A 210,544-nucleotide genomic window follows, 5' to 3' on the forward strand; every position below is an offset into this window, starting at 1 on the left:
TCATCTGAATGTATCTGGTTCCGAGCCCCATTGATGGCTCAAACACGCTGAATATATTTGGTTCTGAGCCTCACTGATGGTTCGACCAAAAGAACCTCACCCCAGGTTTCCACTCTCACATTAGTAGCAGCAAAATCAGTTTTAAAAAGACTCACTTTCAGGACTTAGCACTCATTGAATGGGTCCCCACTTTCTGTATGACCTGGGAAAATGAACCAACTTAAAAAGCCCAACAGATCATATTTTATGTTAGGACTACAAATTGCAAGTCCCATTGAAATGCAAGTGAAAGTAATACAAAATTTGAAGCTAAAATTGAAATGTGTCTACAAAATGCACTTACTTCCCTTACCTACAAACCTCTAAATTGCTGAAGAAATAAACAGTACAGAACTAAATGTGAGACATCGTTTATTATTTAATCGAAGTAACAACTTTATTTCTGTACAAAGGGGCTCCAGTTTAAATACAACAAGGATCTGACAAAGACAGACTACAGGAATTCAGAGCAAAGCAAACAGTCGTATAATGCTGAGCAGTGTTATACATTCAAACTAAATAAAAAGTCTCTAAAGCAAAACAGTCCCAAGGGCAGAGAGGGGGTGGGAATAGCAGTTGGGTTCTGAAAGCAGTGACCGTTTAATAAAAAAAAAAAAAGGATTTAAAAAAAGGTGAATCACAAAGGCATCCGATTTCCCTCCACGCTGATTTTTACAGCATGCGCAGGCTTGGTCAGCCTCTTGATGTCAGCAAAGCGCCGCATCTGCTTATCCACGCGGGTTACCCCTTTCTTGATTGGCCCCTGCAAATGAAAAGCAGACAATTTGCAAGAGAAGATAAGGGCAAAATAACGGGTTCAAACCGCAACTTTACAGGAGCTGTAGATTGCCTGGTTACAGACTAGAGCTAGCACCAAAGTGTCGACTTGTCAAAATAATAAAGTGACAGAACCTCAGAAGCTGGTACTCGACTAATCGTACACTATGCGATTGTGAAATAATTGCAAAGTGTGTGGTTTCAGATAGCCACAAGCACAGTTGCAATCTACTGACATAAATTACATTTTAAACAACATAAAATAGTTTTTAAAAAATTCCAAGCCAGTTTAAAATTGAATGCACAAGCAGCAAAATGCTACGAAACAGTATGTTCACAAACTAAGTACCAGGCATGCATGATTTGACTGACCGTAGCCAGTCTACCTGATTGAGGACTAAAGGCTGATTCTTACTGGCACCCACCATGAGATGGTCGTGTAACCCGACCGGCAGGAATTGGATCACCAGACAGGCACATGCCTAGATTGAAACGTCCCTCAGCGATGGAAGTGTGAAGTAGCATTAAGGGATCCTGGATTGAAATTCTTGTTCAGCTGCCTAAACACCTACTGGTGCCTCTCATCACCAAGCTGCACCTCTCACTCTGTGATGCTCTCAATGTTGGTTCACTTAGCTTTTGGGCAACAATCATCAGGGCAGACTATCTGTCCAGAAGGAGGGGGAAATCTTACTAGCCCCTCTCCAAGGAGACCAGGCTACCTGATGCTGTTAGACCACCAAAAATCAGCATGCAGTTCAACACAGCAAAAACAATCCACAACGTTGCACTTCTGTACAGTTGATATAGAAAGAGGTAATGTAGGCTTTACAGAGAGCAAGAATGGGATCTTCACACACAGACATGCAACCAGGAGCAGCAGCACCCAAGCCATGTTATACAATACACATCTCCAAAGACCAAGACAGGAGTCTCGGAACTGGAAAACGCAACTTTTCATAACTGCAGTAAAACATTGTCTTCATTGTACAGTATGCAATTACATTAGTGTGTATACCAGCCAATAATTTGCTATGATTGCCCACAACAAATGGTACTAGAAAACAAATACAATGGAGTATTTTATTGTTTGCTAAAGTACAGTAATAGTGCTAAAGTCCAAGATTAGCCAGGACTTAAGCAATGGGACTTCAGGTGTACAGCGCTGTGAAATTTGGCCAGCTACTTTGCCTCCTTTCAGCACCACTTAGCAAGAGAAATGGGTGGACGTGCTCAACAGCTTACTTTCTTGAATCACAAGAAATATGTTGATACTGATTAAAAGACGGTTAGTTGGCATTTGTTTCTGAACACCTAAAGCAAGGGACTGGGGAGAGCAGGAGTTCTACCACACTGCAAGCTTTGTCTCACAATGTCAAGCCCCCGTGCCAGGAAGGGGCAGGTTCCACTTGCACCCCCTGGTCAGGATGCCCCTTGCCCTTGGCCCTTGCCCCTTGCTGGCCACAATGTGCTACAGAGGCATTCGGTTCCCCTCCACGCTGATCTTGACAGCTCCCTGTAGCTTTTGCCGCTTCCTCTGCTCAGCAATGCGTCTCTTGTGTTTCTCCAAGCGACTGAGGCCTTTCTTTGAAGACACAGCCTATTGAAAACCAACCCAGTTAGAGGTCAGTCATTGGCAGCTTTAACTTCTACCTTTTGTCCTGCAGATCTGGGCATTGTGGCCGGCTTGCCATTGGTCTAAGAAGTAATGAACTCAAAATGCTGCTTCTTCTAAAACATGCGTGCAGAGTGTAGGTATCAAACTGCAGAAAAGTGCAAGTCTATTGGCACCTCAGCTTAATTATAAAAGACACCTTAGGTAGTTAATTCATAAAAATAGGTTTTAATGGTGTGTCTTTCATTGACTTTGTTATTGATGCTGGATACACACACACACACTTGAGAGAAACTGGATAGTTTAAAAATGAGCTAGGTTAAATAGACAGTTAGTATAAAGGCAATGTGGGTTCAATATTAAGTGAAGCATCCAGATCGCAGGAAAGCTTTAGTGTGCCCTAAATTTTATGACAACCTGAAAGGTGATTGTACCCTATTGTGTGTCTCTCAGGAAATGGCATCTCTGGCAATAAACATTCCTTTTCCATAGTTTAAACTTGAAAGAAAACAGGCAAAATGCTTACTCCTTTATTCTCAAACTTCCTTCATATTAAAACTAGTTTTATTGCCTTGTGAGTAAAACATAAGGATATTTTGAAGTTACGTTCTCTTAAAAGTGGGGCACACATGGTCGATAATATTACTGGTTGACAGGAGACTTGTAAAAATGTAATTGTGTTACAAAGTGTTTGTCTGATTGCTATGTGCAAACTATATAAGATCTGAAGAAATTAATGCATCTTAGAAAACTGACTTGTGTGCTTGCGAGAAGTGTCTCCTGGACAATGTAATAAAAGTGGAACGAGTTGGATTTTCATAGACCTACAAATAGTCACAGAATACAGTTCTTTATTTAACATAAAGCCAATATCTCAAAGCACTTGGTCGCTATCACACAGAAAACAAAATCTACTTCCAATAACCTATGAAAAAACTAAAAACACATTTACTATTTAAATGCGCAACTATCATGAATTGCACAATGAAACACCAGCCAACCCACGTGCCACTTTTGTGTATAATTGCTTATATGCATTTTATTGGAACAAAAAAAAAAATCCACACCACTTCATCAGCGCTCCTTTACACCGATTCCTCATTTACAAGTGCATCATTTTGTGCAACTTAGCAGCCTTCTCAACATGTCTAATTTCTGGTCACACACAGTGTACTGCTGCCCGCCACAATGAAAACACCAGCAGTAAGTGGATGAGACAGAATAAGACTTTGCATTTTTGTTTTTTTAAACTAAAAATAGCATTTTGAAAACATCAAAAGTCTCTGTGTGGCTGACACGGCTCTAAACCACTGAGTGGGACTGGGGAAGAAGGGTGTTGATTTGTAAGTTTTGGAAAGCCTCAAACTCACCCGGTTAGCTTCTGTATCGACATTCCACCTTGGCCGCACGACGTAGTCCTTGTTGGAGGGCATGGGCACCCTGGCACGGGCACAGAACCCAGGCTCTCCTGGCCTCAGGGCCCTGAAAGCAAGCACACAGATTAGAGGTTATTTAAAAAAAATAAAATAAAAAAAGCTTCTGTCTAGCACAATCATAGCTGCCCTAACGGGGAGGGGGTGTTGTAAGTATTTACTAGACGCTATCCATCCTCCTTTATTTTATTCATGGTTTGTGTAAACATGTTATTTAAATGTAAATTTAAAGAATAAGCGCAGCACGCACAATTAGTGCCTTCTCGCGACATTATTAATATTTATTTATATGATATATATATATATATATATATATATATATATATATATATATATATATATATATGTATGTATGTAGGTATGTATACATGTGTTGCAAGAAGGCAGTGTGTAAGATCCTATGCAATAGTCAATAGTCAGTGTGCTCGCAAACAGCCAAGTAAGATCAATTTATGCCAGTGTCAAAATTACTTTTGAGGACTGCTGCACTAGAGCAATATTATGCTACTGTTGCTTTAATTGCAGGAGATACGCGCTGTGAAGTTGTTGCTCACTGAGTTCTGTATTTTATTTCAGTAAACAAACAGAAAAACTTGTCCCTAAGGAAATATGGTTTATACACTTTGTGAACCTGGCTAAACTTTACCAGCTTCAGCTTACACTGTTTTTCTGTCTGCTTGTACACATGCATTTGCCTTTTACTCTTGGGAGCGTAAGGGACCAGAGTGCGGGTAATCGAATACACAAAAATGTTGCATCCTGTGTATTAAAATAGGAAACTCTTTGAAATTTCCATCCCTAATTCTAATAATAAACACTATTAAAACAATATTCATAATAAAAAAATAACAATCTTTCTAAGGGTGCTGTCGCCAGTGTAGCCTCTCCCAAGTCAGCGCCAGTCTTGCTGAGTGATACCAAGACTGTGAATGGCATTTGACCTTGACCTATCGGATCCCAAATCAAGAAGTTAGACAATCTGATCACATATCTGGATATCCATGGGGACATCTTACTGTGAGACTGGATATGATGCAAGCGAAATGTTGAATTCATAACAAATAAAGCTGGTTTTATTTGCAAGTCTGGGAAACTGATGCCAAACAAGGCAGAAGTTTACTTCTTTTTTTTTTTCCATTGACATAATGGAGCCAGATGAAGCCTCCACTCTAAATGTTCATCTAATTTTTTTTCCATAATTACTTTATGATTCCTCTTGGCTTATTGGTTGCTTATTTGTACTAAACCCGATTTGTAAAAGATTTGCCATGTCATGGTGGTACTCGTTCCCAACACAGCACTTCGGTACGCAGTCTCAGATTCTAACTGTACAACAAATATGACGTGCGGTGGGAAAGCTAGGATTAGTTCGTAGTTATGTTTTTAAAAAATGGTTTCTAAATTAGTTTTCAGCTTTTTGGCACACTGGCCCATTTTCCTGGATTCATGAAACGGAAGCCATGTGCACTACATATATATTATACTAGTTAAATGTGACCGGCCCAGTCGGGCCTGTGGTGCCAAACTGCGCTCTCTACTGGCCCCGTGCCACCAGGCCACGGTTAACGTCGAACCCTGCCGTATATTTCTGTACAAGACTGAGCATTTCATTATTTATGCTGTAAAGCTACTTAATGCTGAAAGAGTTCAAACAGGAGACATTTTTTCAGTCCACAAGAGTAACTTCTACTGTTATAATGGAAAGCTATACTTAGAGTGCAATTCAGAAGGGCTGGTCTGTCTGGCAATACTTACTTCTCTTCTCCTGTGAGCACCTTATCCAGGTCCCTGCGGGGAGTCTGTCCACCAGAACTGCAAAGAGAAAAGTTACATCATAAACCGCTACAGCCTGGTTGACAGGAAAGGAGAACTAAAGAAGAGAGAATGTGTGGTTTGAACAGAAGGAAGCCAGTTTGAATCGCTTAGAAGAGGGTTTGCTCAAACATATTCAGTACCTTTTAATGAATATGTTCAGGAAAAGAGTTTTCCTAATTTACCAGGTATGAATTAAAAACGTATATCTTTCCGTCAGATGAAGATGCTGTTCTCTCATCTTGATGTGTCCAGCGATACCTGTGGAATCCGGCATTTTTTTTATTTAGTCAATGGCCACCAAATAAATCTAAAAGTAGGCAGTGTACCGACTTATACCAAACACATGCATGATCGATCACACTAAAGGATGCACCACACACTGCAAAAACATGCCAGAACACTCTACCACTGTCAACTTAACCTGTAGTACAGACTGAATTGTAATAATTAATAATAATTGTAATTGAAGAACTGAGGTATGGGTTAAGAGATATATGATAAACTGAATAAATATTACACATACAGAAAGTCTAAAAGTATGGAGTAACATCAGAACAGATTTGACTTGGACGTGCTAGAACGTCAATATACTGAACCTTTTAAACTATAACCGATATATATTGCTTGTCTACTACACTAGAGAGCTTACATTTATTGAAGCTCATTCATTTATTCATTGCTCCCACCACCACCACGCCCCTCAAAACAAACAGGCAGGATGCCCCAAAACACCAGTCTGCATCGTGCAGTCACTGAATTCAAACTCAAAAGGGGAGGAAACCTGGCAGACTGAGAGAATACATCCGGTACAGCATCTTCTGAGCTCTCCACCTTAGACTGGTCTCTGAGAAGGGTTGTGCAGAGGGGTATAGGAGATAGACAGCAAGAGAGAGAATCAGTGGGAAAGTATGAGCGAAATGTAGATGAGGGGAAAGAGGGGAGGACATAGAAGACAAGTGGAGTGGCACACCCAGAGAACACTTCAGGTGCTCACTTTGCACTATTTTCTCCATGATTGGTATTTGTCTTCACAGTACAAACACTTCACTCAATACACAACTAATCCTGCAACATTTCAAGATGACGTTAGAAATCGTACATTTTATTCACATTCTAGGACTGAATTGAGTTAAATATACTATGTTCTCTCTAGATGAAGCACTCTGTTTCATCACAACTGCCTACATACAGGCACCATAATATCTTCGTCAGAAGTAACTTGTGGGACAATAAAACAAGCGTCTTAAACAGCATGGACAAAAGCTTGGTGAAGAGCTGTTGCCGAACTGAAAACCATGTTGTAGTGTGTGTAAATGGTCTGTTATTTTAAGTAAAGGCCTGATCGTGCACCTCAGTCTTCGACGTGTTGGCATCTGCTGGTCCAGATCTCTCTGTTGCCTCTCCTCTCGCGTCATCGCCTTGTAGTTCGACGTCAAGCCAAATATGGGCCGGGACCACTCATCTGTCACACACATGGACACAGACATTACAACCAGTCCATTTCATTTACAAGACAGAATGAATGAAATAAAGACATTCATGAAATCCGCTATAGCAATAGCTAAGGATGAAATGTAATGCAACCAATTCCAACCACTACTGAGGCACTGGGAAGTGATGTTTATCATTTAAGAACATGTTGTAAGAGAAAAAAACATATATATTGCAGAAGACTGTTGACACTTACTGGGATTACCTAAATTTACGATCCACTGTAGTACCCTGTGCTAGAGTCCTGCATCAGGTCGGGTGCCCCGCAAAAGGGGTCGGGTCGGAATGCGAACTTTTTCACGGTTTGTGGTTTTGGGTCAGGCTCGGGTCTGAATTTTAAAAATCACTGAAAACAGTATCTGTCCTTTTAGCGTACTGCAACCCTTTCCCAAATAACGTATTACAAGAGAAATGTATTTCCTGCATCAAAGTGGGAGGCGATTAGGGAGGACTAAGCAGTGCTCTCAGTTTGTTTCGCCGCTTGTTTGATACGTCGCAAGATCCTTTTATTATGTCTGCTTGGTGACATTAAAACTGTCTGTGGATGAGGTGAAACAAAAAATAGCATTGGGTTTATAGCATGTAGTGGGTAATAGTGCGAGAGGTAAATCAGAAGTGTGGAATTCTTTTGGAATCATAGCGATGAAAACGATGAACATGTGACCGGATTCACTGCTTGTAAAACCTGTCATGTTTTTGTGCATGACCCAGAAACAAAAATAGTATATCATCTCTGCAAAAGCACAGGTGTAGCTCCCTTTCAACTGGTAGCACAAAAGGAAGAGACGGGTATTTTATTGTAAAGTAAGTAGAGACAGTTAATATGTTACTATGTTAAAACATATCCAGACCACTAGAGGGAACTACCACGCTGTATTGCCTGCTGTGTAAACTCTGTGGAGAACGTGAGAGCATGAGAGCCAGTCAATGCAGGCAGTACGTAAAGGACAAACACTTGCAGGTCGAGGCGGGTTGCAAGTCTTATTAAAAATGGGTAGGATTGCAGGTCGGGTAGGAAGAGGGTTTAACCCTTTGCAGTCCGATGTCGGCATCATCAAAAAGATGTAAAGCACAGGTCTCTAATTGTTTTTTCTCCGGAAAAAGCAGAGAAAACCTTTCAATGGCCGAGTGAGACCGATAGGAGCCGAATGAGGCCGGGAAAAAAAAAGGGGCGTATCTGATAACCCCAAGCACCTCAGCGATAACACGGACATAAGCAAAGGAGATAGATGCTTCTGCAGCCAGCGCTCAAAGAACATCACTGACATTTGCTGAGCTTTTTGAGATGTTATAGTAATAACATAATGACTTGGATCACATTATTGAGGTGATAAAGTGACCAGGGGAAGATTTATCACTATGCATGACTATAAAGAGGTATGTGAAAAATACAGCGGTAGGGCATGGCTGGAGATACAGTACTGAGTATCCTTTAGCGAGTCAGTGCCTTTTAAACCTGTTTAAACCGCGCGTGTGAAAATAAATTGGACCCGACGTGCCTGACAAGCGCTGAATAAATGGACCGCTATGGGTTAAAAAAAAAAAAAAAAAAAAAATATATTGGACCTACAAAGGACCCTGCCCTGTGCTAATCCCCCATCTTTATTGCATAACATACAGCAAAACCATTAAAATAATGTATTTGAAAACACCCAAGACTATGTTATTGGACTTGTGTCTACAGATCACAGGACATTGTAATGTAATAGTCCAATGTTGTTACAAATGATTATTACACATTTAGGGAAAGTCTTGGAAGGCAATTTTGCTAAAAGCAGTTATTGATGAATTTGCTCCAGCTTTAGTATTCTCAGCTAGTTGTTTTAGATTATAGTTAAAAGCATTTTTTTTTTAACTATTTAAATTATGACCCATTGAGAAGACCGAATTCATATAACTGAGTTTTTATTAGCATAATTATCCTTAAGGGGCTGATCACAATGCGTTACGCTCCTAATGGGCTACTTGTACGTTGTATGATAAGATTGAATGATCATTAATGAGGGGCTATTTTATTAAAAGATAATGAAATGAGGGAAGAGCTTGCATTCATATCATCTACAGATCACACTTCACTTCCTTCAAAGAACGATTCGGCCAACCGAAAATGAGAATGCAGGAGCAGTCCTTACTGATGAGCTTCCCCGCCAGGTCTTTATTGCTCCGGGATTCCTTGGGGTGCTTGTACAGGTACATGACAGCCCGGCCAATCCCACTGTGCTTCAGGGTCTCCTGGCTCACACTGGGCAGCTGCGATACAAACAGGAGGAGACAGGATGAACAGCGCACTACAGCTCATGTCAACACACTCCTCTTTCCCAGGCCTTTGAGACCTTGATGACGATGCATTCTCATGAATGTGTACTACTGTTATAATCATGCAGTGAATTTCTGGAATAGGATTTGCATGACACCACTTTGCCAACTGAAGTGTTTTTAGTTCAGCAAGTCAAGGACATATGGGACTTTCAAGATGCTCTCATGAGTTTTGTGACCTACTATGGATTATACTTCTGGTTCCCAGTTTTTGGGTTTTATTTTTTTCACCACTGTGAAACTCAAGCCTTGTTATACATTAGCCTATACATTCGTAATCTTAACTGAAATTCCAATAGCCTTAGCCATTATAGAAACAGTTGTCTCAAATTAATTTTACCTTCAAGCAAAACACAGAATAATCCCACAACCATACTACAATAAGCGATGATTATTATACATGCAATTATTGAAAACATAATATTACCACAATATCGCTGATCACTGTTTAAAAGTGTGTCTATAACCCTAGTGTTCGAACTACAACCCCATTTAAGGTATTTCATACATGTAAATGCAGAATAATGCCAATACTCGATGGTTTTACTAATGCAAGACCAATAGAACAAACAAATAAATAAATAAAATAAAGCGTCAGTAGCTTTTCACTAAAACCAGTTTGTTGTTTTGAGTAGTAGTATTTCCAGTGTTGCGCGAATATGCTCAGTACTGTTCAAAACTTTGCAAATTACAATGTTACACAGGGTTCAAACAAACTAAGCGCGGGCAATTTCAAACAAACACAAAACAGCCACAACTTAAAATAGAATCATATAACCATGATAAGCCTTTTTTTTGTCAAGATATGTTTACAGACAGTCAATACATAAAGCTGTTTTTTGTTTGTTTTGTTTTTTTTAATAAAAGACCTGTAAATGGTGGAAGCTGTTATACAAATTGTAAACATGAAAATTGGTAAAAATAGAAAACTAAGCACCCCAATTACACTTCTATTAAGGGATGAGAGTCTTTTAAACAGACATCATCAGTTCTCAAGTAGACAAACATTTCGGCTAGTGACTTCTTTATTAGAATTCATGCTTTAACAAACTAAATGTTTTAATCTAAACCACTTGGAATAATGAAGGCACCAGACAAAAAGTGTTTTAACTGTCACGTTATTTTTCGGTATGTAAATGTCAACTCTTTCAACCTTATCAGTTGGCCTAATGGAAACTTACCCAACCTAACTATGAAGAAAGTATACAAACCAAAAAAAAATAAAAAAGTGTTCCAAAAACCTCCACTCTTATAAGGTTTTAGGAAGGCAGAACATGTGTAGATAGGAGAACATTTTTTTTTTAAGTAAAGGATTTGGAGGAAAGACTCTTTTACTTGACTTACAGGTAGATTCATTTTGCTACATGCATCAGGTATTAGGAATTTGGGTTAACCTAACACTTTCATGTGTTCTGATTTTGAATGTTCTGTTTCATTGTTTTCTTCTTAGTTCAACACATTATTTATTTGTGTAATTAGTTTGTGCTGGGTTATTTTCTTACTGGACACAAATCTGGAAGAGCCTGCTACAACTGTTGAGGCTAGCTTGGATGTAAGCAATATCACAAAGTAGATCACCATAACCTACATCCACTGTGTGCACAGATAAAGTAATTAACACAGAGATAAACAGATTCCGCTATATAACCCCAGATTCTCACTCAATAGCTTGCTAAAGTATTAACAACATTAAATCTGCAGATCTCCATAGAGATAAAATAAAACTTCTAACACTTTTCATACCCACTGGATAAGTGGTTCTTTAGATACAGGTAAAACAGTAGTGTGTGTTCAGTGCCCCCGCTGCATCCTCAGCAGTTTATAAGAAGAGAGGCAACATCCCCAGTTCTCACCACATCAACCCAGGTTCTCTTGGCATTGCCTTCATTTCTAAGAGGTATTCCCAGGCTGTATTCACGGAATGGAATCCCCACCCTTCTCCCCCCTTACCTCTTGCAAGATCCTGAGCAGCTCCTCTCGGATCTTCAGCGCTGGCAAGCTCTTGTCTGGGAGAGGGCCGATCCATTCTTTAATAGCGCTCATCACACCACTGTCAATGAACGTCTCTTTTAAATCTTGCCTGGAGAGGACAAACCGTTTTATATTTTTATATAAAGTTTTATATAAAGTCTTATATATATTTTTATATATAGTTTTATATAAAGCTCAGCACACAGACTACATTTCTAATCCGGAAATGAAAGTTCAGGTGAATATTTAGCAATGACTGGCCTAGGGAAAGGTGTGCAGGGTTGTTTTCTAAACTCTGGCTGCTCTCCGCTTTAAAAGGAGACTCACTTCTTCAGGTGCATGACGACAGTGGGTAGCAATGTAAGTTTCTTCAGTGCTGGCTTCTTCTGGCCATTCAGAGTCCGGTCCTCCTGCAGAGATGGCAAGATGGTATTATTAACATAGAACACAAGACAACAGAACTCCAGAACATGGACAGGGCAAGAGACAAGGCAAGAGAACTACTCTTCCTAGACAGAACCGAAATTAAATAGCAAGTCTGCTCTACAAATAGCAGTTAATTGAACAGAGATATAAAATCATTCACAGTGTAATAGTGTTTATTGACTGCAAATTAATTGTCCGGTCCGTACGTGTGGTATGTGCATACAATCCATTTAAACTATGGATTATAAAGGTCAGCACCGCTTTATCGGGATGCCTCAGGAGCTGTAAAAATATTCGGAGTAAGCAGCTGTCTCAATTAAACGATAGGCATTTGTGACGATCTTAGTCACATCCCATTATGAGTAAACATTAAATAAGAGTTTTTTTGTTTGTTTTTTTAATAAGTTCCTAAACAAAATGAAATCACTGTTTATTTCTACATGAAATGAAAAAAAAAATTAAGGCACCTGCGATGTTGACACATCAACTTTCTTTGCAAAAGCAGCCTGAGAAACCACAGGGGACTCCAGCTCCTTCAGGAATTCAACGTGATTTACGCAAGTCACAGTGTAATCACGTACTCTTGCTCTGAAAAGTAGCTCTGTATCCGAAAGCGACGTCCCAATAAATAGCATTGAGACTGACCGTCTCCCAGAGTTGTATCCCATTTAAGCAGAAATTCGGATTATCAGTACCCCGATTAGGAGTCGCCGACTGTACTTAGTAATAATGTACTCTGGCAACAAATTAACGAGGGTTACTGGAAGGCGAGTCTTATAATCGAATGGCTATCCTCAATCACTTTTGAACATAAGTGAGACTGTCATCATCTATGATCAGATTTGCAATAAACTGCATGTTTACAGACACAGTATCCTCCTCAGCAAATTCAGAAACACGAAAAGAATAAAAAATTCAAACGGCAACCGTTTTGATTAAAAGTCTTTTTCACAATGTCTTCAACTGCTGGATTCACTAGATCTACTATTTGGGAGTGTGGATTTCATATGTATTCGAATATATCCTGCCACTGTATTTGGGAGCAGCTCACCTCGGCTGCCTCCGTCATCTTGGCGATCATGGCGCTGACCACGTCGTCCGCGTCGCTGATGAACGTGCCGCCGTCACGGTTCCGCCGTCGCTTCCCTCCCAGGGCTTTCTTCCTTGCCAGCATCACGTCAAAGTCAGACATGAAGCTGGAGACACAGGAGGGGAAACAACCCGTTACCTGAAGTTCTCCATGTTTATATGCTGAAAGCATCAACTGAAAGTGAGAACTCGTATCCGTTTGGTACAAATAGCTGACAAGTATGTAATGATAAAGCTGTACTACCAACTAGTCCTTGCAGATTATAGTGGGAATACTGATGCAAATGACTACTGGCTTCACGCCAGCAGGGAGAATATTAACCCTTTGCTGCCCAGTGTCCACTATATCTGACGTTGAGAAAACAGACATTAAAAAATAGGTATGGGAACACACCCAGGGCGGTAAAGGGTTAAGATCCTAGCAGCTCACATCTATTGGGTACATACTCTTTTCTACCACCCCTTTCAACGTCATCAGAGTCGGAGTCTGCTGCTGCCACCTGCTGCTGCCTTGATGCTGCCTCTGCTTTAGACTTCTCTCCTTCCAGGTCCTCCTGGTTAAACCCCTGCAAGAAAACAGACACATTATATTTAGTTTGCCAAAACTCTGACTTAACTCAGTATAGTACATAAAATGAATAGTGTTTACCATCTGAGGCAATACAGTAACCACAACAGCAACTAGTCTCCAGTCTGAATGACAAGTTGTAGAAATCAAAACACCTGGATGCAGACCGACTACTTTCAGCAACTTTATTTCAGCATATAACACAGGCACTGTGCTCTCCTCTCTAACAAAACCTTAACGCACTGTAATCAAGTTACTAAATAAACATCACAATTAGAATGAATATATGTAGGCTTCTACATATTCTTAAGTTAAACACTTTTCCCCAATACATTTTACAACCTAAAGGTAACTTAAATACTGATTGTATGAAGTTATTATTTAGACAACTGGAAATACCAGTGACGCAAAATCACCCATCACTGATAAATTAAAGCTTGACACGACCCCAAGGCTAACAAAATAAACTAAATGGAATCTAGCACCTCTAGTGGGGACTGTGGAATAACTCCTCCCATCTGATGCAGGCTTTGTCTTAATTGCTGAGCCTTTTTTTTTTTTTTTTTTTTTTTTAACCTGTTGCTGTATATCATGAAAGTGCTTTTGCACATCTGATGCAAGTCTCATGCTACTTTGCAAATGGAGAATACATTTGAATACTGCCTTGAGAATTGGTGGCGCAAACTCAATGTGAATTCCACATTCCAGTGGAGAACCAATTCTCCTAAAAATCCAAATCTTTGAGAATAGATGGAGCCCATTATATATATATATATATATATATATATATATATATATATATATAGTATAATTAAGATTAAATATTTATATATATATAGATATAGCCAAGGCTAGACAGCTTAGCCAAACAGCTATAATAATATAATTTTTCATGAATGTATATGGCTGCATTAAAAATGTCAAAATATAAAATTCTATGTACTGTAAATTCTTCCTCCTCATCTTCTTCTCCAGATTCCCCAAAAATGTCAGCAATCATTTTTCTGAAAAAAAGGAGAAACATTTTAATTCAAATTGTTTGTGTTACAGGTTGGTTTCCTCGTATTTTAAAATACCTTTTCACCCAGTGCAACCACTGGAGACTAAATATTCAGTTTAAACAGAGGATACACCAGTACTGTAGTTATTCCACTAATGAGGCAAGGCAACTAGCCCACATGTGTATGCAACAAGTCTAATTTATGAAAAATAAATAAATAAACAAATTCTGGAGAACTACTTCCCCAGATAAAGCTCAGCATCTGCTTAGCAATGCGGCATTATTTTGAAACGGCGATTAATAAGAGAGTAGCCAAGGTACTCACTCCTCTTCATTGTCGGACTCACTGTCACTCCCAAAGAGTGTTTTCCCATCCTTCGTGGATCCTTCCTTGTCCTCCTCATCCTCGCTGTCTGAACCCAGCGCCTTGAGCTTCTGATTGGTGTCGGATTCCTCTCCATCCGACAGGATGCGGCTCTTCTTCACAGCTGGGGTGGATCAATACAAACGCTACGTTACAGACTGAAAGGAGTCGTGCGTATTCAAATTTGAAAACAGATTTTACAGGTTTCACAAGATGCTACGCCCCACCCTGCAACTCCCTTTAGTTTGGGTGATGGAAGAATACATTTTCTTTGACTTGCAAATCCTGGTTTAAGAGAACAGCTATAACCCCGCTTGAAGACGTGGGTTATAATCTCAGGACTTGCATGCCGATTTAGCTCAACAATCACTTCTCTCCTACCTCCTCTCTTTACTCCTAGCAAGTTTTCGGATGCTTCAATGTCTTTTTTGGAGAACCGTCCATAATTAGGCTTTCTCCTCTTCAATGTTTATGAATTAGGGGCTCGTGAAACGTTACACAGTCTCTGGGCTCGCAAAATCACTAGCCCGACATTCCAGGACAAACAAAAAAAAAATAATCCGTCGGACAACGTGTTTTTTTTGGCTGCTTCCCCAACGGGCAATCTGATTTTTTTATCGTTATCACTCCTCTATAACAAGATAATGTTCTGTGCTTTAATCAAACAGAGGTTTCCACTCACAGATCATCCTGGTAAAACACATTTAGAGGGATCAATGTTTTTCATTGGTAATGCTTAAGTGATTTCTGGTACACAAACGTCACGGATGCACCTTTGACTTAACTGAACACACATGCACTCAGCAGAATTGGGATGGAAATGAACAGGAGGAGTCAGGGAAGAATTCATTTTTAAAACCGCGGTTAAATGCTAGAATTATGGTTGATGTTTAGCTGTGAGGTATGTGACAAAGAACAAAAATTGTTTCCTATTTAGAAAATGAAACTGCTGGATATTATTATTATTATTATTATTATGATGTAGATTTGTACAGAAACCCAACACGTTGTACCCCCATTCGTGGCAACATTAAAAAAAAAAAAACACCATAACATTTAAAAATGCAATCAGGTGAGCATAAAGCCCTGGGTATAGTTATATTTTAATTCAAGTAGGTGTACTATCGAAAAAAACATGTCGCTACGCTTTTTTTCTGAGTGCAGTTGAGTCAGAGTTGTGTGTTGCTTTGGTGTAATAATGTAAGGCTAACATTACTGTTAACTTAAAAAAATAAAACTGTCACGTCACACTGTCACTGCCCGCCTATGTGGATAACTAACGAAAAACTAGAAACTAACTAAAACACAAGTCTGGGAAAAACAAATGGAAGTCTGGAAAAAGTATGTAATTTTGATGTCGAAAAAGCGTATGAACCCCAAGATACTGTACCTATATTGAGTACAGTGTATTTTGTACAAGTCAAAGTCCACAGGTCAACTTGACATTTTTTTGGACAACCAAATGTATGTTTACAATGGACTGCCCGAAGGGCAAGTACTGTTAACAAAATTTTGCGAGCCCTGAGTTTCTATTCAAGATGAGTTTCTTTTACATTTCTTAAACAGCAAAGATCCAAGAATCTAGTGTATTGTTTAATGGTATATAATTGCAGATGTGCACATTAAATGTCACTGAATACTTACTGGATGTTTCTTCCTTCTCTTCATCCTCGCTGTCAGACAGGATCGCCACCTTCCGCTTTACTGAAATGACAAATCCGGTTACTACAAGGTTCTCTTCACAACAGGGTAAGTGCTTGGAGAAAGTGATACTCTAAAGTGAGAAACTTGCTACAAACACACAAACAGCATTGCCTTAAGCGTCACCTAAAACGTATAGCCAATTTGTTTTAGAGCAGCAATTACTTATGTGACTGTATCCGATTGTTCAGTGTGTCAGGAATTAAATACTGTTTGACTATTAACCCTTTGCGATCCTATGTTGAACTAGGTCCGACAATACAATTTTCCCTTTCCAGTCAGTCAAAAAGATGTAAAGCACAGGTCTCTAGTCTTTTTTTTCTGGAAAAAGCTGAGAAAACCTTTCAATGGCTGAATGAAACTGAAGGGGGGGGGGGGGGGGGGGGGGGATAAAACTCAGACCCATGCACTACAGAGAACATGGACATAAAGGAAATAGCTGCTTCTGCATCCAGCACTCAAAGAATATCCTGGACATTTACAGAGCCTGTATTTGATGTTATAGTAATAAAATAATAACTTGGAACGCATTATTGAGGAGTTTGGTGATAAAACGAGTGATCAGGAGATGATTTATCAGTATGCACGTCTATAAAGAGGTATGTGAAAAAAAACAGAGAACAAGGGGTGGGGCTTGGCCGGAGATACAGTACTGCTGTCGTTTTGCGAGTCAATGCCTTTTAAACCTGTTTTACTCTGAAAAAAAACCACTTTAAACAGCGCGTGTGAAAAATAAATTGGACGCGCCTGACAAGCGCTGAATAAATGGACTGAAAGGGGTTAAGATGCTCTGATGTACAGATCATGGCATTCTTATCCTGGCACGGATTGCAAAGACATATATAAAACAATGAGCACTAGTCATTAGCTGCTACGCTATTTGAAGCTATTTGATCAACAAAACGTAAATCTGGTGGTGTTGCACTTTCTTGGTCATCTTACCTAGAAAGTGAAATGGTTCCCTCCCCTTCTTTCCTGTTATTAAGCAACTAGCTGCTTCCCCTATTAACAGATATGCTTCCTACCAGAAACACTTCAGAAATCCAGCAGTAACCGGACTTCACTTAGACTAAGGAATTGAAACTAAGGACTATTTTTTAGCCTAATGTAATCTTTGATATCATATAATATGAACATGCATTTCAAAATTTCACATTTGAGGCCTATATAGCAATTGTAAGTGTACGGCTTATGGAATTCATTTGAAAGATATAGAATTATTTTGTTAGATACAACCACTTCAAATTATTTTGTTTTACCTTTATGTCAACTGCGAGTCAAGAGAAATGGGCTGCACAGGAGCCAAATTAAAAATAAAGACAAATAACAGCAGCAAAACAACAAATTTACTTCTGTTAGCGAGATGAAAGCAGTAGTTTCCTTACCTGGTTTCTCCCCTTCCTCCTCCTCATCACTATCAGCCAGTTTGCGGCGTTTGGGTGCCTCTCCATCCTCGCTATCGCTGCCGTCAGCTTGTGATGGCTTCACCTCGTCCTCGCTGTCTGAACTCACCACTCCCTTCTGCTTCCTGACGTTCTCTTTGTCACCATCTGCCTCGTCATCTGACTCTATCCTGCGCTTGCGTCTCGGGGTGTCCTCATTTTCAGACCCGCTCCCTTTGGTTTTGGGAACCTCCTCATTTTCCGAGTCACTGTCTTTACGTTTGGGAGCAGCTTCGTTTTCCGAGTCACTGTCCTGATTTTTGGGAGCCTCCTCAATTTCTGAGTCGCTGTCATAAGGCCTGGGAGCAGTCTCCTTTTCCGAGTCACTGTCCTGATTTTTGGGTGCATCCTCTTTTTCCGAGTCACTGTCTTTACGTTTGGGAGCGGCTTCATTTTCCGAGTCACTGTCCTGATTTTTGGGAGCCTCCTCAATTTCTGAGTCACTGTCATGAGGCTTGGGAGCATTCTCCTTTTCCGAGTCACTGTCCTGATTTTTAGGATCCTCCTCAATTTCCGAGTCACTGTCATGAGGCTTGGGAGCATTTTCCTTTTCCGAGTCGCTACCTCGCTGTCTGGGGGCGTCTTCGTTTTCTGAATCACTGGCCATGCTGTTCTTCTGCCTGCTGTGTGCGGGACTGTCATCTTCATCGCTTTTCTCTTCCTGACGAAAGAAAAAAAAAATAACAAAGTTGAGCACCACACAAGCAGAGTGAGATCACCAGGCTGCACAGCCGATCTAGGGAATGGAGGCAGGATAAATTATTCACCAGTCAGTGAAAATATGCCACGAGAGGTATGGAAATGTTTTTAATGTCTTAGTTTTATTTAAAGCTACAAGTGAAATGTGATTGGTGGCGTCAATCTAGCCTCCCAGGAGACATGAATCCATATGACAAAACCACCATACAATTACAGCATGTAACAAGCACACCCACTCTCAAATTGGCCATTACAAAACCCTCTGAATGAAAGCCCAACAAAATGGTGTCCATGTTATATCCCAAAATACAATTTAAGTATATATTAAATAAAAAAACATGGGTCACAACTATGTTACAAGTTTGCCCCAATACAAAAATATTGACTAAAATGCTTTCAGAAATTCCTGTTAACTGTCTAGAAATAGTTTTTAAAACAATGATTTTGTTGGCTGACTACATCATCGCTCTGGGTTTGACAGGGTCGGAACTCATCAACCTGGACAGCTGCTTCTGAGTATGAAATTAGTCCTCCAGGGAAACATTCTGAGGTCAAACAAGTCCTTCTAGTGAAAAAAGATGATGCAAGCAGAAAACCAGTTCCAAACGAACACTAGAGATGCATGACAGGCACATTCAGGCATTAGTAATATGACCCGCAGAATGTGATACTCAGGCCACTGGTTTCATAGTACCTGATTAACACTAACCCTGGACTCCCTTACATGTAGCAAACTTAGTTAACCCAATATTGAAAAAATTCCAGCTAACGTTACATATCTGTCCAGTTCTGCACCTCCATTTGCTATGTAGTTCAGCATCGAAGCTTTATTCTGTGACACCATTCCAATGTCTTCTGGGTCATGTTATTGGCTGAAGCATGCCAGTTAGTAGGGGAAGCAGCTGGTTGGCTAACGACAGGAAAGCAGCTATTGAAGGGGTGAGGACAATTTCATCCTCCAAGTGAAATGACCAAGAAAATGCAGCACTGAAAGCAAGACTTGCAAACAGATATATTTAAGTGTACTACCAGATTTACTACACTGTAAATTGTGATTCGTTCAAGCTGCAGCTTTGAAACATATAGAGAGCTTGAATTTCATTTTTGTGTGCTTGTGGGATTTCCCCCCCTATGCTGCAGCCAATTGGGAGGATTCCAAAATTTTATGGGGGAATGGAAAATGAAAAGGCACTTTTGCAAATAAAAAACAATATATATATATATATATATATATATATATATATATATATATATATATATATATATATATATATATATATATATATATTTACTGCATCATCATTCACACTGGTGTTGCTTTAAAATAAGCTGCTTTCAGGAGACCTAACAGCTGTTCATCACTGAGAGACAGAGCACTCTCCATTGCTTTTGCCATTGCCTGATGAGAAGTTTTTGCATGCAGAAGAAAAAGGTGCTTTTCTGCTTGACCAGAGCTTCATTTCTTTTTTTTAACTCTTTACATATTATTTTTTGCTGTTTTCATTTATGTATGTTTAACTACTGGATGTACTGCATATATGTAGCATATCAAATGAATGGCCTCAAAATATCCTTTCATATTATGTAAGCTGCAACAAGATCAGGCATACTATACCATACTCATGAGAAGATCTTTGTATACTTTTGCTTGCTAGCTATATATATATATATATATAATATATATATATATATATATCACTAAGAGAGAGAATTGATGCGGTTGAAAATAAGTAGGGGATAGTCCTTCAGACTTCAATTTCCCATGGCTCAAGATCACTGAGACAGTTAAGTGCGTACACTCAGTTTCTTAATGATACACACTAACTCAAGGATTAAAAATTATTTTCATTTTATTTAAACAAACAGGAGATTTAAAAGACCACGTCCACTGTATATATATTATATATACAGTGCCTATAGAAATTCTACAACCCCTTGAACTTTTTTCACATTTTGTTGTGTCAGTGCCCCAGAGTTTCATGCATTTGAATTAGGATTTTTTTCCCCCCACTTATCTACACACCATACTCTACACTGTTAAGCGAAAAAAGTTTTTTTTATTGAGAAAAAAATTATATGTTAAAAAAACAAAACTGAAAGATCATAATTGGATAAGTCCATCCCAGTTTTAGCTTTCTTGAAGAGGGCAGCAGGTTTTCTTCAAGGACTTCTCTTTACTTTGTTCCATTCAATTTCCCTTCTATCCTGACAAGTGCCCCAGTCTAGTCCCTGCCAATGAGAAACAACCCCAAAACATGATGCTGCCACCACCATGCTTCACAGTAGGGATGGTGTTCTTTGGGTGATGTGCTGTGTTGGGTTTGTGCCAAAGACAACACTTTGCATTTACGTCAAAAAGTTCAATTTTTGTTTCGTCAGACCACAAAATGTTTTGCCACATGGCTACAGAATCTCCAGAGTGTTTGTTTGCATACTTAAACAGGATTCAAGGTGGGTTTTCTTGTGTAATGGCTTCCTTCTTGCCACCCTGCCATACAGGCCAGATTTGTGGAGTGCTTGGGATATTGTTGTTACATGAACACTTTGACCAGTCTTGGCCATAAAAGCCTGTTGCTCTTGCAAAGTTGCCATTGGCCTCTTGGTAGCCTCTCTGATCAGTCTCCTTCTTGCTCGGTCATCCAGTTTGGAGGTCTGATCTAGGCAGGGTCTTGGTGGTTCCATACACCTTCCATTTCTTAATAATCGTCTTGACCGTGCTTCAAGGGATATTTTGAAAGCGCCTTTGTGCTCATGGTTGAGTCTTTGCTTTGAAATGCACTACCCAGCTGAGGGAACCTACAGGAACTGCTGAATTTATCCTGAAATCATGTGAATCACTACAATTTAACAGAGCTGAGCTTCTAAGCTTTCCAACAATACCACCCCTTTCAGTCTAGCTGCTACAATGACGGAGCAATTGACTCAAAATGAAACCTAAGCTGTGAATTCTGTCACATGACGAGAGGCTTAACTTCAGGCAATCATAGCTCCGGCTAGGACTGCCACACACACACACTGAATACGTTATTGGAAAACCCAGTCTGTACTTTTAAAGGCACTTACGGTGCCTGATTAATTTGTGCGTAAACCTTTGACGTGCTGGCACCCTCGCGTAACTTAAACTATCCAGCACTACTTTTATTTATTTATTTTAACCAGACCTACTCAGAATACGGCTCATAGTGCTTTCGTCACTGACACCCACTTTCTTAGAGATTGTTGTAGCGTTTCAGGCATTCTAAATTAGGTGGAAAATACAGTACCTTGGTGTCTTAAAATATCACTGCAGGATTTTCCCACACTGAAAGTTGCAGATATGCGGGAGCAACTTAGAAAATACGTGATTCCCTCAATCCCACGCTGAAATTCAAGCCCTGATATATAACAAACAGAAGTGCACAACAGGTAGTATTTACAGCAGGGAATTCTTTTGTTAGTTACAATCACTTTAATGCTAATCTGTGAGAGGAGCTGATGACTTATACCTCCAAGGGTCACAGGAACACCAGAGAAAGGAAAGGATTACCTCCGAGTGCAGTCCTACACTGCCTGCCTCCGAACCCGAGCGCGGTGCAGGGCTGCCGCCTTCTGCATCAGAGCCTTCGTGTTCATCCTGCACTGGAGTGGCACCGCCATCATCTGAACAAAGTGGGAGCAGCAAACCTCTGGTTAGCGCAACTGTGCTTTCACAAAACAGGGTCATCTTTAGTTATTCAATACGAATTCTCCCCAGCAGGGATGCAATGGTTATCATTTTTCCCCCAAATCAAAACCGACATTTTCATAAAATTCCAAACAATAGATAAAACATAAAACCGAACCGAAAAGCGACATTTCTGTACAATGAAAAAACATTGGCAGTCTCAGCATTTAGCTGGCTGCATTTTCTAGAGATCATTGTGGACTTTTCTGCATATAGGTAGTTCAAATTAACATCCCTCAAGTTCAATATAGTAATATAAACCAAAAGTTATGACAAGATTTACCTGATTGCGCCCTCAGTAAGGATAACCGTGGCTGTTCGGGTTTCTAAAACTGTTGCATATGCAAACACTCAGCTTGCATACCTGAACTTAAACCTTTGTTAAGAAAATACATACTAAGAAGTGAAAAGCTGAAAGTAGAAGTTTGAGTTAAAAAAAAAAAAAATTAGAAGTCACATCTGTTAAATTACTACCGTACAGATCTAATTTACACTTAATAAATTATCCCACAATGACGCTGTACATATTAAAAAAGCAAAATGTTAAAGTATTGAAATAAAATAACATGTTAGTTGAGGTCCTGAACTATCGTGAAACTGGAATAAGCAGTAAACTGGGCAAAGCTGCAAAACTAAGGAAACAGTGTTTGCTAGTAATTGCAAGAAAGGGCTGCTGTAACCTATTGCTATGACACATTTTAAATTAGATGCGTTTCCCTATCAGAAAGTATTGAAAAATGCTGACAAACACCTCAGCTGCTTTGAAGCCTGTTGATTAAATAATTTCAATTTAGAAAACAAAACAAAAAAAACAACGGGGGTACTAGGAAAATAAAAGCTGAATGCCTCTTGTTACATTGTCGAATTGTTTTACAAATACATTAACACTGTATTAAGCTTATTTGCCACAATTTTAAAAAGTGTATAATAATCATGGTTTAACATTCAGTAATCCCTAGCCCAGGTTCCAACAGAAGTAGATTACATGCAGGGGTGTGCAATTCGTATGTCGCCCCGGACAACAAGTTCTGCCATTATACTTTGCCTGTCAGGCATGTAGTTTGTTTATTTTTCCTGTTTGTTCTGTTGCTAGAAATACATGCATTTACATCCCACCCCTATCACTTCTAGATTGACTGGCTGTGGGGAAAGCTGATCTTCTGTTGGTTACAAAGAAACCCAGAAACGGCTGCCAAGAGAGCCTCTGGCAATGCACAGACTAATCTTTTAAACTTAAAAGGTATTATTTATGTTTTTTGTAAATTAGCAAATAAGTGATGCTGCCTTCTTACTGCATGAACCTGACCTTTAAATGCAGCAATCTAGTAAAGTTACAACAACCAAAAAAACACCAGAGTCACTAAGGTATGAGCGATTACAAAAAAAACGTTGTGTAATTTCTAAAATTATTTCTTAGTCAACTTTATGGTGAAGCGTGTACTGTACTTGCTGGATGTTTAAATAAAAATAATAATAATAAAAAAAATTTAAAACCGTTTAGAAGCATTTCCCAACAAACTTTCCCTGGCAAAAAATGTAATGATTTTTTTTTTCTTTCGATTTGAGTGTTCCTAACTTTGTTTGCTATTTACAACTCTTTTTTTTTTAATGGAAACACTATACTGTATTAATATATATTTTACATATATATATATATAGACACACACACTAGGTTGGGACCGAAGCGATACTAGTTATTTATTGGACATGCACAATCCATCGATTTGTGAAACTATTAAAACATGGAGATTGACTCACATGTTTGTAATGATAGAAATGAAAGGCTTCTATATGAGATTATCTGTACAATATTTTACTATTATTTTTAAATAAATTGGCAGTGTGTTATTATGTATTAATTACATAATACATTTATTTTTCAGTGAGAGTAGTGCAGGGAAAGAATGCTGTCTTCTCCCCCCAAAAATGCCATGAAGGTATGAAATCCTGCTGCAACAGTGTTCCATTTAACCATCATGGGACAAGATGTTAGATGAGGAAAAACATGTAAAATGTTGTACAATGTTTTAAAAAAGTACATCAAAGTAATAAACAAAAGAAAAATGATATTTTGTCTTGGCAGAATGTGATGGCGTCTACTGTAAATAGTGTGTACCATTTGGTAGAAAAACAGTATGAAATGCAGAGAAACTTATACACAAGTCCTTAAAAAATAAAAACAAACTTATACACAAGTCCTTAAAAAATATGGGCTTCAGCAGTTACAAAACTGAAAGAATGTCAAGAAAAATCTCAATTCCACAAAGCAGCAGTAATATTTGGCAATGACTTTGTATCTGTGATGCAAAAAAAACAAAACACTTGTACATCAGGACCTGGATTTATCTTACAGTGAAAGAGTGGAAAAAACAGGCAGAAGCTATTTTTATATTTGAATAACTCCCAAGTATTGCTTATTATAGTTATACTCTTAAGAATGTTACTTAAATTTACCAGCAAATGTGTTCCAAACTGCCCTGAAAGGTCCATTTCCTTAAAGTATGTTATACATTTGCTGAGGTGAGGTGGGGTCACAGGGAACATTTTGTGTATCTTGAAGAATTTATTGAGGCTGTCAAGCTACAAGGCTAGATCCAGCCCTGTTAATCACTAGTTGATTGATTGTATTCCCTGTTAAATAAAATTAAAACCCAGAAGTAAAAAGTTATATTCTACTTTTTTGTGTGTGTTTTGTGCGACGGGGAGGGGGGAAATTCATTTTTAATAAGGACAAGTACATTTTTTGAAATTGGACAACAAGTTTTTTCAAAAATTTGCAGACCCGTTACATATAAAGTGAAAGCTGCTAGTGCATATGTACTTTACATTTAGCCATGCAGCTAAAATTGTGAAGTCTGAACAGTTAACTTCCACATCGAGCATAAAAGAGCATGTGGCACTTAAGTGGAAGATTTTTAACTAAGTGCCTCCTTACTATCTAAGCACAAAGAGGACTCTCTCACATTGCAATCACATGGACTCCTATTTGAATGTCACCTTCTACTGATAGCTCTGGGCTTGTCTGCTATTGGAAGATGGGACATTTTATAAGCCCCCTCCCCCCCATCTCGGAAACCCAGATACTGGACTGGAGATCAAGTAAGATGGAAGCAGGTGCTGGGGAAAGATAAGTTTGTGACTTCAGGGGGATTCAAATCAGGTAAAAATGCACAAATAAACTAGGTGGAACAGGTCTACAAGAGGTTTTGAGAATTGAAAACACAAAAGGTGTAATGAGTCTTAACGGAACTGCATTGTCATAAATCAAACTGATCCAGGGGATGGTGTTGATAGGAATTACCATTTGGAGAATTTGAACAATAGAAAGAAAAAAAAAAAACACTAACTAAAGGACTTCATGACTCTGGTAAGTTATTTAAACTATTTTTGTTCTGCTAGTAAAATACATACTTGCAAACTTGATTCAATGTTGAATTTATGCTAGAAAAGTTTGACAGTCGTTTGTATGGTGACCTCACAGACACCTGCTGCTGCAACACAGCATGGATAATTAAGTTTATTTTAAGCTTTCTGTAACTACAATGGACATTAAATTTTGTTTAATTTCACAAATACTGAATATCTATCCATCCAACAAATTACAGCAAAAATTAACAGCACAAATGTTACCTATTTTACAAGTGTTCAATATGTAATTAATGAAACTTAAATCAAGAAAAACATTTAACATGATCAAATCTGGCTTAATATGCTTTTAATAACTTGCAAAATAAGATACAAGGTCAAACTTAAGTGTTAATCTAAGTACCAGTAAAACTGCTTTCCGAATGAACAAATTCAAGTAATTTGAAGTTATTATAAACCATTATATAATTGAAATTAATGGTAAAGTAATCAAATAGCTTAACTGGTTTGATTCTATGTAATTTAGGAGTCTGACGCTTTTCTTAATGACCATTCATTTAAACGATATTGGTAACCGAACAATAAACTTAATGTTTAGAAATTTAAATATTCAGGTTTGTTTTTTTAAGTAGTAAAACTATAAAGCATTTTGAAAGATTTGTATTTTTAAATATCACTGTCCTGATCACAAAAGCAAGGTTTGTGGGGAATAATAGCCATTTTCTATACTTTTGAGGCATAAGCAATTGGGAAATAACATTTACTACCCAGGAACAACAAAAAAAAAAAAAAAAATTGTTACACGGTGTTATTCAGTAGGACTTGTTCCAGTATTCTACCAAATGAAGGGGTGGAAATTACGATACCATCGCCTGTTTTGATTCAATCTTGTTTTTTTTCTATGAGCTTAAGGCACACCTGAGCTACATTGTGGCTATTCATACAAAATATAAAACCTGGAATGGGTGAAATTGCTATGCAATAGGAATCCGATTTCCATCTCTGCAATAAGGTGTTTTTTTTGTTGACACAAAATGACTGTCTTTAACAGGTATAGCATTAGAAGGATCAGAGACAAAGGTATCAGCCAAGTGGTATACAATATCTCGTACTTGCTATTTTGCGTCTTAGTAAATACTATAATTCAGTCAAATGCTTTAGTCACCAATACTACCCATAAAAACCAGCCGATTGATACTCATTAAGTGTAACCTCAATATAATGGAGAAGCTTCGGTCAAATCGAAAGGGGAAGGGGATCTGTGGACTATACGTATATCCCAAAACTACAACCTGAAATTTCACAGAGATCTGATCGTTAATATAAATTATCTTAAAAATGGTCGTGCAGACTTTATGAATACCTATCTTTAAAAAGAAAATTATGTAATTAAGAGTTCCAAGTTTTCGGTTTGTTTGCTAAAGAAACAACTGCAGTGGCGCAGTCAATATTGTGTAGACGTATTCACAGCCGGGTTTTTAAATTGTCAAATTTAATTTTTTTTTCAGACGAACCAGTCAATACAGCAGTTTGTGGTGAAGCCATAATATTGTTGTTAGGCTAAATTTAATGTACGGAAACACGCCTCTGTTTGAACAACGCAGTTACCTGAGTGGTTTCCGGAGAATAATTCGTCCACTTCTTCGTTCATCGCTGTTGTACTGTATTCCCTTTGTGTGTTTATACAAGAGAGCGGTTTATTCTCGTTACTGTTGCCACAACGGAGACAGAACAAAGGTGGGCTGTTTTGGGGGTATATGGATCCGACAGGGCCGCGGGGATCTGCTCCCCGACTCGAGATGCAGTTTTAATTCAAGCCCACGGTAAACAGTACGTGCCCCGGTTAGATGATCCTTTAAGGGTTGGGTATTAGGCCACGTTGAGGAATCGTAAGCTCTGGTCCTTCAATAGTCTTTTCTCGCTAGTAGTCGTAGTTATGATAGCTTATTAACCCTAAACGCAGCGATCGAGCGCTTGGTACATGAGGAGGACTGTTCCCTGTTTACCAGATCTTTCCAAGTTTAAAAGCCGCTATCCCAACTCTCTCCCTCACTCCGCTCTTCCAAAATGGAGACGGACAGACCTCATACTGCACATGCGCTGCATACAAACCATACTCGAGGCGCGCTGGAAGATGACGTGCGCATGCGTACTCCCATACAGACGATAGAAGGTTCGTGAATCTGGCTTTATTATGTATTGTTGAAGACCCTGAGAGGGACAACGTTTTGGGGTAGGCGAGTTTAAAGCAAAAACTGTCAAGTATGTTACAAGGATAAGCAATGATTTCATGCATCCCTAGCATAAAACTTGCAATTTTTTTTTTTCTGTGTTCAAATCTTTGATTTGTTTTGTGATCAGTGCATCCCTTGTAGCATTCAAGCATAACCCTGACATGACTTATAATTGGTAATAAAGCCAAAAATTTAAAGAATAATGCTTATTTGTATACAGCTTTTAAAAAAAAAAAATCACTGTATTCCCCTGTATTAATGACATGTCTGCCTATAAAAAAATTAGGCGATTTAAAAAAAAAAAAAAAGAATCCACTTTTTTGTGTTATCCTCCAGTCATACCAGTGATATCTTAATGAGAACCAGAAGGACCTGTCATGTTTTTAAAAGTCTTCAACCAAATGAAATATCCTTGCTGGGGTTTAAACCCATTATAGTATGGTCTTTTACACAACACAGCTATTGCTGTGTTTAAAAACAGACAGACAGGCTCTTCATTATATTAGTAACAGGCTAATAAAGGGAAGCTCATGGCAGACAATGCAGAATTATACAAACATTGACTTGTGCTGAGGCCTGTGTGGACAATTGCAGCATCCCATTTACTTAGACTACTATCTTTGTGCTAATGTAGGTTCAGTGAAAGATGCTTTAGTGATGCCTCCGGTCTTGTTGGCTTCAATTCTGAGGAATCATCCAAGGGTTTAAATGAACAAGACTGGTGGTCTGACTAATGCAACCCTGAGATTAAGGGGTTTTACAAATGTATGGCCCAAAAAGATTTTTAATGTCACATTTCACTTGTTTTTACATTATGTAATTTTTTCTGAGCAAATTTTTTTAAAATATATATTTTAAGGAAGTGTGTTAATTGTTGTAAATGGCTCATTGGCTAAATACAAGGTATAAGCATTGCTAGGTGTTTGGTTCTTTTGAAGTATGAAATGTAACCATTACTTAATGGGTGTTTACCTCTTAAAGACCCGAAACCTAGATATTCTGTACCAAAGCTGCGCGGCCGAGCCTATAACTTGGTTATGGCCCACCCCTGTGGGCATAAAACATTAGGTTATTATCATAATCCTGGTTCTCTGAAATAGAAATATTAACCATCACTAATGGGTTATTCCCCTTTAAGAACCCAATAACTGAAGCATGTATACCAACAAACTCCCGAGAGTGCATGATGCCTCCGAAGCAGCCCTCAGCACCCGAGATCCAAATCCAGGTTACAGCGAATCCACGATGTTCAACCTGTAAAACCTCGAACGTATGGAGTTGCACACACCACCCAAGAAGTGGCCTTCCCCCTAGTGGAATTAACTTCTCCAGCGGGGCAAGTTGGAATTTTGATACGCCATCTTCACGGTCTCCGTCAGCCACCGAGATAGGCACTATCTGCACAGAGCCTGCCCTTCGGACTGAGAGTTAGTCAAACACTGAGCACCTCTTGGCTTTTGCGCGTTGCCATGGCACCTTAAGTGCTTCATTGGCTCAACACATAAAGGGTATAAGCTCCCCAAGTAACAGAAGCAGGGGCAGCGAATCCGATGCAGCTTGTTCTGCCTTAAACGCAGTAGATGCCTGTACTGGCAAAGACCACTCCAGCAGCAGTTGGGTCATAGTTGACTTCTGTTGCAGGAACATCTCTCATATTACACCAGTGGTCCAATGACCTGGACCTGTGCCTCCTTTTACTCCCTGGGGGGGGCGGGAGGAGGAGAAGAAAAGGAAATGGGGCTTCTCCTGTGTCCATTCCTAGAGGTAGGCTCCCTGGAGCTACGTGCTCTGGCACTGAGCTCCGCAGAATGGGGCCTCTGGATACGTTCTTTGGAACAGAACTTGATAGAGCACCCCCTACTGCTACCAGTCCCCGCAGGAGGTAGTTGCAAAGGACTGTCGGAGCGATCACTCAACTGGCGCATAAGCCTGGTTTGTAGGGATCACTTGCTGAAAGCAGCACACTGCGCAAAAGGCAGGGTCCACCAGCGCTCGCAATACGTTGGTGCCAGCAACCTGGTACTGAAGTAGTTTAGGTACCAAAACTAACTGCGGTCGGTACCGAGCTGTTTTCTAGTACCATTGGTAACATCCATACCGCAACATAAGTGTTTTTTTTTTTTTTTTTTTCAAAACAAGACGTCGGTACTGAGAGGCAAGGTACGGTACGCGTTATGTATTGCATTGATATAGAGTCAGTATCGAATACCTACTCTAAGGTTGCGTCAACTCTGGTACAGAGGTACAAAGAAGACGTCTACCTTGTGCTAAAGCACAACAGTAGCAAGTCAATCCCACAAAAGCAGGAGATATCATGAAAAGATGCACGCCAGCTAACTGTACAGTCAAGAAGACTGTAACTGTAGAATGAACAGTACAAATATTACAATCAATCAAGACAGCCTCTGCATACAGCCGTAATAGTCCTGTGAGCCCACAGAACTAAATCCCATTTTCTGCAAAACAAAGAAAAACAAGGGAAGAGAGCAAACAGTAACATAACAGCACTGAATACACAAGATAAAGAAACTATCCCAGCTGTGACAGTAATATATTTTTATTAACTATTTTTAATTCTGGAACAGAGCCCTGTCCAGACAAGAGTACTTCGCTGCAAGAGTGAGCTAGACCTGGGGGAGGGCGAACGCAAGCCTCAGGCTCCTGCTGGCGCACGCCACTTTGGACTAACCAGGTCAAGGCAGGTTGTTTTTTTTTTTAAAACCACGGTAGATATTATCAACCGAAGGAAAAAACACTGTTATAAGAGAGAAACCTGCAGAAAACAGTTTAAGGCACAAATCGAGTAAGTAAAGAAAATTTAGCTCGGATGCTTTCACTCTTAGTGAAAAAGGAAAAGAGAATTTGCAAATGGCCACTGCTTTTGTCGGGGCAACTCGTACTGCATCATGCACTCTTGCAAGAGTTTGTTGGCATACAAGCTTCAGTTCTTGGATTCTTAAAGGGGAATAACCCATTAGTGTTGGTTCATATTTGTAATAGAATGACAGCGCACTGACCTCGGCACCATTTTTCCTTTCAAGAACTGACTGGACATGAGTAGCCTATCAGATGAGTAGCCTATCGGTACTTGTTGCTTATAACTGTGTAATTTCCTCTAATTATTGCATTATACATAATTTATGCAATCATTTATTTACGCTGTAATAGTTTTGAAAACAATTATGCATATATTGTGCACTACAGCCTGTTTGTTATGACCCACTACAGCTTTGTGCCCCACAGGCTTCACTCCGTCTCTTGTGAGTACTGACTGAGTGGTTTTGCCAGTAGCTTGCGGTGGGCATCCCTGTATAGTGCTACCTATTTGTAACTGCTAACTGGTACGTTCCCGGTACTGTACTAAACCGTTACCATCCCGGTATCGTTAGTTCATTCTAACAAGAAGAGTTCCCTCAGTCTCATGTGAGTACTAACTGAGTGGCTTTGCTAGCAACTTGCGAAGATGTACAGTGCTACCAGTGATAACTGTGAACTGGTGGACCTGGTCCCTATTGGTACTGAGGTCACCGCTCCGTTTCCAGTACAGTCACAGAACCAGTACTGACCAGGGCTTACCTCCCTCTTGGCAAAGCTTCTACCACAGATCAAGGGCCTCTGCAACCTACCACCTCTCCTGTTCCCCCGATCTCCCCCAGTGCACAAAGACTTTTTTTTTGAGATCCAGTCATCCTAAGGTCACCCGGCTACAGCTCCTGCTGTTTCCCAGTCTGTGGACACCCTATGTAGGGTGCATGATGTGGAAAAGCTGGGCCTGGCCCAATTTCCACCAGCAAAGGCTTGAATTGCCGCACCGGTACAGGCACCTAATTTATTGCTGCTGCCCAAGAATGCTGTCTGCCCCAACAAACAGTGCTGGGTTGCGGAGTTAATCCTCAAACGTACCTATTCAGCCAGTGCGTTCGCTGCATGGCTGGCCAACTTTAATAGTATTCTGGTATCCTGCCAGTCCTTTTGGTTGAGGTCCCTCGCAGTCAGCCCCAGGCTCTTACCAAAAGAACTGGATGAGCTGTGCCTGGTTAATAAGAACCTGTTCCGTCTGTCAATATTGAATGGGCAGGCTGTAGACAGAAACCTGGCTGCGCTGGTAGCCGTACACCGGCAGCTTTGGCTTTCCCAGGCACACATGCCTGACGGGGACAAAGCACTGCTGTTGGATGCCCCTATTAAACCTTTGGTCCCGCAGTGGACGAGATGCTGCAGCGCTCTCACCACACATGGGAATCCACCAAGGAGCTAGTGCTTTTGATTCCCAAGAGACCAACCCCAGTACACAAACCAGCGGGGAAGGGGTGATTCAAATGATATTCTCCCTTCTAGTTGGAGGGAGGGTTCCACTCCAGGTACTTCCTAGTGCTCAAGCAGGGTGGTGGCCTCAGACAGGTCAACCTGTATCTGAGTCGATGGATGTTCAAAATGTTGACAATACAACAGCTGCTGCAGTCAATCAGGCCAGACGACTGGTTCACCACGGTGGACCTCTGACGCCTGTTTCCACATGACCTGTTTTGTGTGCGCCTCTGCACGTGCTTTTGACTGCGGAAATCAAAAAAGTAGTATGTAGGGACCGGTCAAATCCTCTTGAAGCGTATACACACTCGGAAGTAATATCCATTATGTCTTCCACTTTTTGATCCCCACCTCCCAGACACATTAATATAAATCACATATCAGATGGTTGAAGTTTTCTTCACTAACTAATAAAATAAATTTTTCAAACATCATTCTTTTCTAAGCTAACCCAGATCCGAGAGGAAGTCGGCGACAGTTGCTATGTGATGTAATTACGATGGCGGCATTCGTTCATTTTTGATTGATAGTTGTCCAGTGATTGCCAAACCAGTGAGCACATAGGTCACATGGTTTGGCAGCCATGTTCGATTTTTACAAAATTTTGGTCATTGTCCAAACTCTTCTCCGAAACCGCTTATGCTAGAGCATAACTTGCTGTATGTATTTGATTGGTCAAGCTTTAAATGTTGTTCAATGAAAAAGTTTGTTAATGGTGGCCATGTTTATGACATCAGAGGTCAGAAGTGAAAGTAGACGATAACTCCTTATAGAATGCAGATTGGGCCACTGTTACAATGGAACAGATATAGGAATCTATCAAAGTTATTGTCCGTGACCTTTGACCTCTCATGATAGGATTATCACTGTTATTTCTTATTGTCTGCCAAGGACTTTAACAGCCCGTAAAATGAAAACCGTTGCAATAAATTGCTTGCAGTTTGGTATGGTGGTACAGTTGACCCTGAAAAAAAAAAATGATGCGAATAGGTCACATGATTTGGCAGCCATATTGTATTTTGTATTTTTGGTAACTCATTTTGAAGACACTAAAACAACAAAAACCATTGCTGCTATTACCCTGAAACTTGTGTTGACATGTGTTGAGGAGGGGTGTGCAATTGTACATCACATGACACATAGCTGCCATTTTTGGATTCTACATTTTAGCTTTAAAATGCAACTCCTCCAGAACCGCTGGAACGATTTGAATTGAAGGGATCTTATCAAACATGAGAGCATCAAAAGTTATTCAGATGGCGAGTTTTTGTCAATCCAAGATGGCCGACATGGACCAATGTTGCTTCTAACTCCTTGGAGAGTGCAGATAGGGTCATGGTTACTATATAAGAAATAGTAAGCCATACATGCTCTATGAAAATGTCCATGCCAGTGACCACTGACCTCTCCTAAAGTTCAAATGCAAAACTTGATTATAACTCCTTTATAGAGTGCAGATAGGGCCATAGTTACTAAGTAACACTTATAGCAACCCATGTTAGCCTTTGACCGCTGACCTTTCCTAACAGTCAAATGGCTTGTTTCTCATTAGATAGTGCAGAAAGGGCCATGTTTACTGTGGAACACACATTCTAATGCTTTGCTAGTGCCTTGGAAGCCTTATAGTTGCTGGCAACTTAGTTTTATTTGTGATTCTGTGTAAACATGTTATTTAAAATGTTCTACTTTCACATTCACAGGAATTTGATGCTTATTTAGCAGTGCATGTTCATTGTATTTGATACAATGTCATTATTTGTGGAAAGCAGGTGAAATGTATGAAACTTAACTCAAGGTTGTAAGTACATATAAAATCTGTTAAGATGTATTCTAATGGACGCTCTAAAACAGTGTTAAACTGCATTCTTACCCTTGACTCTTTGTAAAGCCCATACAATAGACAAAGTTTTTCAATTATCTGAAATAAGATCAGAAGCTGGCAACTGAACAATTCAGTTAGTGCTAAAGCATTTACCCACTCTAAAAACACAAGTTTCAGTGAATATGACAACCATAACGTTACACACTGGACTACCATAAAATCAGACTTGAAAAATACTAGAATTTCACATTTTGTATATTTTACGAACAAGAAGGATGTTATCTCATTGTAAACTGGACCAATTACTGCTTGTTTTGTCTCATTCATGATGCTACTTGGGACAGAGAATTATCAACGTCGACACATCTTTGCCCCCGCCCCCCCGTGACACGCCTGCTGTCAAAGTCTGTGTATTAAACCTTAACAACTTTCCTAACCTTAAGGATAGTCCAAGATTAGTGCTAATTGGGGTCCATGAAACCAGCGGGTGATGGCAGAGGTAGTGATCTGGCTACTGACCTGCTGAGTGATGGAGAGAAATGGCCATATTTGCAAAGTGTTTAACTATTATACCTGTTGATGTTAAAAAAACATGAACTTAAGGAAGTTGTACTTATTTTGTAACATTTCAAATATATATATATATATATATATTTTTTTTTTTTTTTTTTTTTTAAAGTGCAAATTAAAGAAGGGAGAAAACTTCTGAAATTTATAGCCAAATAGTTCTGAGATTATTTACTGCTAGAGGGTGACTACTGGTTGGTTTGTGGGCAATAGTACAAACTTGTATTGGTCACGTGATGCTGTATTAATCAATAAGGTTTGCAAGTTTTAATTTAAGGGTTTACTAAAGAGTGACATCATAAAGAAGGATACAGAATAAACAATGAATACAGTAAACGGGTAACTGAATAGACTAGGAAAAAATGTTAGTGCTGTGCAATAGCTTGTATAACAGCAATCGGAGAAAGGAGGGGAATTCTTAAATGGGTAAACTGGTTCAAGCCAGGATTGCATCCCTACTGCACTCCTTTGTAAACTAGTTCACATGTGTTTGGAATATGTTTCACATCAGGATAAACTCTTGATATTAAAAGACCCTTATTTTAAAGTCATGAATATTTACGGTACTAGATCAAATCAAGCAGACAACAAACCGTTTTTAAAATTGTTTTTTATTAGATGGCTTTTTTTTTGTCCGTTAAAAATCCATTCCATTTCAATCTACATTATTTTTTGACCTTGCACCATCTTCATAACAAGCCTCTTCATGATACTGTCACAATCGCATGTTCCTGTTTCTATCTCCTAGACTGTGCAGAAAGAGTTTAGAAATTCTGCTTGTTTCCATCAGTTGACAGAACGAGATCAAATCATTTTAAATTTAGACTGTTCAGCCCACTAGGTTTGTGGACTGGAAAAAATTAAACTCCCTAAAGAGTATCTCAAACTGCATGTAATGCAGGACGTAGCTCCAGTTTAATATTGGAACAAAATTTAACAGACGGGTTTCAATATGCAGCTGGAAACATGGCAGACTCCACAGCTGTAGGTTCATGTATTAAATTGTATTTTTATTAGTAACAATACTAAAAGGCTTGAAAATGTTAATTCTGGTAAAAGTAATAACACAATGTCTCCATCTGCTTCACTGGTTTGGTAAACTTCCCCTGTGTAACTGCTGATGTAGTTTCCTGCCCTGTTGTGTGTGTTTATTTTATTTTATTTTATTTTTCTAAGACATTCACATTTCAGCTCCTGCTCCCCCCCCCCGTACTTTTCACACTTCACTCTGTGTCACCTCCCTCCACCCTCTGCCTTCCCAGCCCCTCCCTCATTCTCGCTTCCCTCACATTCATCCCGCTTTTCTTTCTCTCTCTCAAACTGGCGTCTCGACAGTTTCTCCGGGTCGTTGGAGGCCATGTGGGTGAAATCACGGAATATGTCCTGGAAGGTTTCATCGTCACCTGAAAAGAAAACATGAAACTTTCAGTGGACATTAGTAACAGCTCTTTGAACTCAACACTTTACTGTGCCAACTGGAGATTAAGGGGTAGAAAAAAAAACTGTTTTATAGCCTTACATTTGAACGAAACAGACTTTAACAAGTAAAATACAATATGTTGCGAATAGGGCCCAATATGCAAAATGTATAGCTAGAGCCTGGTCATTTAAATTTCAGTCAATGCTTCTACCAGAATCTTGAACCGCAGTTCCTGTAAATAGCACCCTACAGCATTGCTGCCCTTGTCTCTCTAACAGAATGATAAACAGAGCAGTAGTTTCAAGCAATAAAGAATTGTAATGGGACCAATGAAAACTCCTATTAGCTGTTCCTGATTTTCTGAATTTGCACATTACCCACCCATCGGCCCGAAGAAGCCCTCCGAATCCCTCATCTCCTCGTTCATCCGAGCCATGCGCAACCTACAATACAAGAGGACAAGCCATCAGAGCCTCACTCTGGACAGAAGAACATGTTTGAACGAGGAGGCGGTCATTCCACCCACCCAAGCTCGTCCAGTTCATACTAGCTGATGGATCTCAAAACTTTGTCAAATTGTGTCTTAAGGGATACAAGTGATGTAGCATCACTGTGTCAAGAAGTACCTTTACCACTTAATTTCCAGTTGTGTTCTAGGGTTTCTGTGCAGTGCTTAAAGTATTAGTTAGGGTTAATTCCTTTTTAAGATTTTAAAGTCTTTAAATCAAAACTTCATATTCATATTGGTGCTGCTTGTTTTGTAACCATAGTTCCTTCCCATAAAGACTTACAGTGTTACAATGTCTGCGTGGGCCGTTTCCATGGCGATGCTGAGTGGGTCCTTCCCTCTCTCATCTACTGCATACTGATTGGCTCCTCTCTTAAGAAACAAACACACCTGACTGGAAATACATGAAGGGGAGGGTCTATAGCATTGCAAACACAACCAATACAGGAAGCAAAAGGGCAAATTCACTAAACATTTCAATACAGTACAAAAGGTGAATCATTTTTTATATGTGAACAAGCAAGGCAACTGGACTGTAGTAGTTTAATGTATCGCCAGCAAGCTTCCTAACTGACATTTTTACTAAGAGTGGTTTTGAATTTGACCTACAGTGACACAAAAGCAATAAACTTTTGGAATTGGTCACCAATACTGACTTATAAGAACAATAAATAACATTTCCATGTGAGAGAAGGCCATCAGCCGATCTATGCCGGATCTCAAAACTTTACCAAGCTGGGCCTTAAAGGGTCCCAATATTTCAGCATCAATGCAAATAGAATATCCACCATGTATTCGGATAAAAAAAACAAAAACAAAAACAGATATTCGTATTAACTAGAAATTGCAAAAATACCTTGCACTTATTTACCGCCTCAACAGAAGCTGCACTACAGTTTAAAAAATGGCAAATGAAAAAGAGGTGTGATATGTGAGATTTAATATATAAAAAAGATCAACACAGCAGCTCTTCAGCCTCTATCAAAGTTTTAAACAGCAAAAAGTAAACCAGATTATGTGTGCAGGCATAGTGATCTCTATGGAATACCATCTGGGCCAAATAGCGTTGGGCTAGAGAGAGTCAGAATCTCATGTGACAGAAAAATGGCAAGCATGTCTTTCTGAAAAGTCTCGCTTACGCAGTGCACAACTTGCTGGACACATTATGTAGTGATTTTATTTTTTTTGTAGATTGTATATATTATATATTTCTTGCTGCGACTTTTTGTTATGTGGAATGTAACAAACGAGAATCATTTTTTTTCCCCTTGTTTTTTACATCATTTCCATGTTTTGTTTTCAGTGTTTAATCTAAATTTCACTTTTCATTTGCTTGTTGAGCTACAAAAAGGCACAAGAAAACCTCATGTTATTACTTTATGAAAACGTGTCTGGCCACTGCTTGCTGTGAAGAAACGGCAGTGGCAAGAAATGAAAAACCAAAAATAATAAACTGCGTTGCCAACTTTATGTACTATATTTTGGAAATAAACAGTTTAAACTGCTACTTGGCATCCTTTTGTTTTGTAGTTAATTCACTGGGGTAAAGTAAGTCCTACACGATGTATTCTTTACTCCTGAGATTGTTTGTTTTATTTTAACATTTTAGAAATAACATCTTGCTGTAAAACAAAGGGACACACACAGCACCACCCGCTCCTGCTGCTATGCTGTCTTTGCCTGTGTTCAGAGCAATACAATGGTTTTTATTACTTTTTGAAAACAAACAAATATCCAAATGAATATTTAAATTATGAGCAAATACCCATACATTAAAATGTTTGTCCCAGCACTACATCTTGGCAGATTATCTGAACATGAGAAAAGCATTTTTGACCCAGTATTAGAAAAAATATAAACAGCATTTCATTATACACTACCGGTCAAAAGTTTTAGAACACCCCCATTTTTTTCCAGTTTTTATCCAAGTCCAGTGAATAACCTGAAATGGTTCAAAGGTAAGCGGTAAACTGCCAGAGGTTAAAAAAAAAAAGTTTAGGTTACCAAAAACTGAAAAATAATGTACATTTATACAAAAAGGCCTTTTTCAGGGAACAAGTAATGGGTTAACAACTTACAGCTGTTCTGCAGCAATGGAAGTAAATTAAGCCTTGAAAGTTGATGCTAACAATTCCTACAGGAGTCCCAACTTTTGTTGATTACTTACAAACCCTCTGTCTGTATAAAAGCAGTGTTGGAACAGACTGTGTTACTACACCCTCTTAAGCATTATTTGGACAGTATTGTACTGCAGGAAGTAGTATATTGCTATCATAATGGCGAGAAAAAGGCAATTAACAAAGACAGACAGACTGACCATTATAACCCTTAAAAGTGTAGGTCTTTCCTTTAGAGAAATTGCAAAGAAAGCCAAGGTGTCAGTGAGTACAGTTTCCTACACCATCAAAAGGCACTTGGAAACTGGAGGAAACTCTGACAGGAAGAGGTCTGGCAGACCCAAAGCCACAACAGAATCAGAAGACAAGTTTCTGAGAGTCAACAGCTTGCGTGATAGGTGGCTCACAGGACAATAGCTTCAAGCACAGCTTAACACTGGTCGAAGTAAGCAAGTCTCAGCTTCAACTGTGAAGAGAAGACTTCGAGCTGCAGGTTTGACGGGTACAGTGGCAATAAGAAAGCCATTGCTAAGATGGCAAAATAAGAAAAAGAGGCTTGCCTGGGCCATGACACACCACCACTGGACTACTGAAGACTGGAAGAAGGTCTTATGGACCGATGAATCAAAATTTGAAATCTTCGGTTCATCACGCAGGGTTTTTGTACACCATCGAGTAGGCGAAAGGATGGTTCTTCGGTGTGTGACACCCTGTCAAACATGGAGGAGGAAGCGTGATGGTCTGGGGCTCTTTCACCGGATCCAGAGTCGGCGACTTGCACAGAGTGAGTGGCACCCTGACCCAAAATGGCTACCACAGCATTTTGCAGCGCCATGCAATACCCTCTGGTATACGTCTAGTTGGTCAGGGGTTCATCCTACAGCAAGATAATGACCCAAAACATACCTCCAGGCTATGTCAGAACTACCTTAGAAGAAAAGAACAAGACGGTAGGCTTCAAATCATGGAATGGCCAGCACAGACTCCAGACTTAAACCCCATCGAGCTGGTTTTGGATGAACTGGACAGAAGGGTGAAAGCAAAGCAACCTACAAGAGCAACACATTTGTGAGAACTTCTGCAACAGTGTTGGGAAGAACTTTCAGAACAATATTTGATTTCCATTGTAGAAAGAATGCCACGAGTGTGTTCGGTTGTTATATCTGCAAAAGGTGGCTACTTTGAGGAGTCAAAAATTTAGATTAAATTTTGTTAAACAAAATGATTCTATGATTTCTTTTTTTTCTCCAATTGTTTATTTGTTCTATGCTTTAATTTCAGAGTACATTGAGACATTAAACTGTACAAATTTCAATAAAAACTGGAAAAATGGAGGTGTTCTAAAACTTTTGACCAGGAGAGAGAGAGAGAGAGAGAGTGTGTGTGTGTGTGTGTGTGTGTGTGTGTGTGTGTATATATATATATATATTATTAGAAGTCTCCTCCAGTGAGAAATCCTATCGAAAGAGAAATAAAGACAGCAACTCCCGTTTCAATTAAGTCCACAGTATAGGCAATTATATATGATAGTCCATTAGAAATATGTAAGTTCATTTGTTTAGCCCTAAAATTGATCAAACCAAACTGTGTTTGCCAACCCCTCCTGATGGTAATTAAGTGTGGACATTGTTCCAATACAACTAACAATAAGTATTTTGTTCACCCCAGATCTGGCAGAAATTTAAACTAAAGGTTTTATTAACTGCAATACCCCTGCCGTAATTTACATGCTGACATATCCATGTGGGCCAAACAAAAAGACATTTAAAATTGCGTATTGCTGAACATAATGCGGCAATTGGAAATAATAACCAAGATTATTCTATTGAGAAACATTATAGGAAAGCTGAACATGGATCTTCTCCACATTCACTAAGATTTGTGGGTGTGGAGAGGGTCACTGACCCTACTTGGGGTGGCAATCTAGTTGACCTCCTTCTGCGAGGCGAGGCATACTGGATACTTACACTACAAGTGCTAGAACCATTTGGACTTAATGGTTGACTTAACATTCGATGGATCATACTAACTGAAAGACATGGGAAAGTAACAATTCTACTGTTTGTCATCTGGGTAATGTCCTAAATGAATGTTGTTCCTTATTAAGAAATGCATATTAGACATTTGAATGAGAAACAGTAGAACTATTATGATTTAATGTTTAATTGACTTATTGAATATATTTCTGAATTTGAATTGTAAAAAATATATCTAAAAGGTGTGACAATGTATAGATTCTAATTGTTGTACATTTTTTAAATGAATAACTTGATTGCAGTTATAGATTAACTGATTGCTTTCTTTTGAAAGACACACTGGACATCTATATTCCAAATGTTAGTCATTTTTGGACAAAATGAGGAATGGAATTTGATGTACTTGAACTCTGAGTGTAAGAATAATCAAATTCTATGACAGTTGTGAAATGTTTTGTGTTAATTGATTTGCTATCCCCCAGAAATGTTAGTGCTGACCACCTGAAATTTATAATGACTGTTATTCATGCTATTTAGAGGGAGGGGGTGCCTCCCTTGTTCAAAATCTCTGTTGTGCTCTGAGGAAGACCTACGGGTCGAAACACGTAAGCCATTGTTGTGTTAACTGTTGTTTTTAATATATTCAAATAAAGACACTTGCTTTTACTGAGAATTCCTTTGGGCTGTGGACTTAATTGAAATGGGAGTTGCTGTCTATTTCTCCTTCGATGGGATTTCTCACTGGAGGAGACTACTAATTTTCTGTATCCCAGGATGAGGCACCCCGAATTTTATAAATTGTTCCTGAACACTTTTGTAGTGCCAGCACCTGCATTTTCTACAGTAATATATATATTCTCATTCTCCCAGTGTACCACAATGCCTCACCCAGTGTGCCCCCAGTAGGTGGCGGTGTGCAGAGCCCCTTGACCCCGATGGTCTCTGTGATTCACATTGGCTCCATTCTGCAGCAAGAACTCACAAGCCACGAGCGAGCCCTGTGGAATGAGAGAGAGAGAGACTTCAATACAGCGCAAGGGATCAGGGTAAAGGGATCAGTGTCAAGAAACCTTTTGTAAGCTCACAGTTCCTAAACAATACTGTTTTGATATTTGTCAACAATTGTTTTCTGTATTCAGTAAAATCTCTGGTACCAGCGTTAGGGGAGTTACTTTTAAAAAGTAATCTTACTTCCAAGTTACTTGAAGAAAATTGTAACTAGTTATAGTGACTTATTACTTGGTTACAGGTACAAATGTAATGTGCTAGTCCCCAACACTGATTGCCAGTGTGCCAATAGACAAGTAGATGGACAGAGAGCCGGTTGGTTGGTTCCCGCCTCACCCCACAGGCTGCGTTGATCAGTGGTGTTCTCCCCTCCTCCTCAGGGTTGGTCCAGTTCACGCCTGCTCCCTGAGCCAGTGCACTTGCCATGGTGATCAGATCTCCCTCTCGAGAGGCCTTGTACAGCTGCAGCCCCAGACCCCCGGCACTGTGGCCTGTCTGGTCACCAGATAGGCTGGAGTCTGTAATACATATATCAGCCCCCTCATTCATTAAAACATGCATCTACTGAAACTAACCACAGAACAATCTCCAATAATCGTAAATGGCATTAAACAGATGCAGCTTGTCTGCAGTGTCTAAATTATCCATCACAGAAGCAGTGGTGTGTGTTCTATGAATGGCCCACAGTCATCGCTTCAGCCCCCAATGAAACATCAATACTTTTTACATGGTAGGTCTTTCTAACGTGGGCTAACCCCTGTATGAGATGAGCATATAGCAGATACACCACGAACATTCAGACTGTACTGCCCTGTATGAGATGAGCATATAGCGGATACACCACGAACATTCAGACTGTACTGCCCTGCATGAGACGAACATATAGCGGATACACCACGAACATTCAGACTGTACTGCCCTGCATGAGACGAGCATATAGCGGATACACCACGAACATTCAGACTGTACTGCCCTGCATGAGACGAGCATATAGCGGATACACCACGAACATTCAGACTGTACTGCACTGCATGAGACGAGCATATAGCGGATACATCATGAACATTCAGACAGTACTACAGCTATTCCTTGAGCAGAGATGAATAGTCCACAAACTTCCCAATGGGTTGAGTGGGTTGTTTACTGCTCTCCTCATGAGTGAAATAAACAGAGCACTCCATGAACATTCAATTTACATTTTCATCAATCAAATGTATTTTGTATAGTGTCTTACTATATAATATAATACACTATACACTATAAAAAAACATCCAAAAACAAATGGAGGAATTTATTTTTTAAATAAACAAAAAGGCTTCTGCATAGAGACACGTTTTAAGCTTTGATTTAAATGCATTTATTGAGTCCGATTTACGGATTTCAAGATTGTTCTTTAATACAGGTGCCTAATGACTAAAGGCTCTTCCACCACAAGAGCTGCGTTTTATCATTGTAGTCACCAGGAGCCCAGCATTAGCAGATCTCAACTGGCGTTCAGGGACAGAAGGTAAAAGCACATCATTAATGTAAGCAGGGCCATTTCCAGAGACAGTCTTAAATGTCATTAATAAAATTAAAAAAATAACTCTGTACTTTACTGGAAGCCAATGCAAGCGGGAAAGAACAGGTGTAATATGTTTACATCTTTTTGCACCTGTTAATTCACGCAGCTGTACTCTGAACCTGCTTTAAGCGATTTATATATCAAGCACAATGTATGGAAAAGAGAGGATGTTTAAACAAACTAACAGCTGAAATGCTTATATTTTTCATAAATTGGCTGAGTGAATATTATTCTTTCGGGATCTCATTTTGGAGTCTATCTTGCATTCTTAAGTTCAGATGACTTGCCAAACTGCATTATGCAATGCAATAATTACAGTGCACTAGAACAATAAATATGAACATTTACAAACAGCCCTTCACCTCATCTAGGCTCACCTGGTTCCTTGTAGCTGACTAATCTCCTTTTAGTAACCCCTAGTTGTTCTTTGACCCTACTTTCATAGTGCATCCCTTTTAAGACCTGGGATTGACATGCTTGCTCTCAGTTGGCCATAGTCGTTGGCTTCTGTGGTGAGCAGAATTGAAAACAGCACTCTTAAGTGTGGTCTCAGCTGTGCATTACACACATGGGATCCTATTACCCATGTCCACTTCCATCAGTACTGTTATAATGAGACATTGCCTTGAAAATATCTCCAGGCGGGATACAAAAAACACACACAAGCCAAACCATGCCTGTTAAAAACATCAAAAGGGGATGGAATGAAGCGTACATTTAAAAAAAAAAAAAAAAAAAAAAAATGTAATTTATCCTGCAGTACTGAACGGAGAAGTCCAAAAAAATTATGCAAATACCTGACTGTGGAGAAGAAATCTTCTTGACAAATCTCTTCTCAACATATTTCGCTTTAATCCAGGACTCCTTCTCCTGTCTGAAAGACATGCGGGGCAGGGTTTGCGACAGCGGGACTAACTAGAGCTAAAGCACCAGCAAGCTTCCTGGTGTTCACACTATATCATTTACATGGGAAAGCTGTAGGCATTTCCTCATAGCCGAGTGATTACCACTAGTCCTTAATATTAACATTTTCAACATCTGCAGTGTTACAAGAAACGCATTAGTTTTGCTGTATCACATGTTATATATATATATAGATACAGATATACTTTCTTTTAAACATCACCCCCTCCTCAACAATGCTGGTGACTGAAATGAGGGACATACTGCAGGACAGAGTGTTATCTGAATACACGGTAATCCTTAGAAGAGGCCACTCCTGAGAAATGTACTGTCTAGTTAATTTTATGACCCATGACGTGCGATTATGGACAACACAGGACCCAAGGTAGCACAATGCACTGCTTGTAAACACAGCTGGGTGTACTGTAACACTTCAAACTTAACTATACAACAGCACTCACAGCTGATTTTCCCAAACAATATGACCGTGTGGCGCCGTGTCCCCCCCCTTTATGCATTTATTTATTTATTGTATTTTGATTTGTATTATAAAATGGCAAAAAGCCTGTATTATTATTGTTTGTGGCGGCATTATTTGTTATTGTTTAAATACCTCATAAGGACGCATGACTGTCAGCTACTGATTATTTAACTAGCTAACAGTCACTCAGACTTAACAAATCCATGCACAATGTGACCGACGGATAATATAATAACTGATAGCTAGTTAGTCCCTCTGTCACAAATATAAAAGCTCTGCAGTTTGGCTGCACAGGTAGAGTGTTCAGAGATAACAATTGCTTTGCAGCAGCACGGTCCTACTTGTTGCTGTTTGTTTGTTTGGCCAACGCAGAGTTTGATTTTGTGTTGTTTTGTTAAACCTTTTATTTTTGTTTATTTTAATAAAGTACTGGGTGCCGTACTATCTCAGTATGCCCCGCCATTCCTTGTTTTGGTTTGTGTTTCTGGTTTGACGTCACCACTGCAGCTGTCCTGATCACAGACTAAATAGTGTGTGATTTACAGTTTGCACAAATACATAACCCTGACTCTCATTTACATTTTGCAGGACACAGCCTATCAGTCTATTGGAGTTATTAATAAAAGACACTTTTCTTAAGTTAACTTTTAAGAAGATATTTGATGGACAGCCTTATCCAAGGCATGGACAAGAATTCTTTGAAGATCAAGGACACACCTTTTCCTAAGGACAACTGCCAATGAGGTTACATTTTGGGTCAATCCCAAATGACTGGCTGGTGTCTCAGAAGACCCATCTCATGCCAGTTTTAAAAGACTGGAAATCTAGTGATTTCTGGGTCTTGATTTTTCCATCCATTCATGATCAATTTTGGACATATTCTTTGAGGAATCATCTATATATCTGGAAGCTACAAAAGATGCCTGGTTGGAGAAAACCTTCTTCAACTTAAGAACTTCGATCTGCCTTGGAACTAAACTTTGAATTGAACTGCAACCAAAAGACAATATCTTTGAAGAGGATTAACTGCAATTGACTTTCTACGTAGGATTTTAAAAGAAAAAATTCACACATTGTTATTGGAAATCTAACAATTTTGCAACGAAACTCCACATTTTTGCACATTAATGGACTCTTTTTACAACTGGACTTGCAAAACTTTGAAACATTCCTGCTCTTAAAACCTTTCTTCAAGCTCCACAAGCGTAAACATATAATTATTAACCTATCAATTGTTGCCTATAGCTATTAGATTTAGAATATCTATTATGTGTTGTCTTTGCTTATCCATGTGTGCGATATAATAAAACTAGTTAAAAATCATTATTTCTTAAATTGGCTGTGGGTTTTTTGTTGAAACAAGGTGCACTTTTACAGAGAGTAAACATTCATGATTTAATCAATTAAAATGGCCAGAACTGCTCATTGCTATTGGAGTAATGTATTGCTGTAGTTTATAGCATAATTGGTGAACTATAGTGCCTAAGTTCTTTAATAGTAATTTGTGAGGAAACCACGTTGTGATATGACCTTAGATGTAATGGTCAGATGAAGTTGTAACATCACCCTGTAGATCTCTTTACCTTGAGCTGCTGGCTGTCACTTTGACCATCCCTTCTTCACAGTGGGCTTCAAAGATCTGGTTGATAGCATTGTTCCCCAAACCACAGACTAACTGCACAAAGGAATTCAGAGATTTGTTTCAGTATTGTGCGAGTATGGCGAGTATGTGTTCTGAAACAAGAGAAACATTCTGATACCTTCAGCTGTTCAGGCTCCCAGGAATCCAGAGTCAGTGATCGGACCTTTGACAGATGAACTCCCAGACTCCTGAGAAAGATAAAATCAATACAGATCTGCTATGGTTTTACCGGTGATTGTGTAGCAAACCAAAATAATCTTATTCATCTTACCTTTTTTTATGTCTCAAATGTACAGATTTGAAAGAATAGCAAACACGCATTTTAATTTTAAAGCATCATTTTAGGACACTAATAAAGTTAAAGAAAGTGTCTTCTACATCAAAGCATGCTACTGGCTGAAACTGGTTAATGCCAGGAAAGATGGTGTTGAAGGGGTGGGGAAATTACCTAGGAAGTGTAACTATCAAAAGCATGGCATACAAACAGATTTCTTTAACAAGTGTAGTACAAGATAGTATGTTTTAAAATAAAAGAAAAAAACGAGTTTACTACAACGTGTGTTTCTTTTAATACAAATGGAACAACAGGTAATATGGAATTAACGTATTTCTTCAATTTGGCGGCGCCCTCGAATTAAAGACGCCCTTGTATTGACGCCGCAGTCATGTATCAACTTTTTAATAGACGCCGCCCTCGAATAAACGCCGCTATCAATAAAGAAACATTAAGGTATTTTTTTCTCCCTCTACTAAATAAAACATACATAGTAAATACATAAACGCGCAACACTGACTATGTACATGTAACGCCCCCGAAGAGAGAGGAGCCTCAATCGAGCACATAAATTACAAACTAATGTACACACACATAGTAAGCACATTTTATTTTATGGTAGTACAGTTCTGAAAAAAATATAAACTATGTACAGAACAGCAGTCCTCCTTAACTTCTTACAGGTGGTTTTGTTTTTAGTTCAACTGTAATTCCTGTACTCACTCCCGTACAAATAAAAACAACGTGCTTACTATCTATGAGAAGATTCAGTTTCTCTTGCAGAGAAATTACAAACAAGCAAGTTGCAGTGAGAAAAAAAAAAAAAAAAATAATAATGAGTAGGATAGATTGAGTTTTTTTTACAGAAATCAAGGTGATATTCGGAGGTAAAAAAAATCACACTCTTGGACTTAACTGCCACATCAGCATTGTCCCGCCCCTTAACAACCAATACACACTCCTGATTCGCTGGTACAGTACTCCCCTGACCTTCCAACCCCCTCCTAATAGGCGCTTGGTAACTGTCACCGATAAATGCATTGTAGTCAAAGTAGGTTAGCCACACACGTTGCTACATACAGGTAGGCTACCGTATTACAGAAAATAAGCAACCGCGATACTTCTAAAATGTTATACATCATGTAATAAAATACTGCAGCGTTTGAAAATATTATTAATAAAAGTCGCCCTCGTATAATGGTCGCCCTCTTAAGAGCTGCAGTCATTTTGATCAAATTAAAATAAACGCTGTGTCGCCAAATTGAAGTAATACGGTATTTTGTCAGGTACAATCGTGCTACGGTGGGATTTCTTTCCGATCCTGAGATTAGCTGTTGGTTAGGAATGTACTATTTCTATGAATCAATAACCTATTTTGAGACAGTAAAACATTACGTAAGGGGTACAAAAATATATATTTAATAGGCGTTAACTGCAACCAGTCACACAAATGCACTAGAAACACTGCATTTTCAATTCCAGTTCTTATTCAGTTTGTAAGAAAACATGTTATGAATATTATGTTGCTTTTCAAAGTGACTACAAAGCATAATACACATATCTGTTATGCAACCTTTATGGTGTTCCAATTCAAACAAAGAATTATCAAACAAGAAATTAACTATAATGGATTCAGTGAATTCTGGATTAATCCAAGTTGTAAAGTTTTCTTTAAATGACTCCTCTTTCAAGAATATATAGTTTTCTGTTGAATTGTAAAATTGGAAATATCAAAAGGGCAGGGTCCCCGAGCGACTCGTATAGTTAGACAAAAGCAGGCTCCTGGCTGATCTTCCAGAGAAAGAGTTACATTGGCTCTGGCTCTCCTGTGGGTTTGGCAAAACCGACAGGAACTTTTTCTGCCCACAGTGCTACAGCGGACCCTACTGGCCAGGTGCCTGGTGAGCTCAAGTCACCTGAAGAGCTGATCTTTGTCCACTGGAGGCCAGTAGCTTGCGGTTCTGCTCTAGAGTTCCTGGGTGTAAAGAGGCAATTGCCTTGGTTATAGGATGCCCACTGACCTTCAGTTCGTCTGAGCTATTGTGGGTTATTTCTCTGGTGAGGCTATGTATTTGGACTTTCTAAATTGTAAAAATAATTGGGCACATAAAAAAAAATGTGTTAATGGTGGCTGGATGATTACCCGTTCGTAAAACTAGCCCAAGCACTGTCACACAGCCAGACGAGGCAGGCAGTCGAAGCAGAGGGTGAGGGGGCGGTACCTGTGAATCCCTCGAAGCAGAGGGTGAGGGGGCGGTACCTGTGAATCCCTGAGCACTCTATGCAGAGGGTGAGGGGGCGGTACCTGTGAATGGTACCTGTGAATCCCTGAGATGCAGAGGGTGAGGGGGCGGTACCTGTGAATCCCTGAGCACGTAGGGTGAGGGGGCGGTACCTGTGAATCCCTGAGCACTCTATGCAGGGTGAGTACCTGTGAATCCCTGAGCACTCTATGCACGGCCAGACGAGGCAGGCAGTACCTGTGAATCCCTGATCACTCAATGCAGGGTGAGGGGGGCAGTACCTGTGCATCCCTGAGCACTCTATGCAAAGGGTGAGGGGGGCGGTACCTGTGAATCCCTGAGCACTCGATGCAGATGGTGAGGGGGCGGTACCTGTGAATCCCTGAGCACTCGATGCAGAGGGTGAGGGGGCGGTACCTGTGAATCCCTGAGTACTCGATGCAGAGGGTGAGGGGGCGGTACCTACGAATCTCGATGCAGGGTGAGGGGGCAGTACCTGTGAATCCCTGAGCACTCGATGCAGAGTGTGATGCCCAGGTTGATGCTAGCCCAGCGAGGCTCTGCCTGGCTGCAGTCACAGCACTGCTCGTTCCCAGCCACCTGATGCACCAGCCCCATGATGGGAGGCCTGTGAGGGGCCTGGTCCTGCCTCAGAGGAGGGGTCTGGGGGGAGGGCAGGCTCGACACAGCCTACAGGGGGTACACAGCCAGGGGTTAGAGTATGCGAGAGATGGTCCTGAGTGAATATTTCTTTTGGGAATTTTGGCATCTATCTTGTATTCATTCAAATCCAAATTGCACTGTTCAATAATATCAGTATTGCTAAGTAGATGCAACACCTCAATCTAAGGTAAGCAATTCTCCGAATTCAGCTGTTAAATGTAGTTTTTAACATACTTGTTATATGAACAATATACTCCATGCATGTTCATGAGGCTTGTGGCAGTACAGCGAGAGAAAGAGTCAGTGTGTTCCAGTTTAACAGTACATAGATGCTGTACCTTAAACAGCACTGGAAACAAAATACTAAATCTCTGAAGATTATAAATAAAATTGCACAAGAATGATGTCAATAGTTGTACAAGTAAAAATGTGGACTTCTGTACTTTTGCTTGTATGTGCGTCTATATATACAGTACAAAGACAGGTTCCTCCATAGCCCCAGATTGATACACTGAATTATTTGGTAATGGTAAAATACTTTGTGACAAAGTTTTTTTAAAGTATTGGAAATGCTGTTCTCTAGATGCAAGTGTAATACAATTCTGTAAACCTTCTTTTAATTAGTTAGTAAAACCCTAAGACTTACAAGTCAAGTAGACATTTCAGCTTATGCCTTCCTCAGTGTATTTTACTTTTTATCTGAGAATTTAGTGTTGTGTATTTAAAATTATGGATGATCATTTTTATTGTAAAATACTCAAACAAACTTGAACAAGAGAATAGAATATAGCTTTGTACAAAATGTTCGGCCAAGATGTTAAAAGTACTTGGTTAAGGAATGATTTTCAAAATCAAGCAAATATATGGCGGCAAGGGAGTGAGTAGGAAGACACAATATTTATTGTATTTGGAGAACACAAGGAGTCAAGGTAATGAATTATATAACTTGCATTCTTACCAGCGTGTGTGTCGGCTCTGTTTCCTGGCGGTAGGCCAGGTCGATGCTACCCTGCACTGCGGTGATCCAGGCCTGTCTCAGCCCTTCAGAATCTGCCTGCAGTGCACAGCTCCTGAGGGCAGAGCCACAGAGAAGAGAAGTCAAGAACAGGACAGGGGGAGGAGAGACTGACACAGCCCTACTACAGTGGCACCAACTCCATGGAAGGGAAGTCTCTCACAGTCTGCTACCAGCCTGGGATCATGTATTTACACAGTTTAAATTACCAATAACTGGTATTTTAAATGCACTTACTTATCTGCTGAAATTCCTTGTCTTGAATTGATTATCTTCAGGTTATTTTCTTCTATTTCTAAAGACAACACTATAGAATTGAAAATTGCGGTTGCATCAAGGTACCAGTTCACTTCCAGTGCTTTCTATTCATTTCTCCTATGGTCTTGCTAGAATGAGACCATGTGACATTCCTCACAGAATGTGAACAGATACCAGGAAGCAATGCTGAAACCTGTATATTCTGAATTAAAATTAAAGAAGCAACCACACAATAGCAATGAAAATTGATAATGATGTTCAAGTTAATAAGTAGAAAACACAGGTTGTCACTCCTTAACAGCTTTATATGTTGTCATTAACAATACAGCCTCATAAAAATAAATAAATAAAAAACTTTTATTCTGGGCAAAATTACATTGTAATTGAAAAAGGTTTAATTTGACTAACATTTGCACCGACACAACTTCAAAACAAAACCGTCTCTCGGTGGTATCCAGGGCTTTCACAGTGCACAGTCTCAGATCATCCACCAATATAATAGGTTCTTCCTAAAATACAAGAAGAATGTAAACACAGTCACTTCTGAAATGTTATTTTCTGTGAATGTAGCAAGAAAGGCAGTCTGGTGCACATGAATTAAAGAGCGTACCTTATGTGATTTCATATAAACCAGCTGGTTGTTTTGAATGGAAAACCACCGTCTTGGGGGGGGGGGGGATTAAAAAAGACAAATCAATAACTTCATAACATTCATGACACCCCATCAGAATACCCACTTATGTTCCCTCATCAGCACTTCCACACAACCGCTTAAAACAACTAAAGGTCAGTCGCCGTCCTCTGATCCAAACATCAAGCTTTACACACTATGGATTGTGGCAAGCTACCGGCCCGTGGAGGACCGAGGCCAGCCACGCTGGTGTCTTCGTAAGCTCTTCCGCTGACTGGCCAATAGTGGCCGCTGTAGCCTCCCTAACTCGGAGGAATGCCAAAATCAATGCGACTCCCCAACGAAGATCACCAACTTGGCACAGCCAGGATGCAAACCTGCGGGCCCCTGACTGCATGACTTCCCCTGCAGTGCCCACGTCCCAGAAATACTATGGACAAGCACATCCTGTTTCTACTCTATTAAGGCCATTCTGACTCTCTTAGTTAGCAAGTATACTGTAGTGTGTACACTATTTTGTTGTGTTCAATGTGTGTGGGTCCATGGTTCTTGTCCCCAACACTCTCACCACGAAGCCCTGAATCCTGGGTTCCCACAGCTCACCTGTTCCAGTTCTTTATTTTCCTCTTCGAACGCTTAAACAAATAGCCCTGGATCGTGACCCCGTTCAGAGGGCTTAATGTCACCACACTGTCTTCAGCAGCGTCCTGTGGAAAACACAACGGAAACCATCAGGATCTACAGTACCCTCCAGAAAGTATTCTATACAACATCCACTCTTCTAAAAACTTTGTTTATTTTCTTTGCATTATATGTTCATTGTTCATGTGATCAGAGTTCTATTTTTTTTTTTTCCTGCGTGACTCCCACGTCTGCTTTGCTTTAACTAAATATTTTCAACAGGGCTAATAAGCAGGGGTTAATAACAGTCCTCTTGTATACAATTCTAAAGTGTGACATATGGATGCCACCACAATGCAGGGTTGGGGTGAGGTGGGATAAAAAATAAAACTATTTTAAAAAGTCGTAGATTGCAAGTGTGCTCACTCGCTGCCGTGAGACTGATTAGCCTTCAAGCCATAATTAATTTGGGGCCCATAGGAAACAGCAAGTGGAATAATCTGCTTCCTTGACAGAGTAGGATGAACACTAATATTCAGAGATAGAGAAAACGAAGAGACGCTGCTTACCCTCTGCTGAACCAGGAGGTGTGTGTGCTCCAGCTGCTTTCTTTTTTCAGTGCAGTCAGTGGACAGCTGAGCTAGCTGAGGATGGTACAAAGAAGTACAAGAAGAAAACAGTTCAGAACCCAAACAATGTGTTTTCAGATAACTGAATAACTGCTTCACCCTATAGACCACTGATATAATACCAAGCCTTTCAGAGTAGGACTTTGTTCCAACAATGTCAGCAACATCCTGCATATCGCTCGCCATGGCTGTACACACAGAATTAGAGCTACTAGTATCACAAAACACAACATAGATTGTCTAGAACAGGGACACCCAACCCACAGCCAGTTTATCGTCTGACTAGCCAGATACTACCCAGTGTATTATTAATACTACCCAGTGTATTAATTCCATTTCACTTATGAATATATCGTAAATATTTATTTATTTCTTTATTTAATTTTTAAACTTTGTTGACTTGCTTTTTCCAATTTATCACATAAATAAAAAGCAAACAATTTTAATTCGTACTGCAGAGGGTAACTGTTTCTCATCAGCTTAAGTCAACAACTCATTTCACAAGTCTTCCTCTCCTTTCTTAAATGCACAAACCCGCTGCATTGAAAGAACCCATTCCCAACATAGGAGGCTTGTTGCTAGGGAAGTGACGTTGCTGCCTGCTACAACTGAACAACTTATCCGCTAAAATAAAAAACGCTTCAGCAAGTAAAATTTTAATTTGCTTTGTATTAGTGGATATGATAACAGTATATTAATGCCTTGTTTTTAATTGTTTTGTGTATTTTTGTTTTGATGTGTATCGTGCAGTAGGAAATAAAAGTAACAGTAATCCTAAGGGAAATTGCCTGATTATATATATATATATATATATATATATATATATATATATATATATACACACACATTGCAATTAAGGGTGAAACTCGAATTACTCTTCAGCAATGTGCAGCCTGCTATACACATTAGGTCGTGTACACGTGTACACATTAGATTACACTACTTTTCTGGATATGCGGCCCGTGATAAGTTTGGTTGCGCACCTTTGGTCTAGACTGTCTGGCCACTTTATTAGGCCTTGTCTATCCGACTGGATATGGCATTGCCCTGGTGTTGGGCACGTTCTCTCGGTATACCCTGGGACCCTTGATTAAGATTAAACATATACAGTAGTTTACTTTGCTGCAGGTCAAGTTGACCCAACAACGCTGCTCTTGTACACTGATGCTATGGCTATTTTCCAAATGATAACGCACCCACCCACCATGACAGAATTGTGCGCAAATGTTTGTGGAGACAGACTGCAGACATCTTCCATGGCCACCACAATTCTCCGGATCTCAATTCAACTGAGCATATCTGAAATGAACTTCAACGATGCATTAATCATCATAATCCTCCTCTTACATCTCTGCACCAATTGCGTGAAACATTAATGACGGGATGGATCCCTCGAGACACCTTCCAGCTCCTTGTAGAGTCTACAGCATGGTGGATGAAGGCAGTGACCAGGGCAAATGGTGACTCAGCCTGATATTAGATACACGACCAGGCAGTGTATATACAGACAGACAAAAATTATAAATCCCCAGATTCTAATACTCTCAAGAATATATGTGGAAAATGTTACATTTTGAAGGATAAGTAATTTACAGGAAAATAATTCTTACCTGCAACCAACTCCTATAAAATGTTTTGGTCTTACAATCTCTGGTGTGCTTACCGAAATCATCACAGACAACAAAATCAGCAGCTACATGTATACACGACACAGTAATTTGGAGCACTATTCAACTACAGTGGCCCATGTTTGCGACTTACAATTGGACCCCATATGTCCCCAAACATTTTCCCTTTGGCAGCAAAGAATAGAGGGGTTTCATAACCTTCAGCACGGGAAGTGATTTTTATGGTGGTGTGATACAGAAAAAGTTAGCTATTCGTGTTACTATTTAATTGAGATGTTATATATTTTATTTTTAAGCTTTTACTTGTACACCTTTACTAATGCATTCATAACAGTTTGTATATGTTTGAGCAATTATTATTATTATTATTATTATTATTATTATTTTAGCAATTATCATTTTCTTTTAATATCTACCACACAAACATTTATTAACAAGGTATGTTAATAACACATACATCTTTCACCAAGAAACACATGGAATACACTTTACCGGCATGAGTCCCTTGAAAAAGCAGGGTCTTTATGATTCACAAAACAGTGTGAAAGTGCTAGAAGTTGGTGGGTGTTTTACTTCAGAAAATCAAAAAGGAAATCATTTCTATCAAGACCCCCCAAGGTGTTATTAGAGCAGGTGTCAGGTAAGAAATACACATTCAAACCCCTATTGCAAGTAATCCTATGCACAATCTAGTAATTTCAAAAGAGCCAGTACCCGAATCGCCATCTTCTTCATAGAAGGGTCGAGGTCCTTGAGAAGATCATAGCCTTGGTGGAAAAATGTGTACTGGGCATGGAAATAGGAGAAGAGCTGAAATACAGGGGAGTTAGGAATTAGAAGGCAGTCAACCACATAATCTCCCAGCGGAAGCACTGGCAATCAGAAGCAATTAGCCATGTTAAAGAATAGAAGGGACATAAATGTGCAGCCGCATGATGTGCAGGGTTTGTCATATTCAGGAGAAAGCAGGTTTTTGGCTGTGCAAAGTTGCCGGTCTTTGCTGTGGAATCCAAAGGGAGTTCCTGGGCGTAAACAGGAAACTAGATTAGTCATGGGATTGGAGGACGATTACTGAATGTTCATTGTCCTGAACTGGGTGGAGAATTGTTGCAGTGAGGAAATGTAATTCAGCATTCTAACAACTCTGCACAAAATTTATTTTAAGAAAAATCTAAAGTAGTAGAACATAAACCTATGTTGGTCACAAGCCTACAGCTGAAATGCTTTCCACAAGTTAAAACACAGATCCTCAACCATAAGTCTATGACCTCAACCATTTTTCAACCTTGAGGAGGTGAAAAGGGAGGCTTAACCCAAGGTCTTATGTAGTTTTGGGTGTCTAGTGGTTTGCCATTGATTACTGTCAACTACTGGAGATTCAAAGCAGGCCTCCACAAGGCAGTCGCTAGTTCAGTAACTGTATTATACCAAGATTTATTGCAAGAGGGCACAACAGTTATGAAAGACCACAGCCTATAGCATGACTTTCCTGGAATGAAAGACAATGGTCACAGACTACCTGGCCACTTTACTAGCCTCCCAAAATATTTATATTTCTGCAAATAAACATCAAAATGGTCCCCAACAGACAGATGTAATGACCCCCAATACCAATAAAAATCTTTATAATCGTGAACATGAAATGTCATGTTGGACTAGCCTTAAGACCCAAGCACACTTTGTATTTTAAATTGTACACACAGATGTTAACAAACGCTGGGAATGTCCCATAAATAAAGCAACTGTCTGGACTCACCGAATTCAAAATATCCACCTTCTGCTGCATCTTAAAATGATTCAACTAAGAAGAAAAAAATATGTTAATTTTTCCATGTACATATATTTCTGTAACTAGAAATGTAACTCTGTCGCACTTGAGTTTTATTAAAAAGAGATGCCCTATACGGCTTTACACATTAAAGCCATCTGTTGAAAGTATCACTTATGTAATTTTTGACTGGGTTCTTGAGCTGTAACAGAACTGCACAATGTAATGTAGCTTGTGCTGCTGCAAGAGGTAGCGGCGGTGTATTAACTTGACTCACAGAGACACGTAGTGCAAAGCAGATTACAAGGGACGGGAGAAAGTTTGTGTCTCTTCACATGGTAGCTAACCAATTATGTACTTCCATTTGTTATTCAAATCTCCTAAACACATTATAGTAAACTTTTATTTTTTATTTTAAAACACAATATCTGGTACTGCAGTCGGTTATATGTTTGCAAGTCATGCTTTCAGTTAGTGTTGCACTTGCTTGGTCACCTGGGGGGGGGGGGGGGGGGGGGGGGGGGGGAGTTGTCCACACCCATTCAATGGCTTCTTTCCTGTCACTAGCCAACCACGGCTTTCCCTATTGGCTGACATGCTTTCAGTCAGTAACACACTTTGACCCAGAGGACTCTGCTGAGTGGTGAAATTACCCAGGACATGCAAATGCAAACAGATAACCTGAGAACGGCATAGCTTCCTTTAACCTAAAGTAGTACCAGATGTCGTGATTTAAAATGAAAACACATCTGTGCTGTAATATGTGTTTCTTTCAAAAATATACACTTGAGACCCATTAGCGCAAAATAGCTACATTTACTTCAAACAAACTAAATAAGGAATAATACCCCAGGCCTGACCTGCAGACTGTAGTCCAGGGCAATGTGCTGGAAGCACTTCCGGGTGGCTAGTAGCAGGTGACTGGCTTTCTCAGCGTCCTGGGCCTTGTGTCGAGCGGCCTGGGCGCTCTTCGCTGCAGCCTGCTCCAAATCCTCAGTGATCCGGGAGAACTCCTTCCGTGCCTCCCTTAGCTGGGGGATTGAGCTGGGGAAGGAACCAGACAAGCTCAGACAAAAACAAAGCAATCTGAGTGGCACAGGGTAAGGGGAATGGCATCACTGACAGAGCACTTTGTAAAAGTGAAACGGATAAGGGTAAAATGAGTGGTGGGTTTAAATCAGGGGAGTCCAATCCTGATCCTGGAGGGCCGGTGTGCCTCCTGGATTTTGTTCCAATTGTGCCCTAAATTACTTAGTTTGAAAAATAATTGGTAATAATCGGTCCAATTAAGTAATTTAGGACACAGATGGAACAAAAACCAGGAGGCACACCAGCTCTCCAGGACCAGGACTGGGCACCCCTGGTTTAAATGATGCATCGCTAGAGGAAACAGAACATAAAGCAAACATGGCCGCTGTATCAGGCCACTGCCACATTTTGTCTGAAGCATTTATTTAATGGGATAAATATGAAGTCTGAATTTCAAATGATTTCTGAGATATAGCCGGGGGTTAGAACAAATATTACTGCGAAAGGGTTAATTTTCTTTGGTTAATATCCATATCAAACTTGATTGGTAGTAGAATATATTCATATTCACATCCTGTGCAGCATGTAATAAGACCCTATTGTCCATGATGTAAAACAGACCTAAGGTGGGGTCCTGATACCCGCTTCAAAGGAAGGAAGTGAATTTTTAACGTGGTGGATGATTTTTCTAGAGAAAATCAAAATAATTTACAGAAAAAAAGAAACACGCAAGAAAGTTAACATGAGAATGTTTTACGCCTTGTGTGACAGGGCGAGGAGCCCTGTACATGTATTTGTTCATTTATTTTTAGAACAGGGTCTCCTTCCTCTGCCCCTGTGTTGTGTTACTTTGTATTTTGTGTTTGTATTATGATTTATTTATTGTTTTTGTGTATTTTTAAATGACGGCGTAGCCGCGTTTTGGTTTGTTATTGTTTTGTTTTTATTTAGACGTGTTCTGGCAGAGGCGAGGGAGTAACTCGTCCTCTGCCAGGAATGATTAAAAACCTTGTGCAGAAGGTGGCCATCTCCAGAGTTAAGTGATTAGTTTGTTGCTAAATCGGGAGATGGTCACCTGCATTTAAACCTGCAGCTCTCTTCACATCGGGTGGGCGTACGGAGGCGAGAGCGAGAGGAGAGAACGACAGCAAACTAAAATAACAGATTCTAGGAACAGTGACAGCAACTGCCCAGCCTGACCTAGCATCTTATTATTTTGTGTTTGTGATTTGTTTTTGTTTGAATATTTATTTTGCCCTATATCTATTTTACACTGTTTGTGTTTAAATATTATTTTTATTTTTGTCTTTAATAAACGGCGCACGCCGTGTCTTTTTGCACCTCGGTACTTTTCCTTCCTGCACTCTGGCCTGAAGTCACCACTCGCCAGCCTCTCACACCTTGGTTCTTTATGCTTTAAAAAAATGTAAGTTACTAAAAGGGGCTAATGAAGGGACTAGCCTGGCCTGTGTGAGGCTACAGACAGGAAGCGCTGGTACTTACTCTGTGAGCAGGGTCTGAAGCTGCTGAGTCACTGATCTCTGAGCCTGATCGAACAGCATCTGGAAGGAGACACACAAACACAGTAGTCAGGCACCTTCTGCATCCACATCAGAGACTGCAGCCTGCTCTGCTAGAGCATCTCTGACGATGCTGGTGCCTTCTTGTGTTAGGAAGTGACGCTGCCAGAGCATCTCTGATGATGCTGGTACCCTCTAGTGTCTCGTGTTAGGAAGTGATGCTGTTAGAGCATCTCTGATCTTTCTATAGTGTCCATTTTATGTTGTTTGTAGCTAGTTTAAAGGATTCTATTTTAAAGTAGGTCTGATTCTGTAACAACGTAAGTGTGCCAGGTAAAGCAGGGCTTGAACCTCGCACTGCCCCTGCACCCATCTATAGGCTGCAGAACTACCCTGGTTTAGGAATATTATTAAACTGCTGGTGCCAGCAATCTACTCTGAACTGATTGCATTTATTACAGCTTATAAGTCACACCCGAGGCTGTAGGGTTACTAACAGGACTTGTTTATCCAGCTGTAAGGGAGGAACAATTTATTTAACATTGGACTGCTGTCTCTTGATCATTTAAATTATACACTTAATTGAAGGTAGCTCTGAAACTCAGACAACAGAGCTAGTGTGAGTTTCAAGTCTTGGAACTCTATTCATTTTCAAATATGAATCAATAAGAGGAGCCTTTTAAACTAACTGGTATCTCCTGAAAGAGTTAAATCCACTTCTACCATACATTTGTACAAAAACAAATACTGCTGTGCATTGATGGTCACAAGCACAGTCTGTGAATTGTGTCTCAGGTTTATACAACCATACCAGGACTTTTCTTTATGGAGGGAAAGGGACAATCTCCCTCTAACTCAGTGTATATACTTTTACCCCAACGCTGGACTCTTCTCAGTTTCCTATGAGGATCACAGACTCACCATGTGGAAATGGATCATCTCCTGCAGCCCCTGTGTGAAGTGCGTCAGGCAGGTCTGTGGAAGAGAGGCTGGTTAGTCAAACTGACCACTTCGGCCACATGCAGCAATGACACTCATCTCCACCACAGCCGTAAATACAAAAACCGTGCTATCAGTAACATGAAAAAAGAGATCTGACCTGCAGCCACTGTATCTATTTATTTTAATACATTGACATTCAGATCAGACAGCTGACCCAACTCTCCCCAGATTCTGACATTAACAATAACTTATGCTAAAGAATGCTCTAATCAAGTTTTGTCACAATTTACTAATTTAATTATTATCTAGATATGTGTAGAAATGCAACTATGATATACAAACTCATTCATTTTGACACTATTGTAATATATCTATGAAGTTCCCCTGCCAAAACTTAAAAAAAAAAAAAAAAAAAAAAAAAAAAAAACATGCATTATAAAACAGATAGAAAGGAAACTTAACATGGTAAAATTATACACGCAGTGGCTGAAGGGGATATAAGTGTGCTTTCCATCCATTATCGAGCGAGTTTATAAGTTACTCTGTAAAAATTGCTACAAAAACAGTAGTGAAATAAGGGCGAAAAAATGGTTTTCCATCCACTGCAAATTGTAGTGAGTCAAAGGGAATTCCCAGTGATATTTCGTGATATCACAGCCTAATTTGCATGTGTCGCTACGTTTTCAGGTTATTCGCAAGAAATATACTCGCTAGATGATTTTCCATACATTTTTTTTTACCGCTCACTAGCGCAGCGAGTATATTCTATGGATTTAAGCTCCTAAAAAAAAAATAATAATAAATAAAAATAAATGAACAAAATGTAGATCCCGTATGAGAAAACTGGAGTGTGTGTGAAAAATGATGGAAAAAAGTGTTGCGTAAAAGACACTTACAAAGGTAAAGGTATAAAACCTGCAGCACTGCTTTCATATTTTCCCACTGGTTTAAAGGTTGCTTATTCTATAACCTGCTCTTTTGTTAGAAGTCTTCCAATTTTGTGTAGCACAGTGTACTAGGATGCGCATTAAACAATTTGACATCACTGGAAGAGCGCTAGGACCTGAAATATGCTTATTAGTTTTCCATGCAAGTGTCGAATAAAATGTCGCTGTGAGTAGAAAATAAAACCACCTCTAGCGAGCGAGCTTGTCATGTGAGTAAAAACATGTGAGTATTTTCTTATTTGCAAAAGTTTTACCAAGCTTAAAAGTTGGATAGAAAAAGGCCTACGGATACAGTATGTACAGACTGCACTACAGAATAGACTACTGTTACAGTTTACAGGAGAGCAGTGTCTTGGTGCATAATTTAATAAATGTAATCCTTAATCTCTTGCATGAGTTAAATAGGGAACAAAAATAAAGGAAGAGGACTCTTTTGACTGTTGCACCCCAACACACCTGCTAATATCTCTGCTTTATTTTATGAAACATACTTGAATCTACAGCATTGGACTTCATTCAGGAAAGAGTGGGCTTTAGACAACCTTGCTGGCTTTTACTAGGAATACATGCTTCCCCAAAACCAAGAACACACAACTTGTTTTTAAGGGTGATCTTGTGAGCCAAATTTTCCCTTTTCCCAATCTAGCATTCTCTCTAACTTCATTTACAGAGCCTTTAAATTAAGCACAGCATACGTTTTTAGCATCTTGGTGAAGTCTTACATAACAACATTTTATTTTTTAAATAAGTGTTGAATTAAGAAGTGTATGAGACAGGGGTTGTACTCGGACTCTAAAGAAAGCTCTGTATTGCTGTAGCACTGCCCATACCAAGCATACTGTTTTAGACATGCTTTCTTGGCATGGATGTGGATCAATGCATACCTGTTGTGACATCTCAAGTTCAACCTGGAATCAGCAGATCATGTCTCAATTCACTATGCCAGAACTGTTTGCAATTAAAAGTCTCCTTGCACCTACAATGGCCTGCAGAGTCCCAGATCTTACTAGCAATGAACATCCATGGGACTAACGTAAATACTGTCTTTGCCTGTATTGACCAAACTCAGGTGACCTGTTATTCCACCAGATGTGTTCAGACACCTTGTGTAATATACGCCTGGACAAGTAGAAGATGTACACCACAATGTATTACACAAAATCCTTAATGTACAAATATGACTTGACTTAATCTGCTGCAAACCCCAACACAGAATGCCTTTACATAGAGCTTCCCCACCTATTCTCAATGTTGGTCCCCAGTTCTCTTATTATTAACAGGTAAGTGGCTCACTAGATATATCCTAAACTCTAAACTTTGTCGTAACCACTTGGGCTACACAATTTCTTTATAACATTTTAAATTTTAAAACAGTTTGTGTGAACTTTATGGAATTCATGAAGTTGTCCTGCCAAAAACTTTGAAAAACACATTAAACATTTTAAAAGAAAATTGGAAACTTAATAAAATTTTTAGCATATCAGTGAAGTTTTACATAACACAACAATTAAAAAAACAAAAGATTAGTCCACATATCTGTATAAAAGACATTCCCATGCCTACCTGTTGTGACAGCTCAAGATCACCCAGTATAATTTAAAACCTTTTCCCTGGATCAGCAGATTATTTCACTGTGATAATGTGTCAATTCATTGTGCCAGAACCGTTGGCAATTAAAATGCTCCTTGCACCTACAGTGGTCTCAGATCTTACTAGCAATCCTGCACGCTGTCTCTGCCCATATTTGCCAAACTCTGTCAACTCACCACCCACTGTTCAGGTGGTACACTAATGTACAGTATATACAGTACAACTGGGATATTCTGGCTGCAGAGAATACCTTAGAAACATACACACGTTTGTGTAAATGGACAGTCCCTCACAGTCCTTTCTTATATGAATGTATTTCCCTGACTTGTACTACAAAACATTTAAAAGGGGCATCTCGAGGTGCAAGGCAGCACTGAAAGACAATTGATAGCAGGTGCTTGATAGAAAGATGCTTCCATTTCTACTACTGATGTATCACAAGTTTCAGAAATGTGCAGTTCTTGAGGATTTGGCTCAGTAATTACTGAAGAATGGTCACATACACCCCCCAAAACAAGGAACCACCATGCTGGCTCATAATGTTGAAGCTTTTCCAGACATGCACCCTGCAGCGAGCAAAACAATGACATAAATTGTACTTGTGCACGTGCTTTCATTAGTGTTGCACTTGCTTGGTCAATTAACCTGGAGGGTGTCCTCACCCCTTCAATGGCTTCTTTCCTATCCCAAACCAACCAGCTGCTTCCCCTATTGACAGTCATGCTTTCAGCCAGTAGCATGTTTTGCCCCCCCCGACACTACTGAGGTGAAACGACTCAGGAAGTGCGAGCGTAACAGATTAAAAAAAGGTATAAAAACTGAGAAATTCCTTTAAATCCAAAGTACCAGATACTATGTTTTAAACAGAAAACACATGTTTGCAATAACGTGTTTCTTTGAGTACTGCACATTTCAGACTAATGTAGTTAATGGAAGTGCAAAACAGAAAGATTTACGGAATTACTATACTGTTTGCGACAGTTTCATAGATTCTGAGTTACAGTTTAAGAATACAGTTGTGGGTACTGCAATACTGTTTGAAATAACTTACCGTAACTGTGCTGTCTTTTCTATAGTATTGGGAAAACTCTGCAACCCCGCCCAAAAACAGCTGATTGGCTTCGTTGTATGCCTGTCCCGCTTCCACCATCCTGTTGCAAAGTTTCACCAACTGAGGGACAAAGGGACACTGGTTTACATTTCTGGCACTGGAGACTGTTCTCCATTTTGTTGTTTACGCATGTAAAAACACATTTTGCTTTTGGCTATAATCCAGCCTGAAGATGTATTGTATAACTTCCTGCTACTACAATAAGATGCTGGTGTATAACTATTTATTTAGTTAGTGACTGAACTAGTCATTTCAGAACCCCCTCTTGTTCAGCCCCTGCTCACCTTGTCCAGTCTGTTCTCCAGTTCAGTCACCTCGCTCTCAGACTCACCCAGACTCCTCCTGCAGCGACACAAGAGCTTCAGGTAACAACAAGCACACAACTACTGCAGCCTACTGCAGACTCAAGCACACTTCAGCAATCGAAACGGCATACCTGATTAGACAGATATTACAAATACAATATTCAATCCCAAGTTTTCTAAAACGATTATTAAAATGCAGGCATTACTATCAACATAAAACTCATGTATTTACACAATTATCAGTTCACTATCTGTCTGACTCCTATTCACCAGTGTCAGCTTTTTAAATGATTGATGCTCACAAAATAATTCTGTAAGTTTTCCACGCCATGCACATCTGGTCTGTATCCGTGCAGTGCAACCGGCTGCTCTCCCTAATGATTGACGTGCTTTGCAGCCAGAAAAGATGCTTGCCCATCATTGCCATAAATGCAAGCAGAGCTATCAGTATAATGACAAAGCTGATGACCATGTCATATCAACGCTATCTACAGAATAGGATAGAATAAGAATTAACAATGACACTTCTTTATCACAACAATGTACAGCTGTACAGGCACACTCTATATCACCAGAGTCTAACATTCTCAATAACTTATGCTAAATCATGTTAATGCCAAGTTTCATGACAAGCTCCAGATATATGCACATGTGTGTGTGTGATTTCACCCCCAGCAGGGGTGAATATTAATAACTAATCCATTTCACCACGGGGGGTTGATTAATATCTGAAACAGGAGTGGCAAACATGGTTTAATAGCACATTAAAAGAGGTGAGACGTCAGAAAGCTTCGCTATGTAAGTATTTTAGTTAGGGCTATCCTTTAGTACCTGCCCCAATTCATGTTTTTTAAATATGTATTTAAATTTTGTATTTACACTATTGACTACACACCTCAAAGTACATATGACACTATATTCTGATTTAAAAATAAATACGGCAGTCTGACCCCAAATAACCTGTTGTGTAGGTCACGTTTTACATGACTACAGTAAAACACAGGAGTGAATTTGACCTACAGCCCATGAAGGGAATAGTAATGTTTCATTAATACACGTTGTATTTGAAATATGTGCCTGTCCCAAAATGAAAGTACCAAAAAAAATTGTAATGAAAGGAAATACAAGAATGAAAGCCCGTGGGCAGACTATAGCCTCAGTGTGCACAGTAATATTGACTGACCAGTACATTCACATTAACGACCATCTCTGAGTACGGGAAGTACACTGAAAAACTGCAGCTACAAATCATATCAAATATTATGTCGACGGCTTCCTACTTTAACTCAGAACTATGCGACAGGTGTAAAGCATGTACTGACCTGAATCTGGGAGAATCCTTAATACACTCTTCGAAATCCACCAGACTATCCATCACTGTGTTGCACTGCACGACAGTGCACAAATAAAACTACCGACGTACGTTGAATACGGCTTGCAAATATACAGATTAAGAATAAGACATGTTGATAACTGCCCTAAATTCCATGCCTGATTCCAAGATGTTAATAATTAAAAAAAAAAAAAAAGATTCTGCACAAGTTATTTATTACGCATACATGTATAATTTAATTATCTAAACACGTTGACACTGTATAGAACTCAAAGCAGCAAGCATCGTGGCTGGACAGTATTGCAAAGTATGCGTTTAAAAATATATTGTAACGGAAAGTGCTGTCCATACAACTACAATACTACAAGAATAATTAAAAAATTGTATTTTTTAAACAAGTGGCAAGCCCAGCGATTGAATTGCTTAAAAAATTGCCGAACGACCAAGATAATATTGGTATGAGAAAAACAAGATACATATAATTTTCCATGATTTTAAACGATAAAGAGCTATATTAAATACCAAAAGTACTTGTAAAACAGAAAACGTCCACAGCGCCTGTGCTATATCTATGATCGTTAAAATGTTATATTTTCCGTCATGCAAAAAAAAAACTAAACTAAACACAAAACATAGTTTAGAAAAATCGGGTCTTTAAATGTCCGTATGACCGAGTCCGTTCCTGAGCATGAATCTGAACATTTAAATGTCGAGGATATATTTTAAAATGTTACAAAAAGTCCGTGGAAACAAAAATGGCATATCAGCACCCTCGAGAGCTCAAATAAGTAGCTAACCTAACTTTTCGTTGCACTGTGCCAGAAGAAGAGCACATACGTACTAGTCAACGATAGCTACAAGAACCAAGTCTGTACAAACAACCCGCTTGTTGTTTTATCTTATTTTTAAACTATTTTGTTAGTATTTTTCTGTTGTTGTTGCCAGCACTTAAATGCATATCCGGGTATTCTGTACAGTAAATCCGCTTACTTTGCAAGGGCGGTAGGGAGCTTTTTTGAGGAAGGGAGACACAGGAAATGCCCTCGAGGCGACACTGTGAGTGCAGCTGCTTACTGTTCAGACAACTTGTTTGGTCCTACAAAGTTATACGTGATAATGTCCTGTAAAAGAAACCAAATACGACAAACGTTTTGAATCTAAGTATTTTTGACATTGAAAGTCGAAATGTATGTCATTGTTATTTAGTGTCTTTTCGAATTTCTTTGACTATTTCTATACTCCGCACCATTGATAATTTAACACTAATTATTATGTTGTTTTACAATGTAAATTATAATCTTTAAAATATATCCAAACAATATTTAATGCAGTAAATAAAATAATAAGGATTCGTTAAAGGGGCTAGTGAAGTAGATATGGGTTGTTTTTGTTGTCTGGAAGCAGATTGTGCGTCAGGAAATGGTTAGGAGTTCCACGCTGCCTCAGCACGATGGGACTGTATGGTAAAGGTATACTGCAGCCCCCAGACTCCCTCTAACGGAGGAGTTTAAATGCGCCAAGGTTTGATTGGAAATGACATTGCTTGAGTCACAACACGAATGTGTGAGGGAGGCAGCACCTGTGTTGAAAACTGGAAGAAAGTGGGCAGCAAAGGAAGCTGTGAAAGATGCAATGGCTGCCCTTTGTAACAGTAATATCATGGGGCAAGTACAGCATGGAAGAAGAGGCATTGGTCTCAGTTCAGCTCCTCCTACATGGCACAAAGCAGCCCCAGCTCAGTGGAGGAAGCTGGTAGTCAACAAGGACAGGATGAGCTGCGTAAAGGCAGTTTCCCAAGCCAAGCAGGGAGAATGGATGAGATGGAAGAGTGTGGAACAATGCAAGATCGGCTGGCAAGACCTATGAACAAATGGAACAGCAGGATCAGTTTCCTCATCAGGGCAGCATATGATGTTCTTCCATCACCACAGAACCTTAATCTATGGATAGGAGAGGATCCACGGTGTCCTTTGTGTTCGTCGCCAGCTACATTAAGGCACATTTTGACAGGATGTAAGGTGGGTCTTAGCTAAGGATGGTTTACTTGGTGTCATGATCAGGTGCTGCGATGTTTGACCTTAGCATTGGAAGGCAAGCACAGCATGACCAACAGGTTGTCACCAATGCCAGCAATATATGACCCACGAAGAACAACAACAAGGTATTAAAACCGAAACTCACCTAGGACAACTGGAATCTGCTAGAGACTGGAAAATGCTGGCAGATGTTGGACAACGGCTTATTTTCCCACCTGAGATTGCCACCACCTGGTAGAGTTAACAGTGCCATGGGAGGATGCTGTGGATGAGGCGTATGAAAGGAAGAAACTTCAGTACACTCAACTAGCTGCTGAAGCGGAACAGTGAGGATAGAGAGTCCGAGTTTACCCAGTGGAGGTGGGTTGTCGATGATTTGTGGCACACTCCACAACCTGGTTTCTCAGAGACATTGCATTCAGCGGTCAAGAGATGTGACACATTATCTGAAGCAGCAGAGAGGAGCATCAGCTGGCTATGGTTGAGATGAAAAGATTCTGGTTGGGGGCCTCAAGCACAGTAGAAAACAAATGTTGATGTAAAGGAAGGTAAGTAAGCTGGGCTTAGCTGAGTGGGGGACAGAGGGGGGTGATGCTGGGACGTCAGATTCAAGGTCGAGCCCTCTTAAGGTATCGTGAGCTAGTTGAAAAAACACCAAGGATGGAAGGTGCCCACTTGAAGACCCAAGAGAAGCACCCTACTCATCTTAGTCGAGACGGTTGTTATGCAATGTGCTAGGGAGGACACACTGTGGTTGATACTTGGAGCCAGCGTTGCAGCCGTTGTGTGTGCTGATACACCAAGGAGGCAAATAGACTGATCCCTGGAGCCAGCATTACACTTCAACCATCAACACCAGGCAGAAGGCTATCTATATCATTAGATGTATCACATTAGTTTACAGTAAAATAAATATGTCTTAGTTGGTGCTATTCGTGGCGAGAGTCCAGAATCAGCATGAAGTTTTAACACCTACTGTCATGTAATGGAAATAATTTTTATTGTTAGACAATACCAAGATCATTTTAGGCAAACATAAAGATCAGTTTTAAGTTGCATTGAACTTATCTGTTCATTCAGTAATATCTATACCGAAACAATTGCACATTTATTTTGGAACTGTATCCTGTATCATCTGTCTGACTGTCTGTCAAACTCTATGGAGTGAACGCGATTACTGCCTTGCATTTTCTCAGATCTTCCCCAACATTTATCATGAACTCCAAACTTGCTACAGACCTTTTAGATTGCAACACGTACATATTGGCTTTCACCACTAGATGTCACTGTCTACAAATACAGCACTGTATCTGAATTCATCATTACCAATCTAAATTTGAGTCATTTTGTTTTTCTCTTTTTACAGCTAAGTGAAAAAAACAAAGAAAACGGAGCAGACTTGTGACAGCTACAAAAAGGGCCCATTTAAAACCAGTGCACGCACGCACAGGGGACCACATGTAAAAGATATTTGTATTAAAACGAGTCAGTCGGGCAATCAGAAATGTACGTAGGTGGCTGAGAGTATATACAGCCATTAAAGATTTGGACAAAGTCAAGGCAGTTATCGCTTCTACCTTGTACGGTGTGGCAGACAGACAGACACAATCAACACTTAGGCTCTCCATTTTTGGAATGAGGACCTTAAAAAATTATTATCTCAGTAAATGCGGGATATAAAAAACTAGAGGCACCTATTGACTACCATGATTGATGTCCTTCTAAAGGTCATGGAGGTCATTCACTGAGTCACTCCTGTGTTAGTGTCTAGATCTGAACACTGGCATGACAACATTTGGAACAGAAAAAGTAATTTAGTCCTGTTCCTGTAGTAGTTCTCCCACTCTTTATTCTAATGAAGGCCAAAAGAAATACATGAATATCCAGGTGCTGGTTGATAAGGCAGGGTGGGGTGTGCTCATTTCTGCAGTTTCATGTTTGTTTTCCTGTTAAGGCTGCAACAGTGGGGAGTTTCTAGAATTCAGATAGTCTCTCACATCCAGGGGCCTTGGTTAGCCCAAGACTGGTAGAAAGTATTCGAATTTGAGAAAAATGACTACCGGTTAGTTTGACACCTGCTGTAGCCAAGCAATGGAAGACAGAATGTCTTGGGTTAATAAACCACACCGCAAGAAAGCATCTTAACCACAGTGTAAAAGAGCCGGGCTCGTCTGCATTCATGATTATAGATAACCTCATCTCATCTCACCGACAGGGGTCCCACTCTGTAACGGCAGTGCATCCCACAACATTGCATGTTACACCCTTCCCAGTTAAACCTCAGCAATTGGCTGCTGATAATCTATGCAATCCGAGTGACTGCACCTATGAGCTGCTATCTTTGCTAACCAAAGTGTTGAGATCGCAATGAGAATTGAAATCTGTCATCCATAACTCACTAGTGTTGAATCTAGAAACACTAACAGAAACTAAAATTCAATGACAAATGTTTTGACTAAAATTGTTTTTCAATGTCTTCAAATGTGTTTAATTCTGGACACCGCATTGCAAAAAGCACATTGTGCCCCTGGAGAGAGTCCAGCAAAGAGCAACCAGACTAATCCCAGGGTTTCAAGGAATGCGCTAAAGGGATTGACGGGACTGTGTTTATTAAGTTTAGAACAAAAAAAATTAGGGGGGACTTGATTGAAGTCTTTAAAATCTTTAAAGGAGTTGACTAATTTAACCCTAGCTAAAACGTTCGTTGCAGCACAGAAACCAGGAACAGAGGACCCAGTTTGAAATTAAGTGGAGAGAGACTCATAGGTAGAAGAGTAACTGTCCATGCTGTTGATGCTGAATCATTGGGATCCTTTAAGACCCAACACTGGATGAGCACTGGTGGGCTGAAATGTTCTTATGTTCTTATACACTTTAGCATAAACTGTATCTCTCAATGTGCTTACTGAACCAACGCAGCTGCTTGTAAACCACATGAGTTGAACAACACAGAAATGTTGAAGGTAGGTGAAAAAGTGATACAGAGAGGCAATATTTTCCCTTTGTGTGGGGTACTGTTGCATATTGGATTGCAGACTGCAGGCAGTTTGATATTGGAATGAGAAATAACAGTTTTATAGACTGGTTTCAATGAGCAGATGGAGGTGTGGAATTTGAGTGTTTACAGCGCACTAGTCTCTCAGCCTGGAATATCTGAACTGGTACAGCCCCTGCATAAAACTGAACTGTTGTGCTTGCTTCAGGCCCCACTTTAGTTATGCTTCCGTTGTGAATGTACAGGTGAAACTGGGAACTTTGTATTAATTTCCTATTGCACCATACAAAACTACTACAAAACCCATGAGATTCCAGTTGACTAATGAGACTTCCTTTGCTTTGATGTGTCTTTCTCATATGCCACAGTGGGGGGGTTCAAAGTTTTCTTGCTGCTCTAAACTGAGAGACAGTAGGACCCAGGGGAAACCAAATGTCTTTGTGAACTCTTAAAATGCAACACATAGTTAGACAAGATGGTTATAACGTGCAAAGAGAGAGAGAGAGAGAGAGAGAGAGAGAGTGTGATATACAGACAGACTGACAGCTGGAGGAGATTGAAAGAGAGATAGGGAGAGCCAGGGAGTGAAGAAAACGGAGAAAGTGAGACCAGATATTCTGCATAAACAGGCAGTAGCTTCCTGCATGCTGTTCATTCCTGTATTTCATGGTGAAGAGAGAGAGGGATCAGATCTCTGCAGCCCGGAGGTTCTGCACTGACAGCTTCAATTTACCAGCTGATTCCAGCCCGGCTGTCTGTATCTAGACTGGGCGTTCTGAGGGGACACTGGAAATAAAAAAGCCATCTAGATCTTCCAGTGCTGAAGACCTAAACCTTCAGTGTTGAGCACGGATTGGAACAAGACTCTTGTGGTGGTTCCCTGAAGAGATGTGGCTCTCCCCTGAGTGTCTTACCAAGATGTCCCAGCTTTCCTTCAGAATGGGGGGGCTCCCTGTTTGCTGTGCCCTGGGCTTCTCTGCACAGTGAGAGGCTCCTCAGCACCACAGGACACGAGAGGAGGGGGGCAGCAAGGAAGAGGAAAGTAAAGTGAACAGTAGAAAAAGCAATCATAGGTAAAGGGATTTTCTAAAACCCAACAAGGTAATAAAAGGAAATGTTAAGAAGTTTGTTAAAGGGACTAAAATAAAAGTGGAAAAGTAAATAAGAACAGGGAGGGAGAGAGTAGGAACGTGAGAACAAAGAGGAAGAGCAGAACAAAACGAGTGAAACTAGTGACCCATATAGAAGAGGCGTAGTAGGCATAGAGCGGAGACAGGGAGATGCCCCGAGGTTCAGAGATGCGCCGGGCCATGCTGCCCCTGCTCTGCATGCTGCTAGTGTGGGGAGGCAGCGCGGAGAGGGGAGTGAGGGGCAACCCAGACTGGCACACACAGAGGACAGAGGAGAGTGGCAGGGAGTCCACTGCCCAACCCAGCCTCAACAACCCGGTACGTTCATGTCAGTGTTATCCCTTAGAGACGTTTATACAACTAACTGTGTAAAAGCAAATTCATGTATTTGACTTTTTTGTGTCCAGCCTTGTCATGCGTCCTGTTTTGCCATTCATCCTCACCTTTTGCCAATTTTTATGTGTTTGTGATGGGAAGAAGATGTACTTTAAAAACATATGGCTCATGCTTAGACAGGCAGACAGAAGTATTCTTCACTTTGACTACTTTTTCCCAGGCAGGGAATGTGTCAACATCACTGTGAGTATCTATGCTGAGTGTTCTTAAGTTCACCAGTGGTTATAGTTGCCAATTATATTCAATCAGATTTGTTTTTTGAGTAATTTATTACAGTACTATCATAGTGTGGTTGGCAAGACTGACTTGTAATAGTATTGAGTGAACGTTTCTTTTCAGCGAGAGAGAGATGGTCAGACCTAATGTGTTTGCTATCTATTGATATAAATTAATGCAAATTAATTTTATGTAATTTTTTTTTTAATTGTTGGCAATACTTATTTCATGTTCATGTCAATATGTATATATTAAATAATGGAATCTAGAAAGAGAGTCACAATGAGCCATCTATAGAGTGGAGTTCAGGAGAAGGAATCAGAGGCAGGACGGGAGAGTCATCTAGTCAAAATAGTGCAGGAAAGAGTGGAGGTCAGGAGAGAGGTCGCTGCCTTTAGTGATTTAGTATTTCCCATGCTGTGTAACCCTTATCAGTGCTCGTCCAAAGTGTCCTTTATTGGTAAGAGCATATTTTAGCAAATACGATGTCCCCACTATTCATATTCGCTGATCCTGAGTGAATATTTCCGAATCACATTTTTATGTATCTTCCATTTATTCAAGGGGCTCCTGGGCTATTCGAGTATCCTCGTTCATGGAATAACTATAGGATTATGAACGCCCATGCTGTAGCCTCTATTTATACCAGTGATCACAAACAGCACTAAACTACATTGATTACATCAACCTTCGTTAATGTAAAGAGCCTTCAGTGAGGTGTTGTGTTATAACCCTGGGTGTTGTGGGATAAATGGTCCTGATAGGATTTGTTTAAAGAATATAAAACATTAATAGAATGAAAGCAAGCCAATATTTTCGATTTCTATCAGTAAAGAGCTGCAACTGCATTTACAATATTACACATTGGTGCTTCCCATAGGAATGCTTTCCTTACTGACAGGTCTTGTTGTTTTATGTCTGGCCTGTCAGTCTTCTCCTTGTTCTTGGTCTAGTTGCCTTTTTGGCACGCAGTAAAGGGCTTTCTCTGGGTGTAATATGAAATTTGCTCAACTGTACATTCTGTCTCATATTACTAAATAAAGTGGTCATCTTGAAACTGAAAAAATGAAAAGAAATGTAATTAATTCAGTGACAAAATATTCCACTAGAAGTCTCTTTTATGTCTTTAGAAACACTAATAAGTTCACTGATAAACATTTTGAGTAGGTGTCCTCTTCAATGTCTTACAGTTTGTCTTTGAATTTATTACATTTCTTTTAGTATTTCTAAATTTAGCACTATCATGTGTTTAATAGATATCATGATAACTTAAAGAAATCAACAACGATTCTCCAACTTTAAAATCTCCTTGGTGGCTAATCCAATACAGCCATGTGCCTGCAGGATGATCATGCAGTCAGGAGCTTGCTGGTTTGAATCATGGTCGTGCTGAGTTGCAGACCTTGGCTGGGGGCTTATCATTATTATTTTTTTTTACAATTCTACAATGCTTTACCATGCATGTTTCCCATTTCCTTTTGCCTCTACTTCATCATGCATTTCCTGCACTTTTTTATGCTTTTACCATGCTACACTGCAGCGAACCTTTAGAAGAGAAGGTTGACTGGACCATGCTAGACTGGCTTCTGAGATTAGATTGCAAGCAGGATGGGTGTTCTCAGTAACTGGGTGTGTTGTTCCAGCAGCTGTGTTATAAAATCATTCTCCTGCGGGTCATGGATTTCTAACACAGTCCTGAGCTTGATATGAAACATTATTGCTGAATTTAGAGAAATGTTTGTCATTGGATTTATTACCTTTAGTATTTCTAAACTTTGAACTCCTGTGAATATCCTTTCTCCAGTTACAAGCAAATATACGCTTTTAAACAGAGACACATGGGTTTATATATGAAACCTAAAGCCTTATCAAAGAAAAACAAGTAAAAGCCTATTTGCATGAATATATGGTATATTAAATGTCACTTCCACTTCTTAACATAAAAAACTGTATGATCGAGTCGAGGCTATTCGGCCCTTCTAAGCTTGTCCGGTTTCTAGTATCTGATTGATCTCAGAACTTTGTCAAGTTGGGTCTTAAAGAATCCAAGTGGTTCTGCCTCAACATCATGACAAGGTAGCCCATTCCATACCTTTACCCCTCTCTGTGTTGCTCTGGACCTTTTGCCTTTTGAAGTGAGCTGTACTTAACTGGCATAGTATTCCCAGTAAGGTTTAAATGTAGAGCATTCTAGAATCCTAGCATTTCCATGGACTTCCACTCTTTTGTCTATTCCAAATGTATCAATCACTTTCTGTCCCACTGTCTATCTGTCTTATTACTTGATATTCATGGTAACGTCCTACTTCCTTCTCTACAGGATACTGCCCCCCCAGAGTCTCACTTCGTGGACCCCAAGATCACCTGGCTGTTTTTCAAGAATAATTCCAACAAAGGGGTGAATGGGAGGAAGGGGAATCGACACAGAGGGCAGAACCAGCAGGTGAGTGAGGGGAAGGGTATGCAGGAACAGCCTAGGGACAGAGACTAGCCAAATCCCACGAGATGAAGGAAAATCCACATTATTTCAGAGAGCCAATGACTCCTGTTTCCCGATGGGTCTGGTAGTATCCACAACACAAAGAGGCAGTCTCAAAAAGAGAGGCCAAGGACGGGAAAAGCATGGACACTGAACTGTTTCAGACACACACTGGGCTTGTAAACCGACATGGAAAATAAACTAGCAAATGCAACTGAGGCATCACACACATGTGACCTTTCCTTAGCCATACCTTAGTGATCTACCACCACTGAAAACAAGCAAAGGGAAATCAAAAGGGTTTTATATCAAAAGGATAAAAAAAATAGATAGGACAAATAATCACATGTAAAATATTTGAGGTTTTGGTTAATTTGATCACGACAGGTTCTATATTAAATCACACTGTCAGGTTGTCATTAGTTGGTAAACAAGGGTAAATAATATGCACATTTTATTCAATTTAATAAAAATACATAACAGCTTTAAACAACATAAAGGGAATTGCTCAGTAACTTTGAGTATGTGCACAGCCTTACCTGGACCCTTGTGTTTTTCTGTTGAATCAACTAAGGAAGCTGAAATGAGGTCAGTGCCTTGCCTTTTCTGTACCTGCCATGTGGATTTAGAGCAGTGGGTTTCAGTCTCTGTTGTGTTGTCTCAGTTTGCTAACTCGTTGCTCTGTGTCCTTCCTCACCCAGCATGGGCAGCCTGGCCCCCCAGGGCCTCCAGGGCCACCAGGCCCCCCCGGCCTGCCCGGCCCAGCTCTCCCTCCAGAGGAGCTGCTGGAGGAGTTTAGAACCCTGCTGAAAGGTAAGAATTGGGCTGAGGTCCTGATGAGTCAGATGTGAGATTGTCTTCAAGAACACTCTACTGTAGTTCTAGCTGTCATATGTTTTTTTTTCCCATGTTTGATCCTGGTTTTTAATTAAAAACTTCCACCGAAGGTTGCATACAGAACTGGGCAGAAGCATGATGTTACAGTGTTGTAACATACTCATTGCTGTCAGAAACCAGACAACTGGAAATGAAGTGTAGACTAAGCACAGAGCATAGGAGCCACTTCTTCATAGTTGGTGAGGGTATGGAATAGGTTACCTAGTCATGCTGGTGATGCTGAATCACTGGGATCCTTTAAGACCTGACTTGACTATGTTTTGAGATCAGTCAGTTACTAGGAATCGGAGAGGCGTATATTTATGTTCTTATGTTCTATGCTATCACATGACTCTTTAAGATGTTTGTTTATTCAAACCATACCATGTGGTTTTATCACAGAATAACAGGATTTGGAATTATAATGCAAGTGATTGGCAGACAAATTCCACCTGTCATATAATAATTGACTAAATACTCTCTCCAGCATCTCCTTAGCACCAAATCACTCCATTCACCCTGCCTCTTACTAAGCTCTCCATTCATTTCTATCTGGTGCCTTCACTTTAGTCAAGGCTAAACCAGCAACAGCGTCACCTTGGACCGTGATTTCAAGAATGTTTTTGATGCCGGAGTGATGGAGCTGGCAGCCCCACTCTGGTCTGATCCTATAATAAGGGTAATTTTCTGGAGCTGGATGGGACTTGGCTCCGGTGAGGAATTCCACAGATTCCTCCTGGGGGCATTGTCTCTCCTGCAGGGTAGGGGGCGGGGGACTATGGTTTGAAATTATCTTGGTATTCTTCTCCACACCTTCATTTTTGGAAGATTACTTTCATTGCAGGAGTTGAAACCTGCAGGTGCGATGATTTACAACGAGTAAGTAGACCCGTTTACCCGGTTTCAGTGCTGTAGAGCTACTGGGCTTTTAGTAGTGCTTCTTTTTGCCTGTGTTAAGAACATGGTTCTTCTACAGACATCCCAAACCCAGGGTATAGACCCTGGAAAAAGAGACACTTAACCTCCTTGTGCTCTGTCCTTCGAATGGGAAGTAAAACTGAGGTCCTATTGTAAGTGTCTCTGCAACCGTTGTTGTTGCATAATTCACCCCCTAGTCACTGTAGGTTGTTTTGGATAAAAGCATCTGACTGATAATAATTTCAGAGATATTGTAATAACCTTGCAATAAGCATTATACCTCCTCACCAGAGACACTTGCTCACTTGATTACACCTTGTGGATCGTGAACAGTAGTCTACTTGTCCTGTACAGTACACTACCCCTCCAGCAGAGACTGGACAGGTATTATGTTGGCCCTGAACCGGGAGGTGGGATATTTTGTAGCAAAATGAATAGTATATTAAATGCCTGTCATGTTTACTACTGTACTTTTCAGTACCCCAGATAACTTTAAAATTAGGGCTAGTGATGGTTTACCAGTTCACCTGTTCTGTAGGAACAACAGATGGAAGACAAAGCAATTATCCCGATATTTGAAGCAAAAGTCAATCGGTGAAGCTTTTGGAAGTTTGAGTTCTTCTAAAGAAAATAAATGGCAAACCTTTATGTAATTTTTTTTTTTCATTTTAATTTTTTTTCTGGAGAAATATACAGCTGTAGTCAAAAGTTTACATACCCCAATGGAAATGTATTATTTCTAGAAATGTTTTGAAAACAAAGAATTATGTAAAATCTTTTGTAGCAAAAGTCTTGCTTTTGTAGATGAGGAAAAAAAGTACAAGAAATAGATGTCTACAATTATTTATTTCAGCAATTTTTGCAAAACTCCAAAAATGGTAATTCAAAAATATTCATACCCTTTGATGCTATGATAGTATTGTCTACAAGGTGCTGGAAATGTCAGTATGATAATGCAGAACCTACTTCTAGAAAAGTAAAGATCGATCTAAAGACCTTAGGCATAAAATTATTTATTGTCATAAAGATGGATACAAGAAGATTTCCAAACATTTGATTAGCCCAATTTCAACTATTGTTTCTATTATCAAAAAGTACAAGACTTATGGTGCTGTCACAATGCTCCCTCGGTCTGGGTGAAAGAAGAACAAGTAGAATTGCAAGGAAAATTAGTAACAATCTGAGATTGACGGCCAAAGATATTCAGAGTGAATTAGCTGCAAGTGGACTGGGGTTTCCATTTCAACCACAGGTCGAGTATTGCATGGTGAAGGTCTCAATGGTCGCAGTCCAAGGAAAAAGACACTCTTAGGAAAACATCACAAGGACAATTGCTTAAAGTTTGCAAAACGACATTTGGATGATGGATATCAGTTCTGGTCAAAGGTTTTGTGGAGTGATGAAACAAAAATTGAGCTATTAAGCTGATAGTTGTTCCATTTGGAGAAAGTCTGGTAAGGTGTACAAAGAAAAGAACACCATACCTACTGTCAAGCATGGAGGTGGTAATATCTTTATATGGGGCTGTTTTTCCTCTAATGTCACAGGAAATTTAGTTTCAGTACATGGTAAGATGGAATCCAGAGCATACCAAAAGATATTGGCCAATCGTCTAAAACCCTCTGCTACAAAACTTGGTTTAAAGCTCAACTGGACATTCCAACACGACAGCGATCCAAAACACACATCAGAATCTACTTCAGAATGGTTAAAGAAGAATAAAATCAAGGTTCTGGAATGATCTAGTCAAAGTCCTGATCTAAATCTGACTGAGAATCTTTGGTATGAGTTGAAGAAGGCTGTGCACAAGTCCTCGGAATTTGAATGAACTGGAACAATTTTGCATTGAAGAATGGTAAAAAAATCACTAAAGAATCACACCAAAAGCTCATTGACAAATATCCTAATCGTTTAAAAGAGGTTACCATTGCTAAAGGTGCCTCAACTAGCTAGTAATTTTGCTTTCTTTGTCAGGTTATGAATACTTTTAAATTAGCATTTTTGGAGTTTTGCAAAAAATAATTGCAGAAATAAATAATTGTAGATATCTATTTCTTATAACTTTTCCTCATCCACAAAAGCAAAACTTTTGCTATAAAAGATTTTTCCTATAATTATTTGTTTTTGAAAAAATTCTAGAAATTATAAATTTTCATTTGGGTGTTTAAACCTTTGACTACAACTGTATATTAAAAAAAAAAAAAAAAAAAAAAAAAAAAAAAAAAAAAAAAAAACACTCAGGAAGTGTGGATTGTCCAAAAAAACCCAAAAAGGTTCTGAATTGTTTTCGCTACAAGGACTCAAACTCCCAGAAGCAACTCTGAAAACAAAAAGTGCTGCTTGAAAATATATATATATATATATATATATTATATATATATATATATATATATAAATAACAAAAAAGATGCAGTATTGTCAGACCTCGAACAATGCAAAGAAAATAAGTTCATATTCATTTTTAAACAACACAATACTAATGTTTTAACTTAGGAAGAGTTCAGAAATCAATATTTGGTGGAATAACCCTGATTTTCAAGCACAGCTTTCATGCGTCTTGTCATGCTCTCCACCAGTCTTTCACATTAAGGTTGTCCTGGAAGAAAACTTGCTTCCTTCTGCTCTGACAATGCTCCCCAACTCTGAGGATTGGTTTTTCCAGCAGGACAATGATCCATGCCACACAGCCAGGTCAATCAAGGTGTGGATGGAGGACCACCAGATCAAGACCCTGTCATGGCCAGCCCAATCTCCAGACCTGAACCCCACTGAAAACCTCTGGAATGTGATCAAGAGGAAGACGGATGGTCACAAGCCATCAAACAAAGCCGAGCTGCTTGAATTTTTGCGCCAGGAGTGGCATAAAGTCACCCAACATCAATGTGATAGACTGGTGGAGAACATGCCAAGATGCATGAAAGCTGTGCTTGAAAATCAGGGTTATTCCACCAAATATTGATTTCTGAACTCTTCCTAAGCTAAAACATTAGTATTGTGTTGTTTAAAAATGAATATGAACTTATTTTCTTTGCATTATTCGAGGTCTGACAACACTGCATCTTTTTTGTTATTTTGACCAGTTGTCATTTTCTGCAAATAAATGCTCTAAATGACAATATTTTTATTTGGAATTTGGGAGGAATGTTGTCAGTAGTTTATAGAATAAAACAAAAATGTTAATTTTACCCAAACAGATACCTATAAATAGTAAAACCAGAGAAACTGATAATTTTGCAGTGGTCTCTTAATTTTTTCCAGAGCTGTAAATATATATATATATATATATATATATATATATATATATATATATATATATATATATATATATATATATATATAATCAATCAATCAAAGAAACATATTGTGGGCATGTTTCATTCTGAAAATATGAGCTACATGCAGTGATAGTATTACATATTAGATAAGATTAACTAGAATTATTTGGTTAGCTCTGTGTACTTGACTGTGATGTAATCATAGCCCATAGGTAAGCTGGAACAGCAAGCAGCCACAGTTGAGCAAGTTAAAACTCACAAAGTTACAACCATAGCATCACTGTGTAGTATAGACAATCAGGGTTTGATTTTGCCTTTAAAAGTACCTCAGTTTGCAAAGGCATTCATTGTTCAATTTGGGGAGTTTCCCTAAGATATATCTGAATTGATTTGTCAATGTTTTGAGGAATGGGCCTCACTCACACTGACATGTTTCTGGTGCTTGGACAATGACTCTTCCTGCCGTTTCCTCCTGAAGTTTTCTGACTCTGTGTTTCTCCTGGCAGAGGCGGCAACTCACTGGGGAGACCTGGAGCCAAGTGTGCGGTGCCCGCTGTGCGGCGGCCAAGGAGACGAGCCTTTGGGGGGCACTGACAAGCAGCCTGCCCTGGCAAGCCCATATCACCACGTACAGACCGCCTTCCACTGCCAACTCAAGGGCAACAGCATGGTGCGCAGACGCAGTTTGCTGGAGCTCAGCGACTTCACCTTTGTGAGTGGACACCGTTCAGTACCACCCTCATTCTGCTTTGTTACAGAACAGCTTTTTCCCTTTCTTTCTTTTTGGGGATGTGCAGATTTTTCAAATGCAAATTCCTAGTTCATTATCATGAGGGCTTATTTTCGTTGTAAAAAAATGGCTTATTTCATGGCATGTCACAGTAGGTACTGTATTTCATGATTTAAACATGTTATGCATTAAAGCAAAAAAGTAAAATAAAAAATAATAGTGTTGTCACATAAAACTGATAATTTTCTCTAGTTATTATATAATAAATGTTCCTAAATATTGAAATGCTTACCTGAAAAACAGCAAATGCTAAATTGTAGAATATTTTGTTTTTCATGCCAACTTTTTAATGATATTCTTTTTTCACCATCAGTTTATGAATTATGAATCAAAATAAAAACATAAAATACATGTAAAAATAACAACAGACCTGTTAAATTGTGTGGATAAAAATGTATATGGAGTAGAACAATGTTATAAAATGAGCAAGAAACAATTTAAACACCTTTAGCCTCTTCCATCTGCTTTGAAATTATTACATCATTATCACCTGCAGATTAAACACAATCTCTGTGTAGTGACCCTTATAAGAGTTTACCATTGCCATTATGCAGTTTTCCCCACGCTTACCATGGTTTTAAATTTGCTCTCAATGCTGTACCATGCTTCTGTATGCTTTATTACACTTTATATGATTTTACTATGATAACAATGTATAGGAGTTTAGTTCACATTTCTTTCTCTATTTTATTATTTATTTTAAAAGCTGATGTTTGTATGAGAATTCTTTCTCCACTGCAATTAAACAAGACATGTGTCTATTTATTTGAATTACCTTGACCATCCCTCTCTCTCTCTCTCTCTCTCGTGTTTTCTCTTGCATCCTTCCTTTAGCAGCCAGCAGGGGGCGATAGCTTGATCCAGCGGGGGCAAGGCTTCAATATCAGCAGTGGCCGCTACACAGCGCCAGTCTCTGGCTTCTACCAGCTCACCGCTAGTCTGCTTATTGGTAAGTGCCCTTCCTGTTCATCTCCATCCTGGCTGGTTACAGGCACTGTCTCTCCGTCCTACTTCTGCAAAGTGCCAAGAAAGGATCATCCTTGAGAACTGGTGCACACCAGAAAACAACAAAATCTTTGTGCCATGTGGCTTCATCCCTTGCTAGCGCACAATTTGACTCATCAGAATTTAACAGAACTCAGTGCCTAAATAAAACTGTGTCATGTATGATTACCCTATGAGTAAAAATAGAAAGTTTTGAATACTTAGATTCCAAATACTTCTTTCTTGCCCTGTCTTTTAATCTTGTCTCCATTACCATAGCCTTTATACTCTGGGATTAACCTTCACTGCAACTTTCCAGTTGTGTCTTATGTGGTGAAGTGGCTTAAACTGGACACCTAGCTTGTTATTCAGTTTTCTAAACGCTGGTGGATTTAAATGCTGCTTACTGTTTAAATTTGTTTCACATTCCTGTCACACGTGTTGCTTCAAAAGACTGTTGTGCCACAGGTCAGCACTGTCAGCACGTACAGTCCAGGTCGTCCAACCATGTTCTTAATTATTACATTGAACAAGGTCCTGCAACAGGATTTGGTCTCAAACAAGCTAGTTGCTTGTGTTGCAATATTGAAGATATTGCAGCAGGAGTTGTTCTTATAATTTAAACACTGTTAAGAATAATCATTTCTAATCCTTGAAAAATGGTCATTGCTTGTGAAATCAACCTATATTTTGTAGACAAATCCCAGTTTATGGCTGTAATAACGCACAGTGAGACCATTGTTACGCATTGTAAAGTCCAGAGAGATATGGCAAAGCATATTAATACACATGACAAACCATAGTGAACTGCATAGTATAACCACAGGAAAAGCAAGGAAAAATTGTAAAGTGACTGTAGTAAACTTTTATAAGGGTTAATGATCAAAGTAATACAACTAATAATCCTTTGAGGACAGGTTCCCCCCCCCCCCCCCTCCCTCCCTTTTGAGAACCAGACTCCTTTCACACAGTCTCTTTATGGAAATACACTGCCGACCCAGGGTGCTGGCTGTGTGCTGGGGTGTGTCTCCCCAGATAAGAGGCTGCTTGTGCCAGACAACTGGGTGGGTTCCCTTCCCCAGAATTCCCACCCAGAGAACCAGCTCATCCTCCCTGGAATCAGGCAACGGACCTGACCCTCTTAAAGGGGTAGCAGCACAGAAACAAAGTGTGCCTAGAACACAGGCAGCAAGACATCCCCTCACTTCAAACACACAGGCACACATTCTGGGGTAACTCTTATAAGAAACTGGGTATAGCCATAATAATAGTATAGTTTATCATGCTTTTCAATCTTGGAGGCCTAGGTTCAAATACAGCTCAGGTCACTAGTAAAATGAGTTTGGCATCTCATCTTTTTTATTGGTCTTTTTATGGTATTTGCAATCCATCAGCGTACTTATGCAGTCACAAAGAACACTTACGGGCGAGAGGAGGCCACTAGGCCCATCAATGCTCGTCCAGTTCCTGGTAGCTGATTGATCTCAAAGCTGAGCCATTCGTGCGTGTTTCTGATCCGCCTGTCTGTGTACTCCTGAGGAAGCTCCATGGATCCATCCCTCGCTCTACATGCCTTGGCCCTCACATTACGTGGGCACTAAACCCTTTAACACTCACTGTTGTAGTTTAACAGAGATGCTGTGTTTTACCCTGCCTGTAGTAATGTCTTGGAAAGGGTCCCTAATAGTGTTTATTACTTCTATGGCGATCCAGCTTCAAACACGCTCATTCCCTCCTCTGATGCCATTGTTGCACGACGATATGAAAAGCTTGTTCGTGTGACATGTTTGATCTGGTCTTTTGAAGTGATTTCTGATTTCCATGTTATGCATTAGCCAGTCCTTTTTTTGACTGTAACAAAAAAGTAACTACTTTATTTTTTACATTACCTGAGTGAAAAGGTTACAGTTACAAACATTAGAAAACATTACAGTTACAAGTTACTGAAAATTTGTAATCCGATTACTGTAACATGTTACTAATGCACTATGACATTTAATTCAATGCAGTTCGAGAGATTCTGTGTTTTTCCTGCCAGTACTCTATTTTCTAATGTCCAGTGTATGACCCCCCCCCCCCCCCCTCTCCACAGAGCACAGAGAGTGTCACAAGAAGCTGCAGCCCAGACCGGGAGACTGCATCCGGGTCTCCATCTGTATCCAGTCCCTCTGCCAGCGCAACATGTGAGTGCCGCTGTCCCTGTCTACTGTTTCACAAAGCCATTCAGTCCTGCAGTAAATAAATAAACTTGTGGGATTGATTGCTTATTAAAATCCTGAGCATCACTGTGAAGAAGAGAAAATGATCTATTCAGGGTTACCAAGATATTTAGTAAGTGAGGGGTCTGAGGGACGAAAAGTGGGAAATACCAGTCCCGGTTTCGATAATGTGGCAGTACTGTATATATTTACAAACTGTGACAAATATTAACAGTATGTGCAGACTACTATATAATAAGACATTAAAATAAAATGTTTGACTAGCGTTTTTCTAGACATATACAAAAATATTCACAATAACTTATGCTAAATAATGTTAGTACAGTACCAAGTTTCATGACAATTGGATAAGTGGTTCTCCAGGTCTTTTTGTAGTTCTGCAGTGGTCAGTTTAATGCCGTGTTCAGATTTGAGTTGTAAGTGTAAACACACCAGAATGAATGCCTTCTCCTGTCTCTACCCAGGTCCTTAGAGACGATAGCTGGAGGGGGGTCTGCTGGGAGTCTCTTCACAGTCTTGGCCACAGGCACCTTGTATCTGCAGGTACTGAGCCACAGTAACCCTTGAAATGACAAAGCCTTACTTACCTGCCACGCCTGCTCACTTACTGTGTTTCGTTCATGTTTTACTCTTTGTTTCAATCACTTTATGCACGGATTACAAAACTGGTAATTATAATCTCCACCTAGTGTTGCGTTTTCATAAAAGAAATACGTCCCGCTAAGCTCTTCTTAACATTGTCAGTAGATATAAGGAAATTGAAAAATGAAGTGACTATTTTCTAAAAAAAAAAAAAAAAAAAAAGTAGGAAATCTTTGCTGTGAATCAGTGCAGCAGCCTCTGTCTCAGGATTGTTTTGCTTGAGAGTTTCATTAATACCCAACAATGCCATTATCACTATTATTCTACAACCAGCTTGTTTAACATTGCTGGTTTCTGAACCTTGGTCCGGGGTTCTTCTTCAATCACTACCTTATTTATGTGGTAATGACTTTGTAGTTTCTTATAGTGCCAAATGGTCAAAAAGCTCCTGGAAGTCTTTGTAATAGTTTTTTTCTTAAAAAAAAGTGGAATCATTATGTTTTGTTAAGGAAGAAACAGCTGAACTCTGAAGTAAAATTAGAAGAAAGTCAAGCTCTGCTTCAATCGGTGTTGAAGGCATTAGTCAAAACGTCAACACACTTGACTTAGAGTTGAATTTATAATTTAGCGTTTAAATGTATGGATGATAGCATTTATCTCAGGGCGAGGTCCTGACAAGGAAGCAGATGTTGAAACCCTCTGAGCAGCTGTACATTTGGATGCTCTTTGAGGTTTGAGCCAGAGACACTATAGATCTCAAGATGAAATTACCTGTTAACCAATAGCCTTGATGAAATGCGTTTCATCTTCCGCCAGCCCATTGTGTAGTCAGCTGATAGAACAACATGATGCCCTTTAAATAACATATTTGATTATGATTGCATCGGTTGCTACTATCTTTTTGTCTGCAAACTGATTAGAACCAGAATGCATTGTGGCTTATCGCCTTAGGCCACTTTACCCAGAATGCAATGTGACCAAATATCTATTTTTAAACAGAATGCTGTCTAAAATAGTTGTACTGGAAAACATTCTGTAAATTATGAGGTAAAGCTAGCCCTGTGAGTAGGCAGTGTGTCCTTGTTTTCTGACCAAGCTCGGGCACTTAAAAAACTTCTGGTCACCTGTTTGTGTCCCAGATCAATTGCTGTGTATAAAACAGGAGCTTAGAAGCTGTGTAGAAAACCAGTTCTTAGGAGAAATATTTCCCAACCAGTAAAATCCCTCTCTCTCCCTCTAGGTCGGTCAGTATATCTCTGTCTTTGTGGACAATGGCACCGGCTCCGCCCTCTTTATACAGAAGGGGTCAAACTTCTCAGGGATTCTATTGGGTGTGTGACTCCTGGGGACCACACCTACTTCTTTCACCAGCGAATCTGACTTTCTGCAGAAACGTGCCAAGGAATGTAAAAATGATCTTTCTCTCAAAGAGGAAAAAAGACGAGTCCACCAAACCAGACAAGAGACCCCAGAGTTCACAGACAGGAACTGAGAATGTGTCTTGGTTGTTGACCGGATGGCAGACTCCAGTTTAAAAGCCAAGGAAGCATTTTTGTATTTCAGTACAGTAACTGCAGCATTGCGGCCGCCTTGGCAGTGAGATGGCTATTGAAAACCCAGGACTGTCTTTTCACTGGCAGCGTTTTCATACCACAGCTCCCTGGAGCTGGAGACTCTTGTTTAAGTTATGTTTGTAAATATCTTCAAAGTATCATAAATTCTAAGGTAAAAACTAAAAGGGCTTGATTTATTCAAGGGGATACGCCACAGATGGATTTCATTTGTGCATTTTACAGCACCTGTGTCTTGGATTTTCAGGGGTACTCCTTGGATACCCCAAGTTATGTAAAATGCTCCAATACAATACAATACAGCTGTGGCTTTTCCTGTCAAGGTATCTGTTGAATTAGTTCAACCCCAAACTAAAGTAGACATGCATTCTGGCTAGTGCCGTCTTGTTTAATAAAGGCGCTAAAACATTGGTCTTATTTGCCTTACATTTGTAAATAGACAATTACTTTGAAAACTAATATTCAAAGATGTGTACTTTTTCAAGTTCAGCGATGATGTGATATAACTGAAAAATACTAGTTTCAAATTCAATGCTTAAAGATATTTTTACTACCCCTTTGGTTCATCTAGCCTGTTAAACATGTCTATCACGAACTACATAAAAAATGTTAAAAAACTCGGTATTCCACTATGAACCATAAAAAGGACTATAATACAATTTAAGTATTCACCTAAAAACTATATTTATTGCTTCTGATCTGAATAAATATTGGCATTATATTGTGCTTGGTTTGTGTAGATATGTTAAATGTGTGTCTTTTGAATTCTGTGTACTATGTGCCCTGTCAGTAAACAATTTAAGCACAATACACTCCATTCTCAGCTCTCCAGCACTGTCATTACCCTGCACCTTAATAAAGGACACTAGCCTAACATGCCAGTCTCAGATCTACAGCACTGTCAGTTAAGAATAACTCGCAACACATTTCCAGACTGTTTTTGTACATCACAATTTGTTTTTGAGGCGAGGGAAGGCGAGTGTGAATCCATTGGCAGAGATTCAGGCCTGCCCGGATAACTCTCGTCCACATCTGTGAGGAATCAGAGACACTGGAGGGCTGGGCTGCTCTTATCAATGGGAGCTGATAAGTACACTGCTGTCTGCACTCCACAGCTGCGGGGGCACAAATGAGTACAAGCTGAGCAGCGGCCCAGTACCTGAATATTTAGCTCTCCCTGAAATCAGATTCCCTCAAACTGGGATTTACTGGCTGTCAAAATCATAGAGCCGCTAAATCCAGGAATCTCTAAAGACAGATTTAATCAGCATTGGAATATATAATGACAAAAGTAGTACTTCATCATAGCCATGTGCAGACACTATGTTGAGTGTTATAACTCCAGCTTCCTGGAACCCAATTCTCTTACTGATTTTAAGATCTTCTGGACGCCACTGCTTTCAAAAGGAAGCAAAACCTATTTCAAACGAATTTGAAAACGAAAAGCATTTGCAAATGAACATACCCCTTGACCCATACTTGAATTGAAGTCTGCTAGTTTGAACCCAAAGAGACGAATCTCAAAGCCATGGCTTTAACTGCAACATGAGAACCCTTTACTGCAGAAGGACTGGCTTTAAAGACTTGGTTTTCATCAGACACATGCATTTTGTTAACATTCCCTGAAATAATCAGTCAACTGCTCTTACCAGCATTAACCCAGCAGCAACTTTCAATACAATTACTTTCGAGATACAGCCACAGATGTTCATTCCCATGAGAGGCAGGTTAATTGAGGTTTCATTTTGATCAGCTGTTGCAATTCTGTGTCCTAAACATAACCTAGAGGCAACGCACAACAGTTGTATGGTTTGTCAGACAATTGACTGCGTAAATTAGGCTGAGAAGTTATACTGCAGACCTGTAACTGCACAAAACAATTGTAAATTACCTATTAAAAAATGTAATCCTAGGTTTGTCTATAGAAAATGTGGTGTACTTAGACTGAGAAGAGAATGCAATGATTTGAATTAAATCAATCTAAATCAACACAAAAAGTGCAAATCCTCAACTGACAACTTGAAACACGTTTTTTCTTTGGAACACAGAATCTATTAGATACTAGATGTACAGATTGGAAGATTCTCTTCCGTTCGTACGATATCACGAACAGGCAGTCTAACTCCTAGATGAGATTTCTTCATTGTGTCAGTACCAGGCATTTCTCACCTTAGATTGTATATCCGTAATATAAGTCTAGTAATTTGCATGTAATATATGTTATTTAAAGTTATATATTATATATATATATATTATATATATATATATATATATATATATATATATATATATATATATATATATATATATATATATATATATATATATATATATAAACCAATGGTTTTTACCCCATTTTTCTCCCTAATTTGGAATGTCCAATTAATGTTTTTATCCTGGTTCACCGCTGCAACCCCTCGCCTACTCTGGAAACAGAGGCTGAAACACGCATCCTCCAAAACGTGTCCCTGCCAGTCCGTCACTTTTCACACTGCGGATCCACAGCGAAGCCACCAGACCTATCCTGCCAGAGGACAACACAAATCTGAGGGGCTCCACTGCAGATCTGCTGCAGGTGCCGTATCAGCCACAGGGGTCGCTACTGCACTGTGAACCAGGGATTCCCTGCCGACCTAAGCCCTCCCTACCCGGGCGGCGCCCCCTCAGAACCCCTGGTCACGGTCGGCAATGACACTGCCTGGACTCGGACCTGCAATCTCCAGGGTATAGGGAGCACACTGCACTCCAAGTGGAGCGCCTTTACTGGATGTGCCACTCGGGAGCCCTAAACGCTAAATATTTATGCTAAATTGTAGAATATTTGTTTTTTTTTATGTTCACTTTTCAAAGACATTCTATTTTCACTATCAGTGAATGATCAAACAATATAGAAAATAAATGTAGAAAAAATAAAAACAACAACAGATACGTTCAATCACTTACTGGAAGCAAACCAAACTGGCTGCTAACAGGTTCCTAATTGCAGTGTAACAATAAGGCAAACATTTGCTGTATTTCTTTTTAAGTGATAAATATTTATATTTTTACACTATTCTTTCAGAAATTGACATTTTCACAGGGAGCTACATACTACACAGCAATATGTACGTTTCACTGAAATCGTGAAATCTGACACCCGTGAAAATAATACAGCTTGACAAAAAATAAATAAATACACTTTGGCGCTGATTAAACTGTTCTAGATGGCTGTTAATGATTTAAAAGAACAGTAACTAGCTTTTTTTATTTGTTTATTTTTTTTAGGACCAAATGGCTTTTGGAACTCTGTTTTAAGCAGTTAGAAATCTGCTTACAAGGTGCTTAACTGAGAATCTGTTTTTTTTTTTAATAACCACTAGAAAAAAAAGAGGTTTCCAGCAGAACACATGAGGAGGTACTGTGATAATGTTGCTGTGGTGGACTCAAGGAATAGATTTTATATAGTTAAAACACTTCCTCTGAAAAGGACTCAGTCCAGCACAGATAGCAAAGGGTATGCAAATCAACACAGAGAAGACAGCTACTTTATATTAGCTTTATATATGAGAATGTAATAAGGTGGAAAGTAGAATATGTCCTGAAGAGAAAAAAGGGTTCAAAAAGGGAAAAAAATCATTTTCTTATTTGCTACAATTTGTTTAAAGGAGAGCAATCCTCCAAGATTTAAAGATCTGTTTGTCCTGTGTTAAGCACTGAGATGTAACTTGCATCTGTTATGGAGTGTGTGCATAAAGACGCACACTGTCTGCTCACTGCTCGCCAGACTCCCCAATCTCTCAATCAGGATCACTGAGGCCAGTGATTTAGTGAGAGATCAGGTTGTTACAGTCTCCTGAAGCACTTGGCGCCACAGCGCTGCTATCTCAGTGGGGAATCTGCCTGTGTTATCACCCTGAGACACCACACACAGCTCCCACCTTCCTCTACAGCCAGACAAGGGAGGGGGCTGAGATCACAAGAGTGGATCTCTGAGTGTACTGCAATGTGCTCTTCATACGCCTGCTAACCACAGACTGAGCTGAGATTAAGAGATGCATTTTTTACTGCAGAAAAACCCAGGATATGTATATTCCTGGTGACAGATCTGAACATAAAGCACCTCAGAAATTGCTTTGCTTGAATGTGCTGAAATACACACTCACAGTGAGATCAGTGAACTATTCCAACAACTTAAAACTGACAATACTAAGGGGCTTCTTATAGGGTGCGGCTTCAGAAATGTTTTAATGTTAAGAAATAAAAAGCTGAGCTAAACAATAACCCTAAATTAATTGTACCTGTTAAACCTGGGATGGAACAGTCCAAAAGAACGAAACCTTGGTACTTTACTGTCACTCTTCTAAGACCTGTTATGAGGCTAACAAAAAGAAAGATGCTCTTTTAGTAAAACAAAACAACTTTAATTCCAAATGGTTCACACTACCAGATGTCCATTAGCGAGTGCTAGTCTATGGCAGCCAGTGATCTCTCCCAGGCTCAGACGGCCTCTGGCCTCCCAGTCTGAGGGTACACTGGGGGATTGCGATCCAGAGCGCCCTTGTACACCTCATTGAGGAATGAGCACAGAGCAATAAGCCAATGCAATGAGGGGTTCCTGGATCCTCAGTGCTCAATGTTGACCAGGAGAACGGTGACGTTGTCAGCACAGCCTCGCCTCACAGCCTCGTTCGCTAAGCGGCTACACGCAGTCTCAAACCGAGCATCCTGCAGGGTCTTCCCTTCTTTCTGCTCCAACGTCTCCTCCTGCAAACACACATTTACACATATGTGTGGAGCTGGACTAGTGCCATTGCAAACAGGCCATTAGACTACAATACTGTGCCGGCTAAGCGACTTTAATAAACAAAATAGTTCCATACGTTTTCACCACCCTGCACATCTATTCGTTATAAAAGTCTCAGAAGTGCAGTTTTGAAAAAAAAAAAAAAAAAAAAAAAAAAAAAGCTCTGTTTGCAAGCCCTGCTTTTAGACTGTCTTGCACTATTTGGGTCATTTTACCTGGAGGGTGAAGTTGGACCCACCCCTTCACTGGCTTCTTTCCTGTCAATAACAAATCAGCTATTTCCCCTATTAACTGACAAGCTTTCAGCCAGTAACATGCTATGACCCAGAAAACGCTCCCCGGGTGAAATGACCCAGGAAGTAAAGCAGTAACAGACTTCCTTGAAGGTAAGCCAAGCACACCGAGAACTTACTGTAGCACCGGTTGTCTGCTTTAAAATGAGAATGAACATTTGGTTAAAATGTGTTTCTTTAAAAACTGCACATGAGACTGAAGTAACTAATGGAAATGCTAAATGGGTATGATTAATGGAATGATCTGTCTGAATCAACATGGGAATCTTAAAGAATGTGGCTCTGAAATGGCATTGTTTAACTAAAGAAAGGCAAAGACTACAGCTCTGCAAACACTAACACTCGTGACAGGCCAATATATATATAAAAAATATTTAGCATGCAGGTTTATATATCCCCTGCAAACATGAATTCACTACCGCAAATAGTTTCTGACACTGGGGCAGTGGCACCAGCTTACAATCTACCTATTTTTATACAGTATATATATATATATATGACATACACATCATACTATACCTGCTATATTATACAGTATATATATAGTTTCTGTGGTGTGTGTGTAGTTGTATATTATATATTATATATATATATATATATATATATATATATATATATATATATATATATATATATATATATAACTAAACAAACAAAACAAAAAAAAACTGAACATTGGTCTTTTTTTTTTTTTTTACCCAAATTTGGAATACAGTAGTATACAGAGTGTGAAGCCAGTATCTTGAATAGTTAGGTCTTTCATGTCGAAATGGTTTATGAGATATAATTACAGTACAATTACAGTAATGATGCATCAGTGGAATTGCAAAATCATACACTCTCCTCCCCAGGATGCCTAAGGAGTAGCATCAAATATAATTTTGAACCTTTTTATACATTTCAATTACTATTTGATGGTGTTTGCATGCATTCTGTTGCTACGATATTGAGTTCTTCTCATTTTCATCTGTGCCATTTCACCTGTGCCAGCCCAACCTGCTGTTGTGTGTAAATGTGGAGTATGAGGGGTCTGCAGAGTTGAATGATCACAGCATCACATGGTTTGAATGGAATGGGTTAGGTTGTTCAGTCCCAGTTCTTAGTGTCCTCTAGTGAAGCTCAATATCAGAGCAATGGAACACAGAACAACTCAGAATAACTGAAACCAACTCAGCACAGTGAAAACAAGCTTTTAAAATGAAAAAAACAACCCAGCCTACCTCCAGAATGGGCACCACGAAACTCACAGCTTCCTCCGGAGAAAACACCTTGAAGAGCCCATCACAGGCCAGGAGGAGGAACCTGCCGTGAGCACAGAGGAAATCAGGGTGTGAACCTCACTCACTCGCACACACCCAGGGGAAACAATTCAATCGGGGCTTTTACAGCAGGTCAGTAACAGAAATGTAAAATTAGAGCTATCAGTATGATGAAAAAGTTGATCACTGATAAATATCAACATAAAAGTACAGAATTTGAAGCTCCATGACAAGCAGTTCTCCACATGTATGTAAGAACGGACGGACAGAGAGAGACACTCATATAACTCCAGACTCTGATACTCAGCTACTTCTGCTAAATGATGTTAATACCAAGTTTCATGACTACTGGATACAAGGTTCTCCCAGTATATGCAAAAATCTAAGTGTGACACACAGCTGGACAGATTCAGACAGACACCCCTAACAATCCAGAATCGGACAGTCTCAATAACTCATTCTAAATGACGTTAATACCAAGTTTCATGATAGTTGGATAAGCCGTTTTCCAGATACAAGGATAAAGTGTGATGTATGACCACCACCACTATATCCCCTTCACAGGGGATAATAAATCTACCAAGTCTTGTTCTACAGTCACCAGCCAGAGTCCTACTGGTGCTGCCTGCGAAGATGCTCCATTCCAATGCTTTCCTGCTAGACAGTTTTATCACTTTCACTGTGTGACAATCTCTCATTAATCACTCTAACACCAGGATCTACCAGCATATTCACCTACAATGCATGCCTCTTTAGATCTGATGGAGATACAGCTACTTGTGTAAACAATGAAGCTTCCCCAGGAAACCCAAACGGGAATACAAAGGCCAGTGATTTACATTGCGAAAGCTAAACTGTGAAATGTAAATAATTTCCCACAATCCTGTTAAGGCCAGCGTTCAGACAAGGAAACCAGTCACTCTTCCGGGGAGCGCCCGCAAGACAGCAAAGATAAGATCCCGTGGGTACCATGCTGTAAACAAGTTGACAGGCAATTTGAAGCCGCTTGGACGCCTTCCTTCTGGAAGTTTACTGGCAGAGAGACTATTTGCAGACCATCTGAAAACAGTTGTCTTTCCAACCATTCCCACTGCCACGGCAATTAATTCAGCCTAGCCCGATTTCCATGTCTACAGTGGTGTATGAATGATCAATCTTCTTACAGGCGCTCGCAGCAGTTGGGAGTGGAACTACCCACATTTCTAGTTGCACGTCGCAAAGAGATTTGTCCTGTTTCCGGTGGTAGACAATGATGTGCATAGCACTAAATATAATCAATGGTGGTTTACACAAATAACATGAACCCAGGGCCCCAGGATTGAAACGTGTAAATAGCATTATTTTTTTTTATTGATTATTGGCACAAGTAGAAGTTTTTACATAATGGATATAAATGAATTGTGAAGATTATTTCGGCTGTTCCTCCCTCCATGAAGTATGGCTGCCGCTCTCTCACTACCTGCAGCAGCAGGAGGTTAATGTCATGATGACATTAGTTCAAGCGGGCAGGCAGGAATCGCACAGCACATTGCAGAGCTTCTTTTACCATCGCTGAGGACAGGAGCGTTTAATCAGCAGGGATGAAAAAAGGGAGACTCAACAAAGACTTCTGCCCTGCCTGTGTCAATGAAATCACCCAATACTTTACCGGACCCATACCATTACCTTGGCTTTTACTGTAGTAAGTTTTTTTTCTCCAAAATTATGTTTTTTCAGGGATGATACTAAAAACACTTCACATGGATGTGTAGATGCAGATGTGAGATAACAAGGAATCCGATGATGTGCTAAATAGACCAACTATGGTGCATTCTGATCAGAAAATGTCAAGGGTTGTTGTAGTTACCATTAAAACTATTAGCCTAATGCACTAATACTATGAAAGGGTGAACAAGGCAGTAGAGTTAGCAGAGACAGAAGCTCATAGGGGAAGCTGTACCTGTCGTTAGGAGAGGTGGTAGAGTTAGCAGTGATAGAAGCTCACAGGGGAAGCTGTACCTGTCGTTAGGAGTGAGCTGGCAGCGGCGCAGGTGGGGGGTGGAGATCACACCACAGCGCTTGTACTGTCCGTCTCCGAGTGAGCGAGAAACCTCCAGCACACCCAGCACCCGACCGTCCCTTGAGGAGACAGACAGAGAAAGAAATTCAGGAAAGCATGGGCTAGTAATTGTAGCCAACAAACAAAAACTCCATACATCTCAGCATTTTTAGACATTCATTAAATACATAGTTCTCAGTTGTACAGTTCTGAAAGAAGCAAACATAATTTTCATGTTTAAATATGATTTAAGGGTGCTCTATGCCTTACTCTTGGATTATTTGTTTGCACTTAAAGTTAAACTTAAAGTGTCTTCTGAGTCATAGCATCTTGCTTGCTGAAAGACAGTCAATAAGGAAAGCTTCTAATTGGTTGTTGATGGGATAGAAGCCAGTGAAGAAGTGGACAATTTCACTGTCCAAGTGAAATGGCCCAGTAAGTGGAAGACAGAGCTTTCTTTGACCAAGTGTAGTACCTGTTTGCTATAACATGCACTTCTTTAAAAACTGCACATTTGAGACATATTTAATGAATGGTTGTGCATGGCCGAAAAATTGTATGGAACTATTTTGTTAGTTACAATAACTATGCTACAGTATAACTATATTCTCCTTGTCTGAATTGGGGGAATGTGTGGACACCTCTGACAACAGCACAGTGAGCTCAGAGCACTGGTAAACTGTGACACACAGAAGGGTGATGCCCCATACACCGCTCACTCTCTGTAGCACCAGATGTTCGTTGGAAAATAGAGAGTAAATCTCATGTGTACCATGGTAATCGTAGCATACGTTTATGGTAATGATGTATTTTGCAAAACGTTACCTAATGGATGTCGACGATACGTTAATTTATATTAATATAAGTCCTGTGACACATTAATAAATAATTAATTATTTGCTTATATACACACACATTGTGTATAATATATATATATATATATATATATATATATATATATATATATATATATATATATATAATATCAAATTCATCAAATCAATTTCTTTTTTTTTTTTTAAGGAAACAAATTGTGCAACTATAAGCGTGGTAAGGGTGTAGAATGGGTCACCTAGTCATGTTGTTGAGGCAGAATCACTGGAATCCTTTTTAATTCTTGACAAAGTTCTGAGATCAATCAGCTACTAGGAACAGGGTGAGCTTAGATGAGTGAATGGCCTCCTCTCATTCGTACATTTTCTGATGTTCTACCCATGAAAGAGCACAGTACATCAGTATTACAAGGCATCAATAAGGTACTCTTTGCTTGGACAGCAAAATAATATGATGTTTAGAGCCAAATAAATATCACAGGTATTAAATAATAATATACCTTTTCTGACTCTGAAGCAAGCCATGGGTATATGGTTAACACCATTTTACTGGTCACTGTTTAGTAACCTAATTTATTATTAACTAGATTAATTAACTGTTAAAAACGATCTTATTAACATTATTGTTTTAATCCAATGTTAATTATTAATAATTTTCTGTCACCCCATGCCACTAACATAACCAAATCTTTAAACATGAGAACATAAACAGAGGACACAACATGTCTGGTAAGGGGGTTGAGAGACAAAGGGGCTAAGTGGAATAAGAGAAGAAAAAGAAGATATAATGAAGAGAAAGGAGGAGGGAGGAAAAACAATAGGAGTAAAGATCAAAGATCAGAGAAAAACAAGTCTGCTTTGTGATTTGTGTTCTCCCTGCCCGTGGATAGACACAGACAGCATGTTTCAGTCTCAGCCTGTCAGTCCTTTACCTTCCATAGGCACTAAACCCAGCCCTGCTGTTCCTGCCCTGCGGACAGACAGAGGGCCTCAGACTCCAATGCTGTCAGACTCTTAAGTTTCACAAGTGATACTTTCATCACCCCCACACAAAAGAATGTACTTATCAAAACAAAAACACACGTCTAATTGTTTGTGTGCACTGACAGGAATCCTACATTTCAAGCAGCAGCCACTTAAGATCTAATTTAGCTTAATTACGCTGATGCGCTCTGCAAGTGAAAGCTGAAACGCTGAGAGGCTATGAAAACAAGGAGCTGGGTGACAGCGGGAAGGCTGGGCGCTGCGGTCGTCTCCCTCCTAATTGTTTGGAATCAGCTCGCTGTCTCCTCTCTAATTATTTCCGCAGCTCAGCAGAATGAAGTCTCTGTTAGCGTTCTCGTTGTTTGACATTCGGCATGTCAGTCTGAAGCCCTAATGGAGTGCAGACATATCTGCGGTCAGCCGGGGCCACCCCTGCAGAAACACTATGTCTGAAGTGACCGCAAACAGGGTAGGGTAGGAGTGACTGGACCAGTCCATGGGGGTTGTGAGCAAAGCAACACCATGTGGGGGAGGAGGACACCCTGCCTTGTAGGGGTGCTGGCACTGCATCATGTGGATAGCAGGGTCATACAAAAATAGCTGACAAAAGAGCCTGCATTTGGGGTTCCACTCTAGGTAATGCTAACTCAAGGATAAATAGCGGTACATTAAGAATGAGCATGCCCGTCCTGGGCTTTTCCATAATATTTTTTTTCTTCTGCAGGAGGGACAGTTGCTTGCCACTGTGGCAACCCATGTTACATTTGCCCTGTGTTGAACCTAATCCGAGCCAAGAAAAACAAAGACAAGACATCGAGAACTGTTTTGTACCTAACTACATTCATCTCTATTATGTGAGAAAGACAGACCCCAGTACTATAGTCTCTTCCTTTCACAGGCACTAGATTCCCCCCCCCCCCCCCCGGGTTCACCAAGAGAAAGACCTTGATGTGGTACTAGACTCATTGCTGTCAGCAACCATACAGTGTGGAAGCAATCAAAAAAGGAAACTGAATGCCCTAGTATACAGCCAAAAGTGTAGAGTACAAATCCAAGCAGGTTATGATGAGGTTGTACAATGTACTATTGAGACCACACTTGGAGTACTGTGTCCAGTTCTGGTGACCACACCACCAAAAGGACATCGTGGCCCTCGATAGAGATCAACAAAGAGCCACCAGACTAATCCCAGATCTTAAAAAACCTTAAATATATTTAGCTTAGAACAAATTAGAGAGACTTCAATTGTCTTTCAAATCTTAAAAGGAGTTGATAAAGCTAACCCAAACAAATACCAGGACCAGAGGGTACAGTTGGTAATTAAGTGGAGATATGACAGAGGGAAGGAGACACTTCTTCATACAGAGAGTCGCAAGGGTACAGAATGAGATACCTAGTCATGTTGGCTAGGTCGAGTCACTTGTATCCTTTAAGACCCAACGTGACAAAGTTTTGCGATCAATCAGCTGCTAAAGACCAGACAAGCATCGATAGGCCAAACGGCCTATTCTCTTCATACATTTTATGATGTTCAAGTTGAACAGACAGTAAAAAAAAAAGCAGTCTGGAATAATGATGCATTAGCTCTTTGCTCTGCCAGATAGGGAGATTGAAATCTGACTTAAAGTTACAACATGTTTCTGTTTGAGAGAGAGTGTGTGTGTGTGTGTGTGTGTGTGGACGGGAAAGCGACAGGCGCTCTGTTCATTTAGGTAGACCCGCTATCTGTCTTCCTGCTCCCGCCACCCTGTCTGTTGCAGAGAAGAATACAAAAACGCTCTGATCATCAAAGACATGCGCTGATCCAAACCCATTCGTTCCAATCATAGATAACTCCGTTCAGCCCTGGGATTTGCTTGTTGTGGTCAGATTCAGATCTTAATACAAGAAAATCAGAATTAAAAAAAAAAAAGCATTTAGCGTTTTTATATTAAAAACCCCACACGAATGGGAAGAGATTTGAATGATTATTCAGCAGAAACAAGGATAAATATTGCATGCCAGTGAGACCCAGAAAATCATCACAGCACACACTGTTCAGTTTAGAGATGGAACTTTGATAATAGGAAGGCCAGTATACAAGGTAAAACTTATATTCCACAGGGAGCACAGCATTGGCTTTGGTGCTCCTGAGGGTTTGGGATAAAAAATCAGCAGAGACTGAGTGACCTCACTGTGCTACAGCAGTGCCTAAAGGCTTCACACATTTTCACCGCCATGCACATCCATTCATTATATAGATCTCAGATCTGCAGTTTTGAACGAAACAAAGGTGAAAGGAGAAAGGATAAATTGTCCCTACCCCTTCACTCGTTGGTTTTCTGTCAATAACTACTGACTGATATGCTTTCAGCCAGTAATATGATTTGTCCCAATAAGGTGAAATCAGTAACAGACTTCCAGGCCGGCATTTCTTGCAAACAAGGATTTCTTTAAGCTATAGAGGTACCAGATATCATGTGTTAAAATGAAAATACATGTTTGCTAAAGTATGTGTTTCTTTAAAAAACTGCCTATTTGAGTTTTTTAAAGAAACTGTGCAAAACAGATGATCGAATTACTTTGTTAGCTACAATTATTTGAATGTTTCAGCTCTAGTAGTGTGGAGTCCAATTCCCATTGCCGCTGCGATATAATAATGGGGTCTAGGCTTTCAACCCACTCCAGATTGATGTGCAAGAAATGTAAATACGCCAAGGAGACAGCAGTATACCTCTGCTGTGATTTCTGGTGGACAGCTCAGAATGGAGTGTTTATTATTAAGGTGCAGCGTGGCAGTGCTGGAGAGCTGAATGGAGCGTTTTCTTGTTTATTATTAAGGTGCAGGGTGGCAGTGCTGGAGAGCTGAATGGAGTGTTTTCTTGTTTATTATTAAGGTGCAGGGTGGCAGTGCTGGAGAGCTGAATGGAGTGTTTTCTTGTTTATTACTAAGGTGCAGGGTGGCAGTGCTGGAGAGCTGAATGGAGTGTTTTCTTGTTTATTAAGGTGCAGAGTGGCAGTGCTGGAGAGCTGAATGGAGTGTTTTCTTGTTTATTATTAAGGTGCAGGATGGCAGTGCTGGAGAGCTGAATGGAGTGTTTTCTTGTTTATTATTAAGGTGCAGGATGGCAGTGCTGGAGAGCTGAATGGAGTGTTTTCTTGTTTATTATTAAGGTGCAGGGTGGCAGTGCTGGAGGCTGAATGGAGTGTTTTCTTGTTTATTGGAGCAGCGAGTGTAGACATCCCTGAAAAAGTTCCAACAGCAGAAACTCTCCTCATTAAATAAACAGCTCTAAGTTAAATAAAACAAAGATACATTTTTATGTATACATTGCCTTTAAGCTGATAGCCTAAAGCACTCTAGACGCTCCAGCTATCCACTGACACAGACAAACAAGGATGAAGCATTTACTAAAATCGACTGATCCCAACGTGTTTCCACATATTCCAATCCCTCCTACATAGGCGAGTGGAGAGTGACGTCTTTATTGCATGTTTACAATCTCTTCAGGAGGTACACCAAGCTGGGGTTACTAAAACAGACGCAATTTCAAGTTTGTAACGAAAATAATAATTAAAAAAAAAAAAGCAGCTTCCATTATTTGTTCAGTTTCCTATAGCATTTTCCAAAATACAAGAGCACAGGATGTAACAAAACAGTACATAATTACGTAAGCAATCTTGTAAGTGAAAATATTCACATTGTGGTCTGCTGATGACTATTATATTCTTTTTACAAGGCATATGCACATTCCAAACTTTGCACTGGGAAACAAGTATTTTTTCATGTGGATGAAAACTTTTACTTTTCATATAGATTTCCTCAATCTTACTGCAAGCAGTACAGCTTAGCTTAGGAGTGGGTCTTCAATTTATTTATATATTATATATATATATATGCTTTAACATAAGAATAGTTAGAACCAAGAGGAGGCCAATCAAGCTCATCTGGTTCCTCGCAGCTGACTGGTCCCAGACATCATCAACAGCTCAAGGATCCCAGTGACTATCTAAAACATGGCTAGGTAGCCCATTCCATCCACTGACCACTGTATAAAAAGTCTCCCCTGTCCTCTTCCCTAATTTTGTTTGCAACTGTGCTGAGCTCGTCACCCTTAACTCTTCTCAGGTTTGGCTTGAATGGTACAGTTCCCTCACCTTGTCTTTATAACTCCGTCCTCTTAAGTCAGTACGGTTCATCTTTGCAGGAAAGCCACAATGTCCTTTCTGTAATGCGTAGACCAGAATTGGAAGCAGTGCTCCAATGCATTATACAACCTCCTCATAACTTCACCTGACCAAATAACCAAGCATTTTGTTTGCCTTTTTAATTGCCTCTCCACCCTGTCTGGTTGCTGACAGAGAGTGATGAGTCGATTACAATTGCAAGATATTTTTCTTAAGCCCCTTTCACACTGGCATTCCTACCCTGGCTATGTTTGTTGATTGAGACACAGCATGAGCCAGATTGCAGTAGGGATGAAGAAACATTTGTTCTAATCAACATTTGGGCCGACTGTTCTATCCAGAGAAGTTTGGATGGAAGCGTCCGTAACAAGCTGCTTCCGGGGCATTGATAGGCACCCAGGTCAACCCTGCTTTATTAAAAGCAATGTGAAATCACGTAGCCAACTTGCATGTCTCCGGGTCCTGACCCGGGTAGGTTCCGACCCTGGTAGAGCATGCCAGTGTGAAAGGCTTTAGGGTGCTGGTTCTGGTTCATTCCCACCAATATGAACCCTCTGTTTACAACATATTAACATTCAATTCCCCAATTATGAATGCAGTCAAAATAAATCCTGTTTAGTTTTATGTCAAACTAACTCTTTAAAAATGGAGCTCGCAGTGTGTGGCCTCACCGAGCACGGTACCAGAAGGGTTAAAACTGATCAGGAAGATAACTACCTTTGCACCACCCACCCCTCTAGAAATCTTGGCAGTACTGCAATGTGCGGGTGTCAGTGCCCCAGGAGACATCTACTACTGTTCTCAAGCATCCTCCATTAGAAAACTTGGAAAAAGTCCATAAAAAAAAAAATACATTCTATCACTGACAGCTATTATTTTCCAGCGTGCTTGCTGTTAATTGCTCTCCCTGGCAACCCTTCAGCTGAACATAGACTGTGCTTTTTTTTCCCCAAAATAAAAAGTAGGTTTATATCCAAGACCTTGAAGGGTTTTGGCAGATTCACTTTGGAACTAAGTGTGCTCTCTAACACTCCCTCTTTACCTGCTTTCTACTCCTGTCACACTGGCATGTGGATGGATTAATGGCATTCCTTATGGTGATGTTCTGGTGGTGCTGGTGTTCTGTTTTAAAGGGCTGGGTAAAGAAGCCTTAGAAGTGTTACAGAACCCCCTGCAGTGCTTACAGGAAACCCATGACTTCACCTTCGCTATATCCTGTGCTGTCTGCATTGCAGCAATATATTTTTCAATATAATCCCTATTGTTCTGATATTTGTATTCCCACATCATTGTTAATTCAACTGCTTTTTTCAACTTGTATTAGAGAAAGTTCGCCAGGAGAGATTTATTCTTCTAAACATCGCAGTGGATCTAGATCATACTCCCTTCTGCTACAATGCTTGATTGAAATCCCTGGCGTATTTTAAGAACTGAAAACCAGCAGTGTTGCAGGAGAGATCGTGATCTAGATACACTTAGAGAGAGATTTTGTTTTTTTCTGGTGAATGCTCCAGAAAAAATCTTGAGAAATGAATTCCCCAATTGATTAAAAAATTACAAGTTTGCAATGTGTTTAAAAAATACATAACAATGCAATACAGACAACATGGGACACAGCAAAGGTAACGTAATGCGTTTCTTGTAACACTGCAGGGTGTAACACTACCAAGAGATATCTGTATAGCTTGCCTTCATCCTCCTGCAGCACAGTTTTTCTGAGCTGAAGATGCAGTGGTTCATAATTGTGCTCTTTGGTGTTCGTTGAATTTGCAACAGGAGAGATTTGACTAGAGACACTGAGGCTGTTCAATTTATAGCTCTGTATGCAGAAACACATTTCTTAATCATTATTGCACTTGTGCCCCGTTAAAATAAAACCTATTATTATTAGACTAAATGTATTTAAAATGTATTATATCAGGCTTCATTGTCTTAATGCTGCTATCTCTCTCTCTCTCTCTCTCTCTGAAGCCCCACCCCAACACTAAGTGTGTTTTCAACAGTTTTCCTGGCAAGGCGACACCCAACAGAGATGATGTGATCTTAGCAGGAAACTACTGCAGGATAAAAAAATGTTAGAACTATGCACAGCCTTCATCACCTTCCCTAACCACAGGATTGTCATCACATTAGGGAGTTCTTATGTTCTTATGAGTGAACTCTTGTCCTGCTTTACCTACAGCAGCCATAACTCAGGATTACTGTTTAAAAATGCAGCTATTGAAATGTTTCAAGAGCAGTATGAATATGAACTTGAAGTTATATCCACTAGAAAAGAGTCTTGTGAGCAAAAACAAAATATAGGAGAATGGCATTTCTGAGAGAATAGCCAATTCGTATGGGGCACAGATAGATATAAGGTTTGAGATATGGAGGTTACAACAAATGGCTGTAATGGTATTTGATCTACATAATCGTAGAATATGGTTGTGTACCAAATACAAGTCCAATATTTCATTGTCAGGGTGCTTTCGAAACAAGAAAAATTTAGACATTCACTGCCTTCCAAGAAAGAATCATTTGAAAGTTAGAGCATTCCAAAATTCAGAGCTAAAACAGAAAACAACTCCAAACCAGGTTCAAAAATTCAAATCAGATCATCTAATTGTTTAGACTATCTTGGTTTGAAAGTTGGTCTTTTTGTCACTTGGGGAGCTACCTGCTGCAGGATAGATACTTCTAACATGGCTGTTTCTGTATGTGGAAAGGGTTTCTTGGTCAGTTCCATTTCTTTGGAATTTGAACCCAAGCCTCCAGGAGGGACTAATTCCTGGAAAGCTCGGTCAGGCTGGACTTTTTGTGTTTTGTTTTACTTCATTCAGTCTTGCCGTTTTGGGATTAATTTGAATGTTTGCAACTCCATGACCTTTTAGTGGCTTAAATGTATTAAGTTTATTTCCTAGTTCATCTCAATCTACAAGTATGCAGAGTTTAATGAAGATTCATCTTCATATACTCTACATTTTGTTTCATCAACAAGCTTATTTTTCTAAATCAACATATATTATGCATAAGGTGTTATACTAGATCTGAACTGAACAACTATATTGGCAGGTTTATGGTTATGGATAATTCAAGGGTAATGATGTCCTCTCTATTAAATTTAAGGCTGGAGCGATCCATTAATACATTCAATTTTAATTAAAGTTGGATCCTAAGGTTATTTGCAGGAAGGATAAGTTAAACTATTGTTCATCTAGTTTTACAGCACTTAATAATGTTAATTCCTCTCTGAAATTGTTCTTTGGCTCACAGGCTCTAGTTATACAGCTCAAGATCAACAGAATAATAACTGATCCCACCGAAATGGCAAAGCCTTGCTGCTGGCAGTTTCCTAAAGGTAAGAACTTCCCATCAAGCCACCTTGCTGCCTCACAATCACATTCCTGAAATAATTTCTCTATAGGTTACCAAAGCAAGTGCAGTGTGCTAATTGCTCTTTTAAGACTGAAATCACAGTCTGACTAAAACTTTTATAAACATAACAAGTCTATAACATGTTTTACTGATGTTTAGCATATTAAAAAAAGAAGATACTTTATTTGCTGCACTACAGGGAGACACTGCAGAAAGGAACAGCTGGGGACCTTGCAAGTGTCTCAACAAAATAAGGACGCAGTTTAGGGGAATAGGTGGATTCAAACCCTTGCAGAGCTGATTTGCTTCACCGGTGGGCCTTCACACAGCTTTCAAAAAAGTCTCCTCCTCTTCCTAAGAAACGGGGACCACCTAGGGAACCCCCATCTCCAGGCAGTGCAGTAGCGCCCACCCACCACAGCAGAGCACTCGGGGAGCACCCCTGAGCAGAACTGCACAGTCACACGAATCATTACCCAGGAAACTCCTAACTACACTGGTAGCATTCACATGCCATTACATGCATAACAGCCGTTTTGGATGTACCTTCCTTCTGACTTGCTGTCTACTCAGTTATCTGTGTTTCCAGGATCAAAATGGAGGAAAGCGTCTTTCCCACAGAGCAACATATTAAAGTGCTTTACAATCTCAAAGTCACCCACAGACAGTCTACCCTGCTTGAAAAGGTGGCCGCACATTTTCGTGGCAAAACAAATATATGAGCAGAAAAAAAGCAGTTGATGCAAATGTCGTTAAATATTAGACTTGCAAATTAGGAGAGGTTTATAAATCACAGATTGTTCAAATGCTACAAAGTGCATTTACTGTCAGCACCACCTTGAAGCATTCACTTGTGATGCACTCATTGGAAAGTGAAGACATTCCAAGACAAGTTTATTGGTAATAGACTACAGCAATTGAAGTAAATCACCCTTTTTGTAGCAATGTATTTTTCTTCAAATGTGAAGGGAGAAAAAAAACTAAATAGGCTACAATGGGATATTGTTTTCATCCAATCTGGTCACCTTTATGTTAAGTGTAATTACTTACTACAGCTTTAAAGCAATCCAATTACCACTGAAGATATTTCATTACCATGAGCAAACCCTAGAAAGTCTGCCAAGCAGTCACTTAGTAATACAGGTAAAGAACATCCAACAAACTCCCCTAAAGGTGTACGCTTTACCTGCAATGTCTAGAGTGCGTGGAACAAACAGTCGCAGAGATACAAGCTATTCAAGCATAGACACAGCAGTGTGGTATCAAAACAAAACCAACAATAATTAAATAGCCCCCATTACAAGGAGCTCAAATAATCATGACAACTCAAACAGTATTCTGAAACTAAATAATTCCAGTAAATCACATCCCATATATATATTGATATTACTTTGTAAGGTTCACACTTTCCTGTATAAATGATGCACACATTGTGGTAAATGTTTGTATTTTAATGGAAGTATTAAATGAACAACATTGTGTTATTTCTTTTAGATACTGCAATGCTGCACTTCCAACACGCCCCTGCACTTCATTTCAAACGGTCACGTAAAGGAAAGCAGAGATGCTGACACCACACAAGATATACAGCACGAAAAGCAGAGAGTTACCATATGTGAGGTCTATGAAGTCATACACATTAGGTGAAACTTTCGTTTGGTTAGCCATGTGTCCATTATCAAAAAGCAAAACAGGAAACATTTCAATGGAAGAATAGTCACAAAACCTTTTTTCATTGTGCGCTTTATGCGTTTAAACGTTGGAAGCAACCTTGGTCTAATCGAAATTCTGTAACATGATGTTTGTCTTGTTGAAATGGTAATAACACATTTACAAGCATGTCACAATGTATCTTCTCCTGGGATTCCAAACAGAACTTGCCTTGCTATGAGCTGATTACAGAGAACACCTGACATTGTGCAGGATAGGGCTGACTTCAAATAAATATGAGAAGTGAATACAAATAATACAGATGCATCTATGTCAGTAGCCGGTAACTAGCACAGTCTTTGCAGAGACAATTCAACTAGGTGAAATGCATTGGTCAGCATGCTTGCATGTGTGTGTCAGTTATGTAAGAAGGACTAGTAGGTGAATAACAAAGCTACACCATACACTCATAATATAACCACCTTCCAAATACATTATATTATTTTTCGGTTGCAGGTTTCTTCACCCACAAACCCGCAACCGAAACAATCTTTACTGCAGCAAAATTTCTTTGAATATAGCAAAATTAAGCAAATCCTTTCTTTGTCTCAAACCCTACAAACCAAACTTTAGAGGTTTACTCAAATCAGGTTACAGCAAAGCAAGAGGGATTCTAAGGTACGAGGGGTATTGGTGTGTGTGCGTACAGGCAAGCTGCTGAGTCTCTTTGAATATGAGACATTTAGCTTGATTAATGACATTGTAAAGACAAACTCTTACATCAAGTTTTTTTTTTTTTCAGGTGCCACTAAGTAGCAGTAACACACATCTGTATAACCCAAAGTATGTAACAGACCGTAGCTGTGAGACCACCCATTTGCTAACTTGCATAGACGTGCAGTTGTTTTGTTACAGAGCATACTATGGATTTTGGAAGGTATTTTAGTATGTTAAAATGTAAGCTAGGATCAAGCCATAGTCTGAAGAATTAAAACAGTAACACAGCCACTGCTGTAAATTCAAAATGAGAGCCATCGGTATGATTCAAAAGCTGATAAGCGTGACATACAGCAACAGCATGTGTAGAATAGTGTAGATTAAGAGAATGACAAATTCTTGACAATTCGATAAGTGATTATTCAGATATGAAACACTGTGTCATACAGATGGACGGATGTACAGACAGACACCCCACTCATCCCCAGAATCTGATATTATCTATAATTTATGTTGAATAATGTTACTGTTGTAGAACATTCTGCAGTGTTTACAGGAAACACATTTCTTTACCTTTGCTGTAGCCCATATTGTGCACATTGCAACACATTTGAACATATTCAGAACTACTCTGCCAGATGGGAATGTTTGCCAGTAGAAAGGTACAACACATAATGCTGTGCTATGGCCATAGATCTGGCTACTTAAGCAGCCAATTTTTTTCCTTCCTATAACTTTGACACAAAACATACAAATCTACAAGCTGAACGTTTGTATCTCCAGCAGATGGGTTACCTGACGGTGCCCCCTGCCCTCTGTATCCTAATCCTCTCCTCATACTGAGTAGGGTTGTGCTCCTTGCTCAGGGCCAGAGTGCTCATCTTCTTACTGTCCTCCCCACTGGCCCGGCACAGCACTGCCTGCAAACAAACAAACACTTTCACTGGCTCATGAACCCTCAACTTATTGTCTTATTTTTTACTTATTTATGATTTAGATCACTATGTACAGTTGCCACCGCTTCGAGCGGGCGCGTTTGTGTTAACGTGATTCACCTGCAGTAAGTGATCGACGGTATAAACTCCCACACAATCACCAGTACAGTAGTCAAAACAAACAAGTGTGCATGTGGTTAAAAACCTTAAGACCCTCTTACAATAATTAAAAAGATGTGTTAAAACCTACGAACGCAATAAAAAGTAAGTCCAAAAAAGTAATGCAAGTGCAGAAATATACAGTACAGGTAGGCTGCATTACTGCAAATTGTTTCCAGTGAAGAACTCTGTGACACGCGTCTGGATGATTACTTTTTTGCAAATATGGATGGCAAACTGTGTTTTCTAAAAAATGCCAATTCGGCTGTACATCTGGATACTGCTCTATAGCAAGCAGCAGTGTTACAAGCGAAGCACGGAAGCTTACATCATCGGTGTCTTCCTGTTGCAGTCAATGCTGTTTTTTCAAACAGTAAACTCGACACTGCGTACAGGGATTAAATAGCCAAGGTACAGTACAGGGGTAATCGCTCAGTAACGAGGTGCAAACAGCTGACTGAGGGATCTGTTAGGCTTTTACTACAGTAAAGAGCTGCCTTTTGTATTGAAATCTATGTGAATGGCAAGGTAATGAGGTGAACAGCTGATGCGTTTGTTATTGAAATCAATGGGAATGGCGAACAGCAGTATTTTCCCGATATAAACGGCTGCCTGAAATAACTCTGTATGGTATCAAGTGGTGGATACTGTATTTAAATATCTGTGCAGGTTAGCACGCAACACAGCAACTTTGAGACTGCCTGCCCGAGGTAATTCTGAACAGTAAATAAATCTACACATTAAGACATGAACACGATCTGTTGCTGCAGAGTTATTAAGAGTAGTAAATTACTCTGAGCAGGAAGGCTCATCCGTGATGCTTTGCTTTCACAAGAATGGGAGAAAATACCTTGCACCTCAGTGAAACAGCTCCCTCTGGCGGAAGTAAGACAAATTGGAAATTAAATACTACTTTGACGGGATTTTAGAAAGTATCATGTTTCCTTTATTTATTTTACTTGAGTACATCTCTCTGCGATACAGAGAAATACCATATCATATTTGTTATGCACAATCAACTTCTACAAAACACTGGTCTACATCCTGCTGACCATATTTTCCCCTTATTCAGGTTTCAATATGATGCTTAACTTTGTAACGGATACCTTACATCCTCACGCCTGATCTGAACCTACCCTGCTGTCTCCCAGATTTGCGATAAACAGCACGTCATCCACCACCAGCACACAGGTTGCCGTGGAACCATCCTTCCATGCAGGTTTCCTGGGGGGGAAGAAGATGTGTTACACTGTTATTCCTGTCTTCACCCAAAGCAGAAGGGAACAGATCAGAACAGAAGTAGCCAGATCTTTAGTCTGTAGTTTACTGCTTCGATTTAAGTCACACCTCTGTTACCAACACTGACTGTGCCGTGTCAACATGCTGTCAACAAAAATTATGGGGAACAACACACTAAGAAAACTGAATTCAAAAACAGCGTACTTCCTAAAAATGGGCTGTTTGTACCAGCAACGTCACAATAGCGCCTCACCAAGGGTTAAGCGCTCCTGACACCAAAGAACAATCTGAATCCTTAAAACAAAAAATAAATGAGTCAATGAAATCTATCATCTTAAGTAAATGGGGAATTACGGATGGTATAAACAGAACACATGTGGGCAACTCAAAAAAATACATTTGTGAGTAAAGAAACAACCCTCTGTGTTCATGTTCCCCCTTACTTGCTGATTATCTTTACATTACCCACTTAGAACCATTATGTATTCTGGCTTCACTTGAAAAGAATTTTTGCTCACTCGTGGCATAAAACTGATGGAACACAAGGATTACAGGTAGTAACCTCTACATCTTTTAATATTTCAGTATTCTTTAAAATACCAATACACCTAAAATAAAGAAAACAAACAGACTACACTATTTACAGAAGGCTCAATGCATGCTCCAGTTGACGCGTTGTACATTCTGATTACAGTGCACACCTTGCAGTGGCTGCTCTATAGTAGCCTGAAGCTGGATCTAAAGGGGATCGGAAAGGATAACTTACTGGCTTGATGCGTGTTTCAGAAAATCATCGTCAGTTTGTTTGAAGGAGTCCAAGAGAGACTTTTTCACCATTTTCTCCATGTTGCTCACATCACCTGTACAAAAAAAAAAAAAAAAAAAAAAGAGAGGAGCTCGGTTGGATCAGTCTACTTCATAACAAGCCATCTGAAACCCAGGCTACCAGCCAACAAATAACATCTACTGTAGACTCCTAGGCTGGGACCATCACACTTTATTTGCAGATAACAATACATGATTCTAGTTTATTATGTAATGAATGCCCTATTACACTGCTCATACCAAGCATAAGGCTGTTACCAATGTGTGTGTTAGATGCAGATAGGTAGATAGCACTGTACACACAACACAGGGGAGTCAAGTACAAGACCATGTGGCACAGACTACGCTATTCTTATTAATATGCTTGTACAGTATGTGAAAATGCAGAAAATGTGACAGCTATTGGCAGTAAGGGCTTTTGTCCTTTTTTTTTTTTTTTTTTTTTTGCCCAACAAGGAACACATTTTGATAACAATTTGAACATCGTGGTTAAGGCTAGGAGTTTATCACGGAAAATAAGAATGTAAATCACAGAGCAGCCACGGTCAATGCTTTGAAAATGGGAGGGAGAATAAAGTCACAGGGATAAAAAAAATAAAATAACTCTAATAAAAGCATATTGTGGCGTTGGCGTACACAGGTTCAGCAAAGAAGGACGAGACAAGCAAATGCAATTGTAATGTGTTTCTTTTTTATTTGCTCTGTAATGATGACTACTAACTACAGTAGCATTTATAAGCTCTGAACGAAGCAGAGAAAAAAGACGCAAACAGGAGAAAGGGTAATAGACAGCAAGCGTAACACACTGGAGGCGAAAAATACACACAAGGATCATACAAAGAGGGTGTGGGGCTGACAAGAGACATGTACATTAAATTAAGTGCAACAGTACAACAATTAAACAACAAGTGCAACAATAACTTCAATTAAAAAGAAGAAACTGTTCAATGTATGTCCCGCAGCGAATGCTGGCAGTTAGTATAGTACACACACACACACATACAGATACAGTGAGTTTATGAACTGTTAACATAAGTTTCAAGAAGTATTTTATCGAAGAGCTTAGTTTGATTCAGATTTTTTTCTTCTCCAAAAAACAAACAAAAAAAAGGACAGCAAGTACAGTGTTGGAGCTAGTTCAAAATATGAAACTATTTATTAGAATTAACAAACGATAAATGCATTTTTTTTTCTTTAAATGTGAAATTTAATGTTAATGAGAAACACTTCCCAATAAAATCACATACAGATTGAACACAATTTACAGACATCCCCACAAGTCACACACATCAGCAAAAGACACCGTGCCTAAATCCCAGCCCTAATCGTGGTGTGTGTCATTGTGCTGGCTCACCTTTGGGAAACTTGCGGGCGAGGTTGAGGTGGAGATTCTGCGCTGCGAATCTAGATGCCCGGGCGCCACCATGACCGTCAAAAACAGCAAAGTAGGAGAGACGAGAGCTAGTGAAAAAGAGCACAATCATCAGTGCGAATCTGCAGTGGCTGAAGCACAAGATCTTTCCGAAACTGTAGCTATACTTCTTGTATACAGACAAACGGTTTTAATTGTTATATGGATATGTAGCTCAATAATAATCCGATATGAATTGTTACACCCTCAGCAGCAACACAGAAGAACATGATGACCACCCTGTAGAATTCATGCATCAGTAGTAGGTGTGTAGATGCTGTTAACCTCCAGCTCTGATGCTACAGAATGTCTACAACAACAAGTCTTCATGTAATTAAAAGTAAGCAATGAATACTTACACGCTGGCTGGAAGAGGAGAGACCTCAGCAGAAAAGTCGTTTAGTAGAACATGTGCATCCTGCATATCCTCCCTCTCCCCCTTCCTAGCTGCCACAAAACCCTTGAGCCTGGGGGCGCCTGTAACACACAACACAGCCGCTGTTAAACACATCCCTCTCTCTGCTCACTGCAGACACAGAGACGCAACACATAATACCATCCTCACCAAGGGACTACAGTAAACTGTTACAATACATATTAAACCATGCATTAATACCAATCACTAGGCAGACGACAAGAAGCCGTGTTGTTCTGCATCGTGAACTGTGTAGAGCATGTATTAAAATGACCCTCCTGCTCAACCCTGGCCTGTCTTGAATGTGTCTTATTCAGCCAGGGTAGCTGATGCCTACAACGACTGTTTTTGGAATTGAAATTTAAATTGCGGTGCGTGTGGTTAAGATAGGGAGATAAAATACTGTCATACCTATTCTTGACCACTACATATAAAACATATTGTAACAATGAAATGTTGCGGTATTATTTGTATTTATCAGTCGGGACTTTCCGCCAAATATTGAAGTTTGATTATATCAGTCTGCATTCCTCAAGTGAGTGGTCTGTTGATATTTCTACTGTTTCAATGAGCCTCCTGATAGCTCATCAATCAGCCTTGACAGCTCACGTCGCCCAGCTGTCTGTCTGCACTCTGGTTACTATAAGTCACTTTTTTTTCAAATAAATTCATTGCTACCCCAATACAGATTGCAAAAGGATCCCAGAAGACGCAGGACAGCAAAGCAGCATTTGGAATTACTGAAAATTTTACCAAACAACGATTCTGATGCAGCAAAGACGGACAAATATGAATCTGGCTCTGAAGCATGAATCTTCCAGCACCAGTGACACCGAGATATTTCTGGTCAATGCCCTTGGATGAATTAGAAGCTTTCACTGCACTAGTACATGCCAGAAGCCTAGCTTACTGTTGGTAGCTGTGCCAAATGGCAAACACAGTCTGTGGTAAGTGCACTGCAGATGTTGAAAAGCACAGGACCTGTGTGATTGTGCCAGCACTTAGACAGTTAGACCACATTACTGTAAATGAAGCCCATTCTGTTCAAATGTTTATTTATTCATGTCATTTTGATTATAGTATGACTGTGTATAAACACATAGCTTTGGTTGTGTATATGCGCGTTGTTATGTAGGCAATATAAAACCATTTATTTAAAAAAAAAAATTATACTTATTTACATAATTACAGTTGTACAGTTTCATATGTATATGATATACCTGCATATACTAAGCATGACATCAGGTAGAAGAATTCAGAGTCGGTTCTAGGCCTCCTAGGAACCGGATTACCTGATTCCTGGGCAGAGTTAATAACACCGTTTTTGCCGCTAAAACACTACAAACTAACGCACGCGTTTGTGGCTGTAGGTTGAAACAATCTAGTTCATTGCATGAAATGGCCGGAGTGGGGGAGAAGAGAAGGGAACGCAAACCAGCTGACCGCATGCATTTCTGCGTGTTGTGCTTTCACATTTTTTAAATGGTCAGTTTGAGAAATAAAACTTTAACAGCTGACCCTGCTTTAGTACAAAGCTCTCGATACATACTGTTTTAAATAATGGTAACGGTGCTCTTCAATTACTGTGGCCAATTCTGTTGCTGAAGAGATATTATCAGCTTATCATCCTACCATGGAATCTTGTGCAATTAAATCACTTAAACTCCTGACGGTAAACAATGTAACAAAATCTACTGGGATGCAAGACGCAAGAGACGAAAAAAATTTATTCCTGTTGACTCAAAACTTTATTTAGGCACGCTACGATTTGACTGGCGAAAGAGAACATTGGTTTATTGGAATTCACAAAGACAACTTTTTTTCAGCTTGGTACGGTTTCCTTTTCACGTCCTTATTTAATTCTTGCTCTTTTTGTTGCATTACAGCCCTTCATTAATAACATTAAGTTTTCAGGGCATTCTGTTAATGGCACACGTGCAAAACACAAACCTTAAGTGTATTTTTATTTGCTGCTGCTGTTCTTCTACATTTCCTAAATAACTGTTCATTTTATGCTACAAACGTTAGTGTTGAAACACATTGTTTGTTTTACAACTATGTCCTTTTTTAAAACCAATAAAGAGATTTTGATGAAGAACATAAACGAGTCAAGTACTTAAACATCTTTGAAGCAAAATGATGAATTTCATTTGGTACAGACTCTCGTGTGTGTGTTACTTATAGATATATAGATAGATAGATATAGATAGATAGATAGGAGTGACGTCACCTCATAGTCATAAATATTGACACTTGCTTTTAAAGGGAGATGCGGCATTTTTGTGCCTAACCCCTGAAAAAGTTGTTTTTTTGTTAGTTTTTGTTGCATTTCTAACCATTTTAGTCATAGTCTGGAGCTATGCATTATAATTTCTCATTTCTCTGTGCTTCAGTGGTACAAACAGATTGATACACAATGGTGCGATTGACAGAGCACGGTGTTTTGCAGAATCATCGTCCTAAAGAACCGTCGGCGCGCACCGGTGGCAAGCCTGTTGCATAGCAGTAAAGGTACACGTAGCACAAGTTGAAAACCACTGGTCTAGTCGGTCGAGTGGCTCTGCTACAACAGGTCACGTGGAAAACTGAGACGTTTAATTTTAGCAAAAAGGGATTCTAAGAGGAATGGAATCCTGAAAATGGTTTTGTGTAATATCGCAAACCGGGTAATCTGGACACCCGAGTACCGAATATCATCCCTAGTATATACACTTTTTTTTTTTTTTTTTTTATATTTGTTTCTCTCATGTTTTTACCGTTTTTTGAGATTGCACTTGATGTAACAGATGTTTAAATAAACACATTTCTCTTCAAATGTCTGTTTATTTACAATGTTTTGGTTGTGTAGATGCTTGATATGACATTCCTGAATAAAACTACAACTTATATTCAATTGTTTGTCCTTTCATTATAATATTTATGTTGTTTTTAATACACTGGTCAAACTGACCATTCATAGTTGTTCTAGGTGTGCCTATAAAGACGGTCGTTCTAGTGTTAATCCAAACAGAAACCAATATCTGAATTCAGACAAACAAAACAAACAGCCTATACTATTCAATTTTTTTTTTTTTTCTTATCAAGTGCAGTCTAAACTAATCAAACCAATCGGCACACTCCAAAAAACAGTTGTGTTGAAATGTCTGAAAACCTTTACAAACTTTCTTTTCCACTAGCTCTTGGTCTTTGGCGCCATCCTCTCCATGTGCCTTCCTTTTTTCTGTCTTGCCCCCATCTCTGGAGCTGAGTTCAGGGGCTGGGACTGCTGCAGGAATGAGGAGAGAGAACCGGGTGAGTTCCTGCAGTGTAGTAGCATTAATAGGACATCACCTGATCCCCACATAGATTCCTGCGTGCTGCATACAATGCAAATGATATCTCCATAAACTCAGACAGCAGTAGTGTATCAGCAGCTTTTCCTGTATTATGAGAAAATATTTTAATACTGTCCCAACATGCAAAACAACCAAATACATTCATAAAAATAACTGGAGCTTTATTAGGAGACCCAATTTACACTGGACCCCTCCAATTTGGATGTGGACAGCTGGGTCTTTTGATTCCCTTAGAAAGCAAAATAACGTCCACTCAGTGCCTGATATTCCAACGCCTTCTTGGCCAGCATAACCCAATTGAGTAGTTGTGGGATGAACTTGGACATTGCATGAGTAGCTGCGGTTCTCTGCCCCTTCATTAACTCAGTTGTAAGTCATGCTCCTGGAGAAATGGGCCACATTCTTGCAGGACATTTTTTACTCAATCATGTGACATGGAAAAGTAATAATTTACCTGAATCTCTTGCAGGGGGCAGTTCGTCAAAGAGAGAAGGTGCTGGTGTTGAGGCTGGGTAAAGAAACGAAAGAAAAGGAAGCACATGAAGGAGGATTTCTATACAATATGACTGGACCATGTTCAGATTACAGAGTATAACTGCCACCATACTAAAAATACCCTCCTTCTTCTTTGTCTGTCTTTACAGTGCTTATAATTTCCAGTACCTTACCCGAAGTGTTTGCAGGGGGCAGATCATCAAAAAGGGAAGGAGCTGGTCTGGCAACCTGGTTTCCTGCTAATATAAAAAACACAGGAAGAAAGTCAAATGAACAATGTGATGGATGCCATTACTTAAAACTAACAGCGTACCTGCAAAACCACATGCCCACTTACTGCAATGCTGAAACTGACCTTTTAACAGCTACGATGCCAACATTAATAACAAATAATTAATAAAAATACTAAAAGGTACGTTTTTCAGGATTAATTTTTTTGGACATGGCAAATTATTTTTTTGCATTTCCTGCAGGGGGACTGCACAAGGGAAACCCCATCATAACCCACTGCCAGTTAATTGGACATTACCATATTCTGAATCAATTTTATTACTGCTTATATTACAACTAACATTATCACTATTGAAGATCTTCTTGCAGATGGGAACAGTATAGAAGTAAAAGTTGAGGCACCTTCCTATGGAATCAACTTAGTCAGTGTATCTCAAGTTTTACATGGCCTAGCTGAAATCAGACCATACTGCATAGGAAGTGACAGGATAGGACAGCAAGCAAAGAACCAAAGATCAACACAGTAAGAAAACAGGGGCCAGTGATAATGCTACTAAATGTAAAGACAATACATTTTAAAATGTTGGTTTAAGTACACCAGAATTCAATCTGGGCTGAAGTATAACTTCCTATATGCCAAAACTTTAATATTTTTCATTTAAATAGTGACTGATCAATAGAAGCCTAGAAGTAGTGCCAGGGTGCAGCAGTCAAAAAGGTCCCCTTTCATTAAGTTTTTGTTCCCTGCCTCACACAATTGCTTGATCGATCATCCACTAATGAGTGAAAAAAACATTACTGGACTTATGCATAAGGCACTGATTAACGTTGGGATTTGGGAAGAAGGATTTAATGCAAGTGGTCATCAGGTGGACCAGAAAAAAAGAATACAGGACCACTGTATATAACATCTGATAAAAAACAAAGAAAATTATTAGAATTATGAACACTATAATGAATGTATTGCTCCTGAAATGCTTGAAGCACACATTCCATGTTGTCCCTGCACCAGTGGTCATTACTCTGTATTGCAAATAGACCAGGCTGAAGTTAGTTACTTATTTCCGATTCAAGGCTGAAGTTAGTTACTTTTACAGTTACGTATTGAATATTAGCCCACATTCTAAGGGGGAAATCACATCGACAGCTTGGTTGTGCCACCTCAAGTAGGATATCACTAAAGCTTGAAAATGTATCTTCAAACTAAAGCACATTGCAGAGTGGCACAAGCAGGCGTTCACAGGCTACGCCATGAAACAGACAACCCCCTGGTCAACAGTTGCCACTTTATTGTATATTAGCTCACACTCTAAGGGTTAAATCATTTCAATAGCCTGGTTGTGCCATCTGAGTAGGGCACTTATTTTAAAAATAAAGTACACTGCAGCATTTGAAATGATGCAACAGCACCACTTTTATCAAGCAGTTTCCCGATTTGTGCAAAGCAGCAAAACTATGGAGATAAGTTTATATTTCACTTTTTCTCTCTATCATATTTCAATTCTCAGGGGGGCCTGCATAGAGAAAGGTGTGTTTGTGGCAGAGGAGGAGTTAATCCTTTAATCCTTCCTGACAAACAAAATTGACTTGCTAATTGTTATTGGCAATTACTGTAAATTAGAGCCAACCTGCAGGTACAGTCAGCAGCCAGTACTAATTGTGAGTGTAAAATGTGTGTTTGAATCAGGAAGCGGCTTAGCCGTCCGGTTGACCAGTAGGAAATCTGTGTTCAGTTTTAGTTTAGTGCACCAAAATGGAGCTAGGTGTTTGTTTAGTTTTTGTTTCATTTTGTGTAAATAAAAGGCGCAACCCTGCATTTAAACCCAGTCCCGTGTGCAATGGTGAATTTTTGCGCTGGAAAAGAACTCTGAGACGCTCAGCTCCGTCACACAGCCTAGGCTCTGACTGAGTCCCAACGTGGCCTTGTGTCCCCTTCCCCCAGGACTCCTTTTCTACGGCTAAGTTGCAGACACTCTCACTTACTGCTCGGCTCTTCAAGAGACGAGAGTATTTCATGCTAGCACCTTTTCATATATTATTATTTATATATAATTTTTAGCGACTAGGCTGTCTCCCTGTACTAGGTTTGCATCTGTGCACATGATAGCCTACGCTAGCTGTCTTTTTTACAGTCAGCTTTTCGTGCCACAGAGACACTGCCAGTGGTAAGGGCTTTTTAGCTACACTGTGTTGTTAATTTGACAGGAGCCTTTTCGACTTGAATTTTTTCAGTGTGTCTTTTGCCATTGCTGTGTCTGCTGTAGCGTCACTGCCAACGAAGGCTACTAGATGTTTTGAGTTAAAAGGTGATCTGCAGACCCTGTCTGTTCAACAGTGCATGTTTGCAGTTGCCAGTGGCTCTTTCAGGTCTTCACCTGCACAGCACTTCTCGTGGTACCAGAGCCCGCATCAGTGACCTAGTTCGGTGCCAGAGTCGTTACCAACCCCCTTGCTCGTCAGCGGTATCAGCGACCTTGTTTGGTACGGGGCCGGTACCAGTGACTCGGGTTTGTTATTGGAGTCAGTACCAGTGACCCGTGTGGTACAGAGTTCAATACCAGGGCACTCCAACCAGATTCGGTACCAGTGAACTTGTTCAGCACACAGGTCAGTACCAATCATCTGGTTGATACCAAATTAGTTACAAGAACCGGTATCAACGGCTCATTTCAGCACCAAGACCATTACCAGTGCTCCATTCTTGTGCTGCTTGCAAGAGGAACAATCTGGAAGAAGATAAGCACGACAGGTGCACCCACTGCCTGGGAAGGGAGCATGCAGAGGGAGCAATTAAAGATGGCAGCTGTTGTATGTTTTGTGCTCATTTCTCTAAGAGACATTGGAAAGCGGCCTGACCCGCTGTTCTAGGGACCACTCTGCCTCTCTGACACCAACGCAGCATCCAGACTCGCCCCATTCATCCCCTGCAGTGTGGTCAAGACAGTCCCCCCTCCCTGTTATGCCAACAGCTAGGAAGCAACCCTCTAGGGGTAGGAGCAGGACTATGCGCCTGCACTCCTCTAGATCTTCCTCTCCATCGTCTGGCTCAGAGTTCTCTTTTTCCTCTGCCCAGGAAGAGGGAAAGAAGCTGTTGTAGCAGGCATTCTGATAGTACTGACTGGGCCTCCCTGGTGCAGATGCCCAATCTAACCTTGCTGCAAAGAGACGTCTCATGTACCAGTAAACAATGCCGCATCACGGAAGTCATGGAGAAGATGACCTATGTGGACGTTTTGCACGTGCCTTGATAGCTACAGTATCATACTGGTGGCTTACCAGTCCATGCTGTTGCAAACTCTGTCCACTAACCACAGGCCCTCGTCCCACCAGCTGGATGAGCTGAGCTTAGTCAAGTCTAAGTACAATGGGCAGGCGTTGGTCAGGAGCATAGTCGTGTTGGTGGTCTGCAAGGTGGCAGCTCTGGCTTTCTCAGGCCCGAGTGCCCAACAAGGACAAGGCATCATTGCTAGATGCACCCGTGACACTGGGGCATATGTTTGGTCCTGCAGTGGATAAGATGCTAGAACACTCGCAGGAGCGGGAGACTTCCAAGTAGTTGGCACGCCTCCAAACCAAGCAGAAGCTCCCAGCTCATATGCCGTCAAAGCACTGGCGAAACAGGCACCCTCAGCCCCAGAAGCAGACACAGGCTCATACAGCCCCTGCTAGGGTTAATGTGCATAACTGTCTTCAAGATGCACAACGCAAAGCGACTGTAAATACCAGCACCCTTCTCCCAAGCAGCAGCCACAAGCCCCTGCAAACTAACAGCCCTAGGATTTTGCTGCCACAGGCCCAGGGCCCATTCTATCAGACCCACTTGGATTATTGGCGATCATACACCTCCCTCACCAATCATACACCACCCTCAAGGTCAGTTACGGTCATAACCCTCAAGACACTATTTTAGTGTCTCAGGCGGTATCAGTCCTGTTGCATAAACAGGCTATTTCAATTGTTCACCTTCTCAAAGTAAGAGAAGGGTTTTACTCCAGGTATTTCCTGCTGCTGAAACGGGATGCCGATCCTCGACCTCAGACATCTCAATCTGTACTTGAGAGGACGAAGGTTAAAAATGCTGACAAATCAACAACTGTTGAAGTCAGTCAGGTCAGATGACTGATTAACTACGGTGGACCTCAATGATGCCTACTTTAACATCTCAAAAAGACCCGGCCACAGGAAATACTTGGGGTTCGTCTTTCAAGGGTCCACGTATAAGTTCTGTGTACTGCCGTTGAGCATCTTTCTAGCTTTGCCCACTTTATCAAAACTGCATGGATGCTACACCGGCTCCTCTGAGACCAAAAGGCATCAGAGTGCTCAATTGCCCGATATGTGCCGAGTCAGGCAGTGTTGCACATGGGACTCGTCACCAGCCACCTCCAACAGCTAGACCTCACGGTGAACCATTCATAAGGTCAGCTGACACCCTCTCAAAGGGTTGTCTATCTCGGCGTAAGCCTCGATTCCAAAAGCATGATCGCCACTTTGTAGGACAACAGAATCCAGAGGCTACCTCTGTTTGTTTGGAGCTTTTCAACCCAACACAGCAGTGATGATACTGATATTCCAGAGTCTTCTGGGCCTGACAGTGGCAGCATCTCAGATCCTTCCCTTAGGGGTCTTACAAATGCACCCTCTCCAAGCCTGGTTCAACCACAGGGTCCTTAACCCTATCGTGGCCCAGCACTGCCTGCTCACAGTGTCTTGTCACTGTATGGAAGCTCTTTCGTAGAGGAAACAATGAGCTCACTTGTGCTTTGGCACAGATCTGGGTAGTGCCAATGAGAGAGGTGATGACAACACACATTTACATCCTAGGTTGGGGCGCTGTCTGGAATGGCCTAGGGTGCAGGGCATGTGCAATCCCCCTAGAAGGGTCTCAACAGAAATGTTCTGGAGTTGCATGCAGGTCACCTGGTTCTGCAGCACTTTTCCCAGGAGATACAAGGGAGACACATGTTGAACCGCACAGTGGTGACATATATCAACATCCAGGGCAGGTTTCCGGTCTCTCTGTCTCAATCTTGTTGCCCTGACATTTTTACTATGGACTCACAAACACCTGCTTGCGACTAAGAACAGTTGCCAGGGGTGAGGAACGGGGCAGCAAACCTTCTCTTGAGAAGAGGCCCCCACAGTTCAGAATGGCGACTTCACCTGGTGGTTGTGAACCTTATCTAGAATAAGTTTGGGTTGTGCAGGGATAGACCTCTTTGAGACCCAGGAGTCCAACCATTCTCTTCACTGGTATTCCCTATTGCAGAACGTTTACCCGCCTGGCACAGACACACTGGTCCAAAGATAGTCCACCGTTGCCACTGCTTCCACTGGTATCCTGTCAATTCATCACGCACTTTGCATCACCAGCGATAATTCATCACGCACTTTGCATCACCAGCGATAATTCATCACGCACTTTGCATCACCAGCGACAATTTATCACGGACAATAACTCACCGATTTGTGCGAGCTGTGATGAATTGTACCTGGTGATGAACTACTGGTGATGAATTGTTGGTGGTAAACTGTCATAGACCCGCTTCCACTGTATGTGGAGAACATCAGGCAAGACCGTGCTCGGGTGCTCTTAGTAGCCCCTAAGTGGCCCAGGAGGACCTGGTTCTCAGAACTGGCACAGCTCCTGCACGGTCAGCTGTGAGAGCTGTCAGCCTGTTGCAACCTGCCCTGTCAAGCGCGCAGGATTATGGGGTATCCAGGCCCAAATCGCTTGTAGCTTTGGGTCTGGCCTGGAGCAGAGACATTTGAGTCACTACAGGTTATCTAACAGGGCCACGGTCATCCTTCAGAATACCAGGGCAGCGTCTACACGCTCCCAGTATTGCTACAAGTGGGGTGTCTTCCAGACATGTTGTCAGTCGGGTGCAAGAGAAATCTCACCTACTTGAGATGGCACAACCTGGCTACCAGTGTGATTTGACTCTTAGAATGTGAGCTAATATTCAATCAAGTGGCCACTATTGACCAGGGGGCGTTGTACATTTCATGGCATAACCTACAAATGCCTACCTGTGCCACTCTGCATTCACTTGAATTTGAAGACAAATGTTCAAGCTTTAAAATAATACCCTGCTTAAGGTGGCACAACCAGGCTATCCATGCGATTCCCCCCTTAGAATGTGAGCTAATATTCAATATGTGTAACTGTGAATATGTAATTATGTTTAGATTGTTGAAATGCCTAGTGTTGAAGTCTTGGAAATACGATCATAGTACCCCAGTTTTGACTATGTTACACCATTACATGGTCTTGCTCCACTATATCTAATTGGATTATTATCTCCATACATACAGGGACTTACACTGCGCTGACAGGCTGCCAGTTTGCCGCAGATATCGTGGTTAAAATGTGTACCACAGTGTTGAAAGGGCAGTCTCTGCCCTAGCCTTTGGAATGCCTTGACACCGTTGTTTTTAATCTTGTTTACACTTCTCGTACTTTTTGAAAAGGCATTTCCTGGTACACTGCCTTAAGGTTATATTGATTTTGAATAACTCACTAATATAACAAATATTTGTTATTGATTTGAAACAATTATTTGTAATTATTTTTTGGTCCGCTAAAATGTATTCAGCGTTTTGAGAGAACCTGGTCCCAAAAGCTGATATAAGTACAATGTTGTGCCTGTTGTATACCACTGTGTCCTTAACATGCACCAAAAATAATTTTGAAAATAACTAAGAAAGTAGCGGCTTCGGGTAGCAGAATGAGAACATATGCTCGTGCACCTGTAACAAAACATGCCACTAAAATATTCTGACGCTACACCGGGTGCCATCTTCTTTCCCCGGTTAGCTCGGGGATTTATCCCGGTTCAGATGCGGCCTAATGCTAAACATCGTGTACACAGAAAACGTGTATTTTAACGTTAAAGGAATTTCGTTTTTACATTGCTTAAGTTAATATTGTTTGTCACGCTTAGGTTACTTCATTCCATTTGTAATTAAAACAAGGTTACATCACGTAAAGAAGAATACGACTGTGGTAGTTATTTACAGAGGAAATCTAACTGCCGTTCAATGTGCTCCATTTAATTTGCAAAACACAGTACTGAGCGTGCAAGTGTGACTCAAACAACATACCAATGTTAATATGCATCGAGTTACCTGCAGTAAGCTGTGCCGGTTCCGGTAGATCTTCAAATAAATCCATCTCGTTCACTGCTGGATGTTTAATTTTTTTCAAATAAAAATATATGTATTTTGTTCTAAATTGAAGGGCACTGTTCTTCTTTTCGTTTTTGTGAAACAGACACATACCAATTGTACTGCTAGCCAAAAACAATGGAGCTAAATTGAGGCGTGGCCAGGCAATAACTGCTTGCAAAACAAAATTGGATCCGCCATTGCAGTATGAGAAACTATGCTAGCAATGTAGCAGCACATGGGTTTTCAGTACCGATCTAGTTCAGCGACAACTTTTTTTTCACTCGTGCACTTCCTATTAAGTCATTTTCATCAGCAAAGGTTTACAGCAAGGCGTTGGTGGTATAGTGGTGAGCATAGCTGCCTTCCAAGCAGTTGACCCGGGTTCGATTCCCGGCCAACGCAATAGTTTTGTTTATTATTTTGTATTATTATTTATAGTCGTCTATATATATATATTTTTCTAGAACACGAACAATAGATAGCATAACAACAATCCATATACATCGTTGTTAGGATGTTAAGGCTTTAATATTTAATTGTGACATCCACTCGAGTGGGGGCGCTGTAGAATATCCCTGTGATCATTCTGCATGTATTATCTCCTTTTCGCTTTCACGTGTTTTGTGTTTACTGGTGTTTCTGGTTCCGGGTGCGCGCTTGTTGAACGTGCATTGTGTAGAACTAGAAGAGTGAAATGAACTAACCCAATTTGAACAAGTGCATTGAAAAGGAGGAGTTTCTTTTTAGGTTTTGTTTTGTTTTGGGGGTTGAACTTCTCCCTCGATCGGAGTTCCGGGATGGCGGCTGGAGGCAGCACCAACGCCGGGCAAGTCGGTGATGTGGAGGAAGACGCATCCCAGCTTCTCTTTCCAAAAGGTAGCACCAAACTCTTTCTGATTGTTAACCTGACTCAAGCTTTGTTATTTCGCCAAATACAGCACGGAAATAAGTGCAGAACATTAGAATGTAAATACCAGTGAAACACGCTTTGTGATGTCAGGGTACGCAGAAAAGTAGCCTAAAATATAGCAGATAGCTGAGCAGGTTCCAATGGGTCCACCGTCCATGCGCATTTAGTTCTTATATATTAGCTGGACAATATGCTGTTACTGCACCTCTCTGTATTCCTCCACGGGTTCTAAAACCTGTTGCACAGGGAGAATCTGAAGTGCTGTGGAAGGATACACGGATTCCACTCGATTCAAAGTCAATGTACACTCTGTTTATATGCGCTGTGCAGGGACAGGCTTGGTCAAGCCCTGTTATTAAAAGGAGATAGGATCCTCGTTTTAATGCCCTGGCGCAGCGTTGCTAACAGGCGAGGTCTCTCCCTTCCCAGAGTTTGAGAACGCGGAGACGCTGCTGAACTCGGAGGTGCACATGCTGCTGGAGCATCGCAAGCAGCAGAACGAGAGCGCAGAGGACGAGCAGGAGCTGTCTGAGGTCTTCATGAAGACCCTCAACTACACGGCTCGCTTCAGCCGCTTCAAAAACAGGGAGACCATCGCCAGCGTCCGCAGGTCCGCTGCTGTTTACTAATCCTTTCTTTCCAAAACAGCAGAAGAGTAGTGTGTTCATTTAGGTATTCTTGCCTAAATATCTGCGGTTTCTCAAATGTACTAAAAAATAAAATTAAGAAAATGTAATCTTCCACAAAACAGCCTGAAAGTAGGTAGAAATTCCAAAAGAAGCAAGGTCCAGAACCCTATTGAAAAGTATTGGATCATAAGTGGGTCGAATCTGTGCAGCAGCATTTTTTACAACCATTCAGCCTTCTTTTAAGGGGGCAGCAGTGTATGCAAGAATATAAACCACATATTCACTCCCAGTAATTTCATTATATAGACCATCCTGTAAATTGGTTTCAGTAAATCAAGGTTCCTGTCACTTATTTTTTGTATCGTTTAAAAATCAAATCCAGTGCAGCCTTTCGGGAAGACAGTTTAACTAACTATATTTGTCTTTGAAAGCCAGTTCCGCAGGCCCTGATAAGCACTAATTGTGGACTACCTTAACCAACCTTGCTTTAAATGCAAAATAACTTCTAAAATCTTGGGCTCACTAAGTTTAAGTGATCTTCTTGGAAATGTCAAAAGAGCTGCAGAAATGTTCAAATGATATTTATATGATGCAGGGATGCTCATGAAAAGTACAATCATGACAATTTCTTCCTCCTGACTGGCAGTTCTTGTGATATTTGTATTTTAAAGTTGTTGTTTTTTTAGCAGCACCGAATGTCTTAAGTTATGGGCGTAATCAATTGGGGTAACCTGAGTGGTTCTGCCAGTCAATTATTACCCTGTAGTGTTCCCCTCCCTCCAGTCTCCTGCTCCAGAAGAAGCTTCACAAGTTTGAGTTGGCCAGTCTGGCTAATCTGTGCCCAGAGGCAGCTGAAGAGGCTAAGGCTCTCATTCCCAGGTCAGTGAGCAGCTTTCTGTTTTGAGAATTTGGTGTCCCAGGCCCCTTGTGGGGGATGGATATCCGGATAATCATGATTATCTTAAGTCATGTTAACCCCCATTAATTAGACATTTCTGTCTGTAATACACTTTTTTTCTGTGTTTTTTTTTTTTTTTTTTTTTTTTAAATTTAAAGTAACTTTCTGGTGCTCAGTTTAATCAGGCCAACCCCCAACCCCCCAACCTCTTGTGCTGAAACACAAAACATGCACGCAAACATCTCAGCAGCAGTAAACCTCTTTACTACGATAATGCAATTGTCTTGTGTCTTAGTGCAAATAATACAAACTAAAAAAATATCACTAATAATAATCAATTACAACCCAAAGTGCCTGTGCATAGGTATGTCTACACCTTAGCTACATCTTGAGAACCCCTCATCCAATTGTTGAAGACGACGCATATCAACAGCATGTACAGACTGGTAGACAATAAGAATAAACACGTTTCATGACAATTTGATGAGCGATTCTCCAGACGTATGCAATAATGTAAGTGTGACATACAGATGGATGAACAGACACCCAACCCCCCCCAGTTGGATGTGCGGTTTTCCATCTATGAAGAAATCTGTGATGTGTGGGTACATCCCTGGCTGGGGATAAATATTATAAAGTATAGGTAATCATAATGTAATTTCCTGGTATGGCTGATCTTATACAAATGATTTATCAAGGTCTACTGGATACAATGTAAGTTTGTCCTTGGAATTCTTCTCCAGTCATATCTCCTCCTTTAACCCTGCTTCTGTCCTTACAGTCTGGAGGGTCGCTTTGAAGACGAGGAGCTCCAGCAGATCCTGGATGACATTCAGACCAAGAGAAGCTTCCAGTATTAGAGGTGCTTGTGTTGAAGATAGGCAGGATAACGCGGCTTTAGAGTTCTGAACATCAACCAAGCATCTCAGCTGCTTAGTGGAAACTTGTGCCTATAGTAGGGCCTGCTCAGTACGATCCCTGTAGAGATAAGCAATCTTATTTTTATATAAAAGTTTATAAGGTCCTGTGAAGAACCTCTGCAGTTTCAGCTGAAAACCCAGTGAGGGGAGGAAACACAAAGAGGAGGCTGTGAACAACATTCCATCGACTGGATTTGCAGGTCAAAGAAATAAAGTGTTCAGTTCAGCTGCTGATGTGCTTTTGATTTCTTCCATTCTCACCAATTCACTCGACACCCAATTTATTGTGGGATGGTGGGGTGGAGGGTGCAATTTTACTAGTCCTCTGTACTCTGTTTAAATATGGTCCAAAATCCACAGGCATAGGCAGTTTAACAGCACTCAGCCTTGCCTCGCAGGCGAGCGGATATTGAACCATATATGAACACGCTGTCGTGTGTTACTGCTTTCTTAATTCATGCTATTGTGGGGTTTAAAACAATTTAAATATTTTGACTGTAAAAAAAAATATATATATATTTTTTTTACAGTCAAAGTATTTAAATTGTTTTATATATATAGATACTTGTGATTTTATTAGAGCAGTTTACAGGTCCCTGGATTGCATCAATCACCTATTTTTGGTTATCTCTGGGAATTCCCCCTGAAATACTTAAGTGGTTGAGGCCACCCAGGGTGGTTCTTTGGAGCTGTAAAATGCTCTAATGTTCCAGCAGTATCAGGGTATAGGTTCTTCTCAAAATACACCTAAATATAAAATTCTCCTGATGAACAGGAAAACCTGATAATGGGGTTTGTGATTGGTTACAGACATTCCAAATCACGTTAAAGCTGCAATGCTGAAACATGTTTATTCTTAGTTATTTGATATGATACATCATGTTACAAGAAAATGATTTATAAATAGAATAAAACAACATCTTAGTTTTATTTTTGGTGTACAATATACAATGGAATAATATACTATTATGATAACCATTAGTGCTAACTCAGTAGATTCCCATATTCAGCTGTGTGCTGAGTTTAAACTGTTTATCTACAACACACTGACTGCAAGGTACTGTACAAGCTAACCCTAGCGTCTATAACTCCTGCTGAAAAATAAGTCACCTCCAGTCATCAGAATCTAACGTATATTCTCGTAATGCGCACAAGTCTCATATTAGAGCAGTTATACTGTTAAAATATCATGTTACTAGGAAGTCAAACAACGATTTGTTTTTCTTATATACAGTGATTATAACTAAGTATTATTGACGTATATATAGTTTAGTTTAGTTTCGGTTATCATATAGTCATTTATCAACTCATTTAGCAATGATACAACTCAAAAAGGGTTATTCAAGCACGTCATATCAAACATATGCACAGCCGAAACACCGTATTTAAACAGTTAAACATAAAATGGTTTATTTTCTATAAAGCACTACAAAAAATGATAATAAAATATAATAAAGATTTCAAAACAAACTAGTGTAAACGGGTATATGTACATACAAAACGGTAAAAACAAAAGTATTTTGTAACTGGACTTGGCAGGCACCAATTCCTTCGTTTCGTACAAGGAATGCACACTAATTTTCTTTTGAAAGATTTATTACAGCTTTTCTTTTTTTAAGTTAGAAAACAAACCCTTTTATGTTTAACTGTTCATTTAAATACAGCATTTCGGTTGTGCAGGTGTTTGATATGACGCGGTTGAATAAAACTTGAATTGTATCAGATAGTTTGTCTTTCATTTTAACCGATGTTTAAAATGTAACCGTATATAATAAAAAAAATAAATTAAAAAAAAATCAAGAAAACGTGAATACAATATGCCTACTTGTGATTTGGCTTATCCCATGGGAATGCAGAAGCCTAAAGTGTGTATCCTAGCAACGCGCTAATCTACCGTACTGCCAATAAAAGAAGCGCACTCACACACTCATGGTTTTAATGCATACCGGCAATAGGTGATATCTAACTGAGTTCTAATTTGATGCATCCATTCACCAATATGTAATAGAAGCTCGGGAAATTCAAGGGCAGATGGTCAGAAATCTATTCATCGATTAATTGTTGCACCCTAACGGTAAGTTAAGAAAAAAGTCCATGTCTCCCTTTTCTTGGTGAAAACAACAGGAGCTAGAAGATTTAAATTCAAAGGAAATAGCGTTTGGGGAATGAAGTAACCCCTGCTTTCTATATTTTGTGGTGATGGCATATGTACAAACGTAAGCAAACTTAGTTATTTTGTGACACAGCGTTACAAAAATAGATTTCTATTAATTTCTGTTTTATTCCCCAACTTCCACTTTGAGCTCACGGGCAAGCTTCCGACAGCGTCCTACGATTAGGCATTACAACAGTTTCACTTTAACCATGCCATGGTAATTCCTCATGTATTTAATATGGTATAAAATGCTTATTTAAACGAGAACAATGAGCGAGTCACCGCTCTTGTCTTCATAATTTTCCTGCAACTTGTAGTAGGATTTACAGTAGCCATGGTTGAAATGTTACAGGGCTGTACTATGGCAAATAAGTTGTGATATACTACATAAATACACAAAATACAACGATTTTAATAACAAAACGGCGAGTTTAGCTAGAATCCCACACATTCACTGAAATGTACTGACAAGTTGCCTTATTTAAGGAAATATAGACTGAACAACAGATAGGTGACTCCCTATAAGTGCATTCTTTGTATGCCTGTTCTGGTCAGTTACTGTATTTTAAATAGATATTATGAATCTATATTTGTAGCCTGTTTAAAATTAAACATAGCATCAAGTGCGAAACCTGAGTGTGAGGCTTGTCTGAGCCGCTAGACAGTCTTTAACTTTAGGAATTGCAATACTGTATCCCGGTCGTGTAGGCTGTTGTGGGATGCTTCGACTTATAGATATAGTTAAACCCAAGTGGTGCTGCATGGATGATTGTGGAGGTCAATTAACACCATCTCTCAAATAGACGCCCAGGTAAAGATTGAGAAAAGAATAAGCACCCTGGCGCACTATCGAGCATATACACTATATCATTTATAAAGGTACTGTTATGTTTTTGCACTTTATATATACACAGCCATCTAACACGTATTGAGACAGATGACTGGGGCATTGCCCATTTGACCCTGTTTAGACCCACTGAGTGCCGTCTTGCTAAACCTGAAAAAATTATCTTCCCATCTTCAAATACATGCAAAGTGGTACCAAAATAAACATCAGTCATCATAACACTGTCAACAGGATGTGGACAGCCAGGACAAGACCGATTTGAAAGCTGTGGAAATTATTCTGGAAAGATATGTGACCATTCTTTAACTATTATGCCATGATAATGCATTTACCACTGTCTTTTAGATACAAATGAAAAACAAACTGCTGATCTTGCAGAATTACCAAGTATCAACTAAGGTGCGTATAGGAACCTGTTGAGTTGTTTTATTTGAAGCATTTTGACATCACTGTTTTGTTTTATTTTCAGAACAAATCTGGTGCCAACTTAGCACAGTGGTTAATGCTTTGAATAGGGTGGAAAGCTCCAGAATGGCCTACAATTAGTCTTCTCTTTTGAGACTTTTCATTGTGAAGCATGCACCTTTGATTAACCAGGTCAGTCCGATCTTCTGTTTTACAAATGAATCTGTCACGTACGGCACAGCCCAGCTACATCATTGCTTGTATGTCCTTGAGTCTCACCAGTTCAGGCAGTATCTCTGGCCATTCTCCTGTGCCTTGGCCTCTGGCAGGACCCCTAGAGGAGTGGACTCCATCTTGACAGTGTTCTTGCCGAAAAGCCTCCTCTCGTAGTCCAGCAGCTGCCTCCAGAATCCAGCATTGGGCCGGATGTGGGGACGCCGACCTTTGACCCAGGAGTGTGCCTCGCGCAGGGTGACCCCCTGGTACCTCATGAGGTATGCCATGACAAGGGCAGGTGAGCGGCTCATCCCTGCCGCGCAGTGCACCAGTGTGCAGCCGCCACGATTGGTGTGAATGCGGTGCGCCACATTCTCAAAGTAATCACTCAGCCTGGCATGAGGGAGGTCCGAGACGGGCACCCTGAGCGACTGCACCCCGCGGTACACTGGGGTAACGTGAGCCAGAGTGGCGTTGACTATCAGAGTGATCCCCTTGGAAGACAGCAGGCGCTCGTTTTGGGGAACATCGGATCCGCTAATGAATAGAAAGGGGGTGATCTGTGAGAGAGACATGATGCCTGGAGGAAGAGAGAGCAGTAATTTAACTGTCGATCATGGAATCTCATTGTAAAAAAACCCCAAAAACTTACATTTACTGGAATTATTAGAGAGCTGGTCCTAAACAACGGAGAGCTTCCAACTGAAAAGGACTTATTGCATGGTCAGAATGTTTGTTTAAGTAGTTCATCTTGCTTCTCTGCTTTACTACACACAACTGTACAACAAAAGGATACTTTCCTATAAATGGTTCTGCCAGATGACACAGTGCTGAAGTGTTGACTACAGTTTACCACATCAACAGGACTGATCTGGAAATCTGATTTCTAATCATGGGGTGTTATTTGGATTGATCTGGATTTTCTTTCGTATATGTGGGGTCATGCGGGGTCAACCCGCTTTAATATCCTCCCAGAAATGTCACTGGGGGTTGTCTCGGTTGCACAGAACTGGAGATAATATTGTGTGTGTGTGTATATGTACGTATGTACACTACCGGTCAAAAGTTACAGAACACCCCCATTTTTCCAGTTTTTATTGAAATTTAAGCAGTTCAAGTCCAGTGAATAACCTGAAATCGTACAAAGTTAAGCAGTAAACTGCCAGAGGTTAAAAAAAAAGTTTAGGTTACCAAAAACTGAAAAATAATGTACATTTCAAGGCCTTTTTCAAGGAACAAGTAATGGGTTAACAACTCACAGCTGTTCTGCAGCAATGGAAGTAAATTAAGCCTTGAAAGTTGATGCTAACAATTCCTACAGGAGTCCCAACTTTTGTTGATTACTTACAAACCCTCTGTCTATATAAAAGTAGTGTTGGAACAGACTGTGTTACTACACCCTCTTAAGCATTATTTGGACAGTATTGTACTGCAGAAAGTAGTATATTGCTATCATAATGGCGAGAAAAAGGCAATTAACAAAGACAGACAGACTGATCATTATAACCCTTAAAAGTGTAGGTCTTTCCTTTATAGAAATTGCAAAGAAAGCCAAGGTGTCAGTGAGTACAGTTTTCTACACCATCAAAAGGCACTTGGAAACTGGAGGAAACTCTCTCAGGAAGAGGTCTGGCAGACCCAAAGCCACAACAGAATCAGAAGACAAGTTTCTGAGAGTCAACAGCTTTGGTGATAGGCGGCTCACAGGACAACAGCTTCAAGCACAGCTTAATACTGGTCGAAGTAAGCAAGTCTTAGTTTCAACTGTGAAGAGAAGGCTTCAAGTTGCAGGTTTGACAGGTCGAGTGGCAGTAAGAAAGCAATTGCTAAGATGGCAAAATAAGAAAAAGAGGCTTGCCTGGGCCACGAAGCACCGCCAGTGGACTACTGAAGACTGGAAGAAGGTCTTATGGACCGATGAATCAAAATTTTAAATCTTCGGTTCATCACGCAGGGTATTTGTACGCCGTCGAGTAGGCGAAAGGTTGGTTCCTCGGTGTGTGACACCAACTGTCAAACATGGAGAAAGAAGCATGATGGTCTGGGCCTCTTTTGCTGGATCCAGAGTTGGCGACTTGCACAGAGTGAGTGGCACCCTGAAACAAAACGGCTACCACAGCATTTTGCAGCGCCATGCAATACCGTCTGGTATACGCCTAGTTGGTCAGGGGTTCATCCTACAGCAAGATAATGACCCAAAACATACCTCCAGGCTATGTCAGAAATACCTTATAAGAAAAGAACAAGACGGTAGGCTTCAAATCATGGAATGGCCAGCACAGTCACCAGACTTAAACCCCATCGAGCTGGTTTGGGATGAACTGGACAGAAGGGTGAAAGCAAAGCAACCTACAAGTGCAACACATTTGTGGGAACTTTTGCAACAGTGTTGGGAAGAACTTTCAGAAAAATATTTGATTTCCATTGTAGAAAGAATGCCACGAGTGTGTTTGGCTGTTATATCTGCAAAAGGTGGCTACTTTGTTGAGTAAAAAATTTAGATTAAATTTTGTTAAACAAAACGATTCCATGATTTCTTTTTTATGTTGAATTGTTTATTTGTTCTATGCTTTAATTTCAAAGTATATTAAGACATTAAACTGCGTACATTTCAATAAAAACTGGAAAAATGGAGGTGTTCTAAAACTTTTGACCGGTAATGTGTGTGTGTGTGTGTGTGTGTGTGTGTGTGTGTGTGTGTGTATATATATATATATATATATATATATATATATATATATATATATACACACACACACACACACACACACACACACACACATACATTTGAAAATATATTATTGATATAATTTAAACAATATACTGGAAACCTACAGAGAAAAATGTATGCAAACCCAAAAGCACACCAAATTAAAAAAAGAAACTGCAGTGCATTTTAAAATACACCACCTAAAACAAGTGACAGCTTGTTTAAATGACAGCTTCCTAACACAATTTGTCAAGGCACCGACTAGAGGGTCGGTGGTTTAATAGATCAATTAAAAAAATACTCAGCGAAAAAAGACACTTTATAGATCATTAAAAAAGGACCAAAAAGAAAGTACGCAGAAAGAGTACACGGAACTGCAAACGCAAGTCAAAAAGGAAGTTAGAAAGGCCAAGAGAGAAATAGAAATGAACATTGCTAAGGGAGCTAAAACCAATTCCAAAATGTTTTTCCAATATTACAACAGCAAGAGAACATTCAAAGAGGAGATTAAATGTTTAAGAGATACAAATGGCAAAATCGTAGATGAAGAAAAAAAAAATAGCAAATATATTAAATGATTACTTTTCACAAGTTTTTACAAAGGAAGATACTGACAACATGCCCCACATGTCATCCAGTTCCTATCCAGTTTTAAATAACTTTAGCATAACTGAGGCAGAAGTGTTAAAGGGACTAGGAGCTCTTAAAATAAACAAATCCCCTGGGCCGGATGAGATCCTCCCAGTAGTACTCAAAGAAATGAAAGAAGTAATTTACGAACCGCTAACCAAGATCATGCAGCAGTCTCTTGACACAGGGGTGGTACCAACAGACTGGAAAATTGCAAATGTAATACCGATCCACATAAAGGGAAACAAAACTGAACCAGGTAACTACAGACCAGTAAGCCTGACTTCTATTATATGCAAACTTATGGAAACTATAATAAGATCCAAAATGGAAAATTACCTATATGGTAACAGGGTCCTGGGAGACAGTCAACATGGTTTTAGGAAAGGGAGATCGTGTCTAACTAACTTGCTTGATTTTTTTGAGGATGCAACATCGATAATGGATAATTGCAAAGCATATGACATGGTTTATTTAGATTTCCAGAAAGCTTCTGACAAAGTCCCGCACAAAAGATTAATTCTCAAACTGAACGCAGTTGGGATTCAAGGAAACACATGTACATGGATTAGGGAGCGGTTAACATGTAGAAAACAGAAAGTACTGATTAGAGGAAAAACCTCAGAATGGAGTGTGGTAACCAGCGGTGTACCACAGGGATCAGTATTAGGTCCTCTGCTATTCCTAATCTACATTAATGATTTAGATTCTGGTATAGTAAGCAAACTTGTTAAATTTGCAGATGACACAAAAGTAGGAGGAGTGACAAACACTGTTGTAGCAGCAAAGGTCATTCAAAATGATCTAGACAAGATTCAGAACTGGGCAGACACATGGCAAATGACATTTAATAGAGAAAAGTGTAAGGTACTGCATGCAGGAAATAAAAATGTACATTATAAATATCATATGGGAGATACTGAAATTGGAGAAGGAATCTATGAAAAAGACCTAGGAGTTTTTGTTGACTCAGAAATGTCTTCATCTAGACAATGTGGGGAAGCTATAAAAAAGACTAACAAGATGCTCGGATACATTGTGAAAAGTGTTGAATTTAAATCAAGGGAAGTAATGTTAAAACTGTACAATGCACTAGTAAGACCTCATCTTGAATATTGTGTGCAGTTCTGGTCACCTCGCTATAAAAAAGATATTGCTGCTCTAGAAAGAGTGCAAAGAAGAGCGACCAGAATTATTCCGGGCTTAAAAGGCATGTCATATGCAGACAGGCTAAAACAATTGAATCTGTTCAGTCTTGAACAAAGAAGACTACGTGGCGACCTAATTCAAGCATTCAAAATTCTAAAAGGTATTGACAGTGTCGACCCAAGGGACTTTTTCAGCCTGAAAAAAGAAACAAGGACCAGGGGTCACAAATGGAGATTAGACAAAGAGGCATTCAGAACAGAAAATAGGAGGCACTTTTTTACACAGAGAATTATGAGGGTCTGGAATCAACTCCCCAGTAATGTTGTTGAAGCTGGCACCCTGGGATCCTTCAAGAAGCTGCTTGATAAGATTCTGGGATCAATAAGCTACTAACAACCAAACGAGCAAGATGGGCCAAATGGCCTCCGCTCGTTTGTAAACTTTCTTATGTTCTTAAGTCAAATTCCCTATTTAGACATAATCTGTTTTAATGATAGCAAAAGACATCTGTCTGGCAAAAAACTAAAAGAACAGAATTTAATGAGTGACACAGAACATGTACACAGCACCAAACCTGAATTGTGAGTTAGAGTACAAATGGATGATATGTGTTGCAGTATATTTGTTCATGCTTGTGTACTGTAATTTATTTGGTAAAATGTTATAATCCCTACATGTCAATAAAATGTATTGAATTAAGAAAAGCAGAGGCACACTACAGTGTGATATTCTTGAAGCGTGTGTTGTTCTCTTTTGTGTAGTCGGTGTACTGAATCTCCTCCTAGCCGCTGATGAGTTAATAACACTGACATCAGCATAAGACCATTACTTGCCTCTCGACTACAGAGCTTTCTCTTTACTTGAATGGTATGACGTTCGCCTTTGAACTGTGTGGTTTGTGGTTCGCACCCAACTCTCGCCTCTCCATTCAATGGAATGGACTGAGATGCCAGTTTGTTAGACAATGTTTGTTAGTGCATGGTTGAGCCAGCCTGTGTGTGAGTGAGTGTAAGATTCAGTGACTGACCTGGTTTTGTTTGCTCTCCACTCAGACACGTCAGGTTCCGGTTTTCTCCCCTTCTAGCTTTTGCACAATTTCAGCCCCTGCTTCCAGCTCACAGGTCAGGCAGCTAGCTGGTAGATTAGAAGAGAAGATTACAGGATCTCCTAAAAAGGATTTCAGAACAAGGCACCAATAAGACTGGAGGATAATTATAGACTGGGCTTGTCAATCTAGCACTGTACAGTATGTACACTGTCTGTATGTGTATGTTTACATACCCTGGCCTAGATAATATCAAAAGCACAGTTAGTGGTTCCCATTTTATCCCACTGAGACCCTTTGCTTACTAACTGTCTTAGTTTTCCAGAATTGAAATATAAGCAAATTATATTAACAAACAACTCTAAACACTTTTCATTAACTAACAATTACCCCAAAATCGAATTTCTGCATTCCTAGTCTTGGCAGAGACCCATTGTTTTGGGGTAAAAAGAAGAACAAGTATCCCATCCCATAGTTCATAAATTGATCAATTTCTGGGCAGCACTACACTTGTCAAACTGCCTGCCCTACTTTACAAAATCTGCATACATTTGAAAACAAACCATTGTCACTTAGCTGTATATTTAATAAGCATGCTCTCTGAGTTCATATTAAAACAGGCAGAAAATGGTCCGTCTCAGTACCACAAACAAGCACAGGGTTATTTATTTGTATGGTAGGCCAGAGTACATGTAGCGTGTAGAGAATACCATGAAGCACTTATTCAGTACCTAATAGTTCCTTAAATTACATTTTCATCAAAGTCACACCATCTTTCACAAAGCTTCAGACCTTGCCATCAGTGTCTTAAAGGGAACCTACAAAACCCATCAAAGAAGTTATTATTTTTTTTTAACTATTTGGTTCAGTAACCCACAGACTCAATATTGACAAAGGTATTTGTGGCAGGATATAAAGACTCAGACAGAAGGTGCAGTTTAAAAAGCAAAGCACACATTTATTAAACACACTACACAAGGAACAGGGACCAAAATAAAGATTCGAACAAAATTCTAAACAGTTGTAGGCTGGGCTTCTGCACAGGTCAAACACACCAGACGTCCTTCTCCACAAGCTAATTGTAGAACGTGGCCATTCCACAATTAGCACCCAATTACTTAACTGGAGAATGGCCACAATGTGATTGTTGGCAGGGACAGATTTAACCCCTTTCCTGCCAACCTTACATTCCCCTACACACTAATCAGACCTGCATGGCTTTCACCCTAGAATCTAATCAACTATACATCTTTTCAATATTGCTTTGCAATTAAATCCTCCTGATGTCATGGTATGATGATTGATCACTGAATGAACAACTGTGCATAGTTTTAGTTGAAGTCTAAGATTACAGGATGTGTATTTGTTGAGCTGAGGAATGTGACAGCTGTTATTAGTGAGCAGAAATAAGGGAAGGGTCTGTGTAATGCTGGAAGTTTGGAGAAGGATGCCACCCAACTTTCAAAGGGGGAAAAAATAAGACGACATACTGTACAGAGAGTGAGAGACAGGAATTAAATTCAATAAATAAACTGTGAAGAATGGTTTCTCACTGTACTGCTTTTAATAACGTAAAAAACTGATGTGTTTGTAGCAAACTCCAATCCATTTGTATTTATGACAAGAAAATGTCTTCATAAATACCTAATTAAATACAAATGTTGGTTCTTTTCAGAAGAAGCTGATAATGGTTATGTTCAGGGGGCTGGGAGCTAGGGTGAGCTGACAGGTGGCTGGAAAGCTGAACCATACACTGAATAATACATGTTTAGACTTGGGACTAGATGTAGTTAGTTCAACTCAGAAGATATCTCTGTACGATGCATAAGTTTGGTACCAAATCTGCTTAACTTTAGACATTTATAAAAATAAATATGGAGAAAAGCGAAGGAAATACTGTATCTGAATGGAACTTCACTCTCTGTTCATTCAACAACAGACTGTCAGACCTGCTGTACAATGGAGAAATCCCTGACCTGTTCCTATTAATTTACTTGCTTGGATATTTTTGTAGTAAGTATTAAAATATCATACATGTAATCATATCATATTTACATTTAATATTGACAGTCAAGTCTAAACCCTCAGATCATACCATAGAGTTTAGATTTTATTTTACACAACAGGAGTATCATAGCATACCATAGTATAATAAATAAAATGCTGTATTACACGATATCCTTCCATTCTACAAAGGGTAGGCATTTGACTCCTTTCTAATATTTAAGAGCTCCATCCGACTGACCCCAGAAGCTACTGCAAGGGAGAATGCAGCTGTGAAGTGCTGTGATCTATTTTCAATCCTTTCACAAGAAGGCAGTGAAGGTGAGTGCATTCAACAGGACAAGCCTTTAGCTTTGAAAACAGTAAGGATGTATCATGCGTTTTATACTTTCTGATTTGTTTCTCATCCCAATTTACAAACAAAGCAATGTAAGGTTCATTTGGATTGGGAATACCAGATCATCGGCAAGGCAGCTGAAAAGTGTCTGTGGAAAATATATCAAAGTGGTTTAATAATGTATAAACAAACGAATAAATCAATGAGTGAAGGGAAAAATTAATACTGATTTCAAGAAAAAAAACAATGATAGGGTACACAATCAATTAACTACGTGTCTAACACAAGCTAATAGATGATTATTATTATTATCAATGGGGCAAGTTAAACATAAAAATATTTAGGAAAAATGAGTTTAAAAAACACATTTCCTAATGGTTTAAAGACTAACAATTTGATTACACCGTGTAACATTTTTTTTTTGTTGTTGTTCCTGGGTAGTAAGTGTTATTTCCTAATTGCTTATGCCTCAAAACTATAGAAAATGGCTATTATTCCCCACAAACTTTGCTTTTGTGACCAGGACAGTGATATTTCAAAATATCACTATTTCCAATGGGAAAACGGGCAAATGTGTGTCTTTTCGTTCACATAGTCAGAAAAAAACAAAATATGAATCCAAATTAACATGTATTTATAGAAAAGTAATACAAAAATGACTACAAAAGATTTAAAAGTGAGTAGTTTTTCGAGATTTACGATTATACTGTATTTAATTTGGATTCATATGTTGTTTTTTTCTGACTTTACGTGAACGAAAAGACACACATTTGCCCGTTTTCCCATTGGAAATAGTGATATTTTGAAATATCACTGTCCTGGTCACAAAAGCAAAGTTTGTGGGGAATAATAGCCATTTTCTATAGTTTTGAGGCATAAGCAATTAGGAAATAACACTTACTACCCAGGAACAAAAATTGTGTTACAGTGTTATCGCGATGTGAATTTATACCTACTGCATGTGCAAATATAAGCGAATGTGACCATCATCAAGCAGAAACCAAATGCGTTTACAATTGTGATAATACGGTATTTGAACCGTCTTCCTGTTTATGGCTGTGTGAGGAGGGTCTAATGAGAAGTTTAACTTCTCATTAAGATGGCTGACATAAACAGGCAGTTGCAGGAGTACCTGGCTCAGTCGAAAAGTGGGGGTAAAGCTGGGTCACCATCGGGTTCGAGCACCATCGACATTGGAGATGCCGAGTCTCCGAGTTCAGGGAGTGGAACTTGGTTCGGCCGATGGTCGAGTCCGTTCAATGGACCAGGGTCCGAAGGCCAGGGATCAGCCCCTGGTGTTTCCTGGCCGTGGTCTAGTGAGCCAGACTCATGTCTTCCCGGAATGAGCCGTTCGCAGAGACTGCTTGGATTTGGAATCTGCGTTGCGATGTCAGGTCTTTGTTTTGGGCTGTCTGCTCTCTACGCGCCGCTGCTGCTTCTGAAGGCGCGCAAGTTCGCTCTGCTCTGGTCGCTGGGTTCTGTGTTTGCCCTGGTTGGTGCTGCGATACTGCGGGGGCCCAGTAAACTGTTAGCTACTCCATCCCCGGGTGCCGCTCTGTACCTCGCCGCTCTAACGGGCACCCTGTACGCTGCCCTCAGCCTCCACAGCACCGTCCTCACCGCGCTCGGCGCTGCCCTACAGATAGCAGCGATCGCCGGATACATCATCGCCTTGATCCCGGGAGGAAGCACAGGGATCCGCTTCCTTGGTGGAATGGTAGCTTCGGCTGTCAAGCGCACGGCCTCTGGCAAGACATTACCTATCTGATCGGAGCGGTGAACAGACAGCAGCGATTAAATGCACTACATTGGAATTTGTGTCCTACAGTTGGAAGAGAGTCACGAAACAGATCTCATGTTGTAATATTTGTCGAAACAAACTATTAAAGTTTAGTACACAACTCAGAACGAAATGAACACATTTGTCCGCAACAGGTGTACACGTTTTGCAAGACATGCAATTGGGACACAGCTGTAAAACAGAATATTTCAAATACCGTTAGGTGTAAGGGTTGAACATGAAAAAATAAGTTCCTGTAAGTGCAGTTGAGTGAGTTGTTGCTGTGGAAACAATACATAAACAGTGGTGGGTACACGGGTTCAACGTGGCAGTGGCGTTAGCAAGCATAATATGAGTTTACTGCAATAGTGCCACATTTGGAACGGGTTTTGTATAAGACCGAAGATGGAGCTGTATGGTATATCGGATCACATTTTCTACATAGCTGCCGCTGTGACATTTATTACTACATTAGGTACCCTACTGTACTGGGTGCAGCCACCGATTTAAATACTGTACTGGTTTATTTAACCCTGAGTCGTAACATACTACAACGACTAATATAACTGGAGAGACCAAAGTGAACTAAATGTTTGTCAGTGTTTTGTTGAAGCTGCCATTGTATTTGAAGTTGTAATATTGTCAAGGAAGAACAGTTTCTTGCAGAATAAAACTGTGACGTTTTGTTTCTACTCCTTGGACTTTGTGTTTTTTTCTTAATTTGCTCTTCAACAGTTAGACAATATTTACAATGTTTTAAATGTTACAATGATACAGAACTAGCAAGGAAACACAGGGCCCTATGGAATCTGTGTTATTTTGTTCTGATTTCAATTTTTACCGTTTAAAAAAAATGTGACTAGGTTTATTAAATGAACTTCTGCACACCCTAAGCAAGGCAAACAACACACAATGTAAATCTACAGGCTTCTACTTTTTCCATTTGGTTTGAGTTCGTGTTCATTGGAGTGCAGTGTGGGGCGCTCCAAAGAATAGCTAGGTTTCATAACTTTGTTTTGAAATGGATCAATTCTATATTTTGTGCTATGCCTATGCCTTCTCCGTGTTAGCATTGGGATCTTATTGTTCAAGTGACTACTGTAAAATATCCCTGATATCTGCCAATCTATGGATCCTTAATTTAAATCAAGTTATTTCTTTATTGCCATCACTGCAAAATACAAACAGTGTATATTTAGGTGGCAGTATGTTCTTTAATATTAAGAATAGTAGTCTGTGCGAGTAGTACTTTTGTGTTTTTATACAGACGTTAAAAATAGTCTTAATTGTTGGAAGTCCTTAAAAAGGTTTCTGTTTATTTTCTATGATTGCATTTTATTTAACGCACTCGAACAGTGAATTATTTTCTCCAATTCAGCCCTTCTCATTGTTTATCCCTTACAGAATACCCAGTCTCATTTATAACCCAGCTACAGAAATTACCCCCCCCCCTTTTGAAACCAAAGTTACGCCACTGGCTGTACTGAATTAAAGTTTCACATGTTCCCTTCAAATATGTACATCTCAAGCTTAATGCTCTACTGCCAAATGCATTTTTTTCATACACTTAATTCTGTGTTATGCATGTAGGCACGTTTAAGGTAGAATACATAGGGTGTACAAAATTAAATAATTCTCTCAGCCACATCTTTCATATTTGGTTTCCGGTTCTTGTTTGAGTTTTTCATCACATCCTTGAAAGTTGTTGGTTTGAGCTCAGCACAGCTCACAGCAATTATGTTCTCTATTATTGAGAAGTAAAACATGCTTCATTAGTTCCCCCACAAAAGCTTTTTGCAGCATCAACGCAAGACATTTTCAATACCTTGTACAGTTAAAAACATTAGTCTCATTGTATCTATTTAGCATCAGCAATAAGCCCAAGCAGCCCATGACAACACATTTGTCAGCAGGAACGCTTGTACAGTTGTAGCAAGTAAGGAATAATAATCATACTAGTCACAATCTCTTAACTTTAGTCCCACATTGATGACCCAGACAGCCCTTGTGTGGAACTACCTGGAAATATATTTGATTGGTTTCATAGCCTTGGCACTGCTGTTTTGTACACAGTTACTGGTGAAATACAACTTTGTCCCAGACTCTTGTACTGTACCTATAGTATTTGTCAAGCTCTTCCATGGTCATACCTTAAGATAGACTTAGGACGGTTACTTAATCATGTTGTGTCACTGGAATCTTTTAAGACCCAACTTGACAAAGTTTTTAAATCAGCTATTAGGATCCAGATGACCATAGATAGTCCTCTTGTTTCTTAAAATTTCTTATGATTTCATAACAAGTGTGTGACAATGCCATATGGCTAATCTGCATGCAAGCATGACCACTGATTCCAGAGCAAGATGCTGCTGATTGGAAGAGCATGTACTGTTTTCAGAAATCCCAAGACACAATGTTATGACTTATCCTTGCTTCACCTTTAGTGGCATTTTGGTCTGTGTGGGCTCTTTACTACAGATACCCATTTTACACGTGCAAAGGACAACTAGCTGTAAAGGGTTAAGGTGGGACAACTAGGCATAAAGATAGCTCAGACAGGCAAGATAAACCAATCAAGATACTGAACAGATAAGCAACAGAGTCAAGGTATATGTGGCCCCTGGTGAAGAAAGCTTCTACAATACCACGTATTAAGGAATGGAGAAGAAAGAATCCAGAGCCCAAACAAGAAAAGAGGCTAATTACATTAAATGTACATTTTTTACATTTGTCCTTTACATTTGCCCCCCCCCCCCGGGGGCGGGGGTGGCCTTATTTTAAATAAAATTCTCCCCTGGTAAGAGGGGTTTCCTAGGGGTTAAAAATGAGGCAGGATGCCTATGGAAGATCAGTGGCAGGGCTAAGTTATGAGCCTTTTTTATAGAAGCATGTCATGTTACCCTTCTGTGTCAGCTTGGGCTTGGATTTGTCAGTATTTATAATACTGTAATTATCACTCACAATTTACAGGAAATTGTTTGCTTCTGAGCGGACTTGGGTTCTTAACTGAAAAATCTTGAAACCTGTTAAATTGTGTAACATGTTTCAGAAGCTGCATTAAACAGTGACTATGGTGCACAGGTAAACAATGCTTTATGTGTGCAAGTTGGAACATGTGACTGACATCCCACCTTCTGACCAGCATTCACTCACAGGCATGGTTTAGCAGTTGATCAAAGGTAAATGGACAGTTATCACATTGAGTGGCAAAGGCTCTACTTGTTGCACAATTAACAGGTTTCATGATGTTTCAAGAAGGAACCTGACTCAAATACCCACAAAAAACTGTCCTTTAAAACATGAGTTATTAATTAAGGTATTCTGGACATTATTAAACACTGACAAATTCAAGTTCTATGTATTGAACTGTTTGACCTGAAAACAGAAAAAAACAAAACAAAACACACATTTATAAAATGATTCTTAAAAAGCCAATTAAAAAAATTCATATGAAATGTAAAATATAATTCTGATGCAGAATCAGGCCCTCTCCAACACAGTGATACAGAAAAAGAGGCAAGGAGTCACGAGGGGGGTTTGGTAAATTTTGCACAAATTCTATTGTAGTTTCATACAAAAAAATGAACAAAACAATGTGACAATCTTTTGACAAACTGTACATACACAGAGAACCTGCCTGTCCACACACGGAGGGCATAAAGAACCTGCCCGTTCACACAAGGAGGGCATAAAGAACCTGCCCGTCACAACACGGAGGGCATGTGGCAATGTTTCAGAGTCCAATATGATTAGTTTCTTTTAAAAAATCAACATAAGAAAAACAAGTTCTTGGGGGGAGGGAACAGAAATGAAACCCCACCATCCTTCAGGCAGGGGGCACTCTCCCAGAGATGAACTAACATACATATAGCATTAATATTATTCCAACTAAAATTTCTTTGGGGAGTACAGAGTGGTACTAACTTGCCCTGCTTGCAACGTCCTTTACAAACCATTATAACAAAAGACACAAAGAGCAGCTTATGCTGCAGAGCTGTTGGAATTTCACATCGGAGATATCATTTTCTTCTCAATTTTTTTTTTTTTTTTTTTTTTTTTTTTTTTTTTACATTTTATATTTTGCTTGTCTTCTGGCAAGATGTTAGGGAGATGACCGGTAAAATAACAGGCAAGTCAAAAAAGGCATACTTACTTTCATAATGCCAAACAGTGTGTTAGCTACTATAAGTGACATTTGCTTTATAGATGCCTTAATACTGTTTGGTACAACAAAAAAAAAAAAAAAAAATTCTCAGAAAATCCTGACTTGCTTTATTCAAACTTTAGGATAAATAAAGCAAGTATATTAGGATTCTTGTCATTTTGTCACCCACTCCTTCTGTCTCTTCAGGAGCTCATTAATAAATGTCAATAGGAACTGGGTCTCAGAATTGGCTCAGAATGGCTTTTGGCTCAGCTCGTAAGAGGCAGAGAGGAGCTAGCACACAGACCTTTATTTGAGTAATGTATTCAGCACGGCTTATTTTGCAGTACAATATAATTTTACCACAGATCTAAATATAAAAATATGACGCGTCTGTGAATCAGTTTTGAGTGCGTTCTTGAACGCCAATGTGCTTAGTATGCTAGTGACTGAAACCTGAATGTATTTTCACTGTGACAGACTCTGGAAGAAAGACTGTAGTCAGGACTGGGGGAGGTTTGCTGCAAGAACATAAAAAAAAAAAAAAAAGACTGGAGGTGCAATTGAACAAGACAACTAGCAGGATAAAGATAGCTATGTGTGTACCCACTTTTATAATAACCAGTGCAAGATTAGAACAAAATATAGAACTAAATACAAGAGAGATGGATACAGAAAAAGGTATTCGCCGCACACAGAACTATATATTACATGAGCAGATGCAAAGAGATTCTACATGAATGAAGAAGTGACAGCTTGGTTCCAGTCGTGATGTACCCCCACACAGAGTACACCCCTGCATACCTGTGTGAGCTGCCCGAGTGTGTGCACGTCTATAGGGGAGAGGCTGCCACAGACCAGCTCCCCTCAGGTGTCCCAGCACCAGTACCATATTCCAGAAACATGCTGGTTCCCCACCCAGCCCAGTCCCCAGTGGCATGGTTTCCAGTTCAGACTCGTGTGTCCTCTCAATGGTGTTGAGGTGAAACATTGTCCCAGTTCTCGTGGCCCTACCGGCCTCGCGCCCCTCTCGAAGATCCACGTGACGGACCTCGTCGTGGTTGGCTGGAGCTGTTCATGTTCCCTCCTCCTCCTCCTCCTCCTCTCCCCCAGCCAGACCCACCCCGGCCTCCTCCCCCGCGGGTATAGCCAGCCTCCTCACGGTGGTGTTCCCCGTCCTGAGAACTCGACCGCTTCATGTTGCGCTGGGAAGAGCCGCCTCCTCGAACTGCAACACAGGAGAATTGCTTTAGAAGGGGGAGATGTGCACACACACACAGTACTGAAACACACACTGATGTCTGCACTTGCTTTACTCTAGCACCATATAACCACTGTGGCTGCCAAGCTAATCAGACTCATTATAGAAGATGGAGTAATTGCCAGGCTTAATTTAAAAATCAGTCTTGCACATCAGATAAATACACTGGCCACCAAATTACATTTTATCTAGTGTCAATGTGTGAACGCAACTGTTCTGTAACACTTTGCTACTTGTGCACTATATTTTAAAACTGTTTGCAATTAAAACATTTTTTTTTACTAATGTTGTAAAATGTAACATTAATCACAGCTGCGGTTGCCAGCAACTGCACTTCCTGGCTCCTTTAGCACAGTCCTGTATTGCTCCCTGGCTTACCTGCAGGCCTCTCCTCAGGAGCCCCTCCTGGGGAATCTCGTTCCCTGGGGTCTGCTGTCCCGGGCCCGTCGTGCCAGGGTCTCTTGCGAGGAGGGAGGGAAGCCATGTCCATGCCCTGCAGAGAGGAGGAGCGCTCCCTGCTGGCAGGGGAGGCGCTGTCCCGGGCAGAGTGCTCTGGGCGCAAGCCATCCCGGAAGTGCTCATTGCCTACAAACAGGATCAGAAAACTCGGTCACTCCTCGGATGTGATACTAAGACAGGGTTACACATTTCACATGTGAGAATGAAAGCTTGCTTACTCTTACCCTGATCTCGTGCTCCTTCCCAGGATTCAGGTTTGCGCCCCCCTTCGAAATGAGGCGGGAACTCATCTGGAGTAGGAAGTAGACCCTTCCGCCCTCCTGCAAAGAAAGAGTCGCCCACTATCAGCTAATATAGTTACAATATATCACTAAGTAACCATCAACAGTGCTGCCAGCCAGCAGTCAGAAAAAAGAAAACCTTACTAGTCAGTGGGTTTCTTCCCACCCTCACAAACATTAAATTCAACTATTTAGCAAACCACGGTTTCATCAATCTACCAATAGCCATGACAAATTAACAGCTTTATTGTGAAATAAAGTTTAGTTTACTTCTGGTCTCTAAAGTACATGTTCCAGTTTTGTTGTAACAACCTCGGTAGATAGTAATTCCTGCTGAGGATTTATTTAGGCTGCTGGAGATAGCCCTGTAGCACACCTTTACGACATCAACACCGAGTTTATTAGTTTATTTACATTACATCATGTCAAAGGCATCTTTTTATCCCCTCGCTATACCAACAGGTGAGCGTTCCCTTAACAACCTGACATTTTGTTTTGTCTGACTACACAAATATAACATTGTTTTATTTTATACAGTAAATAATGTGTTTATTATTAACCTAAAACAAACTGAACAGGATGTTTTCCTTGCTCATTTAATCTTTATGTAACCAATGTGTTACCTGAACAACCTGCAATAACCTCATGTGTGCGATGCTTAGAAAATACAACAAGCAGCCCCATTTCATGTACTTAGAGACACAATATAAAAACACTATATTTTAAAAGGTACAGGGGTGGCATTTTAGTTTCTGGAGGTTTCTGGACGGTCAGATTGACAATTTTACAGGAATAATTAGGATAATGAAATTACCGTCACGAATACCCTCTCTGATTTCAAGTGTAGCACAGAATCCAAGAAAAGTGGACAGTTGGAAATGAAGCAGAGATCGACGTAGGACAGAGGGAAGGAAACACCACTTCACACAGAGTGGTGAGGTTATGGAATGGGATACCTCGTCATACTGTTGAGGCAGAATTACTTGGATCCTTTAAGACCCATCTTGACAAAGTTTTGAGATCAATCAGCTCCTAGCAAGTTAGTACATTTTCTTATGACTGAATCTGTCTTGAAGGCGTATGCTGCCCTCTCTCACCTCCTCTTTGTGTTCCGCGGCCACGCCCTCTTCCTCCAGTATCCCAACCCCTTCCTTTCTCCTCCTCAAAATCCTTGCCAACAAACTCGTCCGAGTAGCCCCGTCCACCTCGACCCTCCTGTCGAGAGGCTCCCCCTCTGTGGAACCTGCCGGGAAACAGGCCTGCTTTACTCACATCAGACCTGGATTTCACATTAGAATCGGTTTTTAAATCAAACTCCTAGTCAAATATTTAGTAAATGCACAGATCAGGTCCATATATCATGCTATATTGCCTAAATGATTTAATTTTTAAATGAGTACCAATGTCACATTGCCACCAATGTTAAAAAACTGATCAATGGCTTTCCAGATTTTAGCTTTTGATAAAGCAATTTAGCTTTCTTTTCCACTCAAATTGAGGGTACCTCTTTTTTTTCCCCAAATATTTATACCTTTTTTTTTTTTTTTTTACTACTAAAGCTGCATATGAAGTTGCTCAAAACTGAATTTTAGAGGTTTCTTCAGGTTAAACCGAGATTCCAAATGCATCAATAGAAAAAGCTTGTTGAAACAGCCTTTATAACATCAAGATTTTCAGAACATTCCTTACCAGTTTAATGTCCTATTATGTCATTGTTTATTGTGGTTTCTGCTTAGATAATCATGAATCAGGCTTACTTACTACCTGTAAGGCTGAATGACAGTGGTGAGACTGACCAGCAGTTGAGAGTCTCCCTCGGAATCGCACGACGAGAGACTAGAAGTCGCCCTTATTGATGTGTCATGTGATAAAAGTATGAACCACTCTTTAATGATACATTTCTGAAGTGACCTGGTTTTAGAAATAATCACTAGGGGTTTGCCATTGTAATTCTGGCCCCTGTGTGAATTCACTGTAAATAATGACGCGTGCAGAAACACCAATAGATAACATTGACAGATAACACAATACAGTATACTATCAAACAGGCACAACATGAAATATTAAAAAACGTAGACGATATGAAGTATATCTTGAGGTCCAAAACAGACCATGTCTTACTGTCAAGAGTATAAAAATGTGACTGAAACAAAAGCATTAAGGACATAGGAAGGAATCACTCACGATTCATCAGCTTGCTCATGGTCAAACTCCTGGCTGTGCCGCACGGGCCTCTGCTGCTCTCTTGGTCGCTGCTGCTGTGGGTCGAACTCCTCATCGGGTGCCTCATAATTATCAAACCTGCACAAAGTGGAAAGAGTACAGTACCTGGGCTGGGCCAGACTCACAGCCTCAGCTCAACTCAACTTGGATGACCTTGTAGCAGCCATCACTGCTCTACCTGCTCTGTGGAGCTGCAGTGTCGATTCGATCTCCAATACTGTCCTGGTCTGGAACTACAGAGACACCCATGCTGTACAGTGCATGGTCTTTGAATTGACAGGATAGCTGCTCAAAGAGTTACACTCTCTGTCCTACCCTGTGAACTGACAATACTGGAGAGTGCTCCTAGTCCATAACCTTTCATAAGCACTAATCCAGATGAGGTAGATACAAGGCTGCATTGCCTAAAACCACAAGTTTTCCACTTTCACTGAACAACAAGTATTTCATCCCTTGCCATGGCTGTAAATTGTAAATTAGTGTTATCAGCTTGTACAGAATTGTACAGAAGAAGAAATGAACAGTTTAATGACAACTGAATAAGTGTTATTCAAGATCAATATGGCATTAAATAAACACATGAGTTGTTAGTATCATTGTACATTAACATTACTGATTTACAGTATGTGGAATAGCTTCTTGTGTTCAAGAGGTAAACGTGACATTGACAGATGGATGTACAGTGAGTCATCTCCATATATCCCAAAATAATGTTAACACCAAGTTTCTTTGCAAAAGGATAAGATGAAGATTACCTGTAATATGGTTTCATTGTAGTATGATGAACTCCACACAGAGTAAACTCCCAGTCTCCATGTCACTTGGGACAGGAGAGAAGCCGATCTCTTTCCCAGAGATCCTTTACATAATCCTTTTTTGGTGCCAAGTAATGTCCCTCCTCTTTAAAGCCTCCCTTTCCTGTAGTATCTCTGTCCAAATTTCCAAACCAATTACCCAAAGTGAAACAGGAAAGGGGGAAGGAGGGTGGGATATAGGTGTGTGAAGTTCATCATACTACGAAGAAACCATATTATAGGTAATCTTGGTCTTCTTACCTTGTATGATGAACTCCACACACAGAGTGAACCCTACCATAGGAAGCAGATAAAGGGTGGTAGATTAGATAGTAGTGCCCGAAGCCACAGATAATACGGAGCGAGCAAAAGTTGGCTGAGAGGTCTCGGAGGAGGCCCACACGGCTGCACTGCAAATGTCTTGAAATGGGACAGATTTTAAATGTACCCATGTAGTTGCTACCCCTCTCACTGAGTGTGCTTTTACCTGTCCTGGAACCGGTTTCTTGTCCAGGTCAAAACAAAACTTGATGCAAGATGTAATCCACCTGGAGATTGTCTGTTTGGAGACAGGTTTACCTTGATTTTGTGAATTGAACGCTACAGAAAGCTGTCCTGATGGTCTTTTGTTGATGGTTCTATGAATGTCAAAAGCAAGTGCTCTTCTGACAATTAAGTGCTGTCTGGCCTCTGATTTTGATTTGTGCAGTTTTGGGGGAAAAAAAACAGGAAGAGTTACGAGCTGATCTAGATGGAACTGTGTCATAACTTTTGGCAGAAATTGAGGATTAAGTCTGAGAAATAGGATTAAGACCTTGAAATAGGGTGCATCAATGACCAGTGCCTGTATTTCACATACTCTTTTGCTGATGTTATTGCTATCAAGAATGCCGTTTTCCATGTGAGGAATTTTTGTTTGCATGTTGCCATGGGTCCAAACGGTGGCCCCATGAGTTTATTCAGTACTGGACTGAGGTTCCATTGTGGAAGGACTGGGGGCCTTAGGTGGTTAACCTCCCTGAGGAATCTGGACACAGCGGGGTGAGAACCTACCAGGTGATCCGCCCATCCAGGTAAAATGTGAGGAGGGACATTACTTGACATCAAAAAAGGATTATATAAAGGATCTCTGGGAAAGAGATGGGCTTTTTTCTGACCCAAGCGACATGGACACTGGGCATTCATTCTGTGTGTGGAGTTCACCATTCACCTTTTCCAGAAATATGGAAAAATGGTGTGACATGCTTGTACATACAACTGCCTCCACTGTATCCCTGTTGTGGGGGGTTTCGCCCCCTGCATGAGATCATTAGAAGCAGTATGTAAATCAGCTCTATTGTCATACCTTTCCTCTCTGCGGCCCCTGTATCGTGGATCCTCGCCGTCACGTGGAAACCTCTCTTCAGAGTGCCGTCGCCCCTCCCAGCCACCCTGGGGGCCCCCTCTGTGGTGGCCCCGCCCATCCCCATCACGGAATTCTTGGTTCTGTCCACGCTGGGGCTGCTGCGTGGGCTGCTGCCGCCAGCCCTCCCCTCCCTGCGGGTGGAACCGCTCATCCGGACCCTCAAATTCAGGGGCTGGGCCTCGACGGCCGTCACGGGACTCCCCCCAATAAGAGGCTCCCCTTTCCGAACCCTGGTCTGGACCCATACCCCCTTCGGGGCCCCGTCGATCCGGAGGACCGCTCATGTGGTGGTTTGGGGGGCCGCGAGAATCTCCTGAAACACACACAAGAATCGGAGCTGCATTCTATTCCTTCACTGTCACAGTGTCCTTAAATACATAGAAAACACTAAACTCAATGACTGAATTGTCCGATACAGACACTGGATTATTACAGAAGAACATCACGTCAGGAAAGCAACCCAAACACATATTTATGTTTTGTTTCACTATACCAAGCAAGCTCTGACTCTTACTTATAGATCAACATTTTATAGCTTGTTTGGAAACTTTGGTTTTGCATTCTTGTACGTGTAAAGACATGTCCAGTAATGTACTGTCCACATTATGGATGTTGCCACAAGTGATCTTTCCACGCTTTCCAGCTAGGCAATGCAGATTCTGCAGGCATGTGTTTGAGATGGCTGGATTTGCAGTAGGTTGAACCCTTGACTGATCATAATTTAAGAAAACAGGTGTCCAAAAGAGTGCTTTTTGAAGAGGGGGTGATTATCTATCCAGGGATACCAAAATACTTAGTAATCAAGCAGTCTAAGTGGGATAAAATAGGGTAACCAGTCTCCCAAGCACCACAAGCCTGCAGGGGTGGTTGAAAACATTTTTCAGTCACTGTACTTGTATGTGTGGGGGGTTTCCTTAAGGATTCCACTTTGGCACAGTAATACAATATATATTTATACAAAGATAATGTTAAGAACCTGTATCACATTAACTTCTTACGGTTTTCATCTGCCCAGTGCATAACTTGATTTTACTTTACCTGACAGTGAGATTCAGAGGCACACATTATTTTATACAAAAAGGTCACATTCATGAGTGTGTACTTTTCTTGAGATTGAATAGATAGTCGTCAAAGACTTTCCCTGGCAATTATTCTGAAGGAAACCAGTTGTAGGCCACACACAATATACATAGGACTTTCGATTTTCGGTTCTAACTGGTAAACACCGATAAAAACCCCCGATACAAATAAAATGTAAATCAATGTATATCTAACAAACACCGGGAAAACACTAGAAATGGTTACTCAATTCACTTTCACTTCACCCCTTTCCAGTGAAAAATGTAAATACAAAAAATAAAAAATTAAAAAAATTCCCAGTGCAGTTAGTTATGCAGTGTCCTTCCTTCCTGACTTGTATGTAGTATTGATTCTTTCTGAATAAAACCCGCCCCAACTACTGAGTGGCAGCAAAGTCTCACATTTCTATTGGAGGCTCCACAGACAGGGAGCATTGTACGTGCTTGCAAAATTTAAAACGAGATTACAATTTAATGCAGAGCACTGTTTTCACTCGCAGGATTTAAAGCTATATTACAGTTAGACAGGGAGGATTTACATGCTCGTGGGATTTAAAACAGAATTGCAAATTGTGGCGAAATGTTAAATGCCTAGACACACAAAAACCCCAGAAGAATATGCCTGTGACAATAAGGATTTCGTTGTGGAAGACAGCAAAGTAAAAAAGGTAGAAGTGTGCAAGTACTGTCGAGTTACTACACATATTGTGACAAATAAGATGGCCAAGAATGTTGGAAAGTAACCAAAATCAATAATTTCATACAGTATATAAAAAGCATTTCAGGATATCTATATAACTTAAATAGCTAAAAATAAACACCGAAAAACAGAAGCCCTAAATATACAGTACCTTAACATTTTCAATTCAGGACACGTCTATATTCAAGAGATATCAATTTATGAACAAAAAGATTTAAGGCTGATTACAAAACAGTTCCGCACCAATGAATGTCAGTTAGCTAACAGGACACACCATAAAAATCCATTACTTGCATCCCAGCGTATGACCTGTGCTGACTGGAGCACTGCTTTACATTCCCCCCGGCAGCACACCTGCCATGAGCTTGAGGTCGATATTCAGTACGCTTCTCTGTACCACAAACTGAATGCACCAATCATCTATCCCTGATTCTCAAGAGAAAACAGCAGCCCAGGTTTTCCATCCATTTAAAATACACTGAACAAAAATATAAAACCCAACATGCAACAATTTCAAAGATTTTACTGAGTAACAGTTCATATAAGGAAATCATTCATTTGAAATAAATTCATTAGGCCCTAATCTATGGATTTCACATGACTGGGAATAGAGATATGCATCTGTTAGTGACAGGTAGGAGAGTGGATCAGAAAACCAGTCAGTATCTGGTGTGACCACCATTTGCCTCCTGCAGCGCAACACATCTCCGTCGCATAGAGTTGATCAGGCTGTTGATTGTGGCCTGTGGAATGTTGTCCCACTCCTCTTCAATGGCTGTGCGAAGTTGCTGGATATTGGCGGGAACTGGAACATGCTGGTACACGTCGATCCAGAGGATCCCAAAACATGCTCAATGGGTGACATGTCTGGTGAGTATGCAGGCCATGGAAGAACTGGGACATTTTCAGCTTCCAGGAATTGTGTACAGATCCTTGCGACATGGGGCCGTGCATTATCATGCTGAAACATGAGGTGATGGCGGCGGATGAATGGCACGACAATGGGCCTCAGGATCTCGTCATGGTATCTCTGTGCATTCAATTTGCCATCGATAAAATACAATTGTGCTCATTGTCCGTAGCTTATGCCTGCCCATACCATAACCCCACCGTGACCCTGGGGCACTCTGTTCACAACATTGACATCAGCAAACCGCTCGCCCACACAACGCCATACACGCTGTCTGCCATCTGCCTGGTAGAGTTGAAACCAGGATTCATCCGTGAAGAGCACACTTCTCCAGTGTGCCAGTGGCCATCGAAGGTGAGCATTTGCCCACTGAAGTCAGTGACGACACCAAACTGCAGTCAGGTCAAGACCTTGGTGAGGATGACAGTTTGTGCAGAAATTCTTCGGTTGTGCAAATGCACAATTTCATCAGCTGTCCGGGTGGCTGGTCTCAGATGACCCCGCAGGTGAAGAAGCTGGATGTGGAAGTCCTGGGCTGGCGTGGTTACACGTGGTCTGCGGTTGTGAGGCAGGTTGGACGTACTGCCAAATTCTCTAAAATGACGTTGGAGGCGGCTTATGGTAGATAAATGAACATTTAATTCTCTGGCAACAGCTCTGGTGGACATTCCTGCAGTCAGCATGCCAATTGCACGCTCCCTCAAAACTTGAGACATCTGTGGCATTGTGTTGTGTGACAAAACTGCACATTTTAGAGTGGCCTTTTATTGTCCTCAGCACAAGCTGCACCTGTGTGATGATCATGCTGTTTAATCAGCTTCTTGATATGCCACACCTGACAAGTGGATGGATTATCTTGGCAAAGGAGAAATGCTCACTAACAGGGATATCAACTAATTTGTGCACAAAATTTGAGAGAAATAAGCTTTTTGTGCATATGGAAAATTTCTGGGATCTTTTATTTCAGCTCATGAAACATGGGACCAACACTTTACATGCTGCGTTTATATTTTTGTTCATTGTATGAACCACAGACACAACCACTGAGACTAGATAGTGTATGGTGTTTATTCTGTGCAACCTGCCATAAAATCATTTTCTGGACTGAAGCTAAGCGGTGAGGACCGCTAGCATGTAAACCAGGCTTATCGGGTTTTCCCCCTATCCCTGCTCTGTCCCTGACTGGATACCTGGCTGTCCTGGGGGCTGCTGGATAGGTGAAGAGCCCCCCATGTTGTTGGGCCCTGGCTGCCGACTGTTCCCCATTCCTTGGTGTGGCTGGAACATCATCCCGCCCTGGGCGGGGCAAGGGACCCCAAACAAGGGTCCAGGGGCGGGGCCTAGCAACCCGTCACCTGTCAATCAAACACACAGCTGCAGGTTCACACTCCTATTCTTCACTTGATTCCCTTGCTTTGAATAACCAGAGCCCCAATAACGGAAAGCGATACCCAAGAGAACCCCATGCTCTATTAAACTCTGTTAGGGATTTGTATCCTGTGATTAAGTGTGAAACCTGATACCCTGTGCCCAAACAATAATCACGGATCGTTGGTGTAGTACGGGCTTCCACACATTGGAAGGTATGCCAATAATTCATGATCTCCAATAGAACACAGTTTCCCAATATTTCACCTGGTTTACACAGTGATCAGTGATACCCAACAGTAGGCAGTTACCTGATAAAATACCATAGGCCATACTTACAAAGTCTACAGCATTTGTTTTGTAAAAGTAAAAACAAAAACGGCTAATTCTACATAACTTGGATGTAGGAACTCCTTAATTACTACAGCAATCTTTTTAGAAAAAAAAAAAAACCCTGGTGTTTGAATACGGACCCTGGTTTGTAGTACGGAACCCAAAAGTAGTGAGTTACCCATTAGATTGCAGAACCCAGAAACCTCCTAAACACCTGGTTCACACTGTGGAACATAATAGTAGTCCTGCAACCCACCAAACACCTAGTTTGTACTGTAGTACCCAGGGTGTGATTTGACATGGAGGGGATTTCTCTGGATCTGCTTTATGTACCTCAGGTTCTGCACTTTTAATTTTCATCCCCAGCAGGGAAAACAGATTTCACACTTACGCCTTTCTGCTGGAAAATGTATTTTATACAGATGATATCACCGTGTAACAATTTTTTTTTTGTTGTTCCTGGGTAGTAAGTGTTATTTCCTAATTGCTTATGCCTCAAAAGTATAGAAAATGGCTATTATTCCCCACAAACTTTGCTTTTGTGACCAGGACAGGTAAATTTCAAAATCACTATTTCCAATGAGAAAACGGGCGAATGTGTTTTCGTTCACATAAAGTCAGAAAAAAACAACATATGAATCCAAATTAACATGTATTTATACTAAAATAATACAAAAATGACTACAAAAGATTTAGAAGCGAGTATTTTTTTGAGACTTACGATTATACTGTAAATTTACGACCTTTCCTGCTAAAAAAATAGATCAGCATTGAATCTTTTAAAAAACAGTAAAGTTACAAAAATGAAGAGAATCAACAGCAGATAAATAAAATAAAAAAAAAAATTAATTGTTGGACAGAAAAGAAGTCATTTGTATTGGTTACACCTTTAAAATTAAAGGTCTGAATTAAAGAACGTTTGCATTTTGACATTTAGGGTTCCCGTATGTTGATTGGGACACTTTATGTAAGGAACACAGGAAGTGAGAATGAGAGAGAAACTGCCAGCAAGACTAAACAGCTACACTATCCCATTTCCTCTGTACACCTCTTAATGTGTGCTATCCCAATAAGGCTTTTGAACTCACGTTATTGCACATCAACAATTAATACCCAAGCCTTACACAATCTTCTTAAAGAAATGAGTTATCAGAAGCCACATCAGAAGAACAGCTGCCCGTTGTTTCTGCTGGGATTGGATAAGTTTACAGTGGTTATTTGGTAACGAAACAAATACTACAGAGTGGGATGAACTGTTTTACTGCAAGTCAGGGCCGCTTCGTTCGTTCCATGCTCAGTTATTTTTGAGGTAAAAATACACTTCCTACAGGAGTAAGTTATCAAGGAAGTTATGTGCAATTACATGTCCGAGTGCTTTAAAATAAATAAATAAATAAAAATTATAAGCGTACGTTGTTATTGACTTTTAGTTAGAGAATAATAATAAAAAAAATACAAAAACATGTAAATGACAATAACTTTTTTGGCAGTTGCCACATGACTGACGTATTGAAGTCTTTACTACAGGTTTGCCTACTGTGTGTTGTATTTTATCCCCCCTACTGGAAATGTGACAAATCACACTCTGGTGGTACCCAACAGTAAGCTGTTATCCGATAACACAACTGGTCTGGATTGCGAAACCCAGTTGCGTAATGAACTTTACATTTTGGAACACAATAGTAACCATTTACCCAATAATAAATGGCTGGGAGTGTGAAACTTACTGCAAAAACATATTACAAAAAAGACTGGAATGTCAGAGAAGTTGGGAGCGGTTTGTAGCCCAGATCACTCATCATTTTTATGTTACAGTCAAATCTGTATTAAAGTCACTTGTGCAAAGAAACCACCAATGAAAACACCTTTAAAAAACTTTTTAGTTTTTCCTTTGTCAAAGTGCACCACCCTTCAGACACCACAATTTATACCTTTACACTTATTCCCTCCATACAAGACACCATAACATGCAGGGTCCCCTTTACAAATGCACATCCTGAAGTAGGATTCCCATGGGTGCTACAAGGCAAGTGTAAGGCTGTGTGTGAAGAAATGTTTTAATGGTTCCGCTTGGGGTCAATTCCTGTTTTTCAATTCCAGTTCCTTCGAAGGAATTGGAATTGATATTCCAGGAGACATAATATTCTGAATAAACTTTACAAAGCCAAATGGAGTGGAGTGACTGTTACCTTTGCTGTTGGGACCTGGTCCCTGCTGCACCAATCCAGACATCAATGGAGGCGGCCCTTGATTCTGTCCCCCCTGTAGAATGCACACAGACTTCAATTGAACATTTCATTTTTAGAAACAACATTTAAAAAGGTCACAGCTTTGCTAATCTTTTTTGTAATCTGTGCTTTATTTTACTGCCTAATGTGACACCCAAATAAAGAAATACATTTAAATGCAGTTCTGTGAAAAAAAAGGAAGTGTCACAGCCATCAAACTGTACCAGAATGTTGCTTTCTTGAGGGACAACCCTTAATGTTCACAAATGCTCAGAAGATAGCAGCACTTACCTGGTTGAACGGTGGCCTGGGCCCTTCACCCAACAGGGGTGGCTTGCCTTGCTGCATAAACGGGGGTGGCCCCTGCATGGTGCCAGGTCCTTGCATGTTTCCCTGCCCCGGCATGTGCCCAGGACCCTGCATGTTGTTGTGTCCGTGCAGGCCTTGGGGTACCCTGGGGGGGTTTTGCTGTCCCTGTGGCCCAATAGGAGGAGGCCCTATCATTGCCCCTTGCATGGGTGGCCCTGGGTGGCCTCTCATGTCCTGTGGTGAAGGGTGGCCCATCATGCCTCCCTGTGTCAGAGGCATTCTCATGTCCTGGGGGCCCATCATGCCTCCTTGGGGATGGGGTCCCTGATTGTTTTGAGGCCCCATTCCACGGGGTGGGGGACCCATCATGCCTCCTGGAGGTCCCTGCATTCCCCCCGGAGGTGGTCCAGGCATCCCTCTCGGTCCAGGGGGCATTCCAGGAGGCCCATGCATCCCCTTGCCAGGCATCCCTGGTGGCCCCTGATGCCCCATGTGCCCTTGAGGGCCTGGGTGCCTCTGCATACCCTGGGGTCCATGCATGTCCTGGGGCCCCATGAAGCCCTGTGGACCTGGGGGGCCCTGGTGGTGCTGGGGTCCGGGAGGGCCCATTTGTCCCTGAGGAATGAAAGGTCCCTGTGGGCCAGTGGGACCCATAGGCATGTTGGGGGGCATCTGCTGAGGAGGGAGCGATGGCTGGAAACCTTGTAGAGGAGTGGGCATGGGCCCTTGGCCTGGGAATGAAGGCATGGCACCCTGCAGGGTGGGGGGGCCCTGCTCAGATTGCTTTTGTGCCATCCGTTCAATCTTCATTTGCTGGAGAGACAGAGAGAGAAAGAGAGAGAGAAGCAAGTAAATAAGCAAGTCATTCTTGTATGTTTTTGGTGTGTTAAATAACAACTGATTCTCAAAAGACTGAATATGTTATAGATATGAAAAGTAACTGACATCTTTTGTAGGAGCCTACCTGTTTTAACAGTAATTGCCTTCAGAATAAAGTTGGTCCCGATAACTTTCTACAGCCATTTTAAAAGAGCATATATTTTAGGTACAAACTGCAGACTACAGCAGCAAAAATGATTTTCCAGAAGAGGTGCTTTTGAGCATTCAGCTTACTCCCTTGATGAGAATCTATCACTGTATTATTACTTTCGCCTATTGCCGAGACTAGCGTTGCTAGTAGCATGTCACGTTTCCCCCCATTACAAGACTGGGAAAGCAGGCTCTGAGGTTCCATGCACACCTCCCTCAAGCATCATGCATTGCTCAGCTGTGAATGCCACTACCTCTAAGAGTAGCGGGTTGGTGTACTGTAGGGCTGCCATTTCTTGCTCAATCTCTGCTTGCGTTTTCTTTTTCATGTCTACCTTCTTCTCGTCTTTCCTTTCTTTCGGGACCTCTCCAGGGGGCAACGCTGGCACCTTGTTCTCTGCCCAGGCCTACAGGAAACAGGCAAGATGAGCTTAGAGATATGAACAGGCAGGCAGACAAAATGTGTCACACAGATATGCACCTAATATTAAACAGCCAATCTGGATGTGGTACTTCCAGTAGACAGCTATAACATCTCAGTCCATTACAATCCTAAGCTCTTTTGCATTTAAACATTAACTAAGTAACAAGTACATTTATTAAAAGCAAAAAGCTTCAAATGTCATCTTAAGATGTTTGCCATCATCATGAGCTCTGGATTCTGATGCTCCAATACACAGTTAGCATTTCTCTCGATATCCAGCTTTACTGGCTTTGAACTACCTTTGAGATTGACTGGAGAATTAACTGCCTAGCCGTGAACATTCAAACCATGTGATCTTTCAACTCTGCTGGCCCAACCGATTCCCCTAGAGAGCGTGAGTAGGTTGCCAAGTTGAAAGGCCATTTTCTCACATGATTTGAATGGAAGTGTTTTCAGTCCTAGGCAATTTCCCAGATAAGCTCAAAGACAGATAAAGAATTCGATAACTCAATATTCGATCAAAAGAAGCCAGACCCACTCACACAACACAATTTCAAACATCAAAAAAGGCATAGGTGAACAACGAAATACCAATTAAAGGAAGATGTCCAAAGATATTCAGTGGTGGATGTGTGTTTATGCAGGGGTCAAGCTGGGAGTGCAGACAGCACGTTTGGCGTTACCTGTTGGAACTGCGCTGGGATGGGCTTAGCGTAGGGCACTTTCTTCTGAGGAACTTTCTTCAGATCCTTCAGCATCATCTCCTCTACCCCCCAGTCCAGACCGGGTATCGTCATCTCCATTTCATCCAGCTCCTCCTTACCTGCAGACACACAGCTTATCAAAGACCTCCGGTAGCTGACTGTAGAGCCAGCCGAAAAGCAACTCAAAGCTATCCCGCTCCAATACCCAACTCAATGTCCATCCTGATGGGTTTCTTACCAGTCTGCTCTTGTTCCATGGCTATCTTCAACTGCTCTGGGATCCCCATTCCTGGGATGGCAGCCATACTGTTGGGCTCAATGTCATCTATAGGTAAAAGAGAGTAGGGGATGAAAGACTGGAGCATAAACACTTCAGTTCTGTGTGTAATACATTGTAACTGTAATTAACATAAGTAAATGATTCTCCATTAATTAATATGAAAAAGTCAGAGAGGTTCTTATGTTCTTACTCCACGTTATTAAAAGAGCCACTAAACATCATAACATTAAAAATATGAAGATCTCAAATGGTTCATGCGATATTACCACTTTAAATACTGCACTGGTGGGATGTTTAAAAACTACTACAGACAAAGTCTCAGAGGCAGCGAGTACCTTTATTTTTTAATAGGCAATAGAAAGTACTCCAGATTTAAAATAATTACCAGGATTACAGATTTTTTCAAAATCTGTAATCCGGTTCAAAATTATCTGGATTTTGTAATCCTATATTTTGTCATCAGGATTATATGAATGGTTTAGTTCCAGTTTTTCAGAAAATGTTACTGCTGGATTAAATTTATCCAGATTATAAATAATCACGATTACGAAATCCATTTTTTGATGTAGTTCTTAATAGCTAATAGCCCAAATAGGCCATTATTTATTACATAGCCCAACAAAGAAATAAGACCATGACAATTCTGAGTATTAATACACCGGTTTATTTCTTATGTTTTATAGAAGAAAAATAAACAAAAAACAGCCTACAATTCATCCTGTCTAATGACACTTTATGCCAATCACACTACAGTGGCACTGGAGTATTTCAACAATACTCATGCTAAAAGATGCATAATAGAATGCATCAACGTGGTGCTTAAGAGCCAATTTACTTGTCTGAAATACCTGCATATGGAACTGCTATGAGCACGGAGCATAATTCTAGCCTGCATTGTTTTGCATAATATCGCTATCAAAAGCAACGTACCAGACATTGAAGGCAAGCATTTGAGCGCTGACCTGCCAGAGCCTCAGGTAGGACACCATGATGCCCCTTTAGCAGAACCACAACAAGATGGACTTACTGGATGGGCAGTGAGGGATGCCATTGTAAAGAACTGCACATCTTTATTTCTACACAGCACACACATGCACGCTTAAATTATTATTATTTTATTATATAAGCTATACCACTAATTGTGTTTTTTTACTTAAAAATCAGACACATTGTTAATTTGCCAGCATGGATACAAAACTTAAATAAATATGTGAAACGTGTATTATTATACTCTGTCTGGATATATAGTTTGTGTTTTCTATTAAAATTCAAAACTAAATATCCATGTCCTATGATTATTTCAAAGTGAAATCCACCGCAGTAGGATAAAAATTATCCTGATATTTTGTATAAAAGTAACCCTGATCAGCTCTTTAAAAATTCTGAAATTATAGCATTTAAAATTGTGATTAAAAGGGTGATTGGATTACAAAGCGAAATCCAGACCACAGTAATCTCAATCGCACGTTGATGTTTTGAAAAATCCAATTTCACAATATAATCTAGATTACTAAGATTTTGAAAAATTGGCATCAGGTCCTGGTTAATAAAACAAAACCCTGGTCAACCACCAAGAGCTGGGTTTTAGTTTCATTACCATTAGGTTTATGAACCACAGTACCACACTGAGTAGTTCCAGGCTATCAGTATGCAGCACACATGGACTAGTTTAGTTTCTATTACAGAGAAGAGCACTTCTGGACTTACCATACTCCACCCCGTCTTCTGACATTCCCGATAAGAGGTTCAGGTTATATCTGTCCCTCATCTTATCCCCGGGGCGATTTCTAGTCCAGAATTTACTGGCAAACAAGAGAGACGTGGTGTAAAAACAAAACAGATGCAGCACCGCTCCTAGCTCACTGACCCCATGTTCAGGGATGTGTACCTACCTAGTGTGGTCGTTGGATCCAGAACAAAGGATGTGACCCAGTGGGTGCCAGGCTAAGCTCCAAATCATCCCTTCATGGGCCATCTCCATGCCCCCCACCTCCTTTTCAACACTGCAATACAACACATAATGACCTGTCAATCTCACATACCATTAGCAGGGAGAAGTTCATGACTTTTTTTGGAGAATCCTGTATCTAACATTTTTTACCCAATACAAATAAAACACAAGAGACAGATCTGTTCTGGATTGCATAGACGCACACTTTGACGTTGTAGTATCCACTCATTTCCCAACAATTACTGCTTAGAGTGAGAAAGAGCACCTTAGTCACATACAAATCCTGTGCTATGACTGTGAAATGCAAATGCAAACATTGGTAATTTAAGCTATTATGTACAGTCTTTAATAAATAAATAAATCTGGAATCGACAATTCTTTTTTCTCCCCAATTTAGAAAGCCCAATTATTATTTTTTTTTTATTTCAACCCGGCTCACCACTGCCACCCCCCGTGCTGACTCAGGAGAGACGAAGATGACACACGAGTCCTCCGAAACGTGTGCCGTCAGCCGTCTGCTTCTTTTCACTCTGTAGGCCCGCTATGCAGCCGCCTCAGAGCTAGAGTCGGAGGACCACGCAGCTCTGGGCAACTTACAGGCAGGCCCGCAGGTGCCCAGCCAGTTTACAGGGGTCGCTGGTGCGTGGTGAGCCAAGGACACCCTGGCCGACCTAAGCCCGCCCCACCTAGGTGGTGCTCGGCCAATTGTGCGCCACCCCCTGGGAACTCCCATTCACGATTAGCAGTGGAAGCCTGGACTCGAAACGGCAACCTTCAGGCTATAGGGCGCATCCTGCACTCCACGCGGAGTGCCTTTACCGGGCCTGTCTTTTAGGTATATGAGAACATTGGGTGAGCAAGAGGACTGTGAAGCAAAGATACAGGGTCAGCTGTACATATTATGTATAACCCTGTATTTAGAATTTTTTCAGCTGGTAGTCTACCAAGATGACACTTGAGGAAAAAATACGAATAAGTACTGGAATGTTTTGAAATCTGCTGTTTTGATTGTCTGGGAGTGGCATTATGAGCAATAATATGACCACCATGACCTACATCCACACACTGTACATATAAAACTATAAGTGCATCAAAAATGTAAACCCCCAGATTCTGATGCTCAGTAACTTGTGCTAAAAGTTTCCTTACCATGTTTCAGCAGTTCTCTAGATATATCTATAAATGCAAGTGTGACACGTGTTGTATCTTTGTGACTAGTGAAGGTAGGGTGGGAGAGGTATTACCCAGTGTGCCAGAAGAGCAGGGACCCATCAGAGCCTCCGCTGGCAAAGAGGCCCTCGTGTACCGGGTGCCAGGCCACGGCTGGGATGCACCATGCAGAGGAGCAGCAACAGGAAGGGAAAAAGATACTCGTTACAGTCATGGCACAGTATAAGACTCAATGATGCGGTCAAACAAAAATTACTGGTTAGATTACTGGTAAATATGAATACAACCAAAAACGATTTTTAAACAATTAGAAGGAAACTTAACTGAATTATTTTTTAAGTGTGATGAAAAAAATACTTCCAATTGTCAGCATATTAATTCTTTACTATTTAAATCTTTCCATGTATTAGATAGTTTTGAGCCAACCCCATTGCCCTCACCCCCTGACCTGTAGCCTCCTTCTTGTGCCCCCGGAAGACCTGCAGCTCCTCCTTCAGGTTGCGCACGTCAAACAGCTTACACAGGTGGTCACGTGATGCAGTGAGCAGCCAATTACCATTCAGATTCCACTTCACCTCCATGACTGTGTTCTTGTGGGCGTGTCTGTGAAATGGGACAAGACGGAGACACTGACAACATGCACTTTTATAACTGTCCAGAAGAACTTGAAAACCTTCAGAATAAACACAAATTAAAAATGTAATGATGAGTGCTTACAGTGACAAAAAAAAAAAAAAAACAATATGACAACTTGGTATGACTGAGTTAGTACTTTTCATCTTAAAAGTTTTGGATGCAGCGTGAGAGTGCATTATCTTTGTTGAATGTACAATTCTAACAACAAAATACTAATTTAATGCAACTAAGCTGTCTTGCTGCTTTTATATCACAACGATATTATTCACATTTTTGCAAGATAGGTCCCTTTAGGATCTTGTTAAATGGAAGACTTTTCTGGACGTTCCATATGCCAGACAACGTTGCTTCAAAAACATTACCAGTAAAACAAACTGCAGGATGAAAGAGGAGGAAGAGAGAAAGATTAACTTTTATAACTTACAGCGTCGCAAGGCTCTGTCCTGTCTTTGGATCCCAGAATTTGATTGGCTGCTGGCTGTCTTTGCTTCCTGAAACCACCATCCCTTTTGTAGGATGCCAATCCACACACTTCACATCTGCTCCATGCCCTACAGAGAGTCAGAAAGGGGCAGGTGGATACACCAGACTAGTGCAACCAATGCAACATGCTGCAGTGTAGAATGTAGTGGCTTTCACAGTCTCAGCAATCATGGCCAGAAGAGAGTGCTGGACTAAGTTGTGTAAAGTAGTGAGTTTGAGGGGGGTCAGTGGTTGCTGCATAGTAGTGGATTTGATTAGTTTAGCGTGGCAGGCAATGGGGTTTGAGTAGCTCATTGGTAAGAGTGTTGAAATTAGTTCAAAAGTTTATGGCTTCAAGAAACTACAGAGAGCATTCATCAACATTATAATAAACTCTGGTGTACAGGATGCAGGCATTAGACTAAACACTTCTTCTTGGTTTACTTCTAATTTTAGCTCAGTTAACAATCAAATCCGCAGCAGGGTTAGCGTGTTAGTGGGTTTGAGTATTTTGGATTTTCTGATTATATTGCATACATGACTGAGCTTGAGTAGCTCCATGGTTAGACTATTAAGCTAAAATGATGAAGGTACTTGAGTGATGTGGAAAGTAGTTAATAATACTAGGTTGCAGTGCTTGTATGTCTAAGGCAGTCTGGAGTCACACTAGCCTCATGTACAGAGAAAACTATAAAATTGTGTTCTTTTCACCTACAGTGAATGGCTAGCTTATGTCTTAAAACAAATTAACCTGCTGCTGGGTACAATGTGGCAGATGGAAAAACTGCAGGCCAAAGTATGTACAATATTGTTTGTATTCATGTCTTTTGAGTATAAGTTTGCCACTTCAACTGATAAGGATGAAAAATGGCACACATACATTGCAGTATATGGCTGAAACCCAGGCTAGGCAATATAACTGCTTGTATTCCCACACACCACAACTTTTCCTGTTGACAAGCCTGTGAGCTAACTGTGGGCACCACACTGCCCCAGCACTGGTGCTCCAGAAGAAACAGCAGGTGTGTAAGACCAGCAAGAAACTCCTTTGACAAACATCATAATGGGCCTAAAAACATACATAAAATGGCAAGCGTCTTTGTGCGTTTAAGATTGTGTTAGTCTTTTTTAGTTTCCTATAGCTGGAGAAGGTAAATATAGCAAGGGCTTCTGAAAAGTCTAATGGGAAGAAAAATGAGATTTTTGTCTCAGTACTTAGACCTTGCTAAGACACAGTACTTCATATGTTTTGTGAAAAAAAAAAAAAAAAGTACAAATATTTCCCCAAAAGCCTAAACTTCAGACAGTGACAGCCGAAGGCGTTTTGTATTATAAAGCAACAATGAGCAGCTATGAAAAAGCACACTCAAAAAAATATATCCAGAGCTAACAGATTCAGCTCTGCTGGCTTTCCTGGTATCAGCTGACATTGGTGGAAGGCATAGGAAGTAAAAGTCCTTGCTTGCCCCAGCTGATTTTCTACCAGCATCTTGGAATCGCTGCCACTTCTCATGCAATGTCTGGCAAGAGAGGGAATGAGCAGGTCTGGAAAGGAGGCCCATGACCACGAAGGACGTGGAAGTAGTTCGCACAACTGGTTGGCAGTTTTCCAGTTTAGTTATCACGTATTTTTTTACAGACCATTTATTCATTCAACCAAAAAAATAATAATAAAAAGGACAGCTTTGCAAGAGAAAAACAGAAAAAAAAAGTTTACCCAAGAGCAGCACATACTTAGTCATTTTGATAAAATCCTTTGGACAGTGAATAGGAATCCATATAATAAAACAACAGTACTGTTGTCCTGGAATGGTTACAACTTTTTCTTCTTGTACTCCTATATGGAAAGCAGGCAAACCAAGTGGTTTTCTTTGCTATGTGGCAGTGTCCTAGAGAAGATGCAGCAGAGCACAGTAAAAAGCTTTCAGTGTGTAAAACCCTTTAATAAAATAATTATAATTGTGGTGGTTCTCTTTGTTGCTATTTAACATTCAGTGGGCAAGAGTTTGGGTGGGCATGATTTCCAGTACATGAGAGTAGATGTTAAACTTCATGCTGATTTGAACTCGGCTCTCGCCAAGATAAGCACCAACTAAGAAGTATCTTTGCAGTAAGCTAATGTGATCCATGAATCTCCATCCATTTGCATTGTTTTCCACCTGATGAAGTAGATATCCTTCTGTCTGGTGTTGACTGCTGAAGTGTAATGCTGGCTCCAGGGATCAGCTCATTTTGCCTCCCCAGTGCATCAGCACAACGGCTGCGATGCTGGCTCCGGGGATCAACCCTGTGTGGTCTCCCCAGCGCAGCAGCATGACAACCGTCTGGATTGAGCTAAGTACGGTACATCTCTGGCGTCTTCAAGTGGGCACCTTCCATCCTCGGTGTTTTCTTGACTAGCCCACGACACCTCAAGAGGGCTCAACAGTGATTCTGGCGTCCAAGTATCACCCCCCTCCATCCCATCCTGGCACTGGTAGTTTCTGTCCCTACTTGCCTTTCAGTAGGTGTGTTTCTTCAGTCATCACATGTTTGTTTTCTGGCATTTAGGGGTGAAGTGTGGCTTGAGGACCTCAGGCCCAATGTTGCCTACAACACTCAACTGGTGATTTCATAAATAGGTCCATGCTTTTGAAGCAAGATCATTAAATCAGGATCAGGATATGATTCACAGCTAACATTGGTTTTATGCACAGGGAGGTTTCATTTCAAGAACATGGACTGGTTGATTCGCTGGGACAAAAGACAGATACCATATCCTGAACGGACATTTCTACACGATAAAAACATTACAACTGGTTCATCCTATCAGCTGAGGTACAGAGCCGAGCATAAGATGCATATTTAGCCACGGGCAACAAAGCTATGTACAGGTAATGGATAAAAAAAAAAAATGGAAACACCTGGGTAAATGAGGGACACCAAGTATATTGAAAGCAAGGGCTTCCACACAGGTGTGTGACATACGTTAATTAAGCAAATAACATACGAGCATGCTTCGGGTATAAAAATGCTAGAAGCCTGGTTGCCTATAATTACGGATAGCATGTCTGCAAGAGGAGACCTCAGCGACTTTGAAAGAGGGGTGATTGTTGGGGCGCATTTGGCAGGAGCTTCAGTGACTTGATGTTCCACGAGCAATGGTGTTTAAGGTGAAGTCGGCATGGAACTCCGAGGGAAAGACATCATCAGAAAAGGGCAACAGTGGGCGGAAGCGCATACTCCAGGATCGTGATATCTGTGCATTAATTCGAAGTGCAAGGCAAAACAGGTGAGCAACTGCAGATCAATTGACTGCAAACATCAACCTGGGGCGCGAGCAGCCAGTTTCATCAAAATCGATCCGCCGAGAACTCCACAGAGCGGGATACCATAGTTGGGTTGCAGTGCACAAACCGCTCATCACACCTGGCAATGCACGTTTGCGAGTCCGGTGGTGCAAAAAGCACAGGCGATGGACTACAGAGCAGTGGAGAAATGTGATATGGTCTGATGAATCATCTTCACCATGTTCTCAACAAATGGACGAGTGCACGTGTGGCACAAACCTAAAGAACTCTACAGCCCTGAGTGCTTGGTTCAAATAGTGAAGGGTTCAGGTGGTTCCGTAATGTCGTGGGTCGCATTTTCCTGGCATGGTTTGGGTGCACTCGTTCCCTTAGAAGGCAAGGTCAATGCTAATCGCTACTTAATGGTACTAAGTGATCATCTTCACCCTAGGTTTCAGCATTTCTTTCTTGCTCTGTGGATGGGGGCTGCCAGGATGACAATGCCCCCATCCACAGAGCACGTGTGGTCGTCCAATGGTTTGATGAGCATGACACTGATGTTATCCACATGTCATGGCCTTCTCAGTCAGTCACCAGATCTGAACCTAATCCAGCATTTATGCGATATTCTGGAACAACGCCTGAGACAGCGTTTTCCACCTCCACGAACCATGCATGAGTTGATTGACTTTCTCTTGGAAGAATGGTGCCACATCCCTCCTGCAGAATTCCAGAGGCTGGTAGACTCTATGCCACGGTGCATACAGGCCGAACTGATCCATGCTTGTTTAGGTACTGTATATTATTGAAATGACCAATGTGTTTAATCAGGTCCCTGCTAAACCAACTCAGAATTAGCTGATCACACTTACTGTATCACAGCATAAAAAAGTCTGGCCCTAGTCCGTAGGTTCATACTAGGTGGAGTTGTTAATGTAGTTATAGGGGAAGAACAATGTATTTATTTACAGGGCCTGATTGCTCTCATACATATGCTCCTGAAACCCAGGACTTGATACAAGGTTCGAGTGAGTTTCTAACCCTGCTTTTCTCTCTAAGGTTCATGAGCTTCATGGTATGTGAACAACTCTGACTTCTCCATTCAACTCAATGGGCTGAGCTGCCCATCCGTTACAGTGGCACTTCTACTATTTGTTGTAGGTAGATTTAATCATTGTTGGATGCCGTAACACACATGGTTCTGTCTTTCTGAGGCGATGGAGCATGTTAAGTGTTGAAGTTTTTCTTAAGCTGGGGGTAAATGTAATGGTTTTCCTCTAGCTCAAGTACTTCTAGACACATACATAACTGCTTGACTGCAGAGCTAGCTCTTCAGTTTAATGGTATGGTAGTCTGAGTCTTGAGATCAACACATCCTTACAGAAGACAGAGAGTGCAAGATCTCCAGCATGGTTAGATAAATTGAAACCAGACCAGAAAACCTACTATTCAGTGCATTTTCACTTTTGTCTTTCTATAAGATAGCAAGCGTCTTATCTGGGACTAGATTTCTGGGGTTTTGACAAGTGTGACCACTCATTTCAAGAGAATAGCCACTCAAACCTGAAAGCAGGTCTGCTAAAATTAATTACCAACTTTAAGGGAAAGACACAGTAAAATAACAAAATCAACAATTTTAAAATACATTGCCTAGCAAAGGACAGCTATTAAATTCAGGTTTTAATACTTTCAAGACAACAGTGCTCTGCTCATCCCTAATTGGAGATACATATGCCTGTTGGAATACAGCGGAGACGACCGTTATGAATTCTGATAGAAAGAATCGGTAGGTGGTTGAAACCGGAAGGTGACCATATTAGGAGGGGTGTGTAGTTGCAAGTACCCAGAACAACTCCATTGCAACCAGCTGCGGGAAGGCCCTCTTATTGGAGAAACCATGGCGACAGGTTGTTTACAGGGGGGAGTGTATGGGTACAAAGGGGAAACAGCTACGTCAGTACACTGCCTTGTGCTGAAAAGTAAAACTGACGACCGGAGCTGTGTTTGTTTTGTTGTTGCAGAGGAGCAGTGAGAGCAAAGGGCTGCAGCAACAGAGACAGTCCACAATGCACCGAGCACTTCCCTCACCGCACAACATCAGCACGCAATACAGACCCGATTTTGAAGATCACACTTTCGTGCACCGGAAGTGGGAATACAATTGTTTGTTTTTGTTTTGGAGTGTGAACAGTCACCGTGTACCCCCTCCCCCCGATACCATTGCCGGTAAAGGGGCGGCTCTTTTTTTTTTGTTTATTAAAAACACAGACGTTTTTTGGGAGAAACTCACTGTCTGGACTGGACTTCAGAATCTGTCCAATGTAAGGGAAAGGGGATCGGGACTCAGTGTGACCCCCAGCGCAGGAGCTACTTTAGCTCCGCTCGATATCCCAAAATTCTGGGACCGAGATGTGGACCTAGCGTTGAAACAAAAGAACGACCCTTCGCTGGCACACAGCTGGGGGCAGGTTTGGTCTATCGAGGGGAAGAATGTAGAGGATAACCGGCTGCTGACATATCCTCACCACATTATTGTCAGGCACATATTGTATAAAGTATCCCAAGCCACAAGCACAAGTCAGATTGTAACACAATTACTCGTTCCCCAGTCTTTTCGGTGTGAGATCATGCGGTTGGCTCACTATGTCCTATGTTCAGGCCATTTAGGTAGCGATAAGACTCGGGAACGAAGATTGGCTCGGTTTTACTGGATGGGAGTTTTTAGTGAGGTGATGCGATATGTAGCGGAGTGTCCGGAATGCCAGCAAGTAGCGCGGGGCGAGTTCGCCCGGCCCCGCTGGTCCCACTGCCACTGATCTCAGTTCCCTTTGAACGCATTGCTATGGACATAGTGGGCCCACTGAGCCAGTCTGACTCTGGATATATGCATATTTTAGTAGTGGTGGATTACGTGACCAGATATCCAGAGGCAGTACCATTGAGATCCACTGGTGCTACAGCAATTGCCTAAGAGCTAGTACATATTATAGCAAGAGTAGGGATTCCAAAAGAAATCCTCAATGATCAAGGAACGAACTTTGTCACGTTTAAAAGAATTATATAAAATTGTTGCAAAGTCCATTCAAACCTCCAATTTATCACCTGCAGACGGACAGTTTGACGGAACGTTTTAATCAGACTTTAAAACAGATGCTGAAGCGGTTTGTCAACCAACAGCAGAAACATTGGGTTAAACTCCTCCCCTACCTGATGTTTGCAGTGCCTCAGAGCTCGACTGGGTTCTCTCCCTTTGAGCTGCTGTATGGGAGGCAACCACAGGGTATCCTCAATCTTGTGAAAGAAGGGTGAGAGGAACAAATAAACTTCCAAAAACATAGTCAAGTATGCAATTATGTTAAGAGACCGCCTAGAATTGGTTGGTCGTTTGGCACAAGAAAACCTAAAACCAACTCAGCATCGCCAGGAGCAACAGTACAAGAAACAAGCACGAATTTGGACTTTTCGGCCAGGTGATAAAGTACTGTTGCTACTTCCCACATCAGAATCTAAGTTGTATGCAAGTGGCAGGGGCCATACGAGGTGATACTGGGAATTGGTAATGTAAATTATGAAATCAGACAACCCAATCGCCGAAATAAAACCAAAATGTATCATATTAAATTTGCTAAAACCCTGGAATGAATGGGAGGCCCTATTTATAGCTGATGACAGTTACTAAGAGGATTTATCCTACTGTCAATCCACCAGCTACAACTAGTATTCCGATGGTGGAACAGTTACTTCCGGATCAGAATGTGAGCTCAACCAGTTAGTGGAAAGGTTTAATGATGTTTTTCTGACATGCTCGGCAGAACCAACGCTATTTCACATGCTATTATTACTCCACTAGGTGTCAGGGTTCGAGAGAGACGTACCGGATCCCAGAGAGTCGCAGGAGGCGCGTTTGCAAGGAGGTGGAGGATATGCTTGAACTTGAAATCATTGAAGCTTGCCGGAGCAAGTGGTGGTTACACACGAAGGACAAGAACGCCAGGATAACTCTTTGGTATCTGGCGCTGCAACCCTTCGACTACACTGTGAAACATTGCGTGGGTAAGTAGCATCAAAATGCAGATTTTTTTTCAAGGGAGGGGGGACCATTGGGGAATGTAGACTTAGCCCAGTGTTCCATTGGCATCACTCTGAGAGGTGAGATATGTGATAGACATGAGATATGTGTTGTAAATCTCCCTCCCAACGAGAAAGGGCGCCGTGCAAGGACGGTGGTATGCTGCCTCCTACAATTGTTGTTTTCTGTTTTGGAGTGCGAACGCTCGCCGTGTACCCCCACCCCCACCCCCAATACCATTGCTGGTACAGGGGTGGCTCTTTTTTTGTTGTTTATTAAAAACACTGACTTTTTGGGAGAAACTCACTGTCTGGACTGTCTTTGTATTCACTACACCACTCGTACTTGTCACTGGGATACATACAGACATTGCAATTTTTTCCAATAAATCACAAAATGTGCTTGGCTATAAATCTAAAAGTATATGGATGTTTGTCAGTCCATTGTTTGTCATTTTACAGTTTTGCATATAGCTAGAGAATCTCTTGTCCAAATGTCCAGAAATTTGCTAATGACCACCTTCAGCTATACTTTCTAAAATATATTACAATCTCAAGGTATATTGTCAGTCCAAATTTTTTACCGCTTGCCACTTGTGATGAAACTTACTAGGACATTCTTTAGCACTTATTGAGTGTGTCAAGGTCTCAGGGTATGTGTCTGTCTGTCTGTCCCACCTACATACATGCAGAAAACAGCTTGTGCAATTGGGACCTTAAGGACTTTATCAAGAGTATAATTACCTGGGGGCATATATAGTTTGTTTATCCATTGGCTCTCTGTGTGTCACGCTTGCATTTTTAAAAATATCTACCTAACCACTTATCTAATTGTGCTGAAAAGTTACATTTAATTAAACATGGCAAAAATAAAAATCGGCAGAAAAACACTGATTCAATCGGAATAGTAAATTAGAACAGTGAATGTCAATTATCTTCCAGGTATCATTTTTCTTTCTATATTCTTAATAAATCAAACCAATAGAATATGAACATTAATTTTGAATATCTGTTAAATGTTTGAGGGTGCCCTGGACTGGTTGATAAAATATTTGGAAGCCCTTATGTATAAAAGTACATAGTGCAGTAATGTCCTGTCCTGTTTAATACAATTACTGCATTCATCTCGCATATGCATTACATCTTTTATGATTCAAGTCATATCAGGTTTCTATAGCACGGTTTAGATTAAAGTTTTGTACATGACTATCAAGCATGATGCAGTTAGTGTGAATAGGTTGTGTATTCATCAAATCCAAGGTGTCTTAATTATTGAATTAAATGGTATTCAGATGAATTCCTCTGCTTGTGTAGAAAACAGTTGGAAATGCTCACTCATGTCTGCTTTTTGTATCTGCTCAAGAGATCAATAACACTGGATGAAAAATAAAGATGTCTAGAAAACTGTCATTCTGGCTCCTGGTGCAGAACTGAAACATATTTATCTACCAAGAAGAGTTTACAATAAAACAAAAACATCCCCAGGGGCATTATACAAGAGGAATGGCATATGATGGAACGGTTTGTAAGTATGGGAGTAAAACACATTTCTGAAAAAAAAATCTGTATTATTGAACAGAGGTTAAAACAACATGGCCCTGAAATGACCAGGCCACTGGTAATGGAACTTCGTTGAGATTAATCACAGAATACAGCTGTGTACTAGGGGTAGCATTAAACAGTGACAGCTGACCTGAAACTGGTAGCTGACTAATCACTCACTTGATTGAGAAGCCTGCACTTGCAGATTGCAATCCATTACCATATAAATTATGAGTTAGATCAAAGGTCTTTATCATCAAGAAACCATAGAGGCACATTACACCAATATGGCAGCTATCTTTGGGCAAAGGCCAAAATGAAAGGTACCATTAGGTGTTGCACAAGGAGTTTAAATAATATTAAAAACAACAAGTCTGAATCTGAAATACTTTATATTAGCAGTGGAAATAGTGACAAGTTTGCAAAAATATAGAAGCTCCACTCACAGCGATCCTTAACTGGCAAGGTAATACGATGAAGACGTTTGCATGTTTTTTAATAAAATATATCATCTCTTAAAATGCCCCTAAGACTAGTTTACCACCTTGTGCCTCAAGTTCCAGCAGTAATGTATGGTGAGTATTTAAGGGCATCTGTAAACCTGGTGTTATGAAAAGACAATTTATAAAAAGCAAGGAATCTGCATGGATGACATGAACAAAACCTCACCCATTTTCAGCTTCCATTTATGTCCGTATCATAGAAATCCCCTGCCATGGTGGTAAATACAAAATAAGAGGTAGATCACATCCATGTCCAGACAGCAGCTTTATTATATCCGGACAATCATTATCTCAAATTCCAGCCAAAGAATTACTAGGTTCTATCACAATTGGAGAACGAGTCTCTAGATATCTGTAGAAGTGTGACATACACATTGTACATACAAATGGACAGGTGCCTCCATATATCCCCAGATTCTTATACTCTCTTGACTCATCCTGAAGAACTTCCTTAGAAAGTCTCTGTGTAGAATGTTTTATTTTATAATTTCAAAACAGTAGACTAGCTCATTTTTGTAAACAGTATAATCCTAATCTTTAATTTGGGACATTGGTGGTTTATTTGGTTCTGCATACTTTAAACAAATAACTAAACTAGCTAAGAAAAAGGCAGATAATACATTTAATATTCTGGGTTTTGTACCGGTTTCCAATATAACAAAAAAAAAAAAAAAAACACAAACAGAAGCACTACTAAAAGAGACATCATTAAAGATAGTCAAAAACTGACTTTTTAAACATTTATTTCAGTATTAATAGATAAATATTAATTGATCTCTAAAAAGTGAACTTTGCCCTTGCTTCTTTTAAGTTTTAAAAGTAAAAAAAGTACTGGATGTGGGCAATAACTGTACTATTCACTGAAGCAACAAGTGTGAAGATAAATGACTTCAAGACACCTTAAATGAAGACTGACATGTGCAATTAGTCTAAAGATCTTATATGTGTCTCAACTGAAAACAATTTCAATGTTAGGTTTATATTATTTATTATTGGCAGAACCTTGGATCTGAATATTCAAGCTAAAATCTACAGTACGGGAGTGTGAAGAAGGCAGTGCCCGGTGGAGCGACTACTGTGCTGTACAGCGCAAACTGGGACTAGCATGATGGGTCGAACTGCCTGCAGCATGGAGTGTAGACTGGGGAAGAGGCAAGGAGACACGCGCACTGAAATTATTATTATAGTGGATTAACAATTAAAAAAAAATAGCAGAAGTAACAGGGGCTTTATGAAGATTGTTTCCTCACAATCCCATTTGAATATTAGTTTTCTGAGGTTCCTTAAGCTGCGTACTGGGTGTTTTACGCATTGAAAAATATGAATTACATTTGATATTAAAATTTAATGCATAAAGAGTATGCAGAGCAATTTTGCTACACAGCTTGCAGTTCCTTGTACTTTGCTGGTTCCTGCTGTCTCAAGGTCAATTGTGAATAAGCTCCACGCATTAGCTAGATAATGGATCATAGAAATGCCAGGACAGTTAATTGTAGCCTGTCTAGGAATGGCCAGAAACACATTAACCAAGAAGTCTGGCTTTTCGACTCGGTGACACAGTAGCTAACTACATCGAGTTGCAGCTTCTGGACTACAATACCAAGGCAAGACTAAATGGTTGTGAAAAACACATTGTTGGATTTTTTTTCAAGTGAGAAAATCAGGAAAGGGCAGTTTTTATTGTAAAATCAAGTTTGTGTACAATAGTTCAAAATAACATTAATGTAAGGCTGTAGTTAACGTACATCCCATAAGTTAGCATTAAAGTATTTAAATTATTTATTGAAAGTACTCACGACTTCAAGATAATGTTGGATTTCACCCATCCAAAATACATTAAGAGTGTACAAAACCTTATCTGGAGTGCAGGTTTCAAAAGTAGTAAAGCTTAACTTTGACACTATGCTCCCAACTGTGTCGCTAAAACCTGTGCAGACCCATAAAGTGCTGGCAGGACCTGCTGAGTTTGGCTGTGACGCAGAGAGAGACCCGTCAGTTTCTGCTGTGGTCACCCCCCCCAGACTCGCTTAGACAGCATGTGCACAGCAACTGGTGTGGACAGACTATCAAACACGTATTTAAAAACAAAACAGGAAAGAAAATGTCATTGACAGCTGTGTATAAATAACAATAATGAACAAAGAAATAACTACTACAGAGAAACAAGTGCAGTATACTTTAGCAAATGTCTTCTGTGCAACATGTGAAAAATCACAAAGCGTCCTTGTGTATAAGAGACTCTTGTAATTGTGTTGGTGATTTTAATACATCAAAAATGTCATAAGCAAAAATGTACCTTGTTACTTTTATGCACAAGATATGAAAAAAAAGGGTATATATAATTATATAAATATAAATTATATATAAATAAGAGTACAATTATCACACGTTTTAGAGCAAAATGTAAGGTTATTTACATACCAGTTTTTAAAAATAGGATGCAGCTGTGTACTAAATATTAAAGCAATAACTAAAGCTGTACTGTCTCTATACAGAAGAAACTTCAAAAGTTACACAGCAAGCAGGGTTTATGTAACTCTGCAAACATACCATGTCACTACCTTAATTGGTTTCTGAGATATAATGCTCTGTGGTGGTAGCTTTGTAAATCACTGACACAAAGAGCTTGATTTTGCTGGAATTTGAATATAGCAAATCACAGAATACAGTTGTGTGCCAAGTATGAAACTATGGAAGTGCACACCCAAAACGGTTTATGGCATTTTAGCAGTTGTACTGGCTGCATGTTTTCAAAGCCATCCCCTCAAGGGGATGCTTAATAAAGAAAATGTATTTGATGATTACATAGCAGGGGCATTTAATAGTACTAATGAAAAAAACAGCCCATTTTCTAATTTTAAACATCCTACACTGTATGAACAGCAAAAACATTTTATGATACAATTATAGTATAAAAAAATATTAAATAAAACAAAACTACCCAAAAAAAGAAAGAAAGCTAACAGAATATTGCATCACATAGGGGACAAGAGTCAAATCTAGCACTAACTTATCTATCACTGTCTTTATACTGTAGATGGCCTATTTAAAGTAAGGGTAGAGCAAACTAATTAAATGTTAAATATATTTTACTCTAAAATAACTTAAATGCATGTAAAGTACCTTTCAAGTAAAAGCAGGATCCTGGCACAGCATTCTTTGTTTGTTAATTTGATTGGATCACAGTCTACCTTACTACAACAATTTACGGCACACTTTACCCTTGTGTGGTGTGTAATGTTTGAGAGGGCATTTGCTTCCTATTTTACACCACTGTCTCGCGGCATCTGTAGTACAAGTGTGGTGAAGTGTCTGTTATTCTTGTACGATATCCACAATCGAACTTGACCAAGAGAATTACAGGATACAGTAGTTTAATATTAAGCCAGTATCTCAGTGATACATCATTGTTTTTTTATCATCAAGAAACCAAAAAGCCACACTGTCAGTCATCTTAGATCACAAGTGAAGGGTGTCGTTAGATTCTCCATTACACTGAAGACATGAAGGTGCAATCTCAGATAGTTTACGAGATTATTTGGTAAAAGGTACTGGAGGAAAGTGCTAATTTCACACTATGCCAACTAGATATTATGCTGTAACGTAAATGTAAATGTACCTCTGAAAATGAACTTGTAGACTCACACAAAGACTTATGGGGTTGATTGTAATACACCTGTAGTTTAGTCCACTTCAAGCAAAATGACTTCAGGACTAGAACATTCCAAAGAACTGAACAAAAGGAATCCCAATTGCAGCAAAGTAAATCAGAAGATTCAGTTACTTAGTTTAGCTGATTGGAACATGCCAAGACTGATCATGGGAACCAACCCATAGACCAGTAATTAGAAAATAAACCAGGGTTTCCTAAACGTTTTGAAGAAACATCCTTTGCATTGTACTGCAAACAGAATTAGACCACATTATTTTCCCTCCACTTCAGTTTATTTACACGAGTAATCGTTTTCAATGGCATACAGTGTGCATAATGTCCACCGTATTGCTTTTTAACATTGATATAAGTGGAATCCACCAACCTACACAACTCATGCTTTAAAACTGTGTACTTTAGCAGGACGATCTACAGTAATAACCACATTGTGCTTAAATGTTCATGATTTGTAGCCTGTTTTATAAAGGCTGTACTCTAAATATTCTAAAGTACATTTATACAGCATTTTAATAAGCAAAAAATTCCCCATTTAAATTGGGATTAATAATCTGCATACATTACATGAGCAATATCAAGAATACAGTATACAAATTAAGATACATTTTCGGGAAACTACATGGAACAACTTGTTCCATTCTTAATATCCAGAGACAACAGTTTTTTCTTCTAGGTTAAAAAAATACTAATTACAAAGGTAAAACAAAATACTATTAATTAAATTACACTCTACCAAGAGAAACACACAGACTTAATAAAAGTGCAAGTTTTAAATAAAATACATCATGAACCATTGTAAAGTACTGCTAAGCATGATGCCCTGGGGGGTATGGTAATGCTTTGTAAAACTATAATAAAAACACTGTAAATGCATAGCATTAGCATGTGAAACTGAAAAGTTCCAGTGGAAAATTACCAGTCAATTTTTATTAGCATTGTAAGTTTTAAATGCTTAATAGAAAAAAAAAAAAAAAACACATACATTAAGCATAGTAATATATCCTGGCCAATGACATAAGGAACAGAAACATCAGTTTTTATGTTAACTCATTACACAGATTTGCAAGCAAATATTAAGAAAAGGGGGACTGAGCATGCAGACTAATATAGTCTCCAATGTCATTCGACTGTTAATTTTGTGACAATGGTCTGGTTCAGCACGCTGTAAACCAGCACTAAACGTTATGCAAATTTAACTCATGATCCCAACGAGCCGCAATTAAGATAAACAGTGATACCAACATTAGTACAAGCACTTTGAACAGATAGTTTGAAGAGTAACGGGGAAAGACGCAAATCATCGACAGGGGCAATTTAATTGAACCGACCTGAGACCAAAAAATATGCGCCTCTTGGCTCGAATACTGGATTTGTATTAATTGGCTTAGTGAGAAAGCAAATTAACATGGGTTAATTTAGCACGTAATCCACGCCAGGAAATGAAATAAATTAGATGGGAAAACTCATGCTAAAATGAGCAACTGGAATTTGTGTGGGGTTTAGGACGCTAAATGTTGTTAGATACATAAATTTGTTGTGAGCAGAGCTAGTTTAAAAATTGTAATCATAAAAACAATTGATCTGGGATCAGATATGGGACAGAAAAATATGGAAGAGCGCCAGAAACTGATGTTGGCGCACAATGTGATCAATAGTGTAAAAAGTAAACGATCTTGGGTCAGATGTAACAGAATTGATTCCTGAAGTGATCCAACCCCAGATCTTTTCCAAGCATTCCAGTCAGAACAAGGTGTTAATCCCCCTGTTGGGCATATCAAGCATTCCAGTGAGAACCAAGTATTAATCCCCCTTTTGTGCAAATCAGGACTATGCTGCAACTGACCCATGGTGAAATGGAAAAAGTCAACCAGTAAATATATTTTACGTAGAATAGAAAATAAGATGATAATGATGACTGCGAGACAGCTTGAAAGTGGAAATGTTAAAAACTACAGAACTGGAAGTGAATAGAACTCTGTGATACAAACGGGAGCAAAAAAAAAAGCATCCTGGAGGCATAATCAAATAAAGCAGCTCTGTGAAATAAAAACATCTGCATTGTTGATATCTCTGTATTAAAACATATCAGTGAAATGGTTTAACTAACTTTTTGGACAACACGGATAATTGCAGTTAAGTATGAACAAATCAAAAGACAGCTATGTATTTGTAAATTCATACAAGCTCCCCTCGTAGGAAAGCTTAATGTATGGATTAGAATATATTATCACATAATAAAACTGTGAAACTGGTTTGGGGCAGTAATGAATATAAAGGCATATTTGTTTTAGGGAAAAAAAATAATAAAAAAAATAATTGCAGGAATGAAAACCAATCATTATATAAAATACATTGGACATGAAATTGATGTTACCAATAGCACAAATTGTGACTCTCCAAGTCTTTTTTGTGTATGTGGTTATCCCGTTTCTCCCACCGAATTCAAACACAAATAAGGTGTTATCAGCAGTGTTTTATCTGTCTTCTTTTTTCTCTTACATTTATTTTACTGGTCTGACGCTCATTTTTCTCGTCTTTATTTTGAATTCTGTACTGTGCTTGTTACGGATTGATTAATATGGGTGGTAGGTTTACAAATGATCTTCCAATAGGGAAGCATCATGATTTATGAACTTGTATATTACTGGAAAACTTATTTTATTTCACGTTCCTGTGCATGAACAGATTCCATTATATATTTCAGCTGTTGAATATCCTTTGGTTGTTTGCTTGTATTAGATCATATGCAGATGCTGCAGACTTTGAGACCCTCTGAAGATCTCCTCTGCAAGGACCAGCTCTGGATGAAGTGGTTATACAGCAGTGGTGTACAACTCAGGTCATGGAGGGTCGGCATCCCTCATGGTTTTTGTTCTAACCATACTCTAATTTAGTTAATTGGACCAATTAAGCTTCTAATAAGGTCCAATAAAGTACTTTAGGGTGCAGTTGGAATAAAAAAAAAAAAAAAAAAAAAACCTGCAGGGACACTGGCCCTCCAGGACCAAGTTGTGCACCACTGTTATAGAGGGACTGCACTGCATTCAAACACAATGTTACAGTACAAGCTAATGCTACATTTCAGGTACAAAATCTCATCCTGCGTTTTAAATCAGTTTCTGTCCAATAATCTTTCTCTGCAATAATGCCAGAAAAAGAGGGCCAGTGATAATGAAAGAGAACTATTATTATTAGAAGAGATGTCATCTTGTGCAGTTTGGGTGAAAAGACCGTGAAGTGAAGCTGCTCGAACTGTGCAAAATGATTTATGTTAGGAGACACATGACCTATACACAGGATAAGACAAATCCTTAAATGGCTGATTTCTAAATGTTTAATTTATAATTACATCATTATTATTAAAATATTTTTTATTACATGAAACAATATTACAGGGTTGTAAGCAACAATTAGGTGAAGAGGTTATATGAACTACATATAACCTCTTCACCTAATATTATGCTGTAAAGTCCAATTTATAAGTAATTTAAAAAAAAAAAATATATATATATATATATATATATATATATATATATATATATATATATATACACACACACACACACACACACACACTTAAAAATTGAATAAATTGTCCTGTTCATGTATACTCAATAAAGGAGTTTATTCTTCAGCTCGACAAAAACTAATTCAGGACTGAAAGGGTCAAAAGGTTTTTGATCCAACTGTAGCAAGTGCAACTGTGTTATGACTGAAATCTAAAATAATGGCACGGGATCTACAAACACTGCAGTCCACAGGGAATGGATTATATACTGAAGAAAAATAAAACAGAGCTATCAGTGCCACACACAATTAAATCACAAAAGTTTAACAGGATTATGGACAGATAGACAGTAAACTCACTGCAGGACAGTTTATCTGGAGTAATTTAAATGTAGCCATGACTAAGTATTCTAACTGGGATTGCAATAAAACAATAATTGCACAGTTGGACTCATTTAAGGTTTTACTGTGGGACAAACATGAGCTTGTTACAAAACAAAGATGATCATTGTAAAACCTGGCTACTGTGCAATTATTCTTATTTCCACTTTACATATCACCCTGTATCAATGACGTGGAACTCTGAATTATTGCTTAAAAAAAAAAAGGTGGTAACGAACAAAGAGGCACACCAGGTGGCTTTGTCATGCCAAGTAACGTTTTGATCTGGCTGGTTACTGGAATCTCAATAGGTTTCGAAAGTCATTCAGTTAGTTGGTTATAAATGTTGAAGCTTGCGGAATTGATTTTCAGAACACATGCACGGCAAATACAGGTATATAATCTTTCACATTTATAAAACATACTTTAGATATTGCTTTTATTACATAACATGTTTGAAACTTATTTGAAAAAAGTCTACACAGGTCTGCATCTGAAACTAAAGACGCAACAAAATCTACAGCTTAAAGACAACAAAGTGCAACTTCATGAAGTTTCCATATCCCTTCTGTTAAACTAACAAGACAAAATAAGGTTGATCAACATACAAACTTGTTCTTCTAAAACTTTAATCAGTTAAGGATCTTAGGCCCTGTACTACCAAGTATAAGGATGGTGTAAATGGAGAGAAAAAACAGCAATCTGCATAATTTCAAATATGGTTCACTGAACCAATAAAAATATTACCAAAGTTGCACACCAGCTGTTTTAGTATACATTTTTTTTTGAAAAGTGAAGGAACACAGTACATATTTTACAGCACCACGTTTATACTATAAAATGGAAAACTGATCTTTTGTTAAAAAAAAAAAAAAAAAAAGATGCAATTTGCACAGAGCAGAATCACTTGGTACACTTGAGTGGATACATGTGCAGTAATAAACACAGAGAAGTTAATTTACTGAGAAAGCATGACTTATTTCTATTCTCAAATATAAATCCCTAAAACAGACAGATGATCTAAACTAGAAATGTGTGGTTCCAGTGTGCAATATTCTTCAAGTTCCTGCCTCTGCCTAAATTGAAGTACGCACAATGATGGGGAACAGCAGATTACTGTGAAATGGCAATTTAATTTAAATTCCATAAGAAAATATGATAGAAGTGGAATAGCAAAACAATTACCCTGCTTTGCAATTACACACAACTGAATGGAAGCACCTTCTACTTTAAGGCTTACCATTTCAATACTTCATTTATGAAGATCAAGCAAGATTTGCCACTTTTTTTGTACAGTACAGCGTGATGGACTACTGAAGGGAAACATACCGATACATTTATTTTTTTGTTTTTAATTGCACCCATTTAAAATGCTTGCATTTCACAATTACTACTTATTAAAAAGTATAAATTCAGAAAAATTACCACAAAAGGCTAGAATGCTGTGCTGGTTTTCTTCTTCAGAATAAATAAAAAATAAAGGTTCTGACCAGCGCAAAAAGTGTGACAAAAGTGTGACATGCGCTTGTATTTCTGTCCATGCAGCTTAATATAGCGCAGAGTTTACCTTTTTAATGGACCAACATCAAGATTGCATTTTGAACTTAACATAATTGTTTTTAAAATATAAAGATATTGCAGGAGTAGTTAAGAAACTTACTTTAGAGCAGAGACACATGTTGTTCCTGATCTTTTTTGGGAGTGAAACAAACATACTCAACACAGTAACAATTCTCTTATAGACCATGAAAATATTTGAATTCTGCTGCGTCATCATTAACAACTTCCTACCCGTCCAAAACATTCATAAAATACATTCTAATCCTAACCTAAGGACCATGTTTATTTAATGGCCATGAATGAATACCCAAACCCACTACCTCACATTTTACCTGTCCTCATTTTTGTTATTGCAACAGCTCTACAAAGAAGCCCAGTACTTTACTGTTCAAAGTTAAGCTACTAAAATAAACATATGCTGGCAATAGTGGGGAAACATACAGTATAACTTGAATGCATGTGTATTTGCATGTACTGTATGTGTGCACATGCATCATAAGTAAAATCAGTACGAAACATTCAAAGGCGTAGTGTCTGTGTTGCTGTGGGATACACATACCTCGCAGGATTCTCTCCTCGTGGCACCGCTGAAAGTCCCAGATGCGAACAGTTCCATCATCAGAGCAAGTGGCAAATTTACTATCCGTGGGTGAGAAACTGAAGACACATAGCAGGAGGAGAGAAGTCAGCATTTCAGGAGGACAGACAGGCTTCAGTCCCTCTCTAGGACAGAGCCACTGGATATTTTAATGCAACAAACACCAAACTGGGTACTGTCCACTTTGGAGACCGACCTTCTAATGTTAGAACTGGAACCCAAATCCTTTAGTGCCCGTATTTGAGGGGGGGACTCTTTCATCAGGATATTTTAATATGAAGAGTCATTTTTGCAAGAACTGGACTCCAGCCCCTTTTCTGCCCAGTCTTGTGGGGGGGGGGCAGAACAATGCACTGGTTCCATTTACAAAGCAAGAACTGGACTCTGGTCTGGTTTGGGACAAAGATACTGGATCTTTATATTTAACTGGAGAAGGATTTATTTATTTAATTAGCATCCTCGATACAATCACACTCACAATTTAGGCTTTGCATTCAGTCACACTTCAGATGTGACTTTTAAACAAGCCTAGGGAATGGAGGTATTGGATCATTCTACATAAATATCGTGTATCCAGTTAGTCAGCATCACCTCTGGAACTAGACAGCTCATGCATAATTACATTGTTATTCTAAGTGAAACAAACAATACAGCCTTGGTGTTGTATGTTGCTAAACTAAAATAGTACTTCAACAAAAGTAGGTTACCTGTGGAACTCAAATATGTACTTCTAGACATGCAACTGGAATCAGATTTACACAGATTTGGGAACTGTGGCTTGAAGGGCAGTATGGCCGACTGGTAAGCATGTGTACTAATAGTTGGAGCTCAGGGACTAGAAACCAGGATGGCCTTTAAGTTAGAGCAGAGGAACATGAATGTATGTTGTCCCAGTGATTAAAAGGAAGCAATAGTAGTTAGAGCCAAAACAATTTGGTCCTGTCACTAGGAAATGGTGCGCCTGGGAGGCAGCATGGTCTAGTGTTCCCTTTACTATGCAAATAAAACTGGTATGAACTTAAAAGCAGTTTGGCATTGAACTTTAGGATTGGGACTCGCCTCTAATGGAAGAGGGGTGCTAGTGTGAATAGTTTTTGAAGTTCGTCTAAAGGGAATTTGGATTATTAAATAGGTCGGATACTGGGATGGCCCATTAATCAGAGCATGGTATGAGGCAGTTTCCAGAAAACAACTCCTACTTTTGAATCTTGAAAAGGTAGATTGAAACATGGGATCTCTCAATTCTTCAATGGGTACGTTATGCCGAATACATGCTTTCCAAAGCACGTATAAAGGCAGCACTGAAACCCTTCTGTGAAAATCTGTGTCCAAGCTGCTGTGTCTACTAATTGGTTGTAATGTCTGGCAAAAGCTCTACACCTTCCTCTTAATTGTTGTTCTGCAGCATTACAAAATTGTAAACTTTGCTCTTTATAGGATGAGAGAGAAATGCCATAAGGGGATAAGATGGACATTCAGCTCCCATGTGACACTATTGAGGGCAATTTTAACTAGAAATCCAAACAAAAAGTGACATTTACATATTTTGTAATTTTGAAGGTGTAAATATAGTCTGCAAAGAATCAAAATTGTATGGTTCATTTTCAATAAAACATAAATAAATTCATTTAAGGTTTACACCTCATTTAAAATAAACCTGTTAAAGGGGTCTGTCCGGTTAGTTTCAATCAATTTAAAACAAGCCAAGGCTATTAGTGCCGACAATTCAGTATAAGACTTTCAATACTTAAGGTACATTACATGTCAAAGGAGATTCAGGTAAAAGTAAAATTGGAAGTCGTCAAGACTGGCAAAGTTAATAAACCAAATGTATTAACAGACCGAGAAACAACCATATTTTCCAATTGCCTACAGTAAGATGTCCTATTTGAGAGCATTTTGATCCCAACTGGAACAATGAATGACTGACTCTCAAGACAGCAAGAGCCATAATGCATAAACAAAATGTCCATGCTCATATACAGTATACAAGAGAACACCCTTCGGGAAGCAAGCGAAGTGCTCTTATAGCTGAAGTGTTCTCGAAGATGGATTTAGCCACCAGACACAGTATGAATCAATAAATATGTATTACTTGTCATGATGCACATGCATCAACATATGAAATGAACTGAAGTAAAAGAAAATCAACAGGCAAGTGTATGTTAATAAACTAGTTTTGAGTGAGGCCGGATTTTCACTGGTTAAAATATTAGTGTGTGCTCCCATTGGCTAGAAAGGTTGCAGTGTTTTCGGCACAGTACACGATTGACAGTTGGAAGTTTGTTGGGAAATGTGCAGGTCCATACAATAATTAATTCACAAATTAATGAATTATTAGATGAATTAACAAATACGTTTATGAATTACTGTATGAATTAACATTTATGGACAAACTGACAAACAAATTGATAAATTAACGGCTGGATAGTTTTGGCACAAATGGCACTCCATACAATATACAAGACATACACATTTAACAGAATGGTGAAGCAACTCACCAGAACGAGAAACGCCAAATTGTTCGTAGGCTTGTGTCTGATATAGTGGCGTATTTTGACGTTTGTTTACATGCCATTTTGTAGCGATGAGGTGCACTGGTGGAAATCAGCATCATTGACTCATTTTGTATATGACAACGGTTCTGAAAAAATTGAATAAACCAAACACTGTGCCTCAAGACACTCTCGTGATGCGAAGTCGCTTTTTACCATTTTAATTCAAGTTTGATGAGTTATCAGCTTACAACAGTACTGTATCCGTTGTTAGCGAATCGACATTGGTGCAAAGAAGGTGTTCTTTTAAGTAAAGTTCTGTTTCACCACAAGGGTGTTCCGTTAGCAAAGTGTTCTCTTAGGAGGTGTTCCTATTTGTGGAATTTACTGTACTACTACAAAATGCTCTGCCTTTTTTCTGTCAAAATATGTATAGTAATAACTGGACAGTACTTGCACATATAAGTTGTACCAAAATCATCATTCTGGGGTTTTTGTGTGCAGGCATTTTTTTTTTTTTTTTTGCCACAATTTGCAATTCTGTTTTAAATCCTCTGTATCTTAACTGTAATACAACTTAAAATTCCTGAATGTAATCTTGTTTTAAATCTTGCAAGTGGAGTCTCCAATAGAAATGTAGGAACATGCTGCCACTCAGTAGTTGGGGCGGGTTTAAAGTATTCAGAATGAATCAATGATAGATACAAGTCAGGAAGGAGGGACATTGCCCAGCTGCACTGGGAAAGGCAGATTTATTTATTTTTTTATTTTTTTAAATGGGAAAGGGGTGGTCAACGTGAATTGAATAAACATTTTCACTGCTTTCCGGTGTTTACTGGCTGTAGTCCAATTACATTATTTATTAAAACCGAAAATCAGAAGCCCTAATAAGATTTTAAAATATATAACAAAAAAAAGTACAATAACGTACTGGTTAACTTTATAGCAAGAAGGAATTCAGAAAGGCTGTTTATCTAGTGGTAGGCGCTAAAAATCAGCGATTGTCCTTGTTGGTAAATCTTTACTAGATATCTAAAACATGAAATACCATGCTTATTTAGGCAGACAAAAAAAAGTAATACATGTCACACCAAGCATGTCTGTTCAACATCTTTTTCTTGATAACTCAATTGCTGAAATGAGTGTCCCTATGTCTACAATTATGTCCAGAAAGTCAACAGCTAAATGACATTTGTAGTATTTATACTTGCATTACTAAACCTAGTCAAGGAGGATCAAACATCCATCTTATCACTACAAGACTTTTCAGAGATAAAAACCTCCAGTTCTCAGATTACGGTTACTTTTCATTGGTCAGTCTTTTCTTACTGTCTTCAACCATTTATCTTAGTCAAATACAAGCAAATGTATAGATAATTCAATAGCAAAAGTGTGCATCATTCAACCTAGTTGAGGCTTTGAGTGTCTAAACTGCCTTTTACCAATGTAGCTGCAGTCAAGTTAGGTTGGAATTAAACGATCCAGTAACGTCAAGAACGTTCTTTACAAATGAGCGTCAAGACCAGTGCGACAAGCTCGATCAGATTAAAAAGCGAAAGACAGATATATAGATGGGATATGTACCTTCACAAGAAGTGGTGTATAATCCAGTTATAGTTTCAAAATCCAGTTACGGGTTTAGAGTGTCCCTATAAGCAAGACCCTCACTTCACAAGCAGGGTTGTAGAGGGTTGTTTAAGACGGCTGAAAGATCCAGTATTTTTTTTATTTTTTTTTTTTTTAAACGACACCTTCAGACAACTATACTTAAACCTAGGGGGCAAATGTATCCACAGTAGGGTCTAAATTGTAATATAACAAGCCACAGATTGTGTATGCACCCACTGAACAACACTGAACAGGGCAGGCTTAATAGGAGACCGGATAGAGGTACCCTCACAAGCAGGGAGGGAATGACAGATCTTATCCTGGCTCTTAAAAGGCAATATCCTCTACAAGCAGGGACATCAAAACTGATTGACTAGTGAGGTGGGAAGAAGGTTTTGGGGTAACCCTGCAGTTCCAAGATAATACAACAGTCATTTTGAAGAGGTCACGCTTAAAAACAAAGTGATGACTAATTACAAATTAATCAAAAGATGAAATAGCCAAGGCATCCATTTTTTAAATTTTTTTTGCACTGCCAGTTAAGATAATTCTCAGAAGTAATTTTGTATTGTGTTGATCTGTTTTCTCAACCCTGTTTGCGAAAAGTATTTAGTTTCCACTTATTCACTTTGCATTACAGGTTTTACTGTCCGTCTTTCCTATGGGCAGCATAGAATGCTGTCCTTTTATCTATAACACAGGAAATTAGTTTAGTGTTGTGGCAGAAAAACAGAACTTGTGGTAATGTTATGCTAATTACAGTCACTGCACTTATTTTTTAAAACCTTGGGTATTATACCTTTAAAAACGGATGTAGTTTTCTGGGCCCCTCTGAAATAAGACCAATTTCCAGGTGTTACAACCTGAATTCATAGTCAACATAAATACATACAGTGCCTATATAAAGTCTACACCCCCTTTCAAAATGTTCACCTTTTGTTGCCTTATAGCCTGGAATTAAAATGCATTAAAATCGTTTTTTTTTTCATTGATGTACATATCCTACCCCACAACTTCCAAGTGATAAAAATATTGTAGAAATTTGTAGAAAATTAATTAAACATAAAAACTGAAATAGCTTGGTTGGATAAGTGTCCACGTCCCTTGTAATAGCAATCCTAAATTAGCTCAGGTGTAACCAATTGCCTTCAAAATCACACACCAAGTTAAGTGGCCTCCACCTGTGTTAAATTGTAGTGATTCACATGATTTCAGGATAAATTCAGCAGTTCCTATAGGTGTCCTCTGCTGGGTAGTGCATTTCAAAGCAAAGACTCAACCATGAGCACCAAGGCACTTTCAAAAAAACTCCAGGACAAAGTTGCTGAAAGGCACAGATCTGGGGATGGGTATAAAAAAAAATATCCAAGGCCTTGAATATCCCTTGGAGCACGGTCAAGACGATTAAGAAGTGGAAGGTGTATGGCACCATCAAGACCCTGTCTAGATCAGGCCGTCTCTCCAAATTCGATGACAGAGCAAGGAGGAGATCAGAGAGGCTACCAAGAGGCCAATGGCAACTTTGCAAGAGCTACAGGCTTTTATGGCCAAGACTGGTCAAAGTGTGCATGTGACAATAATATCCCAAGCACTCCACAAATCTGGCCTGTATGGTAGGGTGGCAAGAAGGAGGCCATTACTCAAAAAAGCCCACCACGAATCCCGTCTGAAGTATGCAAAAAAACTCAGGAGATTCTGTAGCCATGTAGCAAAAAGTTGTGTGGTCTGACGAAACTAAAATTGAACTTTTTGTCTTAAATGCAAAGCGTTATGTTTGGTGCAAACCCAACACAGTGCATCACCCAAAAAACACCATCCCTACTGTGAAGCATGGTGGTGGCAGCATCATGTTATGGCGATGTTTCTTATCGGCGGGGACTGGAGCATTCGTCAGGATAGAAGAGAAAAATGAATAGAGCAAAGTACAGCGAAGTCCTTGAGGAAAATCTGCTGCCCTCTGCAAGAAAGCTGAAACTGGGATGCAAGTTCACCTTTCAGCATAGCAATGACTCAAAGCACACAGCCAAAGCTACACTGGAGTGGCTAAGGAATAAAAAAGGTAAATGTCCATGAGTGGCCCAGTCAGAGCCCCGTCCTAAATCTAATCAAATTTGTGACACGACTTGAAGATTGCTGTCCATCAATGCTCCCCAAGTAACTTGACAGAGCTTGAACAGTTGTGCAAAGTTGATCGAGACCTATCCCAACAGACTCACAGCTGTAATTGCTGCTAAAGGTGCTTCCACCAAGTACTAACTCAGGGGGGTGGAGACTTATCCAATTATGATCTTTCAGTTTTGTATTTTTAATAGCATTTTGTGTGGAGTATGGTGCGTAAAAAGTGGGGAAAAAAAAGCTCATTTAAATGCATGAAACTCTGAGGCACTGACACAGCTAAATGTGAAACAAGTTCAAAGGGGTGTAGACTTTCTATAGGCACTGTATAAAAAACAGTATGCTAAATGCTACTTGGCCTTTGGGCAGCTCTATAGGGCACTAACAGGTTTTCAGGACCCTGAGAACAGTTCAGCGACGATGTGCCAGGTTGTACCTGCAGTAACACACAGGAGAACGACACCTCTCCAGGTATAGAGATTTCCCTTGTTGTTGATATACAGCACCGTCCCTCAGAGTGATCTGGAAACGGCTTTATTTAAGGGAGTTCTCTCAGTAAATAGTTATTTATTTCTGCGTCTGTATTTATTCAAAGTTTCTGGTTAATGGATATAAATATTTAATAAAAATACTTTATTTGGAAAAGTCTGAAACCTTGCCATACACAGTGGTTATATAGATAAATATGTATATAAAAAATAAGCAAATATACATGATCATCAAAATCAAGAGAAATATCAATGCAGTGTCAAACTGCATATACATACACCTCTAGCTAAAAAAAAAACATATGGGACAAAACACAGCAACATTGTGAGAAGGTGGAAACAACCAAACAGAAGGTGTAAAGCAGGTGTAAAGACACTCCCACATAAGCAGAATTCAGCCCCTGTAGGCTTCTGCACATTATAGAATACGATAACAATAAAACCAGGCTGTGATAAACTACAGAAAATGGTAGATTGTGTATAAACCTGGCCTCTCTAATCGCCTCCTTGTGCGCCTGGAACATCTTGACGTTGTTCATGTTGGACTGCCAGTACTTCACATAGCCACCATGGTCCGCTGTCAGCATCCACATGTCATTATGGGACCAGGTCATGGCTCGCACAGGGCTGTCGTGGGCCTGGGGGGAGGGGGCACGGGACAGACATGGCAATTAAAGATCAGTCCTGAAGACTCACAGGTCAATTATTCAGAAAATCAACTAACAGACTCGAAGCATGAGTGGCCCATACATACATAGAAGAGAAAAAGAGAGAGAGAGACTTATTGGTGACAGCTTGCAAATAACTTATTTATTGCAAATCTTTATTGGAGTGTAAAAGAGAATAATTTACTGCACCACTTAACATTAAAACTGAAAATGTATGGTTTATTCTTAAAACACTATTTGCAAATTACATATATTTACTACAGTTTATAAGTAGTTTTGTGTGAAATTCTCACCACTTCCAACAATCAATTTATTCCTTGCGATAAAACTTTCAGTTACAGCAATGACCAATTTCAAATAAAATTGACATTGAATAGAAATAAACCCAAGAAAAGCAATGTTACCTGTAGGATGGTTTCAAAGTTGAAGGTAAGTCCATTCCATAGCGTGAACTCTCCACTGGAGGCCCCAGTAACAAGGCGCCTGCCTTCGGGGGTCCACTGCCATGGAAAGAAAGAAGCGGTTTTCAGTCTTTTTATTTTGTCATTTTCCTCTTGTGCATTTACATTGTCCACTTGCAAGCAGCTTTGGTATCACTGCGTAGTAACGAAATATGCAGCACTTTATAGATTCAGTAGTTGGATGGGCTCAGAAACCACACCTCATTTTTACATTTGTTTTCTGTTACACTGACCAAATTTAACCAGAATTACGGTTTTATGAAAAAGATCTTTACCATCAAAAAAACTCTCCAGCTGTGGCTTTAATGACTCACCCGGACGACAAAAACAGGGCACTTGACTTTGTTGGTAGAAGTTCTGACAAACTTGGTCGTGACTGCATTCATGGGGTTTTTTAGCATTCCCACTGGAGGAACAAGCTGTGGGAGAGGATACACTCATCAGCAACAGAGAAACACACTAAAACACAACTTTAATGAACTAACACACAGTGCAACTTGCCTCAGAAGGCTCTTACTTACATCATTGTAATAGCCAGCATCAGGCTGGATGACTCTGAGATCTCGATAGTCTCTCTGCCACAGACGATTCTGGGGAGGGAGGGAGATATATTAAATAAATAAAAACAAACAACCACCACCACACATTAGTCCAAGAACATTCAAAGCAACTCAACCTGTATCTGCAACAGTTTAACATTGCTATGAATTTCTTGCACTTAGCACCCGGGAACAGGACAGTACATAGCCAGTCATCCTTTAACATGTGCATATGTGACACATCCGATTTAGAATTAGGGGTCTGTTCTCCTGAGCTGCCAGGTGCATACCTCGATGTGGCGAATGACAGAAGGATTGTAGTCAATGGTTTTGCGATTCACTGCCTTTCTCATGCGCTTCCCATCAAAGGTGAGCTGCTGCATGGCCTGCTGCTGGGCAAAGTCGGGCCGCTTATAGAAGAGCTGCCGTGGAGCCTGGTGCTGGAACCGCGGCATGTGGAAGAACCGGGGTGGGGAGGTGATATCCGTCGCCATGGTGACACTGTGGTCAGCACACCTGGGGGGAGAGAGAGAAAGAGAGAGATAATTCTACAAAGAGCCACATGGTGCCACTATTAGGGGTTCGCGGTAACAATAACCGGTATTTGACAACCAATACTTGTATTTCTGGTTAAACTGATTCAGTGAAACGTCGACTGGAAAATGTTGGCTATTATCTCATGACAATCACTTTCCGTGAGAACTTGCAATGTGAGCTGTGTTCACACAAAAGAAAACATGGCAGTAGCACAGATTGAGCTACTTAAAATCTGCAAAGCAATGTCATGTGTGGAATCATTTCCTGATAAAAAAAAAAAAAATTAATAAGGATGGCTGTATAGCATCAAACATTGCAGTATGTTGTTTATGAAAGGCTGAAGTAAAATATGCTGCCGGTACCACCAACCTTACACACAGCGGTGTAGTCCTACATCTTCAAGTACTGGAAAATCAACTTAAATATTGATTATTCTAAAACTAAATTATACAAATTCACATTTTATTTGTATACTAAATTAGAGGTAACATTTAATAGGTAATGCATGCATTTCGCTAGTGACTTTTAGGCTACTCCCCCTTGATCAGTGCTGCCAGATTGGTGGATTTCCAGCCAAATTTGACTTGTTTTGAAAGCATCTAGCAGGTAAAAAGTCTTTTGTAGTTTGGTTATTTTTTTTACTTTTTATCCTGCATATTTTTTTCTATTCCTTTCGATTGAGGTCATCTCCTGCGCAGAACTTCAAATCACCACATGTGCCGTCTAGTACCACATCACCCTCCCCGTTTTATCCAGTAATTACAAATTACACAGAATGCACAGTTACCTTTTATTTGTCTCCAATGTAAGAACTATATTAGTGCAATTTTGTTTTTGCATTTACTTTTAAAGGCCATCTGCTGACAGTTCTGGATAATGAAATTTTACACTACATTCTGAATGTCTTTTTTCCTAGACCTACCGCATTTTGATCTCATTAGAAAAAAAAAAAATAATAAATAAATAAAAACACAGCGTTCTGGAACAAAGTTGTGAGAAAAAAACAAGCAAAGCAGATAAATAGTTTATGACATTACATGACTAAAATATGTAGCACTTATGCTAATAAATATATATATAAAATCTGAAAGGCAAGGTTAGTTGTTTACTCCAAACCTCGGGCCTCTGGACTGACCGATATATAAAGCAGCTTTAAACCCGCATTTATGGCCAGTCACAGGATGCATATTCTTAGTATAAAAATATAGTACAATAAAACACACAAATCCGTGTTTTTTGAGAATTTTAAGTAGCTTTCAAACCAGCACCGTTTTTCTATTTTTCAAATTGGGAGCACATGCACACACTTCAGAGGATCCAACAAAAATGAGTTACTGGGCATTTCACCGGAGACTAATTTTAACTGAACTTACAAAAACCATTGACCTTGTGGTTGACAAGTAGTCTTGATACTATTTGATTTTTTCGAGGTAAACAATATTTTGAGACCATTCTTACAAAGCATTAACATAAGCACATTTGTGGCTGTCTTGCAGCCAATTCTCCGATGTCCCTGTGTAAAAATGCACGTCACATTAGTGCAGAGCTCGCTCGGGCACCAGCGAATCTACAGGGTGGGCAAAGCAGGCGTCCGGCGACTCTGCCTCTACAGAGTGCTGCTCGTGAACGTTACAGTTTTTAACTTTAATCAAAATCTTTAAAATCAGTGAAGCACAACCTTCCTGCATTATTTAGAAGTATAAATACTCTGGTAAACATACATAAAAATCACAATACTCACACTTTGACAGTTTTTGTTTTATTTCCCTTTTAAAAAACAACCATTTCAGAAATAAAGCATTTTGAAACTGGTAAAAATGTAAATCAGTACATTAGTCAAATACACATTTAAGTGTATAGTAACTGAAGACGACATACCATGTCCATTATATATTTATTTTTGTGAGTTTAATCATCACGTGATTTTACTCCCATGAAAATCAACATGGCGGCTGCACCAACGAACAAAAAAAAAAAAGTAAGACAGAGCTAAAAGAAATCAGATTATCTATGAGGACGGTGTGACAGTATTCTTAAAGTTTTGCTGTAATTCGCATGATCATGTACGAGTCAATACCATTAAATATAATAATGCCAGTCGTAAACATGTAGAAAATAAGAAAGCAAATAAGATGGCAACAATGTCAAAGCACTGCATTCTATGCTGAAAACCTAAGACCTAAGGTACTGCGCTCAAGGCGGAGCTTTCTCGAAGTAAGCTAAATTAATTGCGTATTTCATTATTGTTTATTTTATTTATTTCTATGCTACCTGCCTTTTGAAGCCATAATTAGGAATTTTAAAACTATTAGCCGTTTCTTAATTGAATTATATTTTGTGATGACGAAGAAATGAGCTAAAAACTATTTTTCTAGCTATACAATCCTTAAAAGAATTGATCACTTTACTGTGTAAAGGATGTCTCTACACTACACACCGTTGGTTTCATAAAGACATTCTGTCTGGAAACACGGCTCTCTTTAAATCTTGCAAATAACACTCCAGAATTAGGAAATCGGGTAATACATAGCAGCAAACCTGTTTTAGAGCAACGAGTCAGTCAACATGCCTTTGTCAGCATTTCATATTTTATCCTGGTTATCATTATAATGTCAGTAAAACACAAAACTTAATTTGTACTGTACATAAGATTACTCTCACATGACATTGCTGGACTGTTACTAAACACTCATTTTTTGTTATTGTAAATGCCAGCAATAAGCTGAACAGGTCTTTTCAAAACATCTTTATTTGTAGACTGAACTACTGTGTTAGCAGAAGACTGTAAATATGATTCTCACAACTGTTCTGGACATTTGGTTTTCTAAACTTGTAATTCTTAGGTTTTCCTGCTTATTTTAATGCCAGCAATGCATCAAGTGATGTCTATAAACATTATGACAGGTTTGAAGTGTCTTCAGGTGCTTTACTATCTATTACAACAATAAGAGTAAAAGAATTGTGGTAATATTTACTAAGTTTACTTATAACTAGCAACATTATATTTATCTTCATATTTACTTAATATGTTAATAAAAAGTGAGAATAAATGGAATTGGCCATTTTTGAAAAACTGAATTTGTAATTCAAGAATGGAACAATTAGTAGCCCTAAAGATGGTTACAAGGCAGTTCAGATGCCAGTGTTTTATGCAGTACTGTAAAGCAATTTTTATGCAGGCCACCAGTTAAGCATGCAGTCTATGAATCCAAATTAACATGTATTTATACTAAAGTAATACAAAGATGACTACAAAAGATTTAGAAGCGAGTAGTTTTTGAGATTTACAATTATACTGTAAATACAGTATAATTGTAAATCTCGAAAAACAACTCACTTCTAAATCTTTTGTAGTTATCTTTGTATTACTTTAGTATAAATACATGTTAAATTCATATGTTTTTTTTTTCTGATTTATGTGAACGAAAAGACACACATTTGCCCGTTTTCCCATTGGAAATTGTGATATTTTGAAATATCACTGTCCTGGTCACAAAAACAAAGTTTGTGGGGAATAATAGCCATGTTCTATACTTTTGAGGCATAAGCAATTAGGAAATAACACTTACTACCCAGGAACAAAAATTGTGTTACATAGTGAATCAGAGGCAGAGACACAATAAATGTCCTGTTTAAATTTAAAGTAAATTGTGAAATTGTTGAGATACTTGTGTTGGAATATTGTTTCAAAAAAATTGTATAACACAACAAAAATATATTGAAAGGGTTAACGTGTGGCCGCAGGTTTCTCACTGATAATTTACCCTCTCAGTCAAAATGGTAAGTTTCTCAGTATCTATGGCTCAGATTGTAATTTGATATTGTACTTTGGTTAAGTACTGTATACGCAAAAAAATTATTTCAGATTAGATCCTAATTCAGTGAAATTAAGTTTTTAATTAAAAAAAGTGTAACATTTTTGGGGTATTGGTTATAAGATTATTTTTTTATCAGTGTCAGCAATGTTAGGATTGGTCAACTTCCATCATCCTATTGATTTTAATGTCTGTGGCCTCATGCTGCCAATAAGAACCAATATATAAACACATCTTCCATCTAATCCCAATACTAATCTTCACCAAGAAATCTATAAAATGTGTTCTGTTCCAACCCTTGAGAACTTACATAGCTAACTGCCAAACAGATACTGAACTCCGCCTTTTCAGGGGAGCACAGATCTAACATAGAAACTGAAATAAACTGACAATAATTAAAAGCAACAGAACCCTTCTGCATGGGAGCATTTAGGGATCTCAAACCAAAACCCAAGCCTACCAGGTCACCATAACACTTCAGCATACCACATTTAATAGTGTTCTCAAAGTCAAATGAAACACCTACAGATTTAACAAACCAGTACTGAAGTCCTAAAAATACCAACTGAAGAGATAGAAAAGCCAGATACAGTATAATCTGTTATAGATGCGGAGCACATGCAAGACAATCCAATCAGTTCAAGTGGTTTCTCTAGATCAGGGGTTCCCAAAGTTTTGGTGATGGAGGGCCAGTTTCCGAAGGTTGCATGGGATGGGGGGCCGCACATGAAAAAGTACCACTCGTGAAAACGAAATGCCCCAAATCATAAATTATTAATGAATATTAATACCACTGCAACACCAGCAGCTTTGAAATGTATTTGTACTTTATCCTTTGTCTTGGTGCCACAACAGGCTTAGTTTTGAGCACAAATATCATGCCGTCACATTTTACATTGTCCTGGTCACAACAACTAAAGAAGATAATACTGAAACAGATACTCTTCAAACTAGATCAATGAAACTATTTTGTGGGTCATTCTTCAGTAATGAGACAGAATGCATCTTGACTTTTACAACTAACCACTTCACTAAGGGCTGAATGTATGTAGTGAACTCCGCTTGATTCAAATCTCTGGGGACCATACAAATAGTTTGAGCTGTGCAAAGTTCAAATTAAATTGTCCCATGGTGTGGACATTTAGAGCTATTTCCGTAGTAAATGTGTAGAAATAAAACAGACGTTACTGTATTTTACCTTGATGTTTATTTATTTTTTATTTCTGAATACAACGAAATAATCACACATTTCTATTTAAAGTGCAGCATTAATTATTCATAAATTACCTGCCATTACATTGGCGCTTTTCATGCAATTACATACGATTGCTACGTAACATCCTACTAGCTACTATAATGTAGCCTAACTGCAGTCTTATTCAGAAACACTGTACAAAAAAGAAATGTTACAGTAACAATTTTTAACTGTAGCCGGGTACTGTTACAGTAGTACCTTCCCTAACAAAAGATCCAAGCTGAACACCAAAACTACAATACTGTACAAATAACATTTTCCCAATGTAGTTGAAGCTGAATACAGTTTTGCTCTTAAAATAAAATCTACAACAGAAAAAGTGCCTGAAAACTGAACCGTAACGTTTCTTGCAGTCGCTCTGTTAATATCACAGAAGCTAGCATTTTAGCTGCATAAAGTAATCTAACATTGTTTGGACTGTACCTTCACGTCTTGATATCACAGTCTTTGAGCATCTTCCCCAGTGGAATGCATTAGGAGACAACAAAATAATAAATTAAGAAAAATAGAAGCACTTTTTTTTCCCTTAGGAGGTTCTGTCTTTCCTTCAGCATGGCAAATCTACTGTGCACTATAGGCGTTATTTATTTGTTTATTTTTAAAGGGACAGTGCACATATGACCGTAACAATGTAATAAAATTGGCTTGAGAGGGTCCAGATTTGATCCAAAACATCTAAAAAAATGTATGTTAAAGAACTTTTATGAACTTTGGATTGCTGTGTATTATTATTTTCCCTCAAATTACATGCACAATTTTGTACAAAAAATCAGAAAATGTGAAAAGGGGGTTGGGGGGGTGGGGGTGGGCTTTGGAGGCCACACCAAACGTCCTCGCGGACCGCACTTTGGGAAGCCTTGCTCTAGATCATCAGTAATCTGCAGCAAAGACACACACCAACACCTGGAATGGAAACTGCCTAAAAGCACGTGATCTGTATCATCAATGTGGCACTGAAACAGTTAATGTTCCCTGCTGGACACCACCTGTAAATGGAACTACTGAGAGAATAGATGCTACGTCAAAGCATTTGACCCAGATATCGTACATTTGTACTGTATTATTCATATTGCACTTTAATAAACATTACATACTTAAAATGAAAAGCATTTTATTTTGAAACATTTTATTTAATATATAAACCACAACACAACATATTCAACTTGTTAACTTCATTAGAACATGTCATACCCAAATTAACTGGTTTCAGGGGTCCACCAGATATGTGAAAATCAATTTTTGGGGTTTTGTGCTTTTGATCTTATTTTTGTTGCTTTGTTTATTTTTAAATTATGCTTGCAATGTGGCAAATCATTGAGTCCAGGTGTCAATAGCTAGATTGCAAGGTAAAGCAGCGAAGCTCATTCAACATTGTTCGCGCAACAATGAAAGACTGTTAAGGAGGAAGAGAGTTGGTAAAGTTCAATACAAAATTGCGGAAACTGACAATCCCAGGTTTCATTATAAATCAACAAAGTCAGCTAAATTACAATACCAAAGATAAGCAGTTCTCCAAATATATTGATGCAGTAATTATGTTTAAATGCATTTCTGAATAAAAACTTTTAATTATTTTTTGGTTTGCCAAGACCATGGCATTAAAAACATGAGAAATATAGTAGCCTCAACCCCCTGCCAGTACAATCAAATACAATAGTAGTAATATTATTAACAAATCTAGGACTACCATTAAAAATACATCCATGACAATAGTTTTTATAGTACCCAAGGTTGAGAATCAATTTCTCCACTCTAATAGTTTCAACTGCACAACCATAAAAAGGAACAGTTAATACCTGAAGTTAAATATCAAAAGCAGGCAGGTATTACAAAAAAACTAAAATGCTCCATTTTATTAAAAGGTAAAATTGTTTATAAATGCTAAGAGAGTTTTCTTATCCACTTGTCATTCATATGGTTTGGTGTAAATTCTGTTTTGGTTCTATTGTTTATACACTGAAACCATTTTTAAAAGGCAATGACAAACCAAATTTCATATCCACAAGCCTTGCTTATGAAGACCAACACAAAATGCTTAAGCAGGCACAGAGACCAGGACACTATGTCACTTAATTCAATGTGTCACACCTTCATCCCGTTTGAGACTACTGCAGATAATTGCATTGTTTTGGACTGTCTGAGCATATAGAAAAGCCATAACTACTTCAATATGACAGAGGTCTGCTTTAAACTTTTGGCAAGATTAATGACTATTGATGATATAAAATGCCACAGCCTCTTCCTAAATAGGCATGTTGCATTAGTTTTCTAGAATGCTGCATGTGGCTCTGTATCTTGGCGAGCCAAAAAGTTTTTAAAAGTATAGTTCACAAGTTTCAAGGATGTGATGAACAGAGGCAAGACAGAACTGGAAAACAAACATGAATGATATGTGATGAGAGTAATTTACATCTGTAAATCCAAGAAATTCAAGCAGACTATTGATCAAAGAGTCTTCAGTGAGCTTTAAGCTCCCTCTTATGGAAGGTGTTGGTAAATGTTATGTTTTTATGACATCCCACCCTAAAATTTAAAAAAGCATTTACAGCAAGTTGGACAGTCAGGTGAAAGAAACAAGGAAAAACACAGACTGGTAGAACATTTGTACAGTTCAGTAATCATGGATACCTACAATACATAACTGGGAAGAATTGGTTTTACTGCCTGCAAAATGTACTATTCACCTCTAGAATGTTTATTTGCATATGGGTGAGAGCACTGCATATGGTACCCTGGTTGAAGAGAATAAACTGCTATCAAACTTCAAGAGAATCATCGAAAACAGCCATATACTGAAGGTGAAAACACCATCTTAACGTCTGTGGACATCTTTATTCTTATTATGGTTAAAACAATGGAACTTAATTTTACTCGACAGAATAATAAATTGTTGTACCAAATATAAAATGACAACATCTTACAGTACTAACCATCATGGAAAACAGAAGTGACATTATCTTAATGTAGCAGCTATATTTGGTCTCAAGTCCCAGTTTAATGAACAATGCAAACATAAAACCGCCTCAGCTGCAAATTCAAAATAGGAGCCGTCAGCGCAATAAAATGATTATTATTATTCTGATTATATAAACACACTGTACCCACATTTATAGTGTGTATATACACAACACACACATTTTATATATAAGTAGGCCTTCACAATCTGCAACAATTTTTGCAAAAGTGTAATTCAGGCCAGTAGTTTAGCAATATTTAAATATATTTACAGTTGGTTTTCATTCAGGATTAAAAACTTAAATATGATTGAATTGCCATTATCCCCTTACTTTAAATGTCCGTATTTTTACCACAACAAAACCAAAAAAGTAGGAAATACTTTAACATAGTATTAGTGTTTATTATCATTATTGTCTATCTTAAGATAAAAGGCAAGTGTTTTTTTCAGTTTATCCATAAATGCAACACAGCGCCTCTGCATTTTGTCTAACAAATGGGAGCAACATTTCTAAGGTTAGCTCATGTTCAACTGTGTAGAAATTGCACCAGGGCTTCTCAAACCAGGTCCTGGGGACCCCCTGTGTCTGCTAGTTTTTGTTCCAACTGAGCTCTCAATTACTTAACAAGACCCTTAAATGAAGTGTTAACTTGCTTAATTAGACATTTTTACTTGTTCTCAGCTCCTACAAAGTTGCAATGTTCAAATTGCTTATAAAATGTTACAGCTAACTTAATCTGCAACTGTTTAAGAGCTAAAAACAAGTAAAAATGTCTAAGAAAATTCAGTTAATTTAAGCGTTTAAGCAATTGATAGCTCAGCTGGAACAAAAACAGACACAAGGGGTCCCCAGAGAAGCCCTGATAAACGCTATTACAATTGAACAAAACGGTCCCATGGCGTAGCGGTAAAAGCCAATGCCTTCAGCGTAGGGAGCTACGTCCTCGCAGTCTCCAATGCAATTGGCCACATTGCCGGTAAGGAGATTTTAATTTCCTGGTCAAGGATCTCACCGCCTCTAGGTGCACGTCTCTTGGTGCGGACAGCTGTGTTCCTCCGAAAAGTGAAATTGTCATCATGCAGAGGCACAGAGTGTAAAAAAGCAGCTGCTACAGGGGGGAAGGGGGTGCTGGTTATTACAATACATTTAGGGTATCTTTCAGTGTACAGTAAGTAATTATATTTACTACCCCCTTTTTTTTTTTTTTTTTTTTTTTTTGTTTTTACATTTTACCTTTCTGTAGCACTACTGGTCAAAACAAAATGCTTTTTTAAAATGTATTTATTTTTATTACCTCATCCTTGCATTATATACGCTGGCCCAAAAGTGCAAGTCAGTGTCATCTTAAAGTGAAGGGTGACGAATACAGAAGAGAGTACAACAGAAATAAAAATTAAAAGGGCGGCGAACACAGAAAAGCATGACAAATAAAAAGAGGTGATGGAAATAAAAATGCTGCCCCATTTTATTTCTGTTGTACGCTTTTCTGTATTCGGCACACTTTTCTGTGAATTCGACATGCATCTTTGTAGATTTGCCTGAACTTTTTAAGATGACACTGACTTGCACTTTTGGGCCACCGTAATTATATCTAGCTTTAAACATGAATTGATGTCAAGTCTTGCTTGATCCTTGTGTTTATCAAAATGGGAACAAATACAAAACGTTTTATTGTGATACAGTATCCTTCCTGCTCTTTGTGAATCAGATACTAGAGTTGTTGCTATTAAAATTAATTTTACTTCTCTTTTAATCAAAACGCAATTTGCACAGAAACTGAATAATTAAAACAATAAAATAAACCTGCCTTGGGCCAGTAGCCACAGTTCATATAATAAATAAACGCAGAGGCAGTTTTTCCCCTCCTAAAAAAAAAAACCCTGCATTTTCTTAACAATTAAATTGTTATTAAGTTAAACTACATGTTTCTTTCTGTGGCTATTAGCTTTATATATGAATCCGAAGCAAAATTACAGAACCCCCTACACTTTGGCCTTGGTGTCTTCTACAAATATATTGAACCCTTGCCTTTTTTTGCCAATTTAGAGCCCTGTGTGTGTAAACTACAGTTAATTTTACTCACCACGTGTGTTATTAGAATGATTTTGAAATTGACTGAAGTTGCTAAATTTTTGTAACTGCCCATACATACAAAATATTTGAAAAACAAAGTTGGAAAAAAAAAATACAAATTTATATTGGGAGCAATAGTACAGCAACAGGTGAACATTTGAATGAAAACACATTCAAATTACACTTCAAATCAAACTGCACTTTGAGATCATAAGCAAGAAAGAAAATGCACACAACAGATGACAAAGATGCACATTTGAATAGCCAGACAAAGTAAGCAAACCAATTGTCTATGTTTCCAAAAAAGTTTGGTTATTTGTTTAAGGGTACAAACCTAGGCTACCCCACAGCCTCAATATGAATGAATGAGAACAGTTTAACACACGTAGGTGACATACTTCCCTTCCACGCCTACATATTCAAAATAGCAACATATGTACAGTATATAACAAATTATCAATTAAATATTTAATCACAAGTAATAATTTTCTATAAATATGCACAAAAATGTAAGTGCGACATACAGATAGAAAGCTATGCAATGTTAATACCAAGCTTAATGACAACTGGATAAGCGGTTCTCCAGATATGGTAAAATCTGATGGTGACATTTGCTAACTGACTGCCTTCACTATATCCCCTACAGCCACTGAGGAAAAAAAATGACTCCCCAGATATATGGAAAGATGCAGACAAATGTTGCCTCCATATAACCTGATTCTTCACCTGAGCTAAAGAATTTGCTTTTTATGTTTCAGCACAACTAGATAAGCGGCCGTCTAGATATATAAAATAAAAATGTGTACTACAGAGTGGGCCAGAGTCAGACTATCTAAGATTATGATACACTTAAGAACCTGTGGTAAAGATCGCTGGAAAGACAAACAGCCTGCATAAACCCGGAGATGATGACACATTCCATTATTTGTGCCAAAGAAGTTTGTGACATTTGGACAAGCTGGGGATAAAAAGGGGAATTAAAAAGCAAAGTGTTTTATTGAAAAACTATGAATCTGTATTTTACTAAGATTTCATAACCACAGATTAAGACTTCAGTGTGCAACAGTCTTAAACCACTAACACCTGGACATTGTGTATTACTAAACTTTCTAAAACAGGAAATGAATTAAACTGCTATGCAATGGGAGTCTCTTTTCCATCCCTGAAAGAGAAAAAGTAAGTCAGCCAGACAGGTATAAACACACACTAATTGGGAGTACCTGCTGATACTGATGATGGGGTAAGATTATAGACTGAAAAACTCACTTTCTAGCACACTGTCAGGGTACACAAAAATAACTTCATTCCAATTACTATTTTTTTTTTTTAAAGTTACAACACACACACATAGATATTATTGATTTACATAAAAAAAGGCATGGCATAATTTTAAAGCTTTGTAGACCCCTCTCCCCCCAGTATCCCATCCTTTATACATGACATTTTCTCTATTTTAATTAAGAAATATGATTGCATTGGGAAACGGTGAAACAAAGCCTGGCATCTATAAAGTCTTTAACATTATCACATTTTCCTTGACCCTTTTAGCAGGGTGCTTTACTGATCTACATTTTTTATTATTTATATTTTTTATTGTTTGCGATCAGTCCAAAAAGTGAAGCTGCTAGATTTAAAAAATAAAATTGTGTGGATTAAACAGTTCAATTTTATTTACTGATTTTATTTATCATCAATTTGTATAAACCAGTGATGATGACAATATTTTAAGTGTTTGACAGGATGCATCAGATATTAGAATTAGCTGTTACAATGAAAATAAAGCATGTGGCATTTTAATGTATAACGTGAAGTTATATACAAAATAGATTCAAGTAGTCTAATGTTTTAATAGGCCATTCTAAGCATTCTTCAATTACATCAATGGATTTAAAGAAAACACGTGGAGGCTGGATGAAATAAAATTGGAGCACACAAAGTTATTTCAGATAGGAGTCTGTAATATTGTTGTCTGTTCCTCACACATTTTAAATGTACACCAGGCAAGATCACATTGCATCATGAAATGAGGATCAAGCACGCAAGGAATGGACACCTGCATTTTCTTATAAACCGAGTTCAAATTTCTCCCCATCATAGTGAATTGCTTTGGCAGGGATAGAAATAAGACTCATACTGCAGAAGTTTTACTATGAGCTTGACTTGCTACACCCTATAGGTAACAAGCTCAGGTGTGTTATTAAACTCATAGTAAAACCAGAAATGCATTAAAGTGTCATAAAATTCAGTTATTACACTGCAGTACAGCAGGTTCGGTTTTTAACTAGGAATCACATCCGGTCTGTAATGAACAGACCGCTCTTTTACACAATAAGAAAGGACCAGTGAAGGAGTGCTCTGTATCAGTACTCCAGAAAGGACGGTACAAATTTACCATTTTAGTACAACCTTGATTTTCAGATATGCACACACATGCTTTTTATTCCGATACCGGCCGTACACCAGTAAGTACATATTTTAACAATACTACAATCAGCCTACATGCACGTTACTTCACCATGAAATGTGTAGTCTTGGTACATTTATTTAAATGATTACATTATGTAAACAGCAAAATAAACCACAAGAAAAGCAACATTGATTTCTTTCAATATAAACAAACCAGTATTTTTTAAATCTCAGTGACTGGCGTAGTAGAATCACCACCAGTCCAGTGTTTGTAATCACGTTGTCAGGGAGTAAAATAATGCTGGTACCTGGCATATACACTCTGTACAAAGAGAAGAATTGGAACTCGTGAATATCTTCACACAATTCACTGGTCCTCCTCAAGATAATACCCATGCCGTTTCTCGAACATTTTCCCAGAGAAGCGCTTGTGTTCATTTATTGACACAGCGGTAATTCTCTAATGGCGACAGGCTCTGGTCTGGCTCTTCCACCACAGGCCCTCCTTCACTCACCCACTCTATCTGCGACTCTGTCCCCGGGAAGGTTCTCCTGGACCGGTCCCTGGTACTGTGCACAGCCCCTGGTGTGAACTAGCCAGCTCTCCGCTATTGCTTTGGGAGTTTCTCTAGTCTCTTTCTTTTCGCGTCTTTCTTGCAGTCAGCCGAAGGCCTCCATCTCTCTGCGCAAGAACATGCGTCATCGCGTACGCGGCGGGAGAAGACGACGTCAACGTGCACATAACAACAAAAGACGTGACTATACAGGTCCGGCCTGAAAATGCGGTTGAAGAAAGCAGAAGTGTGAAAGAAATTGACATTCCTTTAACCAAGGATATACGAATATTGTTGAATACAAAATTAAACATGTTGTTAGGTTTAGTCCAAATAATATGTACTGGTAAAGCAGGTGGCAGAAATTACACATCGTCTGGCCGGTGAAAATGCCCCGTCAAAATGGAATTGGTGATATAAATTTGACATAAATATACTTTAAACATATGTGATAAACAAGATCAGGAAGTAACGCGCAGACATTTTTAACATGTATTAAATCAATACAGATGCCACACAAAATAATGCAATAATCTGGTATTACAAAAACGAAAAACTTGTAGATTTACAAATATTGTATAGTAATTAATATCGATTAAACAATACAATGTAATTGCAAAAACAATACAATACACGTATTCCGTGTGAACATAGCACTGTCATGTTGTTATGGTCACTCCTGTTAAAGAAGATATGTACCAATAATGCTAAAGACTGCCGATACTAAATACAAAATGTATATTTTATTAAAATAAAAAGTAGGCTACTATATTGTAAAGCTGCGTTAAATAAACCACTGTTAGGGGCCCAACAGAAAACAACTTTGTCACTGAATTTATTTCGTTTCTTTTAATATTAGTAAATATATCACTATTGAGTGCTTTATAAAGCTATGGCCAACAGTTTTGCTTCACCTTGTAGAATGAACTAAAGTAATTTAGCTTCATAAATTCGACTGAAACCTACTGAATAATGTATGTTAACATATTGAATTACATACTGCTTTGCAATCTTCCATATAGTTAAAAAACTGAAACAAATTGAAAAATGGCACATTTTGAAATCTAACATTAAATGCTGTACTACTATTATGGCTTTCTGTAGACATTTGCTATATCATTTAGTAGTTTCTTTGATTACACAATGTAAAATAACAAGATTCTAAATTTCATATATATATATATATATATATATATATATATATATATATATGTGTGTGTGTGTGTGTGTGTGTGTGTGTGTGTGTGTATGTGTGAACATCATTTAGATCATTTATTTTATATCATGTCTCAATCCTAAAATTCAAGGTGGTGCATAGCTATAGTTATGGATAAAAAAAAAGTATCAAAGATCACAAAAAAGTCTAAAACTTATATTAACTTCCCATGAAAATATGCCATGCTTTACAGTAAATACCAACTGTGTGAGCTTGAAATGGAAAAGGCAAGCCTCTGCCCAGTCTTCAAGATGCTCAGGTTAATATTGTGATGGAGCATTCACTGATTGTTTATCAGACACCTGTCTGTAGCACAAACATAAAAAACATGGTACCAAAATCACTTAAAATGTAAATGTTCAAATGTATTTATTCAAGAAATGACATATTATCACAGTGGAGCTGGTGACAGGACTGGGTTATTGTGTTTGCATTGTGCACAGCTGTGTGCAGGACTGGGTTATTGTGTTTGCATTGTGCATAGCTTTGTACAGGACTGTGATTGTGTTTGCATTGTGCAGAGCTGTGTGCAGGACTGGGTTATTGTGTTTGCATTGTGCAGGACTGTGAGATTGTGTTTGCATTGTGCAGAGCTGTGTGCAGGACTGGGTTATTGTGTTTGCAATATGCAGATCTGTGTGCAGGACTGTGTGATTGTGTTTGCATTGTGCAGAGCTGTGTGCAGGACTGGGTTATTGTGTTTGCAATATGCAGAGCTATGTGCAGGACTGCTACTGTGTTTGCATTGTGCAGAGCTGTGTACAGGACTGGGTTATTGTGTTTGCATTGTGCAGAGCTGTGTGCAGGACTGGGTTATTGTGTTTGCATTGTGCAGAGCTGTGTGCAGGACTGGGTTATTGTGTTTGCATTGTGCACAGCTGTGTGCAGAACTGTGAGATTGTGTTGGCATTGTGCAGAGCTGTGTGCAGGACTGTTTTTGTGTTTGCATAGTGCAGAGCAGTGTGCAGGACTGGGTTATTGTGTTTGTATTGTGCAGAGCTGTGTGCAGGATTGTTATTGTGTTTGCATTGTGCAGAGCTGTGTGCAAGACTGTTATTATGTTTGCATTATAGAGAGCTGTGTGCAGGACTGGGTTATTGTGTTTGCATTATGCAGAGCTGTGTGCAGGACTGGGTTATTGTGTTTGCAATGTGCAGAGCTGTATGCCGGACTAGGTTATTTTGTTTGCATTGTGCAGAGCTGTGTGCAGGACTGGGTTGCACGACCCTGCAGTCGATTGCTGGACACACCTGTTCAGGTGCTGTGGGGTTAGTGATCCTGAAAACAGAAATACAGAAAGAGAAACACAGGAAAGCAAAGAATTCCAATGTACATGGTCTTGGTCATAGTTAATATTTGTAAGATTTGCAACCCTGGTGAAATTTGAAAGAAATATTTATGAGTAATTTAAAAAGAGGCCATTTAAATGCTTGAAGGCAATTCTGACTGGTCGGGTGGTGAAGGTGTTTGGGTGTGGAAACAATACACAGTCCAAAGCTGAGATTGTGAGTAACAGTGCAATTTATTTACAAGACAAGTTATATATAATCCAATGGGAAATGCAGTGAATTCTGGTGCAAGTGCTCGGGAAACAAAAAAATAATAACAATCGAAAAAGTGTCCACAAGTACGGTCCTCTGTGACGGTGCTCCTTTTTCACCACGTCTTTCGGTCTGTCCATCCACGCTTTTTGTGTCTTTGTTTATTCTGCAATCCACATTCCATTCACCTTGCTTCATTCACCAACCTAGTGTTATGAGACCATGCCCCTCAAGTGAGCCGAATGCCACTACCTATTACACAGATGCTCTCAGAGATGGCTGACTAGAGTAACAGAACCCGGACCACAAATGCTGCCCTCCTTTACCAGGATGGCGGCCTAAAATGTGATTGCATCACGGTCCTGCAGATCCTGGCAAAGGAAACCTTCTGCTGGCTCATTCGGAAGGTTAAATTGCAGATGGGACCCCCTTCTGGCCACCACAGCAATTCATTCCACACATGAGATGTAGAAAGGCACATTGGCCCATATTAGATCTCAATTTGAGGATTTTAAAAGCAGACACATCATCTGATCTAAGTGTCCAAGGTAGCCCGGAGCATTTCCAGTGTGTACAGCTTATAAACTAAACACAACAAATACGACAGGAGTTGTAATCTGCATTCAGTATACATTTTGCAGCACTATTATAGATGAGCAGCATCATCTACTAAAGAAAATATAATTTGGGTTACCAATCGAGGACGTCCTTCTGGAACATAAACATTAGAAGTGAATAATGCTCTAGATACTGTAAAAAGCTGAACATGTGTTTTAATAAGCATGTGCAATTCCATGTATATAAAATGTATTACATTTATCAAAAGGATAGTTTATCAAAGAAAAAAACAAATGAATGCACATTCTCAGTTCAGTATCTAAATAGAAAATAAGCAAGGATGGGGGTGTGGCAGGGAATTAAAAGGTAGAGCTAGTTTGTTAGGAATTTGCTAGGCTGGGTTGTTTCTGTGCATCAACCGAGCATTAATACAGAGGAGAAAGAAAATATGGCATTTGTTGATCCAGGGAAAAGAGGTGAGTTACCTTTTTATTATGCCCTGCAAAAATAATTCAGGAAAAAAAAAAAAAAAGTAGAAAATGTCCATATGAAACTGCGTACAAGGCTTTGACCCATCCCCCTAAGCTGGCTTGCTGTTTTTAGAAAGTATGTCCTCCATTTTGTATTTGTTTCTAACGCCTGTTTTGTTGTTTTCATTGCATATTTCAAAGTTTAACATTTCTCATCTGAAGGCTATTCTTTTTAAGTTTTGTTGCCATTGCAGTATTTTTTCAGTTTAACATTTTCCGTTAAGACTCATCTGTGAAACATCTGAATGTAAAACTGCTGAGAGTGCAAGCAGGAACCAAAAAAAAAAAAACTGCATTGAAACCTTTTTGGGCAATGTCTAATTTTTTTTACTACATTGCTAATCTTTTAAAACGGCTGCTAAAGGAAGGCAGATATAATTTCCTACTCATATATTACTGTAGTAACTCAGGTCTACATTGTATGTTAAGACAAACCCTTGACAGTTGTTAATGTAATGGTATATATAGGTATACACATTTAGGGAAAGCACTTTATCTAACAGAAAAAAAAAAAAAAAACATGCAAATTACCAGTGCCCCTAAAGATTGGTAAACCCAACTGCCCTTTTTGTAATTATTTTTGAAAATACAAGTTTTAATTCTTGTGTAGGAAATAAATGGCAAACATTTCAACAAGAGACATAGGACCCATTTTTCCCTGGTTGCCCTGATTGAGAAGTGGGCACTTTGCCTACCAGTTGGAACAAGGTGGAACCTTTTAAAACGAAACATGCTGAGTTGTTTTTCCTTTAACTAGAACTCCCAAAAGCAACTTATATTTTCAGTGTGTTCTTGACCAGAAGTGGAAAAAAGGATAACAAATAGCTATGATTATACAATTAAAAATCAAATAAGTCACTGAAACAAAGTTTGGATAAAATAAATTAGAAAACTTGGGAGTCAACATGGTGTAATCATTGATAGAAATTGGGTTCAATGGCATGGGTGATATGTGATCAAACACACTTCATGCACAAGTACAGCAAAGTTACTTAATCATATATTTCCACACAGTGATCACTACCTTCTAGATAACTGACTGCAGTCACAGTTAGGGAAACACACACAGTCAACTGACCTCTTTAACTGCTTTTGTAGTACTATGTAAAGCAAGCATTGCCTTTAAGTTTCATTACAGAAAAATCGATTTAAGAGATGGATAGAGAGTTATTAGATCCCTTAAAAAGATGAGATTTTATCAAATTTTATTTAACAATGACAAACTGATAAGAAATTAAAACTATGTTATAAATCACTGTCACAAAGATGGCTGGAGTGGGGGACGTCAGACCAGAAACAGGAACCAAGAAATAAACGGACAGAGAGAGGTGGAGTTTGCTGGAGCTGAGCGAATGGTCTCGCTCAGCATTTAATAATGCACAGACAGACAGAAAATAAACGGTTGTAACAAACAAAAACGGAGGACACGGCACTGGTAGCCAAAATAAACAGATGAAACTAAAACAGACTAAACAAACAGTGGACTAACAGACAAACAACGTGAGTGAAAACAACGGTTATATATATGACTGTTTCGTTTTCTCGTTTTTAATTCTCTCCTCTACACACCCGTTCTCCACTCACCGAACACACAACCCCGAGTGAGTGAAAACATGCAGCTTTTATGCAGCTGTACCGAGACTTGATTGCTAATCAATCATTCAATTGGAGTCGCGGTACAACTGCCCATGAATTAATAAAGTGCAATTCCCCGTGCTCACATATTATTTTACTTGCACGTGAAGTGCTGTGCAATTCTCGTGTCTAAATCCAAATATACATTTTAAACACTAATGTTACACAGACCCGTTTATATCCCGTGTACCAATGACTATACACCAACATTAACACACAACATAAATACACACAGGGGCAGGCACTTTGCCACAATCATATATATAATACCAATCTCGGTTCCAGCAGGCAGGCTCCTCACATAGGGCGAGGCAATCCACACACAGGCGGAGGGCGGACGCGAACCCGGGACCTCTTGCACTGAAGCATAGCACTGATACCACTGTACAAAAGAGCTGGCTCTTTTGCAAGGAGTGTATATGGGGCTTTTGTCTTTGAATGTGATTACGTCACCTACCAGCCCTGCTGCTGCCTTTCCCCTGAGCCTCAAGTCCGGCCCGGAGTTGCTCACCAAGCTACAGTCTGACAAGTGCGTGCCGGGGTACCTGCGTTCACTTCTGACACCAATGTAGCGAACCTTGGTTCCCACAGGCAGAGGCTGGGCGCGAACCCAGGACTTCTTGCCCTAAAGCATAGCGCCGATACCTCTGTACAAAAGAGCTGGCTCCATTGTAAGGAGTGGATAGCAGGTTTATGTCTTCGTATGTGATTACGTCACCTACTATCTGCTGCTGCCTTTCCCAGTGCATGTGATTACGTCACCTACTATCTGCTGATATATATATATATATATATATATATATATATATATATATATATATATATATATATATATATATATATATATATATAGTACTGTGCAAAAGTTTTAGGCAGGTGTGAAAAAATGCTGTAAAGTAAGAATGCTTTCAAAAATAGACATGTTAATAGTTTATATCAATTAACAAAATGCAAAGTGAGTGAACAGAAGAAAAATCTACATCAGATCAATATTTGGTGTGACCACCCTTTACCTTCAAAACAGCATCAATTCTTCTAGGTACACTTGCACACAGTTTTTGAAGGAACTCGGCAGGTAGGTTGGCCCAAACATCTTGGAGAACTAACCACAGTTCTTCTGTGGATTTAGGCAGCCTCAGCTGCTTCTCTCTCTTCATGTAATCCCAGACAGACTCGATGATATTGAGATCAGGGCTCTGTGGGGGCCATATCATCACTTCCAGGACTCCTTGTTCTTTTTTACGCTGAAGATAGTTCTTAATGACTTTCTTTGTATGTTTGGGGTCGTTGTCATGCTGCAGAATATATTTGGGGCCAATCAGATGCCTCCCTGATGGTATTGTATGATGGATAAGTATCTGCCTGTACTTCTCAGCATTGAGGAGACCATTAATTCTGACCAAATCCCCAACTCCATTTGCAGAAATGCAGCCCCAAACTTGCAAGGAACCTCCACCATGCTTCACTGTTGCCTGCAGACACTCATTCGTGTACCGCTGTCCAGCCCTTCGGCGAACAAACTGCGTTCTGCTACAACCAAATATTTCAAATTTTGACTCATCAGTCCAGAGC

General features: G+C 39.7%; 8 protein-coding genes and 1 non-coding gene across 20 annotated transcripts; 4 read left to right on the top strand and 5 right to left on the bottom strand.

Annotated features, from left to right (window-relative positions):
• Positions 1–459: 459 nt before the first annotated feature.
• LOC121323003 (protein IWS1 homolog) lies at positions 460–27,911 on the bottom strand. Of its 2 annotated transcripts, XR_005951110.1 has the most exons (16): positions 27,424–27,911; positions 22,273–22,385; positions 17,991–18,708; positions 16,549–16,608; positions 14,866–15,028; positions 14,484–14,544; positions 13,420–13,538; positions 12,935–13,079; positions 11,785–11,867; positions 11,437–11,566; positions 9,303–9,420; positions 7,030–7,141; positions 5,620–5,676; positions 3,802–3,913; positions 1,242–2,416; positions 723–802 (listed from the first exon to the last, which is right to left on the bottom strand). XR_005951110.1 is itself a non-coding variant. In XM_041263712.1 (15 exons), exons 1-15 carry the CDS (start codon positions 27,464–27,466, stop codon positions 677–679), a joined length of 2,160 nt encoding a protein of 719 aa, XP_041119646.1. In that variant the 5' UTR covers positions 27,467–27,911; the 3' UTR covers positions 460–676. The 2 variants fall into 2 exon arrangements, 1 of the variants encoding a protein (XP_041119646.1); XM_041263712.1 differs by lacking the exon at positions 1,242–2,416 and having other exon boundaries at positions 460–802.
• A 7,410-nt stretch (positions 27,912–35,321) lies between these two features.
• zgc:162872 (BAR_ACAPs and ArfGap_ACAP domain-containing protein) lies at positions 35,322–65,908 on the bottom strand. Of its 3 annotated transcripts, none has more exons than XM_041264256.1 (22): positions 65,863–65,908; positions 63,519–63,576; positions 63,175–63,294; positions 59,566–59,619; positions 58,628–58,686; positions 56,956–57,139; positions 56,084–56,128; positions 55,042–55,137; positions 52,640–52,714; positions 52,053–52,156; positions 51,429–51,480; positions 51,227–51,327; positions 50,504–50,615; positions 49,379–49,572; positions 46,484–46,553; positions 46,307–46,398; positions 44,137–44,213; positions 42,112–42,293; positions 41,656–41,765; positions 36,958–37,068; positions 36,548–36,609; positions 35,322–36,149 (listed from the first exon to the last, which is right to left on the bottom strand). In XM_041264256.1, the coding sequence occupies exons 3-22, from the start codon at positions 63,271–63,273 to the stop codon at positions 35,980–35,982; spliced, it is 2,049 nt and encodes a 682-aa protein (XP_041120190.1). In that variant the 5' UTR covers positions 63,274–63,294; positions 63,519–63,576; positions 65,863–65,908; the 3' UTR covers positions 35,322–35,979. The 3 variants fall into 3 exon arrangements, 2 of the variants coding, with proteins under 2 accessions (XP_041120190.1, XP_041120189.1); XM_041264255.1 differs by lacking the exon at positions 65,863–65,908 and adding an exon at positions 64,862–65,851; XR_005951130.1 differs by lacking the exons at positions 35,322–36,149; positions 65,863–65,908 and adding an exon at positions 64,862–65,851 and having other exon boundaries at positions 36,958–37,046.
• A 4,483-nt stretch (positions 65,909–70,391) lies between these two features.
• si:ch1073-184j22.1 (erythroferrone) lies at positions 70,392–86,225 on the top strand. 2 transcript variants are annotated; one of them, XM_041262817.1, is made up of 8 exons: positions 70,392–71,351; positions 73,966–74,088; positions 74,826–74,937; positions 79,700–79,905; positions 80,818–80,932; positions 83,060–83,150; positions 83,651–83,729; positions 85,009–86,225. In XM_041262817.1, exons 1-8 carry the CDS (start codon positions 71,184–71,186, stop codon positions 85,105–85,107), a joined length of 993 nt encoding a protein of 330 aa, XP_041118751.1. In that variant the 5' UTR covers positions 70,392–71,183; the 3' UTR covers positions 85,108–86,225. The 2 variants fall into 2 exon arrangements, with proteins under 2 accessions (XP_041118751.1, XP_041118752.1); XM_041262818.1 differs by having other exon boundaries at positions 80,821–80,932.
• Positions 86,226–89,197: 2,972 nt separating this feature from the next.
• LOC121323299 (integrin-linked kinase-associated serine/threonine phosphatase) lies at positions 89,198–121,747 on the bottom strand. 3 transcript variants are annotated; one of them, XM_041264279.1, is made up of 12 exons: positions 121,597–121,747; positions 114,408–114,470; positions 114,194–114,247; positions 113,556–113,669; positions 110,349–110,466; positions 109,933–110,039; positions 108,520–108,613; positions 107,651–107,738; positions 106,216–106,340; positions 93,673–93,792; positions 91,636–91,717; positions 89,203–90,082 (listed from the first exon to the last, which is right to left on the bottom strand). In XM_041264279.1, the coding sequence occupies exons 1-12, from the start codon at positions 121,745–121,747 to the stop codon at positions 89,942–89,944; spliced, it is 1,257 nt and encodes a 418-aa protein (XP_041120213.1). In that variant the 3' UTR covers positions 89,203–89,941. The 3 variants fall into 3 exon arrangements, with proteins under 3 accessions (XP_041120214.1, XP_041120213.1, XP_041120212.1); XM_041264278.1 differs by having other exon boundaries at positions 89,209–90,082; positions 114,408–114,473; XM_041264280.1 differs by lacking the exons at positions 114,194–114,247; positions 114,408–114,470; positions 121,597–121,747 and having other exon boundaries at positions 89,198–90,082; positions 113,566–113,646.
• Positions 121,748–121,873: 126 nt separating this feature from the next.
• LOC121323301 (DNA-directed RNA polymerase II subunit RPB4-like) lies at positions 121,874–125,221 on the top strand. Of its 2 annotated transcripts, XM_041264281.1 has the most exons (5): positions 121,874–121,985; positions 122,386–122,514; positions 122,978–123,158; positions 123,961–124,056; positions 124,857–125,221. In XM_041264281.1, exons 1-5 carry the CDS (start codon positions 121,874–121,876, stop codon positions 124,933–124,935), a joined length of 597 nt encoding a protein of 198 aa, XP_041120215.1. In that variant the 3' UTR covers positions 124,936–125,221. The 2 variants fall into 2 exon arrangements, with proteins under 2 accessions (XP_041120215.1, XP_041120216.1); XM_041264282.1 differs by lacking the exon at positions 121,874–121,985 and having other exon boundaries at positions 122,248–122,514.
• On the top strand, positions 121,969–122,040 carry trnag-ucc. The gene has a single exon. It is a non-coding gene; the product is annotated as a tRNA-Gly (tRNA).
• A 1,228-nt stretch (positions 125,222–126,449) lies between the features above and the next one.
• si:ch1073-184j22.2 (dual specificity protein phosphatase 14) lies at positions 126,450–137,709 on the bottom strand. 2 transcript variants are annotated; one of them, XM_041264685.1, is made up of 3 exons: positions 137,626–137,709; positions 134,135–134,274; positions 126,450–129,198 (listed from the first exon to the last, which is right to left on the bottom strand). In XM_041264685.1, exon 3 carries the CDS (start codon positions 129,191–129,193, stop codon positions 128,678–128,680), a length of 516 nt encoding a protein of 171 aa, XP_041120619.1. In that variant the 5' UTR covers positions 129,194–129,198; positions 134,135–134,274; positions 137,626–137,709; the 3' UTR covers positions 126,450–128,677. The 2 variants fall into 2 exon arrangements, with proteins under 2 accessions (XP_041120619.1, XP_041120620.1); XM_041264686.1 differs by having other exon boundaries at positions 134,135–134,241; positions 137,626–137,708.
• LOC121323559 (vesicle transport protein SFT2C-like) lies at positions 137,526–138,965 on the top strand. Its single transcript, XM_041264684.1, has one exon. The coding sequence runs from the start codon at positions 137,593–137,595 to the stop codon at positions 138,259–138,261; it is 669 nt and encodes a 222-aa protein (XP_041120618.1). The 5' UTR covers positions 137,526–137,592; the 3' UTR covers positions 138,262–138,965.
• A 2,844-nt stretch (positions 138,966–141,809) lies between these two features.
• Positions 141,810–204,295, bottom strand: LOC121323010 (pre-mRNA 3' end processing protein WDR33-like). 4 transcript variants are annotated; one of them, XM_041263721.1, is made up of 23 exons: positions 203,454–204,295; positions 190,186–190,411; positions 189,878–189,946; positions 189,671–189,775; positions 189,300–189,395; positions 188,714–188,865; positions 181,483–181,580; positions 162,386–162,512; positions 161,774–161,928; positions 161,400–161,478; positions 160,097–160,207; positions 159,912–160,006; positions 158,163–158,249; positions 157,904–158,043; positions 157,132–157,203; positions 155,750–156,580; positions 155,420–155,492; positions 148,781–149,153; positions 146,603–146,719; positions 145,516–145,661; positions 144,362–144,457; positions 144,057–144,263; positions 141,810–143,645 (listed from the first exon to the last, which is right to left on the bottom strand). In XM_041263721.1, the coding sequence occupies exons 2-23, from the start codon at positions 190,387–190,389 to the stop codon at positions 143,428–143,430; spliced, it is 3,651 nt and encodes a 1,216-aa protein (XP_041119655.1). In that variant the 5' UTR covers positions 190,390–190,411; positions 203,454–204,295; the 3' UTR covers positions 141,810–143,427. The 4 variants fall into 4 exon arrangements, with proteins under 4 accessions (XP_041119655.1, XP_041119653.1, XP_041119654.1 ...); XM_041263719.1 differs by having other exon boundaries at positions 157,051–157,203; positions 203,454–203,667; XM_041263720.1 differs by lacking the exon at positions 203,454–204,295 and adding an exon at positions 203,247–203,447 and having other exon boundaries at positions 157,051–157,203.
• Between the last annotated feature and the right edge of the window lie 6,249 nt (positions 204,296–210,544).

Source organism: Polyodon spathula, chromosome 11, assembly GCF_017654505.1.
Source record: "Polyodon spathula isolate WHYD16114869_AA chromosome 11, ASM1765450v1, whole genome shotgun sequence".
In the NCBI taxonomy this organism is placed as follows: domain Eukaryota; kingdom Metazoa; phylum Chordata; class Actinopteri; order Acipenseriformes; family Polyodontidae; genus Polyodon; species Polyodon spathula.

Excerpts from the sequence above, each read along its gene's own strand:
- LOC121323003 (XM_041263712.1), bottom strand. The coding sequence starts at position 27,466 with ATGAACGAAGAAGTGGACGAATTATTCTCCGGAAACCACTCAG. Across the intron at positions 11,868-12,934 it reads AGATGACGGAGGCAGCCGAG|GAGGACCGGACTCTGAATGG; the intron begins GTGAGCTGCTCC and ends CCATCTCTGCAG. Across the intron at positions 5,677-7,029 it reads CCAACACGTCGAAGACTGAG|TTCTGGTGGACAGACTCCCC; the intron begins GTGCACGATCAG and ends TTCTCTTTGCAG.
- zgc:162872 (XM_041264255.1), bottom strand. The coding sequence starts at position 64,914 with ATGGATAGTCTGGTGGATTTCGAAGAGTGTATTAAGGATTCTCCCAGA. Across the intron at positions 58,687-59,565 it reads AGATGATCCATTTCCACATG|ATGCTGTTCGATCAGGCTCA; the intron begins GTGAGTCTGTGA and ends GTCTCCTTCCAG. Across the intron at positions 57,140-58,627 it reads CTTCAGACCCTGCTCACAGA|CTCAATCCCCCAGCTAAGGG; the intron begins GTAAGTACCAGC and ends TTCCTTCCCCAG.
- si:ch1073-184j22.1 (XM_041262817.1), top strand. The coding sequence starts at position 71,184 with ATGCCCCGAGGTTCAGAGATGCGCCGGGCCATGCTGCCCCTGCTCTGC. Across the intron at positions 71,352-73,965 it reads AACCCAGCCTCAACAACCCG|GATACTGCCCCCCCAGAGTC; the intron begins GTACGTTCATGT and ends CCTTCTCTACAG. Across the intron at positions 80,933-83,059 it reads CACCGCTAGTCTGCTTATTG|AGCACAGAGAGTGTCACAAG; the intron begins GTAAGTGCCCTT and ends CCCTCTCCACAG.
- LOC121323299 (XM_041264278.1), bottom strand. The coding sequence starts at position 121,747 with ATGTGTCTGTTTCACAAAAACGAAAAGAAGAACAGTGCCCTTCAATTT. Across the intron at positions 113,670-114,193 it reads GCCCCCTGCAAGAGATTCAG|CAGTCCCAGCCCCTGAACTC; the intron begins GTAAATTATTAC and ends TCATTCCTGCAG. Across the intron at positions 108,614-109,932 it reads CGCCCGCAAGTTTCCCAAAG|GTGATGTGAGCAACATGGAG; the intron begins GTGAGCCAGCAC and ends TTTTTTGTACAG.
- LOC121323301 (XM_041264281.1), top strand. The coding sequence starts at position 121,874 with ATGGGTTTTCAGTACCGATCTAGTTCAGCGACAACTTTTTTTTCACTC. Across the intron at positions 122,515-122,977 it reads CCAGCTTCTCTTTCCAAAAG|AGTTTGAGAACGCGGAGACG; the intron begins GTAGCACCAAAC and ends CTCCCTTCCCAG. Across the intron at positions 123,159-123,960 it reads ACCATCGCCAGCGTCCGCAG|TCTCCTGCTCCAGAAGAAGC; the intron begins GTCCGCTGCTGT and ends CCCTCCCTCCAG.
- si:ch1073-184j22.2 (XM_041264685.1), bottom strand. The coding sequence starts at position 129,193 with ATGTCTCTCTCACAGATCACCCCCTTTCTATTCATTAGCGGATCCGAT.
- LOC121323559 (XM_041264684.1), top strand. The coding sequence starts at position 137,593 with ATGGCTGACATAAACAGGCAGTTGCAGGAGTACCTGGCTCAGTCGAAA.
- LOC121323010 (XM_041263719.1), bottom strand. The coding sequence starts at position 190,389 with ATGGCGACGGATATCACCTCCCCACCCCGGTTCTTCCACATGCCGCGG. Across the intron at positions 160,007-160,096 it reads GGATCCAACGACCACACTAG|TAAATTCTGGACTAGAAATC; the intron begins GTAGGTACACAT and ends CTTGTTTGCCAG. Across the intron at positions 149,154-155,419 it reads ACCAGGTCCCAACAGCAAAG|GAGATTCTCGCGGCCCCCCA; the intron begins GTAACAGTCACT and ends TGTGTGTTTCAG.